The 243,793-nt window shown below is 31.5% G+C and overlaps 8 protein-coding genes across 19 annotated transcripts; 4 read left to right on the top strand and 4 right to left on the bottom strand.

The window, feature by feature from the left end:
* The first annotated feature begins 10,158 nt into the window (after window positions 1-10,158).
* Window positions 10,159-64,868, top strand: LOC113394507 (trissin receptor-like). The gene is made up of 6 exons (XM_026631839.2): window positions 10,159-10,448; window positions 20,358-20,502; window positions 29,249-29,408; window positions 33,019-33,216; window positions 57,327-57,488; window positions 63,664-64,868. The coding sequence occupies exons 1-6, from the start codon at window positions 10,226-10,228 to the stop codon at window positions 64,135-64,137; spliced, it is 1,362 nt and encodes a 453-aa protein (XP_026487624.1). The 5' UTR covers window positions 10,159-10,225; the 3' UTR covers window positions 64,138-64,868.
* Window positions 64,869-115,700: 50,832 nt separating this feature from the next.
* LOC113394499 (bcl-2-related ovarian killer protein homolog A-like) lies at window positions 115,701-155,339 on the top strand. The gene is made up of 6 exons (XM_026631830.2): window positions 115,701-115,961; window positions 150,312-150,504; window positions 150,797-151,035; window positions 151,825-152,085; window positions 152,551-152,709; window positions 154,457-155,339. The coding sequence occupies exons 2-6, from the start codon at window positions 150,483-150,485 to the stop codon at window positions 154,604-154,606; spliced, it is 831 nt and encodes a 276-aa protein (XP_026487615.2). The 5' UTR covers window positions 115,701-115,961; window positions 150,312-150,482; the 3' UTR covers window positions 154,607-155,339.
* Window positions 155,340-158,177: 2,838 nt separating this feature from the next.
* On the top strand, window positions 158,178-169,603 carry Cul3 (Cullin 3). Of its 3 annotated transcripts, none has more exons than XM_026631572.2 (16): window positions 158,178-158,338; window positions 158,655-158,819; window positions 160,432-160,629; window positions 161,182-161,367; window positions 161,572-161,775; window positions 161,950-162,129; window positions 162,415-162,609; window positions 162,734-162,910; window positions 163,076-163,246; window positions 164,161-164,268; window positions 164,785-164,909; window positions 165,016-165,259; window positions 165,368-165,537; window positions 165,652-165,790; window positions 165,961-166,113; window positions 169,328-169,603. In XM_026631572.2, exons 2-15 carry the CDS (start codon window positions 158,760-158,762, stop codon window positions 166,111-166,113), a joined length of 2,310 nt encoding a protein of 769 aa, XP_026487357.1. In that variant the 5' UTR covers window positions 158,178-158,338; window positions 158,655-158,759; the 3' UTR covers window positions 169,328-169,603. The 3 variants fall into 3 exon arrangements, with proteins under 3 accessions (XP_026487357.1, XP_026487358.1, XP_026487359.1); XM_026631573.2 differs by lacking the exon at window positions 169,328-169,603 and adding an exon at window positions 166,614-168,066; XM_026631574.2 differs by lacking the exons at window positions 158,178-158,338; window positions 169,328-169,603 and adding an exon at window positions 158,404-158,576 and having other exon boundaries at window positions 165,961-166,522.
* Window positions 166,725-169,023, bottom strand: LOC113394315 (uncharacterized). Its single transcript, XM_026631577.2, has 3 exons — window positions 168,609-169,023; window positions 167,809-167,990; window positions 166,725-167,738 (listed from the first exon to the last, which is right to left on the bottom strand). Exons 1-3 carry the CDS (start codon window positions 169,021-169,023, stop codon window positions 166,725-166,727), a joined length of 1,611 nt encoding a protein of 536 aa, XP_026487362.2.
* Window positions 168,841-169,969, bottom strand: B9d2. Its single transcript, XM_026631576.2, has 4 exons — window positions 169,755-169,969; window positions 169,548-169,673; window positions 169,249-169,474; window positions 168,841-169,180 (listed from the first exon to the last, which is right to left on the bottom strand). Exons 1-4 carry the CDS (start codon window positions 169,843-169,845, stop codon window positions 169,087-169,089), a joined length of 537 nt encoding a protein of 178 aa, XP_026487361.1. The 5' UTR covers window positions 169,846-169,969; the 3' UTR covers window positions 168,841-169,086.
* Window positions 169,970-172,895: 2,926 nt separating this feature from the next.
* LOC113394343 (serine-protein kinase ATM) lies at window positions 172,896-193,490 on the bottom strand. Its single transcript, XM_026631619.2, has 35 exons — window positions 193,222-193,490; window positions 192,772-192,868; window positions 191,386-191,550; window positions 190,822-191,051; window positions 190,644-190,742; window positions 190,334-190,570; window positions 189,481-189,611; window positions 189,021-189,251; window positions 187,210-188,315; window positions 186,153-186,571; window positions 184,916-185,374; window positions 184,512-184,829; window positions 183,870-184,438; window positions 181,966-182,137; window positions 181,650-181,890; window positions 181,325-181,563; window positions 180,319-180,587; window positions 179,754-179,928; window positions 179,067-179,358; window positions 178,518-178,988; window positions 178,243-178,444; window positions 177,944-178,109; window positions 177,675-177,781; window positions 177,430-177,564; window positions 176,763-176,995; window positions 176,432-176,674; window positions 176,004-176,165; window positions 175,783-175,889; window positions 175,581-175,697; window positions 174,864-174,965; window positions 174,319-174,506; window positions 174,132-174,238; window positions 173,659-173,773; window positions 173,428-173,564; window positions 172,896-173,109 (listed from the first exon to the last, which is right to left on the bottom strand). The coding sequence occupies exons 1-35, from the start codon at window positions 193,420-193,422 to the stop codon at window positions 172,931-172,933; spliced, it is 8,421 nt and encodes a 2,806-aa protein (XP_026487404.2). The 5' UTR covers window positions 193,423-193,490; the 3' UTR covers window positions 172,896-172,930.
* An 831-nt stretch (window positions 193,491-194,321) lies between these two features.
* On the bottom strand, window positions 194,322-196,159 carry LOC113394565 (pyruvate kinase-like). Its single transcript, XM_026631915.2, has one exon. It carries the CDS (start codon window positions 196,057-196,059, stop codon window positions 194,362-194,364), a length of 1,698 nt encoding a protein of 565 aa, XP_026487700.1. The 5' UTR covers window positions 196,060-196,159; the 3' UTR covers window positions 194,322-194,361.
* An 844-nt stretch (window positions 196,160-197,003) lies between these two features.
* Window positions 197,004-238,950, top strand: LOC113394296 (uncharacterized). Of its 10 annotated transcripts, XM_026631535.2 has the most exons (20): window positions 197,005-197,360; window positions 205,518-205,640; window positions 220,140-220,262; window positions 225,497-225,794; window positions 226,341-226,627; window positions 226,789-226,949; window positions 227,026-227,903; window positions 227,981-228,229; window positions 228,606-228,928; window positions 229,267-229,473; window positions 229,642-229,822; window positions 229,950-230,078; window positions 230,209-230,361; window positions 231,248-231,362; window positions 231,445-231,518; window positions 231,591-231,696; window positions 232,640-232,822; window positions 233,342-233,563; window positions 235,302-235,375; window positions 238,076-238,950. In XM_026631535.2, the coding sequence occupies exons 2-20, from the start codon at window positions 205,612-205,614 to the stop codon at window positions 238,172-238,174; spliced, it is 3,891 nt and encodes a 1,296-aa protein (XP_026487320.2). In that variant the 5' UTR covers window positions 197,005-197,360; window positions 205,518-205,611; the 3' UTR covers window positions 238,175-238,950. The 10 variants fall into 10 exon arrangements, with proteins under 10 accessions (XP_026487327.2, XP_026487320.2, XP_064076680.1 ...); XM_026631542.2 differs by lacking the exon at window positions 220,140-220,262 and having other exon boundaries at window positions 197,004-197,360; XM_064220610.1 differs by lacking the exon at window positions 197,005-197,360 and having other exon boundaries at window positions 220,140-220,213.
* The last annotated feature ends 4,843 nt before the right edge of the window (window positions 238,951-243,793 follow it).

The raw sequence follows: 243,793 nt of genomic DNA on the forward strand, positions 1-243,793 counted from the left end.
GAGAACGTTTTTGGGCAATGGTATACGCATATATAATAAGATACCGGGAAATGTAACCAATTTACCATTTACGAAATTTAAAAAGTTTATTAAGACTAAATTAATAAATAAGTCTCATTCATTCATTCATTCATTAAATGAGTACTTTTTAGAAAAAGACGCCTGGATTTAGGCTCGGGTTCCATCACAGGACACTAATTTTTATTAAAAAACAGCATAGTAAATCTGTTTATTTGAAAAGAGCAACTATGCGAGTTTCTTGCCGTTTCTTCTCGCTGGAGGCTGCTTTCCGAAACGGTGGTAGTTTTTTAATATCTAGGATTCAAAAACGCTTCGTTGTGAAGTTTATTTGAATAAAATTGATTTGATTTGATTAGACCGCCTTTACAAAACATATAAGTTGAAACACAAAAATGGTCTATTGCGTCTTTGTAAGCTATAAAAACGTTTCAAAGTTAATTGGTCGATCGAATAATATAAATATATATATAATATTTTAAATAATTAAATAAATTTTAAATATTTTTTCTGGGTTTCGGGTAAAGTTAATAACACTGTTAGTTAAACAAATGCTGACCATATAATGTGTTTTCGAGTATTTTAACTCTGCGAGCAATCTACGTCCAAGTGAGGCAGACTGCATAAATTATGCCATATGATTTCTTTGGGTGTTTTGTTATCTATAAATAAATAATATCTAAATGACGTTAATGTATACAAATTTAAATGACAAACTAAAAAAGTAATTAAAAAAAGAACGTTAAATACAGCTGGAAAAGAAAATAATAGACGTTTGACGTATACATGTTAGTTCCAAACACTAAATTGATCGTAACGTGCGTCATTTGACGCACTTGTGGCATCTATCTCTATACTTTATTATCTGTGGTCATACCGTTATCTTCAGTCTGACAAGATTTACAATTTCATGCGAGCCAAGTTGCAAGTAGCATCATCAAATTGAAACTAGAATTGTTTAATGCACGTAAAAGATTTAAACATCAATGAATACAGCATTAAAAATCTCATTAAAACTTTAGCCAAATCTCATTAAAATTCTAGCCATGACTTTTATTTAACCATGAAAAGGATATCGTGTCTTTGACTTTAACTTGTCTTTGTGTCAGTATTACAAAAAAAGATTCTGTGTGATTTATACTTTTATTTTATTGGTACACATTTTACTGTACCGGTAAAATACTTTTATCTATAGTCGAATGCTAAAAAGATTTTCTAATTATATTAAAATTTAAATAGAAATATTTTGTTTTATAAATAGTAACTGATTGGATGACTTAATATACCTACTCTTTATATGTGTATATTCGTCGAGGTCGTTACGGTCCGTGTTGTGTTTACATGCCAGAACTTAACGTGGGGTCGAGTCCATTACATTAACATATCCGACCCCAAACTTTAGATTTGAAGTTAAAAATAACTTATGAAAATTTTATATAGATAAATAAATATATATAAATAGAGGCAACGAATTCGCATGTGGTCTGTTAGATTTAGGTGAACATAGTTATTACAAATTTAGTGAAAATACTCATGTATATAAAAAATTAAGCATTAAAGTCCTATAACGGTTATATAAATATTTAAAAATATGTTTACTAGGAAAGGGTAAGGGAAATTAGCTACCTAAAGATACTAGTAACATTTTATAAAATGTGTTTACTTCTTATTTCACCAGGCGTTACCAACAATACAAAATAAATTCTACGCTCTTATGGCTTTTGTGCCTGGTACACTGGTACACTAACGAAGGAACACAAACACCGTTGACTGCGACTTTTGGAATGCTGTAACATATAAGTGTTGTAATTTAATACAGTAATGTGGAAACCTTACTTTGAAATGTAATATATTGAGTGTTAGAGTTTGGAACGTCGTACATTTCGCGTTAGTTCACTTCGCTTCGGGCTCTGATTTGTTTGGCATCGGAATGTTGGTACGTTCGCGTTGCGTGTCGTTTTATATTGTGTTGGTATGTTTCACGCTGTATGTAGTAACAGATGTTAAGTGGACATTACTGCTTACAAATATTAGAATTATAATATCGAACAATTTTTATAATTCTGTCAGTGTTCCATTAATAAACCAATAAAGTTTTATTCTTATTGGATAGTTTTAGTAAAAATAATATTAAGGTACCGTTCTTAGTGAAAAAGAGAAATAATGTGAAGTAATAATAAAGAGCCGTCAATGTCTTGCTTCTGTTCTAAGGCCTCATCTCCCCTTGAGGAAAAGATTTAAAGTTTATTCAATTGCTAGTACTACACATATATGAACATAATTACATCTGATACTTGTAGCTTTTCTTACGATGTTTTCCTTCAGTGCCAAGTATGTGATGAATTATAAAAACAAGTTAAGTTCATAAAAGTCAGTACTAGCCCGGGTGTCTGTAACCTTCCCCGGCATGACAAACTGAAGGAATTTCTATTTCTAAGAAATTCCTTCAGTTATATAAGCAATAAGCGCCTGAAATATTCTAGTATTCTATTACTAAGACATGACATCCCTAAAATATTTCTTTAACTTTCGCCTTTTTCTGTAACATATTACTATTCCAATCGCGGTCTATCCAAGATTCTGCACATACGGTTGTAACTTTGAATTTCCGCTTCAATTTTCTGACAAGGTTCTTGCTCATTTTTAATAGTCTCCGTCACAAAGTAATATAGAATGGGCATACGCTATCTATTCGTACAAATATACCTATAAAGACTGTCTTCAAACATGTGTTTAGACTAGAGTGACATTTAACATTTTATTATAATAAATATAAATTTTGCATCTGTCTAATACCTATAACGATGCCTGCAATTGATATCTAACATATAGTCACAACTGCACAGATTATTCGAGGTCGCTTAAGGATTTCTCGACCGCTTAACGAAAATAAGATTTTATCGTCAAATAAGACGGAATAATTGATTTAGGTAGGCAATAACTTCTCGTGACACTGGAATTGCTTCTCTATATTGAATTGAAACCCAGAACTTTTTCCATACAGTTAAAAATTCAAGTAAAATTACTGGCGGGTATTTTACCATACCTAAATTTTGTGAAAAATACCAGTAAAAGAGCTTAGTGGAAGAAAAATTTCATCAGTTGTTTTACCGCTAGACCGCAATATATTTTATCCTTTGTTCCAATTTGGATGGTGTTACCCATTATTATGACTGCCCCGTCGGTCTTATGACAAGCTTATAAAGCTGTAAAACCAGCGGACTTGGTATCAAATCGAGTTTATGAGAAAAAGTTATCGGGTCATTCTACATATACATTTTAATGGCAAGTCTCGCTTGAGAATGCCTGTAGTAGCTGAAATCAGGGAGACGTCATGATTAATACAGGTGCAAGATAAATAACATTTAAATTCCGTGGTTGGCAGCCCATTAAAAGTAAAGAAAGTGTTTATATTCCCTATCAGGTAGTCCATTCGCTCGATTGCCTTCTTTATATATATTTTAAAAAAGATATCGAAAATAATTTGCATGTTTCGCTTATATTAATGAAATATTAAAATCGAAGTACATTTTATTCAAGTAGGCTCTGACGGCATTATAAATTTAATATTTAAGGAAAACTTCTACCGGATTTAAATTTACCTAAACTGTAACGATAACAATAAGAAAAGTTAAGAAACTCAAAGAGTTTTTTTTGGATAACTTTAATTTGTAATTCATATTTCCATTGCGACACATGCTTAATTTACTTTAAAAAATATATATTATGTAGAAAGGATTTGGCTGACGTCATATTATTATGTACTATACGATATTATATTAATAATAATTAAAGGAATACAGTGTCAATACTTAACTGAGATTGTCAATGTAACAAATATATATAAGAAACTAAGGCCAAAAGAATAACTACTAAGTTTCTTATTAGCTTTTCTCAATAAAATTAACACTCCGAGTTGGTGATAAAATAACATCAACATTAGATCCGAACCAATATTTGTTGGACAATAGGCTATTTGACTGGTTTTTAAAATGCATTTTATATTATTTAGTAGAGATTAAGGAACGCAGTAAAAGTTGTTTTTTTAATTCTATAACATATTTGCTGAAAAATATCAAAATAAAAATTCCATATTTAAATAGCCCGCGAAAGCGCTACTTCGACAATATGGCACTGCAATGGGGCCGGTGACGTCACTTGCCTGTATTGTAATCTTTGGTTCATATAGTAGGCAAACGAGTTTAATAAGCAAGTGACGTCATCATAAGCCCGACCAATCGGGAGCGTTTTGTGTCACGTGAAAAATGTTTAAAAAAATGCATTTTTGTTTATGAATTTTTGAATGAATGAATTATTATTTTCAACTTTCGTTAATAAATAACCATTTTTAAACTCATAATATATATCTATTGATTACAATAATTGACACTTTATTTTTCGCATTGGCAAATAGCCTATTCAAAGGTGCTTGTAACCGAACTTAGTTCATACGTATAGTATAATGAGATATATATATAAACACGTATCATCAAAGCCTCGTCTACTCATTGGAGATGCCAATCAAGTCCCTTACATTGACACAGACAAACTATTAATATACTAAACTAATAAAATAATTCTAAGACATTTATTTCCCAAAAAAGAACATATGTAATGAGGTTCCGTAATTTTTTCTTAAATATAATAATGGATTTTGCATTTTCTACATCTTTAGTTAATTAATTGTAGAGCTGTGTTCCTTCAAAGAGAATATTCGAAGAGTGTTTTTATCTCTCATTTTGTTCTAGTTTTTGGCAATTCTTATTTATTTTTATATTTTATATTCATAGTGCGATCTGCGTGAGATGCCTTTAAAGTAAGCTGTGTCTGTGAGGCGTATGTTATTATTTTTCGAATAAGTATAAAAATAATAGTTCATATTGGTACATTTGTTTTATTGATAACATTTTTGTATTTTCGTAGAAGAGTTTTTTAGGTGTACGATTATCTCTGTAAAATAAAGTTTTGAGAAGTTTACTTTCGAAAAATTTAATGATTTCATTATTATCATTTAGGGCTTCATAGGATGTTATAGGTTTGTTTTTTCTTGAAAATATTATGTTTTCGCTCATAGAAAGTAAATTATATTGTTGATATTTAAATCGCTTTGGACAGTTTGTAATGGAATAAGTGAAATCAATTCTCTGAAGTAAAACGACCATGTGTTAATGGCCTACAGTGATATTTCCCCAGAAATTGGGAATTGATTTATGACGTTAATATCTATTAGAAAAGGCAGAGAACCTGGTGGTATACACTAAGTATTTGGCGCTAAATTACTTTAGAAATTATCAATTTAAAATATTTGTTTGCGATTTGTAAGATAAGATTCAATCATAACATAAGCTGGACCTTTAATATTCTTTTTATTTAATTTAATAGTAATGATTTTCATATTGTATCAAATGCCTTTTTAATTAATGAATACATCTAATATAATATTTTTAATTTAATAACTAGATCTATAATGGCAGACATGTTCCAGATTATTTTTCTTTTCATTTAAGTTTCAATTTCCAATTTATTGTTCACCACACACAATAACTGTGGTGTACACCCATATACCAAATAGATGTAGTGTACTGCTTTAGTGAAGTCTACGAAGGCACATACTCATCCAGCAAAGTAATAAAGTATCTGTATATAAGCCCATATACCGTATACATAGTACTGTGATGCCCAAGAACCGATGTACTCTGTACTTAGCATACTGGACATCCAACACCCTCATAATACCTGAGGACTGGATTACGAGACGGTCATCTTCATCAAATATGGGACAAGTAAGCTACAATTGCACGATAGCATAATATACCCACGATATATATATATATGATACCATAATATATAATTTTAAACCAAAAACTTCTTTCTTTTTACTGAAGACAGCGAAAAGTAGGCAAGTGGAGGAGGCATCATAACCTCTCCCACCCTCGCTGTGGACTTCTACACCATAAGGAGCTGAAATCCAACTTGAACGCCGTTCACTTTCACTTTTAAACGGCGCTACATGCCTTGCTTTTTCTTACCGAGATTCAATATTATCTCCGACCGATACCAATTTTCTTTCCTACCTAGGGTAAAAAGGAACATTCCTTTATACCACGAGCTGGGCGGTTTACTTCAGAGATGATATCTGTTCTTGTCACTTCGGCAGCCTTGAAGGGCAAAACCTATTCATTATCTGAGAGATATTATTGATATTATTAATAAAAAACTTGTGTCTGAAATCGAGTCATTGTTAATCGGACTGGGGCCGGCTAAACCTAGACTAGGTTTAGCCGGCCCCGTTCGCCCTCCAAAACACACAAGTTTGCGTGTTAACCGCTAAAAAATCATAATTCATGGTACGTGTTACTCTAAGATTTAAGGAAATTCCCATTGCCGCCACAGGTATTATCGGAATACGTTTCGTTGATGTTTCGAACCTCGTACAGTTCCGCGGTGAATTGGAAGGTAAAGCCAAATTGGCATCAAAAAAGTTTGGTGTGCTCAGCATGGCGGTACTTCACGTTGGCCCATCGAAAACTATACATAGCACAAATTCGGCTTCATATGGAGTACTACTCTCATCTCTGGGTGGATGCTCCCCAGTACCAGCTTCTACCATTTGACCATATTAAACGCGGAGCGGCTTATCACCTGCGCAACAGATGTGCGAACATTCCACAACATTTTCTGCCTCGCACATCCACTCTGTAGAATAAGCTTTCGCCGACGAACCGCATTTCTTCAAGGCCGGCAATGCACCTGCAAATTACATGGCGATGATGAGCAAACTGGCGAGCCGAATACCATTCAGACTAGCTGATAAATCCAGTATATCCCACTAAAACTAATAGAGAACTGAGAGGCAATAAACTTAATTGCCAGACAACAACAAAAACATTTTTATGTTTTTGTTATTGTCTAGCAATTAAAAATATTTGCAAGAATATGAAAATAAGTTGCATAAGCAGAACTGTAGCGATAAAATAATAATACTAAAAAGTATAAAGAGATAAATCAGCTTTGTAAGTATTGGATTTATTGTTGAGTATATCAAATCAAATTACAATAAATAAACTAACTAAATAAATTTTATTCAAGTAGGCTCTTAGTTTTGAATCGTCATTTTACAAAGTTTATTAAACGTAAAACTATCATAGTAGATTAAATCAAGAAAAACTCTTAAGAAACTGAGCAGATTAAAAAAAATAATTAAATCAAACGAATCTTATTGCATACGCTATTCAAATGTGACAGATTTTCATCCATCATGAAATAATGTGTAGTTTTCCTCACGATATTTTCCTTCATCGCCAAACATAATATGAATTATAAACAATTTAATTTCGTGAAATTCCGCAGTGCTTGCCCGAGTTTGAATCCGTAATTAGCGGGTAAGATTCATGTTTTCCAAACTCGGCCATCTCGGCTTTTATTTTTTAATTTATTGTTGTTGTAATTACACTAAATAAATAATAATTTAACTGTAAATATCGTATACATATTTAATTATTAATTTCTGATTAGTTAGGCATGCTTTATTTTTAAATATCGAATAAGTAGAGTATCTAAATAAATACATGAAATTACTCAAAGTTTATAATAATAAAGGTTCAGTAAAACCTGTAAGTAATACTTTTTTATGTAAGTAATATATTTTAACGCTTAAAGACTTGCTGGCGTTATAAGTATATTCTTTTAATGTATTCTAGCTTATGCCTCGAATGTGTTGCAGTGTCTCTTTGCGCCTCACATATGATGCATGCAATTTGATGTTAAGATATTAAAACTTAATGGAAGAGTTCTACAACAGTACAGAGTTTCAACTCAGTCGAATGAACGAGACGAGAACAGACGGCCTTTTTTTTTTTGAAACATCTATTTCGTTGATTGTATGGGTCAACTCTTGTGTCGTTATGAACTGACTCTAATACTGTGCATACCATATATCTAAATCTATATACTTCGTTGCCATCTATAGTCAGAATATATATATATATATATATATATATACAATGAGAGAACTGATCCGTTCTCAAATAACGCTATAACATGTATGTGTTACTGACCAATAGTAGGTATACTGAGCTGTTGTATTCGGTTCAGTGCTCTAAGTGCACTAACCGCTTGCTCGAGAGAACATCTCGAGACATTATATCACTTGTCCATCTTGTCACTTCACTTGTACAAGAGCAATGGCGAATATTTTATATTTAATTGATCTGCTATTTTTAAACAACAATAAATGTAGGCCTGTGAAAATAAAAGTTAATTTAGGATTATTTCATTTTATCTTTTATTAGTCTCAACGAATTAATGCCAGTTTACCAGAGCAATCATAAATTAAAGTTTTTTATAGCACGCGCAATACGATTTCAATAAATGCTAAGTAGTTTTTAATCGCGTCACAGATTAATAAAATGAGCCATGCATTCATTTCCCTTTATCGTGTAAAATCATAAAATTTTAAACGTTGATGTATATGGCATAATTTATATATCCTTAAGATGACCAAAGCAAAGTTAGTAGTTTTGAGGCTTACTCAAGCATTTTTTTGGAAATATTATTCTATGTAAATGTGAAAAAAGTATGGAAAAAAAGACGTGGACTTTGCGATGAGATATGGACTAAGCATAGATCGATCTTAGTATAGACTGATTGACACTATACCGGTTATATTATGTTTATATATCATTATTCAAAATTATATAATATAAACTTCAGTGAGAAATATATATGAATTGTTACAAATATATACGTACAGTAAAATATATTTTAAATTAACAACGCTGGTAGTGAAGGTTATGTGTTGAAAATATCGTTAAAACAGCGAATTCTCAAGAAGCAGGTCGTTCTTTTAGAAATTTTATTACTCCATTACAGAAGAAAAGTACGCTGTAATGAAGATCAGTAAAATACTGCTCCAATATGTAAGTCGAACATAAAATAACATGAAATTATATTTGGTTTATATTGTAACATTACAAAATCTGCTCATCTGTCAAATCCTTTTTATAAATTAATAAAGAAAATTAAGTATATGACATATATTTTTTCACAATAAATAACAATGGAGCACTATTATAATTACTTTGTAGTTCAAATCAAACGGTTTATCTATCTGTAAATAGAAATTGTTATTGTTTACCAAAGACGTACAAAAAGACGGAGTTGGAAATAAGTTGAAATTTAATAATGTTTTATGGTTATAATTCTCTTTTATAGTATAATAACTATTATTAATAATTAAAACATCTATAATAAAATTCAAGATCACCTTGTATCAGAATAGGATTCTAGATTAGATATCGTGCATGGTTATACTACATAGTTTACGTACATAATAACACACCCGATGCATACATAATGTCAGTCAATAATCTAGACAGTGGGGATCATAGTATATAATATATTGCATTCATATAATTGAATCAATCAGTCATTATATTTAATTTTGTAATATAACAAATTAATGCAGCGTGAGAATAACTTATAGTAAAATATAATAACAATCATTTATATACGTTCTGGATTTACAAATATTTTCGTCGAAATTAAACTTATAAGAATAGTTTATTTTAGTTAACGGAATGTCAATAATCTTAAACATCCAGAAATAGATGCTCCTACCTAGTTCGTTCGAATAGATTAGGTGAAAACTCACACCTGGACCAATATTTTAAATAGAAATATTTAAAAACATCTTTCGAAACTTTCCTATTACCGTTTTATACTTCAACGTTGACCTCCTTACCGAATTCAGTCACGGTAGCAATTCTCAACAGAGATCAGCCAACTACGCGGGAGATATTATATTACATCACTGCTCGAATGTGTGCGCAAAAACAAGTACACTCTCTCAAAGTCAAACTCCTTTTTTCAATATAATAATACTTATTGATAAATCCTCAATCTATCACTCAGAATATAATGGACAGAAATCCGACACGATCGCAGAGAGTTACGTGCTTTCCGAGGTACGGGGTAACCATGTCAATTTGTAAATTTTGATTATTTTTTGGCAGAAAACCCCAGTAACTTTTTATTGTTCTACCCGAGGTTTGAACCCAGGACCGAACTGCAACCCGATGAGCCACCCTATCACTACCTACCTACCGCTACCAAAGAGACAGTTTAAATAATTCCTTCATTTGTTTCAGATGGAAGAACCGAAGTTTAAAAATCAATTAAAAAGATAAATTAGAAAACAGCCGAAATTATGTACCGTGTGGATCTATCCGTGGAGTCTGATTATATTGTCGGCACTGCCTCGGAGACGGTCAATGAGACGTATGTTAGTGATGTCAGTAACAGTACTTACATATCCAGAAGAAATGAAAGCCAATATGTTATGGAGGACGACGAGTTTATATTCGACAGAACAGATGTTAGGGCTATATTTATCACGCTTTACACAATCGTGTTCTGCTGCTGTTTCTTTGGTAAGTTTACCTTGTTTATAATGTTGCGGAATTTGAGAACGTGTAAAAATAAGCTTGTTTTTGGATTTTGATATATTGATTCGAAGATTTCGTTTTCAAATCAAGTCAAGCACTACTGAGTTTTTATGTGCTAAATAGTGTTAGGACTTACTGTAAAATGTAGTGGAGAAAACCAGTATGTACCACAGGAAATTCTCCAATTCGTTTGCCTGCATTTGAGCAGTGTGGTCAAATATAGTCCAAACTTCTCCCCTAGAGGAAAGGAGTAACGTGACACAACAATAGGTAATTTACTTTTTAAAATAATAACATGACTAGAATCGTATTTAATAATAGATTTTTAATAACTTTAATGATTATTACAGTTTGCGATAATTCAGCAATAAGAACTTCCGAACAATTCTACATGTATTGAGTATGACTGCTTTCTGTATTAAAATAAAAGTGAGTTTGTGAATACCAATCGCCTGTAAACAAGAGAATAGGGAGTGGGAAATGACTCCAGTTGATGAGACGATGATGGGTATAGTTTTTACTGTCTATTAAAGTGCACAGTCTTATCAGATATTACAGTCCTATCCCAATACAGCTTAAATTTGACACGTGATTCGAGGATGATGTATGGTTTGTATTAATAACATGCAGTTTTGTTATTAACAAGTTAGTATTTGAATGCTAGGTATTGGTGAACAATGGCAGCTATTTCATCGTGCCTATGTTTATAATCTGTCTGTGTTATTGAACTACACGCTCCTGTAATATGCTGTATAGTTTCTAAGCTTTTCTAAGCTATTGCGGCAGTGTCGGCAAAGGTCTGATTGTAGTTTGTGGTCTTTGATAATATGTTTTATATAGTTTCTGGTATGTATGATTTGATCCTGGATAGCCATCATAAAACTCTCTGTTTCAGGAAAGAGATCACCGCGTTTGAGCCACGTGTTATACGCTATCTTATCTAGAATTGGGTTCATTAAATCGCGGCGATGTTTTGTCTGTCTGTCTGTCTGTCTGTCTGAAGTGATTTCTGAAGCCAGGTGTTAATTTTTTCTTATGTGGAGACAACTACTTCATTTTTCTTTTGTACGATTTTTAAGGTTGAGAGGAGTGAGTTTTATGTCTGCATGAACTATAGCATAATGGAGTGGGATCTTAGTGTCTTGGTGATGAAATTCTTCAATGAAGCATTGTATTTTTTAGAAGTTCTTTAATAGGCGGGTGAATTTTATAATGTTCAAGTATGTATATGAGCCAACTATGCGGTACTGAATCAAATACTTTCTTATAATCAATGTACAAAGTGTAAATATTTCTTTATTTGGTTATTGCTTGCTTAGAAACAACTGCATCAATAGTCAGCTCCTCGTTGCAGCCTAAACTACCCTTCCTACATCCTTTTTGCTGTTCTGTTAAGATATTTTGTGAGATCGCATGACTGTAAATTAATTGGCTAAGACAAGACGCAATGATCTTATATATGCTCTGGAGACAAGTTATGGGTTCATAAATAATATCGTGTTAACAGCTTGTAGATCGAAGTATATAGCTAGAAACGAGTTCGATTACTACCCATGGTAAAATTTCTACTAGTTGGTCGAGATATTTTTGGTGTAATTTCCTATTATTTCGTAGAAAATGTTTATACTGTTACAGTTTGTTAAATGTTTTTTTAATTTTACTGTTAATTCATAAATAATAATTTATTATATTTCGTAAAATTTGATTTTCTTTGAAGCATTTAATCCTCTTTTTAATAATATAATAATGAGGTAATTTTCACTCAGAAATATCGCAACGGCATTTAATTAAATTTTAACTTGCGGTTCAGCCAGCAACTCTGCGGTTTTAAAACAATTGAAAAATGAAGATATAGATCGTTATAGAGGATTTATTGAGTGCCATTTGATATTGTTATAAATTGCAATGTTTCATGGCATAACAAAAGCTTTTCTATACACATATAATACGCTGATCATTATTGTCGATAACAAGAACAAATACCTGTTTCAAGTTTCCGAAAAAATCGTCATTGTCATTAATAGGCTTAAAGTAAGGAGCCTAAAATATGTAGTGTTGAGTTTTGCGCTATGTTCTTTTGAAGTCTAGTCAAGTTGGAAAATTCATGGGCAGAGGTTACAAAAAATTCTCATGTTTAAAAAAAATCGGTATTTTTCTACATAGTGTTTCCGATAATATTCTACCATCAGTCTATACCATATCTAGTATATCTAGATATATATGACTAATGCTACTTGCAATCCTCAAGATTTACAAAATTACTTTAAATGAAACGTAGTTGAGTGCATTATATTTTTATTCCATCTGCTGCTCTGCTGAATCTGCTTCGGTATTTTCATTCAATTTGCGTTAATGTGTGCATAATCTGTGCTCCCGGTGAGAAAACAGTTTCGCCCAACAATACCTGTCGGCAACTGATCAACCTTTCAGTGATTTCCTTTCGGTGAGTGAGCCAGTGTAACTACATGAACAAGAGATATAACATCTTAGCTCCCAAGGTTGGCGCATTGGCGATGTAAAGAATGGTTAATATTTCGTACAGCGCCTTTGTCTCTGGGCGGTGGTGACCATTTACCGTCAGGTGTCCCATATGCTCGTCCGCCAAACTATGCCACAAAAAAATATTCTATTATTATTTTCATTCTGTTTTAAATTGTTTTTGCGTTCTCATTTCTTATGTCGTCTCAAAATTGACCATAATTGTTATCTGTGAATAATTTTATCTCTAACCTTTTTTATTACATTGGGCCTATGAACAATAACACTTTTTATTATTAAATTAAATACTCATTTACTTTCTTCTAATCTTAGTTTCAGTTAATTAGGCTACATTAACCAAGTGTACAAGTAACAAAAACATTTTTTGTTGCTTTCAAATTACTTGGTGTCGAATTTTTCACTTTTTCTAGCCAAATAGCTATCCAAAAATCACTCGACTTTTTTATAAAATAATTAAACTATGGTCTCCATTTCTTACAGTTTCTCGTAAATTATCGTTCGTTTAAAAAAGCAATTGAAATTGTGGTATTCTGCGACAAAACATATACTTACGTAATAAACTAGTCTTGCGTTCGTTGCCACCAGGAAACCGTCTCTATTCGTTACGTCTTAATTATCAAAATCAATCAAAATCTAAATATATTTTATTAAAGTGGGCTTTGACAAGCACCTTTGAATCGTCACTTTACAAGATTATATTAAACGCAAAATTACTGGTTCGGAATATTCATTCTACCGAGAACTGTCTATTATATTATAGTAAATTGAATAGGGCGAATTGCTCCTTCATTTCGATCATAATACAAATAGAAATTAGAATACATAGTTCTGTAGAATTCTCGAAATTAGCCTACCAGATACAACGAATCGCCCGATAGAATTCGACGAAAGTAGTACCAGGATACTGCAACGCTTAGATAGCAAGGCTTAGATGTAAAGCGTGATGGATGTTACGTCGTTTGTTTTTAGTCGATATCGAATTAAATACAAATAAATAATACTTTAACGTACATTTAGGATATTAATGAAACGGCCTCAAAAGGTTCTACTCATGACATTCATTCAAATGAGAAGGCCTCTTTTCATTTATATGAGAATATTTGGAGCTTCTACTGTCATGTAAATAGATTTGGGTTCATCTATTATTTGCGTTTATTGAATATGTATTTTTTATATGGCAAGTCAATTTAGTTCTGATTTTTTTTTTAATTTCGTGTTTTTTTTCAGTCATATGAATATATATATACTCGTTGAAACGATTGCAATAAAATAAGACGATTACAAAATGAAATGCTATTATTGTAAATAAGAAGCAGTTTACAGTGGTAATATTATGTTATTATTTGTAATTTTTGTCTGAAAACTAAATTCTACAATAGATATTTTTACTTACAAATATAAAGAACATTTTAATGACAAATTGTATATATTGTAAATAAATACAAACCTTTAAATAATTTCCCTTGGGAATAGTATATCCTATCTATGAAAACTTGGCCAGCGTCCTCAGGTAACCACTCAGGTTAGGTCAGTGATAGATAATGCCAATATGTTACTTTTGAAATAATAACCTTTTTTTTAATTTATCATTAATGGAGAAGCATGACTATCATCATTCGATGCCATAGATGAATACAAAGTTAAAATTTCGCACGAAACATAAAAAATAATTAAGTGAGTCGAGATGGCCCAGTGGTTAGATCACGTGCATCTTAACCTAAGATCGCGAGTTCCAATGAATTTTCATTTGCTTAATTTGTGTTTATAATTCATCTCGTGCTCAGAGGAGAAGAAAAAACCTGCATGTGTCTATTTAGGGATATAATATATAGAGACTGTATCCACCAATCCCTATTGGAGCAGCTTGGTGGAATAAGCAAAGGAAAGGAGGCCATAGCCCAGCAGTTTGACATTTACAAGCTGTTATTTAAAAAAAAAGTTAAATTTCATGTACTGGCGATAGTTAGTAATATATTTTATTATAAATTAATTGTGATCGTACATTCCTAAAATCAATAATTTAGTTTGTTTAAACCTACATATATTGTTAATACATATATACTGAAAATTATATATTCATATGTATAAATGACACGTTATTACTATGAAATATTTTCATTCGGTGAATTTATATGAATATTTTCTTATAACGTGAAAGTTATTTCCTTCTGTGATACAAGCTCTATTCGACATATCGTGTTTTTATGTAGAAAGCCATTTATTTTCTTACTTAGAATATATTACGAAGAGGGTTTATATTATACTAACGTTATATTTAAAAACATTGGGTAGCAAAGTGAAGCGTTACGGTATACGATTTGCTTATGTGATAGGTACCCAATGAGATTAAGTTCAGAGTAATACAAATTGATTGGTCCAATCAACTAACAAATTTGTAAAAACGGTTTCTAAATCATTTGCACACATCCGGTTTTGAGAATCTTGGGTAAAATAATTTTAAAAATCATCCAGGTCTTTGAAATTATTTTTCGAAATAAAACTCCTACTAAGATCATAGTCATGGTTCTAATGTGACAATGTAGATCCACAGTAACGACAATCCGACAGTATACAGAACAGCCAATGGATCCCGAATCCCAAGAAAACAAATGTACAGGCACACAAAAACAAAAAAATATAGATACACCAAAGGCACAGACAATATGTCTGTTGAAATATAATAATAAAAAAATGTGATGTATTTTGTTAATATCAGTCATTAATATTAACTGAAAAAAAAATCATAATACAAACGGTTATTTATTCATGAAGTTTAAGTTGTAACCTTTTTTTTATCTAATAGGCAGACACGTCAATGTGGCACCTGAAGGTGAACCGTACTGCATTTATATTAATTACTATTATTATTACAACGATTTATTTATGTAACTAGAGATACTTGCTTCCTACGTACGAGTGCTTTTAATTGTTTAATTATTTATTTTTTTAATCTCATTTTAAGTGAACTTTTCAAATTATTATGAGAAATAAAGATCATTAATCTCATATAAAATTTTTGCTCGAGTAACTTAATAACCTGATTATATTTATCGATACATTTAAATATAAACATTCAGACGAAATTCACATATAAGACGCTTTATCTTATTATAACTCAGAGTTGACAAGGTTTTGTACAAAGAGACAAAGTTACAATATGATTTACTTAGTTTCAGCAACCTTACGCTATCAAATAGCTAAGTTAACTTTACCATAGTTGGGTAACTCGCGTGAGTTTAACTGTCTTCCTCTAATACTAATTTAATCTAGGACCCAAACTTGTTATATCCCTTTAGGCTCTAAGCTTGTTATGACTTTAAAACAAAATAAAAATATCCTCAAGAAGAAACACGTACAATTTAGCAGAAAGATTATATTTGAAATGCTTAAAGAATTGGAATCGGGATAGGATGTGTTTTGTTTTTTTTTTGTTTATAATAATAATATGTTGGCTAACTGAACAGAGATATTGGCTTCGTAAATAACAAAAAGCGCTACCAATATTGGAAACTTAGATAGTATATCCCTTGTGCCTGTAGTTTCACTAGCTCATTCGTCTTTCAAGCTGGAACACAACAATACTAAGTAATGAATAGCTGTAGATGGACTTGCAAGAATTCCTACCACTTAGTTAGTTATTACAATGTCTTGTATTCAATAAAGAAAAACCGCTTAAAACCAATTTAATAACTTGAGTTTGATTATTATTTTTTTTCTATCGAATGTATCTTAGTGCTTGGCCCTTTGCTCATTCTCTCTTCTTGTATTTTTATAGTTAAGTTTCTATCTACTAAAGGTACTGAAATAGATTGCTATAGTGATAAGACTTTTGTACGCTTTCAACTGCTTTGTATCCCGGGCTTTTATTGCTGGCAATACATTTATAAAACGAATATTATACATCACGAAAGATTAAACTGTTATAATAAATTTAATTTTGAATGTTCGAAATTAAATGTTTAAATTGTCTATTTTTGTACTGCAGAAGAGGGCTATTCGTGCAATTTATAACCTGGGCCCAAAAGATTCGTTAAGAGATAAATTTAAAGAAATTAAAATAATGACTGTCGCTTCTCAATTTGTTTTTGATAATGTTATGTATGTACGCAAAAACATAAACGATTTTCCCAGAAATTGTGACGTACATTCTATTAACACTAGGAACAAGAATAAACTTGTTACTCCAAGTACCCGATTACACAGGGTTAGTAACTCTTTTTTGGGGCAATGTATACGTTTTTACAACAGGATCCCAGAAAACGTTCAAAATTATTCAATTATAAAATTCAAAAGAATCGTTAAAGAGCGTTTGTGTGCTAAAGGATATTACAACACTAATGACTTTTTAGTTGACTGCACACCTTGGGAATGAAATGATCGCCTCCAGGCTGTTTCAAATAACTAAAATATAATAATTATTGTACATGCAAAATGAAAAAAAAAAAAAAATATCCCGCTGAGTTTCTTTCGCCGGTTCTTCTCAGGTCCGAGGTGCTAAATTCCGAACCGGTGGTAGATTTTTGACAATCAATAAGCAAGTGTAAACACTTCTATATTGAATAAAGATTTTTGATTTGATTTGATTTGATTTGATAAAATTTCATTTAATTTTTAAAGCTTAACTACAGTTACTCAACTTTTGATTAAATTATCATACATTTTATATAACATAAACAAAATATTACCTCTTTGGTTTAGTGGATAGCTAATAAAGCTACGTTAAATAGCTTTGATACGAGTTTCCAGGTTCAAATCGCATGTTGAAGCCCGAAATTAGGAAGTTGGCACTGTTATATACTCGTGCCTTGAAAAGCAAGTACCGTTAACGTCCTGGGTCTAATCTCTCTTTGGCGATGTCGTTTTGTTTTCCTATCGTGATATTAGAGCCTGATCTATAATACTGGCTGTATAATATTGACGTGATCGAAACGGAATTGATTCGTTAAAATTTTAAAACAATAAATAGAACTCTCGTTAATATTTATATTCCTGCTGTTATTGAGTCCCCTGGAATTAATTGTAATGATACCAAAATGGCTGTTGGAACAAGCCTATTGCCCTGATCAATTTTAAGCGCTGGGGTCGCAGCGACCGCAGCGGATTATGCTGAAGCGAAAACACGTCGTAAATGTTTGTTTCTAATTTCAAGTTATATCTTTGTGCCGTTTCAGTTAAAATGCCGTTTCAAGTTTCATTTAGTTGACAGAAGTTGGTTCATTTTTAATCCAGGTATAGAATTCAACGAGGAAGCGCTACTGGAAAATTAGTTTTAATATTTATTTACGTTTTACATTATACGTATCTTATTCTGGTTTTACAATAATATACCTTTTGTGGTCCTAGTCTAACAGACTGTATAAAATCAGGGCACAATATATATAAAAAACGAATAGCATACGAGTACATCACGAGAGATTAAAGTGTTATTATAAATTTAATTAAAGGTCAAAATACCGGCCGGTGCATTCGTTTCAAAGAAAATTGTACTGAAAACTGAAACTGTTTGCAATAACAAGAAAGTTCAAGGGTATAATCCGATTATTTTCAGATGTATCATTGCGAGAAAATAGAATTAACGATCGATAGAACAACTAAATGGCTATTACTATCACAGCTGGCGGTGGATTACCGTTTATTTGCACTCAGAATTCGCCTTGTAAATTTTTTATTGTATTATTAATATTCCACGAGTATCGGCATAATCGTTACACTATCATATCGTTGAAGGCCATTTGTTATTGAATTAATCGTATAAAAATTAATATCCGCTTTTGTTATCCATAAAATGATGCAAACATTGTTCGGGCGCATTTGACAAAGATAAAAGATAGATATGATAAGTATTATAATTGCGAGAGGTGCTGTCAAGTAAATTTGCCGTTTGCCTAGGTAAACAACAGTAGGTACAGACATTTATTGAAAACGAGCAAAAATAGGCAAAAAATAGTTTTTTTATGAGAGCCCCGCTTAAATATTTATTTTATTATTTATTATAAGTAAAAATACTACTGAGTATTTTATGAATATTTACTGTTGCCATTACATCTAGCAAAACAGGGCAAAAAAATCGCGTTTGTTGTAGAATATTTAAAGGACCTTAAATATTTATTTTATTTTGTTTTTAGTATTTGTTCTTATAGCGGCAACAGAAATACATAATTTGTGAAAGTTTTAACTCTCTAGCTATCGCGGTTCTTGAGATAAAGCCTGACAGACAGACGGGCGAACAGATGGACGGATAGACAGCGAAATCTTATTAATAGGGTCCCGTTTTTACCCTTTGCGTACGGAACATTAAAAAACGTTTATTGTACGCTAAATGCAACTCTCTGGATTCCCTGTATGAAATTACCAGTTTTTGGCAAAAGGCACTAACATTCTGGCACAAGCTTTATAAATTGCTTACATATTACTGCTGCTGTAGTTGAAAATCTGATATTTAAAATTTCTGGTCGGTTTCACGGATAACGTGTACTTGTAGATGTTACGTAAATTAATTTTCATCAAATTAATTTACGTAATTTATTCATAACTATTTAGCAATAAATGTAAATTTCCCACTGCTGGGCTAAAGGCCTCCTCTCTTTTCCTTTTCGAGCACCCGTTTCGCAGCGAACTATTTTCATCGTACATCATTTGGAATCGGTGATGTGTTCTAAAGTATTCATTCAAAGAACCTTTTGAATAACCTTTATTATCTTAGTGTAAAAGACAATTGAAATACCTAAAATATTTATTGGAATAAGGATTAACAACGAGTCTGTGAAAATGGCTTTGCAAATATGCTAAAGTTTTTGCAGATTTGTAAGGGATAAAAATTGTTATTATGAATGTTCCTGAGAAGATAAATACTTACTGTCGTGGACTTTACTGTAGGCCTTCATAAGACCTACATATTTCTAGAATATTCTTTTGATGTATCTTCTAAGGTTTAGCCAGCGTAAGCCCTGTAAGCTTATGAAAACAGGTTTTTGGGAAAAACTGTATTGTACAAAATATTTAGAAATTATAGTTACAAACCTGCTATCCTTAGTGGCTTTTTATTAGTGAATCCGTATCAAAATCCGTTCAATGGTTGAGAAGACGCAAGCGGAGTTACAGACAAAGCCAGAGGGCGACATTGTTTTACATTATTTATAGATAAACGTATTATATTAATATAGATGTGTAATTTAAATGCTTGGAAAGAGTAATTCTGAATTTCATACTGGTTCTTCTCGGAATCTACATCGAATGTTTATGGTACATGTGTGTTAACTTAAAATTTACTTTAAATATGTAAAATGTAGAAATTATTGTAAGAGATCTCTTGAATAATGATACATTTCAAAAGATGATTTATTTCTGTTTATATAGTATTCAAACTAACTACAATATATTTTTATTTTATTTCAGGAAACCTTCTCGTAATTCTAGTGGTGACTCTCTCGAGACGACTGCGTTCTATAACGAACTTCTTTCTGGCAAATTTAGCGGTAGCTGATTTATGCGTTGGAGTTTTCTGCGTATTTCAAAATCTAACGATATATCTTATTCCGAGGTGAGTTGAATTGTACTAATAATTATAGCTGGTGGTCGCCTACTGGTCGAAATTCCACCGTACTTCATTTCTATCAAAATATTAGATGCGTTGATACGAAAGATACGGAAAAATTAGGCTCAAGCGAACGATATCTTGTCATTACTACAATAAAAAAAAAATCAAATGTAAAAAAAAAATGTCGTTAATGATAATTTTTCTCACGACGTGTGTTAACATTGGCAGTAGGTAATTAAACTATGAACGTTTCATATTAAATATTATGTACATAGATAAACGTTTATATGTTAGATGTTAAACGTATCGTAGTGTGAGTAATGTTTTTTTAATATTTTAATGTATGTATTTCTAATGCATTTTTATAAAATAAATTAAAAGTAAATGGAAAAAACATCCTTTTACACTAACACTTTTACTGTTAACTTATAACGCCATTTCACATTTGACTCAATTTATATGATATAAAAACTTGCATTTACATTGTTTAAAAATTTTAATAGAAAATATTAATCACCTCAAACTATTTAATTTACTTGTTTATCTACATAAGTAAATCTTGTGCGCCATCTTGAGTATGCCACCATGTTGGATTTATAATGACGTCACATAGTTAACCAAATTGAACGTGTATACCAAATTTTATCTCAATCGCTTAAAGACATATATAGCTTCTAAATTGATTTGCAAGATTTGACCCCTACTTATTATATTGCAAGTTAAATCAAAGCTTGTAAAATAATTAGCTGCACTACCTCTTCACATACACTTTAATAGTGCCAAATTTCCTACACTTCCATGCGCGTTTTATTAGTAAAAAAGGGGTACAAAATTATTGCTTCACGTACTTATGTATAGAGATAAAATACAACTTATTTTTATTCCTATAAAAATAGGACCTTTGATTAATAGCAAAAAACCATCTTAAAATTTTATAGCGTACCGTATTTGGTGGGGTGTTTCATTTTTCGTTCTAGGGGTTGGAAATTGCGATTCAAATGGGAAACGCTGTTAGCATTCTCGCCGCCATTCCAAGCGGGCATGATTTATATAGAACGTTAAACCTTAAATTCTACTACGGTGTCCTAATACGCTATTGAAGCCGATGCCAAAACTAGTACCAAATAAAAACAAAACTAAATAATTTGAAAATATATAGTAGGTATGTATGTACAATTTTGATACATGTTATTTAATAGAGAAAAAGGGTTTGTTTCTAATATATTCGTTGTCAAGCGTGCCTATAATTATTTTCTCTGTTATTGAGATATTGGCTTGGCTAAGATATATGGATGACTACATGCCACTGTTGGTACCAACTTAGTTACCAGCTTAATTATTTTATTTTTATATATTATATATTCTTTATTGAACTCTAAGAACAAAAATTATGATATACATCACATATAGAAAATTTCATCAAGTACAACATTTGATTAAAATGACTAAAACAATTAAGTAAAAATTAAATTTATAATACGTTCATATACAAAAATATTTTTTAAGCACATAACTCCACAAGTTTATAAATATTTACAAATGAAAGTGATGTTACATATCATTACTGTGAACATCATTCGCTATTAAATGCTACTTATAATAATTATTGTATACGCGATCAACAATTCTTCGTAGTCTTGTAAATGACTAACTTATAAAGAACGATTATTGTAATCAATAAATATACATCATAATATAACGAATAAAATTTTGATCTTATACCAATATATCAAATACCTATATCAAAGCTTAATAAAATCACTAACTGAAATCTACTGTATGTTCAGACAACCTTCGAGTATTAGGACAAAACCAACACCTATCAAGTAATTTTATATATAATATATACAATGTATTACTTATATAATTATAAAAGTATTTAAATAATATGAGCTCCCGATATATTGTAGCGAAGATAATTTTGTTACAACTAAATAGTCAAGTGAAATCGAAGCTTTTTCTCTTTAATTAATTAAAATACAAATTCAAACCGAAGGAATTATTATGAATCAAAATAAGTTGAGAACAAAGAATATAGCTATCTCTATATTAGGTAGGTATATATGTGTTATTTGTGAGAATGTTAAAAAGAAACAAACAAAAAGGAGGTACTTTTCTCACACACTTCTGAATGCAAAATATATCAATGTAGATCCACATTTATGTCAATGGTGTCTCGACGCGCACAGTTAATGTATTCACCAATAAATTAATAATTATTGAACAATTTTGACTTTGATTGAAAGTACTACATGCAAAAATAAAATATATAATAGTTAGTCAAAAGGGTAAAAGTGTCATCTGATTGAAAGTGGTAACCATTGTCCAAAGAAAAATCGTTGTATGAAATATTAACCTTATTGTAATAATAACTTTATTGATTTTATGTCCGTTGTGCCTGTGGTAATAGTTGCTAACTCACCCTTCAAGCCGGAACACGACAATATTGCCTACTGCTATGAGTGGGTGGTAAGGCCCTACCACCGTTTCATAATATTAAAAAAACATTATTAATGGATAAAACATAGTTCTTTCTGAAATAGAAAAGCGTAGATTTTTGTAAAGTGTGATTATTTAGATTGCATTAAAACCTTTTTTACGATAATTGTCGACCTGATGTGAAAAAAAAAGCTTAATTAATACTATTTATAGCATATCCTCCTCACTTCCATTTTTTAATCTATTAGAAAATATTTGATACACCAACATTTTACAATTAAATACAAACCTGACAAAAAATAGAAAAAGTACACATTACTTAATCTAAACAAAAAAAAAATATATAAAGAAAAATAAAGATTTAAGAAAAATAAGATTTAAGAAGCTGTTACTGTAATCGTTTCTCAAATAGGTGTACCATTCAGCTTCCAAGTTGTTTCAACTTTTTTAAGTAAGTAATACAAATAAATAAGCAAAGCATCCTCTGTTTTGCGTAATTGTTTTCTTTTTACTCTGAAGCTATCTTTCATGAGATTATTTTGTTCATATCGGTATATTGTATATTATAATATTTGCATATACAGTAAATATACGTTTATACATACATACACTCTCGCACATGCACGCACTAATCTCATTTCATGCATTGTAACCTAGGTATGTAATTAAATCTCAGATTTAATATACCTACCATACCTAGGTTACAATGCATGTGTGTAAAATAAATTGGATATTTGTTTTCTTTTATTTACGAATTGTTTTCATTAGGATTTGTTTTATTTGTTAAAATTTACTTTTATATCTCGCATATGGAACTGATGTTAGTTATAGAAGGGCGAGGCTTCTCTCTGCAGGCTTGTATGATAACTAATAATAAAAATCTATATGGGGCTAGACCAAACGTTTTGATGAATAAACCTGTGACATTTTTGGTCCGCAAACACATTTACGCCTGCCATATTTATTGTTAACTCTCAATCGAACACCTCTTAATATACCAAGACGTGTGTGAAATAATCTAAGGTTGACGAACTTTGTTCATTTTCATTATTAATAATATCTATTGTGGTTGAAAATACGAGTTTCAAAGGTTTTATGAATACAATAATATATATATTTTTTTATTTTCAATAACTGAGATGGCTAGAAAACAATTCATCTTCACACTATTTATGATTGAATGTATTTGTGTTGACCGTGCGCACAGGTTTTTAATCACAAACTTAATCGATAACGAACGAATAATTGATGTCTATCTTTTAAAAATACTGGATCCTTATGTGTCAAATCGCTCTACGTCCGTTTATTTATACATCTGCACAACCTATTACAATCTTCGTATTCTATCGTACATTTCTTTAAACGATTATCGTAACTATACAGATTCTGTCTTGTAAAAAAAAATCCGAGTCAATAGACTAACAAAACATTTTCTCGTATTAAAACACTGTATGGTAAAACCTTCTTGCACCACGGAATAAAGAGGTTCTTGGTAATTTTTGAGGAAGTAGTCTAACTAATTTTACTAAAGTCATACAAATTATGTTATTTTTCAAATATACATATTTTTATGAATGTTTATTTTTATCGTAGAAATGATAAAAATTGGAAGGGTCAATTGAACCTTTTCTTGATTCTTATCAATTTATAGATATACTAAAACCTACAAAGTGATATCCGACCAAGCATCCCCTTACAATGGGACCCTTTCACCAAATTACATTGTATAAGCGAAACTTCTACTGAATAACATTTTAAAATAACTGACATACACAAACGCATACCCTAAATCGGTAGGCCTACTGGGAAATTTTGAACAGGAATTTCTTATGGAACGTAGTTAGGTTGTAAGAAAGGATTTTTCATAATTCATCTCCTAATTTCGATGTAAAGGGATGAAAGATTTTATGTAACTCAGACGCAATTTCTAAACTGTTTACTAATCATTTCCATTTTACCTTAGTAATTATTTTATCCTATTATTGTAACCTATCCCGTTCCCTTCATTTATTTATTCATATGTTGAACTGTACAAATATTTATTAAACTCAAAACATTTCCTACGTACTAAACATAAACGTATCAGAAAAAATGCTGTGGGCGTTCGAAGAAAAACATACAATAAGAGTTCAAATAATAAACACTTATAATATTTACGTTAAATATTAGTACTATTGATTTCTGTTGTTTTTAATTCAACGCCTAATTAATTTCAATCAAATTATTCGGCAGATGTCCATATTGAAGTGGACTTTTAATTTTTATAAATATTATTTCATATATATTTTTATTTATGATACAAAGTTTTATTGCACAATACACGGTACATAATAATATATAAACATTCAGTAATATTATTAATAAATATTTCTTCAAATGATTATTATTGTAGTTCAAACGTAGAATATCGAATTTAGATAGCAACCATCCACTCAGAATAAGCTTCTGATTTTAAACAAATGGTACGTATTATTTCGAAAAAGGTAATACAGTTAGTTCACGTGAATGCGACGTGAACAGTATCTCAGACCACGTATGATCTCAGTAGCCTTACATAATCACATTTTTTTTCCAAATATGTTACAACACATTTTATTTTCCATTAAGGTTTTATATCATTGTTATTATTGTATCTCAACGTGCTGTCCGTGCAGTTTTGTATCACATGTATAACATTTAAATGTGCTTACATGTTTTTTTATTGTCAGATAGCAACGCAATCTAATTTTTAGAATTACTAATTGATAGAAAGTTTGCATTGAACTCTACGAGGACGACCTTTTCATTGACCCGAGCCAATGAAAGAGTCATGAAAAAAATGCGACTTTGTTGAGTAGTGTTCCTTCGTGGAATTCTGAATTTTTCAGCTGGTCTAGAATGCCTTCAGCCAATTAGTCCATAAGAGGGTCATCTCTAATGTGAATAGACATTTTTCTCTCTTTACTAGTGTCCGAACACGTCTTCGATGTTGTCACCTTAGGCTTTAATAATATAAATAATTTTAAAGACATCTAAACAAGTTTTAATGTTTCCTAGTAGTGTCAACTCTTGATTGAAGTAAATAATCATACTCATACTAATTACCTTTAGAAATATATGTTTACATTTTGTAATTTACATGTATGACAATATGATCACCTTATTGTAAACAAAGTTGTTACACAAAACATCAATGTTATTACCATAATCAGATGGTCGTTTATGTTCGATTTAGAGTTGTTTACGCGAACTAAAACACGACGTCACTAAAATATTTCAAGAAGTGGCATACATTTTGACGTTACTATATTTGTGGTGTACAATAAAGAATATTTTTTATTATTATATTAAATTTTGACATCGTCTGCTTAATTCGTAGGAAATATAATAGTGCCCAAGTGTGTCTACAAACTTTTATTTCCTCATAATCCTGATGGGACGGCAATTCGACGCTGCCGGAAGGCGATCACGCGAAAGACCAATGCCTTTATGGGCTTATACAAAATTCCTTCTAATATAACTTAAGAATCACCCGCAGCTAGCGATAACTACGTAAGGTATTAATGTCCACGTGCTTAATTTGTGTGTATAATAATTAATCTCTTGCTAAGTGAAAAGGAAAATACTGTTGGAAACTTGCATGTGTTGGATGAAATTCTGCTACGTGTGCCTCGTTGGTCCTAATGTTAGCGAGTTGGAATACGTTCCAAACCTTCTTCTGAAAAGATGAGGAGGCAAAGGATTTATTATGATTAATAAAATTAAAAATGTTTTAAACTGGTTGCCACGCGCGGCTTCACCAACGTTTTAGGGGTTGGTCGACAGGTTTTAGCCATAAAAAGCCTTGGAGAATGTCCTTCCTCGGAGTTCAAGCTTCATACCAAATTTTCATCAAATGTAGTTATGTGGTTTGGCCGTGAAAGAACTACAGGCAGACAGTTAGTTTCACAATTATGATATAAGTATAGATTAGCCCGTACATTCTCATATAAGACTATTGGCAAAACTGTGTTATGCGTTAACATATTCAAATTACATACTACTAATGACAAACTCATATTCTGACGACCGAATTAGTTAATTAAGGCCGGATTAAATGATTTACCATATTGCGTTGCACGATTTTAAATATGTCATATCTGGAATGAGTCATGTCTGGAATGAGTTATATTGTTAATTAACTTAGTAAAAGAAAATTATTATGACGTCCTACAGAGAGGTATGGAAGAAGACATGCTGCGCCGACTCTAATTAAAATTGGGATAAGGGCAGGAGGATGATGACGATGTAAATATACTTCTATAGTACAGTTGAATGTATATATATTTTTTTTATATTAACAGCCTGTAAATTGCCCTCTGCTGAGATAAGACCTCCTCTCCCTTTGAGGAGAAGGTTTGAAACATATTCCACCACGCTGCTCCAATGCGGGTTAGTGGAATACACATGTGGCAAAATTTCGTTGAAATTAGACACATGCAGGTTTTCTCACGATGTTTTCATTCAATGCTGAGCACGAGATGAATTATAAACACAAATTAAGCACATGAAAATTTAGTGATGCTTGCCTGGGTTTGAACCCAAAATCATCGGTTAAGATGCACACGTTCTCTTCACTGGGCCACTCGGTTCAGAATGTATATGTCACCACAAAATTGTAAATACCATTGGGTGTTAAATATGTTGTGAACCATAACATATTGCTTACAATTTAACGCATTACTTTTCGGTAGATTATAATCCACCGAAGCTAAGCATTAGTTTATGATAATGTTGTTTTTTATTACCAATTTACTTTTTTAATTGATTTAATAAATAACAATACGCTTGTTCCTGATGTTTGCCAATGTGCCAAATTTATTCTGAAGTATTACATTTACGGTATGAGACGAAGTTCTTGGCATTTCATAATTATGAGAAGTAAATATTGTTTATCATTTTGATTGTTTTCATTATGGATTCTGCAAAGTCAATACATCCTGGGTCCAAATACTCATTTTTATAATAAAAACTCGCATATTTAATTCCGAAAACAATATAGCTTTGTCAATTATTAATATAAAATTTTATAATAATAGATATTCATAAATATGTTTATATAACTTATTTCTTCACCATACAATTTACATTTTGAATAGGATTTTTCTTAATAAAAGTCCTATAAAATAGCTATTCATTCGTGTTCAAAGAATCTACTTGAATAAAATACTTAACGACGATCAAGATAATGCATAAACAGAGCTCTAAAAGTACAGTATAACTATTAGCGAAAGATACGGGCGGAGGGGTCGCTTGGCGCGAATACTGATTGTATAATAATCTAAGTTACTGCTTTACTAGATATAAATTACGTCATTGAAATTTATTTGGAGATTATTTTGGAGAACCGTGTACGCCCAGCTGTTAAACTCGAATCTTAAGGGAAAAGATTGTGGATTCCCATCCGTGCAAGAATCACGCAATTTAAATGTGCTTAATTTGTGTTTGTAACAATTGACCTTGTACTTGGTGATGAAGGAAAATATCGCGAGAAACCCAAGTTAGTTAGTTACGATTAACCCAGTAGAGCTAAATTTACCAACTGTTGTTTTTATTTTATTGATATTTAAAACGGGATCCGAATATCCGATTATTTCTTTGACATTTACAATAAAAAAGTTGATGTTACGATGAAAATAACATTTTAGTGACAGCCTTTTCAGCTAGTGGTTAGCTTATTACTCTTGGGTCCCGAATTCATAGGTTCAACTTCGGGGTCAGGTCAGAAATAAGTTATTGGGGTTTTCTACCAAGGAAATTTAAGTGACAAGTTTTTTGAGTCTGGTAACAGAGATTGCACATGTGCTTGCTCACACACCTGTGTACTATACAAAAGGTATCACCCTTTTGTATATAGTATCTTATAGTGTCCTTCTGTGTATATACTTTTTTCAAGTAGACTTTTACAAGCACTTTTGAATCGTCATTTAACAAACTATATTAAGTGAAGCTACCACCGCTTCGGAATGTAGATTCTACCGAGAGGAACCGACAAGAAACTCAGTAGTTACTATTTTTCAACATGTAAAAATACAGTTATGTTAGTTCAATACAATTATATATGTATGTAATATATTCTGCCTGGAAATCTATAAGTATTAACTTCACGCTTTTTTATCATCTATATAATCTTGTATCTCCGGGATATTAAAAAGAAAGTAATAAAAGAACTGTTGTAATAATAGTTGGTATAGAATGTTATATAGTAAACCTAACTATGCAATAACAGTATACTGTGATGCTATCTGTCCGTGTTCATAACAAAAGAGTTTGACATTTCGTTTTGTTTCAGCTGGGTATTCGGCGACTTTCTATGCAAGATGTATCAGTTTGTGCATTCGTTGAGTTACACGGCGTCGATATTTATATTGGTGGTGATTTGTACGGAGAGATACTTCGCCATCATACACCCTATAACGTGTAAACAGATCCTGACGTCAACGAGGTTGAGGGTAAGACTATATTGTAATCGTATTTTATTATTAGAATTAAGTTAAACTATTACCTTACGTGATAGCTCGTACCGTTGTATTCTAGTTTCAAAGGTAACTGAGTCGATTTCATTACAGGCACAACGATGATATGTTAATTCTCATGGTAGGTATTTATTGACGGTTTAAGAAATGGGTGATGTTTGTTACAATGCCAAGTATATAACAAATGGTGACCAAGTAACACCATTTGTGATAGATAATTAGTTACAACTTTTAATAATTAATAATCTATTATTGAAGTAAATTATTTCTGCGTTTTTGTTTTCAATAAAGTAGTCACAAAATATACTAAAACGTACTATGGGTTTTAGTTGATATTAGAATTGCAATGCCGTTAATACACGAGGAGTTATATCGAAGGACACAATTTCAAATACGAAGCAGCGTTTTTCCATTTCACTGACCTACCTTTTTTTTACAATTCATGTTGTGTTCAGCGGATAGAGAAAACACTCTGTGAAACCTGTAAGTGTCGAGAAAATCCAAGATATATATCCATCTATGAAGACAAGTATTTGGTGATTCAACAAACTCCTCATATGTAGTCGATTTTACAATATTATGCGTTTTCGTCGTTTTCTTTTGGACGTATTCTAAAAACTTTTTAAATGACGTTTTAAATTTTATATAAATCACATTAAAATCAAAGAAACACTGCAATGCATACAAAAATAGTTTGAAAGTGAAATTAGCATAATTTTATCGTAAACATTTTCATTAGACAAACTTATTTAGGGCACCAGTAACCACAGCCGCTTTAGTTGCTGCCCATATTTAAAATTCCACGTTACATGATAGTCATTAGTTTCTAGAAGTATCACTGTCGCTTAAATAAATATCCTTGATACGGAAACAATCCATTACTTACCACGCATAGTTTACTAAACGATAAATACATTTTTTAATCATTAGTGCGCTAAGCAAGGCTATTTGTCAAAGCAAACAATTTTCATTACAGATTGTGCTAATAAACTAGAGCGGTATTAATTACAGTATACTCAGCACTCGTGAAGTTTATCCGCTGTATTTAATGACGGTGGAAACGGATTGCGAGACGCGTCTCCAATATCGAATTCTCCTCAACATTATTTATAAGTTTACTTTCTTACAATCTCTCATTTCGAAGCAGATGCCGCAAGTAGGGATGCAGCTTTTTGTTTTTGTGTAATCCTTCAGTAGCGCTTTTTAATAATTTCAAAACGAAAACATGCCAAGAGATATGCAATAGCGATATTACTGTGTTGTTTAATTTTGATTCTTACATTTGCTTCTGACTTTGTTCAAGAAGAGTGCTTTTGAAGATTCAATATTACTTGTAAAAGCTTGTAGTACTAAGAATAAAGCCGATGTTTGATAGTTTTACATTGTATCTTATGACATTTTAAGAAACTGTATTTGTTTTTTTTTTAAATATTAGCGCCATCGACGTGCAATAGTCGCACGTATCGTATAATTAATTAATAACAAAAAAAAACATCGTGTATCATGTATTTATGTTAAACTAGTGGTCGCCCATTGGTTGAAATTCGACCGCAATTCATTGCTAACATAAAATTAGATGCGTTTATTCGACAGGAAAATGATGCTCAACTGAACGATACCTGTCACTACTACAATTTAAATATCATACGTAAAAAAAAAATCAAAGTAAAAATACTTTTTAAAAAAGCTTTTATTTAAATGCTCTGAAAAGAAGAAAATAAAATTTTCCTTTAAAATTTTAATTATCAATTTATAACCTCATTATACACAATTTTTTTAATCATAACAGCTTGTCGCGTAATAATCTTGCGTAAATTAACTAGTACCATATAATTTAGTAATTTAATCTGCTAAGTTTCATTTTTTTTTTATTTCAGTTTAATTAAATACTTCTATGTATGTACTTACGAAAACCTCGCGACAAGCTTTTTTTTTTCGAATTACTCACATCGAGCCCTATCATTTGATACCTATATCGCAGAAGTGCATAAAAAATAACTAATCTGCCATCTCGAATGTTCCACCATATTGGAATTAGAATGACATCACATTATTTTTCGATTTACTCTCAACAAGCCCTATCATTCGATACCCATATTGTAGAAGTGCATAAAAAATAACTATTCTGTCATCTCGAATGTTCCACCATATTGGATTTATAATGACGTCAAGCAGCTTATCGTGTATTGTCATCCAAACTTAACGAGTATACAAAATTTCAGCCAAATCGGTTAAAGATATCCGCTTCAAAATTGAGTAGCAAGATTCCACCCGCACATACATATATACATACATTGCAAGTTAAATAAAAGCTTTTAAAAATATCATTGATTTTCATCTTTGACATGACGTGTGTTGTCATTGGCACTATGAAAGTAAACTATGAACGTTTTATATTAAATATAATGTAGATAAAGGTGTGTGTGTTAAACGTGTGGTAAATTGTTTAATTTTTTTTTTTTAATAATTATTTTAATGTATTTCTAATGCATATTTTATAAAAATATTAGTTTTCTGCACTCCACTCCACTTAAAATTTAATAGTGCTAAATTTTACACCTCCGTCCATGTTTTTTTGGTAAAAAGTTATAGCTTTTCATAGATATATATATTAAAGGCTATAATATAACAATTAAAGATATTAATTTAATCGTATTTAAAAATATATATATATTGATCGTTATTTATGAACTATAACTTTTATCAAAAGATTTCGTCCTAATTAACCAGAAACTGTATTTTTAAATAAAATTTTCAATTTTCAATACATAAATTCTACAGTAATTTTACTTAATTTTATGATAATAAATAGACCCATGAAGTGTCCGTGTCTTCATACACAAAAGGCTTGTTCAATTTCAGAGAATGTTCGGAATTAATCTCACCAGAGCCTACTGTGGTCTGGCGAGAATGCCTTTCATAGAATTTTTAAGATTAGTAGTTTGCTGTTGTAACTGAAAACGAGGTCATTTAATAAAATCGACGTTGAAATATGTAGAACTTACGAAGATATGTATTAATAATCTTTTACTTTGTACATATTACGAGTAAGTCATATCATAATCAACAAAATTTTCTAAATAAAAAACATTTAAATTGTTAAAAGTACTTTTTGATAAATTAGGTTGAGTTTTTGTTATAAGTGAGCGAGCAAACCGTCTGTGTGTACTGTCAACTCAGGACGAGAATCACACGGTCATGTATATTCGCATAAAGATAAATAATACTCCTATTTTGGTTTCCCAAATTAGCGTATCTACAAGCACAAGGGATGTAACATCTTAGTTCCGAATGTCCATAAGACTATTGATACTGTAAGTAATGGTTAATACTTATTTCCTAATGTCTATGGGCTGTAACGACTATATCCTATTAGGTGGTTCATTTGTAAGTCCGCCTACATTGAATTTAAAAAAGTCATGTCAAGTCGAAAGTGAAGGAGTTATGAACGTAACATAAGCACAAACAGACATACCTTACTCAAAGTTGACCTACGATTTACATGAAAGAGAGAGTTTGTTAGTTCGTCCTCTTCATTTTAGTTGAACTTATTCAAATACGTCTAATCCTAAATGTTTTTACACAGTTGGTGATTTTGGGTGTTTGGGTAACCAGCGCAGCCTACAGCGCACCTAAGTTTATATGGGTAGAGACGATCACAAATGACTTAGGCGACGGACACATGGAGACAATTTGCATACAACATCGAATGAAATACAACTCTGAAATATTCGACATGGTCAATTTCGGTCTTCTCTACGTGACACCTCTCTGCGTGATGACGGTAAGTCTTTATTTTGTTACTAACATACGACTTTTATTTATGAATTTCATTTCTAAATACTAAAAGAGTAAAAAAATAATAAATTTCGAACTCTTTGGCATAAGGATATATTTTTGTAGAGCTATGCCGCTGCGATACAATAATGAGTGCACTCACTAATGGAATATTTTCATCCGATTCATGGAGGTTTCCTGGCCATGTTTTTCTTCACTGCCTAGCACGAGAAGCACATTAAACAGAAGACAGTGCTTGCTAGGATTTAAAAATAGTAATAGACGATATAAAAAAAAAACATTTATCTTCACCGAACCGGGCACATTCGGAGCTTTATTGGACAAATAAAATAAACCAGCTTAAACATTGGAAGCATGCAACGAGATTGGGTATTTCCGATTTGGTATTTTTACTAGAATGTCCAGCCCCACGTAAAAATGCACATACATAATATATATTATGTTAAATAAATTTCATACTATTTATCGAGTTTTATAATTATTATAAAATTTCAAATACTACACAAAAACATATATAATATAATTACTTATATAGCTGTTACATTCGATATATTTAAGATATATATTTAAGCCACACGTAAATATTCACGAGGGTTTCCTTCCACAATAACGATATAAACACAAAAACAAGTTAGAAAATCTAAAAATGCACGAAGAAAATTTAAAAGACGAGTCTTCTGATTTCATTACAATTATAAATAAACAACATTAATTAGCACTCTCTTTGATGCTTTGCATTATGAGTTGTCCAGTTAAGTACATAAAAATATGCCCTGATTTGAACCTACAACCTTTGGTTCAGGTCGGATTTACGCATTCACACATATACGAACGATCTTGGTAGGTAGGTCTCGTCATGTTTTCTACCGCCACGCAGTAATAATATTGTTGTGTTCCGGTTTGAAGGATGTGTGAGCCAATGATAACGGACACAAGAAACATAACATCTTAGGTCGGTGGCGCATAGGCGATGTAAGGAATACTTAAAATTTCTTCTAGCACCAAGTTCTATGGGTGATAGTAATAGTAACTACTTATTAAGTAGTCTGCCTATATTTACAATGGTTATATTTATTCAAAATAAAAACAAAGTACACTTCAATTGTTCATTATGAAATCAAATTCATTTATTCTTGATAAATTCATTGTAACAAGTCAACGTACTTGAAGAAATAAAAAGTACGAGGTATGTGTCAGACAGACGTGTCTCAACGTCTCGTAACATCGATATTACCTACTCTTTAGCCTCTTTGATTACTTTACTTAAATGGAACATTGTTTCCAGTATAAGGTAAAAGAGTGAGTCACTTTGATCGTCTTCTTTTTGGAGTGAGTTTATTTATCAGTTCATTCATTTTATAAAAAAAGCCCTTTCTTCTCGATTTCACATTTGACTTAATCTTAAGTCAAAGGTAAAATCGTGACTTCATAAAAAGGCAGGATTTTTTATTTTACTTGATCGAGATAATATTTATTTACATTTTGTTATCTATAAATTTATACATATAATTTATTTTTTAAAAGAATAATAGCAATTCCTATTTTAAACAATTTTTTTTCTCTAGCTTGTGTAAAGGTGCTGGGGTTTGGGACGGCAATAGCCTAAGGTGTAACAGCCTGCATCGCATCCGCGTCTTTTATTTCGCAGGCGAACAGAAAACTGTAGATTTTTCCGCTTAAGTACAAAGCAAGATTAAATAAATTTTTAATGTTATTTGAATCATACCTTCAATTGGACGAGTACTATTTCAAACTCAATTATACTCTATAGGAAATGCTAACGAAGCATCCCTATGCAAACACCATCGGCTTAATTGGGATAAAATTTTATGGCCTCTGCTCAGTCAGCTTTGATAATTAATGACAAAAAAGCTGCGACAGTTTTTAATGTTTAAGCAGCCATCTGTTTATTGTGTTAAATAAATTTGAATATACATTAATATTAAAAAGTAAGGCTTATTATTTTATTTTTTCTTATTTCCTAAATAGTATCGATCTACAATCCCACACATAGTCAAGAGTTCAATCGTTGACCTCATGACTCAGGACTTTTCCGAGCATAGGCCAGGTAAATAAAAATGTAGTAGCAATTGTCTTACAAAATATCCTTCTCTTTTGCACTATCTTTGTTATAAGTATAGTTCGGATCTGCTACATCTTCTGCATACATATGATTACCAGTGATACTCTAGTTGCTTATAATGCGATTGGTGATTTCTTATGTCGATAACTCGATGTTGCTAAGTATAGCAACAAAAAAAGTTGAAAGTATTCAACGGTACCTTGGCTCTAGTAAATCTTGATAATGACTTCTACGTATAGATTTCTACGCTATGCAGCTATTCTATCCATAACGTTCAACAACTTAATTCAAAACAAAATATACGACTTACAAACTTTGAAACATTATGAGGAGAACTTCATTGCTAAATATTATTTATAAGTTGTTTCTTAACAAAATTTAATAACCAATTATTTTTATGTTTGTCGGGTGATCTGTGGTATCGGTAATTTAATTTTGGTATGTCAAAAATAGCTGCGGCGTTTTACTGTATAAACAAATTCTTGTGTGTAAGAAGTATTTGCCTTTACAGAGTCGGAATTCTTTGTAATTTAATTTCTGAGAGAATAAAAGGCATAACTCGGCCATCACAACCATCGGGTAATGTTTTGTAGAAATTAAAGCACGATCAGTATCATTATCAGTCACCATTTAAAGAGCTCGGGAAATGCTTACAATGAAATATTATGCTTTGTTAATTATTCGCTGTATATTTTGTAAAAATTTTTCATGACCAGAGGTTCTTTAAAGTATTTATTATTAAATATTATCATTTATATTTCCTTTGCCTAACTTAATTGCTCCTTTACTTATTTACTAATAGCAATTGTAAATAGTTTCTTTATATTGTTTCTTGTTGTCGTCAGCGATTTCAATCACGTTTTAGGGGTTGGTCGTCAGGTATTATGAATAAAAAGTAGCATAATTATTAGAATAGAATTCAAGCTTGCTTCATATGAATTTTCATCAAATTCGGTTTAGAGGTTTGGAATTGAGAGAGTAACAGACAGACAAATAGAGCTACTTTCGCATTTTTAATATTAGTAAAGAAGTAAAGATTATGTACATTGTATATTATTATGACATAACCACATTTATATACTATCATTTTCTAAAAGCAGTTAATAATTCCTTTTGTATACGTATGACTTTTTTATAAAATAAAAATTTGTCCACTAGATGGTCAGTGTTCTGATCCCTCATATGAATTAAGAAATACTAATGGAAGGCCATGTCGTGTCCCTTGGGCTGTTTGGCGGTTGAAATTTCCATCTAAGTAGCAAATTAGGAATAGGTATTTTTATCTTATTAAATAAACTACCTAACTAAGCCAGTGGGTGTACCTTGATGTTTTTATTAATTTTGGAAATATGGGACATCTTTGATGTTTACAAAAACCTCCTTTAAAATCTAGGTATTTCGTAACTCGTACGTAAGTCATGTTTTAAACCTTAGTAAATAATTTCAAACAAAACTTTCTCATCTCACAAGTCTCAAATTATTTTAATAATTTAGACTTTCAAATAAAATTTATTATTTATAACGTCAAAATACGAATTTATAAATGTATGTTTTTCTGCTTAAATGCGTGTCTTAAAGACTAATAAGTGAGTTCCAAATTAAAATAAATACTTTTAGCTTTCAATTAATCTTCATCAGGGTTTTTCTATAAATATAAATTTTCATAATATGAATTACAATAATGGCATCATATATTAATATGATGAGAAAATTGTCAGCGGGGTGAATTAGCACACTGAAGGCGAAAAGATCGGCTGGTGAATGTTTTGGTTAAAAAATATATTGGGGTAAAATTCTATATATCATTTTAGTCATACGGAGCGGTGACGGGTACTTATTGGAGTAATAAAGTGATGTACTTACAATAATAAATCTTGCAAATATTTTAAAATATCTAAGACTTATATGGCAACCAACGAACTGTTAACGTAATGGGCTATAAAATCTGAAATTTCCCAGAGTTCGTATTAATGGTCGAATGTTTCGTTCTTTGACGTATGAGTTGAATGACTACTTTTATATGTTATCATTTTACTTCGACCGTATTTTATGATGAAAATGAAACCTTAACATTTTCCTCGAAAATTAATTTTCAAAGTTTATTTATACTATTTGTTACAAGTAAAATGATCACGCTATATTCATTGCAAGCCTTCTGCCTCCAGTTATAAGGCTGAGTCTAAGAAAATTAAAACAAAAAGAGAGACGATTTTCTGTTTTATGAAATACCAATAAGCATATATGAGCCGAGATGGCCCAGTGGTTAGAACGCGTGCATCTTAACCGATGATTTCGGGTTCAAACCCAGGCAGGCACCACTGAATTTACATGTGCTTAATTTGTTTATAATTCATCTCGTGCTCGGCGGTGAAGGAAAACATCGTGAGGAAACCTGCATGTGTCTAATTTCAACGAAATTCTGCCACATGTGTATTCCACCAACCCGCATTGGAGCAGCGTGGTGGAATATGCTCCATACCTTCTCCTCAACGGGAGAGGAGGCCTTAGCCCAGCAGTGGAAAATTTACAGGCTGATTATGTTATGTATATGTAATAAGCATACTCTGAACTTTCTGTAATTTTATCGTGCGTGTATAAATTAAAGTCTCTTATCTAACAAATGTTTGCGTGCAATGTCTAGAAATAATTAAAGATCAACTTCGCTGAATTAATTAACTTTTAGAACGTCATGACATAAAATATGTTATTTTTAAAAAGATAGAATTAGAAGAATAGACCAATTATGCAATTAAACTGAGCTTAGAGTGAATTTTATAGGAGCCTCATTAGGCTATCCATTGATCGGGAATGAACTTATGGCCTTCACTGCGCCAAAAGTCCAAGAGTTACAGAGTTATAGAGGCTCCAATTATGCTCGATAACGAAACAAATATTGACACATAATTAATACATTAATTCAAATGTGTTAACTCTATTTGCATACTCATTATATTTTTATTGCACCGCGGTTATTTCATTGAAATATGGAATCAAATTTTTATATTAAATATATCGTTTGTAAAAACTATTCTCATACTCGTATATCCACGCTTATCAACTACTAGCGATCAGTTTTTCAGTCATTAGAGTATACAAACCGCTATGTCCCTACGTTTTAAATCTGTAATATCTTCGAAAATATTCATTCATTACATGCTGTAAAGGGCCATATTGATCTATATTATATGCACAATGTATTTAAGGTACTTAATTGGATAAGGATTAATGCTGTATTGCTTAAAATTGCTTCGAAAATAAGCCATTTTTTCTTGTAAAAAGTAAAGGATAAAAAATGGTTGTCGTGGGCCATCCCTGAGAGATAGACATATACCATCGCAGACTTTTTTGAAGACATTTTTAAGGTGTATGTAAGCGCAAAAAATGCATTTAATTACGACCTCACTTCAGAAACCTCTAAAATTATCAGTGTTTCTCTACAACATTGTGCATGTATTATACATATAAAACTTCCTCTTGAATCAATCTATCTATTAAAAAAACCGCCTCATCGGTTATGTAATTTTAAAGATCTAAACATACATAGGGACAAACAGCGGTAAGCGACTTTGTTTTTACATTTGACTTTTTACTTTTAAAATAATACACGTTACATTATCTTGCGTTACATTACGTTACCGTAAAAGTAGCTCCATTTTAATTTTACATTAATTTAAACGAAATAAATATTTACTAAGATATATTCATATTAGTAAATATTATGTATGTCAATCAGTTACAAAAATTTTCATAGAAATGCCAAGCACGACCATAAAATAAATTGCGGTACTGCAGCATCGTTATGAGCCCTTATCCCAATTGTTTGGGGCTGCCGTATTGCATATACTATATGAGAAAATTTGACAGACTTTTACCGAGTTTCTTTCGCCGATTCAGGGTTTCATTCACTGGTTCCTCTCAGGTTTGGATATTTTCTATTCCGAACCGGTGGTTTTTGATTAGAAAGTCAATAAGTAAATGTAATGCTCTTATATTGAATAAAGTTTTTGATTTTGAGTTGATTTAATTTTACGAAACGCCTACCGCCCGCATAGTCTCCCATCATCATAGATATCGATCTTTTGGAAATCCTCCTTTGGTTTCGAACAAACTTGGTAAACAAATATGGTAAAAAAGTTATGGTTTGTAAACCATAGAAGTGCCTTAAGCACTTAGGTGCTCAATTAATATATGTGATTAAAACACTTACTAAGTGGTAAGTGTTTTAATGGGAATGGATGGATGCATTTTACACTGCTATTTAAAGGTAAATTTGTATTGAAAACAATTATCAGCTCAATATGTCCTTATAATAATAATATCAACAATATCCGTTGTATGTTGTTCATGTAACAAGTAATTCAAGCTCGTCACGTCAATTGTCTTAATTTAAAGCGAGTGAAACTGCGAAACGCAGCTAATATAATATTATTATGTACTAAAAACTTCTTCGAAACGTGCGGCATCTACTGGTATAAGTTTTAGGTATATTGGTTTATATTATTTCAGTTAGTTAATTTGAAAATTTAACTGCAAAACTAACAATTAAATTGATGCTTAGAGAAGTATACAGCTATAGAATAAATTTAAAAACTTACAAAAAAAAAGGTTAAAATAAAAAAAAATTAAATATGGAATGACATTGAAATTATTATATCATTTTAGAGACCCAATATAAATAATGAAAATTTCCAAAATAACAATCAAATGTTCGTTGTCTTAAGCATGTCTTCATTACAAGATATTAAAACTTTAATTTCAGTCTTGCGACTAAATTTTCTTTTGTCATGAGCGGTGCTTCAATGAAAATTAGCATTTTAACTACTTCATTTTCAATCAGTAATTTCCAATATATTTGGAACATATTAATGAAGCTTAGCTCTGGCAACCATTTTATATTAAAACAATCTTTTTTTAGGTTTTATAGTGTGTTTATTATGAAAAGTTGAAAACGACCTTAATATGGCGGATAGACTTCAAGGTTTTATTATGTTTCCTTTGGGAAATTATCTGACACATTCTTAGAGAAAACCTTGTTCTTAAAATTAGTATAATAAGTAGCGCCTTAAATGTAATACAGAAAAACTGTAAATTATAAAGTTAAGTGATAAAATTGTTAGTACTTATCCTAATAATCTTATTAAAAATTAAAGGTCGGGTCCAAAATACATTGATAAATAAGGTATATAACACAATACAAGATTAAATTAAAGATAAAAAAGCGTGAACTGAGCGTGTATTTATTGCTTTCTAGGTAAGATATATCAAAATTTAATTGTATTTTAATTACAAACTCTTTAATTAAAATCGTGAAAAACTACTGAATTTCTTGCCGGTTTTTCTCGGTAGAATCTACTTTTCAAACCGGTGGTAGAATAGAATATTTTGACTTTTTAAAAAATATTTATTTAAAATTTTTAGTTTACGTAATACCTAAATGTAATTAATTCAGTAAGTTACAAAAGATTGAAACTGTTATATGAAGCCACAATGTTCCTCTACATTCATATTCTAACCGAGTTCTTGTTAAACCGCATTCTGCTTTAAAATTATACAGCCTTAACTTAAAAGTTCACGTATTAGAATTATGTTGATGGATTTTTTCTATCGTAATAATAATGTACATAGTTGCTGTAATTTCAGTTCTTTTTTTATCTAGTAGCTAGCCTATAAGGCTGTAGATTCCGTGGTTCTTGGTACTAACTCCGGCTCGGGCCAATAAAAAGTAATTAGGTTTTTCCAACAATAAATTCTCAGTAGCACCCCAGAGTTTTTAAATTAGTAGTGATTAGAATTCCTTGCCCCGGGTAATAGTTAAGACTAGTGGCAGTAGTGGTTCTGTGTTTGAACCCTCCACGGCTTTTTCGAATTGCCACCTTATCAAACTACGAGGACAATAGAATAGAGCGCACAAAATAACACAAAGTTTAATATTTTAATGTTTTATATTTGATTAATATCAAACCTTAAAATACTTCGACTGGATTACCCCTGCAAAACCAAGCAAGGTATCATCGAAATCTGTCTGAAGGATATATAGTCTTTAATAAAAAAAGGTTTTGTTAGTAAGTAAATGTAAAATGTAGGCTGTTGGAAAGTTACTGAATTAATATAACAATTTATTTTTGTATTTGTTTTTAGAATTACTTCTTTAGAAAGTTCTCCAAAAGCATTTTATTAAAAATCTGATATTTTATTTTTATTCTTTAAACATACAGACTAAACAAAAGCAATATTTTGACGGATATAAATGGTGGAATGTATATTGATATATATGTTTAGAGTAAGGTAGATAGACTGGCAAAGCCTGACGCTAATTGGTTATCTCATTCCATAGACATTTGTGCCGTAAGAAATATTAACCATAGCCTACATCACCAATGCGCTACTGACCTTGGGACTTAAGCTGTTATGAGGTTGATCTTCAAATTGGAACACAAAAGTACTTGCACCAACATCTACCACAATATTTTTGTTTTCCGTATAAAAAAATCAGGGCATTACTTTTTAAGCTTTCTTCGCACTAACCCGTGCATCATAGACGTAGACTTTGAAAGTTAAAGCATTTATCACAACTTTTTTAATATAAAGTGGGCCTCTAAAGTACAAAATGTATGTACGTGTGGATTAAATATTTCATAATCCACTCGGGATTATTATAATTCAAAAGATTATAAAAAACTATACCATTACCTACTTTTTTAAGTTCTTTGACTTAAATATAACTTAGTTTGTTTAGATTACAGCTACTTAATTACGTTCTCAACGATGACTAGCTAACTGATCAAGAGATGTAGAGAATAGACCTGTGTTCGCACACACATACTTGTGTATTCTTAACTCTCATTATCCAAACGGCCAAAGATAATTCAGGCATATAATTACTATGTGATTCTCTATGAGTGGGTATGTTTTATATTTAATATCGTTTGTTGAATATTCTTCTATTATATTTTATTTCATATTTATTTATTAAACATTACAAAGGATTTCCAATTTTCTAAGAAGTATCTTCCTCGATGAAATATTATAGAATATGTTCGCCCCCATAATATAATATTAAATAATTTTATTGTTGAATATGTAAAAGGAGGTAAAATAGTATACGATGGCAGTAAAAATATAACCCATTTATATAAAAAACTAAACGTAGACTTCAAAAATAGTATTCGAAATTATATATTATATTAATTGGGACATGAATCACAGCCTTTGGAGAATAGTATTCGTTACACATAAATTAATTACATTTAGTGACCTTCGTTTTAACGAGGATGACAACGGCCTTTGACACTACTAGAATTGTTTTCAGAAGCTAAATATTTGGTGTTTGAAGATGTGGTTGAATTTCGGAGTCGTCTTTTTACGGTTCAAGGGAATGTGGGAATTTCACCTTTTGCCTTAATTATACTATGGAAAAGACGAACCTGCTTTGTTTTGATTAGCATCCGCTCTGCTCAGAGTCAGAACCACGATTTTGTTGTTCAATAATCTCCCACTTTACGTATGCAAAAGCAGCATGTGTCCAAAGTTGTCTGAACAACAGCCTAAAAATGAAATGTATCTAATAGACTCACAAGCATTGTACGCTCTAAGTCACGTAGGATCCAATGGGCCCCAAGCACTTCCACGTAGCACGTGTAGACTACACGTGCTACGTGGAATTTTCCCGAAATTTAACAAAAACAAAGTTGAGGGATATAATATTCCCCACACAACTAATTAAGGGTTGAATGCTATTACATATTATGAATAGTTAGTACATGTTCCAAAAATAGTTTAATAAAAGTCAATAAGGTGTCATAAAAATAGAGAAGACAAAAAGAATCCCATCTTTATGAATTTATTTGGTACTTAATTTTAATTAATATTGATGTAATTTTAAACTGTTGTGTACTATAAATATACTTTTTATTATTATATATCGGCATAAAAGACTGCCTATTCATATCAATATAACTACTATCTCAATTCAAAGAACTTTGCTGTTTGTTTCCAAGCTATTCAAGTTGGACTTTGGACGTTATTTTCAATTTACTGGCATTGTATATAAGAAATACCTACACTTTGATTGGAGAAATATGCTTTATTTAAATTCTACATCATTTAATGTTCTTTATAATTTATATAACGCAATCACCAACCGCACAAGAGATAATAGTGTGCACAGTGGCACTCTCTATTTCCACTCTTTGAGTCCAGTGGGATTAAATTCCGATACGACTTGAGAAAATTTAAACAAAAGACCAACGACACTACTTGCTTTCAGAGAGTCTTTATCAGTTTTTTGAATTAGTCGCCAATCTATTAATATTGAATCCTGTTTTAGTTTTTATAAGTTTCAACTGTATAGTTAATTTGTTTCTGATTTGTATATGACCTTAAATAGTATGCCACCTGGTCTTTGAGATAATCTAATCCTTGAAACGTTTCATTGTTTTTTTACTTAAGTTTAAAGGAAAATTTCCTCGGTCCAGAGCTTCTGTCTCATCTCAATATGTAAATCGAATCTCGCTCAATGCTAAGTACTTATCTATGTACACTTAATCCTTTAAGCATCGAAAGAGCATTAAATCTGTTAAAGTTTTGGCCTTAAGCCAGCTTTCGCTTTGTCATGTGTATATTGCAATGTAATTAATAACGATGCTTGCATATTGCATATATTAGGTTATTGCAAAATTTCGCACGCAAATGCGTGGCGTACGAGGTTATTATATACATTTTTTTTATATTTTATATAGTTAAGCAAGGATTCAATGTATGTATGATGTGTGAGGAGACGTTTTTATTTTGTATTGCGTAATTAAAAAAGATACAAGACCAATATAAATAAAAGTAGAAGACCATACTCTGGAGCGCGTCTCACTAATACTATATTAGCGCTAATAACATATTACTTATATGATAAAAAATTAAGTATAAAACTATTAATATGTTTTTTTTTTAATATAGCTAATATACGGAATAAAATGATCGTAGATAATCTTATAACACAAAGTTTCCGACCCCGCAAAGTACTTAGATCTTATGTATCCCAGTTTTAGTATAGTTTCTATACCAAAATTCCGCAAATATTTTAAACTTAGGCACTTAACAAATATTAATCTTATTAAAAAAAATAGAGTACTCAATTTATATATATATATATATATATATATATATGATAAAAATAAACAAACGAAATGTGTGCTGATTTCCATTTAGGATATTTTATCTGTGTGTATGTATTTTCGTTTGAGAAGTGTGTAGATGACTATGTATTTTTATTTTTAAAAAGATATTTTTTTGACATTGAGGTTTATCTCCGCGTTTTTTCACGACAGTGCTAGTTTTACTTAAATTGAATCCATGACATAAAAATAGCTAATAAAACCCAACTCAAATAAAGTACATTTATATTTTGACTCATAAAGTCCAAACCGTTGGATCTAAAAACCTGAAATTATAAGACGAGTTTTCTTTGACGATGTAGACAACGAAGTCTTACCTTATTTTCATCTCTATAAGTACAATAATTACACTTCAAATTATAAAATATAAAAGGTAAAACCGGGTGAAACTACTGGTATAGTTTGTTATATGATATAGATAAACGTCAAACACCGCTTTCTACCAAAATAATTAGTGTGATCTATCAGTTAAAGATATAAACGTTGTCTTGTTGTATCTGTAATACATTCGTCAGCATTCACCGTACTAGCGCCCGGATCGTCGATTATCCCTCCAACTACGTTGACCTAATTAGTGGGGATTGGCCGAATATTCATATTTGTCCAAATATTTGATTAAAATGCCGAACATGCCGCTGAATACGATTCCATTACAAAACAACTCCATACTGTAACTTCTAACAAAAATATTTTTTTTTCGACATTCTATGATATCATTTTCCTTACCATCCGGTCAACTATTACTACTGTTACTACTGTTTTCGTAAGGCGCAGTGCCTTAAGAAAATACGTTATAATTCAAAGTTTAGTTTTTCAGTATCACGATTAAAGGTAAGAGCGCTTATTATTATTCGGTCATTAAAAGGTCCTTTCAATATTTTCCGGCAAACTAAATGACGCAATAACAAACTGTTAATAAGTTTTCGCCTATTAATTTGTATAGCTAGATTATTTTAGGTAATTATGATAAAAGTGAACAGTACTCAACGTTTCTACAGGAAGGCGTAGTGTACATGATAACGCAGCTGACGTCGAACTGTCAGTGGGTTTATAATACAAGCGTAAGGTTAATTTTACGGCTGTCAGTTTTATCTCACTTCTTCTCATATCAGTCATATTATTGTCACATGTGAAGTGGCAAAAATGTTTACTGCAAAAGGAAAAAAAACGTTTCATTTCATTAACATACTATGTTAGAAACAAAAATAACTGGATGTAAAATATTGACTGAAAAATAAACAACTGTTTGAATGTTTGAATTTATTATTCCGTGATTAATTGAATATTGAATCGGCGGTAATTGTCAAAATTGAAGATGACAAAATAGCTCGTGTTATTATAATATAAACAAGTGACGAACGCACAGTATTGCGTTACAGGATATTTTATATATAACAATTCAATTTGGATCTATTAGTAATTATTGACAGAGGTCCGAATTGTATTGTACCGATTCCATATTCGATAAAAGCCATATTCGCCCCATCACTATTAATTAACTTTATCGATATCCTATATACATATGAGCATTCGTAATATGAAAGTCGTTTGGATCAGTATTTTTAGCTAAAGTACCATTCAAATTATTTCTTGGAAATTATTTTATATTACATGAATGTTTTGTTGTTCATCAATATTTGCGTCAGCTACAGTCTGTCATGTCCTTAAATTAGTATTGTTCTTTGACACCAGTCAAAGAACAATAAACCCCTTTTACTTTCAAAAACCAATACCGAATTCGTTAGCTTCGGGTCCGAAGTTACTAAATAAACTTGGTAAATTAGATCGATTCTTTCTTTTAACTAAGTCTAAGAGTTGTATTTAAAGAAAAATAAGTTGTGTTTTTGTTTTAGAGTTTCAAGCAAAAGTGCCAAATAGATTGATTGATTTAATACCTTATATCATACTCATAGTAGATTTTACATAAATATTATTAATTTCAATCGGGAATATGAACTAGCAAATTACACCTAGGTCGCGTCAAGATAGATAGACTTTTAGATATATTAACCAAGCCTTAGATCGTTAATGCTCCGTGGACCATAGACACACACACACTACAGTAGAACAATAGAGAGAAAAAACACTAAATGTAATATATAATAATAATTGGTGTTTTTAGTGAAATGTATACACATACTTGCATTGCATTTGCCAAATATAAAAATATAAGCCGATCAGACGTTGTCCTGCCTTTCCTATGAATATTGTATTCGAATTTGTATAATTAATAAAATATAAAATATAAGTATTGTTTATTATTATAATGCTTTATGATACATAACATTTTATGCGTATATTAATAGTTTTGTTGGTATTACGACACGAGGACATACAACTGGATTTTCGAACGGAAAACACGGAATTCCAATATGAAATTGATGAAAACAACACTTAGACTGCCCTAAGATTTATATTTATGAAATTTGCACAAAGAAATCATAAATTAATTATTTTATTGCTGCAATTCAAACATATATATCTATTTTAAGATTTTTTTTGTTCTACGCATTCTTTCAACTGCACCAACTGACAGTTAAATCAAACGGTAATAATTATGATCGTTAACTCTTCTTAAATTTTCTATTGTTCCGAGCTTTCTTATTTTTTTCTTTTATAAAAAGGTGGTTCTTTTGACAGTAACAGATATAACAAAAAAAATTATTAGCAAAATTGGCCCAGCCGTGCACGTGTCGTGGTTTGGAGCATATTCCACCACGCTGCTCCAATGCGGGTTGGTGGATAAACATGTGGAGAATTACGTTGAAATTAGACACATGTAGGTTTCCTCACGATGTTTTCTTTCACCGCCGAGCTCGAGATGAATTATAAACACAAATTAAGCACATGAAATTTCAGTGGTGCTTGCCTGGGTTTGAACCCGGAATCATCGGTTAAGATGCATGCATCTAACCACTGGGCCATCTCTGCTTTATATGTGATGTATATTATTTTAATTCAATTATGGCTGCACCTGCCAGCGAAATCATATCTACAAAATGACTATAATGCCTGCTACACTGCTGTACTTACCTAAATGGGCCTACACAAAGGACTGCAGAAAGGCCAACACAAAGACCCGTCTATATAGTTTACAATTTCCCGATTGATAATGTCGGAGATGAAATAGTTGTTCAGTTCGCGAGTCTCACAAATATCTCTACAGTACAAAATTATTTTAATTTTTGTGGATATTAATATTTAATCTTATAATTTGGTTTCTGCCCATTTTTAACAAATATGTATAGCTTTATGAAGCAAAACGATATTCGTACGACGGCAGTGCATCTCTGCGATCACTCTCAAGCAGTCTGACGGTGAATCATTTATTTTTGTATTCAATTATACAAAGCAATCTGTTATACCAACTGGATACATAAGACATATATTACACAAATTCGGCAAAAGATTGAAAAAGAAGCAAGGTGACGCGTTGTTTCACTAAAATACAAAATCATTAATTAATAATTGTTATTTTTTATTGTTGTTGCTATTTATCTAACTAATATAAGTTAAAGAATATAACATTAATATTGTATTTCTAAATATTTTTGATTAGCTTACATTATTTTTACGGATATAATTATTGATGTCCACAATTCGAACACAAAAACGATTTTGAAGATACGATTAAGACAGCTTGTACTTCTGTCACTGCTACTAATAGATAAATAATTTAAAAATAAGCTATCAATATAATCGTAAATTTTAATTTCAAAGTATTGGAGAATAGTTTTGGTCCAGGGCTTCGGTCACGCTTCAGTTGAGGTAGTCGTAGATTTAAGAAATAAAAAGCCTATGTTCTTGAGGTTCAAGCTCGGTTTCCTCCTAAAAGCGTAAGAAACAGACATACTTACTTTCTCATTTATAATATTAGATTTAAGTCAACAAGTTATATATGTTATAGGACTAAAACAAAACTTGGTTAGCTTAAGTAAGGCTTTGTACGGCAGCTTAGTGTAAATGTATTTTAACCTAAACTGTCAATGATAAAATACATCTTATCAAAATAATGTATCTTTATTAATATTACAAAGCTTTAGAGTTTATATGATTAACATGATAATCACGGAATTTGATGGTCCGGTTGCATATTTTTATGTTAGATATTTCGTTTAATAAGAAAGTATATAATTTCACACTACAACCCTTAAGACTACCATAAAACTATCATAAAAATATTACAAAACAATTTCATCACAATATAATTCTAATTATGACTAACTAACAGTGGAGGATGTAAATATAACTTATAATTTAAAAAAAACGAATTGGATACAAACGATTCAGTTAAACTAATAATTATATATGTTGATACGTTAACAGCTAACTGCTAAGATATATATCATTTAATCCCTGTATTACTTGTCTTTGAGATGCAACGGAATGTTAAATAGCCTATCAAGAAAAGGCGTCCCAGGTTAAGTCACAACGTATATCTTATATTTGACAGTTTGGATAAACTGGTTGTGGTAGAGAAAATAGAAGCCAGCCCAGCTGAACTAGTATTATATCAGAAATTGATCTTTTTTTAAGGGAAAAATGGTAAAATGCCCAATTTATTTCGAGTTCGAAAGTTAATCTTAAGAAAAAGATCATTTGATTGAAGTTATCTAAAGGAGACATTTATCTTCCAATCCCCAAGGAGCAGCAAGGTAGATTATCCATTACCCTACTCATCCTTCTTAACTTATCGCCTTCTCCATCAAAGAGAGAGTTACAACACTTAATTTAAAATTGTAATATTTCATTTATTATTAACTCATAAAATTACAATTAAATTTGAACATCAAATATGCAAAGGACAAGATACAGACGGGTACATGTGCCAACTTTTGGTAAGTAGTCACCATATCACATATATATTGGTGCTTCAAGAAATATTAACCACTCCCTGTTACCCGTGCACCAACTTGCCTCCATCCTTGGCAGCTAAGATATTATGTCACTGACCCTTCGAACTGTACAAAACTACGTACTTCTGTTTGGCGGTAGAATGTCTGGTGAGCGGGTATTACTTCCTCAGACGAACTTGCACAAAGCTATTTTACGTAGTCACTACATATAGATAAATAAATATTCAGATCAAAGTAAATAAAATATATATACTTACACATATGTATGACGTGTCGAAAATCAGCAAGGACGCTAGAAGTAGTTTCTCGTTGAATCGCAAATACTCAATGTAAGCAAATATTCTGACTGAATATTCCGAACCTGACTCACCTTAGGAGGATGACTTTGAATTCACATATTGCAAGTTCAGTTGAAAGTCTAAGCTTATTGTTCTTTCTTAACGTAGCACGAATACTCAAGCGAAGAAAAGCGAATTTAATCTCCTACGATTTATTCGCTAGAGTTAAGACGAGTCAAAAGAAATAAAAATCACTTCAAACAGGCAAACTTTTAAAAAATATCAAGACAAATCTTGATGATAGTAAGGCATTTGTTCACTTTAATAAAGCAATTAATACGTAGTTGCTGCGAACTCTTTGATTCGAGATGAAAATCTTCACTAAAGTACCTTAACACGAACCAGATGATAAATTCCAACAAGAGGTGTTCCTATAACACGTTAATGACTACAAAGCATCTGATCCACAACATCCGTTGTATGTGTTTCAAGAATTTAAATGAATTGAATTCTCAGAAATTAAAGTGAAGAGAAAAGCTGAAACTCTCGGAATCTTATACACGTGACGTCCTTGAGCTAGCGAGGGTTATTAATGTACCCTGTTATGCAGATATGTTCCAAACCGAAGAAACACAAATGACACAAAATTAATGTTATTAGGATTTAAAACAAAAATCAATTTTTACATTGAAAGTACCCGTTATGCATATTCTTTTAAAGATATTTCTAAATGATGTATCCAGGTACTGTCACTATATAAATGGGCTCTTTGTAAACGTAAAATATTTACTATGAGTTATGTATAAATTTTTTTTTTTTGTAATTTCGTAAATTTTGTTTTGTTAAATAGTAGTATTTTATGCTTTAAATAATGGTGCGAGGTGATTTCAACTCTTTCTATCCAACTTAGTTCAAAAACATCAGTGTTCGCTCTACGCATAACAAACAAATTGGGATTTAAATATTTCAATTTTTTATATTACAAGTAAAATGCTTTTGCCTATCAAAAAAAACCATTAAACGTACTAAAAATACACCCAATATACATACATATATCGCATGAAAGTTTTTGCTCAACTTTTTTTTTTTATGTTAGAGGTGGCAAACGAGCAGGAGGCTCACCTGATGGAAAGTGACTACCACCGCCCATGGACATTTGCAACACCGGGGGGCTTGCAGGTGCGTTGCCGGCCTTTCAGGAAAGAGTAGGCTCTTTTCTTGAGGGTTCAACTAGATCAATAGTTTTCGCATGAATCCAGAAAATACTTACATCCATATAAAACTTTTCCTTTCACGATTTACTCTGGATCACTAATGACTGTGCTTATGTAGGTTGAATGTATAAGAGTTTTTTAAGAGCGTTCTCTCTTTCCTGTTCAAATACAACATACCTATTTTTTTTTTGCTATTCTCGCACCGTCGTCGGGATAGAGAGAGTTTTCTGTACCCCTCTAGCTTGGAAGTGGGTATCACTGTTTTTCTAAGTGGTTATTCCGGAGGATAAAAAAATACTGTCATAGTTATTTAGGGAGTTAAGAACGATATTTTTCTCAGTGGCTTAAAAATTTCAATGAGTAGATAACAATTAACATTGCTTATCCAATAAGCAATGTTAATTCGATAATTGTTGATTCGATAGAGTATTATATAATAAATAAATATTTATAAAAATACAGTGCGAATTCTAGTTCTTATTTCAAGGAGAGTTTAAGACGTCTGTCGGCACTATTAAGCTCCGTTGGAAATGTAATCTTGTTGTATGTCATATTCCCATGCGCTTCACTTCCACGGCAGAGTTACCAAGCTAAGGTTTATTTATGAGCGAATGGAAAACTATTATTTATCATATTTTATACTTATATTATAAATAGGTTAGTTTTGATTTATCTGGTTGCACACACGAACGACAATCTGATTGATATGGAACTTTTATATTACATAATATATTAGTTTATAGTTTTAAGTCGGACATAGGTTTTATGTAAGATATATAATTTTTTGTTTGTTTTTTGTGATATTATAGCTTAAATTGTAAGTTCACGCGCTTTCAAACGCTGTCAAAACTATAATATATTATATGAAATATTTTTCTATGAAAGATAAATAGTTCTCTAAAATGTCGACATAAAAGTCAAGGAAATCTTTTATAGATGAATCACAGTAAACATTTTGATGTCTAAAAAAAAGCACATAGAAAAACCAACAGCTGTAGTTGCACTCATTATCAACATAACATTTATGTTACTTTCACACTTGACATTCGTACCGGTACTTATAGAAATATTGCGAGATATTTAAATAAATGCATGAAATACGCCGGACAACTTGTAAAATACACTAGCACTTTATATTTTTTAACTCATTTTTTTAACGTAAAAAATATCTAGGTATTACTTATTTTTTGCACAAAGTCGAGGCAAGTGGCTAGTTTATTTATAAAAGTCTTTCCATATGCAAGGTCTTCCAACAGAATATACATTATGACAATTTAAGTAATACTATTTAAATGAAAAAAATAAACAACCTTTAACAATTAAAAAAATAAGAATGAATATTTAATACATAACAGAATTGAAAAAAAAGAATTTGGTCGATTATCGATGATTTAAAATTCGAGTTCTGTTTCCGGACAAATACATATCAGACAGGATGAAATACAAAAAACAATTTTGTTACATATTTTTTTAATAATATACTTTGAAATTCTTTGTACAAATATAAAACAGATGTACATTTTAAATCAATTGATACAGTTATCTACTTTATTTTATTCCCATCTCGCTTGCAATGGTGTAACGTAGTGATCCAACACTTGGTGCTTGTGTATTATTTATTTAAGAAACATTGCTGTTTGCTGAGCTCGGTTTCGAGTTATATATTTAAGTTCTAACAACTATGGAACTCTTCTTTGAAAGTACCATCATATTGAGATCAGATCACAACATATATTCTTATGTAGTACTTACTATTGCAAACAAATAAATTATTCATGTGCGGGTTCAGTTCATTTCTTTGTGAAAAACCCAATGGATGAGTTTTATATCACCAGTCGCCAGTTATTATAATACTTTGTTATGTTCTTGTGGTTTGATGAGTAAGTAAGCCAGTGTACAAATACTAGCAGCGTAAGATCATAACTTAGTTGTCATGGTTGATCGCGCATTATGGGAATCTTGTTAATGAACTTATTTTTCCACAGAATTGTAACATGCTCTTATAGAAAAAACAACAATTTTACATTTCCCACAATCGGCAATAGATAGATGCGTGGATTTAGTTTTAAATTATGTACTTTGTTGTTACACGCCAGTAGATGTCGCAAAAGTCGAATCGCAATCGAATTTCTTAAAGGCCGGCAACGCAACTCCAAGCTCCCCGGTATTGCAGAGGTCCATGAGGGTGGTGGTAGTCATTTTTCATCAGATGAACCTCCCGTTCGTTTGCCACTTATACTATAAAAATCGTCTATACACATATTTATATGACTATATTTGTAGGACGTCTGTCAGTTTTTGCTACCTTAATAAAGATGGATATGTTAAGCAAATTAAAAATTTAATCTAAATCATTTGCATAATTTCACTGAATGAGCTGAAGTTGTATTTAATACATAAAGTAATTATAAAACAAAGACAGGGTCTTCGTTTTAGTGACTCATCGTGAAATTGTCAAAATTTATTATCAGCAGTAAATTAGCAGTATAAAATTCAAAACTTTTGTGTATATTCAACACAGTGTGAAAGGGTTAAATTATTGCTCCGGGCTATTTTCCGCGCAAACTACGATGCGGGAAGTTGTCAAATTACTATTTCCACGTCGTTGGTTGAATATTTTCAAATTTTCAATATTTCACGTCTAAACTCAAAACTGTAATGAAAAGTTTTCGTTTAACTGATCCGGGGTTAGTTTCGGGTCAAATTATTATTAAAATGATTGAATAGAAAGAATAAGGAAAAGAAAAATTTGCTTCGCTACATATGCCTAAAACTACCTCCTCCCGTCATTTTCACGCGCAAAAAGCGCTACCTCCTCCATCCGCTTGGGTTGTAGCATGATAAAACCCATAAATAAATATATTTTTACGGGAATAAGATTACATTTTATTAAAAATATATAGAAATAGTTGAGATCTTCAATTCAATTTAATAGTCGATAGAATACGTTTTAGGTTTTATTAATTCATTACTCAATAACCTACTCAATAAGATGCACATTTTACACTTGGAATATTTTATGAGAGCAAGGAAAGGCAAGTTACGCTTCATTTTGTCTGCTATGAATATTGAATATTAGTTCGTCGAATGAATCAAATGTAATGTAAAAATATATTCATCATTTATTATGTTACAAATATTATTGAAATACCGGCTTGTAAATTCTTCTGAAAGGAAGCTCAGTAGTAACAATTTTGTTCAAATTGAATGAAAAGAAAGAAAGCTTATTTTTCGAAAAAAATACCAAAATAAACAACAAGTTGGGAACTTCTAGCGAGTGTAAAAAATACTCGCGTCAGTTAAGTCTTGCCATCTGTTCGATATCATAATTTAGAGTCACATAAAACTTATCAAAGAATATACTTATAATAAATTCTAATTCAAAATAGTGTTTGTCAGTAAAAATAAAAAAAAAAAACAATCAAAACAATAGAATATTTTCTCACCATAGACATGGCACGTGTATATTACTTTTTTGAGGTACTAATGTATGATACAATGCACTATCTAATATCTATAAAAAATATCGCCGTATTGTTTGAACGCGCATCACACAAAAACCGCTGAATATTTTAACATGAAATTTGTACTATTATATTCAGCATGATTCCGATAAGGTTTTCGGCTACACATTTTTTTTTTGGTCTGCTGACATATATAATTTCTATTTATTAATTTCATTTTGTATATTCAATGATTCAATTTATGACAATCTTATATATTAATAGCCTAAGCCGATTTTTGTCCCAGTGATTATAAAAATAAAGAGGATTCCCGGTTGCAATTTACTAAATTGTTATGATTTAACAAAGAATTGAGTTACTGGCCGGTGAGAAAACGGCTGAATAGAAAAAAATCAAAAAGATGCGAACCTACTACGACGTACGTTGTTCTTTACAACAAATAAAAATAAATACTTTCTAATAATCTCTTGAATAAACGCGAAGATTCGGCCTACTAGTATACTTAACATTTATAATATCGAAAAAGAAAAAACCTATGATTCCTAGTAAAACGCTAATTAAAATCAGACATTTACAATTTATATATATCTAACAGCCGATATCGTCCAGTAGCTGTATGAAAATGTTAACCTAAGATAGCGGGTCCAAGATTAGTCACACCGCTAAGTTTTCATATGCTTGATATACGTTTATTATTCATCGTGAGGAAACCTGCACGACTCGTATGAAAATCTGTCCCATATACATGTATATTACACACATTAAAGTATTCATCATAAAAATCAATAAATTCTTACTTTGAGTAAATATCTTGTTTTACAAATTCCTAGTATCTCCTTATTAACAAACTATAGGTTCCTCTCTAAGATTGAAGTATCATAGGACCGTTTGCTTATTTTATTAGTAATAAAATAAATAAGCGGCATTTCTTCAAATGTCTGAAAGCAAAGAGCTCTTACAAAGACGACATAGTTTATATTTAATTAAATGTTATTGGAAATTTTCCGTTTTCGATAGTAGCCGAAAATGTTGATATTGATTTTAATTTTAATTTACTTAAATATGATAAGCAAACAGCTACGATACTCCCTCTAAACTCTAGTAAGTAATAATAACTTTTACCTAGATAATTTTGAAATGTATTTTTTTTTATTTTGATGTAATATTGTATCTACCTTTGGTTGTCCTAATGAAAATAAATAAATAATAAAATATGTTTCTTCTGAGAATCAAATTTTCCTGTATCATATTTCATCTTATAACTTTCTCCCAAAACTCGATTTTTTTTTTTTATACTTTTTTTTTTTCTTTTCGTATTATTCTTGCGTCTAATAGAATTTTGAGCGTCAAGGCCTGATAATAATATTATAAATCTTAGTCTTGAAGATCATCTGGGCTAACTTATCTATATAATATAAAATAGTAATAGCCTGTAAATTTCCCACTGCTGGACTTTCACTTTGCCTCCTCTCCCTTTGAAGAGAAGGTTAGGAGCATACTCCACGCTGCTCCAATGCGGGTTCTTGGATTCACACGTGGCAAAATTTCGTTGAAATTAAACACATACAGATTTCCGCACGATGTTTTCCACGCACGAGCTAGAGATGAATTATAAACACAAATAACTGTTGCATCTTATTATAGAAACGAATACTGTGCCCCAAAAAGGATGTAAAACTAGTTTATCTTTCCTCCTCGTGTTTAAACAGTAAATAACACCGTTTCTTTCAAATGACTTATATTATTGTGAATATTAATAAATTATTAATAATAATATTATTGTAAATATATTGTGAAGCAACTATGCCTATTTATTAAAACATTCCGAAGAGATTCTCGAGCTCGAAGATTATAAATAGACCAGACAGACATTTTTTATAGGATGAAAACCGTTGCAATATCTGTCGTAAAGTAGTTATGTACCCTAAAGTAAAATGCCGTAAGACATTTTACTTTGGGGCTTACATAATGAAACCAAAGTATACTAATCGAGTCTCCCTGTCAGGGACGATAAACGTCATTTTGTCATTTAGAATTAAAATATTTTCTGTTAATTAACTCTGTATGAGTGATAAAGCATTATTTACATCGTCATAATTAGCTTTTTTCCTGTCTTAAAATTAAAAGTAATGAGGTGTTTTCAGCAAACAATAAAATATTACAAATACCTTTAACATAGAAAGGAAGGTCGTTTATATAGATCAAAAACAGAAAAAGGATCCAAAATTGATTACTGTGGAACACCCATCTTTAATGCAGATCCAGAACACCCTTAATAGACACCTGTTGAATTCTTTGATTCAAATATGATGCAATGAGATCAAGAGCTTTAGCACCATTATTATTATTTATACCAAAGTTAAGATTTAAGATATTTTATTCAAATATTTTCGTCAGCGACGGAAGTATAGAAATAGGCCTATAAAAAGGATCGTTTTTGTTCCCGCTTTTAAAAAACGGTAATACTTCACTATATATTAATAAATCAAGAAACGAATCCGTTTCAAAACACTCGTTAAAAATCTAGGAGCGATATAATAAATACTATTGATTAGGTTAACTCGTTCAAATAAAATTTCGACACTACATTTGGGAACATTATTTATTAGGAATTTGTTGTCTTCTAAATTAGATGATTTTAAGTGGGAAGTTAATCTATTTAAAATTTGAAAGTAAATAATTACAACGCTTGTATAAATATAAAAAAAAATATTACCACAATAAAAATTATACATTAGCAATATATTTTTTATCTGGAAAGATTACAAGCAAGTTAAATATTTCTAAGTTCGGTTAAAAATACTTATTTGCTTGAAAGTAACCTTTGAACTCTTGGGTTGATCTTTTTCTACAATTTAACTTAGATTAGTTACGTAACATTTGCAATGACTAATGAAACGGACAATTTTTACTCCTTCTTAGACGTGGCGATATGTATTCACAAAAATAAATACATCATTAAGAGATCAATTGAGAAGAAATACATATATCTTATAAGAAATTTAAATTAATTTTGGCTTTGTTGACTGTACAGGTTCTTTATACAAGAATTGCAGTGGGCTTGTGGCAGAGTTCGCACGGACTCGGGAAGCTAGGACAGGGGAAATGCTGTGCAACGCAGTGCCCACGTGTGGATAAATCGGCCTCTACCAGCTGCGAAACCCAAAGAACTCTTGTGGGAGCTTCTGACACTAAGGTAACTAATTAACATATGAATGCAGGAAGTATAACATTATTTTGTTAATTAAATAAAAATCATGGGCATACTAAGAGTAAAGCGTAGGAAAAAAATTCGAAACAAAAGTAGTCCAAGGCATAATCATTTATTAAACGACCTCTTTCGGATTGTTTCCGTGCGAGAAACTTTCAAGTCGAGTGTAAAATCGCTCATTGTTATGCTACATTGCTTTTATCGTCACTAAAATTGTTTCATGAAATATTAATTGAACTTTTAGCGCTTGTTAGATCAATGTTCAGTAAACAAATTTATAAAATATTTACATAGCAGTATAATAAATCTGAAGTATTTTTTTGTATGAATGAGCTAATCTCGGCAAACTTTTAATTGAATTTAATCTTGGCCCACCTACTTTAATAACATATATTTTGATTGATTTAATTTGCGAGCAGAGGGAGAGAGAGAGAGAAAGAGAGAGAAAGAGATAGAGATAGTATTACGCCGAAATGTAAATGTTACTAGGTATATATATGCCTTTAATATTAATATAATAATATAATTCATAATAAATATAATAAATTAATTAACGAAGTACCCGAAACTATCTGTGACGGGATTTTGTTCACCTACCAAACAACCTAACCGAAGATTACCGGTTCAAATCTGGACAAACACCACTTAACAATCTTTAGTTTATTTATTTAAGTTATATTTATTTATAGGTTTTCTCACGCACGGCGTGAAAGGAAATTTGTGTCATATATGTATCCACCAACCCGACTTGGAACAGCAAAATAAGCTTCAAGTCTTCGCCGCAAAAGAAAGAGAAGTTTGAGCACAGAGCACATTTTCAACATCATCCCAATTTTTTAGATATTAAAATATTATGCAATATAATCTTCCAAGTAATATTACATAAATTATAATGGCAATCGTGTAGACAGCAATCGTGCTGTTTAGAAAAATAAAGGAAGTAAACAGACATATGCGATTAGTTTCTTTGTTATTTACTATTTAACGACCCGCCCGATGAATCACAATTCGTGTCTAGCTTATAAATATGGAGAATTATCATAATAACTATACCAACCGATACCGTGGAAATCGTAAGCCAAATACCTTGGAGTCACGCTAGATAGGAAATTAAACTTCAACTCACATATAACCAGAGTCCGAATCAAAGCAGCGTTCGTACTAGGAAGACTGTATATGATACTATGCGGGCGGAGTAAAATGTCTCTTAGAAATAAGACGACACTATACAAAGCCTGCATTCGTCCTATCATGACCTATGCGAGCCCTGTCTTTGCCCATATCAAAGCGTCACAAATCAAAAAATTACAGACCATCCAAAATAGATTTCTTCGTATCGCCACGGACTCGCCGTGGTACATCCGTAACGTCGACCTACACAAAGACTTCGACATCGATTCGATCGCGAAACACCGCAAAATACTTTCCACGGCGTATTTTGAGAGAGCCAAGCAACATAGCAATCCGTTGATAGCACAAGCCTGTCAATACACCTCCCTAAGAGGTAATCTACCTAACTGACTCAGGCGACCTATGCACGTCCTGAACGACAACGACGATAGCTTCACTATCGCAAACGCGCCATTAGTAGTAGGGAAAACCACCACACTACACAACTCACACTCACAGCGTTTCCGCCGGCGGAAACGAGGACCTAGACTAGCGACGTCACGGAGGCGGCCGTGACGTCAGTAAATTCTATCAGTGCTTAAATTCACACCCCACCGACTACGTTCTGAGCCGAGGTGCGATCTCATAGGAGACACCCTCAGGACAAACGTCACTCTCGAGTCCAAAAGGGTTCACCTTAAGGCAGAGTCTTAACACTCGCCCCAACGTCCGGTGACGCTGTAAAGGCCAGTAGGGCCAACAGCAATACTCAATCCAGATACAAAAAAAAATAATAATAATAACTATGACTGCTCCTCACCAAACGGTATGTAATTCTCATATTTTTTTTTTAGATATATAGTAATAAAGTCCAATCACTCGAAACAAAATGATTATATACAAGCTAATATCTCGTTATATGTTTTGAGGAAAAAATATATTACAGAAGCAATAAGACAACATAAACTACTGCGAGTAACACAGTGATATTAGTAAAAAATATCGTTTGGTGAGAAACAGGATTCGATATAAATTATCCCTGTTCCACAAATGAATAAAGGTTAAAATAACTAAAGAAATGAATATTATAAAAAGTGAGTTATGTCGTTTTTTCTAGGTAAAATCAACAGTGGAAAACTCGACGACATTCATATTCATTGTAATTTGCATAGACTTACTTCGTTAATGTTGATAGCCTATTTAATTATTCCTCACGAACTTGAACCTGCGCGATTAAACGTTAATATTAATTTAATATCAAAGATAATTATTAAGATAGATATTAAGATTTATCATTTTATCGGTTTGAACAGTTGAACGATTCGTTACACTGACAATATTACGTAAATATTTGTTAACACAATGCTGAAGCAATATTCGCTGCATAACTGAGATAAATTACGTATTACTTCGGAAGAGTTCCTCTCTTCTAAGCAATCATTTATTTCTTATTAAGATTCAAGAAACACTATCTGATTAGTTATTCAGTCTGGAGGGAACATGCTAATTTATGTTTACTATTTGACGGTTACTATTTATTTAGATTACAGTAAAATTGTAAAGGCTGTTAGTTTATAATAAATCTAGACAGATTGCAAACTGTCGAAATATTATGAAAGCAACATTAAATTTACAAAGAAACCAAGATACCATTTCGTAGTTAACAATCTTTCAGTTAGATATTGTTAGTGTTTTTATAATAAAACTGAAATGACATTATATTAAATACAGTATGCGTTTTTTTATTATAAACTAGTTGAAACTGCAGCTTTAACCCCGCGAAATTTATCCATAGCATTAGTGCGTCACGGTGCGTGCGGTGAAATAAAAAAGTAGCTTATGTCCATCCTCGGGACTCAAACTATTTCCGTAGCGGTTTAAGTGTGAAGAAGTATCAGACAGTTACTTTCGCATTTGGATTAATACTATAGATTAATTCTCCGGTAAAATATTATACGCATTTTGAAAAGTTTAGAAATAACAGCGAGTGGACGCATGGATGAGAGTAGATATCGCGCAGTAGTTACACGTTGATCTTAATTGGCAATCGCTGGTTTAATTTCGGGCAAGGCTCACTGAGCTAATTTATCTCGTAATCAGTGGCGCAGAAAATCGCCGTGAAAAAAATTAAATGTGACGGATGAAATGCTGCCGCATGTGTACCGCATTGCCGCAGCCAACATGACGTTACTGCCCAGCAGAAAAATTTAGAGGCTCAACTTTAATATCACATTTAAGAGGCTATTTTGAGTATTATTAACTATTTGTATCTAATGTTACTAAAACTACTGGGTTATTTAATTATTATAGTTCTAAATTAGAAAATTACACGTAAAAACTACAATATCACTTTATGAATTTTATTGGTAGTTTATTATAGATAGGTACATATTTGATAATATAACCCAATAAAAAATGTAATGATGAATGAATGCTTTAAAAAAGTATATATTTATATATAAACTTTTTGCTGCATATTTATTTTTATAATTTTATATTTTAAAACTTTGTGTCCATACTCCGAACACTTTTCGAAATTATGAGTCCGTTGTATATTTTCATCATTAGTTTATATTAGGCATTTCAAAAGCGACCTTGGAAAAAAGGTAAATATGTAAAGGAATAGTAGAAGCCTATTATATCGCCACGTAAATGCAAGTGCATTAGTTTGAAGTGCAATTCGTTATGGCACATAAGAGTGAGAGGATTAGCCGGTTGCAACCAAGTAGGTGACTAATAAATTATTCAACAGTGCTATCGTCTATTTATATGATTTTATAGAAACTTGGTTAAACAAATAGAAAGAAAACAAACCTAGAATACCGAGCGAGAGACAAACGTGATTATAGCAATGACAATCGGTTTAAATGTTTTTTTTTTTTTTGCTTTAAAAAGTCTGTACAAATCTCCTATCTTAAGCTTAAGCCGTACACATTCGAGTAAGAATAATTCGGGTATCTTTTGTGGTACAGCTCGGATTCGCCTCCAAAATCTAACTGGAAAAGACGATAAGCTTTTATTCTTTACAAAGTTAAAAACTAGGACGCTATGTTGTTAAATCCTGAATAATACAAGCACCGACAACGAAGAATAAAGGATATATCCTTGCATAATAATACTGAAACACCTCGGTCACGAGTCTTTTACAGCCGCTTGTTCATTTATTTTAATACAACGTGTAAACGTTCACGATCATATTGTTTGTTAGTTATATACACAAAATATTTGTATGATACATGTAACTAGTAACACACAGAAAAGTCAAATGATCGTAAGGCACTTGTGGTATCATTAAATACATTTAAAAAACAACACGAAAAATTTTAGTATCCAAACTTATTGCAAATAAATATTTTATTCGATTTTCTTATCATTTGTTAGAACATAATTGTAAACGTCTCATCTCAATCAAAAGTGCATCGCATGAGTAGATTTATTTGAATATACAAATAACATATGTGTAATATTTATGTTATAGACTAGCCAGAATTTAAACATATATTTAAAAAGTATAAAACCTTATCGTTCGTTAAACGTGAAATCCAGCGTCTACAATTAGCATGATCTCTGGGTTATCGAATACAATTTGCTAGTGGTGACCTAATCAAAATGTAAGCAATTAATAGACCAATTGAAATCATAATTATTATTGAGGATTCCTACGGGGAACCAGTGTAGTATAAATTATTGCCCCCTGCGCGCTCTTAAATATGATGATGGAAATGCTAAGACAAAGCATATTGGCGCTTACGGTGTTTGTAATACAATGTATTTATTATGGACAATATAAGTATATTATAGTTTATATATATATATTTATATATATATGGTCGGTATAATCTTTTATATTATATTGGACACTAGAGGGTCTCCCGCGAATCTTCGCGTTTTTTAGGAAGTTCGAAAACTATGACAGGTTTTGTTTTGCTTCATTTCAGTTGTAAACTGGAAGTCATTCATCTACATTTGGCACCAAAATGATGAAACCTATTTTAAATGAAATTTTTAATATATAATAGTATACATTAGTTCAGTTAGAATGTTTAGGTTTTCATTTTTTTTCTTATACAGCCGAAGTACCGCTCTATAACCGGCCAGTAACTTTTTCCGCTCTCTAAAATTAATTATTTGTTAAATCGTAACAATTTAGTAAATTGAAATCAAGAATCTTCTTTAATTTTCTGCTCATTTACGACTGTAGCTTCAAAATGAGACTATTAACCGATTTTTTATATACAGCCATCGTCCTATATCTATCCTAACCTATCACTGGGACAAAAACTGGGGTTTACGCTCTTCATATATAAGATTTGATTCTGTTACAAATAACACTGTGTCTTTTGAACTGTGATATGACTTTGTGCTAGTCCATGCAGGTTTACACCCACTTAGTTAGATTTGAATGGCGAGTCAATTAATGTAATTATGACCCCATTATGTTATATAGTTGTAAAGTTATAGGGTAATTTTTTATCCATACATTTATTTAAGACTCACAAATAGGTTGTAATCAAATAAAAAAATCGTAATCTAGTCTTTTATATTGTAGGAGTTACATTATACGGACATACTAAAATACTAAGTATCTATTGCTATTTGGCGGCAGAATATCTGATGAGTTTTGTACCCAGATACACTAGCATAAAGTCCTACCACCATATAAATAAATATATTATTCTTTCGTGCAGAATACACAGAATATACTTTCATAAAAGTCTAATGTACGCTGAGACTCTGAGTAGGATACTAGATTTTAATCAAGTTTTTATACTTATGAATATTTAAATGAATTCGCAAAAACCTAGTATAATAAAAGCAAATTGTGGTTATAATGGATGCCACTATGGTCCTGCGCGTTCGAGGTGTGCAATAGAGGCATAAGTATGTCAAATGTGTCCCTCAATAATCTGAATTTTGTTTTTTATTTGTGATCACTTACCATTAGTTGGCCCAGTAGCCCAACTCAGAAATATCTCGCAATTACATTAAATATATAAATAAACATGTAAATATACGAACAATTTCGGTAATTATTCTTTTCTAATCACAGGGAAAAGTATCGACATCACCAAGAAGTTCAAAACCCCATGAAACCCGAAACTGTCATCATTTGAGCCACCTCTCCCGAAACGTGCTTCGCGCGCGCCGTGGTGTCGTCCGCATGCTCATTGTCGTCGTACTAACCTTTGCCATATGCAATCTTCCATTTCACGCGCGCAAGATGTGGCAGTACTGGTCGAGTGGCTACCAGGGTACGAGTGACTTCAGCGCTCTCTTGACACCATTAACCTTCCTGATCACATATTTCAACTCTGGAATCAATCCGCTATTGTACGCGTTTCTGTCTAAGAACTTCCGGAAGGGAATGCGGGAACTCTTATTCTGCAACTTTCCCGGGAAAAGGAAGAGTGATAATTTAATACTATTGAATCGCGTCGGTGGAATGGGATTGCGAAGAAGCTCGACACGATCCACACGCGCCAACTGCAGCACGGTCACGATGGCTCCCAATGGGGAATCATGAGGTTTACATCGCCGCAGGTTTCTCTATAAAATCGAAAATACGGACATTTCCTGATTAACGGAGAGTACCGATGAGGTAACTAGTAGCAGCTATTGTACGGTTTCAACGATTTCTAGGCGAGATTTGTACGATTGAATCTCCGTTATGAGCCGTCTAATTGTGAATACCAAAAGGACTATGTTGAATTAGTGATCTCATGAGCTTAAAATAGTACGTAAATGTTGTAATTGGATAAATGTTATGAGTAATGTTTTTTTTTTTTCACTTTTGTATAAATAAGTTATTTTATTAAGCTTTGTTGTAAAATATGTAGGTATTTTATAATTTATTTCACATTGAATGTAAATATTTATATTGAAACTATTCATAAAATTTTAATAATATTCATATGCTTGCAAATATTTGTATGCAGAAAACTAATGTACTTTTACAAAAATCTTAGTAGTTAGTGGTTAAGTATAGTAACTTTATTAAAAATTTCTTACACTTTGTACATAACGAAATAATTATTTATATTTATAAGAATATTAAAAAAAATATATTATAGATGCAAAGTTTCAAGTGGTACAAATATTATAATTATTTTAAATAGTGTTTGATTTTGAAAGTCAATTACCTAATTTTGATGAACCAATATTGTGTAATCGCTTTTATTATATATAGAATTAGTCACACGAATCTCTATATCACTAGACATTTTTCCTTTTCAATCCTCTCATCCTTTAAATGTATGATGTTTCTTTTAATTATATATTAAACACATACATAATTTATTTAAATGAAGACGTGTTCATACCGATATCGCTTCGAGTTATGGAAAGACACGAATATCCTTTATGTTTTGCAGAAGTTATTTAAACTGACAGTTGTAAGCCTTTGTGTGAGAAAATTGAATAATTCACGAACTCGCATATTTTATTTTTGTAGTTCACGAAGTCAGTTGGCTTTTCTTGATATCACACCAAAGCACTGGCAGTTTACACTTGAACAAAATTGAATTTGCTTCTTTATAGTAACGACGACAGTAAATTTACTTTTGATACACTTTCAAAACTTCAACGATAAGTTTGAAATTATATTGATATAGGTATAAAATCATTTGTTATTTTTTTTTCTCATAACAAATAAACGAAACAATTATGTATATATACACTATACAGCGTGTATTCGTTTTGTGAATATAATACAAAATTATTAGATATGTACATTATATTATTTATTAAGAAATGTATTCACTAAGTGTATGCATAAACAAATCAAATTATTACATTTGAATATTAGCAAATAGAACAGTTATTAAATTATAAGGTTGTTAATCTTCTGATTTGCAAATATAGTTTAATTCAACCAAGACAAGGGCATCGACTTCAATTCAACTATAATAGTATTTACTATGTAAAGATAGTATATTATATGTATCTTATTCGCTCGAATTGTTCTTCTTTTATCTTTTATATAACAAAGTTGTTAGGATCAAATTATTATCCTGTACCATATATCTGAGTCTATTTATATCTATTTATAAAGATAAAGCCGACAACCGCAGCTGTCAAAGGCAGCTTAATAAGAAAACCTGTTGAAAAGAAAAATATATATGAAACGAAAAGTGCTCGAGACTTCTGTCGCGTGAACTTTGGACTCTGAGTACTTTGTACTCAGAGAGGCTTTTAATTTTCCGGAACGAATTTCCTAAACGTATGCTTTCCTTGGTTCAAACATTTTATCGTGTGTCATTAACATAAACTCAATTATGTTCTGGTGATATTAGAAAGAAAGGAGTTAAGTAAATTTTATAGACCTCTAATATTTTATTACTCTACAAAATTTTAACATTATAAAAAATATATGGATTGACTAAATTTGAATAAATATGTATGATTTCTGTTATGTTCTCATTATTACTTTTATAATTTTTCGAGACATTGAATATTATATTAAAGTATAAAATGTTAATGTTAAAAAAATTAAGTATATACAAAGTCTATGCCCATCAGATATACTTTTTGCTTGTAAATTTAAGAATGGGTAAAACAATTGGCCAAGTGGTCGCACTTACGACTTTTAAATTTCTAGGTAGTACTTTAATATTATTGAAAACTTTAATTCATTTAATATAAATAAACTGTTGTTAAATTTGCCACTATAAGGATAATAGCTTCTAGATAATATATATCTTTTGCCGTGTCTGATATTTTTATTGCCTTCATTGATTGCTAATATTGTGTCAAAATATTTTTATTCTGTAAAAATATATTCAAGTGTTACAATTGTAAAATATTTATATTTCATATTAAATATTTAAGTAAAAGTTATTGTTAAGATTAAAGGCATTATACGCGTATGTTAACTTTATTGAATAATATATGACATATAAGAAATAATAGCTGAAAATTTTAACGTGTAACACGCTATAAGTCAAAGAAATTAGTTATATTTTTGTAATTACTGTTCACTTACCTTATTGACTAGTAAACCATATCATTAAACATTCTTCCTTCGGTGTCTGTAAATATAAATGGAGAATTAAAAAAAAAACTAATTCGATTTGTTCCATTCTTATTGGAATTTTAACAAAACTTGTATTTTATTACCTGTATATTATCCATACTTATATTATACATATTTAAATAAAAACATGATATAGTTAGCATTTATGCCGGATTAGTCGTTTTCACTTATTATGCTTTTAGAAAAATATAAATTAACTTAATTTCGATATAAAAAATCATTTTACAGCCTAAAATGCCTCATACTATTTGAATCATCTATTTAAAAAAAAAATCAAAAACACAATTTTTCAATAGGTAAACTTTTTTATCTATGTTATTAGCTAAACATTCCATTTTTTTATTGAGGTTTGTATGATTTTGACGCTCTAGGCCAGTAGTTCCCAAACTTATTTTTCTCGTGGACCACCTATGTGTCCGTAACCACAGTTTGAGAGAAACACTAAAATATGAACTAAATTTAAATTTGTTTAATATTGGTGCTTTTAATTCTATCCTTAGTAACCCTACGAGTATTTCAGCAATTAAAATCTATGAATTTGTTAGTGATTGTCTCAAACTGAAAAAAAAAAGAAAAAAATAGTGGTGATCAAGTTCATGTCTGAACAAGAATTAAGCATTGTCGAGCGGATAGCGCTTTGCAAGTCTGTACACGAAATTGTACGTAATATCGAACACGCAAGTTTGGACAAGTAACAGTCGCTTGCCTTATTAAAATATTATCTGCTTAGTTAGGTACTTAAAACAATTTAGGTAGGCCCTTATAAAAACTATGCTTAAAGTTTTGCTCTTTACTATCAAAAATATAAATAAATTTTCGTGGACCCCCATTATCATCTTATGGACCTCCATTTTTTATTCACGCCTACGTAGACCCCCAGCAAGTCTTCCATGGACCCCTGGGGGTCCACCTGGACCACTTTGGGAATCACTGTCTAGGCACTCCACTAATCATTGATATCTGAAAATTCTCACGAGAGCTATGTAAAATAAATTCTAGTTCTACAAAAATAGTACTAAAACTTATAATACACCTAACTAACAAAGTCAAAACGAACCGAAACGAGACTTAACCGAACTAGACCGAAGTAATTATTCAATTCTATTTAAAATTTAATTAAAAACCAACGCCGCATTACCAATATAATACAATTACAGTTAAGTTTATGTATATTATAAATTAAGGGATTAATTTCTCTAAAACAAATTTTAACTTTGTTTAAGAAATGGATTGAGATAAAGTTATTTTAATTTAGTTACTATAGAGCATTACGAAACATTAATAATTAACAAATTATTAATTACAAGATAAGTAAGTCGAGAAGAGTGATTTACATGTTTATAGTTTTTAGGTAATCATTTTTAATATATTCTTAATAATTTTGTACGGTCTTTTAACTATTTAATTGAATGTTCAACATATACAGACATTTTTAACTTTGCCGTTTCATAAATTCAAATCAATTGTAAAGAATACATTGGTAAAGAAGGCATATTATTCGATATAAGTTTATATACATAGACGATAAAAAAGCGAATGGATTTAATGCTTCTTGACTTCCAGGCAGGATATATAACATACATATATAATTGTATTTAACTAACATAACTGTATTTTTAGATGTTGAAAAATAGTAACTACTGAGTTTCTTGCCGGTTCTTCTCGGTAGAATCTACATTCCGAACCGATGGTAGCTTTACATAATATAGTTTTGTTAAATGACGATACGCGAGTAAAAACCTACTTGAATAAATTACATTTTGATTTTAATACGTTACTTGTTAGGCTAATAGAATAGGTTTTTTAACGAAAGATTCTTAATTATATCAACGCATTGTGGTATGACAAGAATTACGTTTTATGATCCTTTAGAGTTGATCTGAGCGTGTTGTGTATGTTTTTAATAATGTGAATCAGAGTTGAGGATAAAATATATGTTTTTAATGGAACACATTTAATTACAGTTCGCTGATAATTAATAGTCATCTCCTTTCTAAATTCAACGATTGAAATAAATAATTTTGAATAATTCTCTAATTTATAACTAACAATGTAACATTATTAATCCTTTCAGAAAACCAGCTCGCCAATTTAAACTCGAACTGTCATTACAGCTCTTTTGTCTTGCGTCAGAATCTACAGAAGTCAATTTTAGCTTAGTAATATCAAAATGAAGTCAGAATAATGCCCTTGTTTGTGTCATTATCGACTTTTTTCATCTGTTTTTGTACAAAATTAATAGTATAATACTATTAGTTAATAACTAAATAATTAAAATAAAGACTACGATAAAAGTTTATAAGATGAAAAAGAAAATTGAAACAAACCATATTATGGTGATGAAAGTTTGTGAAGGGCATGCGTAGGTACCGTATCAGGTTTTCTACCGACAAAATGCAATAATTTTTTTGTTGTATTATGGTTCGAATGCCCAATGGTATTGTAATTAGCTTTTTTTTTAAATCAAATTGTTGGCGTCACAATTATTATTTAGAAGTAGTTTATATTTCTTACAGCGATACTATGGATGAAGGCATGCTTATAAAATATAGGTTTCAAAATTTCAGAATTTTTAAATTTTATAAATTCATCTGGTATATGACTAAAAAATCGTTGTTTTTATCTCTCTAATATTTAATTTTAGGATCATCGGTATCTCAATCTATTTCATTAATATAGATCACTTCTCAAATAACTCTCAATTAATTTATATAAAGTATATTGAACTCTTATCTTAAAATGAACATGCTATTGATTGATATTAAACTCGTAACCTTCCGAGAATCTTCCTTATAAGTAGCCAAGAAAATGTTATTCAATTCTAGAGTGTTTTTTTAATTTTAAGATAGTTATATAATTTTTTTTTAATACAAACTTTTATGTAACTTGCAATGTTTGCTTAGATCACCTTACAAGTAGAACAACTTGCTCTTATCCTACAGAGCTGATACTTAACATGATGGTTTAGTTAAAATAACAATGTATTTTCATGGTAAGTATGACCTAATTTATACCCGGATTGGCTGCAGATAGAAGGAACTCTTCAACGGTCAACACGATAGAAAAAAATTGAATAAATATAAAACCCTGTTTTTAAAAAAGTTTTTACTCTTAATTTATTATAATTCATTCTTAACCCACTTCAAAGGACAATAAGGTTTTTATAAAACATCATTGTCATGCGTCAAATGTCAAATGCTTTACGCCTTTTTATGATAGTACTAAAATCCGTTTCGTTTAAGAGGAAATGATCTCATATTAAAATAAAACAACTCACATCACACTGACTTCCACTATATTAATAAACCACTTGATACATATATTACTTATATCTTTAACAGCCAAGTCAGCAAATATCCGTCCTTCGTAGTTTTTTCTCCTTTTTTCTTTCTCCCCGGTTCCAAAATCCCGCGCTTCTTCGTGCCAGGCAGGGTACTGCCTGTACTGAGGCGAGCTGGTAAGCTCGCCTCACCGAGGCGCTCGAATTCCAAAATTTTGATGCAACGGATTTTGATGCGGTTTTTTGTTAATAAATAGAGTGATTCGAGAGGAAGGTTTTTGTATATAATACATGGACAATATAGTTAAGTAACACTAATAATTTGAAAAGTTTATAATGTGGTGTCGTAAATTTATAAATTTTTTGCGCTTTCATTGTAAACGCTGGCTCAACCCTACTAGATAGATCAAAATAATGTACTACAGAATTGTACACCTCAAAAATGTCTATAAAAAATCCGCGATGGTATATGTCTATCTCTTAAAGATAACCCACAATAAATACTTATTTTCGAAGCGATTTTAAGCAATATAGCATTAATCCTTATCCAATTAGGTACCTTAAATAAATTGTGCATTCAATATAGATCAATATGGCCCTTTACAGCATGTAATTTAAATGAATATTTTCGAAGATATTACAGATTTAAAAATTGAGGAACGTAGCGTTTGCGGTGGTACCGGCCGGCCAGGGCGGCGGGAGCGTGCTATAGGCTCGTCGGAGGTCGGAGGCCGCGGTTCTCCCTGTAGCACTTTGAATTTAGCAGCGATCGGACGCGGTTATTATCGGAGCTCTCTAGCGATTGAAATAACAATCCATACTTCCATACTTAATATTATAAATGCGAAAGTAACTTTGTCTGTCTGTCTGTCTCGCTTTCACGCCAAAACTACTGGACCTATTTAAATGAAATTTGGTACACAAATAGTCTAGAGCCTGAGAAAGGACATAGGCAACTTTTTATTTGGAAAAAAGTGCTGTTAAGGGTTGAAAAGGGGGATGAAAGGTTGTAAGTTGTTGAAAGTATTGTCATGTTTAGAATTTTTAGAACTAGATGCATAAAACTTATATTTTAGGCTGTATACTTATAAAATAACATATCATGACACCCACTCGGGAGGGAATTTTGGATATTCTACCCCTAAATGGGTGAAATAGGAGTTGAACGTTCGTATGGAATTTTTTAAGTTAGGAACATGAAACTTTATTTTTGGGATACTGATTAAAAAGGAGTAGATACTTATTTAAGTGTTTCTGCATATTCTACCCCTACGGGGGTGATATAAGGGTTGAAAGTTTGTATAGAAGTCCGTCATTTATAAAATAGAAATATGAAACTTTATTTTTGGGATACTGATCAAAAATGAGTAGATACGTATTTAAGCGTTTCTAGATAATCTACCATTAAGGGGGTGAAAGATTTTATGGGAGTCAGTCATTTTTTAAGTAACAATAATTAAACTTTTTTTTTGGGATACTGATTAAAAATGAGTAAATACGTATTTAAGTGTTTTTTGATATTCTACCACTAAGGGGATGAAATAAGGGTTGTAAGATTTTATGGAAGTCGTCATTTTTTAAGCTAAAATTATGAAACTTTATTTTTGGGATACTGATTAAAAATGATTATATACGTATTTAAGTGTTTCTAGATATTCTACCTCTAAGGGGTTTAATAGGGGTAGAACATTTTTTATATAGGTTAGTCTGGAAATCCGTCATTTTTTAAGTTAGAAGCATGAAACTTTATTTATGGGCTACTGATTAAAAATGAGTAGATACGTATTTAAGCGTTTCTTGATATTCTACCTCTGACGGGTGAAATAAGGGATGAAAGTCTTTATGGAAGTCCGTCATTTTTTTAATTAAAAACAAAAAACTGTTTTTGGGATACTGATTAAAAATGAGTAGATATATACGTATTTAAGCGTTTCTTGATATTTTAGGCCTAAAGGGCTAAATAGGTGTTAACGTTCCGTATACAGGTTAGTCTGGAAGTCTGTCATTTTGAAGTTAAAAAAGGCAAAGCCGCGGGTAACAGCTAGTTAAGTAATAAAGTGTTTATTACTAACAAAATACATTATCATCTGAGTAAAGCCACAGTTAACAGCCATTAAATACTAACAACGTAAATCCTCGAGTGAGAACCTAATTAAAGTGGTTTGAACTTCGCCTTTATTTATATGTAAAACGGCAAATGTTGGAAGAAAATATAGCTAATTGAGTTGCAAGTTTCATTTACTTTAAACTTTATCGAATACGTGTTAAAGAAAGATTTTTTGTAAAAATATTGAAATGTATTAGTAGAATTCTTATATTAGGCAAACAATTCGGTTGCCTTCTTCCTTATTTATTTCTTTATACCATGGAGGTAGCGCCTAATTAAAAGGTCAATTAATGGTAAGTGGTCACCACGACAATGCTATGTAAGAAGTATTAACCATTACTCATATTATCAATGTGCCACCAGGTGGGGGGGGGTACTCACTGGAGCCCTGGACGCCGAGTGCGCCCAAGTACGCCGGGTTTATCAATGTGCCACCAACCTTGACCTACGATGTTATTTCCTTTGATTTTACACGCCTGTAGTTACACTGGCGCACTCACTATTCAAACTAGAACAAAACAAAAAGTGTTGCTGTTTGGCGGTAGAGTATTTGACGAAAGGGTGGTACCTCCTCAGGTGAGCTTGCACAAAGCCAAATAAAAGTAAAATGACATCAATTAACAATAAAATATGCATCAAGGGCCCTTTATTATGTGTCCTGGTTATGTGCTACCATTATTAGTATTATTACTACATAACTATGTAAGTCTGTCATGGGGAGAATTTACATTCGCGAGCTACTCAACCGTTGTACTTTTGTTACGTCATAGGAAGCAGGTGAGTACATAAGCGATCACGTTGCTTAAAAGTTTTTTGTTAGGTTAACTGATCTCCACATACGTGTTACACGTGCCTTAGATGGAAATTTCAATTATTTTGTTTGAATTTAGTAGGTTGGTTTACTTGCACGTTTTTATATCCAGTCTTCTCAGAGGGAATGTTACTTTGAAAATAATGTTTGTTTACATATGGAACAATATTTTTTTTATGATATAGGTAGGTGGACGAGCAATTGAGCACCTGATTGTAAATGGTCCCCACCGCCCATAGACAACGGCGCTATAAGAAATATTAACCATTCTTTTAATTGAAAATACGCCACCAACCTTTGGATCTAAGATATTATGTCCCTTCAATCGGAACACATCAATATTGGTTACTGCTGCTTAGCGGTATATCTGATGGTGGTACCTACCCAGACGGGCTAGTCCACCAACCAACCACCAAGTAAATATATATAAACGAATCTTTATATTAGAGTGTTTTTTACTGCGTTATTTTTAAGATATATTTAGTTGTTTCATATTTTGTAACCATCTTTCAACAATTATATAATCAAAATTGATGTATGTATTTGTTACAAATACATACTAAAACCTTACCAGGAAAACTTTTATATAAACGAGCAAACAAACGGACGGACGTGAAAAGTGTCTTCCATCCTTGTTTAAGAAGATTAGAATAAGTTTTATGGCTTAAAAACTAAGTTATTTAGAAAACAATACAGTATTGAAACATTTTAAAAATAATTCATTTTTATAGTAATTCAAATAAATTTAACTTAAAATAAATTTGAATCTAATGATACTTAAACCCTGCGAACCAGACGTGCCATTGTATGATTTTAAGGGCTTAAGCTTTTGAACTATGAAAGATGAAATTATATCATAGGAAGAGGAAGAGCGACGTATAATAGCATAGTACGATAAATATTCGACGAGCGTAATTGTTGAAGTTACCCAAAATTTCATATCAGTGTTCCATATCTTTTTTGGTGATATGACTTTGTGCAAGACCATCTGAGTAGGTACCACTCACTCATCATAATTTCTACCACCAATATATAATACTCAGTAATGTTTAAATGTCTAAATAAGTATTTCTGATTGAAGGGAGAGTGAGCCAGTGTAACTACAGGCACAATGGACAGAACATCTTAGTTCCCATGGTTGGTAGCGCATGGTAAGGTATGGTAAAATTGCTGTGTTACACATGTTAAATACAATTAATTAATAAAATGTTTATTTCGTTATAGGTACTCATAACATTTTAATCACTCGAAAACGGTATAACGTAGTATTTTAAGTTTAAATGTTGAAAATAATATGATCTCTTGAGTAGAAAATACGCAATATATCGATTCCGCTTGACGAAAAGCGTATTAATTAAAATCTATACTCTTCGTACGTTGTAACCGGATTACGGACAACTTCGCCATACATTTTTGTAGCACTTTATGATAAAACTAGTTAACGAAATGTTGAATGCGCAATTTTATCAAACTTTGTTTTTAAATTTTACATTTTATGAGCACAGGGCTGGATTCGAAATAAAAGTGGAATAATTAAATTTATTTATTTAACTTAGTTGTAATATACACGCAGTTTTGTGTGTAGATTTTAATTTGACACGGAGTTTTCATTTCGGATTCATTGGAAATCGCTTTTATAATTAATAATTTAAAAGAAACCTTTTTATTGTGGAGGTTCTGGTGTTTTTTTCCTCAAAATCCTGCCCTGGTTATTGTTCGTTTTATTACAATATTATAAGTTTAAAAAGTTTCATTAATTTAAATGTATTTTGTTCTTTGTAAGAATATATGTATTATAAGAATATATGTTTAATTTTAAACATAAGCGTACATTTTTACAGTATATTCATTTTAATTCGAACGATTTTCATATATATACCTATGACCTTTACTTGGTGGTAGGGCTTTGTGCAAGCCCGTCTAGGTAGGCACCCCCCACTTATCAGATATTCTACCGCCAAATACGGTGTATTGTTGTGTTCCGGTTTGAAGTATAAGTGAGCTAGTGTAACTACAGGCACAAGGGACATAACATCTTAGTTCCCAGGGTTGGTGGCGAAATAAGGAATGGTTAATCTTTCTTACAACGCCGTTGTCTATGGGCGGTGGTGACTAGTTACCATCAGTTGGCCCATATGCTCGTCGGCCAAATTTTATTTGGCAAATATATACATGTTATAACGGGAAGGAAACCTCTAAGAGCTAATTTTATGGTAATCTACTCCCTAACGAGGAATAAATGAGGTGATACTTTCTTTGGAATAAAATATACATACTAGAAATTTACATGATGAGTTCTACTACATGTTTTACTTATATTTTTATTTTTTATATAAATCAAGTCTTGAAGGGTGAAGGGAAAATTAAATTCATATTTGTATATATATTTAATCACTTAATGTTATCTATTTTTTATCAGTATTTGTTAAAAGAAATATTTATACTAATATGGTAAAAAAAAGTAGTTATTTCGTCTCGACGGCGCCGCAACGACTGATTTAAGAAACAATATGTTATTATTTATATATGTAGTTATGTATTTATATTATGGCTGATTGGAAATGTGGTTTTTCACGGAAAGATAATGTAGTAATATTTCCGCTCGCGTTTTAGCGATTGGTCGTCATGTATAAGGCATAAAAAGTAGCCCATGTCCTTCCTTGGAGTCCAAGCTTGTTTCTTAACCAATTTTATCAAATTCGGTTCAGCGGTATGGCTGTGAAAGAGCAACAGACGATAGATGGACAGATAAACAGAGTTACTTTCGTATTTATAATATTAGTATACAATAATATAGACTGTTGGAGATTTTTGGCGCAAACCACACCTTTCGTATAGTAATAATCATGTTCATCAGGTTATCTGTTATTGTGTCATAATTCATTTTAATTTGCTTTTAGAGTTATTTTTTGGATTTGAAATAAATATAATAAATGTATTGTTATTATTTTAAACGAGTTTTACTTCTGATTTCTAAGACTATACATTTAAACTATTTTTCTTAAGAGCTAGTAAATGTTCAACCTGTGTGCACAGACCTCTCTTCTCGAAGAGAATGTTTGGAACTTATACCACCATGCTGATCCAATGCGAATTACTGGATATACGTGTAGCAGATCCCACGGATTTCATCCGAAGCATATTGGTTTCTCGCTATGATGATAGCTCTACTAGGCTCAAGCGAGTCATAAACACAAATTAAAGTCACGAAAACCTCGATGTCGCTTTCACAATTGAATTGAAATATTCACAATTGATGTAAATTTTATATTAACTAATAATGTTGAAATTAACATATGAATAAAAGATTCCCAGTAACAATAAAAATCTCCAGTGAAACTACGAGACTATTTTTAGACCATTGTTGAATCGCCTTCATTTGTTTTTATATGAAGCTAGCTGTTCTATTTTCAAATCGTCGTCTGCAACTAATAGCACTTGATTCTTTTCAATTTATTATTCAAGTATTATAAAAACATCCACCCTTGAAGAATACATGTGATGCTACATTTTCAACGGGAAAAAATGTAACACATTTGGTATCAAGGCTTGGAGTTTGGCCAAGACAAGTTTAAACCATTTTACTGTTAATGCGTCATATTACTTCCTTTTCTTTCCTGTTTAATTTTAACAATAAAAAAAATTATATTATGTCATATTAGTGTAATTGGATTAATTGGTAAATATATAATTAAGACTTTATATTTGTATTAACTGTGACCAACGCTATAATGATAATGTCCGAATGGCGATTTGGGTACGGCGGCCATTCTCAAGACAAATAACGAAACTACACATATGTATATTTGTATATTTTATTTTGGTATAGGTTTATTTACGTGGACATCATTTTAAACGAATCCAAAGCTCTTAAAGCTCTTACCACAAAAAAAACAAACCTTCAATCCCTCTCGATAAAAAAGGCCGCTATTGTTGATTCGTTGAGTGTTAATTATTTCAGTATTTTTAAATGCGTGGCATAAAAAAATATTTCGAAAATTTAAGGGATCAAGTACTCTCTCCTATAATCTCTGAAATAATATACCTAAAATTATGAAGCTTGAGATTAAAAAGCTTCACTCACAGTTAGAAATACTAGTTTGGATCCCCACGAGAATAGAAAAATATTTATAAATTGAAATTGTGGACAAAATATAATACCGTTAATTTCGGCAAGAAACGACAAGATTCATTCATGGTCTAGAGCTCACTGTAATCGCTTTTCTTATCGGACGAAATAGAGTTCAAAGTTTGCATATGATAACATAAGACATATATATTAATTTCATTTTTGTATAACTTTATATGAAATTACCAATTTTTTTTTTTAATTTCTGGTTTATTTTCTAACCTTTTTTTATTAATTGTATCGATAAGCTATTCTAAATATTGTTGGTATTTTACGTGCTTTTATTTATCTTTACTAGTGCTCTATTAGTAAATTATTACTAACACAAAATCCACCCTACCTAATCGTCGTTGAAATTAATCACACGCTTTGAATTGGTTTTTATTCAATCCCAATCAACATCATAATTCATCAGCCACGGAATATTACACGTTATTATTATATGTGTGTGATATACTCGTATGTATATAGCTTCTGGCATTTTCTGGCATTCGCGTCGTGTATGATTGAGCCTTTTTTCTTTTTTTTTTGTTCGTTGTTCTTATATTATATTTAATATCGTAATAATATGAACCTCCTTCACTCAAGTCAGAGTTACACTTGTGTTAGAATAAAAATCAACAAAATAATTGGTAGAATAATAAAATAAATCTATAGTTCGTTGTAAAAGTTTGCCTTTCATCCTTATCCTATAAGGATAGTTAGTTTTGTTCGATTTTAATGATTGATTTTAACGGACTTTAAAACATATTTAATATGTGGTATATAAGAAAAACATAGGTAATTCTGATAGCATTTGTAATTAAAATATATATATATAAATTCTCAAGTATAAAATTTTAAAGAATCGCTAAGAACGAATTAAAATTAAGACGCTTCGACTTAACCCTAATTAATTGATAAAAAATTGATAAACAAAAAATACACTGTTTCTTTCGCTTGTGTTTTGTTTTTGAGGTGTGTATGTCCAAACAAGCAGTTGATTTTTGACAGTTAATAAGCAAGTTTAATACGTTTATATTTAATTAAGTTTTTGTCTAATTGACTTAAAAAACTATACGACTCAACTCGCTAACATCTGAAACTATCCGCTTATTATATGCGAAATAATATTTTTGCACTCGTTTACTGAGAAATTTTATATATATAATTTAATGTAACCCTTGGGATCGAAGTAATATCCATAAATGTCAACCAAGTTGGTAATCTGCCTTTTCTGGTACACACTGATAATGATTTTCATATTTATGAAATAAACATAAATTCAAAATCGAACGTTAACTGAACTGCGTGGTACTATAATTTTAGTATTATTATTTTTTACTTAATTAATTAATCTGGTTTATAAGAATTGGTGCAAGGACGTCTGGGTAGGTGACTCTCTTGTTATACTCCGCAACACCAACACTTTATAAGTTGTTGTGTTTCGATTTGAAGTGATAGAGCCAGTATAATTACTGGCAGAAGGTCATAACAGATGCTATGACCTTCTGCCGTTATGAATCTTTAGAACTAAGATTAGTTCTAAATATTGGTGACGCATTGGCGATGTACGGAATGGTGAATATTTCTTACAGCGTCAATGTCTGTGGGCAGTACACCACTTACTAGGAAGGGGCTTATTTTCCAGTACGCCTAACTATTGTACGATAAAAAGGCCTAAAGCAATAATCTAAAGTTATATTATACAGGAATATTCCACAATTCTTAAATATGTTAATAAGTTTTAATAGAGCTTTGACTGTAAAATTCCTTCTTTAATATATTTAATTAAATAACTGAAATACAGGGTAATATTCACTAAAGGCACGTATGCGATGTCACACAGAATTTACTAATATGAGGATGTGAAAATATAGGTAGCCTTATTTTACACGATGACGCAATTCAAACGAAATATTAATTAACTCAATTTTGTTCACAACACTATATTTTTATAAGGTAGTATAGATATGTAGACTAATTGTTATGTAAGTCAAATCTTTCTATAGTGTAAACTTGTATATTTTTTTGTACATCAATTACAGTCACACTTCGTAATCAATTTAACAATATTTGAATCACGATGATCTTTGAGTTTCTTTTACTAACTATTATGTAAGATGACCACAAGTATGGCAGATGTTATTATTTTAATTATAATTTGCCATATAAATTAATGATAATTTTTTTTATGGTTTTTATTTGTACCAAATTTATTTGGACACAAACAATTTCGCCAATGTCACGTGCGATGGAGATTACACGAAGGATATTAATTTCTAAATTCCGAAAGTTGCAATGACATGAAACTGTTAAGGATTCCAGTCTGTCACTGCCTCATTTAAGTTCCAGCTGATCTCTAGGATTGGATAGGATTTTTATATATTATGTATCTTTACGAATTTTGGTGCGATCTGCAATAAGTGTAATCAAAACAATAACGGATATTTTAAATTACGAAGTTAGGAAGGAACAGCAGAAATGATAACAAAAGTAACCAAATCAAAAAATCTTGCCCCGGCCAATCGACATTTTCAAACGGAGAAAGCTTCAATTCTACGAAGTCAAGAATTCGGTTATTGTGATTTTTTACATTATTAAATTGAGACAAGCTATTGTGTGACATAAAATCCACAAAAATATATCCGAGATTGCAGTTATAATTAAAATATGGGTATCGTGACATTTATCTGACTAATCTATAAAGCCTAGATTAAATAATAATAATAAACTTTTATTTAAATCAATTAAAATTATAATATCACTGCAATGAGGTTAGATGATCCTCCGGCTCGTTTGCCACGTATGACATAAAAAAAAAAAAAATTAGAATAATATGATGATGTACAATACATCTTTCGAAATTATACGTCTGACTAGTATCTAAATAACTAAGAAATTTCCCGTCTATAAATATAATTTATATGACTAGGTACTAAATGAGATAGAATAATGTGGCCGCAATATAAAATTAATTAATTAACATTGTGTGTAATTTCACACAAATTTCCAAAGTTTCTTTTCCACATCAAACGTAACGTACGTTTTGTGTAAAATTTTAATTGCAAAGAACGCCAAGACGTGTTTTATTTGTTAGGTAACTACATGAAAGAGATAATTAGACTCTGGGTGCCTTAATATTTAAGTATTAATTAAGTTAAGTCTAATTTAATCTAATTTGCCCAAAATTTTAAAATCAAAAACAAATTCTAAATAAGAGCTTGTCTGTTAAATTAGCCTTCACGGCTAATCTGATTTTGAAATTATATTAATTTACTAGCGGAGCCCGGCAAACTTTACCCTTCCCGAACATTTTTTTTTATGTCTGTCTAATCTGGAGAATCGATTCAGTTCGGAAATTACCTGGAACAAACAGATACAAAGACGGACTATCGATTTATTTTAAATTGTGATTTTGATTGAGTATCACATAAACATTCATACGCATTTATTAAATTTATATTATTGTGATATTACAGACAGACACTTCAAGTTTACTTATCAGTGGAGGTAAATATATAATTAATGAAGATTTAAAAGACCTCAAATACTGGGTAACATAACACTTACTTTTATAGTATAAATGTATAAAATCGCCGCTTAATTACGGCCGTATTAGCTTTTAATCAGAAATATACTACTTGTTAAGACAAATAACATCAAAATGAACAAATACATAATCAAGTATTACCAATATTAAGTTTTTCAAACATACATGTATATTCTATGATTATATTAAATTATTAAAAAACAAATAATTTTAAGTAAGTTATGTTAAATAATAATTAGATTCATTTGCTTCTAACTCTTCAAATTTAAAAAAGATTGTCCCTTTAAAATATTCATTGAAAATTTTAAATATTTTTATAACGTGTGTGAGGAAACAACGATACAGAAGAAAATTAAACAGAGGAACAATAGAATGCAATTTATATTATTTAAATATGAAATACTAAGATAAATAATAATGAATATTGTTGTGTTTTTATTATTTGGAACTCTAAATCTGGATGAGTTTTAGTGGCACATTTTAGCTTATAATTCTTAAAGTTAAACAAGGTAAAATTAAGAACGACTAAAACGTGACAAAACCGCGGTAATTTAAAATATCTTTCGTTTTATGTTAAACATCAGATAACCCTTAAAATATTACCCTATATTATTGTGTAATGTTTCGTATATTACAATATATTTACTAGTCGCCAGCGGGTTCACTCGCGTTTTAAGGGTTTGTTGTTAGGCGCTAGGTATAAAAGTAGCTTATGTCCTTAATTGGGGTTCAAGCTTACTTTATACTAAATTACATTAAATTTTTAGTTTTGTAATTTGGCCGTGAAAGCGTAATAGACAGACTGACAGATTTTTGCATTTATAATATAAACATATAGACTAGTCAAAGTCTAACTAATAAAAGTTACATATTCGGAAAAATCGCTTTTGGTTAATAAGAGGAGGAAATATTTCTTGATGTCTGCAATAACTTAGAAAAATATAATTTGTACACGTTACATTGTTAAACTAGCAATGATTCAATTTGTACAGTAAGTGTCACTTAAAGACTTCTCTTTAAGACTATGATTGAGGAGAGCTTGATGTTAGTCTTACGTACGTTCCCTGAGATCGCACCTCATTTGAGAACTTCGTCGGGGAAAAGTGTACTTATTGTGAACAAGTACTTAACTCGGAGGGCGGATGGTGGTAATGATCGTACAAATGAGACTTATTCCATATTTTCCCATTGACTATAATAACTTACAACAACTCCGCGCGGTCTATATATTTGAAATTTAATGACTATATTTTAACACAAACTATATTACTTCTGTGTTTTTTATCTTAATTACTGTAGCTTGGTTACTTCAATAGTTAAGCAACCTATATTGTAATTGTAATGCATCATTGTTTTATCCTTTAAATATGTGTATTCGCCGCCAAAAGTACGTTATTAATGCCGATATTCATGTTAAACGCAACGGCTGTTCACGAAATAAGTAGGACATACATTTTAATGAGTATTTAAAGATAAAAACCAATGATTGCATTTCCTATTCGCTATTTTTTTATTGCTGTGATATTATAATTCAAAATTAAAAAGTATTTATGTAACAAAGTATTTATGCAATTAAAATAAATTTGAAAGAAATTAGGAATTCCTTTGAGCTGCTCCGTAAAAAAGTTACATTTATTACAAAGAAAACCTTAATAAGTCGTTCTTTTACACGTTTATATAAAACCAGTTCCTGCATAACCACACCCCAATATTTTTTTTAATTAAAATTCAAGATTTATAAAAGCATTAATTTTCATATTAGAAAATTAGAACGTTATATTGTTTATGTGGTTGTCACAATGTTGTAAGGGCTCCTAGAGGCCCTAAGTATATTGTAACCCTAACTACAAATGTTTTGCTGCAGCTGATGCCAATGTCTTTGTCACAGGCTAAAAGTATAATTTGCCTTTTTTTAAATAGCCTAGGTAGCTTTTTAATCAATGTATTTTTACAAGAAATCTGTAAACCATTCTATAGTAATTAAAATGTCCATTTCAAATTATGAAAAGATGTTTTTTTTATTTTATTTAAGCGTTTTTGTCTTATTTACTTATGTATATGTCAGAATTATTTAAATTTACTGCTATTGAACAGTGACTTTATTCATAACTTCTCATATGAATAAATGAGAAGTAACCATTCCTTACCGTGAGATATAAGTCCAAGTAATTTATAAAAAATATGATTATAATAACCCAGTAAAGACATATAGGTGTAAAAGTAATTTACTTTACTTTATAATAATGATTAACATCGAATCTGCAACTTTTAGGTCACAATGCAATATAGCGTTTTGTTTTGAGGTTTGTAAATAGTAATACTTGGAATTTACCTTATTTCAATTCAAATCTTTATAAATGTAAATAAGAATGAAGAAAAAATTAAAGTGAAACCGAATTAAGTATCACTCATACTCCTTACAAGCTCAAACACTCCATTATAAGCTTTTCTTCAAAACTAATTTTAAACTTTGTTTGAATCAGTCTCAACCTTTTGGATAAAGAGAGCAATAGCTAGGTCAGAAATGTCTGTGTTTTTAGTAAATCCAGTTTTCCCTGCATCGCAATATTGCAAAAACGATGTGGAATATAATTATTAGTAGGCGGACCGCTAATGGACCACCTGATGTTAAGTGGTCACCACCGCCCACAGACATTGATACTGTTAGAAATATTAACCATCCCTTACTTCGCCAGTGCGCCAACAACCTTGGGAACTAAGATGTTATGTCTCTAGTGCCTGTAGTTACACTGGCTCACTCACCCTTCAAACCGGAACACAACAATATCAAGTATTGCTACTTGGCGGCAGAATATCTGATGAGTAAGTGATACCTACCCAGACAGGTGATGAATACCAAATAATGACAATATAATGCTTTTGCTTACGTTAATATGATCTTTAAATCTAATCATATAAATATTTTATTATTATGTAGTTAGACTATCTATTAGGCAACCTTATAGTAAGAGGCCACTGTCATCTACTATAGTACGGTAGAAAATATTAATGATTTCTTGCATGGTTAATGCTCATTGGCAATTAAGATGTTAAGTCCTTTATGTGACGTTCTTGCAAAGAATATACAAATTCGTAATTGTAATAGCCTATAATCGAGAACTATTTTAATAACATAATTATTTATACAAATTGTTCTATTTAAAACTAGACATTTGATATAATAACACGTTTTAAATGTTTGCCTATAACATTCTTCTCAGGAGAGATTTGAGTAAAACAATATTTGTGACGATAAATTCATTTCACTTGACTATTTATTAATAACTATGAAACTTATGTATATAATAATAAAACTACATTTGTCAGTGACAAAGTGCACTATCACATTACACAATATATATTAAACATAATTAATATTCGTGTCAAAAAAAAGTAATTTGACACAAGTGTCAATTACTTTTTTGTCCCATTTGCTGTCAAAACTTGGCAGTTTGAGTAGTAGTGCAAAAAGTTTTAAAGAGTATAACACCTCGCCTTATTGCTTCCACTGGTGACAAGAGGGCTGGTTGGTTTTTTGCCCAGAGGATCGGAATTGCGATTCAACGGGGAAATGCTGCTAGCATTCTTGCCACCATTTCACGCGGTCAAGAATTATTATTATACAGTAATTATTTTTAATACGTATTTGTATATATTTTAGGACTTAATGTTAATAATTATTATGTAAATATAATCAATAATTTGAGATGAGAATTATAATACTTAGGGAGAAGGACTATTATAATAGCTTAGCTAGCTCGTTGGTAGAGAAATATAATTCCATTATAATGATGACATTCTAATGATTTATTTGCCTATAGTATAATTTGATATATAATAGAATATAAGTGTATGCACTAACACAAGTGCACTTTTTATTCCCACACTTCTAATCCAATACCAATGGGACGGCTGACATGAACGGAAAAAGTTTTGACAAAGGACTGAGGTCTTTAAGTTGTTTCCGAGGCACGGAATAAAAAGTTATAATGGGTCAGCAGAAAAGTATATTTCGTCCAACCAAATAATCAGCAATGACAATAGATATCGACACTGTAATATGAAATAATAAATAAATAAGTGCTTTGTCCTCGTAATTACTCTATCTCACACAGCAAAACTGGAACACAATAAAGTATTATTTTATCTATAATGTTTAGTAGCATAAAACTGTGGCGGAATTATTTTCTCTTAACTTTCAAGTGTCTAAACAAAGTATGATATATTCATTAAAATCACTTACCAATCTTCAAAGATATCAAGTAATATACACAGATCAAGTGACAAAACCACGATTGGAATGAAATGGTAGATTTAGTCCAATTAAAATAACATACTTTCTTTAATCACAAAAAATATATGAATGATATAAAAATATTCGATTATATGCTCCTCATGTTAGATATTTTATTAGTTATTAATATAATATAATATACTTATGTTTCGTAATTATCTTTGTTTTCAACATTTGATGCATTGTTTAAAATGCATCAAATGGGCGTAAACTGAGTATGTTTACAATAATTACATCAAATAAAGTTTCCACTTAAAAGTCATAACAACTTATGACATATTATATATGTTGAAAAATATAATATATAATAGAAACAGCATATAAAATAAAATTATTATAAATAAATATTAAATTTTAAAATATCCATAATCAATAATTACATATATTAACTCAATACAAGTTTGTCATTAACGTATAGCTGATAATATTTTTTCTATATGATTTTACATTGTCATATTCGATGATTTCCATATAATCCATAGATTAACATACAACTATATATGTACATACAATTATATTTATTTAATCGCATATAGTTTGTTATGTAATTTCTGTTTAGAAAAATAACTAAGTTTATTGTACTAAGTACTAAGTTTATTGTCGGTTTTTCTCGATAAAACCTACATTCCGAACCTGTGCTAGCTTCAAATTCAATTTTATCCTGTAAGCGACGTGATGTGGATACAGCTCGCTAGATATACAATTGTTACCTCCACAGTATACTTACGGCGTTTTATTTCGGAATAATACAGGTTACCAATACGATCTCTGCCCTGTATAAGAGGGCTTATGGATAAATCTTTAAAGTTTCACTTAGGAGTAAGTTAAGGAAGTCTGGCATATCCAATATATGGAGGAGGCTTTTACCCAAAAGAAATCCGCATAATGATCAAAACCGTATCTGTGTACTATGTAACGATTTTATAGATATAACACAAATCGGGTATAAAAGATCGCCTTCAGAACGCTTCAAATAACTTATTATGGCGGCAATTTTTATTTTTAAATTATTTTAAATGAATAAATATCTAATCTTCTTGTCTGAGGTATTTGATTCCGTACGGATTACAATTTTTTTTATTAAATGTGTCACTTTCGTTGCAGCTGAAAAACTAACATATTGAAAAATATATAAGCCATTAAACATAAAATTGAATTAAAGTAAAGTAACACATAAATGTAAAGAAGGCTATTCGTCCTTTAGAGCGTATTCTACCACGCTGCTACATTGTGGGTTCTTCATCTAACACAATTGCCACAATGACAGACCCGTGCAGTTTTCCTCAAATCGTAACCCGAAACCCGATTTAAAACCGCAATCATCGTTTACGATTAACATATTTTATCCAATGAGCCACATTGTTTGCCATCACTACCTTAATATTTCTTGAATGTCATTTATTGGCTATAAAATACTTTTTACTCAAAGATTTATCTCCATGCTAAGCATAAGCAACATAGACATAACGTTAGTTTAATATAAATGCAAAATAACCGTAACATATGGATAGACATAACGTAAAAGCAATAAGTGACATAGCCGTGATGTATCGTGACGTTAACGTGATAGTCGTAACATACGGCGACGTAAGGGTAGATTTCTTAGGTCAGCTGGAACAATCTTATATATAAAAATAAGTGGCATTTTTCGTTGTCACTTTATAACTCAAGAACGGGCTCATCTATCCAAACCAAATTTTCAGGGTTTGTTTGGACTATTTAGTAGATGGTTTATGTGAAGTTTGCACAAAATCGGTCCAGTGGTTCTTCATTTATCATATTTTTTGTAACAAATGATTTCAATAAATGGCGGGTCATTTTGTTATTGGAGATTTTTAGACGGGGAATTGCCTGTCAAATTAAAAGTAAGTATCAATTAAAAATGAGTACAGTCATCCACCAGTTTCAACAGGTTATACGTCTTAATTCAATTTATTATTTCCAAATAATTGGCATTGCATTAAATACTGGCATGTAACACAATTTCTTATTTTAAAAATGATTGAGCTGTCATTTGAAATAATACAAAAATCAGTTAGAACATCGATTCATTTCTTAAAAAAAAGATATTACTTAATTGCTAGCTATTTAAAAACTAAAATCATATAAATATTTATTTACGTTTGTCGATTTAAAAGTAGCGTGTACTTTCACTTTTTAAATTTTACTCAGTTTTTTAGTGCGCTGTCGGTGTTTCATGTAGTTAGCAGGCTTTATTTGAATTAAATAGTCAATTAAGAATTTAGTCGCATTTTCACAAACGGTAAGTTTTGAACTGTTGAAGTGATTACATGTATGTGTGTTCTTAATTTGAAAAAACATATTGCTGTGTATTTTATTATTTTGTAATGGATTATTTTATTGACATTTTTTTATACATTGACAACGAATGCAGTTATATAGGTACAGGGTGAAATTTTTATGGTTGTTTACCCACAAAGAATTGATTTAGTAGTCAATACCTACTCCTTTTGTATTTTTATTTTTAGGTGAAACTGAATCGATATCTTCCGGGAAAATAACCACCAATATTTCATCCCGTATATTTCCAGACACACTGATACACCACTATTAATGTAGCAATTTGTTTTCAATTTCATTTTTTCTTTTGTATATGAAGGATGAAGGATCAATGCCACGAGCCAGACGAGCAAATATAGGTCGACGAACGCGTAATACAAATTATCTGACATCACAAAGACGATCACAGACTGCAGATGAACGCACACAGGCTAATGCATCGCAGCGTGAACGTAGTGCACGAAATAGATCTGCTGACCCTGTGCCTGTACTGAATCTTCCACGGCGATCACGAATACGTCGTGCTACTTCGACTGAAACGATGTGTGCTGCTTTTAATTACAACAGTCAGATTGATTATAGTATGTACGGATACATTGAAATGATGGACGTAATATGTCCGCATCACATCATCATTCCAATGTATCCAAATTTTCAGGTGAAATGCCCGGCATGTGTTGATCTAATGGCAAAGTTAGATTGCCAGCATTAGAAATTCCGACCGAACCATTATATTCATTAATATTTGGGACATCTCAAACATCGAAGCATTTTTTGAGTCATATTCAACAATACAATTCGGCATTTCAAATGACTTCTTTTAGTGCTACTAAAATTATTAGAGATAATTTCATGCCGACGTTTAAGGTAAATACTTCAACTGGATTGTTCCATATTTGTATCAATCTTAATCATAAAGTATTCGATAGTTTTAAAAATTCTTATCCAACAACCTAAAATTGCATACGTGGTACAGATTCAGGGCCAGATTTATCATCAAGTTGGTTCGTTAATACCGTACCCCGACGCTGATCATCAATTTTTGCAAATTGATTTATTATTTATTATTATTGGTGATGAAAATCGTGAATTGGATCAACGTTGTACAATTGTTTATAATACAAGACGAGAAATTATTCGAGAGCTACAATGATTTTTCCATCAGCATAACCCATTAGTTCAATTGTTTAAAATTGCTCTCCATCGTATGCCATCTGATAATCACAAAATTGTAATAAGGGCTGATAGAACACCTTTTGGAGAGCATGCCAGGCGATTCAATGCACCGACAATTGATGAGGTTGCAATTGTAATTTTTGGTGATCAATTTCAATCCCGTGATATTGTACTTCATCGCAGAAATGAGGACAACGTGTTTCGGAACTTCATCGTAGTTATGATGCATTACAATACCCAATATTGCATTGGAAAGGTGACGATGGCTACCATATCAATATACCAATGACTGATCCACAAACCGGTAAATAATTATCCTATTTTATGTGTGTTGACATTTTCATTTGTATAATTTTCCAAAGTCACATTTTGCATTTATTTTCAGTTGGATAGTTCCGTATTGTCCATTATTATCGAAAATATTCAATGCTCATATAAATGTGGAGTATTGTAATTCAGTCAAATCCATTAAATATATTTGCAAGTATGTAAATAAAGGGAGCGATATGGCTGTTTTCGATGTTGCTGCTGATAATGGAAATGATGAAATTACTAAGTATCAAATGGGGCGCTGTATTAGTAGTAATGAAGCCGTCTGGAGGATTCTGTCGTTTCCAATGCACGAAAGACATCCTATGGTTGTTCACTTGGCTGTACATCTTGAGAATGGCCAACGTGTTTATTTTAATGAAGCAAATATATTGGAAAGAGCAACACAACCACCAGCAACTACGTTAACAGCTTTTTTCTAATTATGCGAAACTGATACATTTGCAATAATTTTGTTATATTCTGAAGTGCCTCAGTATTACACATGGAATGTGTCTTCGAAAAAATTTCAAAGACGTAAACAAGGAACAGCAGTCGATGGGCATCCAGGCATTTTCCAAACAGACGCAATTGGGAGAATATATACAGTACATGCAAAAAATGTTGAGTGTTTTTATTTACGATTGTTATTAGTTAACGTCAATGGCCCAAAATCATTTCAAGAATTGAGAACAGTCAATGGTCATTTGTGTCAAACATATCGTGAAGCATATCAACTCTTTCATTTGTTGGAGGATGATGCACATTGGGATTCAACACTTCATGATGTATCTACTTCAGCTCATCCACAGCAAATACGAATGCTATTTGCCTTTATATTATCAACGTATATGCTATCAAATCCATTTGAATTATGGAACAAATATAAATATTATACGGCAGAAGATATTTTAGTTCGTTTGCGTCATCATGCAAGAAATCCTGATTTGTTGATTACCTTGGAAATGTACAACGAATCTTTAATAATACTTGAAGATATGTGTCTAACAATTGCAAATAAAGCATTAGCACAATTGGGTACGACCGCACCAAATCGTGAGATGCATGATTTTGTTTGATCGAGAATTGCAACGTGAGCAGGAATTAAATTCTAATGATTTGCGTTTATTTATACAATCGAATATTACCAAATTGAATATTCAGCAAAAACATGTATTTGATACAATCATGCAAGTCGTTTCCAATAATTCAGGTGGATTTCTTGGATGCACCTGGTGGTACAGGTAAAACGTTCGTTATATCATTATCATTGATTTTAGCAAGTATTCGATCGGAACAGAAAATTGCATGCAAGTGTGCATCTTCGGGAATTGCTGCTACATTATTAGAAGGTGATCGAACCGCACACTCTGCATTAAAATTGCCATTGAATGTACAGATGATTGAAACTCCAATTTGCAATATTTCGAGAAATTCTGCTATGGCAGAAGTTCTGCGATTAACGTCAATTATTTTATGGGATGAGATGAGATGGGAAAGATGAGATGACGCAGATGTACAATGGCGAATAAAAAAACACTAGAAGCATTTAATCGAACAATGCAAGATTTACGTGGTAATCGAGAGTTTTTTGTGGCGCTTTGATATTACTGTCAGGGGATTTTCGTCAAACATTGCCTGTCATTCCTCGATCAACTCCTGCTGATGAAATAAATGCCTGTTTGAAGTCATCAGTTCTTTGGAGATATGTACAAAAATTTACACTAAACATTAATATGCGTATTAACCTACAAAATGATCCAGCTGCCCATGAGTTTTCAAAACAATTGTTAGAAATTGGTGATGGCAAAATATAAATCGACAAGACCATTAATTGATCGTTATACCGAACAATTTTTGTACTATTGTGCAATCGATAGATGAATTGATTGAATGTGTTTTTCCGAATATTCTTCAGAATTATATAAATCATGATTGGATGAGAGAATGCGCCATTTTAACACCAAAGAACATTCATAACAATGCTATTAATTTTCAAATTCAAGAGAAACTGCCAGGTATATTCACGACATATAAATCAATTGACAGTGCTATGAATCAAGATGAGGCATTGAACTTTCCAGTTGAATTTTTAAACTCATTGGAACCGGCTGGTATGCCACCGCACTGCTTAAATCTGAAAGTTGGTTCTTTAATTATATTATTGCGAAATATTAATCCAACAAAATTGTGTAATGGCACCGGCACCAGATTGACAGTGAAAAAGTTATTGCCAAATTTGATCGAAGCTACGTTCTTAACTGGTAAATCAAAAGGTGAAGTTTGTTTATCAGTTTTAATCATAGGGATACCGCGTATCCGTATCGTATTTATTCACACTCAAAATGGTAAAACCAAAAATATTGTTTATCCAAATGTTTTGAATTAATTTTTTTAATAGCTAGCAATTAAGTAAACATATTTTTTTAAGAAATAAATCGATGTTCTAACTCATTTTTGTATTATATCACTTTAACAAACATTGCAACTCCAGGTATATTTACCTACCAGGTTTAACACTAACTAAATCAGTGGCTGGGACAACATAGCCCCTCAAATTAAGCAGCATTAGAAAAAAATACTTTTTGTAAATTTTCGAACAATACCATAAATATGTATTTTTTTTAATATGCACTTTGAGTTTCAATTTAAGTTTTACCTGTTGACCCCAAACTATAATAATAGGTATACAATGTTTACCGTCAAGGTAACTTTTAGAATAAGCTTTTGAGAAACGTTTAGAAGTTTACAGTTGGATAAATAATGACAGTTCAATATTTATACGGTTTCTCCAGCACTTTTTAGTAGTGTTCAGTTGCTCGACATTTTTTAAGCACTTTATAAATTATTATGAAATACTAATAAACTTGGCAACTTCGTTTAAAGATTACGAATTAAAAAAACATCGTCACATTATTGACACTAAAATAATTATTAAGAAATATATTATTGCTTACAATCATGATTGTATAATATTTATAAATATTTAACATGCATCGGTATAAATAGATAAATTAGTTTTATTTTTCTTGACAAAATTCTACCTTACTTGTAATTTCTACGTAAACTTTGCCCCATTTTTTTACGGCTGTTGGCTTTCACTGTACCACCACTGACTTATTTATCCGTAGTTCCTGAATATTTATGGAGTTAACATGACCCAGTAGTTTATAACTACTAACATATAGATCTTATGCGGAGGTTGTTAAAGAATTTGAAAAACTTGGACGCTCATTTTAAGTACTTAATTGCGTACAAATTTAACACGTCAACTTAATGAAGAATGAACGCGTCTGATGAAAAATTCATGGGCCTTAACGGATCTAACGAAATTGCGTGAAAATTGACCAGAAGATAGATATATATTTCTTAATATATCATGTACTTTAGAAAAATTGTCTTGTAATAAATTGTAAAAAATATCTCGAAATATTGTGGATTGTGCTAAGAGGTACATTTTGATATCAAAATATTGTTATACCTTTGTGCAGCCCTTTCGGGTTGAATACCAAACAGTTTAAATGGCATTCACCAAAAGTATACTTAGCACAGTTCCAGATTCAATGAAACTGAGTAATTAATAAGCCGTGAGAGATATTATATCATAGATTGTGTTAATTGTTGTGTGGTTATATATTATTTAATCTACTAACTTGCTCTCTGTCTGTCTCTCTCTATCTCTCTCTCTCTCTATCCTCTCTCTCCTCTCTCCTCTCTCTCCTCTCTCCTCTCTCTCCTCTCTCCTCTCTCTCCTCTCTCTCCTCTCTCTCCTCTCTCTCCTCTCTCCTCTCTCTCCTCTCTCTCCTATCTCCTCTCTCTCCTCTCTCTCCTCTCTCCTCTCTCTCCTCTCTCTCTCTCTCGTTCGCTCTGGTTGTGCTACTTGTAAGTGCTACAAAGTTGCTGATCCTGATATTCGGTTTTTATTTCAAGAAATTCTCAATAGCAAACTAGAGTTTGTAAGTGAGCAGCAATTACTCTCTCTAACCACGGAAAACACGTCAAAGTTTATAAAAAACACTTCGCTGAAACCCATTGTAATGTTTGACAGCAAAATAATTATTAAGAAGCTCTGTTAATACTGCTTATTACTTTCGCTTCCCCTTCTTCCACTTTTACAACATAAAACCTCACCGTAAGTTCCGATAAAAGGAGCCTGAGCGTTGGTAAATTTAAAAAGTGTTTAAAATGCTAATAACAGAGTATTACGCCGCCACTGGCGGCAAAACATTTTTTGATTAAATGACTAAGCCCTTAAGAACATTTATCTCATACAATATTGTTCATTTTTAGTACTTCTTAAATATTCATAATTAACCACAGAATTATAAGCCGATTTCTGTGAAGCACTTCGCATTTATTTTAATGTTAGATAATATAAACATACATTTTAATTTAAAATATAGGTTATGGTTCAAAGGATAATTTTTAGTCCTATTTTTATTCATGAACGCTCAAAAGCGCTATCAGACCATAAAGTTTGAACACCAAATTGCCGATCGAGTACAAAGTAACAAATATAATTATTTGATACATCATAGCATATATATGCTACAATCGTTTAAAAAATACCTAATCATTCATAAAAATATAAAATAATACGTAAAACGATTATATTTTACAGAACGCATCATTTTTCAACGAAAAGTAAAGAAAATAGGATGGACGGACGGAAGAAAATACAGGACATTGTGGCGTGCTTATGACATTTTTGGAATAAAATAATTATTGTTGTTAAATATTACATACATACACATCTATATCGAAATTCAAATACATACATAAATATAAATAAATATACATAAATTGTATATAACAACGCTTTTTGAATGTTGAAATACAAGTCCTATTTATTCTTAAAAAAAATTCTAGGAATAATAAATTAGGGCTTGTACGAGTAATTTATTTACATTGAACATACATTAAAAAATATACATTCGATAGAAATTATCATATATTATTTACTCATATGGCAACTATAGTCAATTAATTATTGTATATACTCAGGAATGGTAAATAGATAAGATTTAATTAAGTTCAAAGGAAATTTATTTTATTGTATCTTGTTTATCAAAGCTTATAAAATATTAATTGTTTCTAAATTCCAAATTTTAAAGTTCAATATTATATATTATCTTACAAGAGTCGGCAATCTTATGGTGGCACTTCACTCGACGTAGCGTATTCAAATACAGGTTTTATTTGTGTGTTCGTCCATTTCTCGATTTAAAATTACAGTTCAAACGAAAGAACAAAGAAAATATCGACTTCAACCTTTTTGTTTTATTATCACATAAGCCTCTTGTCTCGATATTACTCAATATTACTGGATTTAAAATTATAAGGGCATCCTGTTAAGATCCTACCCAAATATATCCCTTTGTAATAAACTATCTTATCAAATATACAAAGAAAATCTCAAAGCAATCATAATGTATTTATGTAAATACTACTCGTTATGTTAATTAATTGAAAAGTTAAATAGCTTTAAATTTTGTAAATAGCAACACTTTCATGAACACACGTGTTTTGGTGAGCGACTTGATTTATATAGATGATTGATTGAATATTTGCTTATTTGCATTTGTCGTTGATTATGTTATGTATCAATTAATTAATGAATTAATTAATTGGGCTTAACAACCATGGATTACTCAATAGCATTAACACCGCTGGCGGTGGTGTTAATTGTTTTAGAAAGAAGCAATTTATTTCATACTATTTGGACCTTTCTTTTATTTTCTGATTCAGTTCTGAAATAGAAAATATTACTAGCACGCTATTTTTTTTTTTAATATTTGTGAATACAACAAACCTTTTTCCAATCAAAGTATATCGCTACGCATACACAAATGAAACACTGCCTTTAGATATAACGTAAAATATGAAAGTTAAATCAAAACTTAAAAGCAGCGAGCGATATCTACTAATTATATAATAATAATAATAGCCTTTTATTCAGATCTCTACTAGTTACTAAAAGTTAAATTACTCTTATTAGCCGTACCCAAGAGTTTAATAAAAAATATATAGATTAAAATAATAAATATTTATATAACATGTTTGTACAGTTATTAACTTGATAAAAATATAGATTTCGGAAGAATAACTGAAATTGAATATTGAAATGTATTAGTTAGCGTTATTAATTTGTTTTTTTCGCGATTATCTCTGACGGTGCTCGCGAATAAATAAATAATTTAACTACCTCTCCACAAATTAAAACGTGGAATTAAATTTATTGTCTTATCAGACTTAACAACATTTCTTATATCGGCCTCACTTATTCATTCTGTTTTTTACGGAAATTAAAATTAATTGTGTATCGATATCATTACATATAAACGAAAATAAGTAAGAGATTCAAGAATTTTATTTTATTCTTTAGGCGATTGAGTTACAAATTGTTTATTGTTAATAATATTATTAAAGATGATGTACATTTTAATAACAACTCATTTAAATTGTATATGTTGTGTAACTCGAGTAGTTAACAAATATAATGTTATAAAATTACACACAACCTTTCCGTTTTATTTCTTTTAAGTAAAAATGGTATCGCTACACTAAAAACAACAGATTGAACACAGTGAACACGAGATTTGAACGTGTTAAGTTCCAAGTGATTGAGAATTAACAAGAATCATTATTGACTCTAGAACATTATTTTGCGTAAACAGTGATTTCTTCTAAAGTATTCATTCGAATGTGTTAAAGACAATTTTATTTTTAATAAATATCCAAGGTTATTAACATATTATATATACTTTAAGTTAGGATTAATAATTAATTGGAGAAAATTACTTCGCAAATTATTTATAAATAATTATTATTTTATATTATACACATAATTTGTAATTGATAAAATAATTATTATATGTGAACCTTAGAAGATCACACGCTATTGTAGATTTTTTAGTAAATCTTTATCTTTATCTTTCGTAATTTATTTAGCCCATTGTTTTAATATATTTCCTAAGATTTAGCCCGCGTTAGCTTTTAAGGGTACAAAGAGAAACAAGTTAGAGGATGAAATATCTTCATAGTTCAGCCAGACAGAGGCTGAAAGCGACTTTGTTTTATAATAGTTAGTGTTTTATAAAAGACGAAGAATGGTCTGGAAAATAAAGTACTATAATTATGTTTAGAGTAGAAAAAGTTTCTTTTTTAATTATTATTGACATGATTTAAGAGATTTGAGATAAACCAAAAAGATGTGAAATTTGTTGATACTTAAAAATTATAATTTTCAGTAACCGCACCATCAAAAGCAAAATGCCACAACGACGGACTATTCTTAAGATCGGGAGAGTTCCTCTAGAAAACCACTTCTTTAAAATTGCCTTCACCGGATTTGGGGTTAAGCTGGATGAGCCCGTCGCCAAAAGCTAACGGAGCGCATCGACGATCTGAAGCAGAAAATCGCTGCATGGGAGAGCTGCATTCAACGATACTCGGATAGCGTCGAGCGCTTTCAACTAAACTGTCTCTTATCAAGTGATCAGAAAAGGTTCTATTAAAAATTGAAGTGTGAGCGTTTTACTTCACAAGGTCCGGCCATGTAACTTAATTCATATGTATATTTTTAAGATTAATCTTTTAATTTCAACCTAATATAATCTTAATATTAATTAAATTTAAAGGCCAGCAACGCATCTGCTAGCCCTCTGGTGTTGCAGATGTCATATATGATAATATCACATAAACAAAAAGAAATAAATAAACAATACAAGTACACGTACTATATGATTGAAACATGACAATTATGAATGGTATTTAAATAAGTCATTAAAAAATCCATTCAAATTCAACCCTTGCTTATTGTGATTTCTTTTCTGAAAATGCGACAATATCCAGGGGTCTGAATCCCATTATCTTGTTCCGCATTCCATTTTACCTCAGTGAAATTTTAATATTTAAATGAGAATCGTAGACACATTAGCACGTAAAATCATTACATTTGATGCAATTATTAATTTAAAGCGCTTAACACACGATGACAATACTGTAATACATGTATATCACGGAATGTTTAAATAAAATACTTAGCCAAAACTATGTCATTATTAATATACTATATAAGTAAATTACATAAACATAAATAATCAGCCTGTAAATTTCCCACTGCTGGGCTAAGGCCTCCTCTCCCGTTGAGGAGAAGGTATGGAGCATATTCCACCACGCTGCTCCAATGCGGGTTGGTGGAATACACATGTGGCAGAATTTCATTGAAATTAGACACATGCAGGTTTCCTCACGATGTTTTCCTTCACCGCCGAGCACGAGATGAATTATAAACAAATTAAGCACATGTAAATTCAGTGGTGCCTGCCTGGGTTTGAACCCGAAATCATCGGTTAAGATGCATGCGTTCTAACCACTGGGCCATCTCGGTAAATTAGTGTCTCGTTATTCTAGTTGCCAGTTTCGGTTCTCGCAAGCGTAAGAATCCACATGGATTGGTTTCTCCCAGGGCACATTACGAAGTTTTACTTTAATTATATCTTGTAAATTAATGTAAAATATTTTGAAATAGTGTATCATGAAAACATATGTATATTATCTTCGCCGTACATAATAATCTTTATATAGTATTTCTAGTAATGTGTAGATAGATATAATTCTATGACGAGTAGCGCGCTTTGAACGTTGAATCAAAATTAAATTTTTCAATAAACTATATCGAAGAAAGCCTTTGATTTTTAAAATCTCAAATGTCTTAACGTAAGTGGTTTAAAATTAAGACATTTTAGTTTCGATTCTTTTGAGAGTGCCTCAATACATATCATTTTTAATCAAATTTAAATACCCTGCCTAGACATTCAATTGTATAGAATTTCTATTCATACATCTTAATCAATAAAATAAGGAATTCTAGACTTGGAACTTCAATCTACACTTGGTTTTAAAGATTGTAAGAATATTTTTACTTTTATTTCCCTAAATATGTAAAAAGTTTGTTACAAACGGTAAATTTATGTTAATATTATAAATTTAAACGTAGCTCTGTCAATTACCTTTTCAAGTTTAAGCCGCTGAACCGATTTACATGAAATTTGGTAACATATGTTACGTTTTTTTTTAATTCAGTACTCGAGGGGGTTAAATGGGGATGAAGGCTTATGGCTAAAGTTTTATAAATTTCGTCTGGGAAAAGCCGCAGGTTCAGCTAGTTCTTTAATTAAATTCTTTGGTTTTAAAACTACACTGTAGGTTGAGAATTAAATGTTATATTTACTGGGCCACATAAGATTATAATGAATAACACGTAAGTAAAATCCTATTAATATTTTAATAATACAATCTCAATACGGAAGTTGTTATAAATTAATTTAATTATTTTTGAAATATTACAAAATTACAAAAGTAACTCAGATTATAAAACTCAATAGGTAGTTGGAGTGTGCGGAACATTAAAGTAACGCAACAAAAGCGAGTACAAATTGTCGGTGGTGCGAAACGAGGCGTATTCTTGTTAATACGTCAATAATAATAATTAATAATTAAAGTTTCAGCATTTCTGTTCCACTTTAATGTTCCGTACGCCCCATCCGCCTTTTGTTTAATAATTTGAATGATATTGTATAATATACATCAACGAATTAAAGTAAAATAAAGTGTTAAATATGAATTATTTGGAACAACTCACTCACTCTCTAGTAAAGGAGTCTTTGACTTTACAAGGAACCTTTTTTTTATTTTGACAATATTTTATTCCTTTGTTAATTATAATTACTCTATTTATAACATTCGAAACTTTTTTTATCTTAAAGTAAAATTGCTTGAATTATGCCTTGGTTTGCAAAAATGTTTGTGTTTTCCTTTTTTTAAATTATTGATGCAGTTCTTCTCAATTCTACTTTATTTAAATATCCTAATATCAAAATACCACTTAGTACTCGTTTATTTACAATTCATATATAAATATCTCGTGTAACAGAATATAAATGTCGCGTTGTTGCGTTAAGGCCTCCCTTTTGAGGAGAAGCTACTCCAGTGGATAAACATGTGGCAGAATTTCACCTTCAACCCGAGCAGGAGATGAATAATAAACACAAATTGAGCACATGAAAATCAGCGTTGATTGCCTGGGTACGAACACGCAATAATCGTTTGAGATGCGCGCGTTCTAACCGCTAGGCCATCTCGACTCAAATCTTATATAATAGTGTGCATTTGGATGATGATTTAAATAAATAAATAAACATTATAAAGTATAAACGTTTAGTAAATACGGTACCAACTTATAATATTACATCACACCACTATTACGCAAGATACAAAGGTTAGTACTCATTTCCATCATTATTGAAGCTTACAACAAAACTAGTTTAACTTTGAGGTCGCGATTAAGTAGGTACATTAAACATTTAGGTTCATCTGGATAGTAGTATCGCGATAAACCTTTACCCTTAGCTTGCCTATACCCCCACAACCCTAGGCCAAAATCTCAAATGCGACAAAAACTAAAACTTGATGTTTGTATTTAACGTTATCCTGAAACCTCTTAATTAGGGTTTAACGTTTAAGATATATTTAGGGCAAGACTTAAAGCTACAAAAGTATAGGATTGCTAAAAATTATATTTGATTAAAAATTTATACAGGAAAATTTATTAATTGAAACTCTAAGGTGGCTAAGGAGGTGGCCTATTTGCCCGCCTGCCTACCTTGTATCATACGAAAAAAATGTAAATTTATATTTAATTTGTTTGAATATTTATTTTATTAGCTATTATATTATACGAATGAGTTTTATAATAAATTATTAAATTTAAAAGCGTAATGTCATGTCAGTTAAATGAAAATAAAAATTTTAATAACTCCCAATAAATCTTCTGAAAAATAAAATATAAAATGTGTTTGTTGGTCCTTCATCTTTATTTTAAATACCTAATTAAAATATAAATTTTAAACCCAGTGCCTGGGAATATTTAAATTTAAAATTTCATTTATATAAAGAACTTTTTGAATAAATCTACTTTAACTGAACTGCAAATATTAAGAATGACAAGACATTGTTAAATATATTTCCAACAAAGATACTTTAAAATGGTCTCTTTTAGCCATTAGTGCCAAAAAAAATCTTAAACGTTAATATACTACGTATTATATAAATCGAATCATTTAAGCAGTCCAAGGACAGCTGCTGCAATGTCCGATCAATATTATGCGCCTCGGCAATATCGTCCAAGTAAGGACCTGTACCTGTGGATCTGATAAATCCATCAACCCGCATTGGAGCAGCGTGGTGGAATATACTCAGTGCAGTGAGAAATTTATCTCTTATACTATAATAACTTGATAAGCGATTAAGTGTTCGTAAGCGATTTTAGTCTTTTTATCCAAATTGAAATGACTTTATGACAAATGAAGTATTAACTTACAGTTACTGAATAAACTTACCTTAATACCTTAAAGTAAGCAATTAAAAGGTCAAACGCGAAAAGCAACCTTGTCAAGGTATTAAATTCGCTTCAAGGAATGTAGTGTTTTAAAATTAATTTAAATAATAATGAATTTCAAAATTATCTTAGGCTTCGGGTGCTTTGTTTTATCATTAAGGGAAAGAAAGATAACGAAATAAATTAAAAGCAATTTCAGGCTTACGTCCACAATTTATTATATCGTTCTCCTGACTCCAAAAGACTAGTTTGTTGCTTGGGTCCTGCGTGTATTTGAAAATGTACGAAGTGTAAAAATTTTAATATTTAATATTATCATTAAATCTAATTCAGTCTTAGATAGTAAAACTGTTAAAGTACTGGGGCTTCCGGCGTAATCCAAACAATATATATAAATTATGTATGATTCATAATAAGTTTCAAAGTTACCTTTTAAATAAATCTTCTTAATATATTTGAAATTAAATATGTTTTCGAAGATATTCGCGTTTCAAGTTTCAAAATTGTTTACGACTAAATGTTTTAACATAAAGTTATAAAATAATTACATTGTGTTTAAGAGTGCGAGGTAATCTGCCAAGTACAAAAGAAAAATTTTCAACTACAAAATCAAAGAAAATAAATAAAATACAGGTTTAATGGAGATTAACTTAGATCTTAAGGATCTTCTAGCGGAGCAGTGACGATGGAAGGAATGGTTTAGATTTTTGCGGTCTCAATGTCTAAATTGATTAATTTTATCATGGTTCATTCGCTTTAACGTAAATGTATTAATGGGCAAACTTATTTGTGGAATTTTATTATAGAAACGAATACCTTACCCCGTGAAGAATTTATTAGTTTGCCGAAGTCCGAAATTTAACAAACAATTTTTGATCAATAACCGCTAACATTTTTTAATAGTCAATTACTCACGATAGATAAAAACAAATCAAAATAAGACACTAAAAATATACTGAGAAAATAAAAAGATAGCCGTTGTCATGAATATGTAAATTAAGTATAAAAATAGGACTGTCTCTCCTTACCTTTCATACTTAGTTGAATAATTTGCGTTTCATTTTACTTTATGGAGGTCCTTTCATTAAATGATATCTGTGTCCTAAATAAGCGTGCAATTATTACTGGAAATTTCGTCTGTTTGAATTATATTAAATATAGTATGAAATATGAAATGATTATCTTATCCTTGGAATTGCATTAAACAAACTACTGGCATTATCTGTCATATGATTTATGTAATGTAATGTATAGAAGTTCAAGTATGAACTTCTATACATTATGTCGTTTTTGAAGAATAATGAATCATCAACAAATAATAAATACTTAATAATGTTTTGATTAGTTGCAAAATAAAAGGCGAGTTAATCAATGTAATTATTGGCACAAGAAATATAATATGTTTAATGTTACTTACATATATATACATATACATACATTACTATAGCTTACTTGTATGTGTTTATTAAGAGGCATTAAGATATATACGTCGTTGTATGTTGTTGTGAGTTAACGGAGAAAACTATTACGGGTCTATTCCTTTAATGTTTTTGTTAATATTATGACAAAGACGTATCAACATAGGCGATATACGCGGATCGTGTAAGTAAAAATATTATAATAAAGAAAATCTTATGACAGATAACTTAGGATTTACTTAATGTTCGTGTAAGCCTGTCTGGGTAGATAGCGACCACTCTTCAGATATACTACCGCCAAACAGCTGTACTCAGTATTGTTGTTTACCAGTGTGAAGGGTGTGTGAGTCAGTGTAACTACAGGCACAAGGAAGATAATATTTTAGTTCCCAAAGATGGTGGCCGATTTGCCCATCCATCTATTCTATATCTTAAAAAAAGGAGCAAAAATTTAATATACATATGTTACATATGTTTACGCAAACAAAGATACTTTGCTTTTCCTAGCGAAACTAGAAACTCTACTAAAAAGTTTAAAAAACGCTACTTAAATTACATAAAATATTTTTTATTGACGAAAATAAATAATTTTTATCTAAATATATATTGGTGAATATCACATACAAAGAACGTAATAAGGTAATAAACGAAATAACCTAAGGAAGAAAAAGTGGTTTGACAAAGCGTTAAGCTTATGATGTGGGTACGATGATAGCCCTGGGGTCGGACCCGACAAACCCGACTTTCACAACCCTAGGCAGTCCATAAATCATCAAAAAATATTGGTATTGAGTCATTTGTAGGTGTTTTAATTTTAAATACTAATAAATTCAATTAATTTTTTTATTCATAGATTTTCAAAACACCATCGGCATATTCACAAATTATTATTACGTAAAAATAGGACACTAATTCTTGTACTGTGTGATACACTATTACAGACGTTTACATTATACATTTTAAATAACAAAAAAAATTAAACACTACACTCCTACATTAATATATCTTTAAAATAAAAACAAAAATATGAAAAACTATGTGAAAGAAAATAAATTACAACAAATTAAAAAGAAAGAAACCGTGAGATAAAAACAAAACATAAAATTAAATTTGTTGTACACCTTACTAAAATAAAATTATAAATAAGCCTAGGGATGATGTTTATTAAGATATCTACTTACCCGCATTTAGAGCAGCGTGGTGACATAAGCTCCAATGAGTCTTCTTAAGAGGGATAAGGCCTTTACGCAACACTCTTGCCGCTGACTCACTTACTAACTATCATAGGAAAGCACATTCAAGTTTTTTAAGCCCACTTCTAAATGGAGAAGAGCAGTTTTAAAAATTATTTAAGTTTCGAATACGATTTTTTTTTAATACCTTATGTTAAATTATATAAGTGTGTGTTAATAATATGAGCGATATAATATATGCTATGTACATATACAAGTACAGGTGCAAACGTCTCCAACTAAGATAAGTTAATTAACTTAATTACAAGATAAGCCATCTCAACTATCGGAGGAACTACGAGTTTATTTGAAAGTAAACCGACTTGTCTGAAGAAGTGAAAGATTACTGGTAATCAAAAGGGTTTATTGCGTTTATTCACCACAAAACAACCGTAAGGATACTCAGAAACGCTAGGTCATCTAATCACTCTCATCGGAATTCACTTCCGACTTTTTACCCCTAAAACAGTCGACGACAGTTCAATTAAAATAACCATGAAATAAGTATGAAATCCGATTATCCACCCCGTTCATGGCGCATATTCGGAAGATGAACACGCATTTTCGAGTATCCACCGTAGGGTGTTTTAGGGAATAAACGGTATAAGCAATCGAATAATCGAAACTGATTTCGTATGAAACGCAATTATATATTTAGAAGTGTTGTTTTTTTCGAAGCACGAAACATTAAAAAACATAATGTTTACCATTTCATTGTATTAAAAATCCATTCATACTACGATTTAATTTTATTTTAAATATAAATAACAATATACCGAAACTGATTGATATGAATACCGTATCCATAGCAATCAGCTATGAATTACATTTATAATATCCAGATTTCTCATTTATGACACACCTACTTACATTATAAACCAAAAAAATAAATATGCAATCTACAAAATATTTACCTTATAAGTGCTCTTCCTCTTTTCTTTATCAATAAATTGCAGCTTTGCGAAGCCGAGGCGAATCTCTAGTAAATAGTATATATGTAGTAATTATATAGAATTAAATTTAGAGAGTCCTCAAACTAAAGGTCGCTCAGCTTGCTATGAAACGAGCCAAGCTCGGAGTATCTTTGAAGGATAAAATCAGAAATGAGATTATCCCGAGAAGAACCGGACTTACCGATATAACTTACATGATTAGCAGACTGAAGTGGCACTGGTTACATATAACGAAAGATCGACGGCCGTTGGAGCAGACGAGTCCTAGATTGGTAAACAAAGCATTGCACGCCCTCCAGCGAGGTGGACCGATGACCCATAGAAGGTAGTGGGACTTAGTTGCGGAAGACGGAGTTCTTGGAGCTTGGTGCAATTCCGGAGAGGCAATTACAGTGGCTAGTGATGAACCTGCTTGAAAATCAACAAATACTAAATCCAATCTGGTACATTTGTATATATATATTAAATAAAGGAGTATCTATTTTATTTAAAATCTCTTGTAAAAATACTTTCTCGCTTCGTTGACCCGATTCTTTTCATGTAAACAACAACTTACGTGAAATTGGAGATATAGGAAAGTTTGAAATTGTCAGGAAAGTAAACGTTGGGTTGCATAAAACACGTGACGTTTATTCCGTTGCATGCACACCGCACGTTTCTGACAGTCAAAGCTCGTTGTACATGCATAACCGGATTCGGAGATCAATCAGCTTAGTGCATTTTTATTTCGTCCTAACGAACGGACAAAAGAGATCTGTTAATAGTCTCATTTTTAAATAATTTGTAATTTTGAAATAATATTACTTTTTAAAATTTAACGCTAAATTATTGTTGAAAAATTTTGTTTTTCTTTTGTTTTAAAGTCATTATAAATCTGTCACATTAATATCTGCTTTTTTATATTTTATCCTTACTAAAAGCTTTTTTTGTTGTTTACCTAAACTACAATATATAATAGGCGTTAAGATATTTCCATTAAGTTCATCTTTACAGCGAATGATTTCAGTCGCTTCAGCCCTTTAAAGAGAAGAGAGAATCGGCTTCATTTAGGTAACCGCATTCCACCTTAGACTGCATCTAACCTTTCTGTCGCCCGATTCAGTAGACAGGCATTCACCTTCTCTGACAGATGAAAACATATAAAAGGTGATTAAAGAAACTTAAGTTCTTAATAAAAGTCCTATTGGCTGAAAGTTTCTTAATGAAATAATAAAAAAAGCTTAATCTTACTCAATAATAAAATATTGGAAAAGTTTTCTTTTATGAAAAAGGTAAAAATAACGAATGAGATTTTTTTATTTTTTAATTGAGGCCAAAATATTCGTCTGATGGTAAATCGTCGACATCATTAGCAATTATTTTTCACAATATTTCCAATATAATACCGATAACGGAAATAAAAACAGTTTTTTTTTTAAACAGGCTTCTTAAGTACTTTTCGTCACCAACCAATTACGTTATGTCGGTCCTTCTGTGATTACACTGGCTCGCTCACACTTCAAACTACATAAAGAAATTTTAGGCTGTTTGGTAATAATTGAGAAGCGAATGATAAATCTTTAGAGGAGAATTAATATAACTAGAAGTAGAAGAAGTAAACTAGAAGTTCATGTAAAAGATTCTGCATAATTTCCGACAACCCAAAATACATAATTAACATTTTCACTTAGTAAATCACACATGCAGCTATACGACGCAATGCTGTATTATTAAAAGGTTTATCAACGTTATTAAAATCGCCCACTGCACCTCTACAATAATGAAGTGTCGGTGCGTCAATAAGATATGAAATATCAACATATCTGAAACGATACCGTATACAAGTACTTATTACTACAAGAGTGAATTAAATATATAAGTATTTATAAATATACTATGATTATGAATAAAAAAGCAAAAAGCTTGAGAAGCTGACCAGAGCCAACAATTTGTTTTTTATATATATTAGGTTGGTGGACTAGCAAATAGGCCAACGAATGGTAAATTGTGACCAACACCCAAAGACATTGGCGCCGTAAGATATATTAACCTTTTTATACAAAACCGATATGCCACCAACTTTGGGAACTAAGATGTTTTGCCCCTTATTTTCACACTTCAAACCAGAACACAATATTGAGTATTATTAATTGGCGGTAGAATATGAGGTACCTACCCAGATGGGCTTGCACAAAGCCCTACCACCAAATGTTTAATTTAATGTTGCTTGATGAAAAAATACAAAATAATTATATCTAGTAAACACAAAATATTAGTAGATATCAGGGATGTTATGGATTTTTTTTTATAACATTAAGCAGAAACCAAATTACTATAAAGATCTGTTTTATCCGTTTCGGTTACGATTACATATAAAATAAAAAAATGCGAATAACTGTGCGTTTTAGTCACTATCATTTATATGCACGAAAGTATATAAGGCTTATACCTGTCAAAGGGCGAAGATAAATTGAAATTCGATCCAACAGTTCACCTTATCGTATCGTTAGTCATTACTTTTTGCGAATTCTTATAAATAAACCATAAAAATGATCGAATACGCTTGATAAGAAACAATAACGATAAAAAGCTTCAAGCTATCGAAAAAGCGTACGATAATATGAACATCACTTTCGGATTTACTTTTTACTTGATTTAAATACGAAGGTAAAATTACTTTTTGCTCGTTAGTATTTTATTGTATGAAAATTTAATTGATTACTGTTGAACAGCTTGGGTATGTCTCGTGTTTGCTATAATTAAATTGTTATTACATAAGAAACTTAACTTGTATTAACTTGTAATCTACTTGTATTAAATTGTGATTCGGGCGAGTTGTAATATATACTTATATTAAAATTAAGTAATTATATCTTTCTGTTGCTCTTCCCGACCAAACGACTGAATTTAGCTAATTAGATTGAATTGAATTGAATGTATGAAGCAAGCTTGAACTCTAAGTAAGAACATAGGCGGCGTTTCTGTATCTAACATCTAACGACAAACCCCTAAAACGCGTGCGAAGCCGCAAGCTACAACTAGTACTTCTATATGTAAAATATTTGGCTTTTCAGCTGTTATGATGGAAATACAATTTTCATATTTTAATTATCAGATAATACCAAATCATTCATCCAGATAAAAAAATATTGACATTAATTTGAATGAATATTTCTTAAGCGTGTTTTAATAAAAATATTAATTAAGAAAAAAAAACAAAATTAAACTCATCTTACTAAAGATACGATGGGACAAACTATAAATTCATAAAATGTCGTCTAAAACATTATAAATGTTGAAGACAAAACAATGAACTAAAGGAAAAAATAAAAAGACGTACTGATTGCTCTTGAAAAAAGAATTATTAGGTATTATGGGAAACGAAGTGTTTGCATGAACTCGACCGCATTGTGAAGTCATACATTATGTTCACAAACTTCTCTCCCAAGTCATTCGACAACTTTACGATCCAGAAGACACTGAACAAATAACAGTTGAATTTCTTCGTTTAATTCAATCAAGAGGTCGAACAAGTTGAGGTTGAATCGACAGTATCAAACTTATCATACCCTAACGACTAAAGTTCTCAAAATAACTTTTTTCATTTCTTGTTATCTGAGCAAGGATGTCGGGCGTAATTTTCTTTCAATAGCAAATGTAAATATACATCTAATTACGGAATATAATTTACACATTTTAATATACATATATTCGATCACATTTACATAACTTAACATGAAACCACCACGTGGCCGTGTGTGTATGTGTGTATTTTAGTATTTAGTCCATTTTTAAAGTAACACAATAGATATACACATCACAGTCACTTAAGACATAATACTCAATTCAAGATTATATTAAAAAATAAAAAAAGCGTGGACTTGTTGTAGTTCTTCTATTTGAATATACTTTTCGAACCGGTAAGTAGCCAGTGTCTTTACAATGAATTCAATACTCTAACATGACGATCCAAAAGTACTTTTATGAGCCTACTTGAATAAATAAAATTTCGATTGATTAAAAAAAACTGTAGCTCATTTTATACGACCAACCAATTATTTGTTAGCACTCGAAGAAGAAAAGCCCTTAGGCAACACAAGTCCATAATAGCTTTTAAGATTTAACAGTCTGTCAGGTTTAAGCCGCCCAAGAATTGACGTCGAATGCCACACATTTTCGATTGATTCCAGTTAAAGCCAGCTATTTTTTACCACGGAGGGTACTACAAACACCCAGACCCAAGACAACATAGAAAATTAAATAACTTTTTCTACATCGACTCGGCCGGGAATCGAACCCGGGACCTCGGAGTGGCGTACCCATGAAAACCGGTGTACACACTACTCGACCACGGAATTCGTCAAGACAGATTATATGGATTATGGATACATATTAAATGGATTTACATTATATATAATATTGAAAATAATACATTAACTTATGACCATTGGAAGGCAACAAGCATTGCCTCTGTTATACGCCTTTAAACGGCTAATTTACTGATCTATCCTGTACTTAATGTTGTTAATATAATTTAATTGAATTAATATAGTTGTTATAACATCGATACAATAAGTACTAACGGATCATAACATAGTTAAAATGGCACCAATCATTGTATGGATTTGATGGATTCAATAAAACATTTCCTCCTAAATCAACTTACATATTAATCGCATTAATTAGCATTTGAAAATTATCCCTCTTCATTGTTATTACAACAACGATTTAAACATCAATATTATGATTTAATTAATCGAATAATTGAAAACTTATCTGATATTTTATATATAAAACAAAGTTGTTTTCTGTTCCTCTCTGTATCTCCGCTTTCTACTTCTAATCCACTAAACGGATTTTGATAAAGTTTTCACAAATATAACGAGCGATAAATGGAGTTGGTTTGTATATATAAATTTAATTTGTTAATATTTTGTAAAAAATAATTGTATGAGTATTTTATCCCAAAAAACTGCTTTTGTTTGTTTACATGTAAAATGTTTACTTTTTTTTCTGTGTGTTTCTTTATTTCTGTTTGTGGTGTACAATAAAGTATATTTCATTTCATTCACAATGTAACTGTTTTTGTTACATCGAAATAATAAACTCTTAAGAAGGCCTACAGAAAAGCCCACAATAGAATATGTCTAACTTCATAGATATGAGTGTATCTAACTATTTTTATCTATTATTATATTAAATATTAGTAAATAGTTTTAGATTATTTACTAGGCCATTTTCTCGAATTATTATTATTATTAATCCTTATTCAGATAAATACTTAAATTACCTTGAGAGTTTAATATAGATTGAAACGGTATTTTATAATATAACATTACTATGTATTATATATACAATTATACATACGGTATTATATTTAAATAAATTAACATATATTAGACATACTTATTTATGTATATATCTATTTATTTATATTTATAGTTATGTGTATTATGTATTATATATTCAAAACAATTGTACACATTTATTTTTCAATCAGTCATCTGGCCAAGAGTTGCCTGGAAGAGATCGCTGCTTTATTGATAAGGCCGCCTGTTGCACCTCATGCAACTTTTTTTTTAAAATCCAAATGTAAAATTTACTTTTAATTATTGGTGCAATCATTACATAGTATAAAACAAAGTCGCTCAACGCTGTCTGTCCGTATGTATGCTCAGATCTTTAAAATTACCCAACGGATTTTGATGCAGTTTTTTTTAATAGATAGATTCATTGAAGAGGAAGGTTTATATGTATAATACACGCACAATATAGTAGAGAAACACTAATCATTTTGAGAGGTTTATAATGTGATGTGAAAAAACGCCGTAGAAAAAACACGTGTTGATGTGTGTGTGGTGCGGTCCTTAACTTATAGTTAACTAGAATTATAGTCGGAAAATAAGCATAGTTTTCTCCCACAGTGGCCTTAATCTTCCGATTTCGACACTTCTCGACACGACACCGGGTGGTCATCGATCCACCTGGCTAGCAATCGTGCAATCCACGATCTCCACGCTAGGACTCGACTGCTCCAATGTTCATGCATACAATTGACAAATGTACATACATGACTTCTCCGGATAATATCATTTCTGATTTCATCCTTTAAAAAATAAAACGAGCATAGTTCGCCACTCCTGTGGCGTTCGTTTTTTAAAGGATGAAATCGTTAAGCGACCTTGAATTTGTGGAGTGGCTTTGAGATTGAAATAAATTTTCTGCTTTTGAATGTTTTTATTTTTAAGAATATAAAGCTTGTGACTGGCTTTAATTATATTCGCAACTTGCTGAAATGTAAGTTAACTTCTTGTTAGAAATGACAGTGCTCAGCCATGTTCCACATTTATTAGTAATGAATATATCAGATGATATATCATATATGTACCGTCTTTGCAGTATTCTATTAAATTTGTAATTTTGTAGGTAATTCAAGCCTAGTTCATCAATTTTCTTTCTTTTATGATAATGCTTCAGGGTTCGAGGTTCTCCATAAAGTAGAATATTCTTTACACTTAGCGATAAAATAAAGGGTGTTTCGTTGCCCCACTACGTTATTATCTGCGTGAACAGATAATTTGCATTTAAGCGCGTAATAATGCTAGAAATACGCGATACGTGCGGATGTTTGCAAAGCTGTTTCGAGCTGAACTATACGGTTCAGTACACTGACATATACATGACTATACAAATGCTCAAATCATAACATGATACATAATGTACAAATTATACTGGTTAGTTCCCAGCTTAACATGTTTGACATTTAAAGTTATCTAAAAATATTGATTTACTAGATGAAAACCAGGCTTCGCACGGGTAATATAAATAAAACCAAACGCACCAAAACGTCAAACATGGCCGTCCGTTGAATGACATGACTCATTGAATTTCATGGATTTAATTTAGAGATATCTCGATTATACGAATTTTCTGGATATTGGATTCTTTCTTGGATTAGTTCGCCTAATCGTTAAACGTATCGTACAAATCGTACTGTATAAAATAATGTATAAAATAACATAATATTGCTATTTCTTAAAAATCGAACTACAATATTCCTGAAGCTTTACTGTAAATGTATAGAAAATTTAAATGATATCTTTTTTTTTAAGAAGGCCAGATTTTGGTCTTACCCGTTGAAAGTGACCACTTTTGTACATAGACCGCAAGAATTAGATAAACCATTCCTTAGAGTGTCAATGTGCCGCTGACAAACCAACCAAGACGCTTTGTTTGTGGCTGTCTCAGTTACCCTTCAAACTGAAAAACAAGAAAGCATTTATGTTTTTAGTTATTAATAAATGGCTGGTCCCAAGTAGGCTTGTACCATATCACCATATGTGTAATAGCATCTTATAATTTTCCATATAAGAAAGATTTTTATTTATTTACTGAAATATAAATATTATTTTGATGAATTAAAAAGGAATTACTCTTTCATTTCCAAGGACCTCCTGAATGATTATTATGAAGTTTATAATTTGCGTCTAGCATAAGTACTTCGAAAGGAATTAAAGGAAAAAGTTAGGCGGCTTGAAAGAGTGGTATTAAAAGTTTTAAATCGTCATTAGGAAGATTCATGTTCATTTATTTCAGTTTCATCAATCATCATCGATAAAAAACGCCTTAGATATTTCAAATGGTCCAATAATTTATTCAGTTTGCCGGCATAATCAGAAAGTAGCAATCCGTTAAAATTGGGTACTATAAAAATAAAACAAAGGTTAATCTTTACTAATTTTTTCAAATAACTAATAAAAATACATCAAAATGAATTAGTTAAAATGTTACAGTGAAGTAAATAATCCAAATTTTAATTTAACTTATATAAACATTTTTATTAAAAATAGAGAAGAAAATAAACTACAAAACCTTAAACATTAGAAGACTGTGGTCAGACCGAAACCTGCAATTTTCGATTGATATCCGCTTGTTCACTTTATACACAGACTGAGTAAAAAAATTGATAAGTCTGTCCTGTCCTGTATTGATAGTTAAGGCCTGGCTGGCAACATTTTCTAAAGTATTTTTCTTTTTCTGACAAAAGCTGACAAATCGCTACAGCGAGCTACTTTATTTTCTAAAATACTGGTTTGACTGACTGCTACCAATATTTTTAATGTTATCCCTTTTACTCGTTACGATAATTTATAACGCAGTTTAATATGAAAAAAAATACATAACTTTCTTTTTATATGTTTATATTGTACATTTAATTTAAGCTGTTATAATAATTATTATATTTTTTTAAGGAATAGAATTAGAAAGAAAAAATATTTAACTAAATGTAGTAAACAAATTCACTTAAACAGAGTAGAAATTCTCTCGGAAAACAAAATTTTCAATGTAAGGATTAATTCTATTGTTTCTCACGAAGTAACCTCTTCGTAAAGTATATCAGAGTGAATGCACGCCTTGTGGTTTCAAAATAGTTGCTAGGAAGCTAAGTACCTAACTGGACGTAAATTGTATTTAATATTTATTGATTAAAATTTGATTATGTAGCAAAATATATAGTTTCAAGTTGATAATGATGATAATCTCCCGATAAATTTCGGTCATCGCGGACATTATCACTCACTCTAACCATATACAGTTAGACAGTGCTTTTTTATGACCCAACACAGTAATATAATCCATTGCAGTAATATAATCTAGCCAATAGACGATCGAGGCAGTCAAATTTAATTTAAAATACTTTATGTTCTCCTCACCATTAACATAGTAGACATTAATAAGATTATTATGTGGTAAAAAAAAATACAGACGAAATCGGTTAAAAAAGCAAGACATCTGCTACCGGCGGTAAGTAGATACTGGATATAACATTTTTTTTTTAAATTGACAACTGGGCAGAGGTACAAACTTGTCATATACAAAGACGTTCGAAGTCTACAAATGAGCTACCGGTTAGCGTTATTTTGTTACATATAGATAACTACAGGCTCAATAGACATTATATATTAATTCCCAAGTTTGGTGGCGCATTGGCTATGAAAGGAATGGTTAATATTTCTTACAGCGACATTGTCTCTGAGTGATGGTGACCATTTACCATGAGTTAGCTCATTAGCTCGTCGGCTTACCTATATATAAAAAAAAAAACATAAAACATTGATTTTACTTGTGTAATTAAAACATTTCGGGATTGTATTTCTAGGTTCACCGATAATGTATTACCTCTGACTATTACTACACAATGAAATTACGTTGACACCCATTAGAGATATAAAAACTAATGAAACCGAACGAACTCATCTGAGAAAACAAATACTTAATCACTTTGCTGGAAACAATTTAAACATAAAAAAAATATCATTTTTATTTATTTAAATGTAATTACTACGAAAAATAATAATTTTATACGTATTATTTGTAGCCGAGTCAGACATTGCCAACATTTTAGACAATGGCTTCAAGTATCTATATAATTGGTAACTAAAGAGGTCTAAAACCACATACCTACAATGTATTAAATTAATTTTATTGTAGATAATAATACTTCGGTTTTTATAGAAATTTCTAGAATATAATTTTCCTAAAATGGTCCAGTGATTTCGAATAAGCTCTAAAACCTTTTCCTCGAGAGGAGAACAGCCTTAGCTTAGCAATGGAACATATGTATATAGGATGTTATTACAATATTTCAATGATCAGCACTGAATTTACTAATATTAAGAACAAATTGAAAATAAGGCAATTAATCTTTTTTTTTAATGTATGATAATTGTACTGTTATGCTTTAAGTATTAAATGAACTTCCCTATAAGTTACTATATTTACGAAGTTTTAAGTCAAACGACTTTTGTTTACAAAGATAAAACTTGAAAGAACTACAAATTCATTAAAAAATACAAGCGCAATAATAAAATAAAAAACACACTTTGATTCAAAGTAGCTGATGACAGAACTGCTGATTTTTTTTAAACAGTTCTAGTGCCATTTTGCCTTAGTATATTGAGTTATATAAAAACTGGGAACTGTAAATTATATTTTTAATTATTCCGCCATTTTGTTGATATTTCTTGCAACACCTTTCAAACATAAAAATTAACTTTCCAACTTTTATAGATTTCCATTCCGGTTTCTTTATGGTAAAGCTTGACGGATGAGCATATGAGCCACCGGATGGTAAGTGATTACCACTTCCCATAGACAATAGCACTGTAAGAAATATTAACCATTCCTTTCGCCAATGCGCCACCAACCTTGGGCACTAAGATGTTGTGTCCCGTGTACCCGTAGTTACACTGGCTCAAACTTCTAACTGGAACACAATAATACTGAGTACTGTTGTTTGGCGGTAGAATATTTGATGAGTGGGTGGTAACCTACCCAGACGGGCATGCACAAAGCCGTACCACCAAGTAAATCAACCATTAACCATGCACCATGTTAGTTCATCATCTGCCACATCAGTTATTCATATTTATAGTACTTGAAAGATGCAAAACTGTCACCATTTCTATTGAATAGTTATACTATGTTGTAGTTATAGTTATACTATATAAATTGTCATGAAGTGAAAATATTATCACACAGACACACAGACAATAGCTATAACAATAACCACGAATTATAGCTATTGGTCAATGATCTGTAGATACTATTAAGGTGTAAAGTATTTATTAAATTTACTCGTATTAAAATTTTTACAGTACATACAAGTCCAAGAGGAAGTGATCAGTAAACACTGACCATAGAGTACCATCTTCCTATCTGTCTTCCTTTTATATAAATAAAAACATACATATGTATAATAAGTGTTTATATGGTGTCTTCCATTCATGTGTAAATTACGTGCATGACACAAACTAATTGTGGATCGTGTTTATCTCACACGACTAGAAGAAATCTTTTTGTAAACTGAACGCGATTTTACAGGTAGTGAACTGTTTATATAGCACTTTACTTTGGCAGAGGTAAAGTGTAATGTAAATAAGGGGATTTTGTAAGTATAATAGAAAATTTACTACGAATACGTTGGTTGTCGTTTTTGGATAAAAAAACCTATAACTAATAATGTACTTGAAACAAATAATAATATATAATATAATTAAATATATATAATAATAATACCTAAAATATAAAATAAGAGTAAGAAGAACTATTGCGTTTTTTTTTTCTATTCAATTTATTTAATTCCATATTTTTATCCTAAAGAACATATCTATTTAATGAAACTAATAAATGATTATTTATATTTAACGTATATTGATTTCGTTTGTATTTTAAAATTTATTAAAACAGTGTTTGACAAATGTTTGACAAATTAGGAACACTTATTGAATCGCTGTGATAGCTTTTTCTAGTGTAAGTGGAACTTCCGTTCAATAAAGATGATAACACATACTTACCTACTTAAAGTGTTTTAAAATGAACCAAGGTACATTACTACTACATTCTTCCAGATTTAAATTCTAAAATCATGAAATACGCATATTACAACTTTTTATATATTTATATAATATATTTGGGAGTTTTATCTTTGTTTTATAGTTTTTTTTTAATACAGAAAAAAAAAGCGTTAAGTATATGCCATAAATTTTCGTACATAGATAATAAATATGTTACGTAATTTAAATAAAGAAAATGAGTAAAAACTTAGTTTGTTCCCGATCTTCTCGATAAAATTTTTATTACGAAGCGATAGTTTGCATTTAATTTAATCTGTTTAATAGCTATTCAAAAGTTATTATAAGGGGCTACTTTATAATAGCACTTTATTCTGTATTCATTCTGATATTTAAATTTTCTTTGTAAAAATATATATTAAGTTATCAAATTTAAAAATCGACATGGCAATTACTTTTGTCTTTTAGATAGAGATTTCAAACTGCAAACATTGGATGTGTAAAGTTATTCCGATTTCCGAGCAACACCTTTATGATTCCCGGTACTTTGGTATTATTATGTTTGTATATCAAATAAAAGTTACCTATATAAACAAAGCTACCTACATGATATATTTATATATAAATCACACATATGTTTATAGGCATTTGTAGGAAAGATCTCGATTCGATTCCATTTCGAATTAACAACAATACGTGATGATGTTTACGATGCATTACGACAGGCATTCATTGGTTGTAGCAACCGGCATTTTTAATGTGTTTAGTTGATAACCGCGTGCCGCGCGTGGCGCTCGTGCCTCTATTAAAGTCACACGAGTTATTGTTCATCATTATTCTTTCTTTGACCCATTTTCGTCGCGTATTCCTCTCTTTTAATCGCTACTTTGTTCGGTATATACATTTGTGTAAAGTCGCCTACGCTAGCCTGCACCGGAGGCGTTCCTAACTTATTGGATTGTCAAGTTGTATACACTATTTGTAGATAATATAAAAGGTGGTCGAAATTTTACAAGCAACAGCATCAATAATCGATCAAGGTATATCGAATTTGATTTATATTATATACGTGTATGGTATACGTGTACATGTTTTACGGGTACAAAAGTTATCGTACAATTATTTTTGTTATTATTATAATTATAATTTACACCGTTCAAAAAAAGTACAACCATGAATTTGCACCAAATAATTAGTCACAATTCGTGAATAAAAAATAAAAAATAAATGTGGGTGAATTCGACCAATGGCGATACAAATGCAAATATGATAAAAAAAAAATTCCCGTCTTATTAAATATAATCGATTGCCGTATTTATTTTTCGTCCAGTATTGAAATTGCAAATCAACAAATGAATATAAGATGCCTTCCTGTCAGTCTATTGCAGTAGGTATTTTTTTAGAAATTTATGACTAAATTGTAATTTAATTACATCTTAGTAGTATTTTATATGTAAACATGAACTAACTTTACGACCGAAATGATTTATGATTTGAATTGTGTTAACATTCAAACTTTGAATGACTTTTAGTTTTATACTAATCAAATTATTTATATAAACGGCATAAGTACGTTATAAAGTATTTACTAAAGAATAACCTCAAACAATATTTCATAAAACTTTTTAAATTTAATATAGGGAGGCTGACTGGCAAATGGACCATCTGTTGGTAGGTAGCTGCCATCGCCTATACACATTGACATTAAGACATTAACCACCGTCAATGATCCACCAGTCTTGTGTCTGTAATTTCACTCAATCCTTCAAACTGGAATACAACACACATATTGCTGTTTGGCAGTATAATATGTGACTTAAGCTAACACCAATTAAACTTACATAAAACGATATAATATATTTATTTATATATGTTTATCTTTTTTTTACTTTCATATATTATATTTGATTAATATTAAGATGATATGAATAGTCATAATGTGGAATAAAAGTTTTAAACGTGTAATCGTATCCAACTTTTATCGTTCATTGAATTCACGGTAAACTAAAGTACTAAATCCGATTTGTAACGGACATTCGCCTAATAATGAATTGTAGGTCCAAAATAATCTTTGCTTGTAACATTACATTTATTAGTCAATTATGTCAACGTTATTTTTATTTATTGTTGAACAGAAAATCTTCTACAGAATCTTCTACAGATCTTTCTACTACAGAATGTCTTACAACTTTCACAGATTTTAGTCATTAGACAAAACAAACCGGTATGTCCTTGCGTTTTAAATCTGTAATATCTTCGAAAATATTCATTTAAATTACATGCTGTAAAGGGCCATATTGATCTATATTAAATGCACAATGTATTTAAGGTACTTAATTGGATAAGTACTCTACTATATTGTGCATGTATTATACATATAAACCTTCCTCTTGAATCAATCTATGGATTAAAAAAAACCGCATCAAAATCCGATGCGTAATTTTAAAGATCTAAGTATACATATGGACCGACAGCGGTAAGTGACTTTGTTTTATACTATGTAATGACGAAATCTGGAAATCTTTAATGAATATTTTATAAATAACTTTAAAACAAATACAATAACATGTCCCACGGCTGGGCAAAGACCTCGACAATCAATGATAAAGTTTATATCTTATTCTATCGAGTTGTTTCATGGATGAAGTGATTTTCCTCATGATACATTCATTCATCATTGACGAATTGTAAGCACAAATTGAATATTTTAATCTCGTAAGTTCTAGTCACTAAACCAATACTATAAATATAAAATTAGCTTTCTCTTAATAATAATGTTTCAAACAAAAAATATTGGCTAACATAACTTTCTATTTTAAATGTTGAAAAAGAGTAACTACTGAGTTTCTTGTCGGTTCTTCTCGGTAGAATCTACATTCCGAACTTGTGGTAGCTTCATTTAATATAGTTTGTAAAATGACTATTCAAAAGTGCCTGTAAATACCTACTTGAATAAAGTATATTTTGATTTTGATGCAAAGTGGAGATCTCATCGCCCAAATAAAAAATAAATAGTATATTTATCTAAAAAAAATAACATATGCAACATTAAATATACGATACAACCTATGCGTTCGAAACTTAAGTTATTTAATTTATTTATTTATTGATAAAGTTACACCATCAACTTATCACTAATCACTAAGCACTTAAAATATCTTAAAATATCTGATGTGGGTAACATTCAAAGTGATACGTCTTTAAAGAATATAACTCCTTACCAGACAGACAGACAGATAAATTGAAAAACCTTAATGCACTCAATTAAAAAATCTCAAATATAAAATGTAGGCCGTCACCAATAGCGATCGCTTACAGCCTACTACGGCCATAACGAAAGAATAATATTAGTATATATTGTGATTTTCTGGAAAAATATTTAAATTGTATAATGTGCACCGGTTGTATGGTAAATATTAAAAGACATTATAAATACGTAGCTGGATATGATAACTTTTATTTTATAATTATATGTGGGTATATCATTACAATTGAATTCGTACGAAGTTGGATTGGATGTCAGTACACAAATAATAAGAAGAACTGATAAGACAATTTTCATAGTAAAACGGAGTTTCGAGTTTGTATTTAATTTGTCTATACGTTCTTGGAACTAATTTTATCTGGCTCTGTAAATTCACGAAAGTTTGGAATACGTCGACAAGAACATTATCAAACTCCTGTCTTTCTTGCCTCCGGCATTTGGAACATTTTCATTACTGGCAATAATTGAATAGAAAAGAATTGAAGATGAAATAGGAATACAGAGAATGTTTGAATTGAAAACTCATTTAAGTAGTTAGTTTTATAGTTAGATTTTTTTTTTAGTTTTGCTTGATCAAATAACACCAATACTTTTATTTATATACATTTCTACTACAATAAAACATTAATATAACAATATCTGCTTGATGCGAACAATGCATGCCTTTTAAATAACAATTTTTAACTTGACCATTACTACAAAAACAATAAAAAATGATTATAACTAATAATCTTTATTTACTACTAAAATCTACACAAAACTTTCTTCTTTTATAGTTTGGATGAAGTGAAATATATTTTACATAACAATTTGCAAAAAATATGGATTTGGTAAATTGGACGATGTTTATATAAATGTTTGTGTTAGATAAACAAAACGACTTTCGATTTAGTAGGTCACTGCCCAACGAGGCACTACAAATCTTAACGCTTAACTAACTACGAAAGTATACATAAGTACAAAAGGCATAATTCATACCAGCCGACTAATCTATTATAACTTTTATCCTAAAAATACATCTGTAATCATTTAACGCTCATTTAGTTAGCTAAATTTATAGTGCAGAAGACGAGATTCGTATTTAGGTAATTGTTTATATCCGTCAATGATAGTGGATATAAAAACCTTTTTGGATGCATAATATTTTGTCAGAACTACGCTATGATATTTCATGTAAAAATATTGATAAACATAAGAATAATAATAATCCAGAATCCTATCTTATTATAAAATAATACAATGCTACTTTATTATCCTGCTTAAGTCAGACGTAAATACTTGATGGTATAGAGTAAATAGAACAAAGTTAGATGGCGTCTAGCGATGTGAAAGTATGACCCTGAATTACCGACTTCTTCCGATAAAGTAAAAATAGGCAAATTAGTAATTTATTTAAAATAGGGACTGCTTCATCTTCAAAATATCTTCAAAATAAAAGTAGAATCGACTAATTCGTGGAGCCCACATATTTTTACTTTTGTTTAACTTTAGTACCTATACTCTATTCCAACCATAAGAGGAGAAAAGACAATTAAACAACAATTAACAGCAAATTGACGCGATATCATTGGTCGAGAGTTTGAATAATCTATGATATTCACTACGGATTTGCTAAAAAATTAAAAAAAAACAAGTGGAATAAGTAGTTAAGTGTAATAAATACAACAATATTAGTTTTGTATTAATAAATAACTCTTAGTAGTGCACAATATAGCTGAGTTATTAATAGTAAATCGCATGAAATACTTAAATCTAAGGTTTGTTTATCTTTATTCCTACTTCGATTGGAATAGGGTGTTCGTAGGTCACGTAAAAAAAAAACTTAATTGTATTTGTAATGGATATATATATAATATATCTACCATTGCTTAAAGATGATAGCAATTGAAATTCATATATTAATTAGCGATCCCATAATGCTACGATAGAGATACTGTATGCAAATTAGACACAATTTACCTAAATTCATCATTCGCATCGCTTTGAAGTAATGTTTACCCAAAATCCAATATCCGGCTTGATATTGACCAAATATAAGGATAGTTACCGGTTTACCCGATTCATCTTTAACAGCAAATATAAATATAAAATAGGGTTTTGATTTATGGTCCATTTTTTATCTATATGGAATCAAAACTGTCAAATTAAGAATAAATATTAGAATATATAAACAATTCACTTACGAAAACTCTGAAATAACACGTACTTGTAACTGTTTTGGATTTGACATTCAAGGCGAATGAGGTCTTTGCCTTTTAAAGAACAATAGAAAAGGATTAGTATAATTTTTCCACGACTTTTTTGCTCGTTATCTGTATACATGATATGGACATTTAGCTAATGTACATAAAAGCCGATTACCTTTTATAATAGATAAGCTTACCGAGTAATGCGTGCTTTGGTGGGGAGCACTGACTGGTCTAATTTTTATTTTATACAAATGTGCCATTGTGGTTTTAAGCATCATTTGTAACAAAAAAACATTTTCTTAGACGAAGTCAATTTCTCCTTTTACTTTTTGATTAAATTACGATTTCACTACCTTTATACCTAAAGTCGATATCTAGTCGAAAGAAGGGAAAGATTCATTCAGCTTGAGACGCCTTTATGAAAATCTAAATATTTCGTTTAAATTTAGAAATCAAAGCGGAATAGGTCGTTAACCTTTATATATTACACCTTAATCTTAGTTTTATATAAAAATCATGCATTTACAAAATATTTATTTCTAAATGTCATTTTTATATATTCAATATAATTATGACCAGTTATTTTCATTATTCTAATACAAAATTAATAATAATTATGAATTTTATTAAAATATTATCTATAAAAAATAAATATTATAGAAATTCAATTTACATCTGTCATATGTAATAGGCACATTGGCATAATTAGATCAGTTATAAACGTGTATACAGGTAATTGTTATTATTATAATTTGATGCATGTACATGTACCTGTATCAGGTAAGGGCCTTCTCCAAAGATTTCCATTTGTTTCTGTCTGGCGATTTTTATCCCGTGCAATCGAGCGACTTCTTCAACTTCGACTTCACGCCGCTTCCCCTTAGGGCCGACCCATGTGGTTACTTTAATTGACCATCTCTTAATACGTGCAATATGGCTAGCCATTTGAATTTCAATATTTGAGCATATTCGAGCGCATCTACTGTATTGGTTATACTTCTTATTTTTGTATGACGGATTCTGTGGGTTTTTTCTTATTTTGAGCATGCTATGTTCCATTTCCCTCTAGCACGTTATTATTTTATTCTAGATGTTATTGGTGAATTTCCACATCTGACAAGCATATGTAGGACATGGTTAAATGCAAGTGTCCATCATTTTCCATTACACTTCTATTGGCAAATTACTTTTCATTTTTTTTGAAGGCATTGGTTGGCGGACGAGCATATAGGCCACCTGATGCTAAGTGGTCACCACTGCCCATAGACAAAAGCGCTGTAAGAAATATTAACCATTCCTTACATCACCTATGCGCCACCAACCTTGGGAACTAAGATGTTATGTCCCTTGTGCCTGTAATTATACTGGCTCACTCACCCTTCTAACCGGAACACAACAATACAGTGTACTGTTATTTGGCGGTAGAATATCTGATGAGTGGGTGGTAACTACCCAGACGGGCTTGCACAAAGCTCTACCACCAAGTAAATTTCATTACTTCTTTGTACCTCAAGAACTTATTCCACATAATTCTTGACGTACGCTTCATTCTTAGTTATTGTTATTCACATATTCAGTTTAATTCCAGGTTGTTTGACTATGTTAAATAGCATCATTTAAAAAGCGTTAACTCTCTAGGTAGCTCTGTCTCAACCTTTTTTGCTTGAATGTTTAAAGTGCGATTTTTATTGAACTATTTATTTACCTTCAAATGAATGTACAAAGTCTCTTAATTAAGGTCAAGTTTATTAAAATATTGACGAGACAATTTAGATTAATAATTAATTTTATCCGAAACTCAAAGCTAAAACTTTCTTTGGAAGTTTAGTATTATAAATTATTTATTTCCGTATAATCCAAATTAGTGAGGCTCATTGTCAATCAGTTTGTAAAATTTTCACACTCATACTAATTTAGAATAAACGATAATTTTCCTCTGCTAATTGTGTAATGAATCTCATCCGGGACCTGAGATAGTCTAATTGATAGAATCGTTAATCAAACAGGCACAGAAGCCTCTTTAACAGAAGGGGCGATATATCTTCCAAATTTACGGATTGTTACTTAGGTACTTTGGTCCATTATTGAAACTAATTTAGTTGTAATATTCATAACCACTCCGCCTTCATCTAAAGGATTAATTGTCTTTTGAACTAATATTCATCATAAATATTAAAATGAGTGTTTTTTTTATGGCATATATGTGCGAACTGACAAATGGACTATCTGATAGTAAGTGTCACTACTACCCATAGAATTGGCGCCGAAAGAAGTTTTAACCATACCATATATATATTTGTCCCTTGGGCCTATTGTTACACTGGCTCACTAACCCTTCGGAGTGCAACACAACAATCGGTATTGCTGCATGGTCATAGAATATATGATGAGGGGGCGATACCTACCCAGATGGGCTCGTACAAAATCGTACCAAGTAAAATGATAATATTATAAAAATGAATCGAAAGATATGATAATTATAAACAAATGTATTGTTTCTCGAACATTGTTTTAATTTGTACATACAGCCATAAACTTGCCTAAGCCGATTAAACAAAAAAAAAAAATTGAAAAATGAATATATACATATTATTATAATATATACATATTATTAATCGGCATATTACGTTTTGTGATATATAAATATTAAATAAAGTTGCAGTGTCTGCAGTCTAGCAAATTCTGCGATTTAAAGCACATTCGCATACGTAATCCCTTGGGCTCTGGTGTGCTTATCTAGAAACGCGGTAGCGTATCAGCCAAGTTCAAGTAACAGAATTGGCGAGCAGCACCGTGTGTAATATTACACGAACCATTTGGAGCCACTTTTGACCCCCTCATAACTCAAAAACGATTTAACATAAACGTATCAAATTTCAGACAGACCTTAGGCTATAATATAATATCCTAAGTTATAAAAAGAAATTATATTTTATGTAGTTATAAATAAATTTCAGGAAGGACCATTGAACTTGGCACCCATTTAGATCTCACTTCTTTTATCGTTGAAGTCAACAACCAAAGTATATATCATAATATTGGACTTGGCTCTCATTTGTACATTTATGTTTTTGATGGGATAACATTATTACATAGATAGTCTAGAACCTTTCTTAATAAATAGTATTATTGACAACGCAAAGATAATCTTCAGCTTAACATGGTAGATTAGATAATTACATGCAGGAGCATCCCTAGACGGGAGATCATAGGGTCATGAACGACCAAAATCATAAACGTAAAATCGAGAAATCTTCTAAAAATATACAATTTATGAAAATCCATAATATTAACTGCCTGCTCAAAATTCGTCTGAACAATTAAATTAAAAATAGAACTGCGAAGGTGAACATTTTCTACGTTATTTTATTAAAAATTTTAAACGCTATGCTTAAAATTTTTAATATTCATTCAGAGATAGCCCTGGACGTCTCGAATATACATAACCGGTTTGTCAATAAGAGTAGAAGACTCAAATTCGTTTTCATAATATTCTTATTAATTTCTCATAAAATCGTTTTTCGTTTGAAAACAGTCCGTCTTTTTAACAATCAAATCCAATTTAATATTTATAAAAAATGAGTCTTTACCTGCGACTTCACCTGATTCAATGAAATATGTAATTAAATTCCGTAACAAAAGTAAGCTAGGTTTCTTATCGGTTCTTCTCGGTAGAATTAACATTCCGAATGATTAATAGCTTTACACTCAATTTAATCCTTTAAAATGACCTAAAGTTGTTTTTATTCTGATTAACATTGACTTCCAAAATTCTATTTTTTTTTTATGTAAGAATTTTGTATGTTAGTAATACCGCATTGTAAGGAATTACTAATGTTCCCATTTACCTCCAATTAAATCTCATAGGTATTTAATTTGCTAGGAGTGGGGACGACAACAACCCAAGGGGTCTGGATCGAACCTGTGACATTTTAAATCGTTAGGCGGCCGTTGACGCAATAAATTACACAGTATTACTTTGTACTTTCATTCAATGAAATAATTTAATACAAATTACATTCTTGACTAACGAATATTATTTTAAAAATAGAACAGCATTACATTTGTGAAACGTTTTTAATATTCTTTTACCAACAATATTTTTACAAAAGCAATTCTGTGCCATTATCTTCCATTGCGCTACTTGTTTATACATATAGTTTATTATATATATAGATATATTTTCGAATACCCTTAATTCCCTCGAGGCGTTAACAAAACTTTAAAATATTATTCTTGGCTGTTCGAAATGGATAAGGACTTATTAAAAGGATTATAAAAATATAAAAAGTCATCATCATACCGCTATTCTTACTTTTTTTAAGACGAATCCATGTAATTATATTACATTATTCTCGGTAATTAATTATTGTTAAATCTTTTTTTTTTTTCGATTGAAAAATAAGAATTATAATTAATTATTGATTATAGACTACCTGATTGTTCAATCAAGACAAAGTTTAAACTTTCCAGTTGTAGTTCTAATAAATATATATATTTTTTAATATCATCAACATGTAAATTTTTTGAGATAAATAAAAAGATAGAAGCGGAACAATAAGGTACAATGGAAATGTGACCACAAAAGAATGAAATTATAATTAGTTAACAGGTTTTGCTTCATGAAAAAAACAAGCTCATAGGTACTAAGTTATTTGTTTATTTGAAAGAATTCTTTGTTTTAAACAATATAAGTACTGTATTGAAAAAAAAATAAACGTTATTTGACCTTGTATTGAAAATTTAAATATATTTTTTATAAATGTGGACATTCATATCCAAATTTGGGGACCAGTGAATTTCTGGGAAAAATGATTTTACTATGAAAGCGTGTGTAGAACTCGATAACTAAGCATGATAATGCGCAAAATACATACAAATAGAGATAACTGTCATTAATATTTAATTTTAAAAATACAGACAAAACATTTGTTTAGCGTTTAATATTCTTAAATTGAAATAATCTTAGAATTCAATTTAAACAATTATCGACCCTTTAAATAACAAATGTGTGCAACTAAAAAGGTTTTATTTATTCTAAATAAACATGATATGGCAGTTGTAAAGTTAAACAATGCTTCGTCTTCTTCTTTCGAATGTCAAATTGCTGGTGACAGAAAGAGAGATTCGGTGTATCACCCCTTAACAACGTTTATAAATAAGACCGTATACGTTACATTACATTAATTATAATTACATATTGAACAAATTTCTTGTTTAATATTTTCACAAAATATTACGAATCCTTAAATTTTGTGGCATACACATCATATCATGCAATGCCAAGTCTTAGACTTGATTATATCTCGCTATAAAGAAGACAATTATCGTACTTATATCAAAATTGCATAAATAGCGTTGTCATATGTTTACGATTAGACGTAAAATATTTTATAACAGATATGCACTTGTTTCTATGTCACTTTGCATATAATAAACTATTTTGGATGACCTTACTACGTACATATGTGTGCGTCCACTTTGTCTCTTTATACATACAAATATTATAGAATTTTACCATCTTATTGTTTACGTATACAAGAATAGTCTAAGAGCCAGTGATCGGCAGACTTGCGGTATAGTAGCAAACTCCATATTACTGCCAAGTGCTTCATCTGCTGTTGGGGAAATGGAGGTTCACTATTCCCATCGAGGGTTCCTTTGAGCACGCCAAGGAATCGAAAAGCTTAAAAATTGACTTTCAAAACTTGATCGCAACATGTCTGCCATTTTGATATCTTAAAATATATTAGAAAATATATAGAAAAAAATAATGGCAGACACTTACTCCGGCTCCTAATATATTTTTTATAATTTCAAAGGTATCTAAATTTGATACAAATTTACGTCATTTCAGCGAAGCCTATATTTATATATAATATTTATACTATTATTATATACATATATTTACAAAGGCAGACAGATAGGACGGTTCTAAGGTGCAGGCAGACCACATAAAAGTTTCTCAGCTGTCCTTATGAAGGTGCATTATTTTGATATTGAGTGAAATGAAGTGACGAATGAAATGCATCTTCTGGTAAATATTTTATTTACATTGGTTTAGTAGGCTTATTAGGTAGTTAACACAAATAAACATATCCTTATTTATGAATATAGATTATTTTATTAATATAATTTTCAATTAGGACAACGGGCCTCAACTTTGCTTTCATTTAAAAAAAATTACTACATACATAAGTGCGTTGTTAGTGCGACGTGAACGATGAGTTTAAATGAAGTTAAACACAGAGTGCAGCAATCGTGAAAATTTAAAGTAATCTTTTTGAGTGCGATTGAAAGTTAAAGAACATATTTCTAATGTAGAGAACATTTGAAAAATATGATTTAATTTGCAACATTTCTTAGACATGACATTATTTTGTTTCTTATAACTTTTTATTTTATACAAATATCTATAATTTATATCTTTCATGATCCATTGTCTAGGCGTTGTCAATTATATAACTTACTGAACACAAACAGGATTTTGATAATTTCAGAGATCAAATGTTTAGGTGTCCAAAGCAACATTTTACTCATAAAAGGGTTTAATCAAACGGAAAAACTTTTGAAAGATATGTTTTTAAAATAAGCGAGAATCTCTTACAAAACGGGTTTTTTTTCTTACGATGAATAAAGCCTTTGAATTATTGATTACGACTTTATAAAGTACAAACAAAATACGCAAATATGGTATCACCTTTATAGCATGCTGATTAGATTTAATTATAATTTACACTTATAAGTTGAGGGTTAATACGTTGTGACTCATGTGACATTGCTCTTTTGTGCTTATTTCATTGCCATACTAAAATTAATTATATAATGAGATGTTAAGCAACTTTATTCACGTGAACAATATATTATATTACGGACTTACCAATAGAAAGAGACAGAGAGAGAGCAAGAACAAGCATTACCGGATTTATTAATATTACTCGAAAACAAATCTGTTTACTAGTTTTATTAAGATTGTTAAGATTTAATGGAAACGAGTAGTTTTATATGTTAAAAATAGCTTAGACTGGTTATGAGATACAATACATCGGCTAGTAATGTTCATTTTTTATTCTGTTGATGAGCATCAAGCTCCTCTTTTATTGAATTTATCCAATTTGAAGCATCAATAGACTTGATTGCTTTGTCATAGTTAACAGGAACTTCATTATTTCATAATCGTTTCTTCTTGTTACTGAAAAGCTAAATTATATTTTCTTCGTGCTCTAACTGTAAGATTCCTTTCTGGTAAATATTCTATGCTTTTCACCGGGGAAGTACTCACTGTCTGACTGAGATTTCTTTACAATCCTTATTTTGAATACTGCATTCATTTGTAGTTAATTCAATGGGCACATAGTCTCTCTTGACTGTAGACTAAGCTAGTGTCACGCTTTTTATCAATTTCTTTCGATGACTAGAAGGTTCAACACAGTCCCATGGTTCTTCGTGTTCCAAGTATGTTTGGAGTTTTACTTGAAGTAACCAAGTCGCCAAGTTGCGTAGTTATCACGGCCGGTTATTTTTTCTATTAATGCCAATGAGTTATTTGACGATGACATGTTATTTGTTTAACGGAAAACAACTTAAACTTCTTCTTGAAACTGAGCAAGATGCAATTGAGGGTAGGTGTTTATGGCGATGTATTTAACACTGAGTAGAGATACTATTGTTCTCTGTTTTTAACTAATCGGACAATCTGGGCCCATCACTTGTTAAGAATTAATAGAAACAATTAGTTTTATATGTTAAAAATAGCTTAGACTTTATTTAGTTATGAGATACAATACATCGGCTAGTAATGATCACAAAGTAGAATAAGTCATAAAAAAAGAACAAACTTGACATAACAGACAACGCATGTCATTGGAGCAAAAGGCGCGAAATTTAAATATTACACAAAGATCTTTTCAGAATTATGTGTTTATGTGTACAGCCAAAAATAAATATTTTTTTAAGTTCTATTGTTAAAAAATATATCTTTTAAATATATTTAAAAACGGAACATTTACAATTTTCTTAGCATATTTATCAATAATCTTCTCATTTAATTATGTCGATGCATGCCGATTTCAGCAAAAGCCACAAGGGGGACTAGCTAAATGTTGACAGTACTTACACTGTTCGTCAGAAAACACGTAAGACCATTGATCCTGGGTCTGATTTGTCGTCCCATCACATTAAAAATATAGTTTACTTAAATTGTCACCAGTTTTCATTCTTATCAAATAAATAGCTGATTATTTTTAAACGTTTCAAATAGATATTTTATGCATTTACAGGTTCTGGCTTCTGACGTTTGTATATTGTTATTAAAATTGTATATTCTTGTCTTATCGTATATTCAGTGTAAATAAACATGTTATTTCGTCGTTGATTGTTGGAAAATCATAGCCGTTATTGTTGGGATATTCGCGAGGAGCACAAATCTTATTCTAAGATACAGCTTGGAGTGACATAAAAAATATTATGATATGATCTTAAACATTCACAGTAAATAAAAAAATCTAATAGATTTTTTTTTTAATAAATTGAGTATATATAGTGCATTCAGTTATAGAAAATATCGTTATCTAAAAGGGATAACGGGACGAAAATGTGTTTTTATTCCAACATATTCAGATTCCAATTTTCCATTTTCCCATATTCCAACAAAAACATCAATTATAATATTTTTTATTAGTGATCTGTCTTGTTGCTTTTTGAACGCTAAATTAGAGATTGCAAACTCTATGGTAAAAATACATGTTGCAAATATATAAGTATATATATATATATGTATATAGTTTATATGAAAACACAAAGGGTAAACAATTTTGTTATATCATTTGATGACATTTGCTTTTTATATATAAGTATTGCAATTATAATATTGCATGTGTTACCCTCTAAAAATCTTAGGGCACTTTTAGTCATTGATTATTTCCTATATGCAGAAATAGACCTATTGAGGTCTCAGACTAGAAAAACCGCTGTACTTTGAGCGCCTTTGGTCTATCTTGTCCAAGGAGTTCAAGAAGGCTTTTCCACCACGGTTCTCTTAATGATACAATAAAAACGGCTCTAAGGGTAACTATTTTATTTAATTATATGTATATAATATAACGTTAACTATAGTATTGTTGTTAACATTAACATTATATGCGCTCGGAGAATGGGTTGGTACCTCCCGAAGGACCTCTCAAGCAGTACGCGCGCTTATTGGTCAAATCAAAAAGCGCGCGTTTTCCGCTTCCTGTTACATTTCCGTCCCTTTTAACGAAATCACACAGATTGAAAACCGAGACGCGGTTATAATGTATAAAAAATATATTACGATAGATTTTACGACAAAATCCGATAGAACAGAACTAGTTCCGCCGTCCGCTTTGTCCGTGTTTGAAGGTGTTATGTACTCCCCGACAATGAATATATAAAGTTTCATGATGGTCGGTTTAGTAGTTAAAACATGAATGCGTAACAAATAAACATACTCTTTTTCGCATTCATCATATAAGTTAGCATAAAAAGACAGTTTTAATACCATTTATAATTCATAATATGTATGAATTCAGTTTAATTAATAATTTAGATTACACCGATCTGAACGAAGTGAGGGTCGTTTACAAAATTTTTAATTTATATTAAGATGCTCATTAGCATTACCGTTCATTAACGGCTCTTTGAATTTAGCCCGAGATTGTTTTGTACTTTCATATCATTTATACTCGTATGTATATGATTCCCTATTTTTCCAAATATAATCCCTTTTAATCTGGATTATGTCGAAGTCATAAGTACGGCTAATGCTCTAAAAACTAGGCTAGTTAAAATAACACAAGGTGTGCACAATCGTTGATCAGTGTAAGCTTAAAATTTCTGTGATGCGTTTAATACTAAATAGTTCGGTATATTACCTACTGAATGTAGTTTGGTCTATACGGTTTATGTGTACGTACCTTAACATATTTCCTAAAAGTTACTGACTTGTTCCTATGTAACTTCTCAGGGCGCCGCCAGTAACTCGCTGAAGAGTACAGCTCTAAGCATGTGCAACCAATGCGGGCGTTCATCAGGGTGGCGTTGTCTCCTCTATTATTTTCTATATTCATTTATATTATTAGTACATTTGTTGTCTCTACCATTTGTATCCGGATTATCTAATCACACAAACCCAAAATAGATTAGAAATAGAAATCTCTGACTGAATTTATTTATCAAACAATATTTCGTGTTTATATCAATGGAATAAATCTTGTGGTCTTAGAATAAATCCTTTGAAATTTAAGCCATTGAATTCGGTAGTGAAAAGCTTACTTCGTGGATTAACTAAGTACAACAATCGATTATGTTTGATGGTATCCAATCCAAACCAATCTGCAGAAATGTAAAACGCAGCCATGTGAATGTTAAGTCTGTATTTAGGGTAAAATTTTTGACAAATGTCTGTCTTGGGTACAACTAACTTAAGTAATAATAATTTAATTTAACTTCACATGTAATCTAATTACTTAAATGTTTACGCTATTTCTCCCGTATCGGTTGACTTGACTACGCTGACACATAATATTACATTCATTTTAATTAAGAGAAATTAAATAAATTTTATTTAACAAAATCTTTGTATTATTTTGAAACAATAACAAATCGTCTTTGCAGGAATAATGATATATTTCCCCTTCTCTACTCAACTTTGTTCAATTCGACTATTCATATTTATCTCAAAAAGAGTGTCAAGTTCTTCAACGACACTAATTCCTACGATTCCTTTCTAATCCTCGTCCTATTACACTAAGTCTTCCACTGTTGCAGCTTCGCGTGTTTGAAATACAAAACTTTTGTTCATAAAACGCTACTACTCGTAACAGTTTAAAAAATATATTCTTAAGAATCTTATTTGACTTCTTGAAAAAGTCAAGTACGAGTATATGTTGATGTTTATTATTATTGATCGTACGGCGAAAATGTGCAATGTCCTAAAAGCCTCTTGGTTTCCTTATCATTTTAATCTGGATATCTTAAATGTTAAAGTGAATAACCATCTTGTAGACAAGCGCTTTCTCTCTTTATCTCAGATAACATCTGTACTTACCACCAATTTATATTGTTAGCGTTAATAAATAATTTATAAAAAAAGTTCTTTAATAGTATTAATATTAGTAATTTTATAGTATAAGAAATTCTAAGCGGTTAATGATTCATTACATTGGCTGTGGCTCAAGTTCTGTCGATAGTATAGAATATAATAAAAACATTAGTCATTATAACAATGATCGGTTAATATCGAATAAAAAGGCAACAAAATAAAAATCTTAAAAACGAAATTCATGTTTGGAGATAGTAATTCTGTTTAGGAGCGTACGTAGTTATCTCGCCGGCGCGCGCCGCATCAGTTTCCGTTTACGAGCGACTCCTGCGCACCGCGTAAACAATTATCACATTAAACAGAGAACAAAGAACTCATGAGTCGATAAATAGATGTTTTAGACGTACAAATTAAAAATGACCTTTAAACTAAATTATGCTCATATGTACGATTTAAATAGCATATTGTTATACAAGACGACTAAAATGTTTACGACCATTTTTAAGTCACATAAGAATTAAAAAAAAATACCTCTTATCCTTATTTATTGAGGTTGCATTTTTCATTGAAAAATTTTTAAAATGTTATACTACATCACAAACAAACTTGGGCGTGGCGATGGCATTTATTTTCTTGGTGTCTATTTAAATAGCAACTATATAGCTATAATGAGCCAAAATGTGTAATCTGTTAAAATCATTAATCTTAAAATACGTTCATTTATGAACCGCGTCAACATTAAGTTATGTATTTAAATTGGGTACCTTGCAATTTGATATAATAATTCACATGCCCTATTCATAGACTATACTCTCGGTCTCAAACTCACCCTACATATTAGTTTTCATTACGTATTTTTCTTTTATGTAGTTGTCTAACGAAAATAATAATAGTGTAATATTACGCTTATTGTAATTCCGTCAGAGCTGTCAAATCATGTAATGCTCTTCTCATGTAGATCGCATGACGTAAATCATAACCCTAAAATACGTTCAATAACCGAGTAAGCCATTATCTGTTTCAATAGCATACTTATTTATATATTTCTATTCTTTTATGTATTTGCACTTTAACATAAACCTCAATAATTCTCGAGGCTATCTGTAATATATTAGCATTAGTATTACAATTTCATTTTTTCATTAATATTTTTTGTAAATATTTTTGTTATTTATATTTCAAACTAATACATTTTTTATGTTTAATCTCACTTATAAGAGAAAATAACGGGCATTAGTAAAAAAAAAAACATAAAATATTAATATAACAATCGCAGCTTAATATAAAATGACTTATATAGAATAAAATATATTACGGTTATTATACATATATATATTACTAAAAACTTTAAATTACGGTCTAGAGATATCAATTATTGTACGAAGAAGATGAATTCTTCGATAACATTAAGCATTGCATCGAATGGCAATGTGACCTGCCGCAAGAATAAATACATATTCGATGCTACCTGACCTCAATAAATGAATTTGAATGATTATTTGACGAAGTTGACAGTACTCTAAGAGCGAAATACACTTAGAAAACCTTTCAAAATTAATTACACGACACATTAACAATGTACCATTTGAAAGTTAATGAAAAAAAACTAAAATTGGTAAAAGAACAGAATCGTATATCATTTTAAAATTTTAAAATTGGTAAATAACATCTTCCGACCTCTCATTATCATTAATTTGAATTGTTACAAAACTACTATAGCAACATAGTAGTTGTTTTGCAGTTATTGTGCCGCCAATTAGCAATACTTTGTCTGATATATACCTCACTAGTATCGATCCACGGCATCGGTCGCGTCTTTTTTACGTGTTAGGTAGCTATCTCATTTTCTGTACCCTCGAACAATGGGTATGCAAAAATTCATGATGATCGGTTGAGCTGTTAAAAAGATAACAAATAGCAATCAAACAAACTCATTTTTGCATTCATAATCAAATAAATAGGGAAATATATTAGGAACTGGTCTCACTACTAGCACGTACTTGGTGGTAGGGCCCTTGCAAGCCCGTCTGGGTAGGTACCTCCCACTCATCCGATATTCCACCGCCAGACAACAGTATTCAGTATTGTTGTGTTCCGGTTTGAAAAGTGAGAACCAGTGTAACTACAGGCACATGGGACATAACATCTTAGTTCCCAAGGTTGGTGGCGAATTGGCGATGATTGGAATGGTTAATATTTCTCACAGCGACATTGTCTATGGATGATGGTGACTATTTATCATCAGGGGGCCCATTTACAAGTCCGGCAACCTATATCATAAAAAATAAAAAAAATAGTACTTGTGCGAGATGGCCCCGCTATTCCATAACACTTTATATAATTTTATAACATTAATTTTATTTGTGTTTCTTGAAACTGACACTGAGAAACTGCTTTGTATATAGGAAAATGGTGTGTCCATTTTCCTATATACAAAGCTCATAAAAATAGTTTCTCAGTGTCATCGTGATTTTAACTAAGGAACCAATTTGACACCACTTTTTTACATTTATAATAAGTTAACTGATCATATTTGACCAATAAATAACAAACAACACTAAAGTAAAATCAATTTGTATTTAATAATAGTAATAGTCCTAGCAGTAATATTCCTAGAAGTAATATGTCTAAGCTTCCTAAATAACCATAATATTTCTTATTCTATTATTAACAAATTCGATTTGTGGATGTGATGAAAACCGCTGATCGATCATTCTACAAAGATACATTCAGTCAACCTTTTTTAGCGTAGGAGGGCTACAGTTTCGGTTCATTCAGCCAAAAAATTTAATTTGACAATTGTTTTTGAGTTGCGTTTTATTATTTATTGAAAAACAAATATAGCTATTTTAAATTAATAAAGAAAAATTCTAGAAAGTCAGACTATCATCAGTTTATTCATATTATCACTGGCAACGCTTTCACTGAAATAAACAAACATAACTATTGAACTTGTATTCTTTTAATCCACAGAGATCATAATTATGACAAAGATAAGAATTATATCGATCAATTTTACAAAAAATAGGCCACTTATTTTAATTTGGCTAATTTTCTCTTTAAAATGATTATTATAGATAATATAAATGCTTAAATGTCGGTCGGTATTTTGGGATATTAAAGTGAAATTGGATTTGTATGGCCATAGATTATTACTTTAGAAAAATTTATAAACGATGGTAAGCCGGTAGTGAAAGGTGCAACATAAATAACTTTAATAGGTAGTAAAGCTAATGAGTTAATACATGTATGTTCATATACGCCAGAGAAAAAAACCTTTGAAGATTTTATTACTATTAAGTCAGTACCTACAAATGCAGCGTAGAAGCTCAACTAAACTGGACAATTCAGATTTTCGCAGTGTGTTTAAAACGAAGATGAAAGTATTATAGAAATGTAAAAAAGTTTAAAAAAATGCATAGTATATGTGATTTTTTTAAACGTTTTATAGATTATTTTTTATCTTTAATTTATATTAAATATTTAATAAAATTTTTTTGTTTTTTTTTTTATGTCATATATCTCGGCTGACTGACAAATGGGCCACTTGAATAAATGGTCACCACTACCCTAGATTTCTGGTACTGTAAGAAAGATTTTTTATTCCTATGGTTTCATTTCCAATGCTCCACCAACCTTGGGAACTAATGTTAAGTCCCTTGTCCCTGTTATACTGGTATTCTGTTATACTGGTATTGTGTTGTAGTATTCTTTTTGGCGGTAGACTATATGATGATTGGGTAGTACTTACTCAGACGGGCTTGCACAAAGCCCTACCACCACATAGATCTTGATGTTTAATCGTTTAATTTACGGGTTGACATCTAATTAATGTTATTTTCCTATGAAAACAACTCGAGTATTTAGATGATTTTATGATGATAGAAGTAAGTGAAAAGTTGGATTTGAGAACTCTCCGTGGATTCTTAGTAATATGTCATATATATTGTCAATGAGAACGATCTCTCTTAAATAAATTAGCTAAGCTATTGAACGTATATCTATTTATATTTCAAACACATTGCATTGCTGTGTTCCGGTTTAAATGCAAAGAAAGTCAGTTTACCTAAATGATGTGGTGGGCGGTGTATTTACGGTACGAAGTAGTTATATGTCTTACGGTACCAGCGCAGGTGACAACATACTATCAGATAGTCCATTCCTAAAATAAATTTAAATAAAAAAGGCGTCCGCAGACAGCGTTTAAACGCGTATTAGCGTAACAATGCTCTAGATCCATCATTATAATTGGTTTGCCTTTATAGACTTGTTATTGGGGCTTATAAACTGACTGTGACGAATTGTAATATTAGGTTATGTAAAAAAAATCTGGCAATTTTTTTAAGTGACAATATTAATCTGTATTCGTTTGAAATAAAATAGGAACATTAATGGATTTAAATAATAATTACCAGCTTGAATAACTGTACTAGGTATACATAATTGCGACTATTAATCAAAGTAATTTGGATCATACATTTAAGTAGGTATGATTTAAAGCAATCTTACTAATGACTATAACAAATTGTTTGGCAGTGAGGATGGAAGGGACTAATTACCACATTAAAAATATATTAATTTAATGATTATTACTTACATGCAAGTATTTTTTAATTCAGGTATATTTCATTCGTTTTCGAAATCAGTAGAGGTTACGTACATATAAAACGATTCGTTACGTTCAATATTTTCTGTTCGAACTTCTTGTAACAAAAGATCAGTGATCCGAGTGTTTATGTGGTGTTAACATGTACCATTCGAATGATTCGAGCCAATCTAGTGACAGCGATGATGAAATACGTATCGTACGTGCATATAGGAATAAAAATCAGGTATAACGTCGATTGTTTATTGATCTTACAAATACTAAATAAATATAATGTAAAATAATGACATATAAACGATAACACGCTTCATCAGTTACCTTCTTTAAGTGCAAGTGTGTTAATATTCCATAACTCAAACACCGTGTAGAAAGATTATCATGATACCGAACGTATAATGGCTAGCCTGGAGCGAACATAATTTTTGTTTGAAACACTTAACATATCTCGTATTGTAATGTAAATAAGCACTTTAGACTTTAGCTATTACGCGCCATTGTTCCCTCAAAGCACGTGATTTATCCAATTACAAAGACGCGACCGGGGTCACGAACCATTTGTAACTCTATTCAATAGTATTTTTCCCATAGCACTAGAACGTTACGTAACGTACGTAACGTAACTAGAACTTTACGTTATATGTATGTATATATATGATTTGAGAATTTCTATGAATAGACCAAAAAGATAAAAGAACTTGAACTGCGCGTTAGCAAACTCGCTTAATAAACAAACATTTTTGATCGTAATAAACGAGATATCAATTAAAATTTTATTAATCATTTATTGTGGAAACTAAAACGATGAGTCTGATAAATAAACTAAAATGAAAAACGATCGAAATATGCAGATTGCGTTTGAAGTTCGCAACAGCTGCGTCGCTCGGTGCACCGCAGTGCACCACACTGACGCTGTCATATTTGAACTTATACAAATATATAAAAGCATTGTTAAGATTAATAATATTTAATTACATACAACCACACCATAAATACATCTTAAGAGTATATATATTAGACACGTAGGTAAAAAAGCATGTTACATGATAATGATAACGTCCGTGGTAGTGTGTACACCGGTTTTCATGGGTACGCCACTCCGAGGTCCCGGATTCGATTCCTGGCAGACTCCATGTAGAAAAAATTCATTAGTTTTATTTGTTGTCTTGGGTCTGGGTGAGATCAGAGTAATGTACGTGTTGTCGTGTTGTCCAAAAAAAAATGATGTTCATGATCATTTGTTACAAATTAGATATTAAATTAGATTTAAATTTTCGCCTTAATTATTATTAAACTAACAGTATAATAAATTTAAATACATTTTGCATATACATACATATAATAGATATGTACATGCAAAATTTTACGATAACACTGTGCATATCATAACTGCGTAAACGCGTACTTAGGTATCGAAAAGCTATTTATGAAATAAAGCTGTATTCGAAAGGTATCTCATGATACAGGTAGTCATAATTTATTCTTTAGAGATAACTCGGGCCGTTAGTAAACAATTAGTCACTGTTATCATACTGATGCGGTAATGCTACCATTGCCACCAGATGACAACGACTATAACGGGGCAAAGCCCTTGGCCCATTAAGAGCTCCCTGAGCTCAACATTCCGTGCGCAGCTTGGATAAAATCTATGACCCGGGATGTGATATGGAAAAGTTTTATTTATTTCCTTGCAAACTTTTTTAATAAAAACTCTTTTTTATAAATTAATACGGCAATAATCTTCGACATCATATTTTTAGTATTACCTATATCACGTAATTTTTGTTTATTAACAGCTATAAAAAATACAATATTTATTGTAAAAAATATAACTTTGATGTTTTAAAAAATTGAATGAATCTTTGTTTGTGTCGTATGCGTTTTTAAACCATTAATCTGAATGTTTCTAATTTTTTTCAACTGTTATTGACACTGTCGTGAATATTTCTATCATAAGTATAATTTGACATATATTGTATCGTACATATATATATCTACATATATACATACGTATATCTATGATAACACTTGATACAAGCGCGAGACGTATCCAAAAATTGTCTACAGAAAATTATATCACAGCAACGCATTCCGGACATGCTTAATAATATACAATTAATTTTGCCAACATATTAAAGCCAATACCGCATCAGCAATGCCTCATGTAATACAATCAAAAAATATTTTTAATTTTATTCTACTTTTAGGACGATTTTTATTACAGCTTACAATACAAAATAGGTTTTATTCATAAAAATATATTATATATTTCTTATAAAGACTTAAGAAAAGTGTTCCTCTGCCCTAAATTATCTGTTCAGATAAAGTAGCTTACATAATTACATAATATTCGATAATGTCGTACATAGTTTTTTGAGATAATTGACTAGAAGCTTTGCAAAAACAATACCTACTGGCAATACAAGTATGCTTAATTATATTATTAATAATAATTTTATATATATTTTTTTATTATTTTATACTATTAATCGGAAAATTAACTTCAATAAAAATTTTAAGTTAAGCCAATAAATAAATAAATGCACATTGTAGTATTTACTAGTTTTAGTACAATCTAAGTTTTTTTAAATCTTTTCTTGTTTTTGATCATGTAATCAATTTTTTTTTATACATGTAATTCAATAGTATTTTTTGCCTATGAGTCACTACTAATAAATGTAATTAATCACTTCAATTGGATTACGCGCAGAGTAGGTAGCCGCTGATATTCAATATAATACTGATTCGGCCAACCTTTGACTATTTTTCGGTTGAACTAATGTTTGCGTTTAGACCGAATTGATTGATACTTTAATTTATGTAATGGCTGCGCCTTTGGACACTTCGATATTTTACCCAAAACTTTCATTAAATTTCCGAGAAACGCGTCGACCAATATTGTGCTTTGCTTAAGAGTAATCAGTTATGCGTTATACACTGATTACTAAAAGATAACTTCAGCGGGCTACGATTAAAACATAAGTATTTTTCGAAATTCAAATTTATAAAACAGTTTCAATTCTCGTGTTATTTTAGAATAGCCTTTATTTATTTATGATCTATCGAAAGGAAAAGAGGCCATATCGCTCGACATCATCACTCACATCACTCCATACATGTTAAATATACAACGCATTATGCATTATTTCATTGACAAAGATTTTTTTTAAAAACCAACAGACAAAACCAAATATAATATAAATAAAATAGCCCGCAACGACTGCGAATCACATAGTGAATAAGATACATTCACCCGAGGCAATACCTTATATATATTTTTTCCATATAAATAACCATTAGATACCTGTTTCATATTGTTAAAATTAAATTTAAATGACGTATATAACTTAAATCTTTCTTTGTTCCTTCCTTACATCACCAATGCGCCAGCAACCTTGGGAACTATGATATTATATCCCTTGAGCCTGCAGATGGTTCCATTTCCACTGGTTCCATTTAGTTACACTGTAGTTACATTCACCTTTCAAACCGGAACACAACAATACGGAGTACTGCTGTTTGGCGGTAGAATATCTGATAAGTGTTATCCCAATAAGTTCCTACCCAGGCGGGCTTGCACAAACCCCTAATAACAAGTGCTTCGTTTATTCTTAATTTTTTTATAATTATTATTATTTTTAAGTCTATTATTTATTTAAGTATATTAAGTCGTACATCATATTCTGATATTTTACGACCGTATTCTGCGGTAAGTTGAGTATATTCGTAAAGAATAGACCTGTAGTTATTTGACGGCAAGAACGACGGAAAAGTTTTGCCTCGTAACTTGCTTTTATAATAACACCCAGTTTTACCGAGATTCACGTACAACATGAGTGAGCTAACTTTTCTTAAAATTCAATTAAATTGTTTAATTTTGATTCCGATAACCATTTCAAATAATACTTCCAATATGTTAGTGAGAAATCAAATTAATCTTTGTTTATGCGAGCGGTTACTTTTGGTTTTATAAGTATATTTATCTGTTATGCCAAGTCGCGCACAGCGCACAACACAGCGCACGGTAAACAGTTCTTTTTGAAGACATTCAGGCTAATAGCGAACCCCTGTAACTTTTTTATAGACAAGGCTAAAGCCAGAATTTAAATTAAATAAATACATATTTCGAATATACCTACTCACTATTAACAGTGCGGTGCAACTAATTAGAAAGTAATTTCTGGCACAGTTGTTTGAACTGCTTCCGTAGATACTTGATTTTATATAAGATCTCACAATTTTTCCATCCAAAAAAGAGCGCCGCGAGGGCTTGCATTTTTTAAAATTTTATGTGTTGGGTTAAATTCATGCTTATGGTTTCCACAACAGTTATTTTCAACCCGCAACTTAATCTGAAAAAATACGTTATCATATATTTATTAACATAAATCTATCTGTACATAATTGTTGAGTCCGTAATATAAATAACATTATAATATATTCATGGTAATACACAAATAAATAATTAAAATAGTTACTGTACAAATCATGACCGCGTGGAATGGTGGCAAAAATGCTAATGATGTCATCTTATGACTAATGTTCGAAATGTTCGTCCAGTGTCTTAAATTCGACTCTGAACATTATTCAAAATTTGAAGAAAATAAATATAAGAACATTTGGTTTCGACTCCTTTTTTAAAATTATTTGATTGATAACACCGAAACTCAATAACATATATACAAATAAGAACAAAGAAACCAAACAAATCAAACAATGGGGAAAAACGTATTGAACTGTTTTGTCTTTGCCCACTTATGTATAGACTAGCCGAACCTGCGGCTTTACCAGCATGAAATTTATAAAACTTTACCTAACAAACTTTCACCCCGAAATCTAACCCCTCGAGGTCGACGCCACTTCCAAGCATCAACAGGTAACAGAGTTGCTTTCGTATTTATAATATTAGTATACATTATAATATTAATAAAATTGGTAAAAAGTAGGAAAAGTTTATTATTTTACATTTTATATCAACATTCATATTTATTAATACATATTAATGAGACGAAAACACAACCATACTAGGTAGATCAAAGTCTATAGTAACTTGATAATATCAATATTATATTAACATTAATATGTAATATATAAAATATCAACCGTCGTATAATTATATCAATTTTATATTAAATAATATTATAATTAATTCATGTGATATTTTAATTAATTAAACCATACAATATAACCAACTATATTTTCACTTAGTGTTAGAGCTTTGTTTTAGCCCGCACCACCACCACCACCACCACCTCATATATACTACCCCCAAACATAACTTAGTATAGTTGTGTAACAGCTTGAAGGGTAAGTGAGCCAGTGTACATACAAGGACAAGGGATATAACATTTTAGTTCCCAAGGTTGGTAGTACGTTGGTGATATGAGGAATGATTAATATTTTTTACAGTACCAATGTCTATGGGCAGTGGTGATTTCTTGCCAACAGGTGACTCAGTCTACCAATGACAAAAAATAAAGGAAAGGTGAATTATACTTACTTATTATTATATTACTTTAAGTACGTACTTACGTCCAGCTTGTCAGATTGTTTAACGTTTATGGTTATTACTCCGCTGTCTAGGGTCATAACGTAAAATTATATTGCCTATTATTCCCTTCCTCAATAAACGCCATATAAATAAAAATAATCTATCTAGTGCAAAATAAATAATTAAAATCTTAATATGTATTTATATAAGTACATATACTAGCTGCTCATCGTCTTGAATTGCGTTTAGCGTTATAACCCTACCCCCATAAATCGTAACGTGACATATATTGTGGTGTATGTAACCTTTCTCAATATTTTTTTTATTTAAAGTAAGTTCTTTTTTCGAATCGGACGAAGATAATCATAAAGAGGCGCGTAAAATAAAGGCTTAAAAAGTACTATATAATAACATCGATTTTATATAAATTATACATTAACAGCAACGTCATAACAAATTTATTTTCTTCTGAAAATATCAAATGAACACATTTCAATAAAGCGCCATCCATATTCCGTCTATGACAACAGTAATCTAAGTGACATGCAACAGATGCATCTTAAAACTGTCCTTTGAATTGCATACATATGATACAATAGTGCATATTATGTTTTGTTTAAAATATCGCTACGAAACCAAATTAAATAAGTTGTATATATTACATTGCTCATTTAGTTTCGTTTAAAGTATGTATGAAGGGAAAATATCCTCGTTTCGATGCCTTATTAAGTATTCTAATGGCGTGCTGCTTATCAGTAACATTGAGATGTTGAATTAACATTGCCGGCGCGACAGCGACCACGGTCGTCACCAAGTATCGCGTTACACATGAACCAATTCCTGGATAGCATCACTAATGTGATCTAAGCCTACTTAATTTTCCGACCGACCTAATTTAACGGGCAGCATTGAAACTTAACATGATTTAAGTCATGAACAAAATATTGTTTATTTGGAAACGATGTATGATTTTGTGTATGAATGTTTTTTTTTTGTTAAGAGTTTTTTTTTCAATTTTCGTATATTATTATAGTATCTAAATTAAAAATAGTCACTACTAAAATATATCTGAACCGTAAGACAAGTTTTTTTTTTAATAGGTCATGTTTTTTTACGACGGATCCCTAAATGTTAAACTTTCTAACTGCCTTGTTGGTTCAAGCCCTGCATTAGAGCGATAAAAAGCAATTGTATTTTTATAAGAAGAAATTCTTAATAGTGTTTATGGGCGATTTAAAATGTGCTTATATTTCTGTACGTTAAGCGATTGATTCTACGCCTGAACGTCTTCGGTTAAGTCGGATTACCATCCTCTCGGATTATGAGAATGGGATATGCACATCATGCACTGTTGTTTGCGAACACACTTGTGAACTAATCTCTTCCAGGATTAAGTAGTCTCCATCGAGACTGGCCTCGGTGACCAAAATCGGTTCGGAAGAAATCAAGGCGGATTTCTAAATAGGCTAACTATAAATAAATAAATAAATATAAATTTAATAACCATGTTTTATGATATTTTAAATGATATAAATCTAACTCAATACATAAAATTACTTATTATTCAATAATAAATAAAAACAAAATTAATATATAGATATATTTTATTCGATCCTTAACATGTATTTTATTTTTTTGTTTCACGATATAAAATGTATCAAACAGTATTATGAATAAACACAAATTTACCTTTTACAAAGTTGGTATAGTAAGATAGGAGACTTATAGTCAATCTTCTGTCACTAATATTTTATTGCTAGCAATCAAAATTTGAATTTATAAATAGTTTAAAGAATAAAGAGTGAAGATAGATAATGCCTTATTTGAAATTTGAACGATACTAATTGTAAATTCAGAATTCTCTTTTTAAATATAGAAGCATTACAATAAGTTAAAGTCAACGTTAAAACTACAACCGTTACATTTTATATTAAGAGAAAAATAATGATTATTATCTTTTCATATATAATTGATGAATATGTTAGCTATGATTTATTATATAGTCTGTGTCATTTTCTTTCTCGGTTGTCAACCCAAACGTCAAACGAAACGTTTTAAAAATCCTAAAAAAAATAAAAATGAATGTCATTGTCCCTGTCGAAAAATGCGGGTTTTTGTAACGGTAGTGATTTGATCGAATTTATGTGATTTATTGAAATAATACACGGTTCTAAAGAAGTATTGTGCAGTTTGTAGTATTATTTTTCAAATACACGAAGAATGTGATTAAATATATGTATATATATTATTTAACCATAAGAGAAATTTATTACTCTTTTAGCCCTATACCCGATGAGACATCTCAATAGAAACATTGTTCAGTAATCCATCGACTTTTCTTCTTTCTTTCAATACCTACTTTCATTTCCAATTTCATCATCTTGAGTGATTAATTTTCAGATGCCTAAACACCGATTTCCATATTTGAAAAAACATTGAAAAACGACTGATCTGTGTTCAAACTTTCATTCACAAATTCATCCTCTTGAGTGAATAATTTTCAATAACGTCGCATTAGCTGTTCTTCATTATATTTCTAACTTTCAAAAATTACGAACTTCCATACAATCTTTCTTCGTGAATTCTCTTGGTAAACAATTAAAAAATAAATCTTTAACAATTGTCATTCACTTACAAACTGAAGCCTGAATACTTATTTCCATATTTGTAACAATTTTTTTTAGTGCTCATCTACATTTTAGTAAGAAATTCCTGAGTAAGATTTACCCGCTAAACTTTGCTGTATTTAAAATTTTATTGAGTACATAATTATGTATACATTACATTAACAGCTTGTAAATTTCCCATTGCTGGGCCTCTCCCTTTGAGGACAAGGTTTGGAGCATATTCATCCACGCCGCTCCAATGCGGGTTGATGGATACACATGTGGCAGAATTTCGTTGAAATTAGACACATGCAGGTTTCCTCACGATGTTTTCCTTCGTCGTAAAATGTAATTATACATACCAGAACTGAATGTTCTACAATAATAATAATTAGCGGCATAGTAATCCGAACTAGAGTGCATTGTGAAGCCCAGTGCGCTGCAGACGCGATGCCGTAGAGCTGTATATCTAGTAGCCACGTGTTATTTAATCTACGAAAACAGGAAATTGCAGCGTTTGGAAAATCGTGAACAATTTATGTTGTACTACTCTAATTCTACAAAATTATAAGTAACTGTATGTACGTATATACATTCGGGTAATTCGTTTGATTAGTTAAATGTGAAATGTAATCAAATGAAACCGACATCGGAATGTATTGCCGAATAGTTGGAATGATTAATTTGGTAGAACTTATTATTTTATAAATATCTTATATTTTATCGTAAATCACAAAGACTTAAAACTTATAATTAATTACCGTTCGAACCTGGCGTGGGTAAAAATGTTAACTTTAAAAGTTTCAAAGTTGCTTTTTTACAATTAACAGCGCAATTTATGCATTTAAAATAATATGTATAATATTTTATTAAAGAAACAACAGCTTTTACTTTTAGTTAATATTAATTTCAAACTAAAATGCGGTATCAGGTCAGTAACTTATACTACAAAAAACATCGTGTTTTAAGATTTAATAAGATTGAGATAAGCCGATACGCATCTGGTAAAACGCCGTAAAAGAAAATTCCTGATTTTATTTACTCGTGTAGATAAGCTCACATAAGCTCACATAAGTTAATGAAGAGGGTACGTGATTAATTATCTTACATATTTTTGGTATGACGCAAAATTTATATATTATAAATTTAGTGAGCATCCGTCGGTAGGATCTGAGATATTATGTCCTTCGTGCTTATAATTAAACCAGCTCACTCAATGTACAAAACACATTTGTATTAAATATTGTTGTTTAACGGTTGTTAAGTGATTAGTGGCTACCAAATGGTTTTTACCTCAATAAAATTTCCAAATTATTCCATGAATGCGATTATTAATTTAAGTAAAATGTGCTCGTCTTTAATCGAAGACATAAAATTAAATATTAAAAGATGTACGTACAGTGTACTGTTTATTGTTTGAAAGCTATAAAATGACAATAAGTCATTGTTATTTTTAGTAAGTCATAAAACGATTTATAGATAACACCGGTCTTCGTTTCGTTAAGACAAATCCAATACCGAAATATATAGGATTCAATATATAAATACAAATGAACAGTAGTAAACGCTAACCTAAAATTTATTACTTTAATGTAATGACAGCTAGCGCTTGCCTAGTTCGAAGACGGAACCTAGCAATTCAGAGACCTCGTAATTTGGGCGTTGCCTATTTTTAACCCCTGATGCAAAAATACCAGAATGTAAAAATATAAACACATTTTATTATGCTTACAATTTTGAAGTGATAACTTCTTATGGGAGGACAAACTGCGTCGTTCCGTAACGCGTTATGGCGCCGAACTGTTTAGCGTCCCTTTCTCTTACGCATACGGCAGCGATAAGTAGGCTCTTCCTCTTTCACTCTAACCCACGGCGCTAACCGTATTTCGGACAGACAATTTTTTTAAGTTCCTAACTTCTGTCGGGCGTCCTGGGACGCACACGTATTTTTTTCAAATTTTTATATAATTTAATGAATAGAAACGAAATTTTACATCATTGCGACTTCATAAGGGTCGACTATGAAGAGTAAGCAAAATAAATATTTAAAGTTGTCAAATATATTAAATACGGCTCAAATTACAATCGTAGGTTGGCAGCCTAAATACTTCAAAACCATGAGAGTTATTAAAGTAATTAATTCCTATTTAAAAAAGTGATCGGTTATTGTAAAAAAAACATATTGTAAAATGTTCAAGCTGATAAAAACGTGTACTATCCGACGTGTTTCGCCCCATTGCTTTCATTTACTTAATATATGTTTATAATTTATCTCGAGCTCAGTGGTCAATATTTATTTATTTTATTTAGATATCACGAATAAACAGTTACAATATAAACACTGATTTGAATTAATCTAACAAATTTAAATATGCCATCTGGCTGAACTAGATAAATAAATCACTATTTCAGACATCAGCGCTCTCTCCTGGGATTCATACAAAATTCTTGCTTTAAGATTAACATCGTGAGGTTAACTGCATGTGTTGTGTTGCTGTCGAATAAATATTAATCAACCCGATGTAGATAGAGCGTACAAAAACTGCCGTTTGTCCAGCTCGTTATACGCGTTATATTATATTCATATTTACTTGAAAAGACAAATGTGACCATTAAAAGTATTTTTATAGGGTTAATTATTACGAATTTCTTAACATCATCTATGTATATCTATAGTAATATTATAAATGCGAAAAAAAGTCTGTTTGTCTGTTGCTATTTCAATGCTAAATCACTGAACCGAATTTGATGATGATTAGGTATGAAGCAAGCTTGAACCCCAAGGAAGGCACATAAGCCTTTTATGCCTAACACCTGACAACCAACCCCATAAACGCAAGCGAAGCCGTGGCCAATAACTATATCTTAATAATCAGATAAAAAACCATATTAAGTATTGATTTAGGATTTTTTTTACAGTTATCCTCTTTCATATTTACAAATATATAAATACAGTGTAAACTCCATGTAACGTCACTCGACAAACTGCCTAAAGCGTCGAAATCACTCGACTTTGGTTGGTTCAGCTTGTCTTCCATACAATGAGACACTCTATATAGCGTTACACCTACTCTCAATAACGGCACATTCAATAATAAAAAAATTGTTTTTAGTTGCCAAAGTTAGTAAAAACTGCGCAGACGTGTACGTTCTTTTGTCGGTTTCCTAACAACATTGTTTTTATTCGACAATCTCGAAATTAATTATGAACACAAATTAAACACATGACACATTACTTATTTGTGTGTGTAATTAATTATAATTATCTGCGAATATTTATTTTTTCCTCACATAATTGTGTCAAGGACAAATCTCCAATTCAATTTCCTCCGTCGCGTATAACGAAAACCTGGTTGAGTCAATAATGAGAATTTGATAGCTATAAGGCTTAATCAGAACCAGGCATGTTCAGAAACTGAAATTATACATAATATGCAATATTTTAAATATAACTTCAACAGATAGAGCATAGTTCTGTTGCACATAATAACTAGAATAAATTAATTTTAAAGCAGATTAAGATACTTTTAGTTATATTCACATACGTGAGATTGAGATACAGTTTTTGATTTCCTTATTTTAATTTAATTTACAGTTAATATACATTATAAGAGAATCGCCATTGTTAATTCGGGTCTATACTCTATGAAATGTTTTCATTTATACACTACAAGCGGCCCGTCTCGGCTTCGCACAGGTGCATATAAGTTTTTTTTTCTATTTTTAACTTTTATTTACATTTTTTTGTTGTTTTATTTTTAATTTTTTTTAAACACAGTACCACATTATCTTTTTATACTTACAATCCACAATTGTTCATCATTTTTTTTTTATTTATTTAAGTAACGTATTTAATCTTAAGGGAGAGAGATTATTCATATTTTTTTTTTTTATTTATATTTTTAAATCATTTTTATCTGACCTACCTAATTAAATTTCCTAAGTTTTTTATATATTTTTATTTTTATGTTTTTCACTTTATTTTTAATTTTGAAAAACACAAAAGTAATCTACAGGCATCGAAACTATTTTGAATACAAATTAATTTATTTGGATAAGGATTAATATAAAGGTATGAATAGCATGCACAAAGCGATAGCGTTTATTTTTTTTTTCTATTTCTATGACTTATTAAATTCGTAATATCTATTGAATGGAATAGCCGATTTCAACAATTCAAAAAGTAATCTATATGAATTGAAAACAATATTTAAACAGAAGTATGGTCTAATTTTGGTCGATATTTCTATTAACTTTTAAAATAAAAAAGTGGTTAGTCTGACGTAACGATAATAGTTTGACATATGGTATCCCGAAGTTTTTTGTAGATATTGATATGTTCTTTAATGATGTAGAACATACTTTTGTTCTATCATCAATAGTTTCCGAAGCGCATGCGACGAAAGACGTTTTAGGGCACTTTTTTTACACCTTGATTTACGTTACTTAGGTTTTAGTAAGGATCCCTAATCTTTTCTAGCAATAAATATAGCCTTTATTACTCAGGGTATTATGTAGATTTCCAATGGTGTAAGAATTTTTGAAATCGTCACAGTATTTTTTAAATGTATTCATTACAAAGATACACACACACAAAAATACAAATTCCTTTTCCATTTTATAATAGGAGTGTAGATGTAGACAAGCGACCCGCCCCAGCTTCGTACGGGTGCAATGCTGATACTATAAATATACTTCAGAATGTCCTACAACGTTTACAGTTTTTCGGTCATTAGACAATACAAATCGCTTTGTCCCTGCGTTTTAAATCTGTAATATCTTCGAAAATATTTATTTAAATTACATGCTGTAAATGGCCATATTGGTCTATATTAAATGCACAATGTGTTTAAGATACTTAATTGGATAAGGATTAATGCATTATACAGCTTAAAATAGCTTCAAAAATAAGCTATTATTTCTCGTAAAAAGTAAAGGATACAAAATTATTGTGGGTTATCTCCAAGAGATAGACATATACCATTGCGGACTTGTGCTGACTGTGTACAATACTTTAGTACATTATTTTGATCTATCGCGTAGGGTTCAGCCAATGTGAGCGCAAAAAATGTGTTTATTTACGACATCACTTTAGAAACCTCTAAAATTATCAGTGTTTCTCTACTATATTGTGCATGTGTTATACATCTATCTATTAAAAAAACCGCATCAAAATCCGTTGTGTAATTTTAAAGATCTAAGCATACACAAGGATAGACAGCGGTATGCAACTTTGTTTTATACTATGGATACAGTATTACTAGAGTGAAGTAATTAATGTCATTATAACATAACTTTATTTCATTCATAAATTGCTAATAAAATATATTTAAATTCTGTATTAGTAAAGTAATCTCTATTAATATATTAATTTAATTCACTTGTAATGTCTTGGTGTTTATATTGTAACTCATTATAGAAATAAGCGTAATCAATTTGTCGTATTAACTCCTGGGCCAACAAAAATCAAAATAACACGTGTAATCGAAATGTTGATATATGATAGCTTATATGTTCGTTATATATTTTAATTATTTGTATGAGATTATTGTCTGTTTGTTGATATATTAATAGTACGTGTTCTCTACACGGTCAATCAATATATATCAAATAATACTTATACCCTTTTTCTCCAAAATACTTACTGTATACTGAATAGATATATAATAATATCTCTACACTACCATCTTATGTAATTATTGTTAGGAATACTAGATAAAATGTCGTTAGTATGCCGGGAATTTCGGCCGCTTTCCTTAATTAGGCTAATTCATAATGATGGCAACAGTACGACCGACTCAATATTAAGAACAGACACATTTAAACAGCTATTAAGCTAAAACTACTGCTCAGATCGTGAAGTCTTCGAATATTATAGGCAGCAAAATGAAACATTCCCGAATATTAAACCAATAAACAATGTCCAACCCACATTTATTTTGTGATTAAAGTAACGAAAAGGGAAATCTATACTGATATTAAAAATGTGAAAGTAACTCTCTCTGTCCGTCTGTCTGCCTGTTGCTCTTACACAGCCAAACTACGGAATCGTATTTGATGAATTTTAGTTTGGACTATTTTAGTATATTTGATCAAAATGTTGATCCATCCTAAGAAAATGAATTTATGAATGATGATAATATTCTACTTATATGTATTTTTCTTTGTTTTCAGATAGGGCCAATTACAGAGTTGCGATGGCAATCGGGTGGAAAAAAAACTCAAGAGGACAACAACATTGCAATTCATGTCATTCCACCCGATGGAGAAGAAGATGACGAGTTCGTGCCGCCGCTGCGCGTGCGTCGAAAACTCAGCACTCCTCTTAGTTCAATCCCCGGTTCTATGGATGGATTTTCAGGACAAGGTATATGAAAATAGTTTGAATATCTTTGATATTTAGTTATATTATTTTCAACGAACTTGAAAGTTAAAATTTTATTGTATTTTTTATTTTTTAGCTACTTTATATCATCATAATTACAACACACGTCTAAATCGTAATAATCTTATTTCTCTAACATTAGTAAACGCAATTTATCAAATTAGATTTCCTTTAGAAAAATCTAAAAAGATACTTATTAAAATTACATACGAAAAAAATGCAAGTAATTTTCACAAAAAAAAGAAAAGGAAAGATTTTTTTTTTCTATTTACAGATCTCCTTCGTGCATCACCAAGTCGCTGTCTGTCTCCTTTAGATCGTACCAAACGCCGCTTTAGCACTATGGTCTCCAGTGCTGCGGCCGCTGCCGTTTCGCGCCGGCTTTCCGCGACCATTGGCTGGTGTCTCGCGACATCTACGCAAGTCAAACCCCAGATCGTTAGACAGGGACGAGCGCTGTGCCTACAATACATAAAAACTCAAATACGGCGATCGCCCACCTGCCCAAAAAAGGTAATGAGATTATTGTTTTATATTTTTCATTTCTTGTTTTTGTCGTCTACCCACAACAATTCCACCAAGTAAATGTAAATATTTATAATATGTTTTTAAAGCGATATGTAACTCGAAGTTACATAAAACATCGTATTCGTGACGGCATCCATTAACTAGTTACATTTCACAGCATAAATAATCTAATGGTATGCAAACTTTGTACCCTCATCATCATAATATTATGCAGTCGCTTATTCTCGTTTCAGAAGACTGATTTGTATTATAAAAGATGTTATTTATTCAGAAGCCACATTTCACGTCTCTTGTTTTGTAAAATAGCCGACGTAATAATAAATCCAATGTTGACATATGTAACATGATATATTAAAAACAGCCTGAAACCCGTCCGCAGCGTCACCTACCACTTCAAATCTAAACAATACATGTGCTCAAAGTACGCAAAAAAAAACGTAAAAATCGCTCCAGCCATAAGGTGTTCAATGACACATCCACATACAGTAAAAACTACCTATCTACAGGTTACGTTACCTATACTTTAAATTTGCTTACGATAAAATATATTTACTTATAATTAATATAATATAAAGTTAATGATATTTGATTATGACTTAACATAAACAGATGATATATGCTGCGATGGCTTATTATAATATCTTAAGAAAATTGTGTTTAAAATTCATCTAGTCGCCATTTATCTAGCTACTCGCCTATCACAATAATATTATGATGATATATATGAGCGCATGAGATGCGCTTGCGTCATATTTTAATCGTTACAATTTTCAGCAAATAGTGCTCAAGCGTCTTCAAAGAATGTTAGAAACTGAATGCGGTGAAGAAGCTGTAAATAACACGGACACTGGCGTGCTGGCTGCTTTACGCGCACTCTGTGCTGCTTTAGAGAGAAAACGACCTGACGCCTTCAGACATGTTGCGAAACAAGCAACCCGTGCTCCATCCACCATGCTGCGATCAGACACTGCGCTCGCTGAGTTGACCCTTGCACTTGCCCGCCGCATCACCAGAGAGAATATTACATGGTCCAAGGTAATCAATCTTTAAGACTCTTTTATCGTTATACTAGCTACCTGTCTCAGTTTCGCATGGATAGAAAAGGGTCTACATAAAAAAGGTTTATGCATATAAATCTTTTGGATAACGCGGCGCACTCTAATCGACATTTTCAACCACTAAATCAAAATTAACACAAAAACGTAACAAATTATACATCTAAACTTTCCTCGTGAATCATTCTGTACATTGGTGAAAACTAAAATCAATTCGGTATTGAGTTTATCGTGTTGAGATAGACATACAAACGCAATAGGATTACCATATTTAAAAATGTTGTATTAACGTATATCGATAGTACTAAATTATCAGTTGATAGACATGGCACTATTTTTAAATTAAGTGTAAAATATTAAAGAAATTATACGTAAGCTAGAAAATAAATCTTCTGACATCACTATGTATCATTTTATATTAATTTCTTGATATTTTCTATTACAGATTGCAGCCGTGTACTGTATTTGTGGAGCTCTAGCTCGAGAGGCTGCGGAGGCTGCAGATGGCGAACCAGCTCTTGAATTGGTGGCGGCACCAGCCGCAGCTATTGCGGATCTACTTCACGAGGATCCAGGATCTTGGATCGCCTCACATGGTGGATGGGTATAACTTAAAACTCACTTTTAATAATAATCGTATTATATGTATGTTATAAAAAAGTTGATTATTTTGATTATAATGAATGGTTATAAAAATATTTAAATGCCTTGTTATGATGTAGTGTTTATATTAAAATAATTTCACGAACCACAAAAGTTAATATGTTACGCTAAAATGACTTACTACCTACCACTACCTACTGAATGCAAAATAAGAAAAAAGAGCCAAAAATTTAATAAATATATATATTTACCTGATCCTTGTACGCGATTTATTGTATGCGTAACAAATAAAAGTTTAAAAACTCACGACATAGTAAGCTTATCCATAGTTTTTTTATTTCATGTAAATAAGAACTGAATGCATAAATAAACATGACACGTGAAACATGGATCCACATTGATAGATCGCGCACGTAGATATATATATATATTTTTAATGAAGCTTATTGCTCGTATCAATGAATAGATTTTTATATTATACAACCGTTACACGTGTTTTTTTTTCTTACCAATATAATACCCTTACTTTGTGCGTGTATTATCATTATTATATTATCGTAACATATATATATTTTTTCAAATAATATAATGATCGTATACGATAAAACATCAGTATCTCGTTACTTGAATGCAGACCACCTACTATAGATTTTCAAACGATTTTATTCCTTAACAATTCTTAACGGGAGGAACCGGGAGCTGTGGCGCGTCTTGGGAAAGGCCTAAGTTCAAATTTCTAAAATTCTTCCCATTTCCAATGTTTCTAAGGTGTTTTAATCTTACTTATCAAGTTATCTGTCTAAATAACCGACACTATTGTCAAACAAATATAAATCATATGTGACACACGGAAAGGGGGTAGGCGTCATAGGGATTTTTTTAAACTTTACACAACAACAACAACAACAATAATTCTAAATTTAAATGAACTAGTTGGTCAGGTACAGTCGAACAGAGCTAGAATATTGGTTATCCTTACCTTACATCCCACGCGTGAGACGTACCAATGGTCAAAATTCTTAAATAGATTAATTTTTGAGCTTCTAACAGCAGACTATACAATATTATTGTCAGCCACTAATGATTATTGCTAAACTGTTGTGATAATAAGCGACACAATCAGTGCCCTAGTAATGTTTCTTTCTTGAAAATAGAAAAAATAAGCAAACGAAAACTCTCTTGTCAAATTTAAGTATTACAAAAACAAATTTGAACGAATGGTAGCACTGATTATATTCATTATTAACTTTTTGTTGCTCGCGGCATCGCTCTCGTTTGAAGTGTATGTATTATGTCCTTCCTTGGGGTTCAAGCTTGCTTGATACCAATTTTTATCAAATTCGGTTCAATGGCTTGGCATTGCAGACAGAGTTGCTTTCACATTTATAACATTAGTATAGATTATAGTTAATTGAATGTCCTCTCTCTCTTTTAAGCCAATCTTTTTAATTAACTGTTCGACGCCTCTGTGCGTCGAACAGTTAATTAAAAATTAACACATATAATAAAGTACGCCTTGTACTTTATTATATGTGTTAATCGATAATTAAAAGCTTATTGGTTCGTTATGAAATTTATTATGTTCTGTTTGTTTCTATAAAATTAATAAATACAATTTAAATAAAAATAACTTATATTGTTTGTATTACATAATATACGATGAGGTCTTATGTAATGTTAATAATATTTTAAACTGAAATATTTTACTCCTACGTATATCTTATAAATCATGACTTATCTAATTTCAGAATGGGCTTATAGAACGTCTTCGAATCAGTGAACGAGATCACCGATCTGAAAAGACACTCCGAGTAATGGTTTCGTTCTTCGTTATGGCTTGTCTCATTCTACTGTTATTGCGATGGGTTCTGCGTGCTCATCCAGCATATTATGATTAATTATGTACGTTATAAACAAACAAACCAAATAGATTTTCTGAAGGCGCCTATTACAAACAATTAAAATCCATTCCCTTGATCATCATTTTGGAGTTCTTCTGATAAACATAAAAAAACACTAGCAAGTTTATTTGTTGATAGAGACGTGAGAAATAATTCATTTTATTTTGCTTAGTTATTTTAAGTTTGTTTTTATACTTGGAGTTTATACTTCAATCAATACAGTAAAATAACCAAAAATATTCAAAAATATATTTTTTGACTTCAATCGCTTTTTTCTCAAAACTTTCTAAAATTCATCATCATCATCAAACTAACTTTCTTCAAACAAAACTTAAATAACGATTAACAAATCGGTCCTAATTACGAAAACTATATAATGTATAAAATATGTGGCTATGTTTTTAAATTTCTTAGTATATTTATAGAATTAATCGTCTTTATGAAAATCAGCCTGTGTTTCAAAATATTTGTTCCTGAAATGTATTATTTAAATTATGAATAGAAGCTTGTGTGCCTTTAATATGTTACTAGAATATAAGTGCCCAAAATTGCACAAAAAAAGGAAATAAAATGTTATTAAAATATGAAGTATAATTTTTTTAGATAATAACTTTTTTTGTATATAGAGGAAAGCTTTTGCTTACCTGTTTAAAGTATTATAATATTCATAAGTCTGTATTAATTTATAAATAATATTTTATGCATAGTTTAATAAATATATATATTTACATGTGATTCTGTATTATTCAACCTCGCAAAGAAGTGTAAATTAAACATAAGTTTAATATTATTAAAAAATAACCATATAATATTAGGAAAAAAAAAACATTTATTTTATTTTTTGTTTAACATGGAATTATTTATTTTAGAATAAAAGATTATACATTTGATCTATAATTGATTTTTAGCATTCGGAAAAACGTTAATGATTCCAGTCCATGAAATAGGATGGTAATCGGTACCTCTGTTAATTCTTAAAAGCAATATATTATTAATCGCGGCCTCCTCCACCACCTCGAAGTCTGGAATGCCACAACATCGCGATTCTTTAAGGCACTAGCATAACCGCTCCGTGGAATCAACATTCGTCGGCGGTTTTTCCAAACCGAAACGACTTGGGAACCTCCCAGAAAAAAGGCTACTCATTACTTAAGGGATCTCAGCTATAAGCTTTTCGGTGTTGCAGACGTCCAGTGGCGGTGGTAGTCACTTTCCAATCGCATCACCGAACCACTAATTTCGCCTCGATGATATATATGTATATTAATTACTAGCGACCCGCCCCGGCTTCGCACGGGTGCAATGCTGATACTAAATATACTACAGAATGTCTTACAACGTTCACAGTTTTTCAGACAATACAAACCGCGATTGCAATGTAAGCGCAAACAAGGGGTTTATTTACAACATAACTTCAGAAACCTCTAAAATTATTAGTGTTTCTCTACTATATTGTGCATGTATTATACATATAAACCTTCCTCTTGAATCAATCTATCTATTATAAAAAATCGCATCAAAATCCGTTGTGTAATTTTAAACATCTAAGCATACATAGGGACAGACAGCGGTAAGCGACTTTGTTTTATACTATGTAATGATACATAATAAAGATTATCTTCTTTGAAATAAAAAGTTCACATATAATTAAGATCTGAATCTCGAATTTTAACACTTAAGGTCCTATTATGTATTATTTGATCTCTGTTATGGATTATTATCATACTAACAATTTGCGAATTCAGAGCGAAACGTGCTCCCTGCGAATTTGCAACGAGCCGCAGAGAACACGTTGTAAATTCCTCCTGAGAGACCCGCGTTTTTGACTTTCAGTTACATTAATAGATTCCGACGATGTAATATTACTATTAATCTTATTAATTCAAAGACAGAAAGACGAAAACGAAAATAGACACAACGACGAATTCAGGAAGATCTATTAATAGCTATCAACTGGAAGAAAGCTACAACTATTATGTGTTGTTTTGCAATTGAATAAAAAATGGATTGTCAACGGAATTGAACCAACGTGTAAAATTTCTATAGTTTAGATGAAATGATTCAATTTCAGCTTGTAAATTTAACTTAAAAATACTAACTTTGAAAAGTCTTAAAAAACAACCAATCATCCATCCAACCAACATCTGGAACCTCTCGGAGATTTGTACGTTGGTAAATATTTTATAGTGTTACAAAATACTTTTTTAAGATTGCTATTTTCATTATTTGAATAGATGTTTAAGAAGAAAAAAGTTTTATTTGAAATATAACATTGAGTCCTGCTATCTTAATTTGTAAAACATTTTAGTACTTAAAAATCTTTGCAAATAAAATATTCTATACCTAAATCCAATATAAAATACCTAACCATCAAAAATGGAATGTAAAAATTGAGCATATTCAGATAATCATTCACCTCCAAACAATGGAATATTCGCGTAAAACGTAGGGATCATCTTTATATAAAGGCACACTCCATATCTATCTAATTATGTATCTTCTATACATATCAAAAATAACATGTACCTAATTGACTAATTCATCATCGCCGAGCGTAAACTATAAAAGTTAGGGCCATGAAATTTGGTGAGTAGAATTGTTTAATAGAGTAGACACCCACTAAGTAAGGATTTTTTAAATTAGAAACATGAAATATTATTTTTGGAATACTGATTAAAAATGAGTAGATACTTATTTAAGCGTTTCTGGATATTCTACCCTACGGGGTGAAATACACATCAATGTGTCTTAAATTAAGGTATTATTTTAAGTTAATCTGTAAATATATTCAACTTCACGCGAGCAAAGTCACAGGCAACAGCTGGTAACTTATAAAGCATGTAGTATGGTAGATGAGACTGCCAAGTTTCTTTACAATGTGAGTGACTTTTCATGATTCGATCGTAAGACAAGTAATATAAAAATCATCTGTAATCTGTATACATCAACTATGATACAGTATATTCGGGTATATGGAGCCATGCTTGTTACATAGTCGTGACCAATTAAAGCAACTATTATATTTTCAGTTAAAGTATATAACCAATTTCCTTTGAAATTAAATAATACGTAGTCATAACATTATTCAAAACTATTTCTGATTTATAAAAACAGTAACAAATCAGCTTTTGACGTAATTCTAATAGTGTTGCAAGTTAAAATATTTTTGATGTGTATGAAGCTCCATCTAGTGGTGAGTGACAACAATGTGAACAGCAAAAAGCCTTCCCCTTGAATAAATACACATTCTTTCAAGTCCTTACTTTGATGGTGGTGCGACCAAAAGTGTTGTCGCGGTGTGTTATAGTGTTTTCTATTTAAAAAACAGATATATCCTTTTTTTTATAAAATAACTCATAAAGGCACAACGCTGGCAATCTCCGTCCATATATTATTTATTGGTTAGAAGCTTATTCTTTAATAGTTAACATTCGTACTATCAATTATATCAAAATAGGGCAGTTTTTAATATCTATATATATCTACTACACTTATAAGTTTTTTATAAAGATTACAATTTTACTTTTCCGTTTACATGCTAGATTATTTATCTACATTATTTATCTGTGCCTTACAATATAATCTGCGCGTAAGGAAAAGAAAAAAAATAAATTATAACAATTGACTTACAGAATTGAATTATTAGATATATAGTAAAAATACATGTTCTATAAGCATTGTGCGACTATAAATTTTACGTTTTTTGCGAGGGATAAACAGCTTATTCATGTAAGTTCATTTATCTATTGTATTAATTTATGGAACGTCATAACGTGAAGTGGCGCTGGTGTATTGTCGGAATTCAACAACTACACAAGAGAGAAAGAGATGTGCTGTTATTTTATTTGTCTTAAATACTCATCTCCATTCCTGGTTTTTATAATACCAAGGATTGAAGTCTAAATGAAAATCATATCCTAAATGAAGTATAAACAAGTCAGTAAATACCACATAACAATTATCTTCAGTATATAAACTTTGCGCCGCATTTTTTATCGAGTGACGTTTTGTTTCGCATTAAATAAATCAACATTTTTGATTTCAGATGTGAATGTAAAAGTAACAATGAAGTATACTTGTGACTGTAAATGAAGTAGTAAAGACATTTAGAAGTTTATTTAGTGTGATAGATATCAAGTTCGTCGCCGCAATGATGAAGAGTACGTTGCCAAAAGACAAACCAGGCAAAATGAGGATCAGAGCCTTTCCCGTACGTATTTGTTTTATATACCTGTGACGCATACCTTTCCTGTCATATTTGTTATGAAGACTAACATTGTATAAAACAAAATTGTAAAAAAGTTGTCAGCCACTTGACTTAATTTGCTTCTTCCATTTATACAGGCAATGCTTATTAATTAAATTGTAAAAGAAAATGTATTCTGAATACAAAAAAGCATCCTAAATTTACCTGCCTAAAACATTTTATTTATATCAGGTATTGCCTTCTAAACATAAACATATACAACCTTATAATATAACCTTGAGGACAGATCATATTCATCATAAAATCAAGACACTGTCAAAATGAGTCATTGACACAAAATTCAAAATTAGAAATTTTAGGTGATTTCAGTTAACAAAATTTTTTGTGTTCAATATGTCATAAACACAATTTTATTTGACAAGTGAGAAAATCAATTTCTATATCTTAGCTTTCAAAATCTTTATTATTACCTTTATTATTGTTACTATTTTACAACAATGCTTGCTTAATACTTCAAATGTTTTATCTATGAAGATGACAAGAAAATTTCAAGTATGGAATTATTCAGAAGCATATTACCAAATGTACCCTGATACATGGGTTTGTACAGCTTTGATCTTTATAGTTCTAATTATCAAACAAAATGCAAGTAGGCATGCATGCCTGTTTCAATTTTAAACTAATATTCAATATATTTACCATACTATACAAATTCAATAAGGTTAATGTTTAAACTGTCACCAATTATTCCCAAACTTGTTTCTCAGACTTATATAATAATAATTTCAAATTAAGAACTTCATCTTTATAAATCATTTTATTATTTTGATAACAATGACAGCAGTAGATTATAACACCTGTTATTCACTTCAAACATGGTTAATAGACATATTGGGCCAGAACCAATCATGAAATTTTGCAAATACATTTCCTGGAGTATAAAGCAAGAAGGTCACCTAAGACCTGGCCCTCCTCTCATCAGACTGAAACTATTTTTTATAATAATAACTTAGTATTCATACAAATGTATGTAAGTTTGGACATTTATTAAATAAATAATTTATCTCATTTTATTTTAATTAAGTATCATAAAATAATATTCTCGAAGGGGATATGATTCTAAGCCCTTTAGCGGGTCACCTCTAACTATAGACATTGACAATAAAATATCACCATAGGATTATTTATATAATAAAATGGAATCAATAATAATTTACTAAAAGAAATATAAATAAAAATATACATGTATTAGTATGATATTGAATATAGAGTTAGATTTTAGTACTTTGTTAAATAATCTAAACCTAATTATACAATTTTATCATTTGTTTAAAAAAGACTGCTCTGGGTCAGTAAAAACAAATTATTGAAATTTCTTATCAAAAAAATTAAAATAGTGATTAATGAGTGCAGAAGTTGATTTGATGGGTTTAATATCCTGTTCTTCGAATGCATTTAAAACCTTTGGTCCTATGTAATGATATCAAGCTTCTATAGATCTTGAATTATTGAAAATAATTATAAACATAAATATATTTTTTGTAACAGCATTAAATAAATTGTAGCATCTAATAAAAGTATATGTTATAATGTAAATGTATGTATGTAATTTTAGATGACTATGGATGAGAAATATGTGGAGAGTATATGGAGTTTACTTAAGAATGCAATACAAGAAATTCAAAAGAAAAACAATTCTGGTCTTTCATTCGAAGAACTCTATCGAAATGCATACACTATGGTCCTACATAAGCATGGAGAAAGACTCTACACAGGCTTGAAGGAAGTTGTCACACATCATCTAGAAACAAAGGCAAGTTTAAGAAAATACAGATTATTTATATAAATAAACAGTTACTTATATGTACAACTTATCAAATTATATACATAAAGGAATTACTTTTATTTTATTAAATTGCATTACTGATATCTGATTAATGTGAAAGCTATAAGGACTGATAATTTTTCTTAGATTTATGTAAAGTTTTTAGTAAATTAAAAATATTTTTTTATTAAAATGGGGGTAAATTACTATATTTGATAATTTGTAAACAGTTTGTTAATCACATCATGTAGGTACATATTTACCTCCCCCTGATCCAGTATGTATATTCTACTAATATGAGACGGTAACAGCCTTAGTAATTTTCTTATTTAACTAAAATTTGTCAATATACTGATGACTGCTGATGCAATACAATTTTGAATAAAAAGAACATCTACATTGTATTATATGAATGTAAACAGTGGCCTTATGTGGCCCTTACACATATTCAAATTGAATTCAACTCTCTTGGCACTTAATTTTGATTGTTTTCTGGAGCTAAATAAAGGTCCCCCAATTAAAAATTATAATTATTTTCAGGTCCGTGAAGATGTACTTCATTCTTTACACAATGGATTCCTGCAAACATTAAACAATGCTTGGACTGACCACCAAACTAGTATGGTCATGATCCGTGACATACTCATGTATATGGACAGAGTATATGTACAACAAAATGATGTTGATAATGTGTACAACTTGGGCCTCATTATATTCAGAGATCAGGTAATATTTCTTGTATTTAATAAATAAATAAAATAAACAAAAACTTAAAATAAAAAATTTGCATATTCAAACTGCATTCTTGTTTGTACTTATCACATCTCATTATATGTTTGACTATTTGGGAGCCTAGGTGCACAAACAACACAGTGTATATTAACATTATTATAATTGTTATGTATCATTTTTATTGTTAACTATTAATAGGTGGTTCGCTATGGCTGCATCCGAGACCACCTGCGGCAGACGCTCCTGGAGCTGGTGGCGCGAGAACGGCGCGGCGAGGTGGTGGACCGGCTGGCCATACGCAACGCTTGCCAGATGCTTATGGTGCTCGGCATCAACTCACGCGCCGTCTATGAGGAGGACTTCGAGAAGCCTTTCCTACATCAGTCTGCTGAATTTTATAGGGTAGAGATAAAAATTATTGAAATCTTTATTTCAATTACCAACTAGTTTCGTATATCATCATCGTAATAATTTGAAACGAAACATGTATTCCAGACATGGATAAACTACCTAAGTATAAAGATTTCCGATCGAATCGATTCGATTAGATTTTGCTTACGTCTTTCTGTATTGCAGATGGAATCTCAAAAGTTCCTCGCAGAGAACAGTGCAGCGGTGTACATTGCCCGCGTGGAAGCGCGCATCAGTGAGGAGGCGGAGCGCGCGCGGCACTACCTCGACGAGAGCACCGAACCGCGCGTTGTGGCCGTGCTGGAGCACGAGCTCATCGAGCGGCACATGAAGACCATCGTGGAGGTATCGACTGATTCATATTCGAAAGATATATCTTTATATATGTCATTGTGAATATATATACTGAAATTTACGAAAAAGAGTAATTGCTTAGTGATAATCCGGAGATGACGGTTGATGTGTTTAATGGTACCACCATAGCCTAGTAAATGACTAATTATATATAACTATGATTAGTAAGTGATCGTGAGCACCTACTCCAAAGCAAAACTTTTAAAATGTTAAGAAGTGTAATTTAGGTAGGTAAAAATAGCAAGAATCAAAATGCAATAATCATCGTTGGGTTAGATGGAGAACTCCGGCGTGGTGCACATGCTGATGCACACGCGCACGGTGGAGCTGGCGTGCGTGTACAAGCTGCTGTCGCGCGTGGGCGAGGGGCTGCGCACGGTGGCCGACGCCGTCTCGGCGCACCTGCGCCAGCAGGGCCGCGCACTCGTCACCGACACGCACCACAATACCAATGCCATCGCATACGTACAGGTCACTTTTATTTCTTAATAAATCGTTAAACTTGCTTAAATTTTTCATTTTTTACTCATGTCAATTTAAACGATTGTCTATTATTATATCGTTAGCTATAAAGTTTTTTTTTCTATATTTTCAGAACCTGCTGGATCTAAAAGATAGATTTGATCACTTCCTTCACAACTCCTTCAATAATGATAAAATATTCAAGCATATGATTGCTTCCGATTTCGAATTCTTCCTTAATTTAAATAATAAGTCTCCCGAATTTCTCTCACTATTTATCGATGGAAAGCTGAAGAAAGGTGAAAAGGGCGTAAGTATACATCTTATATATAAAGTAAATATTTTTTTATTTAAATTAATAATGTTAATTATGCTAACATGCTACAATTGTACACATATACATATAAAAAACAATAATAGTATATATTTTTAAATAATTCTTAACAGACATACAAAATATTTTTTATAATTATAGATGAGTGAGCAAGAAATCGAAGCAGTCCTGGACAAAACCATGGTGCTGTTCCGCTTCCTGCAGGAGAAGGATGTATTTGAGCGCTACTACAAGCAGCATCTCGCCAAACGACTCTTGCTCAACAAATCGGTTTCAGACGACAGCGAGAAAAACATGATCTCTAAACTTAAGGTAAGCCATTGAATATAATAACTTATCACAATAATAAAAATAAAAAATTAATTATACCTACTTACTGCATAAAATGTCGAGAGTAATCTTACTAAGTAGTTTATTTTTTCAAAATAAACAATAAATCAATAAACTATTGTTAATTTAAATAATAATAACAACAGTTATTGAGACTATAACATTCTCCAGAGAGAGGGTTTATTGAAAGACGTGGAGCCCAGGGACTTTCACTGCATTATTGGTGATGTTTCCCAAATTGAAAACTCGATCAGTGACTTACAATAAAGCTACCTAATATTTCATTCATTTATATCTGCAAAATTCTTTACCAACGCCTATGGACAGTAGTTGTAAGTGTCCTAAGATTTCTATAAAATTGTTGTAGTTAATCATTTCGAAATCTTGCTTAAAGTCTTTATGGAGATCTGTGCATTAAAGCATATTGGAAAGAATTTTGCAGGTTATATTATAGAAGACTTTAAGCAGGACATATCATTTTCATTTATAATAAATTATGAATGTGTAATCATTTTAAAAATATGTTAAATAGTTTAGAAAGTTCACCCTGTAAGGTTTCTTCCTCATGTAGATTGAATACAAAAACTTTAAAACAAATTTTATAAAGCTTTTACATAGTTATAATAGAATTATTATAATAATCTCTTTTGATTACTTTGTCTTGTAAATTGTTTCCCATTTATAAATTTTGAATTACAAATAGGTACAAATATTCTAAATAACTGATTATCTTTTGTCAAATAAATAGCAAAAATATAACACAATTTATTAAATAAATAGAGGTGAGATTTAATGATATAATATATGTAATAAAACAAATCCATTCAATGTTATAGTTCCTGTTAATATCTCATATCAAAATATTTCCATTACTGGCATTTCATATTATGTTTCAGACTGAATGCGGTTGTCAATTTACGTCAAAGCTTGAGGGTATGTTCAAAGACATGACAGTATCCAACACTATCATGGAGGAATTCAAAGAGCATGTGCTGTCATCTGGGGTGAATTCATTTTTTATCTTTTACTTTCAATGTAACCAATTATTAGCTGGCTAATTAATATTTAATTTAAAAAATATACATGTTTTATATATTTTTTTACACAACTGTATCGTTGGTCTAGTGGCTAGATATAGGGCCACAGATCCTGAGATTCTGGTTTCAAACAACAGGACGGGCTGATTAAAAGATATTCGGTTATTTTGTCAAAAAAATCCCAGTAACAGCCCAGAATCAGGAAGCTCGTGCCTCGGAGAGCAGGTAGTCTTTGATCCTGAACATTCTCTAATTGTGTCGAATTTGCCGTCTCATCGGATTATGAGAGTGAGGATAGTGCACTTGTGATTGCACCCACATTTGTGCACTGTAATATGTCCTGCGTAATTGGCTAATCTCCGTTTGGGATTAACCGCCGTAAACGAAATCGGTCAGGTCGACATAATCATAATTTTTTTTACAAAAAATTAAACAAACACATCATAATAATGTATATTTATAATGGTGTTTTATTTTCCTCAGACCAACTTGCATGGGGTAGATCTGTCAGTACGCGTTCTCACAACTGGATTTTGGCCAACACAGAGTGCTACTCCCAAGTGTAACATCCCGAAAGCACCAAGGAGTGCATTTGAAGTGTTTAGATCGTAAGCATAAAGTATTTTTTATTTATCTTCAAAAGTAGCAACTGAATGAACCCATTAATCTAAAGATGTAATGATCTTCTACTTCTATGATCACTTGCAACTGTAGGTTCTACCTAGCGAAGCATTCGGGGCGCCAACTGTCGCTGCAGCCTCAGCTGGGCAGCGCGGACCTGCACGCCACGTTCCGCGCCCACGCCGCTCCCGCCAGCCCGCCGCGCTCGCCCTCCGCCGCCGGCACCGCGCCCGCGCCCGCCTCCGCACCCGCTCCGCGCCGACACATCATACAGGTCTCCACCTTCCAGATGTGCGTGCTGTTACTCTTCAACAAGCGCGAGCGACTCACGTACGAGGTAAACTTACGCTCCCTCTGTATATAATATACTAAATAGTATAGAATATACTAAATAGTTTTGACTTCTTCGCTGAAACTTAATGAATATCTATGTGAACATTTTCAGGAAATACTCAACGAGACCGATGTACCTGAAAAGGATCTAGTGCGCGCCTTGCAGTCGCTGGCCATGGGCAAGCCCACGCAGAGAGTGCTCATCAAACACCCTAAGACTAAGGAAATAGAACCATCTCACCAGTTCTATGTCAACGATGCCTTTACTTCTAAGTTGCATAGGTATATCATTGTCAGCTTGTTTAATATAAACAATTTATTATGAATACAAGGCCTATATTATAGCTAGGAGATGTTATTACTTGATTACATTTCTTAAAAATTCTTGTGATACAGAGTAAAGATCCAGACAGTAGCTGCCAAGGGCGAATCCGAACCAGAACGACGCGAGACTCGCAACAAGGTGGACGAGGACCGCAAACATGAGATAGAAGCCGCCATCGTGCGCATTATGAAAGCCAGAAAGAAAATGGCGGTAAGAGAGAAGAGTTTTACGTTGTCGTAGTCAGGATTATACAATTAATCTAAAATACAATAATGTTTGTCCATCTATTTGTGATTGAATTAATTTGATTATATTTTGCATGTAAGTTCCCAAGTAAAATACGTAATGTTATACGTAATAAAATTGAAATGTTTCAACAGCACACATTGCTGGTAGCGGAAGTGACAGAGCAGCTGCGCGCGCGTTTCCTGCCGTCGCCCGTCGTCATCAAGAAGCGTATCGAGGGCCTGATCGAGCGGGAGTACCTCGCGCGCACGCCCGACGACCGCAAAGTGTACACCTACGTCGCATAGGTGCGTAGCGACGCTATCGCCTCTACAATCAACAGTAACAAGCTTCAGTTTCTCCCCGTAATATCCACTTGTTTACATTATCGTCCCGATAGGTCGGTTGTCAAATACGCAACCGCGGTCAGCTTTGTCTGCTTGTCTCTCGTGAGCCCCTTTAACTTTTCTTGTGTCTTAGTAAATTCATATATGTACCGGTACGCAAACGGGCCGACAGATGTAAGCGGAGCCATAGTTTGTAAGTTAAGACAGATTATTCTCAAACTTAAGTACAGATTGAATTGTAAACGCTGTAAAAATATTGTATATACAAAATATTGTGGTTTTAGTCTGATCATTTCGATGTGTACTATAAGTGTTCCTCGTATTTTCCTAGAGTAGCTGTTATGTTAAATTAAATTCTCTTTTATAACAACTATGTTTCATTGCAACAACATCGCAACCCTCTTGTGTTATTAATATTTCGTTACTAGGTTACTTCAACCTAAAATGGGTTTTATTTTCAGGCCATCACAATTTCAAGTCATTGAAGCGTGAATGCCAAGTTAAAGTGATAGAAGTAACAAAAGTATTTAAATTATTTCAAAATAAAAATTATTAGTTATTATAAAGTTATTTTATTTGCTTAAGAACAAAATTGTACATAAATATAAAAATAAGGTATGACGTTTAAACTCACTACTGCCATTATGAAATGGAAAAAATAAATTCTTAGACAAATCAAAACTGGAAGATGCTCCAACATAACTACGCGTATTAGCGTCTAAGAAATTAGTATCCACTGTTATGACCGTCGACAAATCATTGACGTTAAACGTAATATTCTTCGTCGTGCCTTTAACTATTGCACGCAAAATTTTAATTTCTTCTTTGCTGACGCCTATGTCGGCGTATGTGAAGATATAAGCAAATCGTGTCATTAAGTTGTAGCATTGCAGCTGGAATTTCTTTGAACTGTATTCACCGTATATATTACTTTTATTAAATCTCTCAAGACGTACCCATTTACTATCACTGAGGTTATTTGGATTTCCATAGGGCGAGATAAATATATCATGATTTAGTCGTAACAAATCCAAAATTTCCGTTTGAATTTTTAAACACCCATCCGTTTTGTATATTGCATTAAGTTTTGTTAATTTTATCCGACATTTCAGTCTTGTGTTAACACCAAAATTTACAATATTATGTGTTATGTTCGTGATAATACATTTACCATTTTGGTTATAAGGAAGCAAAAGATTATAACTTTTTCCATGTGTACGATTGTAAAAATGTTTTGTATGATTGCTCTCACAATAAGATACAATAATTGGTAATTTTTTTAAGTAGCCTGGATTTCCACTATATGTAACAATGTTGTCAATAGAATCATTTCCCATGTAGAAATTAACTTTAACTTCTTGTGAAATGAAACCAATGTCCATAGAAACTTGTTTAATATAGAGTTTCAGTATTGCTCTTGTTATAACAGAATCATTACAATAAATTATGTATTCTACTTTTACTCCTATATTATCACAATGACTCTCTGAACATGATGGTTCATGTAAACTTTTATTAAATGTAATGCAATCATTGTCGTTACAAACAAGAACAGTCCAATTGATACAGTGGAATGTAGAACAGTTCTGTAAATAAAATATTAAATGAAATTAATTATTTAAAAATTGAACAGACAAATAAGAATGAAATAATTACCAAAACTGTACTGTTTGTTGTCATTTCTGTTGGACTTATTACATTTGATTCAGTGGAGAGTTGTAAAGCATATAAAAAGTGAAGATCCTTGATTTTTACATAACATTTGATGTACTCATTTGTTAAAAATTTAATTGGTTTTTTGCCGCTACAGTAACTATTACTCACTGTTATTGGTAGTGCTAGAAACAATCCATTAGTATTAAAAATTATTCATATTTAGATGTATATTAATAAAAAGAATTTACTTACATATTATATAGAGAGTTTCATTTTTGAAAAGCCATACAGGTTGGCTGTACACATATACGTTTTTTGTGAATTTATATAATGGTACATATTCTGGACTAGTATGCCACTTAAGATATTTGTTGACATCTATATTTTCATGCTAAAAAGAAGACAAAGTATTGTGATGTACACTCACAGATAATGTTAATGAAATACTTATAAGAAGCTAGTAACATAGATCCTACTAACCTTATATGTTTTTCCTTTATCCGGCAAGTTTATTTTATCAATACAAAGGAAGTGATCAAACACATTGCTAGTATCTCTATTACATGTATCTTGAAAGAAGCAAAAATATTGCAACTTTCTATTATAATTAAAACACTGATTTTCATTTTCCCTTTTACAATTTTTGAACAAATTAAGTTCTGTGATAGTACATTCGCTATCACAACAACAGTTGATATCACATTTATTAAACTGCAAAATAAAATAAATCATTATAATAATGTTCGTCATTCAATATAACAAAGAATCTTATTTTATTGTGATACCTACCAAAAAATTACATGCACAATTATTTGCATTCACATTTTTCTTTGGAGTTTCAGTTGGTTTAGGTGTTGTCTTTATGTCAAAGAATGTGATATCAGTCACATTGTCAGACTCTGATTCATTGAAAGAAGTTTCAGGAGCCAAAGTAGTGTCAGCCATTGATACATTCTCATCATAAAGCAAATCAAAGAATGTACTTGTAAAATCTGTCGATGTTGTAAATGTGGAAATTTGTATAGATGAATTGCTGTACTTTTTCTGTTCTGTTCCATTAATATTCTTATGTAATCTTTGTGACTCATCTTGATAATAGAGTGCATGAGGTTTTTCCTTTATATTTTTTAACACAAAGCTTAGGTTTCTAGCAACAGTTTTTTTGTGATCAATAAATGTATCACCAGTCTGAATTCTTTCATTTATGAAGTCCATTAGACAAAACTGAATAAGTATGGACATCAAAGTAAAACACAAATATGTAATAGGCTTCATAGTTCATTTATATTCTACCCCAAACTGAGTTAAATTTCTTAAAACTATGCATATATTTAATTTAATTTCTCCTCTTGATTGTGTAATTAATTTGAACCTGTTAAGACAAAAGTAAAATATGTATCTAGTTTTTTTTTAAATATTATTTCAATAAATCTATCAAACCTGTCACTTCCTAAGTTAATTATATCTGTTTGCGTCAATTCATGACCACCACCAATGAAATACTGTTTTAATCTTTCAGTCACAGTTGTTGCAGCAGGAACCCAACAAGGAACTTTAATGGTATGGTATCCTGGAGTAGAAGGTAGAGCGCAGCAGCCGTAGCCGACTACCCATGAGCGTCCTATTGAATCAAGACAACTCACTTGTAGAATTATCTTCGGCCAGCCTATAAACAAAGTATTTAAATACATTAATGTATAAGAGTTTGTTTGTTATTAATAAAAAACTAATGGTTTTACCTTGAATGCCTTTACAAACATAATGTAAATCTAAGGGATGGACCCATTCGACACTATTTTTGAAGTTTTCTTTACCTGATGCTGTTTGTCCTTCGGAAAATCCAGAAATAAGAGTCCAATTTGGGCCTACAAAAATGAAGAGATACTTATTATTATGATAACATGCCAATCTCCGTAATGTCAACTACTAATATAATATCATCTCACCAGTCTGGAACGAATATCGGCAAAATAAAGAATTTGGATCGTTAAAATCAGAAGCACTTTGCAATTGACCAATAATATGAAGTTCTGCCATTAGTAAATTCACATTTCATCAAGACTATATATTATGTATGTTATTATATATACATATTCATACCTATATACCTTATTTATATAATGTAATCACCTCAACATTCACTGCTTTTTGGTTGAATTATTAGTCAGAGATACTTCCAACGGAAGTAGTTATTGAACTGGTAACCATGGCAACGGAAATTTATATACAAACGTATAATGCCCAGCAGTTTTACTAAAAAACTTTAAATATTTCGTAGGGGTACTGGTCCCTAGCTTACTTGAGGTCACTACTTGTAGGTACATCTTGATAGTAAAACAAAATGTGCTTGCTTGTTGGAACGGAATTAATTTATTTTAAAAAATGTCGATATGTGTACAAAAACTTAAAATAAAATTAACCAATAAGTTAATTACAATGTATATTTACAATTTGATTGTCCAAAAAAAAGTGCTTACATTTCTACTAATGAAAACTAATAGAATTTGAAAATGATAAAATGTAAAAATTTGAAAAACAAAATTAAAATAAAACATATTTTAGAAATTAGTTTACAAATTAAATATTAGATTTTTCTACCAATGACGAAGCTTCAATTTCGTATCTTCATTTCGTATGACGATTAACGATACGAAATACGAGCGCGACGGGTGAGCGCCGTAATCCGTATACGCTTGACCGTTCTCGTTGATATACACGATTTGCAATTTTGCAGTATATATTTCAGCGTTGCAGAACTGTCGATAGTTTCACTATCGATAGTTGACCTCGAAAATTATTCATGATATCGATAGTACAATCGATAGTATCGTATTGATTAATACTATCGATAGTATCGATAGCTCTCCGTGAGCAATACTATCGATAGCGGCAATACTACGATACTATCGATAGTATCGCTAGCTCTCTGTAAGCAATACTATTGGTAGTAGCGATAGTTTTGGACTATCGATAGGCAGCGATGTTTTGATAGTATTGCTTTTTTAATATAAGAAATGTAGTGATTGTATTTTTAATACCAGTGTTCACGCTGTGCTTGTTTTTTTGTCAAGTTTATGGTTACTTTTCAAGCAGTAACGTACTGACTTGACTCAAAATGGGTATATTTATTTGTTGAATATTTTAATTAATTATAACTCTATGAAATTCCAAGGCCACGCTAATTTAATTTTTTTTTTATGTTTAAGAAATCTGTCTGTCTGTTGTCTTTGTAAATGTCGATTTTGTTAATTAATGTAATTGTCAGAATAAACTAGGAATGAAAAATTATAAACTTTGTAATTATTAGTTTTTACAGTTTCGGTTAAAATAATTTTGAGCAAAAGGTATACATTCTTTGAATCAAAGGCCCTGATTTGTTGTTGAATATAGTTATTTTTTTTAGCAAAGCGAAGCAACCTTCCTGAGCTTTTAACTCTGAAAGTGGGAAAACGAACTATAACCTACCATAAAACATGAAATACGTAAAAGACATTAAAAAAATAAAGAAGTAGAAAATTGAGTATCTGAAACAGAAACAATTCGAAAAATCGAAAATACGTGTTCAGACTGTGCTGACATATTCATAAATTGTTTAGAAAATGATCTGAGAAATAAGAATTTTTCGCGCCTATTACATGAAGACTATTAATATAATATACCACAATTCTACTCGCTACAATTTATTATATTACCCTCTAGTCTCCATATTATTAAGTTTTAAGATCGTACGGCTACAAAGCATAATATCGTAAAATGTTGTAGTGCGAAAATAACTGTAATATACGTTGCGATCCGTATCAAGTTAGGTAAATAGTCTTCTTTTTCAAAAGTAACAGTAATGACAAGAAAATCAGCCGACTTAATTGGATCCATTGATTCAATTACATTAGCTTTTACATTTTATAATTTGGTTGTTTTTTTTTTAAATATTCAATATAAGATTATTTATACTAAACTAATGAACTATATTAGATACTAGCGACCAGCATCGGCTTCGCACGGGTGCAATGCTGATACTAAATATACTACAAAATATCTTTACATATAACATTCACAGCTTTTTCATTAAATTCATTGCTATATTGATCTATATTAAATGCACAATGTATTTAAATTACTTAATTGGATAAGGTTTAATGCTGTATTGCTTCATTAAAATCGCTTCGTAACTAAGCCATTATTTGTCGTAAAATTAAAGGATAAAAATTGGTTATTATGGCTTATCCCTAAGAGGTAGCACGTATATAACTCTGGACTTTTTTTGTAAACCTTTTTAGGTGCACAATACTATCTATATTATTTTGATCTATCTCGTAGGATTCAGCCAGCGTTTGCAGTGTAAGCGGAAAAAGTTTATTTACGACATCACATTAGCAACCTCTAAAATTATCAGTGATCTACTATATTATGTCTCATCATAATGAAGCTACTCACGAAAAATGAGAATGATAGTAATCAACTCAAATCAAAATCAAATGCAAAAATGGATCATGGATCCGGGACTATTACTAACCGGTGATAATTATAGTGAGTTATAGCAAATGTAGTGCCTAGCCTGCCACCTTTAAGGCCCCAACGTATTCGACGACGTTCAGTGCGATTCGTACTTGACACTTTTCCCCCGCGTTAGTTCCTCATAATTTTAAAATATAGATAAGTGCGTCGCGGGAATTAAAAGGGAAAGGTCAACGTTATTTGCTACCTCCACTCCTGCGCTCGTGGAGTGTAACATTTTGTATTTTAACTTTCCCTTTCTTGTATGTTTAAATTCCGTGTTTATTAGTTATGAATAAAAGTATGTTGAATAAGTAAAGTATTTAATTGCAACAGAGTCCTATTTTTACAAAAAAAAAAAACCATCAGAATTGTTATTTTTAACATTTTTCAATTACTGTGTAACTCATGTGTAGCTGTTAAACGACTAAATTTACGTGCCTCACCGCTTGGACGTAAGGTCATGACATGTATGACTGCATGTAAGCATATCCGCTGCCAGAATTCATAAAAATCAAATATGTTAAGGATAATATGGTTACTATAAATAAAAATATTCAATACGAAATAAAAGTTTATTAATAGTGTTTTCATAAAGACGAAGATATAGACAGCAGCGGCTCAGCGGTTACAGATAGGGCTGCCAACCATGGAACAGCTGGCACAAGTTGGCGGGGTCGGCGGCGCTGCGCAGCAGGCGCGCCACATGGCCCGCCACCGACACGCCGCCCGCCGCGCCGCCCTCCGCGCCGCACAGCTTGCAGCTCACGGCCAGCAGCGCGCGCGCCGCCAGCCCGGCGCCGCACGCTATATCAGTGCACAATTTATTACCATCACTAACTCTTCACTATTTATTAAATCGAGCTATTACTCTTTATAATCGACTATAACTATAATCGATTTCTTTAAATAATCATCGAGGAAAACATAAATGAATTGACATTATATTTTTCTACTTTAATTTACAGACTTTTTTATTAATTATACTGTAGTTCGCCAATAGCTATAGACAGTCCTTCGTTAAACCGTTTTATCTTTGACTATTTATATATAGATATTTTAAAAATTATAAAAAAATATCCTAGAGAATTAATAAGAAAATGATTAAAATAAAACTGTTCTTACGTGGGCTCGATTTTGCGTCGTTCGTTGGACTTGAAGGAATAATCCATAGATACAGAGGATCGCACAGCAAAACCTCCAATATAGTCAGTAGAGTTTCCTGATTATCTCGAAGTAATTGTAGAGTCTTTTCACAACACCTGTTTGAAATTTATATCAAAGATATATCTTGCTCGAAATCAAACTTAGTTAGTATTGTTGCAAATATTTTATCAAAACAAGAAAGAAACATACCTCCTAAATATCCCCTCAACACCGCTTGATCCAAAACCGGCAACTATGTCTTGTGTCAAACGGAATGGCACAGTTTCTGGTGTTGGCAATGTTTTGCCTTGATCGAATGCTATGCCTTAAACAATAATATCATGCTTTATTTTTTACCGTATAAACTTAACGTAACGTTATATCGTATAAACTATTATTTATTTAGCTTCCAATTCATTCTTGATAATACTTTCATAAGTTTTATGAAAATTATTTAAATAAAAGTGAAATCTTAGTATATTAAGCAAACTGACAGCACGATTTTTTAATCTATGTAATGATTGTAATGAATCTAAGTATACACAATATTTCCTTTTTATTTATTTCATTTATATATTTAATAATTTTAAAAACATCAACTTAACAATAATACGTATATATTAGTGATGTATGAATGAATATACTTGATATATCTCTTAAAAATAATTTATTGTTATACTTACCAAAATCAATATGAATTAGTTCTGCCGTTGTTGTGTCAATTAAAATATTTTGAACATGTCTATCACCCAGCCCCATAATATATCCAACCATGGAGGATGTAGCCACACTAAAACATATTAAACATTATCGAAAACAAACCAACGAATAACATACAGTTATTCTATTAATATTTAAAAATAAGGTCACCTTCTGGTGTATGCAAGTCGGCGTTCGTACCAAGTAACAGGATCGAGATAGTGTTCGGTAAAGAAATTATGAAAAACTGGTTTGAACACTTTAAGTATATCTTTAAAAACTTGCAACTTATATTTATTGGATTTTCTTTGTTCTTGGCAATCCTTAAGTTTCGTGCGAGCAGCCGATGGTGTTATATCCTGAAATAAATTTAAACAATACTAGAATATTTTCGTAGATGTAAAAAATATTTATTTCAACAATATAGAGTCCAAGTCAGAAAAAATATATTTAAAAATATAATCAGTTATGAAAAACCGATTATACGAACTCGTATATAAAACTAAATACGTGTGCATTATGCCACAAGAAAATTACTGACCTTTTGTAGTCAGGTAATAAATGTTACATTTATTATATTAATTTGTATAATGTACGAGTCCAAAGTTCTATAAAAACAACAATAAATAAGCAATTTTTAATCTAATTTTATAATTCAAGCATCACACCGATTATTTCTTTGAACGTTAGTAATATGAAATAAGCTGAGCTAATACTTGTGGTCGATATTTTGTGTGTGCGTTGACCAGATACGCTCCCATAGGCATCGTCCCCTCACACCACTGCAACACTCCTGATCGTTTTGACATGGGAACTACCTGAAAATCAAACATTTGTCTAAGATTTATTAACATTGAGTCCTTAACTATGTACAAATAAGGATTAAAAAAAGTTACTGTATAAATCATGACCGCGTGGAATGGTGGCAAAAATGCTATCAGGATTTCAGCGTTTATTCAAATAACGAACGCTTTTTGTTGCTATTAATAAATCATCATTGCTTAGATTCTAAGTATGGGCACCACAGTCAATTTAACAATGTTAATTATAAAAGTTTTATTTCTATTCTTCATGTTTAATTATAATAAGAAAAACAACATTAACATATATTCAATCATAACCTTGTTAATATTTACAAATATTTATAATATTTTAAATCAGATTTGAATAATCTACATTTCTATCTTGCGATAAATTTGGTCATTAAAACAATATCTTAAAATTAAAATATTAGAATTAGAGTTTTGTATGTTCATTAATTTATTTAATTTAACTATTATTTTAAATATAGATATTGTCGTAATAAGACTTATCAATATATAAAAGCGTTAAGCATTACAATACGTGATGAATGCTGTATCAAATTACGAGAATTGTGGTTTTACCCGGAGTAACGCTATATACCACCATAATGAATACCACTATAAAGTTACCTTATATGTGCGTATTAAAAGTTTGTTTCGTTTAGTGTCTGGACTTTTTTCCAATAACGTATTAACGATGTTAAATACTTGCTGCATAACTGCATCTTGCCGTAAGTCGTCCTTGCCCTGTCAACCAAATATAATTAAATATAATTATATATTTGTGAACGGCAATTAAATGATTTATTTTTATACATTTATAAAATGTTACCTTTATTAGAAGAATTCTCTTTTTACCGTCAGAACTTAAGCAAGATATCTTTTTGGGGCTATTAATACCCCCTACTAATTCGTAAGCATTCCCAAACGATATTATTGCTGAAACAATGATCAAAATATTAATTATTGGGGGTAATTAATTGAATGTCAAAAAAATTGCAATTATCTTGATGTGATAATTATTCTAGACAATTTTTGCAATTTGTAACTTACAGTTCAAACACTTATAGTCACAGTCTTTTCGAAGAGGAATGGTATCAGTGGGTATAGGAATTGCATTCAGATCACGCAGTTTCGCGATAGCTTCAACTTTCGGTACAGCTTGCGGTTTGAGATCCTTAGAAACCGGCACGCAGTAAGCGAAACTTATTATAGCTGAAAGGTAATTCAAAGCAAACCGATATTTATTTACTTTCTCTATCTGGTTAGTCATTATTATCTATGGTAATACAATTTTTCGTTAGGTCTGTTTAATATTGCAAAGAAAAATAAATTAAAACACGTATAGAAGACATGAAAATATATAAATCTAGAGCTTACCAAATATTACATTTGTAAATTTACGGCAATAAGAGGTGAACTACGATTCAATATTTTTTGAGGACAATAGAATATTAGAAATCCATCATGTAAGGCAGTACCGTCGCAGAGGTCTTCCATCTGTGCCACGACGTGCGCCAGCGGCCGCAGCCCCGCCAGCTGTCGCACCAGCGCACCCGCCGCTCGCACGCGCGCCTCGCCCGCCTCGCGAGCTTCGCCCGCCCCGCTAGCCTCGCCCGCCCCGCTAGCCTCGCCCGCCTCGCCGCCGCAGAGGTCCTTGTCCGAGTTCTTCAAGCTGAACAGTAGCGGGAGCGTGTGGTGGGGATGGTCGGTTGCGCACCTCTCTGAGAAACCGTCATTCACGACTAAGTGGCGAAACTAGACGACTATATAACTTTGTTATAAATACAATTAATTGTTAATTACACGTACTCATAATTTGGCGCAAATGTTCGGCGAAGACAGTATTTTCGTTAGAGATCCGCGGGGCCAGCTGCGGTAGGACACTGATGTATTTCCAGGATGGTATCGCATGAAGAAGTCTTCCAAAGCTGCCGTGTTCCTCGTCGTCGAAATTGACGCCGGGGTTGTCTAGCCAGAGAGAAATGACTCGAAATACGGACAGATTGTTGTCGTCGCATTGTTTTAAAGACAGAAGATAATATCTGGAACAAATAAAGACCGAGTCGAGTATAATTCTATTCGTCTCAATTAATTAAAATATATAATATATAAATAAGCCGAGATGGCCCAGCGGTTAGAACGCGTGCATCTTAACCGATGATTTCGAGTTTAAACCCAGGCAGGCACCACTGAATTTTCATGTGCTTAATTAGTGTTTATAATTCATTTCGTGCTCGGCGGTGAAGGAAAACATCGTGAGGAAACCTGCATGTGTCTAATTTCAACGAAATTCTGCCACATGTGTGTTCCACCAACCCGCATTGGAGCACCTTCACAAACCTTCTCCTCAAAGGGAGAGGAGGCCTTAGCCTAGCAGTGGGAAATTTTTAGGCTTCTAATGTAATGTAAAAATTAAAATATATATTGGCATGAACGACGATGATGATGATGAATAAGATTATTCAATATGTGTTACCTCATTGCTAATTGTAAAAAGCTTTCTTTTTCAGCTTTTGTATTAGCGATTTCCGCTTCGTCCAGTTCTCCAAAAACGTTGTTAACGCGGTATTTGGCTCGAATAACCGCTTTTTCTTCAATGTTTTCATTCTTTCTGCAAATTAGGTTGTTTTATTATTTAATTAACTCTTTACATTCTAACTATGTTTCTTCAGAACAAAACTTGAATAAATCATTAAAATTTTGAAATTAGAAAAATATTACCTAGCATGTGTTTGCTGGGAGAACTTCAACGATGCGGCGTTTCCTTTCATACTCTGTATACATTTTATTTTATTTTCGTATACCGACGAATTCATGTATGAAACGACCTATAAAATGTTACTTTTAATAACTTTTGGGTGCGATGAGAGAACTCAAAGAGAGTTCCATGTCTATTACTATTACGTAATATATATGTATGTAAGGGAAAAAATTAAGTGTAAATCGTAAGTGATTTTAAATGATGTTTCTTTATCATTAAACAAAAATACCTGTTTATATTCGGCGTCCGCAAATTTCGCAATATCATAATAGACTTTTAAGCGCGTATCAACGTCATCGTTCCCACTTAAAGTCTTGAGACTCTCTTCCAAGTATTTGTGTATAATGTCGCGTCCTGTGTCACGTTTAGACTCTGCCATCCAAAGACCATACTGCCTATTTGAATAAAAGTTATTTGATTATTGTAGCTTAAGATATATGCAAGAATAATAGTGGCCCATTTGCACGTCCACCAATCTATGTTATCAATAAAATACGAATGCGAGACCAGTGATATGATATTATTAACCTTAAAGACATTGCAGAAAGTTTCAGGTCATCGGGTTCTTTTGCCACAATACTGTGTAGCAACGAAAGGGCTATGTCGGTGTGACCTTTAGCCCAAGATATCTGACTTTCTAAAAGTACAACCCTCTTTGACGCCTCAAGATTCTTCACCGTTGCTACGAGACGCTGTGCCATCTGTATTCTATGATTCGATAGCCCCAATTCTGAAAACAAAACCATTTAATATTTTATTTTATAATTAATGAGGTATTTTATTGACAAAATGGGCTTCCTTACCAGCATATTGCAGCTGTAGCTCGTTTATATTCGAAAAGTTTATTGAGTCAACTTTTGCAATGTGTTCTAATATTAAACTTCTTTGAGATATTACTGCTTCCAAATGCTTGAAATCATTAAAAATAGGAATGTTGTCGATTTTCCACTCATCGACGAGTTCTGACAGTGGTTTTTTGTCACATCTTACTGAAAAATAATTCTCAATATCGCGGAATAGGTGTAAATTTGCGACTGTTTTGTAAACATTTTGACAGTTTTGCATGTTCAGGCTCCGACATTGCCTCGCTACTGCCAATTTAGCTCTATTTAGTGGTATCTGAAGCTTATGACTGACTTCAGCGGTAGTCTGCACATTGAGACAGTCTTTGAGGCACGAATATCGCATAGCTTTTATAATCGAATCTTGAACACAGTTGCCCTTCTTCGATTTCTCCTCAAGTTCAGCGGTATCGACAAAGTCACTCCAATCGCCTGAAAACAGAACGCAAATCTAAAAATAAGGCGCAAAATATATTTTCAGAAGCTCAAGACGACGAGTCATCCACTCACCCAGATAAGAGAGACAATCGTACTTGACGTCGTCGAGTGCGTCGTTCTCGGGATAGGAGAGGATGTACTGCAGGGCGAGGTGGTGCATGCCCGAGCGGTGCAGCGCCGTGACGGCGCCGTGCGCCAGGCGGGCGGCGCGGGCGGGCGCGCGCGACAGCGCGATGTCGTGCAGCAGCAGCGCGTCCGCGAACTGCCCCGAGTGCAGCAGGTGCGCGCGCGCCTCCTCGTCGCTCGTCAGGTGCGCGGTGCCGCACCCGTCTATGGCATCCATTTCCCCGATCGAAACGTAGCACTGAAACCGAACGATGGAGCCGCTTATGTCGCATCTCCGACTCGATCCTTTTCGTCGGTTTCGCTCGTTCGATATCCTCGTCGATGAAGTATATTTAACTCTTCACCTGTCCCGTGTATCATATAGTATTCATGCTAATTGTTTTATTGTTATGAACATGGTACCCGTTTAATTTAACTGAAACATTCTCATCCTCGAAAACGTAAAACAACAATACCAAATAATTAAGTTTGAATGGGCGATTAGATGGTAATTCTTATGCGGAAGGCCTCGCACAAAGCTCCACTACCATGTTTAAGCATATAGCAATACAGTAAAACATAGTAAATAGGCATCACCTCTATTCAACCCTCATCATCAGTTTAGGCTGACGAATTATGGCATTGCCAACGTACTTTTCTAAATATTTTGCGGACGAGGTCCAGCTCGGGTCGGTCGGCGTCGTCGGCGGCGCACAGCTCGCCGTAGTACAGCGCGGCCCAGTGGCGGCCCGCCTGCGCCGCCGCCCACGCCACGCGCGCGCACTGCAGGCGCAGGTGCGTCGCCGCGCCCGCGCCGCGCGCCCGCCCGCTGCCACACACGCGTTACTTGTAGGTGGCGGCATCGTGGCAAATTATCCTTATATATTATCAGTATATACAGGTGCCTAAGTCTGCCTGACAGTAAGCGATATCTTTGCACAATTGTGTAAGAAGGTGGTAATAACATTCCTTATACTATTTTTTACATTTAATGTAGTTATTATATTCCTTGTAATAACAAGTAATAATTAATAAAGGCTTTCTACTATTATTATATTATCAATAAAATAATTTTGTGTGTTGTAGGTGTTCAGATGTATTGCAAATGTTTACAAGTAAATCTTTGCTTTATATTCTCAACTGCAGTCAAATTAAAAAAATAAATATCCTAAGACAAAATATACTTATTTGTAAATAGCAAACGTTCCTCGAAACATACCTTTTTTTATAATGATTCTTCTGTATACGTACAAAATTTACAACGTCTAATAAATAATGAACGATAATCTTGTGATCGTTGTCCAGTTTAGTCGACTTTTTGGGAGCACTGCCGTCTACAGTACTGCCCAAATTAGCATCGTGGGTCAAGTCCCATATGTGTTTGAAAACTTGATTCAATTGTTCAGTGAAAATATTCGCATGGATATCCGTCGAACTATAAATGATCAAGCCGAATACAGCTGGCATAACTTTTCGACAAACTTCAGGCTAAAAATTAATAATAATAAATTTAAGTTAAAATTAAATATTGTTGTACTTTATTCGACATATAATTACGCTTGATGTCTTTTATGTTATGTCTATCCGTATAATACAGTAATTTTTATTTATTTTGATTATACAGTACTGGATAAGAATTATCAATCTCAACCGAGGATTGCGGATTCAAATCCGGGGAAGAATCAACGAATTTGTGCTTGTGCGTGAACGTTGTGTGTGAACATGTGCTTAACTTGTACTCTGCGACGAGGGAAAACTTCACGAAAGAACCAGCATGAGTGGTTAAAAAATCATCCACATTTGTATGCACCAACCCACATTGTAATACCGTGAATAAAGAACCTTCGATTTAATTATCTTTTTGATGTTACAGCTGACTCTAGCATACAGAAACATGGAAAATTAAAAAGATAAGTTAATATTTAGTTTTACATTTATCTATATGTATTCATTCTCTGTACAAAATACTAATGATGGCGACCTTTGTAATAAATAATACAGAATATTCGTCAACGTAACGTGTTACTATGTATTCATATTAAATATATGTAATCACTATCTAGTAACAGAGATCTAAAATTCCTATCAGCATTTTGAACAGATTTCTTAAGGGGTTTATTTTTCTTATTTTAAATTTCGAACATGACAATATACATATACATACAGGTAACAGTATTCATATATATTATATACGTTACTACATACATTTAATACAATTGTATTACCTTGACTGCACAAACTGCACTTAGAGAATTTATGTAATTGGTAGAGGATGCAATTGTATCCAACAAAGCCAAGGTTATCCGAGTAATCCATTGCGTGTGAGTTTCATCCTTGAAAGGTATCCAATATTCAAATTCATTGTATTTATCAAATTTATTATTATCGATTTTATATTCGGCACGAATTTCGCATTCAGTCGAAACTAGGGATTGCAATATTGCCGTATCGATAGTCACCATATCTGCAGTGAAATAAAATTTTTAATTATGATATATTCGTAACTATAAAAAACGAATAAAATCGATAGAAATGTTAACATATTTATACCTAAAGCTGCTCTTCCATCGCGAAACTTCAAGAGACGGTTAAGGGCTTTTGTTACTTTATTGCTAACTGTTGGATCTTCATCAAAAAGATGCTCAGATAGAGATTTCAAAACTAAATTTGCGATGTAATGTTTAGGATTTAAGTCCCTGACTCTCGTAGTATCCGCAGGCGGTACAGTTACGAGAGTTTTCATGTCGTAAGCGCCGACTTCTGCTAAGCAATTACATGCTCCTACAAGTATCTGAAAACAATCTCAATTTATTTAATATTATCAATAGTATGACCACATTTTTATAAATCGGAAGAGACAAATCACCTTCTCATCAGTTTCATTTTTCAGCAGATTGGTCAATGCATAAATGACCTTGTGTAACACACTTGTTTCACAATCTTCTGAGAATCCTTTCACGTTTAAGTCTGTATATAGTTCTTTAATGAATCCTTGATTGCGCTTTAAAAATTGACACATTTTAAACAACGAGCTCTGGCTGAAAATAACATAATCATGTGTTTAAAGTTAATAAATAAACAAAACATTTACATATAAAAACTCAAATATTTATTATTTAATATATATTTAGGAGATTCCTTTATCCATCCAACTGGTTACACCAAATAAAAATAAATAAAAGCGCGCGAAACCGAATTAAACCGTCATTATTTTTTCTTTTTGGGCGCAGACAGTAAAGTCGATATTAGCGCGACTTGTAATTTGTTGCAATTGTTCATTGGTTTTTATTTGGATTTGTAAGCTCAACTGAGTAAGCAGTTTACTTCAATATGGATGATTTGGTGATTTATTTATGTTAAGATAAATTCGAAGTTAGTACTATTTTTGGTTTGTTAGTAATAGTCTAAGATCCTGCTGCAGAATCTGTGTACCCATCGTGTGTTTGCTAGAAACCAAATTTTTACACATATTTACGATTAGGAGAATTTATATCTACCAGGTTGTCTATCAAAATTTGGCCGCTAGTATTTTTTATTAAATTATTAATAATTCTTATTCCGTCAAAAATTTCATTGACTTGTTTTTTCAATAAAATGTCGTCCACTTTACGGCAACACCTATAAAGACTCTGAAAAATCATGGTTGCCGTTGCGCATCTGGCCGCACCTCTTCGCAGTCAGGTTTACACAGGTATGATTTTGTTATGTTTATACACTCACAACGTACATTCTTAATTTATATATCAAATTAAAGCTAATTTTTTTCTGTTTGTTATGATATACGGTTGCCTAATTTAATCTGGCCGCAAATAAGGGTTGCTGACTGTTAATGATAGTAAATATTAAAAGTAGAGTGAAAGAGAGCTAGCGCGTAACATCACTAGTCAGACGAGGATAGCGATTGCCAGCCGTCGGACGGTTTAAAGCCATTGCGCATGCGTCAGATGCTAGTGTTCTCAACCTCCGATTCAAACAATAGTAGGTACGACTTAAAATAATAAAATAAACGACTTTCTTTTAAAAATGATAAATTTAAAAATTAAAATTTGGTTTTTAGCAAACACTCGATGGGTACACTGATTCTGCAGTCGGATCTCGTACTATAAATTGTTTAACGTAATTTAAATTCTTGTCTTTTTTTTAATCTATTTCACTTCTGTATGCTAAATATAATATATATTTATAGCGACTTGTATAATGTATGCTACATTTGAAAACTTACAAATAATTTTACAATATATTATTGAGAGGAGCTAAATTAAATGATCAGACAGTTCTACTGAATTCCCCCCGCCACAGGTGGATCGTGAATCAAGACGAAATCTCGAAAATCAAACAGTAACAGCTGAGATACTTTTGAAATTATTTGATAAGGGCTGCGTAATTTACTTATATCGCTTAATTATTTCAAAAGCGCCTCATTCAGGGTAGTGTACACTGTACCCTTATACATACACAGGAGAAACGTGCGCGTCGGTGCACACGCAGGCAGTGCGAGTGCGCCGTATAGTATAAGCTATTTATATGCATTGATAAATAGTCGCGCTTACAGTACATCGACTGTTTTAGTATGATAAATTGATAGTAAATAGTATGTATTATTATTATGATATATAACGATATATTACATCATTAAAACTTCTTTAAAGTAACTATGTCACAAATTATCTTTGACATATTTACACACCGTATTTCTAAATGGTAAAAAATGAAGAACATATTCCAATATTCGGACTACTACACTAGACTTATTTGAAATGTTAAACATACCTTGCATTTGATAAACTCAATGTATACGTTTCAAGTTCATTAAGGAACATAAGTTTTGAAGTACTCGTAGCCATTTCGACCCCATCAGACATCAGGTTTATATAATCGACAATATCCACGCTTTCAGTTAATTTCTGTTTCAAGTCAGTCGTTATATATTCCAGTAAAGATTTACATTCTGTGTATCCCTTGTCGATTTTTATATTCAAAATTGAAACAATTTTGGACAGTATTGACCGTTGGATGTTTTCAACTTTGAATGGTGTCTGAGTTAACATTTTAACAATTATAATATTCAGTCCTTTGACAAATATTTTAACTTCCTCCTTACTCTCTGAATCTTTGATAGCATGAACGACGCTTGTACATAAAAAGTTGCACAATATTGCATCGGACGAATAGCCTAATGGTATATGGTCTACAAACGACAGGTACGCGTGAAAAATCAGTACTTTAAAGTCGAAAACTTTCTCACGTAATACATTATCCCAAAGTTTAAAGAGAATATTAAGAATGACTAATGGCTGATTCTCGCACAAGTATTGCATTATGTTTCCATCTATTAGTTCCTAAAATAAAAAATAAAAATTATAATGTTGAATATTTTTGTAACTCTCTAGTAATTAAGTTTTTAGAACTTACACCAAAAAATTTGAGAATTGCGGAAAATACACGTTTAGAATATGTATAGGTATCAGGTTTGCAAACAAAGGGCACTTGAAACAGTTCGGCGGCTCCGGCGTGATCGCTTATATGCATCACCATTAAAAACAGTAACTCTCCCAAGTTTTCCACAAAGAGATTGCTCCACCGCTCGTTTTTCAAAATGTGCCTCGTCGAATGAAACATTATATTTGCGTGCTCCGTTGTTTTGATACTGAAATGCTTTTCATTTACCAGCTTATACTTATCGATAACTACTTGAGGTAAGCACAGTAAAATTATATTGCAGAAGCACATCTGAAACAACATTCAAAATTAGTTTGTATTAAAAAAAAGAAGTTTTATCTATAAAAATGTTAAAATGTATATTTTACGGTACAAACCTCGATCATATCTTCTTCCGATTTTTTACTTCGAATCTTCAACTGTTTAAAAACATCGCTATTTCCCACCACGCCGTTATGTTGCCACAGTATATCGGTAGACACGAGCCATCTCATATGTTTTTCGACAAAATCATCGAATCTCTCAGAACCGAATAAATACAATGGCAAAGTATCAAAGGTTTTATTTCTCTTACACCAGCAATGCAAGACGCGCAAGATGTTGGTATTCATGTACGCGTCAACGTCACTGGATGTAACTTTTCGAGTCAGCGAATTTAACATTTTCTTCACCAGACTTTTGTCCATTACTTTTTCATTTTGAAATAACAGCACTTTAATTATAATATCGTGTACGTATGATCTGTTTGTCGTCGCCAGAATGTAGAAACATTGTAGAACTGTTATCGTTCTGTTCACTGTTTCGTCTTTCAACACAGAATCGTTATTGTCTGATACCTGAAATGTTATTCAATTGTACAATAATACGATTCCTCTGTATAAAATTGAAATTGGGGACTAAAGTAAGGCGACCCCTGCGGTTTGATGAATCCACATACATCAGAATTTCTTCTGACAATCTCTTTACGATGCTTTCCTACACAGAGATGTATTTAAAGCCCCACGACCTATGCTTTAATGTCACCTACTCTATCCACTGGACTATACGACGCCTTCGTTAATTGTTTAAAACAATAGTTAGAGTTTAAGAATGTCTCTTGCTATTATTTTGGTTGTGCTTAGTAGTTTGATGTCTGTGCGTATTTTTAACGTTATATTTCCCGACAGCATCACCATCGAAATTACAGGATCTCACTTTCATTGCCTTCTGTGTTTTTTTTAGAATTCTTTAAAATGATAATCAGAGCCGTCTCAAGTTATGCTGAGGCCCTTGGGCACCCATGAATTTGGGGCCCTTTTGGTAGATATTCACTACCATGTACAAATAATTTGCTTATGGGCAGGCCTTAAGTAAAGTTTTAAAACTGTGCGGTAATTTTCGTAAATTCCTAGGAATCTGATTAGTTGTACAATCTTATGGCTATTTTATAGTATATCTATTTCTGTCACGAAGAGCACGTCTTTCTACTTTTAATATCGACTATAGCATAGCAGTCAACGTGAGCACAAACGTGTGAAGGAAATTGTTGGTTCTTCGGAGCCCTCTCAGGATGGGGGCCCTGGGCACGTGCCCCATGTGCCCTATGGTAAAGACGGTAATGGTGATAATACTTACATTTATTACGAATATATCCATTAGACTGTCTGCCAAGCTTTGTATATCTCGGTCATGAATGTTTTCAGCCGTAAGCGTTAAGAGATGGCAGCAATACAACCGAATACAGTGATTGCTTTCAGTGATTTTTTCATTTAAAGCCTGTTTAAAAGAGCTGTGCACATCGATATTGATATTCTTATTAAAATTGAGTATTTTCGCCACACATTTGTACACTATAGCAGCCACGTCGGGGGGCATTTTCATACATCTGTGAAGATTTCCTTTTATCATGATAAGACAATTCTGTCGTATCATATCGTCGTTTTGAGACCAAATCTGTTCAAGCATTCGATCAAGAGTTTGAAGCAAGCCGCGTGTCGCTTTAGGCTTTCTAAATAAATCTTTACACATATCCTGCATCAAATTAAATATTAACTCTGAAAAAGAAAATACAATACATGATGTTCCAAGTATTTTTTTAAAGACATATATTTTTTTTTAAATGACAGATTATACTAGTGGAAATCCCTAAGGGGACACGGTCAACTACTCCACGACAATAAACAAGTAATACAAGTCACTCCATATCATCGATGATAAAGACAAGATGGTACATCACTTGCACCTATATACCGGTCTTGATAGACAAGACTCAACAAAATCATTAATCTATTAAATATATTTTTGTAATCAATCATGTACTATAGCTACATCTAATTTGAATAAAAAAAATATATTGTTAACGAAATAAATTTTCTGTATTTTTTTAATTACCATTTATTACATATTTAAATTAAATATATACATAATATTAATTTAGGATCCGTCAAATGGACGTATCCTAAAAAAAAAAGAAAAGATTACATAAGAGTACTTGGATTTTGAATCCAGTCATTGAAATTATAAAAAGCGATAACTAAATGAAAAAAATATGAAATCGTAGGAAAAATTAAAAAAAAAATAGGCAGTAAACTCGTTATGAAAGGAATAATATTAAGGTATCTCTCATCGGTGTTGTTGCTTAGCTTCTTCCTATTTAACGGATCGCAATGACACGGGAATATACCACATTTACCTAAAGGCGGACGTTCAACTGTGATGTCATTAAGTATATGGATACATCGGAGGGCACAATCTACTTCAATGTTTGACGTGAAATTATACAAGTCCCGATCAAGAATGAGCTTGGTTATATCATCCGTGTAGATACTCTGCTTTCTACAATATGTCGCAAGTAAGTATACACAGTTTTGTTTCAAACCAATCACGGAATATTCGACGTCACTCTCGTAATACGAATCGCTATCTTCACAGGTGACATCTTTCTTTACGATATCATTAACTACGTGAAAACACTCTTCCTCGATATGTTTACGAATTTCCTTATTTAATACAGTATTATAATCTTTTTGCAAAATATCTTGCACATATTTCAAAAGCATGACTTTGTCTCGAATTTGTACTTCAGATTTGAGCGTTTGTGTCAAAGCTCCATACATATGTATCAGGGCATTTTTTAATATTGAATACAGTGACATGTCTTGGATTTCGCTGCTTGTCTTCAAATTGTGAATTAATAACGAGTCGATGAAAGCGATCATCAGATTCACGTGTTTCACAAACTCGATACATTTTACATCACAATTTATAAGTTTTTGAAGACTCTTCGACATAGCTTGTTCTAAATAAACAAGTATCATATTATAGATTTCATGGTTTATTTCAAAATTTTCCTCTGTTTCTGAGGCAGCAACTTCAAGAGATCTCACGATGTCATATTCAAATTCACTATATAATATACCTTTTTCTATATTCGAGAATATGCAATCGTACACATCAAACTGTGTTTCATTATCACGATTCTGTTTAATCGGTAAATTTTCATTACAAATAAGTCTTATTAAAAACTCTTTAAGAATCCTACTGTCAAGAGTAGCCATATCTTCATAAGTGAGCCACGTAAAACATCTTTTTCTTACATCTAGGTTACAACATTTTCTATAAAACTTATGAAAACAAATATTTAATGTCTTCAAGCTACAATCATTCACCGGCATCCCCTTCTCGAGGTATAACATCAGTAAGGGCTGGATATTTTGATGTTTCAATGGCACTGAGCTTAAAATTACTTGAATAATTGTGTGCATAACCGTATGTGCTGCATTCGCTACCGTGGCATTTCTAAAATAAATATAATTTATAAAAATACAAATCAATGTTTATAAGCAAACAAATATTAGCAAGCCATACATTGGTTTGTTCAGCGATGCGAAAATACGATCAGGTTAAATCCTGAATCCTAACCTGAAGCGAACTTTACGGTAAATTAAAGGAGGGATTAGTAATTTCTAAAAATACATGCCTTGCACCTTTTAAAAAAAAGTTATATCAAAATTAGCATCTTATTTACAATTCGTTTTGCTTACCGAAGAATAAATAAATAAATATTTGACAACATCACATACATTACTCTGATCCCAATGTAAGTAGCTAAAGCACTTGTGTAATGGAAATCAGAAGTAACGACGGTACCACAAACACCCAGACCCAAGACAACATAGAAAACTAATGAACTTTTTCTACATCGACTCGGCCGGGGATCGAACCCGGGACCTCGAAGTGGCGTACCCATGAAACCGGTGTACACACTACTCGACCACGGAGGTCGTCATTTACAGAAATTGAGAATGGGAAACTTTTTGCACCGTGCTGCTTCCGAGCTGTCGTATTTATACGAATGAGAATTTCTCTCAAATCATGGAGGTGTCACAATTTAAACATTGTAACACTAATTTAGCACAAAATAAAACAAGGTGACTTTTACGGATTTGGAAACAAACATTTGAAATATGCAATAAACAGACATTAAATATAAATACGTGTTACCTGATGCAAGTATTCCACAAGGTTAGGTACACTTCATGATTATCGTGATGTTCGTTTTCCGGACTTGATATTAAATTCTTAATTACTAAACAGGTAAGATTCTCAAAACACTCCCAATTCACATCTCTATTGGCTGAAACTATACTCTCTAGAGTCCTCAGCAGCAGCAAATACTCTTCGCTCGAAATTGCATAATCGAATTTCTTGACATACATCAATATAATTCCAATCCTGTGATTAAATGAACGAGCAACATTTTTATCTTAAATCATAATAAATCACACGCAGTGCGTGCGGCTGCGGGTTACAATGCGGGTAAAAATCATTGTAAAAATGAATATCTCTTATTGATTTTAATAGAACATGTAAATTAATCAATCATCCTATATTAGTAACAAAGAGTATTTAAGTGTTCGTCCAAATTTGTTTACAGGAAATAAATTTGATAAAAACCAATTACCAAGGAGAACTGTTCAGCCGCAGCTCTTCCACCAGATCGGTAAACGACTTATTCTTGTTGAATGATAATTTTAGTTTTTTAGCAGAATTTTCAGCTCCCTCGTCTTTATCCTCCTCAGCTATGTTAAATATCTACAAAAATAAGTTACAAATAAATGACCCTCATAACAGTATCACGCTACATATTAGTACTCTTTTTGAAATAATATGTATTAAACTAAGAAAGTAAACTATTTAGTAAACCTTTAATTTTACTAAACACAATTTAAAAATAAAATCGCCCTGGTATTGTTATGCTACATACAACATATAAACTAAAATATATTCCGTTCCCAAAAAATATTATACATTTTATTTATTCCCCTGCAACGTCCTGATAATATAAAGGCGTGATCGCGAATAAACCCTAACGCATTATATAAAATGGTTAGTTTACTTTTCCTTTTATAATGAGAAGTGAGAGAATGAGAAGACTATTTTTGCTGCTATACTTATTTGGTGTAGGACTTTGTGCAAGTGGGTCTGGGTAGATACCACACAGCGATTGTACCACTTTAATATTATTGTGTTCCGGTTTGAAGGGTGAGTGAACCAGTGTAACTACAGGCACAAGGGAACATCTTAGTTCCCATTATTGATGGCTCAATGACGACGTAAGGAATGGTTAATATGTCTGACAAAACCAATATCTATGGGTGGTTATGACACCACGTACCTACAGGTGGCCCGATTAACCGCCTACGTATATATATATATTAAAAGTGAAAGTCTCTCTAGAAACTTCCCTCTCTGTACTTCTTTTACAACTTGTATTATATATAAAAATATATATATATATATATATATGTATCTACCTGATAGAAAACTGATGCTGCTGTATAATAAAAATAATCACAGTGTATAAATACATTATCATTATTTTTCCGTGTCTTCTGAATGTAATTTACTTCGAGGCATATAATCTCCATGATACTGTACAAATGTTTGTTCCATACACTCCAGTTATATGCAAGTGAGCCATTCACACGATGCGTTTTTCCTAACGGATGATGAATAACTATTGTCGCTTGTAACATTTTAAAGAATAGAGACTAAAACAAAGAGTACAATAAATTTATAGACTAGAACTTCGAACTAATTGGTATGAGAATATCATGTTTATACCTTCTTTTTCTGTTCCATACTATGTTCGTAACATTTAAATATCTTTGGTAAAATCGTTTCACTGAATTCACACATCGTCATACGACTTTCTAAAGCTAACTAAAAAGAAAATAAATTATTTTAGTTATCATAATAACTATATAATAAATACAAATCAATAAATTATTTGCAAATTTACCTTTTCTAGTAACAATATAACAATTTCCAATACAAACTCTTGAACTTTCTTATCATTTAACATTGTAAGGCAACATTTCTTCAGTTTAGACAAAGCGTCTCGCAGTGTAATAGCAAACTGACAACAGCTGCTCGCAGTTTTAATGACAAACCACAATAATCTTATCTTAATTAAATGATCTAATTGTGAATTATTTGTATTACATGCCGTTAAACAAACCTCCAGCAAACCTTAAACCAAGATTACTTTTCACATTAAACTATACATACCATAATTTGTTTCACCTTATCATGCTTTGTTAGTGAGATGTTTGTCTCGTTACGGAATTGAGAATCACTTCTTGCCTCTATCGACACAAACCAATAGAGATGAGGTGGGTCTATTCTACTAATATATATATATATAAACCATTGCTCAAATACTCCTAATATAACAATGATCAAATTGTTACATTTTATCTTACTAATTATGGTGGTACATTATCTTTATTGAGATTACTTTTAATGACTTATTTCATAGATTAACTGATTATTATTATTTTTACTATTAAAAGCCTAAACTTACTTTCCCAAGTTGCCGGTGAAATATATCCTGGGTAATAATCATTTGGAAATATATATTTGTATAGTAAGTTTAAATAGGCATCCCCAATTGCTCTCGTCAAGCGGCTATCATTAAGTATGTTTAAACAAGCTTCAGTAATTTTTTCACATTTAATATATGCATGACCTAAAAATCATAAAAATGAAATGATATCACATCATAAATATTTATTTTATACCTCGTTATGCTTAGCGTTAAAGAAAAAAATCCTGCATGTGTCGGAAGAAAAATCTTCCACTTGTGTATCTATGTAGCATGGTGAATATTTTATTACTTTCGCTTTCCTGCAATCTGCGGGAATAATTTCGTTAAAAGGGGCGGAAGTGAGTAACAGAAAGTCGGGCTATTTGATTTTACCAATGAGCGCGTGTCATACTAGAGTTGGCTGTCAAATAGTATCATCGCAATTTTCTAGAGCATATGTTAATGTTACTATTACAAAGAGATGTCAGATATTACACAACACATACACAATTAAAGGCTCACTCATTTTTTTTCACTATTATTTAACTATTTATACACTATAATACATCAATTGAAGTAAATTATTAAACTGTAGATTGTATTATCCAATGAGAACTTAGACAACCCTGACAAATGAACTGTTCTTAATGCTTGACTTGTCAAAGCACAATTTAAGCTACAAGACATACATTAATTTCCTAAGATGAAATTCCTGCGAGACCAACTTAGGTTTAGGACAGTGTCAGAATGACACAGATGTTTATGTTGTTGTAGGTTTATGTAAATTAGAACTTCTAACTGTTGTTAAATCTATATATCAATGATAAATATGTAAAGATGACTATCCGGTAGCTTTCGTAGTCGGCGACTAATCAGCGAATATTCGGCACATAGTGCAGACTAACTGGCTTCACTATAGGAGGAACTATATTATTTTATCAGTTATTATTGTTATTACAAACAAATGAATTTATGATAAATTATCATTTGTTAAATTATGATTCATGTAAAGTCAAGTGTAACCTACACTTGACTTTACATGAATCATTTTCCAATTGGTCAAAAAAAATCCATGAAGATCCAGGCTTTATTTTTGACGAGATTAATTCTCTTAAGCTCATAAGCTTTATTTTATTTATCATAAATTTCATTCATTTTAATAAAAAATAACACTTTATTTTTTACACAAAAAAAGGTCAGATGGACCTGTGCAAAGCAAAAATCAAGAGGCTGATTACTCTGTCGACTAGTCGGTCATTGTACATCCGACTAAAGGGTTAGTAGAGTAGTCAGCTAAAGTTATAATCCACACATAAATATGTTGACACATTATGAGTTACGATAATGAAATACTTCATACATCACAAATAAGTAAATACACACCTTTGTTAGCACCTGACACACACAAATGCAATAAACTTGTGCAAAGCGGTGCAGTTACGGTTTGAAAAGTTTTTGCACTTTCAAATTTTTCAGTTTCCTGTAAATATTGAATTAATACATAAAGTTTTTGTAACTCTCATCTTATTGATATTGTAATTAATTTTTGTGTTTATCTAAGAAACAATTTTATTCTATTTTATAATATTTGCTTTAAAAATTAATTATGAAACACAAATAATGTTCTTTTAAATTATGCAATACTAACATAAGATTTAGACATTTGTAACCTTGTAACTAACAATATTTGGATATACTGTATGCCTAAAATAAGCTTAAAACATATTACAAACAAGTTTTATTTAGTAATTTAAATTTATTAACTTTATAGAATAGAAAACCTTAATTCAATAGTGACTTGAATATATAATGCCATTGTTCTATAATACGTACCTTCATAATATAATCATTAATTTCAGCAAAAACATGGTTCCATGTAAAGCCAGATTTCTTCAAAGTGTTAGTAGTGAGTAACGAAGGTACAGCATTTCTTGTTAGAAAATCTTTTAACTTTTCTGCACTTTTTTTTCTTTCTGTTGCTCGAATACTTGTTAAATTTGAACATGTTTCCTTAATAGATTCTTCTAATGACATATTTCAAAAACTTTCTTTTTGTATTTTATATAATTTTTTAAACTTAAAATTTTAGTCCATTGCAATCCTAAAATAATATTTTTTATACAAAATGGTTTTTATGTAAAAATATATATTGTTAATGATATAAATTTATATTTCGATGTTATTATTATTAATATCCTATTAGATGTGTATACTATTAAATCAGATATGCTCTACTTATTAAAAGAATATTAAATAATACATTAAGAAGCAATTTTTTATAAAGCGGATAGAAGATATTAATCAATTCAATGACGAACCATAACAGTAATTAAATATATGTACCACAATAAGCTTATCATATCGTACAGGATCGTAGCGCTAGTAAAAATAAACTTATTTTTTTTAACAACAATAATATTAGAACCTTTTTTATGTTTTTTTTTTGTCAATAACTTAACATCTTAATATAATCAAATAATTAGGCAGCAGGAGTATATTAGAATCAAAAAACAATTAGTTTTTTAAATTACACATATAAATTGAACTTTCCGTTTAGATTTACAAATTACGAGAAAAATGTCATTAGCAAACTTTTGAAGTTTGAAAATAATGTTAACTTTGATCATAGACAAGTTGAGGATTCAAAAAAAATTATTATTATTGTCTATTTCGACACCTTAATATTGATTGGAAAATATACTGCTGTTAATGTCTAAATATCACCAGGTTAGTTACCTACTTGCAGTTGGCGGGGAGAACCATTTTTTATTATTTTTTTGATATTACAACTGTTCGTTACCATTTTTTAATCATTTGCGCTTATGTTGCCAACTTGGCTAAGTGTAATTAACCAAATATAATTTTAGAAGTGATTACAAATATTGTATTTTTTTAACAGATGACAGATAAAAAAAGATTTATTTCAAAAATTTAATAAAACATATGAAAAGAATACTAAACAAAATTTTAAAATTATTCTACAAATACAGTATCACGGGCACTAGCATATAAAAGTCTAACAGAATCACAATATCCAACACCTCGACGCAAACTTGTTACTACAACATAAGCGTCACCTGCACATAACATCCTTTTTGCTTTGCAATAATCAAGAGCCGAGTGTATGCGTGATTCAACTTCTAAAATCCAAGTATTTTTAGCATCTTCAAAGTAGTGCATTGCTCGTATACCTCTCCAAAACCGTAATTGTCTTGCGGTATGACAAGATCTCGTTACTGCTACTATAGGACAAGTTGGTTTCCCATGCGAAAGTATTTTTGCAGTTCGTCCAGAATTTGTTAAACAAATTATAACAACCGCTCGAGAACGCATAGCTAACTCTACTGCACTTACACATACAGCTTTAGAAGGTTCTTCGAGTGTATTTTGCATTAGTTTTAAATTGCCGTAAGTTTTTGGTTGCCAGAGTATACTCTCAGCTTGTCTGCAAATAACAGCTGCAGCCGCTATGCAATGTTCCGCCATACGAAAGGCATCGAATGAAGGAGAAAATTTCTTGAGAGGTGAATCATAGTGTAATTCCAAAGAAAGAACATCAGCACCGTCCAAAACGAGGTTAGCAATATCAGTTACACACAGAGTAGGAATTTGTTCATTTATAACAGCCTTACATATACAAGGTTTTCCAGCATAATTGCATTTTGCTAATATAACTTTTTGAGCAATAAATATTTTTTCTACAGGTAAATCTGTACTCAAAACGCATTTATCAATGTAAATACCATCAGCTTCTGACAGCAAAACATCAATATTATCTAGACCCATAACTGAATCTATACATGCAAACACAAGAATATGTTTTCCTTTTTCGGAAAGAATGTTTCTGACATAACATAAATCTTGAGAGTTTTGAGCATTAGGTACTAAAACAGCATCGATGTCAAAAGCTACTGCCCAAGCTATTTGATCTTCCATGTACTCAAAAGGTTGTTGTGACGAGTCGGACGAGATTAAGTCAAAGTTTTCATGATTTATTTTATTGGTTATATCGACATCGTTAGGAACTTTAGATATTCTCACCGTCATTTTAGCCCCAATTTTCCCACCACTTAAAATATTACATTCAATAGAATCATCTCCGACTTCCAATACAGACAACTTTATTTTTCCAGATGTTAAACTATCAATATAGATAATATCACTCGGGTGTAATTCGGTTAAATGATCATATCCGATGAATAAACAGTCTACCGTACCACATTCTCGCCAACTTGGATCTGTTGTTAGTCTAATAGTCTCATTTTGGACTAGCTCAATCATGGTGCGGGGACCACCTTTCAGATCCCCGGTTACTACATCAGGACCTCTTACGTCAACGATTAATGCTAAAGGATAAACGTAATCAAGTTCTGTACTGTAATTAAATACAGCCTGCCGTATACTTTGAATTAATTGTGCGCTAGCATCGGGTTCTAAATCTCGTAAATTTAATCGTGCTACAGTCATACCCGAGGCAATAAGTCTTTGTATAACCGATGGTTCTTTATTATTCATGCCTATTTCACACATAAGACCTGTTTGAAGTTCTTCGCAGGGATTTTTATGAATGTTTAAATTGCAATAATGTAATAATTGTGAGGACTCAATGGGGCGTTCGTTTTCTTTTAAACTAGAAACTGCTTCGAGGGGAATGTGCCAAGGTAAAGCCATTTTGTACTATATATTGAAAAAATGCTTTAATAAATTATTCTATAACCATTTAAATCGATATAAAATATTATAATTGCACCACTTCACAATATTTGTAAAAAAAAAACAAATTTTTCACAATAATACAATATTTGTCATGAGCATTTGTTTCGATTTGACAAAAAAATGTCAAACTATGACTCGAATTTCGTGGGAGTTTTGTATATTCTTTGACTTGAATTTCATTCTTATGTCTTATCTATTCGGCCCGCGCCATACCCTAATAATTGTATTTAGGTTGTATCTATAAATGTTTGCTGATTTTATCTTCTTTGTATGAATCTTGTTTAGTTGGCTTTAATAGGATTGGCATTTTAAATCAAAGCGAGGCCTTTATATTGAGGGTACATTTGCACGCCTTAAGGTTAAGACCGACTCATATGCCGAGATGGCAACCGGCACGACGCCACTATCCGGTTTTCGCCGCCGTACGCACCTCGCACACACGGTGTAATTTATAAATTACATTGTATAATTTATGTTATTTTTATTTTAAATAAAATTTTATATTTATTTACATTTTACTCTATATTTGTCTATAGATTTATGTTAATTATAATTATATTCCATCAAGCAGCCCGTGACGTAAATAATTCTTATTGATAATATATTTTATAAAACAGTTTAACATTTGTATAAAATGTTTTTATAACATTAACTTGTTTGTTTAATTTGCTTTTGAACTATACGGCCCACATAACACTTCTCAGTGGATTCATTTAAAAATATATCAATAAGATTTTGTCAATATTTGCAAATATTTTATTATACAAAAGTATTCACTTAATTTAAATGCGTCAGGAATTGTTCGTTGCCCGTGATACTGAAATTATTACAAATAATAAAAAATAAAATTCAAAATATTTTTGTACGAGTATCCGAGTTATTGTAGTGAAGATAACACGCCGCGGGTTGTGAAAAATTAAAAAATTATGAACGAGGTTGCTTGACTGCGTGTCACGTTTGTTCTTTGGCAGAATAATAAAACGCGTTAGTTTATTTTGTCAAACTCTTTAAATTATTGTTATTGTCAAAGGTGTTATTTGTAAATAAAGTGTTTAGTGAAAAGCTTGTGAAAAAGTGGTCACTGTGTTTTCTCTAAAGTAACTTTCTTGTACCTGCCGTTTGTACTGTGCGACCGTGAAGGTTGAGAATGTTACGTCATTTTACCATTGGTGTCTGATATGAACTTATTTATTTCCCATTGGACTATGTTAAGTTGGATTTTGTGAAAATATATATCTAAATCTTCAAAAGTTTTGGTAAGTGTTTTATGTACAAAATATTTATAAGCCCTTTTAGACCGGCTGCAAGAAGATGCCGCCATGTTATTTAGTTTTGCTGTCAACTACTGGTCGCAGTTAGCCCTGAAACATTGGTATTTATCATTGTTCTAAAAACAATAATGTTAAGCAATACGATAAAATTTACAACAAACTTATCAGTCGTTGTTTCCTATGGATAAAATAGCTCCATAATAAAGTTTGAGCTCAGTTTTGTTTACTGTGTTTTATTGACTGTCAATGTAATGACGTCATTGTGCGAGCTGTTCACTATCTACCGATTGATGCCTAGAATTTTACTACTTCTTATAGAGAAAAGTATATATTTGAAGATATTATTTACTACTAATCAAATTTATGTCGTATCTATTTGGTTATTTTGTTAAAAAATCATCATAAGGTTTTTATAATAAAAAGTTATTGTTATAAATTTCAAATTACACTATATTTTGAAAACAATATTTCATAAAAAATAAAACGACACTTTTTGACAAAGATACAACATAATATAAAGATAAAATAATATGGGATGAAATTTTACTTTCAAATGTAAATCATGTATACCTGGAAGTATTAATAGAAATTATTGACAAGCAATGAAATTCATGTTTGAATCTAATTTGTGTGTAAGTTGAACTTGTAAGATAGGTTTTTACACTAATTTTATTGCAAGTAATATTAAATAAATATTTAAATATCAATTATTTTAAGCAGCATCTTATAGCATCTGCTTATGTACACAGTGAATTTCATCTTCATTATTATTAATGTATCTTCATTATGGATAATGTAGCAACACTTTTTAAACCTTTTTTACTTTATAAACAATGATTTGGTACTTACATAAACATCACAGATTTATATTTGTAAAAAAAGCAATGAATGTCAATTTCTAAATTAATAATGTCTACAAACCACCATTTACATTATAGTAAATTATATTAAATAAAATATGTTATTAACCTCTTCTTATATTAATAATGTGATTATTTTGTAACTACAATTATTAATTATTACATTATAAAACTTCAATACAATCGCTCCAATACCATGATGATACTAAATATACCACAGCATGTCTTTATATACAACATTTATAGCTTTTTGTCATTAGACAATACAAACTGCTATGTTCCTGCAATTTAAATCTATAATATCTTTGAAAATATTAATTTAAATTACATGCTGTAAAGGGTCATATTTATCTCTATTAAATGCAAAATGTATTTAAGATACTTAATTGGATAGTGATTAATGCTGTATAGCTTAAAATCTCTTCGTAAATAATCCATTATTTCTTGTTAAAAGTAAAATATAAAAACTGGTTATTGTAGGTTATGTTTAAGAGATAGACATATACGATCATGGACTTTTTGCAGAACTTATTAAGGTGTACAATACTGTACTACATTATTGTATTTGATCTTGTAGGTTTTGCCAGTGTTTGCTATCTAAGTGCAAAAAAATGTGTTTAATTATGACATCACATTAGAAACCTATAAAATGATCAATGTTTCTCTACTTTATTCTGCATGTATTATACATATAAACCTTCCTCTATAACCACTCTGTCTATTTAAAAAACTGCATCAAAATTTGTTGCATAGTTTTAAAGATCTAAACATACCCAGACAGAAGGAAGCATCTACTATGTAGTAATCCTATGTAGTGATTAAGCAGTGTCCTTTGCTTTCATTAAATTTTATATGCAACATAAGTACAGAATCAAGTGCATTTCATTGATGAATTAATAGTACAGTTTGTCGGTTTGATTGACATTGATGCTTATTTCTTCTCCTCCTTTATCCTTAATAGTTATATCATCAAGTTATATATCCCATAAAAATCCTTCATTGATAGTTCATCTAATGCAAAAAAATATATTTACAAATGAGAATTTTTTTTTGATTATTGTGCAATTTAGCTAGCTTCACTTTTAATATTCTTTTGCAATATTAAATTATTTAGTATAGGTAATTGTACTAGTATATTAAATATTAGTATAGGTAATTGATAAAAATAATTTTCTCTAAAAGAAAACACAGTGAAAATATTTTTTGTTGTTTTATTTTTTATATGGTTAGTCACTTGAACATAAAAGGATGCATGTCACATTATTATTAAAGTGATTATAATCAATAAAAAAAATTAACATTCAATAAGTGTTATGGTGAGTTTTTCTAATAGTTGGCATGGCAATTGACTATGGCAATTTCTGTGGCTAGAATTCTTCATGTGAAGGTTCATATTTGTCTATATAAATTGTTTTTTGTCAACTTACTAGTGATTACAGAATCTTTTCTCACTAATATGTGTTGCCAACACAAAGGTTTTAATATTTTTTTCTTATGTGTGTATATGTGTGCTTTTAGATTGTTAATTTAATAATTATTTTGAGGTGTTAGAAATATAGATTCATTTTTATTAATCCTTTCAAAGTTTAAGTAAGTAGATTGTTATGACACATGTTTGTTTAATTTTATATGTGTGTCAAATCTTTCAACTATTTTCATATTACAGGAAATACTTACAACTAATTAATGTTTAATACAAGAGGGGAATAATGGCTAATTAACCACTGCTTCCAGACAACCTAACTATTTACTCTTTTAAATACAAAAATATATAATAAATATCTTAAATGTGTAAGCAACTTTCTTTTTTTTTTAATATATAATAGTTTTAAGTTAAAGTACTTTGTGATTAATTTAACTTAAAACTAGAACATTAATCAATTAGTTCTGTAGCCTTATAAGTGCAATGATTTACATAAAGGTTAAAACCTTATAACTAGGAGCTTGAGGCTGAATATGTATCACTTGATACAAGTATCAGGTTTTTCACACCTTTGTTTCTTTAGTATTTGTTTATATTGTATTAATAATTATTATATATTAAAATAGTAATTATGTTAATTTTAATTTTAATCCATTTTTTGTTGGCCATGTACAATGCATTGTTGGCATTTGACATTTTAATGGAGTTTGAATCAATCATTTGGAATCTGCAAATTGACAATAATAATAACAATAATAATAATTTCTTATAATGCCATAAGCCAACTCATCACTAACATTTATTTTCATTTCATCCAAAATGCTTTAATTATTTTTCTTTCATAGAACCCAATTAACTTCTTATGCTGATCAAACTCAAGTTAACCAAATGTACTTTATAAGTAAAAGATAGAAGATATAAGTAAAAGATAGAAGATATAAGTAAAAGAGAATAGAAAAGTTTATGCACATTATTCACTAACCTTGCGATAAATTTAATAATAATTACAGTTGTCATTAATCTGATATTATTTTTCTGATCAGATGACTATTTCATATGCTTTCTAAATCTAATATTAGATAGTGTTATATTACATTATGTTTGTTCAACCAATAGATAAAATGAATTGTTGTTTAATTGAAAACAGAAAAAAATATATTATGTTTGTAATTTATGTATCAAAGCACAGTAATTAATGACGACAATGACCATTCTTAAATTACAAACAAATAATTAAAAGTTATTTCTTTTATATTTAATTAGATCTGTAACAAATTCTTCGATGTAGTATGTAATCAAATAACATTATCGGTTCAAATATAAAAAAATGGACTCACAAAACCATATTATTTGTCCTCCTTACAAACTAATTAATCAATTTACGAGTAGTGGTATACTACTTTTAAATGTGGTGCTATTCACCCCTATAATTCAATAAACCATTGGCTGTATAGTTTTATAAAATATTAGAATGATCTAATCATGGATATGATTTAGATTTATTTTATATAGATCAACCAGAAAATATACTTGTTTTTTTATATTTATGTATTTCAATTCCTTAGTTAATTTATGTAGTTGTGTAATCTTCAGTTAAAAAATGAGTTCAATAACTATTGATAAAAATATAGATAACATTAATTTTGACGTTAAAATCATATAGTGAATCAAATTGATAGTTTATTAGTTGCATAATTCATGAAAGTGGATTCAGCTCCAGGCTTGTATCATGAAATTTCAATATTTCAGTATGAACTATAGACAGCCAGACTTCCAGTCTGCACTATTTATATTGATGAAGGAAAATCTTGTTTCTTAATTGAAGTAATGTTAAGATATTCCTGATAATGTTAACATGAATTTGTTAGCAATTGAGTATAGTATGATGACTCGTATTTCGAATTCTATTATTATTCTAAAATTACTGAGAAATTGTCGCTTCTAAATTGTTTGTCACAAGCAAGGTCAGTTATTAGTTAGAATTGGCATAAGGGCTAAATTAATCATGAAAAGTAAAGTTTACGTAATAATATTTTTATTTATTCATCGTGAAAGGGTAATATATTTTACAATAACATTACATGGTGTTATTATATGGCTAACATAAAATTATTTTCACAACTAAAATAGCGCCGCGCCTTGATACTTTTACCCTTTCATACAATATAATTACTTGGGACTTTGTGAATTGTAAATGCGGTATATTATGTATATTATGAAGTGTAAGCTCGACTTTCTTTTGAATAGGTTCATGTTTTATTTAACAATATTTTTATAACGACTATAACAATGTATTTTATAACAATCTTTACAATGTTAAAACCCGCATAAGGTACTGCAATACCTTACGTATATTTAATTATTATAGTCATATTCCAAGTTTATTATAAAATTTAATATTTTATTATCTATTTTTATTAAATAGATTCAAACTTCACTTTTCTAATTAAACCGGTTAGTATTTTTATGACTACCTTGAAATATTTTAAACGTTTAAATAACTTGATTACAGACTTTGAACATTATAAGCGCAAAATTCGGAACGTATTGGTGTATCATTCAGTTTAATACTAACTATAACGATACCGTTACATCCATATCGCTTGCATAACTAATTAACCCTCAATTTAATTTTCATGCTATTTATGATTTAGTTTTTGTATTGCATCGATTACTAAAATATGTCACAAATTATTACTAGACACACGTGATTTTTCTTTCAAGTTATATAAAATTTAAGTAGTTAAAGATTTGACTGAAGATTGAATATATATAGTAACAATTACAAGAAAAAAAGTAAATGATTAATCATATAGCTGGTTAAGATAAAAATGATATTACTTATTTTGTATGACAAAAATTGTTCATAGTTGTAGACAGGATTGTCCTATCCCAATCTGATTTATAGTAAGTAGCTAAGTATTTATCGGCGAATAATATTAAGTATATTTGAATTAATTTTATTTTTCAATGATTACAAAGATTGATAGTCATCGAATACGTGAAGTACTATTGTAAAAGCGTCATGTTGGCCGCAATTACGGCATTGGTTTGCTTGTTTCTTATGTTTTATTCGCTACTACATAAAGCCAGTCTAAACTGTTATAGGACATTATGAGGGTAGTTTCATGTATACATGAAACATCATCAGTTTTGAGGTTACTTCTCTGTGACTTTTCACATAACCTCTGAAATGAAGTACGAAAAATTTTAAGATGGACTAAGTATTCTTTCGAAAAATTGTTAGTTAACTTAAACTATTTACGTCCTATCGAATATTAGACCTGCTTTGGTAGTGCAAACATAAAGATCGAACTCTGGAACGAGAGATTGTTTGATACGGGTGACCTTAAGTAGTTTACGTTATATAATTATCTCGAACAATGTTAAGTAATACTGTGACAAATGTACTCTATATTCAATTACATAGTATTATAATTCTTTTTGTTTTGTGTCGTTGATCGATGGGCACTTGGTAACAAGTCTCAACTAAATATTTTTATAAGTAGATATTTGACCTATATTCCACTTATATATATATATTTTTCATATAAAAAGCTTCATTGGCCTAATGGCTAGTTTTTATAAATTTTCAAAATTGCAATGAATATCAATAAACATAATATTGTTAAATAAACAGAGTTATCGAAAAACAATATATATATATATTTATATATATATCACATTCTATTTAAACCCTTTTCTGCCGTAAAATGGGTTCTCTTGGCAACTTCAAACATCAAACGTTCAACAATTACGCCCTTAAATGTTTCCTATTTAAATTTGCTACTGTGTTTTGATAATTTTCTACGACGCAGCACGACATAATTATATTTTTTATTTATCTGTAGGTAGTATCCCAATTGTACCTCGCAAACATGGATTGGAATTTTACCTTTGATTTATCCACCAATTCTACGCACTCTATTTTTTTTTGTTTAAATTCTGGGCATACTCTAATACTTTAAAGTTACGATAAAAATCAGGCAAGAGATTATATTCTTCTAAAAATACATATGACCCCTCATGTTAGATGGTAATATACTTCTTAGTTTTACTAATCTTCCAAGTTTATTCCATACAAACACTGTCGAGTACTGGTTAGTTTTGATGAGGGTGCAGGCTATTCCAGAACTAATTTGAAAATAGATAAGTTATTTCAAAACTAATGCTGCTTAGCGCGACTGAATGTTATCATACATTAAAACAAAACTATCTCTAATGTATGAGGCCAAAGGCATCAAAATCTTTTCTAAAATGCCCGTTACGTTAAGGATTGTTAGGCCAGGTTGATAAAGGTGGGTATAGACATTTAGGAATAGAGAAGGTGTTCGGCCTCCGGGTTTTGGAACGCTTACCAAAACCTTATATTAAGCAAAATACTTTAATTAAAAGCATTTGATGTAAAGAGTTTTACAATTCAATTTTGAAGGAATACGAACTATTAATTTTCTTGTAAGTGATTAAAGAGCCTGGTTTTACATAAAATATCGTATCCGGACGTTTTATATCTATTTCTAGTTAAACTTATAGGGCTGTCCAGCTATTTAGTTTTTAGATCTGATAACCCTAGTTACGTTGCCAGTTTGCTGTTTTTACAAAGTAGATAGAGAGAGAGTAGATCATACCTTTGTAGAAAATGCTATCCATATAATATTACTAATCCTTTACTATAAGGCCTGTAGTCTTATTTTCCACTTTCATCTCGGATACGACGAAAATGAGAATTGTCTTTGGACATTATTCTCCTTTACGTCTCAATTTCAGTTTAAAATAAAGGTCTTGTAGCAGATAAGTGTGTTCCAGTCGCATTCTACCTTTTTACGGCTTTGGGCCTGAGGAGAATTTGAAATACGACGTCATAACACAGTTTACACAATAAAGCTGTTGTCTTTCGCCATTATTACTATATGACCGACCTTGCCCTATCCAGAATGCCCTATCCAGATTGAAACAGGTAAACAAGTCATTTTGCCAATAAATATAACAACTCCCGAAAATGATTTGAAACCTCGTAATGATTGAGCCACTTAAAATGGGTAACATTACCATTTTCAGTTAGTTACAGCTCGCAAGGCTTGAGTTCGCCGAGATTCAGTTATAATACTTAAATTAATTAAGTAATGTTTATCTAATATATCAATCTATTAGGTTTATTTTATTAGAAGAAATTACTCACTTAAAGATAATTACTAAAATCAACAAATACAGCAATTGATCTTGCGACTCGCTCTGTCTCGCTTGCGACTGTAAAAATAGCTGATACTCTGAAAGAGCAATGAAACTCTGAAATTAAAGAAAGTTACACTGCTCCTTTTTTTAATTGTATAAACTGATATAGATGATCAGCTCGTAATGAGGACACATCACATGTTATTTAGCCTTCTTTATATGTCCATGAGGATATTTGAAATGTGAATAGGTACTAGAAAATTAAACAAGATATTGCTACGATTTATTTATTTTGAAAACAAACTTGATAATTACAATGAATAAGAAAACAAACTAAAATTAAATTAAATTGAATAATAATCTTCACCTTCACAAACATTTGCATCGCAAGAAGTCTACCGTTAGTCGTTACCAGTTCACAGTCAACGTGCCGCTAACCACGGGATCTAAGATATTATATCCCTTGTACTTGTTATGATACTGTCTTGGTCACCCTTTAAACCATAGCAATGCAGTTTGGCATTAGATTCCTTGATTAGTGGCTGGTAACCACTCAGACGGGTCTTCACAAAACCTCACTACGTGGTATTTTGTCTGAATTATTAATTCAGTCTAACACATGTGATTAACACATAAGCGGACATAATGTGTCGCTGCCCTATTTTGACTTATGACTTCTTGTTACAGATACATTTGCGAGGAGTACGTTTACTAATTATTCATAGCCACGGAGCGTCGGAGTACGGCGCTGAATGGCGCCTTTCACATCAATGCAACATTTATGCAAGTGCTATCTGGCGAAAATGCAAGGTAATTAGTCATTTTCTATAAGTTAATAATACCCATAGTGTTGTAATTTTTCAGCTTTTTAAAGATTTTTAATAACTTTCAAGGGATTGAAATGTACACCCTGGCCTTTATTCAGGGCTATCAGTTATCTTAAATATCTGTGTATTGGTTTTTCGTTAGAAGTGTTTATAAAGAGGGTGGTCTGAAAAACATTTAGTATATATTTGTTTTGTACGTAAAGCCAGTTTATAATACCACTAGCTTTCGTTCCTCCGTTATCACGTTCGTATTTTTGTAGTGTAAAAAGGCCATGTCACTCTATGGTCCATAAATTATTTTTATGCGAATAATTAAGTCGATTTCTTTGTTGCTGCGTACATAAAGGAGAAACTATCAAAAAGATTTTCACATTATAATATAAGTAGGGATGTAAGTTGTAAAATAGTGCTATTGGTGACTCTCAAATTGATGTTTCTCATTCAATTCGCCATACTAAAGTTGAAACTTAATAGAGTTATGGTAAACTAAACTACTGTGTAATATGATTAGACTGCGATTGCATATAAATTGTTTTATATTCTAATAATTTTATATAGTAAACTATCTGTTCGCTTCGCTTGCCGGAAACAAAAGTTTTGCAATTCATTTTAATCAAAGAAAAAATAGTATATTTTTATGAAAGACATGTAAATAATATTCTAGTATATTAAATGTACAATATATATATATATAGGTGTAGAAAAGCATTATCTTAAGATATAATATTTGTCTAAGAGTAAGTTGAGTTGCATAAGTTTTTTGGAATGCCGTTTAAGTTGAAACTCCACTTCGTAAGATATGTTTGATTTTTTAGTGCCAAAACCGTACCACTAATTATTCTACCCCTAAACAGTGATACTTAGTATTTGTTCGGTTTGAAAACTTTTGTTAAACAAGAAAAAAATTAAAAACTCTTGGCCTTTGCCTGAACTGACGGGTGCATGATTGACATGGGTAGGATTGAAACAGGTAAACAAGTTAATACGTTAGATTTAGATATATCTTGAAATCAGAAGCTATTGAACTAAGTTAGTAAGCGCGGCGACACTGTGACGGCATCAGCGATTGGCGGTCGCCATGACGACACCAGTGCCTCTTTATACCTCGAAACGGTAATGTTGCGATCAATTCGCAACCAAGGAAACCCGCTCTCGCTGCCATTACTGCTGCTATCGCTTACGCGCACTTCTCCTGCGCATTTATTTGGTTTAAGGAAAACGAGTGTCGTCGACTTTCCTTATTTTGCTAGGCAACATTATAACTTAATAGCACATTAATAAACTGACTGCCTAGCTATGTGAAGTCGCAGGTTTGATCTTGACCCATTCGGCGATTGAGGCGTCGTCTATTAGGTTATCTTAAGGTGTCTCTTAAAGAATAACATAACTGTTATTGATATGACGTCATAATTTGGTTTATATATTTATCAATAGCAGTTACATAGTCTATATGATAAAACACGAGTCCACGATGACGAATGCCCTACCGACCCTGTGTTGGTCCCCTCTTCGTAGTACAAGCCAGTCAATGCAGCGCTGTTTACCTTGAGTCTGTTACTGTTTTATGTATTAGTAACTATTCATTATCAATTAACTAAGATTTATTAAGGTGTATTTGTCATATAATATACATTTTATTACAAACTTACATTTGAAAAAAAAATAATAATATCCATACTTATATAATTATACGCACTTAATATTATAAATTTCATGGTTAAACCTCTTTACCGATTTTAATGAAATTTCTGACGGAGTCAAGGAGTAGTAGGAGTAGGAGGAGTAGGAGTAGGCTACTTTTTAAATTCACCCCTCGAGTAATAAAGAAGGCGATGAAGGCCTGTGTGCAAATTCTTGTTACATACAGTGTTGCCCTAGTTTGTCAAAGCTTTTCAGTATAAATGGTAAACAGTGATTTCAAGGTTATTCTTAATGAGCCTCCGAGAGTATGAGGCTAATGTTTCCGAGAACTCCAAGACATACGGAATCCTTCACGATTGTATCCTCCACAGTTAAAGCCAGCGAAAAAAAAAATTCGACATACGGAATCCTTCACGATTGTATCCTCCACAGTTAAAGCCAGCGAAAAAAAAAAATCGATATAACTTCAAAAGTCAGTCCTGCTATGTCATAAAATTTTTGTGTTGCAGTAGAACAGTGTGCATACAAAACCACGCGGTAATTCCTAATGTATATATTTAAAATTACTTAATTTAAAGCTTTTGTCACAAAACGACTTTATGTTTCAGTGACTTCAAGTCACTCAAACGAGCTAATATAATTAGCAGTTTTTTTTTTTGTTATTCGGATTCCTAGATTGATATTGGATGACTCCAGAAAATTTCATATCTATGTTGGCATGGGCAAAAGATATTGCGTCCTAAATTAGAAGTCGTGTATGAAAAAGAATTTTTACAAAACAATTATGACATTTTTAGAACACAATTAAAATCTATGTATAATTTTATGTCTCAGTCATAAGCGTGGGCTTGAAATGATTAAGTTCTACCATACTAGTCAAAAGACCGCACAACCGATTTTTTATGTATCACTAGTGTGATGTATATATTTTAAAGGATTTTAACATAAGTGGTGCTCAAATGAAATTAAATTTGGCTACGCTTGACTATATTATTATATATTCAATACGATATTATATATGTATGTATAATGTATATATTATACAAGTGGCTAGCCCACTATCGATACGATACAATCTTCAAATGTAAAGTTAATTGTTTACTCTATGCTATATATATATATGTTTTATATTCAAGCATTAGTAGGTTGTAATATATATTGTATAGAAATAGGTTTTAGATAATGCTTATTGCAACCACTAACAGATATGTTAAAATAACCTTAAAAAAAGTATGTTAATATTATAGAAATGTTAATCAATAATTTTATGAATAAATAAATATATTATATGTTGTATTATTACTATAAAAGTATAGATTAATTTTTCAATTTCCCATCTATCTGTGACCTTCGTGTGTTTAAGATTCTGAAAACTATTTTGCCTTTCACCCTGTAACCTTTCATTCATACATTGAACTTATGCGTTACGAAACATCTCCCGGAGGAATATAACAGATTTAGGTCTAAAATAACAAATATTTTTCAATCGAATTTATATTACATTTTGCCTTAATTATCTAAGTTTATTTGTAGTTATCGTATTCTATCGCTATGATCCAAGTGCTACACTTTTACTTATGCGTATAAATTGAAAGTTCAACGATCTAGCTTAGGTACGAAGAACTTTGCTCAAAGCAAAAAGTGTAAGTAACACGAGAAATACCATTATAATCATAATAATTTAATAGTTACGCATATAATAATTTCACTAGAATTAAAGTAAATAATAATACATTAATAAAAAAAATATTTAATATAATTTTATGTATTTTTAAACGAAATAATCATTTCTACAATTTTGTTTTAAGTTGTGTGTATTAGTTATAGAACAGTATTTCAGCGGGAAAAAGGACCGTGACCTTGACCCCCGAGCATAGGCCTAACCTGCCCCAAAAGTGTTGGGTGAAAAGTTAGCGGTCGATAATTGAGATCGTGTCGTGTTCGCGCACGCGCTCGCCGTACCGCCTGCCTGATCGATCCGCCCGCCCACGTGACGCAACAACGCATTTGCTAGGATTCTTCTCGACAAGCTCGCCTCTTACTTTTGTTAGGAACACGTAAACAACTCAAGCTCTTATGGTAATTTATATATCATTCACCCGTTATGAAATAATAAGGTTTCGCGTTGAAATTATTATAAAACAATACCTTTTACTTCACAACAATAGAAGAAATACTTTTGATACTAATTTTACAAGCAAAATACATATAATAATGATATAATACAGCTTTAAGAATGCACGCATACTTTGTTTACTGCTACATGAAACACAGAATATTTAATATTCTGTGTTTCATGTAATACACAATATGTATTCACATATATTTTTTTAATTCAAGTAGTTAAAAAATAAAGGGAAATTAGTCAAAGGTCTCCTCTCCTCTTGGCGTGCTGACTTGTTCCACCGCGTAGTTTCAATGCAGATGGGTACGTACATGGCATATTGGTACATAAGGTACCCATGGGGCAAATTTTCCTTCAACAGGTGCAGGTTCTCTCGCAATATTTTACTTAACTGCAGAGAACGAAATGTATTATAAATATAAATCAATCACATGAAAACTCAGTGGTGACTTCTTTATTAAATTCGAGTACGCGAATATTATTATTGTCTACAATTTACGACGGTCTTATTTTTATCAGCCTCACGACAGGCTTTTATAAAAAACCTATCGTGCACTCATGGGAAAGTAATTGCTGTTCCGTAGGTTATATGTATATCCATTGCCCGGTGTTCACTTTATATGTTTAAATGAGTTTTGATGTAAAATAATATAATTGCATCAGCTCAATCGGGAAACTGCTATTTATTGCAAAGTAATAGTCCTTTACAGTCCCACCGACTCGGTAAATAACTGCTTATCATTTTATTAAAAAGCGGAATTCGGAATTTTATTCATTGCGAATTGGCGGATACATAAATGTCTATTTTGTTATAGAATAATGTATCCTATCGATGCAACAAGCTCACAGTAAATATTCGCAAATAATAGTAAATGTTTCAATAAACATTGGAATATATTGAAATCACTATCAAGAATCTTACTATCATCTATACGATATATATTGTATCTAAAACTTCCCTATCCTAAATTTAAACCTACGACCGTTCGTTTTAAATCGATCGTAATTCCAAACCATTTTTTTTTCTTTTAAAAAATTGTGTTCGGTAATTCGGTTTTCATTTCAAATGACGAAAATAAACTGTAGCATTAAAGACGAGAATTTTCAATGGATTAAAGAATTTTAATACAAATAATTCTTAGTTAAAATATTGCTTTGGTAATTCAAATCTATTTTTATTTAAGTTACTGTTTTACAGAAAATCTACGGGGTTTTTTAAGTTGTAGTTGAATTTAGTAGAGGATATGTTTGAAAATGTATTGATTAATTTAAAGTTAGATTAAAACGTATCCATGTAGGTACTGAGCTCTTCGAAACATCATTTAAATGATATGCGACGGCGAACACATCGCTACAATATACTAAATGCAAATTTTGAAACAAGGACGTTTCAGGAGGTTATGATAAATCTATGGAGTTCGTTTAAGTATATGAGGATATAAAAAAATGACGATTTTAACTGAACTATTATAGTAGACACAATTTTAAGTTTTTTAGAAACGATGAGTTATAATATTTTATACCTTTGATTGAACTGATATAAATATGAGTGGGTGACAATGTGACGTAAGATGTTGATTTTTTCAAATTTAAATATTTTTGTAATGCTTTTATATGGACTGGTTTAATACTGTTTGGACTCCAAATATCCAAGTTGTTATTCTAGGAAGCAAATCAGATTTTACGATAATAATAACCGTATGAACGTTATTTATTTGATGTGTATTATGCACATTGTAATCAAAATCTCTTTGTACGAAATTTGAAGTATATTTATGCTATAATTTCCAATTTCACTGCAAAAAGAAGAAATCTCAGAGATGGGTGCATAGGTACGGAGAGGGCACGCCAATCGGTGCAAAGGTGTCGGCATGTTGCACCCTGTGTTACGACACGTGTAAAGCTACCTTCGTAGTTGAAACTCACAACAATTCTACTTTATTTTGTCCTGAAACTGTAACATTCACGTGTATGCAATAAGTATTTTACATGCCTGGATACAAAGGGATTTTTATATATCAACGTTTTTACAGTTCCTTATAACATTACCGCTCTGGGCTCGAAACAAAAAACACAATTAACATTTTAATGAAACTTTGTGATATGACGGCTTATATATAGGACCGACACATTTTTTAGATCATAGACGTATCCTTAGACAACTCTAAGCAATACTTAATCAATTTTGGAATATGACCAATTCGAACGTAATTGTAGTCTCAGTAATATGTATTATTTATCTTTAATAGCTATATATACATATGTACGCATATTTAATTATAATCATGTATTGTTCAAACTTAAAAGTACAAAACAAATTATATGAACAATATATTTACGCAGAATTATGGCGGAAAATTTTGAAAATAGAACATAACGTTTTGCCCTTGTTCCAATTTTTTTTTCCTGAACCAGTAACAAAATGAGTGAACGATGCATTTAATTTAGTTTAGGCATATAGAAATACCAATGACTAATTGAATACTTTTGATCGTGGTTGTTTTATTCATGGAATCAACTGTTTCAACGAAGCAGCGCTAACGCAATCATGAGTTGTGAAACGATATTGACAAGCAATGATAAGTGACGTCGTCATAAATAACTGTTTATAATATGCTTTTATGACGCAGAATACAGGATATGTATACAAGGAAATACTTTCTTTTGTACTGTTCTTTTATTTTACTTCTTGAATCTTACAATTTCAAACGGTCTATAGTTGGTAAATATATGGGTTGCAGTTCATTTTAGCTATTAAAAAAATGTGTATACGCTGTTATCTAAGAAGATTGATTTTGTTATTCTTTTAACACTTGGTCCCATAACAATATGCTTACCACTTATTCTCATCACTCATTTCATTGCATTATATTAAGGATTTTCCCCGGAGACAAGAACTCATTCTTTGGTATTAGTGTCGTAACGCTAAAATATTTTTAATAATAAAATTAATGTGAGACAATAACTATTATTAAAAAAATATCTTTGACTATTGAAATTGTTGTCACAACTTTTATAAAGATTGCTTCACGTTGATAAGATAAGAAATGAAATATCAGGGCAATAATTATTAAAATAAGTAGTTTCTTTCATGCTTTATATTTCAACAATTTCTCAAGTGATTCACTTTGATTTACAAATCTGATATTATTTTCTGTTACGTGAATACAAGGTCGCCTTTTAGTTGGTCATTGTCAATTGAAGCTTTGTTAGGATCGTAACGTCGTATGTCGTAGCTGTTCGTCGACGTGTCAATTTGACAGGTTAACATATTAGGGTGTAAATAGCTAGTAGTGAGAAGACACCGGCGAAGCGGAATTAGAATGAAGTGCGCGGCTCGCCGCGGCCGTGTGCCACGTCATTGCCGTGACCCACTGACACAGATCCGCGGGGCCGCCTGCACCGATATCTGCACACGCCGCGCGTGCTTGCTCTTCCTCTACTACTTCTTTATTCGTTACACTTTGTTTACGTTGCTACTTTTATTTCATAATAAAAAAAATATTATTATTTAATTTAATTCAGGGTGATAGTAAAATATATTATTTGTTGAGTTTCAAAATAAGCACATTTTAATTTGTGTAAATAAAACTAAGTTCCAACTAAATTGTCAATAATATAAAAGCAAAAATTAAAAATAATCTAGAGTGTCATTTTGAAGAATTTTAGTTTTACAAAATGTATCGTATAATTTTGATTTTATACGAATTTAATAAATAAAAGAATCTCGAATGAACAATAATACTAAAATAAGTTATGCAATCCGTTGACCTTGTTATCTAAATTGTGCACTTGACACGAATACTGTTCCATTTCACTTTCATGTCTATAGATATCTACCCATAGCTAGCTTCGCATTCGTTACGTAGAGACTGGTTACCTTTAGTAAATACGATAATGGATGTTTTGGAACAGGATTAAAGCTTAGTAATATTATTTAATGGGAATACGAAGGGTTGCGTAATACTTATGAACATTTTCTAAACTCAGCTGTTTCTGTACTAAGTACTCGTCGGCAATCAACCTTTCTTTGATTAATTATATAGTTTATATTTAATAGATGGTTAGTTAATAGATAAATTTGTTTATCTGAATTCCAATAATATTCTTTCGTTTACCTTCGGTTTTAATCGTCACAGCGTAGTTTAGCCGTCGCGTCAGCGAGCGAGATCGAGAGAGTTTCGCTTGGATGGAAATGACGTGGGTGTGACTACAGCAGCGATATGGTTCAGACTTCAGCCAGTTCGCAGCAGACGCCCCGCGCCGTCGTCATTGCGTGTCGTATCGCGTTGCTGCTGCCGCGCCGCACAGCGCCGTGTTGATAATTTGTGAAGTAGACAAGGATGTATGTATATGTATGTCTCGTCTTTCAGTTGACTTTCATCGTCGTTTTGTAGCGAACGTTTCGCACGGGTATCGATAGGAAATTACAATTATACAACACTTTATTAGCTGCGTAATGAAGTGGTTGTAAGTTTTAATTATTTAATATTACAAATCTACATTCAGTGACATTAAATAACTAAAAACTACTAAAATTGCGTTCAATCAGAAATCTGCTCGGATCACAGCGTCGCGGCAAGCGTGGCGCAATGCAGTGTGTGTTTGGATGCAGATATAAATTGTGTATCAAGTTTATTTATGGAGGTTTTCGTTGTGATAACTGTTGTAGTGTAAGTTTTTGGAGATAAACCATGTTGCCCATGGTGCAGGCGGAACCTGTGCTCTTCAACTGCGCGGGTCACTCTGCCGATGGAGCCTCCCCGACGGCCACTCTACCTCCCTCGCTTACACCGGATTCTGAGGTTGAGGGACTCGCAGATTTTTTTTATGATATAGATGTGGCTGTCGTTAATACGTTTTCAAGGTAAATATGAGTAAACGAGCAACTTGTTAAGTCGCGTGGTATTTGAAAAACGCAATATGACCCTTAACGAACTGCACATGCATTTTTTTTGTGATTTAGGTACTTGAAATGTATTTGAAATTGATTTCATGTAGTTTAATATAAAAAAATTAAGCTACATGCTTACTAACATACTTAAAGATCTTTGTTTTTGTAGGAGTTAACATTTTCTATAAATTAAGAACGTAGAATGGTTTTTAATTATTCCATAACCCTCCCTTACATTATGGATATATAAAAAAAACCTTAATACCAATTTCAAAGGTTGACCTGCACGTAAACTTTAACTAAAAGTTTAAAAACTGTATTTAAATATTTACAATACCTACTCAATTACTTTTGCTGTCGGTGTTCATTTGTAAACAGATTTTCTCTTTCATTCTTTAGTGTATTTAAGAAAATATAGTATTCTACCCGTAGTGGTAGATTTTATTATTTTAATTGAGAAAGGGATTCCCTTAAATTAGAAGTAAGTCAATACGGATGGAGTAATAATCACAAAGGAGTAAATTCCTCACTTGAGAGATTCTTAGACTATTAAAGAACACACAGGAAAAAGACCAAGCAGCACCTCTTAAAAAAAATCATGTATATGTTAGGATCGAGAGAGTTACAGTTTAATGATTATGTTCAGGTAAGGAAACTGATTGATTGATTTATAAGAAGTTTTAAATAAAGTTTTTTTTTTTTATTTAAGTTTTATCTAAACGCAAAGCGATATATACATAACGATCGATATATTATGAGATACTCTTTAAATACAATAGTAACAATAGAATTTTATAAAGAATGATTATGCGACCCTCAAATTTTTGTGTCTATTCTGTCGTATGTCAAGGTCCACAATCGATTGTTGCTTTCCAGTCTGGCTCATACTTTTTGTTCACTATATATGGTAAAAAATAAACTATTAAAACTGGTGTCTGTAAAGTAACATGACGTCGTTGCCCATGGTCAAACATCATATTATGAAATATATATTAAGCTTCAATAGCTCAATGCACAACGTTCCGCCTAGCAATGTGAAAGTCAGCGGTTCGATCTTGGACTATACTTTATTTATAGTAATATTTTAATGCTTAATTGAAAGAAATTGTATGGATTTATCATAGTAGTTTCTTGAAGATATGCATTGTAAAGTGTATATTATATTTCGTAATATAATGAAATATCACGAAAATGGTCTTCTAAACAAACATACCTTTACATATTTATATACGTTTATTTTATTGTATAAATGTCACTTCGATTACTTTGTGAAAGTTGGCACTGATCAAAGTAATAACTACAATTTAATTTCTAGGAAATATTTATTGTCACTTTTCAATATTGTACAGAACACAGTGTAAGAGTCAGACTCGCACTTAACAAATTTTACTGCCAATGCAATGCCGTAACAAAACGGCAATCAACATTTAATCAGCGGACATTTTAATCACATTCGAAAATTTTCATTATACTGTTATGTATTTATTGAGTTTCATGAACAAAAAATTACGATTAAATTTTAAATAATAGTAATATAATTGAGTAAGTATCGTTAATGAAATGAATATATTACTACATATTTCTTATTATAATATATGTAAAAATGAAGTAGTGTATGTATACGCATTACGCACACAAAGGGAGTAGAGGGCGAGAAGATAAAAGGCGGAGAGGGCATGAGAGAGCCTACAGCCGTTTTCCGTCACGGCATACAAGTCGATCTTACTCTCAAGGAGTTCCAATATATGGTTACAATATAAAAACAATCTCCTCTGCATTCATCGATAGTCATAATTTTGAATAAATTAAATGCACGTGATTGATTAGTAGTCACGTTTAAATAACTTATACATGTGTTTCTTGAACTATAATGTATTCGTATCTCTATATTTACATTAGTCTGTGATCCACAGTGTCCGTATACAAAGGTTAGGCTTTAAAAATGGCGTATATATTTATTACGCTAAAATTGTTACAACTACTATTGTGTGCGTTGTATGATATTATTAAACATGACGATTAGGGTCTAGGTAAAGCTTATAAAGATCATTTAGTTGCACAGGAAGATAAGATAATATCATATTCTATAATGACAGTTAAATTTACTTGAACCCAACTTAAGTAAAATTTTATTATATTTTATGTATTTTGGAATGGGATAAGAATTTTAATTCTGGCCCAAAGAAAGTCCAAGAAACCGTGCAGTACACAGTAAACTAAAAGTCCCCTAAAGTTTTCTAATTCAGAGTGAACAGATTCGAATATGAGAACTACGCATTGAGATCTGCGTGTTGTGTATTTTAATCAATAATAGAATAAAAAAAAAAAAACACCAACTTACTACGTCCGAGAAACGATTCGTACTGCTTACGGATGGTATGTGGTAGTATGGTCTACGATAATTAATTCAAAAGCGACCTCATAACTAAATTTATTTTATATTATAATATAATGTATTAACTATCACAGCTTGCAAATCTTGACCATAATGAACATCGTCGATGTTGTTCTAAATGGATCGGAAGAAATTAACTGCCTAAACGATAAATCAATTATCTTTGTCAAGTCCATGTTGTGCAATGCAGAAAGTAGTGTTACGTTCGACGCATAAAACACTAAACAATGTTGCATATTATATTATGCGTTTTGTATAAGTTGCAATATTCAACATTTATAAACAAACTTTAATAACTTATGCTATCATTTAATGTGTTTACTTTACTGTAAAAAATGTATACGGATTGGTTGAAATTAAATTAAATCGATGACGGGCATTACGAAATTGATTTATATTATTGATAAACGTAGAATAGACTCTTTATGAATATGTTTTTGTATTTATTTTTTTTACTTATTCAGTAGAAAGACTAATATCCTAAGTTTATATTGTTATGACGTATCTATTCGAACCAAAAAATGGTGAGTCATGTTGTAAAATAACAATTATATATGCTACGGGCAAATATGAGTTGCCATTTACTATTTATTCTTTAGTTATAAATTTCAATTAAATCAATAGTTATGCGTTTAAGTAAAATGTAATAATAGAGTATTATAGACTTAATAACTAATTTTGATCAATGTAAAATTTCTGCTTTCAATTTCAAATATTGCTTAAATTATCATGGTTTCTAGTGTTTAATATTTTATTATGATGATATATTTATCGACTACGGTGACTATTATCAATGAGACGTGTTATAGTGCACAATTGTGTGCGTGAAATCCTGTGCACTCTATTCCTTTATTCTTAATGTTGCCGAATTTGTAGTGACCGGTAATAATTTAGGCTCGGCCAACGCTTTCCATGGCATGGGAACTTCTAAACACTGTTAACTTCCAAAGTTAGGGTTCAGAATTTCTTGACCAATCTTGGTCCTACAGTCATAAAAGCTAGCCACACTAGATCAATAAAGTAAATTATAATATTTTACAAAACTGTTTTAGTAGAGTAATAAACAAAAATGACGTTGGTGTCGTTTTTTGTTAGAATATGCTAACTAGTGTATTAATATATAACTATGCGTATTAAAATTTAAAAATAAAATATGTTTTTTGCGTAAAAGACACGTCACAAATCTAAACATAAACACGGTACACATTTAAAAAAATATTTACGTGTATATATAATATCGGGGACACCGAATAATTAGTGAACTTGAAGTACGTCTTATATTTACTAAATGTTACGTTTCGTTTATTTCATGTTTCAATCAAATCAAAATATACTTCATTCAAGTAGGCTTTTACAAGCACTTTTGAATCGTCATATAACAAACTATTTAAAGTAAAGCTATCACCAGTTCGGAATATAGATTACACCGAGAAGAACCGGCAAGAAATTCAGTAGTTACTCTTTTTCAACATCTAAAAATACAGTCATGTTAGTTATATACAATATACAGTAAAAGTGAAGTCCATTCTTGTGAATTTAACATATAAAAAATATCCATTTTCTTATTCATCTGAATCTAAATGATCCAGCAAAGGTAAAAAACATATTTTTTTTTACCGAAGTTCAAATCATTGTTAGTACCTGTGAAAATTTCAGTGTATACTATGCAGTCGCATAGACCAAGGAGGAATAGTGATTAAACCACATTTTTCCCAGCTATGGAGCATACAATCATTCATGTAACATCTTATTTGGATCAATGAAGTTACTTATATTTTGACAAAAATATTTTTTCTTAATTGTTTAAACTTAAAAATTATGTGGACATGATTAAAAGGACTTACATTCTTAATGATTACAATTTGTTATGACTAATTTAAGTATGTACTATATTTATATTAATATGTGACTGTAGTCAGGAAAGCAAAAATCTCATTAAATTTATAAAAATTGAACATCATTAACCCTAATAAGTGTATATAGTGCCTTATGTTTAACGATGTAGAGCTTAAAATGTTGTAGAGAGCGAGAGCGGAAAGGCTATTAATGTTAGTGTTGTCAATGATTTATTTGCGAGAAGATTATTTTATACTTCTTTTAATTAACACATGAAAATGTTATAATTAATAATTAAAGTCAATTTTAAATAACTCATATTTTTAATAAGACTTTTGTGTTGTTAGATAACGAAAGTGGATGGAGCTTACAAAGCTTAAACTCGTAAAAAAACAAAAGTAAATTCAATACAAAGGTACTATTATTATTATGTATGTATGTATAAACTTATTATTATTATAAATAACATAAATTGTCGACTCAGCACATTGAATTATCAAGAAGTGAAAGTAAATAAAATGTCAACTCAATGAATCATATCTTTACGTACTGCTTAATCTAAATGTTTTTTCTTTGTATTTTATAAGATAACAACTAGTACTACTACTAGACACATTATATTGTATATGATGTTTTATTTTATTTTTTCATATTACTTAATATTTATATTTTTGGTCACTCTTATAGCGCGTTGTTATTCCGAGCATTATTATTTCAAGGTTGCGCGGTCGCCCGTCACAGTGAGGTTGCGTTGTGGGGCTCCTCGGTAGGCGTCGTTTTATATCTTTGTCCCTCTTTCGCATTAAGCTATTCCGTACTTGGCATTCGGTATGGGTATCGTCGACGTGAACATAACTTTTGCTTGATAGCTGTTCCGTAATGATTCTAAATGTACCTAATTGATAACTTAGTTGTAATTTTATCATGAGCTAATTAACGAAACATATCATGAACAAAGAAAGAAAGCACTTAACGTATTTTATATTATATAGAGATAGTATTATTATTATTAAGATACTATAAAGTACAAGGTCAAGAACTACAAGCCATACATTGGTGAAAAGTAAAAAAAATATATAGTTTTTTCGATGTTTTTTTTTGGCTTCACCAGATGCACACAAATAATACGTTCAAAATGAACAAATAACAGTAGACTGTAGAATAGAACAATAAAATATAACGCTTAGTTACCACTAGGTAGGTACTAGGTACACAGGCTCTATACACAACGATGATCTAAATATCCCGTGTTTGTGTATTATATTTGCAATTTTAAAGTGTCAAAGATGATTGAAATTATCATTTACTTGCTTTGCTTAGTGTATACTGTGTATTACTTCCGACAAGGTCAATGGATTTGGGGCAAAATTGTTCAACCGTGCAATGCAACTAAATTTGTTTGATTTATTTATAATGGTTACAACGATAAAGAACTGGCTACTAGACTAAGAAAATAATGCAGCATTAATATTACATACAACTCGTTTCGAAAGGTTTAAAAATGATATGAGTGATACAGATGATAGGTAGGTCAATTTCAATAAGTCGCAATATACATAATAATAGTTCATTTTGTTTGCTGCTTCTGTAGAATTGAGTCCTGTGACCTCCAACTGGGAGACACATGGAGGGGGATGCAGGGCAAGATGAGCGTGACCACGCCGGGTAAGAAGATAAGAAAAAAGTCATCAGACAATAAGTCACAATCTCAACAGTACGTATGAGCGATTACAAAAGATTTATTGGAGATTGTTAAACACTTGTGTTTTTTTTGTTATCAATAGTGCCTTAGTTATCTTTTATTATTTTTTTTCACATTTTGCTTTCATCGTGTACATGTTCATAAAAAATTACACCATCTTTAGGTAAATTTAACCTTAATGTTATTAATTGAATACAAAAAGAAAAAATTGTATAAAATTTTCCTAAGTCATCGTCAGTTTCTTTATCGAATTCATCATTTTAATAATTTGCGTATTTTTTATGTTGCTATTCAAATTTGTGTTTTCAGGTAATACAAATTTAATAAGTTTTCAGTTTTATGATCATTGTTAGTTAAATAAATCATTATAATTTATTTGCTCTGTACACCCCACTATGTCCGTGCACTGGGCTTTAATTATCATATTGAAATTATTTAGAATGTTACATATATTCCAATTTACGTAATTAAGCCTGTTCTTTAAAAAAACATCAAAGGTTACCGGTTTTTTCACCATCGAATTTATGAAAAGTTACTCTATCTTCTCTTGTTGATAAAACACATGTTTTAGACATTAACGTATCTATTAAAAATATATTTTTCAACAGTATATATTCTGGCTTTCTGAAAAATAATTTACGAAGTTAAAATTAGATTGAACACTACAAATTGATGGCCTAATTACAGAAGTGAAATAGTTAAAGTACTATTTGAGTTAAGTTTGAATAATAGTTTGTAATCTGAAACTTCAAATACGTGATGTGTACTAAAGTGTGTGTACATACAACATAATTCTGGCATTTGATACATTTATTTTGAACTTAAAGCAAGTTATTTATTAGTAATTATGTGTATTTATTTGTCGTCTTCTGGAGTCATGTTAATGGCGTCATTTATAATGTTAGTTCCATATAATTCTCAATGTTTTAAAAGTAAGTTTTTGTGTACTTTTGTCGATTGATGAAGTCCTTTCTTGTCTTTATTGCATGTAGTGATGATAAAAAATGGAGTAACTTTTGTCTTTATAATTAAAAGAAGCAGGGGGGATCTAAGTGATAACGCTCTATGACATAATCGGGCCTCACAATTAACCATTTGTTTCGATTCGCGAGTCAAAAGTCGGATGGTAAATATTTTAAATAAAAAAATATTTTCGACTTTGAGAAGTTACTCAATTTTTATTATTGTATAGTAAATATTTATGAAAATAAACTAAACTGATTTTGTTAATATTTTGATATATTCATTATTATGAATTAAATTTTGCGCAATCTTATTATTTACTTAAATTAAAGAAGGAGGATAATTTGATGTGCCATTGTTTTAACTTTTTGATTAAATTCAAAAATTTAAACGGAATCGATCGTATCTATACCTGTATACGTGCTATTTGGTGACTAATGGAAAATAATTACAGAAGACAGGTTCGTGTCGGGCTATGTTGGTGGTTGCCGGTTGGTTCATTCCAATTACATTAAATACGCAAATAAAAGTAATTAAACCTTATTGCCTCGTCTGGAGTAGAGTTCATTTTTCGCTTAGAGGATCGGTATTGCTATTCAAAAAGGAAATGCTGCTAGCACTCTTGCTTTTTTACTTAAGACTTTTTTCTATATAATTTACTTGCAACCCGCCCCGGCTTCGCACGGGTGCAATACTGATACTAAATATACTACAGATTGTCTTACAACGTTTAGTTTTTCAGTCAATAGACAATACAAACCGATATGTCCCTGCGTTTTAAATCTGTAATATCTTTGAAAATATTAATTCAAATTACATGCTGAGAAGGGCCATATTGATCTATATTAAATGCAAAATGTATTTAAGGTACTTATTGGATAAGGATAAATGCTGTATTGCTTAACATCGCTTCGAAAATAAGCCATTTCTTCTCGTAAAAAGTAAAGGATAAAGAATGGTTGTTGTGGGCTATCCCTAAGAGATAGACATATACCGTCACGGACTTTTTGAAGACCTTTTTAAGGTGTACAATACTGTAGTACATTATTTTAATCTATCTCGTAGGGTTCAGCCAGCGTTTGCAAAGTAAGCGCATAAAAAATATTTATTTACGACATCACTTCAGAAACCTCTAAAATTATCAGTGTTTCTCTACTATATTGTGCATGTATTATACATATAATCTTCCTCTTGAATCAATCTATCTATTAAAAAAAACGCATCAAAATCCGTTGTGTAATTTTAGAGATCTAAGCATAGATAGGGATAGACAGGTCAGCTGACTTTGTTTTATACTATGTAATGATTAGCGAGAGTAAAAATATATTTTTTCTAACAATTGTTGCTACTAATATAAGTTACAAAACGTTTTGAATCGTTTAACCTAATGGTTAATCCCAAAAATATTTAATATAAAAAAAAAACAATCAGGGTAGTTTATGAGAATTGTCTCATGCTGAGTTTATAATTATGCATTGTTATCCATATTTGACATTTTTTTGGCAAAATTATGAGTATGTACAATCATGTCCAAAGTCCACGCGAAATACATCGAACACAACTTTTCACATTTGAAGTACATATAGAAAGTTACACGACAGTGTCATCAGTTGAAAAAAACAAGTTTTGTAAAAGGATGTGATACAATGTTGCGAATTTCTATCAGATTATTTTAGTCTAAGTGGTCGCACCGCCCGCACCGTAGACGCGGCACTAAAGCAGGAAACAATTATGTCTGCGATTCTAGATTAATAACTTGTTTTGACACGCTATCTTCCAAAATATTGTTCGTGAGTTTGTCTATATTTTTAATTACACGCATATTACATTCAAATACATATACATATTGCATTCTGAACGTCAAGTCGTTACCATGAATCTTGTAAATTCTAATACAATTTCGTCTCGTTTTGTAAATGTGAATTAATCTTATAACTGTAACTGACAATTTTACGGGACTGACACGTTTATTTTTTAAATTTACGGTATACTAATTTAAAATGAAGTTTTAAATTAGATTTGTACTATTGTTTTTATATAATTATGTGAGTAATTACACAAAGAAAAATTTTCAAACTTGATATATATACGAGGTACCTAGGATAACTATATTTTTCTTTTTAACGTTACTTCAAAACATTTATCAGATCTGGAATTAGTCCATAAACATTTCTAACCTTTTGAAAAAATGTGTTTCCTATGCCCTCAGATGGTTCAAAATAGCCCAGACTGTAATATCATCTGAAGTTTTCTTTGTATTAACCTTTTTTTTTATTTGAGAAGAAGCATTAGCTTGGATCTATCCTGGAATAATATATGGGTGAACAAGCAGCTTGATTTCGAATTTATGCGGCAACCATCGCAACTCTTGTGAGCCGATGCGATATCTTAAAGATTAAGCGACACGGATATATTTTTCCTCAACTTTGTCCTCGGTAGTTTCTTTCGGTTTCTAATATGGAAGCGATGTATTCACTGGTGACTGGATATTTATAATCGATTAACGTAAATTATCCACAGTCCTCCGGAAAATTGCTATCATTGAAGTAATAGTGCACGGTATTTGTTTTATTACACGGTCTCTTGTGTTGGTGTGGTATCCCGGGTGGAGATCGTCTTTAATTAATTTGCGATTTAGTTCAAATAGACCACGCCACGACAGAGCTTTCTAAAGACGAATTCTATCTCACTTATTATGGTTTAAGCGAAACTTAGTCGCTTGGTCAAGAACTTGATCACAGTGTGAAGTTTTTTTTATTACCTCTGTTTTATTCTGGATCGTCAGTCTTGTTATATAATGACAAAGAATTAAGACGTTTTATGTAAATGCTGTTCCCAATTGCGATGGTACTAATTGCGTATCCGTAGATCCACTTCTTAACCACCACTTCGCGGACTTGCTCTCGTATTATTATTAATAATATATTTACTGTGTATTCGCATAAAATTATAATATTAACTTTTTCTAGCAACAATGTAGAATATTCTGATTCATATTATCTACATTGTTCAGAATTTCTGAATGAACATTCTGAAAACAATACTTTTTAATTACTTTATATCAGATTTCGTTCAAAAACTTAGATAGATGAATATAGTGAACTGATTTGAACTGGTAATAAAGCAGATTTCGCCAGTATTTTGAAGTCGACTCTGTTATTTAGTTCCCTTATACTTCAAACACGAATATCTAAAACTAACAACTCTCCCAAATTTAATTAACAATTTACACAACTAGAAATTGAATACTAGAAAAAAGCCACTCGCTGAGTTAAGACAATATTAACCATTCCGTTTTTATCATGATTCGGCATAGTTCAATGTCAGTTTGATTTTAATATTCACCGGTCTCCTCAATTGATATGAATAAGTAAATAGAAGCTATTTCAATTAATCAAGTCACGTCGTCATAATTTTGTATATAATGTTTTGCATTGAATTATTTTGAATATTTTTATATTAAATTTTACCGATTATTTACCGACATATACTATCACCACGACTACAAAGAAAAACGCTTAGAAAAAACGTCCGGAGCAATTTTTTCTTGAGAATAAATGTTAAAAATTTTAAGCATCTACGCATTCTTTAGATTAGTCAAAACATGTTTAAAAAGGTATCATCCATGCTAATGGAAACAGCCACCCTGTCCTTCGCTTCGCGATTTTTAACGGAAACATTATTTTCGTTAAAAAAATGATAACATGAAACAATGTAAGGCAAACCAAAACAAACTGTCGTAGGGTTGACAATTACTTTAGAGTTGTTATTAGGATTCATCTTATTGTCATTGACATGGGACATGTTGTGCTATAACAGAATATAGGAAAAAATTGGGGTTTGACCTGGACATACTAACTAGAAACATTGACTTGTAAATTAGGTTACCAGGGCATTCGGTCAGTGGAATTTGAAGTTGATGCACGTTTGTCTTGCACTTACCAAAACGCGCTTACGCAGCATGTTTATCATGTGTTTGTTATTTTAATTTGTAAGACGCTGTTCATATTTTGTAATTGACAACTGTTATAAGCAAAGTGTAATGTCTGCATATATGTACATTTGAAGATAGACTGGGGTAAATGGAAAGTTCAATTCAATAATGTTTATAAAAGGTTATGTAAACAGTGATAGTTAGCTCTCATAGGTTTTTGTGTTCTTTATGATTTTTACATTTTATACATTTATTATTATCAGTAGTTTTTTTTTTAATTTAAATTTATAAAATATTTCCCTTTACGCGTATTTTATTTTCATATTAAATGTGTCAATTTTAATTTTAGAAATAAGTGTGACAACGAGAAGCGACGTCGAGAGTTGGAAAACGAAGTAATAAATCAACTAGAGGAACTTCTGGGGACTTGTCTTGCTGAAGTAAAGCAACCAGACAAAAACGGCATCGTCCAGAAAGCAACTAGGCAGATTGAGGACGTATTGCAGCGGCGCCGGAACTGCCCTGGAGACTGCCCCCAGCGTATCGTTCAGAGCTTGTCACCTGTACAAGCTGGTGAAGTTAGTTCCACCCAGCAACAACCGCTCCCTAGTGGTTTTCAGTATTCCGAGCTGAGCACTCTAATCGAGGTAATATACATGAATCCGTATATTCAATGAGATGTTAGATATCTTCTTTGATTTAATTTGTAATGGGCGTTAATTACAGCGCCATTCCCAGTATAACTAAGCTTGTTAGTTCCTTTTAAAGAAATTGTTTATCTTCTGTTTAAAAAATAATTAGCATTAGCATTAGCAGCCTGTAAATTTCCCACTGCTGGGCTAAAGGCCTCCTCTCCCTTTGAGGAGAAGGTTTGGAGCATATTCCACCACGCTGCTCCAATTCGGGTTGGCGGAATACACATGTGGCAGAATTTCGTTGAAATTAGACACATGCAGGTTTCCTCACGATGTTTTCCTTCACCGCCGAGCACGAGATGAATTATAAACAAATTAAGCACATGTAAATTCAGTGGTGCCAGCCTGGGTTTGAACCCGAAATCATCGGTTAAGATGCACGCGTTCTAACCACTGGGCCATCTCGGCTCAAAATAATTATAGTCGTACATTATGTTATTGATTTTATTATCATAGCTTATACAATTATTTAAATGTAATGCTATGTATTAATTGCAGGCGATAAAGCATTATACCGGAGTCCTGGGTTTAATATTAATGGAAATTAACTCGAAAGGCGAAATTGAGTGTGTGACTGAAAATATAAAAGACCTCGTTCTTGCGGAAAGGACCGAGTTATATAAGAAATCAATATTCTCGCTTTTGCATGCTGACGATCATGCAAAACTAAAACCATTGCTGAGAAATATCCAAAACTTTTCCTGGGGATCGGGCGATTCTGATAAATTCCAATATATCCATGCCCGCCTGCTTTTAAAAGATTCAAATGTTGCCGATGGTTCCAGGTTAGTCGTGGTGTAGTTGGTTAATTGTCTAATTGTATTGTAATATATTTTTAAAAACGATTTCATTTACTTTGAGGTAGTAAAGAAGATAAATAAACGGAATACAACAATTTTTATTTACAGTTTAAGAAAAACTATTTAATTTTTATTTCATTGGCCAGGTTTGTGGATACTGTGATCCACGCTGCGCCAGTACGCAGCTCGTCCACGGAGGAGGCCGGCTCCGTCATGTGCGTCATTCGGCGCTGTGAGTCGGCCGCTATCTCCAACGACGGCGGACCCACCATCGTTTTCAGATTGGATTGTAACTTTAATATCTTATGTAGGTTTTATTTAATTCCTAAAATGGTTTCATATCGATTTACAATTTGTAATGATTTATTTTTGAATTGTTACAGCTTGTGATTTGTCTGGAGTGGAAAACTGTATAAATTCTCCTATTTCTCTTGTGGGAGTTCGTTACTTAGATCTCGTAGAAAGTAGTGATCGTGCACGCGTATCGACACATCTTCAGGAAGTAGTAGGTCGGGCCGGATTGCTCGTGGTGAGCGAACCCTACCGATTACGTATCGGGACCGACGGTCCTCGTATCCGAGTAAGCGCACAGGCTAGACTCTTTCCGACAGTCGGCGAGCCAGACTTCATAATGTCTACGAATACCGTACTCGGCGATGAGGACGTGGATATTCACGACGCGGGAACGTCCCGCCCATCGCTCGGTGGTCCTCTCATGACTTCAGTCGCCAATGGTGAGACATCATCCTCAGAGCCGCGCTATCGCTCCCCTATGAGCCCCGGTGAACATCAATTCACCATCAACGACTTTGACCTCGAAACTTGGCCATCATCTTTCCCGATGGGAGAAATGTCAGGTGAGGAAGCAAAAGAACGGAAAGAAAGCGGCGAAAACAATCCCGCTGCGCATGCGTCGCCAGTCGAAGCGCCACCACCAGCGGCCGTTCACGAGGAACCAAATCGCCTTCGTATTTTGCTTAGCAAGAAGAGCGTACTCAAAGATTTACTAAATCAAGAAGACGACGAGGCGACGAGCAGCGAGACCTCGGCCCCGCACACCCCGCACACGCCGCACACGCCGCATACGCCGCACACGCCGCACACCCCGCACACGCCGCACACGCCGCTCACGCCGGCCTCGGCCTTGTCGCCGCTGCACTCGGCGCAGGCGCACGCACGACCCCCGCCGCACATGGGCCAACATCAGCCGCCGCCTCATAACACCCACCAGTCAACACATCATAACAATCAACTACGCAAAGTGAGATATTTTTTTTATTACGGAATAAGTTTTGCTACTTTTAACACTTTAATTATAACGTTTTAATTTAATTTTAGATTTTAAATGACAAGTCTGACGAGGACGGAGAGGAAGGCAGAAGAAATTCAACGGACAGTTCGCGTGGATCTTCGCAGTCCAGCGCCTTGCTCTCGCAGCTGCTTTCAAACAATAATGGTCCGTCGAGCAACGGACGTTCTCAGGAAAGCGATATGTACATGGACCGAATAGCCGGCATGAAGCGAAAGTTTGAAGAGTCCAAAGCCTCTACGAGCACCGCTAAGAGAGCTACGCCTGAAAATCAACAGGTAATCATATCTATCAAACATTTACAATATTATGTATCGCGTGTAAGTTGCTAGATAAGGAATTAGTCCCGTGTATGTCCGCTCACATAGTTTTAAGGACACAAAGCAATGATTGCGGGTGGTTACTTGGACTAGATTACACATCTAGTCCATGTAACCACCCACTAAGAGAGATTCGAATATAATACTTTAAGAGTTAATTAGTCATGTATTTTATTATTGTTATATTTACTATTTTACGTACGGGGCAGTTTAATTTTTGTTTTATTTATAATAAGGTACGCACTACTTTCTAATTGTAAAACTAATTGTACATCAAGTATTAGTACAAATTTATTACTAATCGGAAATCAACCATTATGCGCGCATTTACCAGGTGTCGTCGAGTGCCACAGGAGCAGGCGGCGGGTCCGGAGCGCCGACATCCACGGCGTCGTCGAGCGCCAACAGTCCGGCAACCAGCAGTGGCCCCGGCATGAGCCCGCTCTGTCAGAAGAACCAAATCCTCGTGTCGCTGTTGGCGCGGCAGCAGACCACCCCGCCTACGCCGCTGCCGCTGCCGAACCCCATCCTGCGGCCCTACCCGGCGCAGGCGCGCGCGCCGCCCACGCTCGGCCACGCGCACCAGCACCAGCACCCCCTCCACATGGCGCAGGCTCGCCACCCACATCACACTATTTCCAATATTCTCACCGCTAAGTGAGTTGTATATTTTAAAAAAAAAATCGTATATATAGAATGATATTGCCTGTCGACATCGCCCATCTGTATGAAAAGAGCATAGAGATCGATTTTGATCACATTAAATTGCAACCTAAAAATTAAATAAGTATAGGTTTAAGAATAAAGGAATATTATTCTAAGTGTGATTGTGTCCTATGTATAAATAATAATTAGTATTAGTACAGCGATTAAATCATGATATTTTGACTAAGTTGAAGCTGAGGATTTATGTAAATATATAGGTTAAAGTTAACTTTAAATGCACTTAATTTTACGAATTAAGCATATATAAAAAATATTCTGAATGTTTATAGCATTCGTGGAAACAATGTGAACGGAGGCGCAGGCCCGGTGTCGTCGGCATCGAGTGTGGATTGCTCCAACATGCAGGGCATTCAGACGTCGCAGGGCGGCCCCGTGGGGCAGGCGGGGCAGAGCCACCTGCAGATGGTGCTGCAGGGCGGCGCTCGCGCCGGATACCAGCCTGCCCCGCCTCATTACCCCTATAACAACCAGGCGCAGTGAGTCGCTAACCTAAATATAGAAAATATACCTTAAATTGTTTAAATTTTGCACACCATGGTTAATAATTATTGAAATATAGAATTTGCGAATTTATTGCGATGGTCGGACGAATTCATTTTTGTTAGAAATGGATGGTACCAACTTATCTAAAAATGTATTTGTAGGAGCGGAGGTATGAGATCGCAGAGCGGAACGAGTGGGGACAGCGAGGTACCAAATGATAAGACACTGTCGGATATTTTGGACGAGGTGATAGAAAATATGCCATATAACGATCGTTCCGCACCTGACGTCAACGTTCTCATGGATATGGAGAGTAACCGACAATTACGCTCGGATTATGCTGTAAGTTATATTAGAAAAATATTTAGGATTATCTATTGATTTCGAACTTTTATGGAAACCATTTTAATAAATTATTTTTCGAACCGTAGTGAGTATTACTAAGATATGTGCGACTGCTCTGTTTTAGGGCGTTAAAGAAAAAAATGACGTTATAAATGCTATAACGCAAAGTCTTATGCAATTCGAAACTGCGACAAAGAGTCCGGTCTCATCGAGCCCGAGCGTCCAAGCGTCGGCTTATCCCGCTCAGAGTCAAGTAAGTGAATTTTTCACCTACCGAATTTTTCAATGCGGCGATCCAAGTCGCAGTTTTTAATAAATATGGGGCGAACTCCAGACTTCACTCGGTATACATATTCTCCAATAAGTCTGTTTGTGGCGCACAGGGCTCGTGCACGATGAGCGGCGGCGCGGGCGCGCTGTACGGGCTGGTGGCGCGCAGCGACGCCGACAGCGCGCGCGCGCGCGCCGTGGTGGAGCAGCAGCGCACGCGCCTGCTGCAGATGCAGCGCTCGCAGCAGATGCTCGTCTCCCCCGAGGTCGGCCATTATTTTTATGTATAATGAGAATTAGAAGAAGAAAGCCATGCCATTTATAAATTCATGGAATTAGATTTTTCATTACAATTCAATTTTAAATAAAGTCAATGAGTTTTTAATATCTTTGATTTAGAATTATAATCGATATTTATAAAGTGTTTGGTAAACTAAATTGAAATAGGTATGCGTCCTTGGTCGGTAGTCTCAAGCACTGTAGATTTTTTGTGTGAATGATTGCCAATAAAATGTGATTCACTCGCCTTATTCGTGTTTCCGGTGCGTCGTCACCGCTTATTAGGGCCTCTGAACTAATTCTAATGATTGTTGAATCAGAACTTATAATTACAAAATATAATTTTGATTTTAACAAATATAATAATATTAGAAACAGTCTATCAAGTAAAGTTTGCAAGAACACTTTAGAATCTTTTTATTACTATGGTATCAATATTAAAGGGCGCGCCAAAAAAAGTATAAGGATGACATTAAAAATTTATATATAATTATTGTATTAAACATATAATATTTTGCTATTTTATATTGCAATGCAATATAAATTGCTCTATAAAGCCTGTGTTATTGCAGGCACAAGGGACATAACCTCTTAAGTTCCAGGTTGGTGGTGAATTGGAGGTGTAAGGATTGGTTTATATTACTTCTAGTGGCAATGTATGGGTGGGGTGACTACTTACCGTAAGGTGGCCTATTTACTAGGCCGACACTCTGTTTTTATAGTCACATCATTTCCAATACGTACAGTATATAGTGTTATGATATTCATTTTAGGATGTAAGCCGTCTTTTAGCAGAAGCGTGTTAAATGCAAATTTGCTATGTTACCACAGTCGATTTCCTAATTTTAAAATTGATGTTATTTGTAATTACAGGCTGCAGAGCAGCCCCAAGCCGATCTCGGTTCTACAATTAATGCTTTAGTTTCCGCGACGCCGCCTAACGTAGCTCTAAAGCGCACAGACTTCCATAATTTATATCATCATACGAGTAAGTACAAACACTCGACGGTGAAATTTACTAAGAATATTCAGTTCATATTAAGTATTACATTTATTTTTTACGTTTACAGATCAAATGGGGCCGAACTACGGCGCGAACAAAATGCCCTCGTCGCAACAGAATCCAATGCTAAGTCGACAACTCGTAAGTATACGATACGAACGTGCGCGCCACGCGCGTGAGGTGGAACAAGTGAGTGTAGCGTGTGCTCCACAGGGCGCGGGCGGCGCGGGCGGCGCGGGCGGCGCGGGCGCGTACGCGGCGGCGCTGCACACGCCCGTGGCGCCGCAGCCCTACCTGCGCGCGCCGCGCCCGCACCACGGTACGTAGCGCCCGCTGGATCCGTGAGTCGGTTGGCGTACTTGATATCGATATGCGATGTATTCTCTAAAGATTTGCGACCTGTGCTTTTAGACTCATCCAGTACGTAGCCTCCGAGCCACAGTGGAAAAGAGAATATTATTTATTACGTATAGAACATTTCCTATGCTACGGTTTTTTCTGATTTATATAATATAATAAATTGTTAATCAGGCGAGCCGTCGATTCATTGTTTGCAAATTGTATAACTTAGAGTGTATTTATTTTAAATCAATATTCTTAAATGTTTTTAATATTTTTTATTTTAAATCGACTTTACATAAGAATATGTATTATAAAGGTATGTAAGTATTATTACAATTATCTGCGGATATTGTAATAAAACATAAATATTTAAAATATTCAGTCTGATCCAAGGTTTTTATGGTACGCTTTAATGCATAATATATACTAATTTATTTTGAGGTAGATAGTTCTCTCATTCTTGAATTTTAAGTCGAAGCATGTTTATTCTAAAACGATAATTCCTTCAGCATGCTCTGTAGAGATGTTAAAATAAACTTTATTTATGATACAATTTAGATTGATAAAATTCTTTACAACTAATTGCATGATTATATTATTGGCTTTAATATACGAAATTCCAAATAAAAGCGATGGGTAGAGTTAGCGTACTAGTTAGACGAGCTTAAGAGAGGTCGCATGCAACGGTAAAGGCGGATGGCCTAGTTTTCGAATAGCGGAGAGGGCGGTGATGCCGGTCTCGCCATTACCACTCGCACGCGAACTCCACGAGAACGAGTCGCTCGCTCGGCAGTCAGTCCGGAATCGGTAGCGACCGGCCGGGTACCCAAGTAGGTAGGTCTCGGCACAGCGTCGCCAGGCGAGTGCTGAACGAGGCGCGAATGGCAGTGGCCGAGTACTATATGAGGCGTGTGTGGCAGTGGGCGGCTACTATGAGGAGAGCGATGTGGGCGTCCGAGCCCTGTGCGGCGAGTTCGCGCGGCGAATGGCGCAGGGCGCGCACCCCGCGCACCCGCCGCACCCGCCGCACCCGCCGCACCCGCCGCACCCGCCGCACCCGCCGCACACGCCGCATGCCTCGCCTCACGATCATCCGCTCTCGTGTGAGTATGCATGTGTCGACTGATTTCGTCGTAACGGCCTCTTAAGAAATGAACTGTTCCCTATTAACATTAACATATAAACAAATGGTCGTCGAAAAAATATTCGTCGTGATCTACTGTCGATTTCATTTCTAATAACATGCTTGTATGTATGCATATAATCTAACGAATTTTGCCTTTCCGACTCTTCCACGGTTCTTTGGCGTTCGAGGTACGAAGGAAGTAAGGTAAACGGTAGTTTTCGTAGCAAAATTGTTATTTCTACTCACTGTCGTCGTGCATGTCTCTTAATTTTGACGTAAGGCGAAATTACTTCCGCTTGTATATTTATAAAATTCTGAATTATATATCACGTCGACTGGATGGCGTCCTTATTTACTAGCGCTATTTTTCTAATATCTGGATCAGTCTGCAATGCGATACGACCGAAACAAAAGGGAGAGGTGCTCTCGACCTACAAGAATCGTAAGTTTCGCCGTGAGTAGTGCGCCGACCGCTGATGTAGTTACCGACACGCAGGCGTGGGTGGCGTGGGCGGCGTGAGCGGAGGAGGCGGCGTAGGCGGCGTGGGCGGCGTGGGCGGCGTGGGCGGCGCGGGCGGCGCGGCGGGCGGCGGCACGTCGGAGTACGTGCGCAACGAGCTGCGCGCCGTGGTGGGCGCGCGCTCGGCCCGCCCCGACCTGCACGCGCTGCACGCGCCCGAGCTCGACCCGCTGCTCACGTTCGACATGCCCGCTCCTGGTTAGTACTGACTGTTCTTTCCCTCGTTACGGAACCTCGATCTCTAGAGTGGTCGATCTCCTTCTAGGAAAACCTTTTATCTGATGTTTGTAGAGAGTGAATCAGTACCTGGCAAATAAAAAGTTGGATCTCTGTTGCTCTAGTGAAACGAAATTTATTCGAGTATATTTCAAATATTGTAGGAGATTACACTGAGCATACTACTACTGTTGTTGTGGTTTATGAATTATTTCGACGAAAATTAATAACGAAATGTAAACCTACTTTTTGGTCAAGTATTTGGACTTCCGAGACAGAGATCAATCCATGAATAATTTGAGAAAAGTACACTTATGAAAATGTTTCATAAGTTACCTTAAGTTTAACAAAACCTTTTGGTTTTGTACTTTACTGAAAGTTTATATTTAGTAAATATTTAAAACTTTAATTACTTATATATAATTTTATACTAAATAAATGTATATTAAGACTCAGATATTATATCATATGTTTATTATGATTATTCGTAAACTTTATTTGCTTTTATGGTCTTGGTAATACTTTGATACCAAGATACCTTCAACGATATTTAATTGACCATAATAATAATCATTATTACTTAATATTGAAAAAATAAGATATTTTTTTGGATAACATATATAGATAGATACGAACCCTTAAGTTTTGACTGCACGTATACATTGTAAGCGTAATTATTGTTACCGTAGTTTTCGCATACACAGGAAAAGAGAATGAATAAAAAATAATCACCAATCAACTCCGTTATTGTATGTATATTGTTCTATCTACTAACTTTTGCCCGCAACCTTGTCTGTGTAGATTTTAGACCGGAATCCTCATTTCGTATCCATAGGAACCTTTTTACAAGTGGTTTGATTGTTGTACATCTGGCTCTCGTGATCGTAGCGAGATTTAATACATCCCAATTTTTAAGTCTTAATTTCTATTAACCACAAAAAGTTTTATCAAAATTGGTTCCTTGGATTGTGCGTAATGCATGAAAAGTAATTTTTCAGTTTCATAATGATAACAGTTTTATGTTATAACTTTAATTGTTATCAAATATATTTGGATTTTGGGTTTTAATTTATTAGTAAACTTATTTTTTTCTTTTCTAAACGATAGGCGACATCGACAGTTTTAAATTTTTGATAGTATCGATATCAACGAAGTAATTACTCTTCATGATGCATCTTAAAATGTGAATTGATGATTAAGTCAAAACTAAGATATAATTGTTATAAGTAAATTAAATGTGTATTTAGATGTTATTAATAGGATATTAGCTCAACTGTTGAAAAGACACTCCGGAACATTCTGCAAATTTGTTTTGTATTCGTTTTGTATTTAGGAAATGAGCCGAGCAAATTCAATTGTTTCAGTAGGTCACCATTTTTTTTCCCGTGGCAACCATATTACCCGATTATTTAAAATTAGAGTCAATCATTTTACAGAACTAAATGTTTGTTTGATGAAATGTCTATTATATTATATTATGTAAACGGATCGAGTATCGAAGAGTAGCGTATTCAGTGAACAAAATTGATCAATGTATTATCGGGCAATGTATATTATAAATTAAACAGAATAACATTAGGTTTGGAAGCGATATCTAATACATATATATGACACTCTTTTCGTTGTTTTGAGAAGTAAGCATAGATAAAAGAGAATGGTGATAAAACATTGCCAGAGTGACGGCTGGTTACTGGCAATGTATCCGTGTGTACGTATGTAGGTGGCGGTGGTGTGGTGGGGGGTCGAGCGTCATCGGCGTCGGCAAACTCGTGGGAGTCGCAACAGAGCATACCGGTAAGCCAGGGACGCGACCAGCGGTACCAAACCATCAAGTCACTTTTACACTACTTCTGTATCGATTTCCATTATTTTTGTAGAATTACTTTTATATAAATATTACGTATTGAGTCTGCTCTGCTGCGTGTGTTGTCGAGTCGACCATCTGACTATTAGAGGCTGAATGAAAGAGGTGTGCCAACGACGCTCGTAAAGTTTTTCTCTTACTTCAATTTCGAATGTCTCTAATCATTCGCGTCCAATGCTTTATTACAGTTACAATGATTGGCACATTTCTAAATTATCAATAAAGCTTTTGTGATGTGAATTTGAATAATAATTCTTATAGATATTATTTCATAATTATATATGCATTTTGAATTTGATTTAGATTATATAAATTCATGAGAACATGATAATGTCATCGCTTCCTAGGTTTTCTGTACTTGTGATATATTAGCTTAAAAATGGGGTAATTCGCATGCGCAAGCGTTAAATTATGGTTACGGTTTTAATTAAGGTGTAGTTATATAAAATGTTTATGATTTTGCAATTGGACTGCTTATTATTTTGCTCGTAAAATATTTTTTATATAGCATACGAATTATGTCGTTTATCGAGTGCCGTATTACAGATCATTATAATAATTGATTGCATGATTCTAATTATACTTCGATCGAAATGTGAGGTGCGATCAAAATGTTCATTCATACTATTTATATATAAACATGGTAATTCGGATACTTGAGAACGAAGTATACACCCTCACTTATTTCTTAATATTTTTCAATTGCTTATTGCTCTTTACCTCTGAAATCATTTTCAAATAAACAACATGCTATGCAATATTTATATAATAAGTAAAAATATTTTAAGGTTAGTACCATTTAATGTTGTTATTTATTAACTATGACTAACAGAGTAATTCTATTTCACTCTTAAATAAAATTAAAATTACTCTTCGTCTTCGATATTAGACTAATATTGTTTACAATATTATCACAATAAAGAAAGTTTAAAGTATTATATTCGATTATTCAAAGTTTAAGAAGTTAATACTGCAACTCGATTATTATTTCAATTTGATACATACAAAACAATATATAAAATTTCGACAATGAAATAATTATTTACGTATTTTCAACATCCGATGCAAGGAGTACTGTAATTAAATCAATTTAACAATAGCACATACAATTAAAAAATATATGTATTTAATAGATACCTAACACCCGTAGACAATGGTAAGTAACGCCGGAAAGAGTATTTGAATGATTGGACAATTAAAAAATGGCGTTATTCCATAGTTGACTATTTTATCTTAATATATAATATTCTAATGGACAACGATATATTTATATTACAGTGTGCAATAAGATAGTATTACTTTTTGATATAATGAGTAGATGTCTCACATATAATATGCTTAATTGATTGACTGACACGATTAATAATGAATTGTTTTATTTGATGTTTTTATTCTAAGTACTGTCTACTGTCATCTGCCTGCATATGCGAGTCTAGATCGAGTTGCAAGATTTTCTTATTATCAAAGTAAATCGTTACTTTAATTATTATAAAACGTCACTACTGTGAATTGTCCCAATTGGGTTGTTTCCTAATGAAATATATATTTTGAAACGGACTTTATAAACTTTGAAAATCCTAATGCTAGTCACAGCAGTATTTGTATAAACCAAAGATTCTTTACGACCAATGTGTACATACACAAATATCAAATATATGGACCGTTTAGAGCTATTGCACTACATTTCAATAAATAAATTCCAATAGAGATATGTTATAAACGATAAAATAACTAAATGTAATATGTTTCAAGTTGAAAAATAACAGACGGCTATAATTTTTATTCTTCATCTAGTTTATTTAATATAAACGTATATACAACGATATCGGTTAAAATATCAATGAGTCTCCGGTTAAGGTTTTCATGTACTACTATATTTTTAATTATAATCATTATCGGTGCAAATTATATTGTTCGTAAGCCGCAAGCAAAAAATAACGATTTCAATTCATCTAGGAATTTTCCTTATCCTTTCCATTCCATGTGTCTTAATAAGTTTTTATTAACCAGAATCATATTTAATAAGATTTCTTGATAGTTATTTGTGTAAGTAATCAAAATGTATTCTTATTTGAATTGGAAACAACCTAATTTTATATTTGCCTTTAATTACATAGTATTAGGCATTATTTACTCAAGTTGTGGTACTTAGAATTATGTTTTAATTCTTCCTATTTTGTAATAGTTAATTTCAAGAGTATATTTTTTTATAATTCAGTAATTTGTTCACCATGTCATAATTGGAAATGAAGTTTTCTCTACTAGTGGATAGTTTAGCTTAAATTTTGGTCGGTCAAAATAAAGTATGAGATAGGCTATAATAAGAAATATATATTTTTTAATTTTGCGATTGAAATTGTCTTATATTTAATAAAGTATTAATAGATTCACTTTTTTGTAGATAGTAAAAACTGTGATCGATTTAATTATGAAAAGTAATAATTCAACAAATTTCAACCTTTAAAAATACTGAAGTAGAAAAATGATAGATAAATCTGAGACGTCCTGAATTTTTCCTGTACGATATCTACGAATCTAATCATTAATCCGATTCGATTCTCGCAATTCAAGTGGCGCTATGTTCCCAGACACCTAGCGTGTGGTTCACTGACCGTGCGTGTGTTGCGCAGAGTACTACGGAGGGCTCGGCGGAGGCGGCGGCGGGCGGTGATGAGGCGCAGACGGGCTCGGCTAAGGCGTCGCTGCTGCAGAAGCTGCTGTCCCAGTGACGCGCGGGCGCTCGTCGGGCCTCTGCCCACTTTGCATTTATACTTCGCGACGCCTAGACTGCGAGCTCTCGCGCCGAGCGGGGAGCGTCTCCGTGTGGATAGTATATAGTCTAGTAGTGCTAGTGATATTTTCGAGTAATGGAGATCGACGGTCGATCGTATGTATCCTTAAGTTCTATGAGAACTCCGTTTATTGTAAGTCATAGATTTATGTGTCTATGTATAGTTGTTGATGAGGTTCGACGAAGAATACGACGGTAGCTTCCCGTTGAGGAGTAAAATTTTGTGATTCGCAATATGATTGACTCGTACGCCTAGTTTACATTCATTAATATACAATAGTGACATACCGCGTGCAATATTGTATAGAAATATTAAACACATTTTTTTGGCGTTGTGAACGTTATGTATTATAGTGTGAAAGTCAGATGTTACCTGTTATGACAAAGTTAAGTTGTACTGTAGTATTCGAAGAAGCGTATGAGATTTGCTCGTGTTCTATACTCGCCGGAAGCCGAACGATGCGTGTCTGCAGAGGGCAGAGGTTTACTTGACGTAACGTTGAACAAAAGTCACTTTCGGGGAGTATAGAAATGAGTAAACATGGGTGTAAATAACGTGTTGTTAAATTATAGCAATTGCTTTAGTGTAAATATTTTGTTAATCTACCTTTGTGTTTCTGATATGGTATCATAATTTTCTTTTAATATTAATAATCATTTATTGATTTATTAAAGTTGTTTATACTATACTTTAATTATACAAAACATTTGTTATTTTCTTTTTTTGCCTGCGTGCTCATTATCACAGTTCTAATAATTCCATTATGCTATTTTTAAGTATATAATTTTTTTCAACAACAATATCTGGCGAAAGTACGAATTCTTTACGATCATCGCTCTGGCGATTTATCGTATTCCTACATTTTGTAGACGTTAATATAACGTTTTCCCCTCTATTATTTATTATCAAATTTCATTATTTTGCTACAAAATATTATGATGTTTGAAATGAGCATATCTCTTTACATAGCATTTTATTGCGTTATGATATTTAAATATGCCAAATGAAATACTCAATTTTGTTCGGTTTGATTTCAAGAACGAAGATTCAAGTTTATTAATTTTCATTTAAAAAAAATTATATCTGGTTTGAATTAAACAAAAAAAAACATAAATTGTTTTTTAAGAGTTCATATTTATTCACAAATAAGAATTTTATTTTTCTATTAATTAGTATTTTTTTAATATGTTTTTTAAATTAAAAGTTGATGATTTAAAAGAATGTTACGTCCATTTAATTCATGAAGTTTCAAAATAATGATTAAATCAGGCAAAAATAAGGCATTAATCTAATTTCTTCTTGTGAGTAAATATGAAAAAAGTATATGCTCAGATAACATCAAAAGATGCACAAAACATTTTATTCCGCTGTCATGTTTTCTTCAAATTAGGCATTTCAAAACGTAGCCTTGTATATAAAAACGTCACGTTTTAAAAAAAGATACAGAAAAAAAACCGAAGCTTTATTTCCTACCCTTGTCGCGAGTCGACGTTTTATGATAACAAATATTATTTTTATTTATAAACAGATGTAGGATTTTTTAAATCGTGTCGAATTTTCGTTTGCATGTTAATCACAATCATATTGATATTCATTGTTTTCGGTTTACGATACGAGTATACTACATAAATGCGTCTTGAGCAGCTATTCGATATTTATAAATCTTCCTAAGTGACGATTCAAACGTTCTTGTAAGTTGTAAATGTAAAAAATACGCAATGATTTTTGGCTTTACGTAGATTCAAGTGTACCATAATATTTTGCAATACTAGAATGATTCATCGTTTAGTGTTATCTTGTATTTCACCGGATTGAATGGAATTAATCATGTTAATGTCAAGTTGTAGTCTGTGGTCTCGTTAATCTTTTGTGTAAATTGTGTCTAACATCGATGTTTGTCGTCATATTTAGTAAATATAGCTTCATAAAATTTTGTGCACTCAATTATTCGTAATAATAACGTAATTTACGACCGTCGTTCGAAAATTATATGTACGAAATTTACCTCAAGATTAATTAAGAAACAATTTTAAACTATTGAAAAAGTATTATATTTAATGTCTGAAATTACGAAAAATTTGGAAATTTACTAAAATTAAATCGCACAATTTAATATCTACTTCGTGTAAAATTAAACTAAGTATAAAATAAGATTCTGAATGTGCGATTTGTGATCAGAGAACGTTAACAATTTATCGATGTATTTTTTATTTCTTCAAAATCATTTTCTCGGTCGGGACCACAACTCGAACTCCAATTTTAAATATCCTGTTAAATCTTTTTGTTACGTCGCCTTTAACCATACGACGAACACGTTCAAATATAAAAATTGCTGTAACAGATTATACTCGTTAAATCTGTGGTCACAATTAATTCGGAAATATACGTATCTTTTGAATAATTGTCTGTTTTGTATATTTTCTAAAAGTTATTGCTAAATAAATTATTAAGTAGGTCTAAACACATTGGACGGGGAATTTTAATTATGACTCACGAGGCTTTTTAAACTTGTATAATTTGTTTTATAGCAATTATGTATAAGATGCTTGGTACTTAACTGACTTAATATTTCACTCCTGTTTAAAGCCTAAATGCGTATGATTGCTAAGAAATAATCTTCTATATGGAAGATTTTTATCGACATATTTACACTCAAAGTTTTATATATTATAAAATCGTATTGGCCCAAAGTATAAAATTTCCGGTACTCTTAGAAAACGAAAGTCGTATCTACATCAACCATAGATATATTGAGTAAAAGTAACTTAAAAATATTGTGATGTTATATAAACTTACCTAAACGAGAACGTACAAATAATAGTAGCGAGTATCCATAAAGTTATTCTTAACGAGGTAAAACCGTGTAAGAATTATAATAATATTTTTATACCCTAAAATGCATAATTAATGTTTAGAATACTGACCAATTCCGTTTAATGAATTCATCAAAACTTAAATCGTCTTTGGTATCATGATTAATAGTGAGATAAAGCTTTACAATATCCGAAAAATGTAGCAATATAACATTAAATTTCATTCCATTTAGTTCGATACGGGGAGACGATCCACGTGATGGTATCCGATTAGTAATACCGATTCCATAAAGTACAAGTGATGGCCTTGTTAGGTACACGACGACGTTAAAGAAAATAGTTGAGAATTAGTCAAGTCTACGTAACTTATTGAAAATATTGGAAGCATATTTATTCGATTGTTAAAAGAGCATTTAATGCCGTCACATAGTTTTTGACGTCTCGATGCGGACAAAATGTACCCAAAAGGCTATATTTTTTACAGATTTATATAGTATAAAAGATATGAAGACTCGTATTCAATTCAATAACACGTCCATTGCACGAGTTGAAGAAATTGGTTATCCGAAAATGAATATAGTTAACAAGCTGTAACAATGCATGCGTGCCTGATATTAAAGATAATATAAGATATTTTTCAATACCATCTTTACGAAGAGACTATGTAATTATACATGTAATATAAATAACGATTAATGAATAGTTTAAACGATACACGACTTTTGTACTTTTGTTGAAGTGATTCGTTGCTGTCGAAATTTTTAATAAAAACATTTTATTATTTACATCGAATTCAGGAGAGATTCGTTATTGATAAAATTAATCTAGATGTATCTATATTTATATATAAATGCAACAATGCTGAAGAATAAATTAATATAGTTCAATAAATCCATAGTTATTATTTTGTAATAATATTACAGGCGTAAAGGTTATATTGTAAGAGTTTGTGACATTTAAAATTGCCTATAAACTTTAAAATATTGGTGAATTGTCTTCCAAAACAAAACCAAGGATGCTATTGTCTATGTTACTGTCAAGCGTAGGCGCTAGTTACAAAGAAACTACACCTCCACTTCCTTTAAAAATCTTAACGCTAAATTACGACGTACATTGAAGTAATTCGACGAGTTATTAGAAAAATAAGAATGGATTGCATCGAATGTTTGGTAAGATGTATTACAGCTAATTTGATAATTTTGTGAAGTAGAATTTTGTATAACTAACGGCTACGCTAAGTAAAGATTAGTCCTAATTTTTCTTTTGTTTTGTAAACCTTACCAAGCAACATATTTTTTTGTAGAAAAAAACGTAGAACAAGAAATTTATACCATCACCATTGATTTTATCTTTTGTAGTGAATCACACGGTGACACCCATATTAACTATAAAGTGATTGGTAAACTTATAATCAACGAAAAATTTATCCTATAAAAGATAGAATTACATATTTTGATAAATGGATTAAATTGTTGAATTGGGCTTATTGAATTAAATATTAATCATATGCAAATTGTCTGTATACTTACTCTTAAACTCTTAGATTAATATTACCATCTCGGTGTAAAGGATTTATACCTCATTTTAATGTTCGAGCATTAAGTCATAATTTGATATTAAAAGTAAAGTCTTCATTAATTAATTATCTTGTAAAGCATAAAATTGATCGAAATGATTAATTCTAAATGAATTTCTGTTTTAAAATACGGTTAATATAATTTTGATTAGGCTGCTATTCTGATGTATTATTGTAAGATTTATGGTAATTTCAAAACTATATAACATTATTGAATAAAATCATATTTAAGGATATGATATAATTTAAAAATAATAATATTTGGTCAAATAATTGGAAATGTTATGGATGTATAATTCGAAATGTTATAGATTGTCAAATAATAATTATTTTTGCATAAATGTATTTCTCTTCCATATCACAGAGTAACGATTACAACACGATAATAGGGTCCAAATTTTCCATCCAATGTTACAGCAAAATTATTAAAATTGGACTGCGTTAAGAATGTGATATACCGAGGTTTATTTATAACGGTCTCTTTACTCTGTGAGGAGGAATCTAGGGGATAAAAAATATTGTCAAAAGTAATCGAAGAAACATTGATGGGTACGGGAATCTTTGTTTCGAAGGGAAAACATAATTAGTCTAACATTTTATACCTTTACAAAATTCTGTCCTTCGCTTTTAAAGATGTTCTTAAATGATTTGATGTAATTCCTAATCCCTCTGTAGATGGTAATTTGTGATAAATATATTTATGGTCGGATGACAGTCGCTAACACAACGAGGTGATCACAGTCCCGTACAAGGTTGATTTTATTTTTTGTATAAAATCGTGCCTCTTGTCTTGGCCTGTCGTCTGCGAGGGGTACTGTATATATTTTTAGAGATAAAATTCAGTTTAAGATGATGACTTTAAGCTAATTATGTTTTTTCGAAAAAACGATTAAATGATTAATATGTGGGCCAGCGGCAGAAAGGATTATCGCTAGTATAATTATGCTTCTTTCTATTATTATAATTAAAACGAATGTGTTTGACACAGCGTTACGGGTGGGTAGATGTTTATCAGCTTTAAGAACTAAGTATGTAATACCCAAGTCTTGAACAGACTCAAAGTTCATCTACATTGAATAGAACTAACTAGTCTAATCGTAAGCCGTAATCTTTTTTGCAGATGGCCGTTAAATCTGTGTTATTAAGTTCTTCAAATGTTAATATAAG

The sequence above is a fragment of the Vanessa tameamea genome, chromosome 4 (genome assembly GCF_037043105.1).
Source record: "Vanessa tameamea isolate UH-Manoa-2023 chromosome 4, ilVanTame1 primary haplotype, whole genome shotgun sequence".
Classification (NCBI taxonomy): Eukaryota; Metazoa; Arthropoda; class Insecta; order Lepidoptera; family Nymphalidae; genus Vanessa; species Vanessa tameamea.

Coding starts and splice junctions, on each gene's coding strand:
- LOC113394315 (XM_026631577.2), bottom strand. CDS start 169,023: ATGGACTTCATAAATGAAAGAATTCAGACTGGTGATACATTTATTGAT. Junction 167,991..168,608: donor GAATGCAAATAATTGTGCAT/GTAATTTTTTGG, acceptor GATTGTTTCTAG/CACTACCAATAACAGTGAGT. Junction 167,739..167,808: donor CAACAAACAGTACAGTTTTG/GTAATTATTTCA, acceptor TTTTATTTACAG/AACTGTTCTACATTCCACTG.
- LOC113394343 (XM_026631619.2), bottom strand. CDS start 193,422: ATGTCATTAGAAGAATCTATTAAGGAAACATGTTCAAATTTAACAAGT. Junction 191,551..192,771: donor TGTGTCAGGTGCTAACAAAG/GTGTGTATTTAC, acceptor TATGATTTTTAG/GTCATGCATATATTAAATGT. Junction 181,564..181,649: donor CGATGGAAGAGCAGCTTTAG/GTATAAATATGT, acceptor ATTTCACTGCAG/ATATGGTGACTATCGATACG.
- LOC113394507 (XM_026631839.2), top strand. CDS start 10,226: ATGTACCGTGTGGATCTATCCGTGGAGTCTGATTATATTGTCGGCACT. Junction 29,409..33,018: donor TGACGTCAACGAGGTTGAGG/GTAAGACTATAT, acceptor GTTTTTACACAG/TTGGTGATTTTGGGTGTTTG. Junction 33,217..57,326: donor CACCTCTCTGCGTGATGACG/GTAAGTCTTTAT, acceptor TTGACTGTACAG/GTTCTTTATACAAGAATTGC.
- B9d2 (XM_026631576.2), bottom strand. CDS start 169,845: ATGGCAGAACTTCATATTATTGGTCAATTGCAAAGTGCTTCTGATTTT. Junction 169,475..169,547: donor TGTTTGTAAAGGCATTCAAG/GTAAAACCATTA, acceptor CTTTGTTTATAG/GCTGGCCGAAGATAATTCTA. Junction 169,181..169,248: donor ATTAACTTAGGAAGTGACAG/GTTTGATAGATT, acceptor TTGTCTTAACAG/GTTCAAATTAATTACACAAT.
- LOC113394565 (XM_026631915.2), bottom strand. CDS start 196,059: ATGGCTTTACCTTGGCACATTCCCCTCGAAGCAGTTTCTAGTTTAAAA.
- Cul3 (XM_026631572.2), top strand. CDS start 158,760: ATGATGAAGAGTACGTTGCCAAAAGACAAACCAGGCAAAATGAGGATC. Junction 164,269..164,784: donor AGCATGTGCTGTCATCTGGG/GTGAATTCATTT, acceptor TATTTTCCTCAG/ACCAACTTGCATGGGGTAGA. Junction 164,910..165,015: donor GCATTTGAAGTGTTTAGATC/GTAAGCATAAAG, acceptor TTGCAACTGTAG/GTTCTACCTAGCGAAGCATT.
- LOC113394296 (XM_026631531.2), top strand. CDS start 214,118: ATGTTGCCCATGGTGCAGGCGGAACCTGTGCTCTTCAACTGCGCGGGT. Junction 229,823..229,949: donor AATTACGCTCGGATTATGCT/GTAAGTTATATT, acceptor GCTCTGTTTTAG/GGCGTTAAAGAAAAAAATGA. Junction 230,079..230,208: donor CTTATCCCGCTCAGAGTCAA/GTAAGTGAATTT, acceptor TGTGGCGCACAG/GGCTCGTGCACGATGAGCGG.
- LOC113394499 (XM_026631830.2), top strand. CDS start 150,483: ATGGATGGATTTTCAGGACAAG. Junction 150,505..150,796: donor GGATGGATTTTCAGGACAAG/GTATATGAAAAT, acceptor TTCTATTTACAG/ATCTCCTTCGTGCATCACCA. Junction 152,086..152,550: donor AGAATATTACATGGTCCAAG/GTAATCAATCTT, acceptor TTTCTATTACAG/ATTGCAGCCGTGTACTGTAT.